At 52.5% G+C, this 286,321-nt stretch overlaps 1 protein-coding gene across 1 annotated transcript; it reads right to left on the reverse strand.

Annotated features, from left to right (window-relative positions):
- Positions 1 to 10,127: 10,127 nt before the first annotated feature.
- Positions 10,128 to 238,082, reverse strand: IGSF21 (immunoglobin superfamily member 21). The gene is made up of 10 exons (XM_054579614.1): positions 237,976 to 238,082; positions 140,274 to 140,386; positions 88,020 to 88,141; positions 47,607 to 47,725; positions 24,285 to 24,400; positions 21,209 to 21,683; positions 12,099 to 12,184; positions 11,533 to 11,725; positions 11,094 to 11,132; positions 10,128 to 10,322 (listed from the first exon to the last, which is right to left on the reverse strand). Exons 1-10 carry the CDS (start codon positions 238,043 to 238,045, stop codon positions 10,249 to 10,251), a joined length of 1,407 nt encoding a protein of 468 aa, XP_054435589.1. The 5' UTR covers positions 238,046 to 238,082; the 3' UTR covers positions 10,128 to 10,248.
- Between the last annotated feature and the right edge of the window lie 48,239 nt (positions 238,083 to 286,321).

Raw genomic sequence — 286,321 nt, forward strand, 5'->3', positions numbered from 1 at the left:
GAAGAAAATTACCTGGTACATCAAGCCAAGGTCAGGTCTCAGCTCCAGGACTTGTGTGCTGTGTGGCTTCAGCAAGTGAAACAACCTCGCTTGAGCCTCTATCTCCTCATTTATAAAATGGAGCTAATTCTTCTAATACTGGAATGTTGTTGTGAAGATCAGGCAGGATGATGCATGGGAAGTGCCTGACGTGAAGATATCTGGTACATGGTCAATTCCTGAATATATGAATGCTGATATTTATGTAAGTTCTGGTATATGGTGCTATTGACATTTAATTTGCTACCCATGTCCTGTGAGTAAAGTGCGATCGTCCCCATTTTATAGTTGGAAAAACTGAGTTCTGGGAGGTGAAGCAGCGGGCCCGTGGTCCCTCCGCGGGCATGGGGTGAAGCTGCGGGGGCCCGTGAGCTTTCAGCCCCGGTCTTTTAGAGCTCCAGCTGTCACTGTGGATGGGCTGAGTGTGACAGCCATCGTCGTCTGCAGCTCCGGGCTTCACCGTGCAGGGCCTTGAGCTCGCCCCCACCGCCCGCCCACCTGCCTACCTCTCAGCCCGATGACTTCATCACCATTATGACAGCCTTTCCTGGGTGACATTCACATTCCAGACCGAACTGGGAGCAGGTGCTCCTAATGGCCTCCCAGGGCCAGGCTTAGGCTGGCCCTCAGAGACAGGACCCAGTCTGTTACCCTTGGCCTCTAGGGCTCCCTGGGTGCCCTTCCTCTCTGCCTCTCTCCCTGCACCCCATTCTTTGGTTTCCAGCAGCCCCACCCCTTCCCCCAAAGGCCCTTTCTCCCTCTCCACAGAACCACAGAATGGGCCACAGGGACACTAGGAAGCCAAAAGACTCAGTCTAGCGGATGCTCTCCTTGTCCCACTCCTGCCACCAAAGAATCCCTGGGGGCCACCCGCCATTTACCTACTTATGGCTTCCTTGTACAGCACCTGTGTCTCTCTGCAGGAGACTTTCTCGGGCTTCAGGGGTGTGCCCAGCTCTCAGTGGGTCAGGCCAGAGAAGCCAGAGTTAATGGTCAGGTAATCAGTGGATGCTGTTCCAGCTTTGCTGCCTCCTGGGGGAACCAGTCTCAGGTCCAAGGTATGTGTGCATGATCTGGAGGGCTCCCCTTGGAATAAAGGCCCAGTTGCCCAGGCTAGTAACTGGCCCATGACCCATGCTGGTTGGGGGTTCCTCTCTCCCCTGTCTTGACTGCCTGTTTCTTACTCTGCTTCCTGGGTCCCCTCCCAAATCAACTACTTGCACCCAATCCTTGCCTCCGGGTCTGCTTTCGGGGAAACCCCGTTAAGAGCCTCAGCCACTTCAAGCATCAGATTATTTGTGGCTTGGTACAATGGAAAGATTGTGAGCTCTTTATCACAAGCTGTGTGAGCCTAACCAAATAACTCACCTCTCTGAGCCTGTATTTGCACATCTATAATATAAGGAACATCTGTTCCTAGAGCCACTGAGATGGATGGAGTGCCTGGCAAATGGCTGGTGCTTAATCAATGCTGGTTGTTCCCAAGGCAGATGGTCTCTAATCAGCATCTCTCTTGAGCCCCAGACCTGCTGGACGCCACCATTGGCACAGTTCCCCTTTTCCAAGGTCAGCTGGTCCAGCATTAAGCTTACCCGTCCCCTGTGTTCTCATTGCTGAGTCTCCAGCTGTGCAGGCTAAGGTCCTCTGGCTTGTTAGCATGGTTCCCCTCCCTCATGTCCCACAGCCACCATTTCTGGAGGGCCAGGACCTCCTCTGGACCTGTGCTACTGCAGCCTCGCAGCTGGCCCTGCCCCCTGTGATTGGACCCGCTCCTGGCCTGGCACTGTGCCTCCCACGGACGGTCTGTCCCTGGGAAAGTCACCTACCCTCTCTGAGCTTCGTCTCCTCACTTGAGAGTGGGATGCAGGATTGTTTAAGGGCTAAAGTATCCAGTACAATGCGTGGTAAACAATCAGGGCTCGGCACACTTAGGGCCTTCCTCTCCTGCCAGTGCCACTGACCTTCACGGAAACTCTCACAAGAACTGTTTAAGTGAGCAACTAACCCGCCTCCTTAGGCCAAGAGTAGGCTCCTCCATCTTGACCAGGCACATAGATGACTTGGGATGTTGCTCAAATGCAGATTATGGTCCAGCGGGTCTGGCTTGGGGCCGGGGGTTCTTCATTCCCATTAAGTTCTCAGGGGGTGCTGGGACCACCCTGAGCAGTGAGGCTCTTGAGCTCTGCACCCTGCCTCTCATCCGAAGCTCTTGCTGGCTCCCTATTGCCTGGTAAGGACAGCAACAGCTAACACTCACCGAATACTCAGAACGTTCCAGGCGCTGTTCTCCAAGCTTTTGGTACACTCCTTCACTTAATTATCTGAGATGAACATTATAAACACCAGTGCACTCCTTTCACAGGAGGGAAAATAGAAGCACAGAGAGGTTCAAGAAAGCACCCCAGTCACAAAGACAGTGTGCAGTGGAGCTGGACTTCAGACCCAGGCTGGGTCTGTGTGCTTGACCTTGGCAGCTCTGCTGGCTCCTCTTGCAGGAGGAGCCTGAACCCCTCAGCCTGGGATCTAAGGGACTTGAGGAAGGACTGTCCCTGTGGTCAGAGAAGGACGGTCCCAGGGGCAGGTCCAGTTTGAGAGGGTGGGGTGGGGGTACCTGTTTAGGAAAGGACTCTTCCAAGACACATTTTTATCTGGGTCCTTGGGAACTGCAGACTCGATGGAATTAGTGACCAGAGGGAATGGCAGCCATAGACGGGGAGGAGAACAGGGGAGAAGAGCGGAGGGGAGGCAGGCGGGCAGCTGCCCAGGAAGCTCTGTCACAAGGTCCGACAGCTGGCAGCCCGGGGCTCTGCTGTGTGTGCTGACATTTAGGCCTGCCACTGATGATGGGGCCCATTTTGGAAAAATGCATGTACTTTGCACATCTATTTCTTTCCACCCATCACTCAGAGCTGTCTTTCCCCCGAGGAGGCCAAGGGCATAATCACCGACAGAACAGCTTAAGTGCCTTTTGGAAGCTCTGCCTCCTGGTCTGCTTTGAGGTCTCACCTCCCCCGCGGGCCGCAAGACCAGCCTCTCCAGCTCCATGCGGGCCTCTGTCTCCGTCCCTCTCTTTGTCCTACTGCCTCTCCGTGTCATACCCTCTGTGTCTCTGTGTCTAGACTGGCTTCTCTCTTTCTCTGTCTGGACTGGAAATTTCCCTTCCAGAATCCCTCTCCCTGGGGACCCCTTCTCTGTCCCCTCCATCCTTCATCCTCAAATCCCTCTGAGGAGCCTCCTCTCTCCCAGGATGCCTGATCCCAGGGTGAGCCTGACCGGTAGTGCCCCAAGAACCTTCCTTGGTCGGGCACCCCTTTCCTTCTCTCCCTCCCCTCCCCGCCTCCAGGCCAGCTCCTCCTCCGTCCCCCCACCTCTTTTCCAGACTCCTCTCCCTGACTTACCTTCTCTGCCCTCAGGGCCACTCCTCCCCTCCCCCATCTCCCTTTCATTCCTCTCCCAGAATGGACCGGTGCACATCCAGGTAGGGGCCCACCTGCGGCTGCCAGCTCCCTTGCTGGGGCAGAGCCCAGGGCCCTCATTCTGGGTTTTGCCTTCTCAGCTCTGTGTACATTGTGCATTTCATAAAGGCTGCAGTCATTCTGAGTCAGAAGGTCTGGGCCCTTTACTCCACAGGCGCCAGAGCCTCATGGAGGAGCCTCGATTCACTGTTCCACGTCTCCCCACGGCCGAGGTACCCGTGACCCTGGGCGGCGCTGGCTGCGGGCCTCACTGGCGCCCGCGGTGTAGCAGGTCCCCAGATCCTCTTCTGCTTGGCTGGTAGCCCAGCCTGGGTATAAACAGAAGGGATGAACGTCTCCATTCACGGAGGGGAGTGGGAGCAGAAGAGCCTCATGACTCCCCTCAGGGGGGCTGTGGGACAAAGCTAAGGAGAAGATGGTGAGCCCAGACTGTGCTTCTCTGGCAGGTGCACAGGCCCAGGGACCCCCAGCAGAGCCGCCCCGGCCCCTCCTCCCCAGAAGGGGTAGCTCTGGAATGAATGCCATGTGCCCCCACTGCCCCACTTCCAGTGACTTGACTGATGGGAGTCTGCAGCTGTTCACAGCTCAGAAACCCAGGCCAGAGAAGGGTGGTCCATCCCTGAGCTGCCCCACACACCAGACTGTGAAGAGCTCCAGCGACCAGACGAGGTGGGTTGCCACCCTGGCCCATGCGCTGCGGGGAGTGGGTCGTCTCCATGACGCCCTACAGGGGTCTCTGCATCTGCCCAGTCACCTGAGCACAAAGGTCAGTGGGTATCATGGAACAGTGGCTCAAAGGGCTATTGACCAGCTCGAGGGGCCTCGGCAAAGCCAGAGGACCATGGAGGGCGGGGTGTCACTGGAAGGTGGATGGGGACCAGGGCTCACTTGTGGTTGGGAAGAGCAGTGGCCAGAAGATGGAGCTTCCCTGGGACCAGGACTCCGTGGCCAGGCCCAGGCCAGCAGCCACGTGTGTGGTTGGACTGCTTTTGAGCCAGGAGGTGCCTCACGGGACAATGCAAACTGACCCAGAACGCGAGGCCTTCTTCCTCCCAGGAACTGCAGCATTTCTGGGCTGGTCGCCGAGAGACAGCTAAGACATCTGGACTGATAGGGGGCAGCATCGACTTCAACGCCCCCCTTCTTAGCCTTCGAGTCCTGGATGCAATGTCACCACCTCCTGGAAGCCCCCCCTTGACTTCCCCAGGTAGAACTATCTTGCACCCATTCTGTAACTGCGGTGTGCTCTCTCTTTCATTTCAACACTTATTGCATAGAATTTCACTTCTTTTTTTCCTCCAGCCTGTCATTTCAGATGGATTTGGGGCTCTTCTAATGGCGGATTCTGCCCAACCTGTCTCTGCGCCTCCCTGCCGGACACAGGACCAGGCTGTGGGGTGCTAGGAGTTCATCAGGTGAGCGAATGAGCCAGTGGACAAATAAATGGAGGATCCCTCTCCCTGCTCAGGCTGGGCTCTGTTTTACTCATCTCTCCGGCCCCCACGTCAATCCCAGGCTGAATAAATCTCTTTCAAACCTGCTCAGGACGCAGAATCCTCAGATTCAGAGCCAAAGCAGACAGTCGCCCTATCCCCTGTGGCACCCAGCTGGCTTTCTCCGGGTGTGTCCCCTGCCACTTTCTGTGGTTCATCCACTTGCTGCTGAGATATTAATGCACCTTAGGGGTCAGTGGAGCCCAATGACTACGCTGTTAATAGGGCAAAGCAATTTCAATTTCATGCCTACATGGGCTTTCGTCTATTAAGGCAAAGAGAGGGAACAAATCTTCCTTTATTCCTTTCAGAAAACAAAGTCGTTGTGCAACAGAGGCTTAGGTAGGATTGCTGGCAGGCAGCAGAGGGGGCCGCAGGCTCATGTGAGAGAGTAGGGGAAGGAGAAAGTAGGTTGAGTAGACAACTGTGGCTGTTGCTTGCCAGTCCAGCCTGGATGTTTATACCGATGAGTATCTGAGAGCCTTCAACACTTGAAAATCATTTGCTTGTGTTGCTATCAACTTGCAAGGTGTGGACATGCAAATATTCATTGAATAAATGGATCATTTATTTGTTATATTTGTAGAAGAGAAATTGCTGTGAAGAGTCATTTGGGCTTCCCAGTTTAAATGAGAGGATGTGATATGGAGGATGGTAAACCAAGATTCTGGAACATCAAGCTCAGAAGGCAGGGTTGTTGTAAGTTGCAAAAAAAAAAAAAAAAAAAATGGCCCTAATTCTGCGTCATCCTGTAGCCATACATTATGCAATGTGACATTGCAGCTGTTCTCATCAAAAAGTGTAATCTATTTCTTCACCCCTTGAATCTGGGCTGAATGTATGACTCGAATTGGCAAAAAAAGAAAAAGTAGCAGAAGTGACAGGTTGCAAGTTCCCTGAGGCCACTTGAGGTTTTGTGTGTTTCAGCTCCCTCTCTTGGGCCTCTGTCTTCACCAAGCTTGCCTGCTGGAGGATGAGAGACCATGCAGGGCCAAAGCCAGGGTGGACTAACCAACCCCCACCTGATTCAGCAGCTGATTTAGATGCAAGAGGGAGCCCAGTCAACCTCCCCAGATCAGTTGCTGACCATAGTCTAATCAGAAATAATGAATAGCTATTGTTTTAAGCTACTACGTTTTTGGGGATGTTCATTATACAGCATTGTTGTGGCAATAGATAACTGATACAAGAGCCGTATGACAGTGTTCCTATTTAATCTGCAACATCCATCACGCTGCTTGACCCACGGTGAGCGGTTAGGAAATATTTGTTGAGTAAATTAATGTGCTGTCAGGAGCATTGATATAACAACTTGTCTTTTCCCTAAATATACACTAAATTGCCCTCTCTAAGCCTTTGCTTATGTTCTTCTCTCTGTCTAGAACATTCTTCTCCATTCTCTGCCTAGTCAAACTCTATTTTTCTTTCAAAGCTCTGCTCATGTGTCATCTGTTCTCTTTGGTTTCCTCTGACGCTCCCTCCCCCATTGCAGAGAAATGAATCTCCTTCACCCTAATCTCTAGAGCACTGGGGAGGTTTGGTGCTGAACACTCATCACGGCTTAGGGTTCCTCGGTTGGAGCTGAATAAATGTTCTCCCCGTGCTGGACTGTGAGCTCCTACAGGGTGGAAGCTACCTCCTACTCATTCTGCAGCGGGATGTCTAGCACAGAGGCTGGCCCTTAGCCTGTCCTTGGCAGGTACTCACTCATTCACTCACTCACTCACTTATTCATTCACTCATTCATTCATTCACTTAATAAATAGCTGTTGAGCACCTGCCATGTGCCAGGTTCTGGCCTAAGCACTGAGGATACAAAAGTGGATGACACAAATGTGGTCCCCACAGACACTGGCTGACATTCTGGCCAAGGGTAAGGGAAAGACTGTCAATAAATAAACGAGTAAATAGGAAAGACACCTGATAGTGACATGTGCTCTGCAGAAAATGAAACTAAGGATGGCAGGGTGGGGAGAGTGGCCTGGCGGTCAGGTAGGTCCCTGTGAGGAGGGGAGAGTTAAGTGATATCTAAGTGGAAAGGAGGATGAGCCCTGAAAAATCAGGGGACAAGCATAGAGAATTCTAGGCAGCAGAAACAGGCAGAGCAAAGGTCCTGAGGCAGGACTGGGCTTAGAGAGGTTGAGGAAGGAAAGATGAGTGTGAATGAAAAAGGGAGAGAGAGAGAGTGAATGAGACAATGCCAGCAGGCTGGGTTACATCCCATATGACTTGTAAAGGGTTTGGACTTATTTCCTGTGTCTTAGTCTGTTCGGGGTGCTACACCAAAATACCATACCTTGGTGGCTTATAACAACAGAAATGTATGTCTCAGAGTTCTGGAGGCAGGAAGTCCAAGGTCAGCGTGCCAATGTGGTCAGGTTCTGCTGAGAGCGCTCTTCCGGTTGCGGGTGGCCAACTTCTTGCTGTGTTCTGACATGGTGGAAGGAGCGAATGAGCTCTCTGGGGTCTGTTTCTAAGGGCACTAATCCCATTCATAAGGGCTCCACCCTCGTGACCTCAGCATCTTTCAAAGGCCCCATCTTCTAATATCATGACATTGGCATTAGGTTTCAACATACGAGTTTGTGGGGAGGGCACACAGCTATTCGATCTATAGCAGGTGGGAAGCCATTGGAGCATTCTGAGGTGGAGGGCACCATGGAATGATTTACGTTGTAAAGGATTTCTCTGGATGCTGTGGGGGTACCAGATTCTTGGGGGAGGCAAAAGGCAATTTGAAGACCAGATAGGATGTGGAGGTGGTTTTCCAGGTGAGAGGTAGCTTTAGGTAGGGTGGTGGCAGTGGAAAAGGAGAGAAGTGAGTAAATTCAGGATCAGTTTTGAGAATAGAGGCAACAAGCTGTTTGATTGCATGTGAAGGGATGAAGGAGAGAGATGAATAAAAGATAATGGCTAAGTGTTGGATCTGATCAACCCAGCAGATGATGGTACAATTTCCTGAGAAGGGGAAAGAGCAAGCTTTGGAAGGGGAAGTCAAAAGTTGGGTTTCAGCCGCGTGGAGTTGGAAATGCAATTAGACATCCAATAGGAGAGGGGAAAACAACAGGAAGTTGGACATCTGAGTCTGGCATTCCAGGGGGAAGTTACGGCGTCAGAGACTTGGGGATCAAGGTGGAGGTTAGTTGACTTGGTCACCCTGGTCCTGGCTTGGGATGAGACACAGGGGCTCTGATGATAGGAGGAGGGCGGAACGACTGCTCAATTCCCAGCCCGATGTGCCCGGGGCTTGGAGTTTTTGTAGGGATGGGTCCCTATTGCCCAGGACATCTGCGTGGACTCGGGGAGGCACAAAAGTCTCCGCGAGGTCATGTGTCTCCTGGCTGGGAAGGGAGAAGCCCGGGCAGCCATGGTGCAGCCATGGCGGCTGAGGGCCCTTCCTCCCAGCCCTCCCTCCTCCCGTGACCCTGGCCTGTGCCTCTCCATGGCAGACGCAATGTGCCGCGTTCACCAGGGAGTGCAGGGAGACTGTATTTTCCAGCCTCCCTTGCAGTTGGGTTGGGGCCTGTGACTCCTTCCTGTCATGGGATGTGGGCAGAGGTGATCTCTGTCACTGCTAGGCTTGGCCCTTAAAAATATCCTGTGTCATTGTGTGAGATTTCTCTTGCTGCTGTAAGAGATTACCACACCCTTAGTGACTTAAAACAATGCAAGTGCATTTCCTTGGCGCCCTGGAGGATAGGTCTGGAATGAATCTGTGGTGCTGGAAGAGCTGGCAAGGCCAGTTCCTCCAGGAGGCTCCAGGGAGAACTTGCTCCCTTGCCTCTTTCAGCTTCTAGGGGCGGCCTGCTCTCCGTGGCTCATGGACCCCTTCCTGCAGCTGCCCAAACAATCTGTTGCTTTGGCTTTCACATTTCCATCTAGTGCCTTCTTCCCTCCTTCATATAAGGCCCCTTGAGATTACATTGGGCCCACCTGGGTAGTCCAGAACACCCTCTCCATCTCAAAATCCTTAACTATCATATCAGTAAAGTTGATTTTGCCTCATAAGGTAACATGTTCACAGGTTCTGGGGATTAAAATATGGACATTTTTGGAGTCATTATTCTTCCCAGCACAATGATCCTGCAGGCTCTTTCCCCTGCCCTGGAGAAGGTCCTAGAAGCCACATGTTTCAACTGGTGTAGCCACAGGATGAAAGAGGACTGTCCAGTGTGCCTTGGGTTTTTCATAGCCCCAAATAGCGTTTTATGGTGTTAATGCAGGGCTGCTGTGTTGCTGAAGCATGGCCTGTCCCATCCAAATGTTAATACGGTGTTCCATGGACTCTCCCTGGCGACTCGCCAGTCTTGGCCATAGAGTGGGTCATTGGTCCAACCCTCCCAATGACCCACTGTTTCCCTGAGAGTTAATCATTGAACAGCATGGGGAATCTTCTAGTGGTTGAGGAGAAAGCTCTAGAACCTCTACCCCTGACTTCCATGTGACCTTGATTGATACTGGCCTTGGCCACGTGGTTTGCTTTGGCTGAAGGAGTGTTCATAGACACAGTGGGCAGATGCTTTAATGGTGGGTGCCTAGTTTGGGTTTTTTCCCTTCAGCTTTGGTGACCTTCCATTAGAGCCTCGCATGTTGGAGAGCAACTGCCCCTCTAGCCTGAGCCCCAGAGCAAACACCCATGGAGGAGCCCTGAGCCCAGCTCACAGCCTGGAGTCCAGCCCCGTCGACTTGTCACCTGAAGCAGAGCTGCCCACTGAGCCCAGACTGGATCAGCTTCACCACTTCATCCTGAACAGAACATAATCATAAGTGCTTGTTGCTGCAGGCCACTAAGATGTGGACTTATTTGTTATGCAGCATTATCGTGTCAACAGCTGACCAGTACACTTGGCCCTGAGGAGCCTTTAATTTCCTGAGAGTCTCTGTCCACTTCTCACATCTGGTTGTTAGGATTTGGGTGAGAGAGTGAGCCGTATCCCCACCCCTCATCCAGGGAGGAGCATGTCTTCCATCTCCTTTGTCACCCCTGCCCCTGCCCCAGTGCCCATCCCAGTGCTGGATACCAGGTGGCACCCAGTTACTGTCATAGAACAAAAAAAGAATACAGAGCCACAGACCCAGGTGGGGAAAATCATTCTGTTTGTTTTAATTAAACCGACTGAAGAAGCCAAGACAGACAGAAAGAGACTAAGAACAAGACTGGAAATAGTTTAGAAAAGAAATGAAAAGCAATTGCAGAGATGTCAGTGCTGGATGGAGAGCGGGGAGCTGGGGCTGAGCCTTCACGTCAGCTCCAGGACCACTGTCAGGGCGAGCACCAAGGTGAGCCGGACACCAGCAGGGCCAGAGGCGGAACCTGTGCCGGGCAGCAGGGAGCAGGGTGAGAGCCTGCAGACCCCCCACGTCACTTTCTGGGGGGCTGGATGGCTGTGGAGCCTGGCAACAGCAGAGCTTCAAAGGGCCCAGCAAAGAGTCTATAGTTCAGCATCAGGATGCACTGAGTTCAAACCCCAGCTCTGCCACCTGTGGGTGACCCCTTTTTGGCCCTGGGCCTCCTGGGCTGAGGTCAGGCTCTCTGGTGGCCATCGGGACCCTCCAGTGGGGACCAGTAGTTGGGGAGCTTCCATTGTGAATTGTGAGATGAGCTCATTGTGGGGATAGGTGGGCCGGTGGGTCCAGGAACAGTGTCTGGGTCCCTTGGAGAGGTGCTCAGGTTGGGGGAAGCCTGGGGAGAGCAATAGGAAGGGCCCCAGCAGAGCCATCCCTCTGTGCTCCCAGTTGCCCTACGGAGCAGTCCAGGGCCCCAGAACGCAACCTCACAGTCCGAGCTGGACACATCTCCTTGGGGCCAGGGCGGCTGAGCTTTCTTGAGTCACTGTGGATGGTGTTGGGGACAGACTTAGTACCTGGAAATCCCTGCCACTGCTTTGGGGTGCCAAGCCCCCTTTATTGTCTCAGTGCCCACTCCTGACTACCCTGACCCAGACTCTGCGACTTAGAGGACAATCTCCTGGCTGAGGCTCGAGGCAGGGGCAAGGGGAGGCAGATGGGAAGTTTGGGGACCAGAGCTTCCTGGAGCCTTGAAAATCACACTTCTAAGCAAGAGGCCCTGAGAGTGTAGACTTACCATGGGAGTCCTCTGTTCCTCTTGGAATATTTGGGTTTTCTGTTGGAAGGAACAGAAAGAAGAAGAGGGTCGATGGTTTTGGAATGAAGCAAAGGAGCTCCCCTCTGTCCGGATTGCACCTGCCGTGTGGCATCATGTACACCGTCTCAGTGAAGCCACACCTCTGAGGGCTGGAAGTGTCAGCCCCATGGCACAGAGAGAGAAACTGAGGGACGTTAAGTTGTTTGCCCAAGGTGGCCCAGCTGTGAAGTGGTGGGCCTGGGATTTGAACCCACAGATCTCTGGTTTTAATCGCTGAGCTCCAGTGCCTCCCTGTGGGGTACCTTCCCAGGGCAAATCTAGCGGACTCAGGCCCTTTCCATTCCCTCCTCCTTGGGACAGTGCCAGCCAGGGCCCATCCTTGGGTGGTCGTCCCAATTGCCAGCCCGGCGCAGCGTACCAAACACGATGAGCCGAGTGTGTGTGTCGGTGGAGCCCAGCGGGTTCTGGGCTGTGCAGCGGTACATGGAGCCATTGAGCTCAGCAGGCACCCGCTCCAACACCAGCTCCTTCCCGTCGAACTCGGTGCTGCCGTCCAGGAGGCGGCTCCCGACCCGCGTCCACGTGAACATGGGCTCTGGGAAGACTTCGTTCTGTTGGCCAGAGCAGGAAGGAGTCAGAGCCATGGTCTGGCCAGGCCTGGCAACACATTGTCACCTGAGAGGTGAGGAGGGGCTTCCTGGAACACTAGGCAGACAAGAGCTCCAGGGCTGGAGAAGATGTCAAGCCCGATGAGCTGTGTCTACTCCGAGTTCTGGACGGGTAAGCCAAAAGGCAGGCACCTCTCGTCACTTCTCATCAAAACCAGTTCTGCCATCACCCAGATTAGTAGACTGAGGTCTCCTGGCTGGACTGGATGGAGGCCAAGGGCAGTGTCTCAGAGCATGCTGCCAGGGATGCCAGTGCATCCGCGAGGGTGGCTGGGCACCCACCCCCCGCCCCACCGATGCTCAGAGAGAGGCCCACCTGAAATCCATGGACCAGAATCCTCACTGTGTCCCCAACCCGGGCTCTGCTGGGTGTCATTGTGATTTTGGGTCCTTTGGGGGCAACTGTAGAGAGAGAAAGGCCAGATCAGAGAGGTGTATAGATGTGTGGGGGGTGGGGGGGGCGGGGACACTGGGCAAGAAAAGAAGAGCCAGGGGAAATGACGGAGAAAGTCCTAGTCCGGTGCTAGTCCTGTTCAGGGATGCTCATTCATTCACTCCGTCAGTCAAGCCTGCCTGGTTCACTCACACACACTCCCTGAGCCCCTTCAATGAGTCAGACCCTGGCTAGGACTTGAGGTGTAGGGAACGTGGTCTCTGCTCTGGAGGACAAGGTATGGAGGCATCGTTTTTTCCCTGGGGTCTCTGTCCTTCCTGCCTCTCTTCCTTATGTCTTTGTGTGACTTTTCAAACGCCCCTTACTTGGAAGACAAGACACCCAAGGGCATTGCTTTCCTGTGACCAGACAACATCAGGGTGGACGAGCCACTAGGATCCCAGGGTCCACCCCCTCAGATTTCAGATTGGGAAACTGAGGCCCGTGGGTAACAAAGGGGTCACTACAGGGCCAATTTTGCCCATTTCCCAACTTTCAGGCCAGGACTCATTTCCCCAGAATCATTCATTCCCTCACTCATTCATTTTTTCTTTCAACAAGTAATTATTGAGCCAACTGCATGCCAGGCTTTTGGGCAGAAGTGCCTGCCGACTGAGCTTACGATTAAGTAGGGGAGATGGTCGATATGCAAACAAGGACATAGACAAGAAACTACCAGAGAGTGTAGTGTTATGCACACAGTCACACCAAGGATGAGGGGTGGTCAGTGTCCCTTTCAAGGAAGTGACATTTCAGCTGAGACGAGAAGCTCATGGGGAGGGTTCCAGGCAGAGGGAACAGCCATGGAGGGCACAGCGTGGAGACAGAGGTCAGAGGGTAATGAGGGTAGGAGCTGGGGACTGAGTCTGTAGTACTTTCTGGGCCGGAGGAAGGCCTTAGGGTTTGATCGAAGTGCCATGCTCGGGGCACTCTCTGTGAACACCTTCCAGGGCTAGCAGGGGAGAAAATGTCTGTCCCAGGTCCTGGGACGGCCCCGGGACTGCCCCCATCTTCCCTTGCCTGCTCGCCTAGCCTCTCTTCACACTCAGAGTCTCTGAGCAAAATCAGAGCAGCCGGCCGATGTGGGTGGTCTCCCAGGCCCCGCCAACTGCATTCTCTGAGACGGAGACCGAAGGGCTATTAATTGAATCCCAAGCAAGACACCTGAAATGGCCCGTGGGGCTGACGGAAGCCTCCGTGGGAAGAGCTGCGCCTGCTTTGAGGCGGGGAACGTGGGTAGGCGAGGGCGGTTTCTGCGTCTGCTTCTCCAGAGGCCAGAGAGGGGTCCTGGCTTGGGAGACGGAGAGCAAGTTCTGCCCTGTTCCATGTGCCGTGAACTAGTCACTTCACCTGGCTTCCCCAAGCACAAAACAGGAACCATGATAACAACCAGTGCCTTCCCTGGACATGAGGAATTTCAGGAGGTAGAGGGTTACAGGCTGACATCTGTCAGGGGCACATGAAGTGCTGGCACACTGTTCACGCCTTGTGCGTGATCTCTTTTAACCTTCTGACTTTATTGCAATTGTCCACGTAAGGACATGAAAGCGTAGGGGGCTCAAGTTACTTTCCTGCGTTTTTCAGTAATTCTCAAGTTCTGTGTAGGTCGGTCTGCAGGTGGGGAGCCCTTCTTCATAGGGCAGCGTGGCCCTGGGTTACTTTGTCTGCTTCCTTTGTCCTGCTGGGGCAGCACTGTCCTGTGGCAGCCAGCAGAGAGCACAGGAGGGCAAGAAAGGGCACCCCTGTCCAGGAGAAGGCTGAAGCCCTAGAGGACAAGGGCAGGCACCTTTCCCCTTCCAGGTCAGATTCCTCAGCGCCCTGTTTTCTAAAAGCCCCATCTACTTCCTGCAGGCTTGGGCCCGGGCATATTGACCCCGAGACGAGAGGTACTTGACATGCATCATGTGCCTAACACTCACTAGGCTACACTGTAGGACTGTCCCACCTATCCTGGGCCTTAGAAGCAGGTGACCATAAAACCCATTCTGCAGGTTTTAAAACTGACTCGCGGGAGGTCAGCAGCTTGCCCAAGATCCCACAGCAAGGAAGTGGCAGAAGCGGGACTTAAGGTCATGTAGGTCTTCAGAGGGAAGCCGGGAGCCCAGGGACGGAGGAGGAGAGCCGAAAGCTTCTCCCACCTGAGCTGCGGTCCCTGGGGGCTCCTGTGTGAGGCTGACCCTGAAGGGTAGAGGGGGCAGGCGAGGGGTCTGGCCTGCCTTCAATTCTCTAAGCTCCATCCCGGCAGCTGCTGACCAACAAGGCCCTTTGCAGCAGATGGCCCCTCCGACTCCTGCCCTCGCTGCTGCATCAGGATGTTGCTTCTGGAAGCCAGGACAGCTGCTCTCAGCCTTGCACTTCCGCCACCACCCTGAAACCCATCAGCAGCTGCTGGCTGTCAAACCTTGGCCCCCCGCCTGCTCCTAGACACACACTGAGAGCACCTGAAGGCTTGTCCTCAGCCCCCAGGCTCTCACTCCTCTCTGCCCCTGGCCATGGAACGAGGAGAGCCCCAAGGCCAGGCCTGAGGCCCAGCCTTCTGCTCCCTGGCCGCATGAGCCAATTCAACTTGGTGGGCCTCAGCTTTCTCACCTGTAAATGGATACCACTTCATTTGAGGGGTAGCTCTGAAATGACAGTGAGGGAGAGAGAGGAGACAGTGAAGTCGTGTGCATCTGCTCAGGGAGATGCACCAGATCCCGATTATATAACCTGTCCTCTTTACGTCTCCTGAGCACTCTGCTGCAAGGACAGATTATGAAATCTCATGGAAATATTCTCTAGGCTTCCTCCAGGAATTCTGGGTGTTAACTAAGGCTACCACTTACCCACCCACCCACCCATCCATCCATCTACCCACACATCCATTCTTTCTATCCATACATCTATCCATCATTCCACCATATCATTTCATCCCATCCATTCATCCAAACATTCATTCTATCCATCCATCCATCCATCCATCATTCCATCACATCAGCCACCCATCCATCCATCCATCCATCCTCCATCCATCCATCCATCCAGCATCCATCCACACACCCACCCATAAACCTACCAGTCCACACAAGCCCATTCATTCTTCTGCTCTACCTGCCTAGTTCTTTATTGTACACCTAGTCTGTGTTGATCATCATGCTGGGCAATGTTGAGGACACAGTGATGAATGATGATAATAGTAACTTATATTTACTGCGTACTCACTCTGTTCCTATGCTAGGCACTTTCTATACACTGCTGTACTTAATCTTCACAAACCCAGAAAAGTATTAATTGTTATTAAATAAGCAATTCTTAACTACTGTGTTAGGGATCATTCTGAGCCCTGTACCAAGTGAACAGGGCAGGTAAAGATCCTGCCCATATGGCACTTAACTTCCAGTGGGGGGGTCCAAGAAATAAGGAACTATATAATATATACTTGTCGATGGAAATAAATATGATGCCAGAAAGCAAAGCCAGATAAGGAGTTGATGGGGCCAGGAGGAGGAGGCTGTCTGAGGTTAGGGTAGAAGATGTGGGTAGAAGGCTTGAGGAGAGACCTGAATGAAGGACAGCTTGGGAATATTGGGGTAAGATTATTCCGGGTGGAAAGGAAAGTCAGTGCAAAGTCACAGAGGTGGACCTGAGCTGGAAGTATTCAAGGAAGAGCAAGGAGAACCCTACAGCTGGAGCAGGTGGAGCAGCGGGGGGTGATGGATGAGCACCACTGGGACCTGGTTTTAAATACGATGGCAGTCACAGAAGGAAATGCACACAATTTGATGAATCTTAATAAATATGAATACCTGTGACGCTACCATCCCAGTCACACTCTAGCAGGGGTGTCCAACCTTTCGGCACCTCTGGGCCACAGTGGAAGAAGAAGAGTTGCCTTGGGCCACACATTAAATACACATCCACTAACAAAAACTGATGAGCAAAAATAAAAAAAGGTTTTAAGTAAATTTATCAGTTTGCATCGGGCCACATTCATAGCCACCCTGGGCCGCACGTGGCCCGCGGGCCGCGGGTTGGATACCGCTGCTCTAGAGCGCTCCTCTCCTTCCAGAAGGTTCGCTTATGCCTCCTTCCAGTCAGTGACCACTCTCCATAGGTAAATATTGCTTGGATTTCTATCACCAAAGATTTGTTTTATGTTCTAGAAGTTTCTATCAATGGAATCATGCAGTTATGTACTCTTTGCTATCTGGCTTCTTTGGCTTAGTGTGTTTTGGGTTCCATCTACATTGCTGTGTATAGCAGGAGCTCATTCATTTGTATCGATAGGAAGTATAGTTCACGGTATGAATATATCACAATTTTTTCTTCCATTTTCCTAATGATGGACGTTTGTATCTCTCAGTTTTTGTTGTTGTTATGAATAAAGCTGATGTGAACCTTCATGTCTGAATCTTTGTGGATGTATGTTTTCATTTCTCTTGGGTAAATACTTAGGAGTGAAATTAGTGGATCATAGAATAGGGGTATATTTACCTTTGTAAGAAACTGCCAGTTTTCTGAGTAGTGGTACTGTTTTATCCTGCCACCAGCAATGTATGAGGGTTCTGATTGTTCTACATTGTGCCAACATTTGGTGTTGTCAACTTCTTCAATTTTAGCCATTCTAGTGGTTGTGAAATGGTAACTCACTGAGGTTTTAGTCTTCATTTCCCTAATGACTGATGATGTTATGCACCTTTCTATATACATATTGGCCATTTTTAGATCTTCTTTTAAAAAATAATTGTATTTCCTTGTCATTATGAATCTACAGTAGTTGTTTATATATTCTGGATACAAATCCTTTGTGATATATCTGTAGTTAGAATATTTTCTCTCAGTCTCTAGTTTTCCTGTTCATTTTCTTAAAATTACCTTCTTATGAGCAGAAGATACACATTTTTATTAAGTCCAATATACCAACTTTCCATTTTTCACTCAGTGCTTATTGTGACCTCTTTAAGAAATCCTTGCCTACCCCAATATCACAAAGGTACATTTCTATGTTTTGTTCCAGAAGCTTTATGATGCTGGGTTTTACATTTAGGTCTATGATTCGTCTCAAATTAAATCTGTGTGTAGGTGAGGTAAGAGTCCAGGTTCATTTTCTCCTTATGCGTCTCCTGGGTCATTTGTTAAAAAGACTTCTCTGTCCCCATTGAACAGCCCAGGGTCTTTGTCAAAAATCAATTGAGTCAATATATATGGGGGTTTATTTATGGATTCTATTCTGTTCTGTCAATCTATTTGCTTACCTTTAGAGGGTTTTGGGTGGATGTGTATGTAATTCATGATCTGATTTATAGTAAATGGATCAATCAGTGTCAAGAATAGAAAGAGGCACACAGGGAAGCAGAAAGTTGAGTTTGGGGGCTACTGTAATAGTCTAGGTGCCTTGGTTGGGTGGTCAGAGAGGAAACCATGAGCCATGGCAGGTGTAGGACATATTCTGGTTGAGTTGCCAGGGCTTGGTGATGGCTTGGGTGTGGGACATAAGAAAAGAGGGGGAATAGTGGGTGACCCCAGAGTTCTGGCTTGATCAGTGGGAAGAATGTGGTTACCATCTACTGAGATGGGTTCTGGGACCCAGCGGGGCATCTGTCTTCTTAGGGTAGGAGTGGCACCTGCGCAGGGGAGCACACCCCTGGTAGAGGGGACAACAGGCACTAAGGACTGTCACAGGGAGACATGTGCTGACCCCCACTGGCCTGACCTTCAAAGTCCTCACCAGATGATTAGAGTCTGTGCCCAAGGTGATCTCATCCACCCCACTGTCTCCCTCCCAATCCAGAGCACAGGTGCCCTGCCTGTGTGAGGTGCAGATTCTCAGTTAGGACCTCCCAGCTCATACCACTCTCCCCTGGTTCTCTCCGCAGCCCCTCCAGGCAGACTGCACCGCTCATGGGCTCTGGGGGAAGACCAACCGACCTGGCTGGGTGACCTAAGGAGAGTTACTCCAAGCCCATGTCCCCTCATTTATAAAATGGGAATGATGATAGCATCTCCCACTGCCTCACAGGATCACTCTCCAGTTGCAAGGAGATATTGTGCGGAAAGCATCTTACACAGAGCCTGGCTCCTAGCATGTCTTCCAAACATTTATGAGGCTACTATGGTTTCCCCCTATTCAACAGGTCAGGAAACTGAGGCTCAGCTCTAAGAGGCCTAAGATCTCATGAACCGATAGCAGCCGAGGTAGGACTGGGAGCCAACCTGGGGTCTCTTACTTACTTACCCAGTATGGCCTCTTCACCTTGGTGGCCCTGCTATGTCCCCTTTTCCCCGCTTCCCTGGCATGTACACACATGTCCTGCTGGCTTGGGGTGGGGCGTGGGAAGGGGTGCAACGGCCTTTGGCAGTACCCTCTCTGTCGCTGGAATGTGAGCTGAAGCTCATCTCCCAGCTGCTTTGAGTCTTCGTCTAGTCTCATTTTTCTCACTTGGTTGGGGCGGGGTAGGGAGCCATCCGTGTGCAGCCAGTGCTTGGCCGAGAGGGGCAGGTGGTGGCTTTCATGGGTGTAGGAGCTTAACAAAAGGTTGAGGCTGCTCCCAGCCTAAGAGCAGATTGTTTCTTGAGGATGAGATGGGAGGAGCACAGGAAGGCTGGAGGGTTCAGAAAGACGGGTGGAGGGAGGTGGCAGGGCTGGCTCTGGGTCGAGAAGTCCCAGCACCCAGCACAGGGCCTGGCCATATCAGGTGCTCGTGAAGTCTCTGGAATAATGAGCAAATGGTATTTGGGAGTCGGAGTGGGGTCGGAGCTCATGATAAAAAGGTGCCATGCAGAAACACAGCGTCAGGTCACATACAGTGCCTGCCTTTGAACCCTCTCCCACTTACATTCAACAACTTATTTAACCTCCCTGGGACTCAGTTACCTCATCTGTAGCATGGGATAATAACAGTGCCTCATTGAGTTATCACAAGGATTATCTATTGGGTGATTGGGTTACAGACTGAGTTAGTATGAGACAAGCAACAGTCTGTGGTCTATAGTAGGTGTTCAGTAAATGTTAGGCCTAATTATTACTTTCTGTCTGGGTAGGTGGCCTGTGGGGATTGAACGGCCATTTAATGGGTTACTTTAATGGGGTTACTTAAGGGAGGTAACCCCATAGCCAGCCAAGGATGTCTGCTCTAGGGCTGGTGTGTTCAGTGGTTGGCATTGTGGGAAGTGATGAAGGTACCAAGAGAACTAGCTTGAAACCCCAAGTTGGTGACTCAAGGTCTCCAGCAACCTGAGCCTGTATTGCTCATTCATAAAATGAATGAATACCTGGTAAATTTCTCCTTGTGAGGAATAAATGAAATAATCTTTGCAAATGTTCCTGGCACATAGTATGTGCTGTATGTCCATGAAACCATTTCCCTTGGTATTTGGTGCAGAGTTGGTGCTGGGTTTTCTGGTAAACCAGCAGGACACAGAAGCCCTTTGGACCCCTTGACATAAACTGCTGTCCCAGCCCTCACCAGTCATTGCTATCTGTCCTCGGTCACGAGGGGTTAGGGGCTGGGGAGGGCTCCATGCAGACCCCATCACTGCAAGAGATGCAGAGGACAAGCCCAGGCATTTTGGGTTCCAGGAAGAGCTTCTGGGTGCTGTAGGTCAAGGTCCAAAGGGTTTCCAGCAGAGAGAACCAGAGCAGGGTCCATGTGCCTGTCTCCCTGCCCCACCCTCCGTTAGTACAAAAACTGGCTCAAGGGGTCTCTTGTATTTCTGGTAGAGAAGACTCCACATGTCCTCTCTCCCATCTTGGGGGAGATGTATAAGGGGGAAGGAGTCAGAGCTTAGGGAACCGCTCAGGGATGCCCTGGGCTGGTGCTTTGTGGGAAGAGGAAGCATGTTCTTAGGCTGAGTTGGCTCTGAGCGTCCAGTTTCTTGGTTGTGCCCGCCTCCCACATCCCCACAGAGGATGGGGTTGCCATCGTACTTGAAAGTGTAAGCCAGAGTGTTGTCCTTCCAAGTCTTTCGTGTTCCTGACCCCGGCCTGGCAAAGCTTCCTGACCTTGATCCAGCAGGCCTCTGACCTGCCATGGCAATGATTCTTACTTAGTAACTGTCCTGCGGGCTCATGGGTTTTGTTTTTTTTTTTATACAGAAAACCTCTTTATCACCTATGTACCCAACTGTGATGGAAAAAAAACCTTCCCTGACCTTTCTGTGACCTGACTCAGCAACACCCCCTAAAGAGTCCAAACTCTGTGTTCCTCACTCATCCACCAAGCCTCCCTATGTTTTCCGTATTCAATTTCCAATCTTGAAAACCTTCCAAGTTTTCTAACACTGATCCATATTCTTTTATTTTTTTTAAAGATTTTATTTATATTTTTTTAGAGAGAGGGGAAGGGAGGGACACAGAGAGGGAGAGAAACATCGATATGCGAAAGAAACATTGATCGGTTGCCCTTCACATGCTCCCAACTGGCTGTCTGGCCCGCAACCCAGGCATGTGCCCTGACGCAATCAAACTGGCAACCTTTCGTTCACAGGCCAAGCCTCAACCCACCAAGCCACGCCAGTCAGGGCTGATCCCTATGCTTGATCCTAATGGACCAAACTCTTGTGTTCCTAACCCTATCCAGCAAACTCCTCTGCCCTCGCTGGAATCTCCCACATCCTCTTATCCAGCTCAGCAAACCTTGTTAAGAACCCAGACTCTCCCCTTGCTGGGTGGCTCAGTTGGTTGGAGCATCGTCCCGTATACCAAAAGGTTTTGGGTTCGATCCCTGGGTGGGGCACATAGGGGAACGGGAAGCAACCGATGGATGTTTCTCTCTCACATAGATCTCTTTCTCTCCCACTCCCTCTCTCTCTCAAAACCAATAAACATATCCTTGGGTGAAGGTAAAAGGAAAAAAAAAAGAGCCCAGACTGTTACCTCTTTACCTGCCCTTGACTCCAGTTTGTTCCCTCTCCTCCCTATTTCCATGATGGCCAGCAGCCCAGGGTCCTCCTTCCAAGGCTTCCCACACCCCAGTTCTTCAGAGGACCTGCAGAAGGACACCCCCAAGCCTTACCCAGTGTGACCTCTGCCTGCATGGGCATCGACAGCGCCGGGTGCTTGACCTCACAGCTGAAGAGGGCTTCGTTGTCGATCTGCGGGTTGAGCGTCCAGGTGAGCAGGGCACGCACTTCCACAGTGCCGTCGCTGCCCGGCGTGTGGCTGTGGCGCAGGAAGTAGACGGGTTCGGAGCTGTGGACCCAGCGGGGGAACTCGCGGCTCACCACTGTCTCTGGGATGTTCTCGGTGGTCGGCTGGAGGAGGATGCTCGGATCTGGGGTCAGGCCGCGGGACGGCCGCTCGGTGGAGGGACGCCCGCCCCGGTTCTCAGTGTCCATCAGGGACAGTGACCTCTGGACCTTGGTGTCGTCCAGGTCACGGTGCAGGAGGCTGCGGAAGGGCCTCCTGTCCTGGAGGGGGCCAGAGCTTGCAGCTGACGGCTCTGACAGGGGCACCGCGTCAATTGGTTCCCCATCTCTTTTGAAATAAACCTGGAATCACAAGGATGGTATGGGAAAACACTTAGTGCAATGACCTAGACCTCCCAATGTGCTCTCAGAGGATATGGCCGCAGGAGGCCAGTCCTTCCGGAGTCTCCTTTTCCTCGTAGTCTTCCTGATGGACCTCCTCATTCATTTCCCTCCAGCACCCCAAGACTGAGGTCAGCGCCGTTCCGTGAGGACATGCAGGCCCTGGCGGCAGAGGCGCTGAGCCTGTTAGAGCGGAATATGAGCACCTACTTCATGGGGCTGTGGGATGCCTAGAACCAATGAGCAGATAGAAGGGCCCGGGACCCAGCCTGGCGGCCACCTGGGCTCCAAGGGGTGGTCCATGCCCACCTGGGGACAGCAAATGGATGGGAGAGAAGGTAGAGAGGGGCTGAGGTTAAATGAGACCTCAGAGGAGCGAGGAAAGGATCTCCGCCTGTGAGGTTGCTTTGGAAGTTTGGAGACAAGGCAGGAAACAGGTGCATGTGTGGGAGGGAGCTAGGTGGCGGGGGGTGGGGGGCGAAATGAGGTGAGAGCGAACATCTTGCTTTCTCTGCTAGTGAGCAATTTAAGTTTTGAGAGGCGGCATATAATTTAATTTGTTGTCTTTTTATTTTGGTACAGGCACCCGGAGGCCTGTGGGGACTGGGTGTATTTTTAATAAATCAGATAAATAAATAGATGGAAGATGGGGAGTGCGGAGGGCAAGAAGCAGCTCTCAGGACGCTGGTGCAGGTGGGGAAGGGAGGAGGGCAAGGGAGGGGAGCGAGGTGGGAGGGGTGGGGAGACAGTAAATGAAATGTGCAGCGTGCAGAATCTGTCAGAGTTTATAGCTCCAACGAAAAATCTCTTACGCACATAATAGCCGTAGCCTGCTTAGGTTTTCTCTTTCTTTCTTTCTCTCTCTCTCTCTCTCTTTTTTTTTTTGAAAAGTGCTTCAATAGCATATTTGTAATTTATATGAAAGAATTTTTTCAAGCTCTGACCTTCCAGGCAAATGTAAGATGCCTGGAACATGGGAAGATGAGGGCCGTGTGTGTGTGTGTGTGTGTGTGTGTGTGTGTGTCTTCTACTCTACACATTTAAATATTTAGTGCCATGTCTTAAATGGCAGAAGCAGACAGGCTTGGTGGGATGGGGGGCTGTTCCCCGGAGCTGCAGGGCTGAGAGGGAACTTTCTCTGGGCCCTTCGGGAAAGTTTTTCTTTGGGGAAAAAGACCAACTTGCTAGATTTTAGGGGGGGCCAGACCTCTGAACTGGCTCCAGAGGAGGAAGCCTCGGGCTCTATCCTGTTCTCTCAGGCTTTGAAGGTGCCTGTCTGTCGCCTTGGGAATACAGGTGCGGGTGGAGGACAGTGGGCCTCACCAAAGGCTTGTCTCTGAACGCCTGTTCACTCCTCCCCAGTGCCCCCGCACACCTGCCTCCGGCCCCTCCTGGGCCTGGGTGCGCCAGCCCGCTGCCCTGTGGTGAGTCGTCCTGCACCTGTTTACTGCCCTGTCCTGGGCAGCTGGGGTGAGGCTGGCCGGGTCCCTAGGTCGCCCACTGGAACATGCCTGTGAGACAGCCAGGGTCTGTAATGCCTAGCCTCCCCCCACCCCCACTTGAGCTCTAACCCTACCTGCCCCCCCTCACTGACCCTAGTAACGTAAGAAACTCTCAGGGTCAAGGCCTGAAGTACTGCACAAGGCCAGTGCTGGAGGCGCCTTGGGAGCGTGCAGCCCGTAGCTTCTCCGTGTGGCTCCACGGAACCCCAAGGGCTCCACAGAGGTGCTCGGGATCGATACAGGCAATGTGCCCTTCCTCCACCTTTCAATGTTTGGAAAACATTTAAATACATGCGGCTTCCGTGTATTTCATTCTGACCAAATCGTCCTATTGCTACTTAAAACGCTTTAATAGTGTCCACCCTTGGAAACCTCCTTACAGAAATGAGAAGCAGAGGGGAGAGCTTCCTGCTCAGGGTTGTTCAGCGCGTGTGGCAGCGGGGCTGGAACCCCGCTCCCAGTGGGTGCTGTCACCTCCCTCCCTGCCTCTGACTTGGCTGGGACAATAGCTCAGGTGTTGGACTGAGAGACCTCAGGGCAGTTAGGTTGGGTGGAATAAGGCGTTGACCAAAACAGGGATTCCCTCTCTCACCTTCTCTCCTTTCCTCCTTCTTCCCTTCACATTGGGCGTGAAGCTGGAGGACATGAACCTGAGTCCCAGCTCTGTCATGAACACTGTGGGGGACTCTGGAGATGTCCCTTCCCTTCTCTGGGTCTCACATGTCTGCATCCTGCTCAGTCACTAGGGTGGGGTGTGCACAATGCTGGGCTCCCCTAAAGACCACTCCCACTGGGCAGCTCTAGGATCCCAGGGTCTGGCAGACGTGGGATTTCCTAGGGTGGGGAGACTGGGAGCAAGAGGGACACGGGGCTGCCTGAGTGGGTCAGCTGAGTGGGCGGGGTCGGACCGAGGCAGGTGTGGCAGAGTTAACTTTGCAGGCTGTGCCCTCTTGCCTTCATTTTGCAGATCGGGCACAGGGGTGACACCCGAATAAGCCACACGGAGGTGAGGTGGTCCTGCAGGGACTGAGTGGGGACTGGGCACTCCAGCGCTACTCACCATGGGCGCTGGTTTCCCTCCAGACACGATGCAGACCAGCGTGAAGTTCTGGGCTTGGTGGCGGCTGAAGGGGGCCGGCGTGTCTGCAGCTACCACTTCGATGGAGGTGGGAGGAGCTACCCAACAGGGAAGCACAAAAAGAAGAAGGCTTAACTGGAAGATTCAGGAAGAACTCACTGCTTACCTAAGATGAGCCAGGTCCCAGACTGAGTGCTGGGCACCGGTCGGGGGGCAAATATTGCCCAACTCCAGAGGGTGCCAATGTCATCAACCACCATGAGAATGATGTCCCTGCTTGGCGTACAGAGAGGGCCCTGCCTCGTGGGGCTCACAGCCTGGTGGATAAGACAGCGCGAACCAAGACATCACATGGTTACTGTGCTAAGTGCACCGGGTACCGGGAGGTATCACAGAGCGTAAAAAGGCCCTGCCCAAGCCTGAAAAAGTGATACTGTGCTGTGACCTGAGGAAGCAGCACATGTGGGACAAACAGGACAGGTGGCGGGAACAGCTTGTGCGAAAGCCTAGGGGGCATGTTGGCCCAGGGGGATGGGGGGCAGGGGTTAGGAGGCCGGGGAACGTGGTGCCCAGTGAGGCTGGGAAGATGCGCAGAGCACCAAACAGGGTGGCTGATGGGGGGTCACCACGCACTCCCTCAGGTTCCTACTGGCTCAGAGAGCCTATTGTGACATTTGCAGGAATTTTGTGAGCCAGTGGTAAAACGGCTGCTAACTTGAAATGGGCCACATGAGGCACGGACATCAGCTACGAATCGGGGCTTACTTTGCTTGTTTGTTCCTCCCCCGCCCTAGCCCTGGAGAGCAGCTTCACTAGCGTGCCCCTGCTCTGAGTTTTTCTTCTTTGTCCTGAGAGCAGTGGGGAGCCATGGAAGGCTTTAAGCAAGAGCAGCGACGTGATCCGAGTTGCATTGTGAAGAGACCGGAAACAGAACTGAGGCTGGAGAGACGGAGAGTTAGACCACAGCGAGGGCAGTAGGAGGAATTGGTGACTTTGAGGGGCATTGGCAACACGGAGGCTCCCCACGTTCCTTTTATTCTGGAAGCTGACTGATCGCGGTTGGTCCTGCCTCCGCCAGCTCACCTCTCTGCTCTCCTCACCAGGTGCCCCTGGCTGGTTGGCCAAAGCCAGCGCCCCAGGCACTGTGGGGTATTGGAACGGACCCATGTGGAGCCCTCGAGCACGCCTGGGTCCAAGTCCCAGCTTAGTCACCACCACCTACCTCCATGTCCTTGGGCAAGTTACCAAAGCCGTGAGCCTCCGTCCCCCACTTTACGAAATGGGAATCCTGCTTGGCAGGCATATTTGAAGAACCAGCTAATATAAAAGGGCTTAGCACGTGGCAGGAATTCCCTATTCTTATGATTCTTCCTATTATTTCCCCAGACCCCTTGTCACCAGCAGCACAAAAGCCAGAATCTTAGAACTTCACTTGGAAAAAGCTGTCGGTTCTGGTTTATCTGGCCTTGAGTCCTGAGCATTGAGGGAGGCAGAGAAAATGAAGAGGTGTGGGCTTTTCCTTCCAGTATGGGGTTTTCACCCTGGTTAAGTTTAATTAAACTCGACAAACATTTCCTGACACCTACTAGGTGCGGGGCATGGAGCCAGGTGCTCGCAGTAGGCACCCTGTGATGACACAGACACCGCCCTGAGAAGCTCGCCGTCTGGCAGGGGCGGCAGCCGCCTGGCATCTCTATTTTAAGGGCTGGGGAAACGGAGCCAGGTAGGAACCATTCATTCATTCAGGCAGCCACCACGTGCTGTCAGCCGGGGAAGCAGACAAACAGGAAGCAATGGGAGAACAATAGATGGAGAATTGTAATTAAGTGTAAGATGGGATGAAACAGATGGTAAGTGAGGTAGGAATTCTGAGGGGGAAAAATACACCAGAACACTTCAATTACCCAGAAGTTGCAGATTCTACAATCTAGCATCTCTAAAATTTAACTGAGTGCCGGGATCTTACAGCAAGAGCCAACGGCGGCTCATGTTTAAGAGCCAGAAGTCGTTCCAAGCCCTTACCTGTGTTGGTTCATGTAATCCTCGCCATTAGTCTGTGAGGCGGGTCTATGCAGTCCTGTTTTATGGGCAAGCAGACTTCAGAGGTGAAGCGGCTTGCCTGGGTTAACGGGTGGCGCCAGGGTTTGAAGCCAAGCGCCCCAGCTCTGGAGCCTAACCCCAGGCATGAAGCTCTGCCTTCCTAGACCTTTGGAAAGAAGGAAGGAGCTCCTCCCTGTTGGCACCTGAGCCCTAACTACACACTTTAGCCACTGGGAACACTCACTCATTCACGTCTCAGCTTCCACGGACACCTGAAATCCAGATCCCTCAAGAACTGCTCCTGCAGGCGGCTCTGCTTAATTCGTTTGCTCCAAAGATCAAGGGACTGCGCCAGTTAGAGTTTAGCACAAAGCTCCGGCACTGCTCATGGTGGCATGTGTACACCCTCCAAGGGTCCTAGAGGCTGAGACCAAGGCAGCAGGCACCTTCAAAATCACTCATTTATGCTTCCTTAACTTTCACTGAGCCAACAGGAAGTAGTCACCTAGCACCTTCCTTACAGGATTGCTTTGAGGAGTACCTGAGATGATGTTGACAGGGTGCCTGACACATAGCAAACCTGCGAAACAGTGGAGCAATTTTAACTGGTGCTATGTGTACCCCTAAGATAGGAGCGGAGTCTAGGACAACGGTTAAAAGTTGTGGGCTCTAAGTTTGACCACCCAGGGTTCAAAGGCCAGCTGTACCTATACTGGGTGTGGCACCCTGGGCGTGTTATTTAGCCTCTCTGAACGTTCATTTCCTTCTCCGCAAAGCAAAATTACAGGGTACCTGTAAGGATTCAATGATGTAGTGCCCCAAAGTCTTTTAAAAGTGAACCCGATGGATGTCAGCTGCACTTTCTGGCAATATTACTGACTGACATTCTTTCTTCAAGGCTCTTTGCTACCGGCTGGGAAAATAAAACCTGGTCTCTGTCTTTGAAGTGCTCACAGCTCAGTGAAGACACCAGAAAATGCCCTGAGCTGGCACCGATCAATACAGTGACCACGTAGCCCGTGTGGTCACTGAGCACTCAAAATGTGGCTTTTTCAAGTTCATATGTGCTGTAAGTACACAATATACACTGAATTTGGAAGACGATTGTAAAAAGAATGTTATTAAAGAATATTATTAATATTTTATATTGGTTACATGTTGAAATAACATTTGGGCTATATTGAACTTAAAGATGTTATAAAAATTACTTTCACCTTTAAAAACTTTTCTCAGTGTGGTTATTGGAAAACTTACAATTACATATGTGCCTTGCATTATATTTCTCTTGCCCAGCACTGGATTAGACCTTCCATTTACAGGTAAGCACACTGAGGTCAGAAAGAGGGAGAGGTTTGCGCGTGGTCACAATGTGAGCCAATGGCAGAGCCTGGAAGGGCACCCTCGGCTTTACAAGTGCAGGCCGGGGTTCTCTGCACAGCACGGGTGCCCCCGAACACACACACGCCTGCACACACCCCTACACATGCACACATCCCCATTCTGTAGATCTGCACCCAAGTCACGCACACCGCCCACACAGACCCTGATTGGGAGCTGTGTTCCTGTCCCTCGTTATATTGCTGAGCAGGTGTTAGCAATATGTACAGTTAATCAAGCTCATAAGACAATAACAGATTTCAGTTGTATGGACGACGACACAGCAGAGTTGCTAATATCAGCCTGGACAGCCCAGGCGTCCCACGCTCTCCCCGTCAGCGTGGTCCTCAGTCACTGTGTCCTGGGAACGGGTTGCTCGGCCATCTCACCCGGGGCAGGGCTCTGAGCACGGACACTCAGGGAGCTGCCTGCACCTGGGAGTCCCTGGCTGCTATGGGTGCGTCACCCCACACAGCACAGCGGCCCTCTCCCCTTCCTCCTCTCTTTGCCTTCCTTTGATTGAGAACAGCACTCTTTCTCCCACAACGCACGGCTTCATAGACTTGTCATCTGCAGCCTCCCTTCACTCTCAGTATCCCCAACCACATCCCTTCCCCAGCTCCCTCCACCCCTTCATCATCATCTCCACCCCCGCGTCCATTCTCGCCTCTGTCCCATGTCCTCTCTATTTCCTTCTCCACTTCCATCCTCACGTCCATCCACACCTCCAGCCCCACCTCCATATCATCTCCTCTCAGTTTCTTCTCCACCCCCATCCTCGCCTCCATCCCCATCTTCCTTTCCAGTCCTACCCCCACTTCCATCCCCTTCCCCATCCCTATCTCTACCCCCATCTCTATCCCCACCCTAACTCAGTCCTTATTTCTGTCTCCACCCCTTCCCCAGTCCCAGCCCCATCTCCATTCTCACTTCCATCCCTCCCCTGCTACAATCTCTGACCACGGTCAAAGCGAGCAGTCCCCTATGCGCCCATCCTGAGGTAGATTCCATGGGCTCGGGAGCGGTGTCCAGTCACAGCCACATGGCCAGCTGCAGGCACAGCAATAAAGTGACTCCTTGGACCAGAGCAATCCTAGGTTCCAAGCTGGGCTCTGGAATGGGCAGTATAAAGCAGAGCCGCCTGGCTGTGATCTAGGTGACAGAGGATGGCAAAGGGTCATCAAGCACGACCCCTGGCTCCCTGATCTCTCCCTCGTTCTTCTCGGACAGCATCCAGCACATCTGCTATTAGTGCCCCATTCCTGCAGACTTGGAGATGGCGTCTTCAAGATGTCTGTGCTAGAACCAGTCTCTCCTGGGTGATGACCCTCCTCAGGTGAAGAGACACCGAGCAGGCATATGTGGCTTTGGGAGGGGACAAATTGTAGTTAGCCATCATAATGGCAGGAAGCACCTACACTGAGCAGAGCTTCAGGATTTACCTACCACTCCCGGGCACATTCTCGCACTGAGAAACCCCATCCTGGGCAGTAGGAAGAGCCCCCGCCCTGCCCGCTTCTACAAGTCCACCATCGTGGTCAAACAGAGGTTGCTGCCGTTGCCCCAGTGATGCCACATCAAGCCGGTGGACTTCCCAGTTTATTTCTGTCTTTGGCCGTAAGCAGAGAGGGCTGCTGCTGGAAGCTGCTTTGATTTTGCCGAGTATCAGGAAAGGGAGCCTGGCCTTGTATCGGACACAGCTGCGCATGCCAGCTAACCCCCGTCGTGTCCGTTCCACGGCCGCCACGGGAGGCTGGGGTTGGTATTTCCGACTCCACAGTTAAGATCGACAGTGAGGTAATGGTTGGGTGATCATTTTTATGAAATTAACTCTGACATATCGCCTGCCTTTCTCTTGAATATCGCCTGCCTTTCTCTTGAAAGTAGAACTTTGTTTCGGTCAGCGTAATTCACTTTGGAGATAATGGGATGGCTCTTTGCTTGATTAGTCATCCCGTAGCCTTTCCAATTTGGGAACATAAACCTGTTCTTGTACAGACCCTGGTGTTCTTGGAAAGAGTGCCCCATGCCTGTCTGTAAGTGTATCTACTGGAGTTAACTTCTCTTCCCACCCTGAGGTTTGCCCTGCGGTCCTGGCGCTAATAGAGTCAGACCCAGGTTCCAGCCCTGGCTTTTCTACCAATCTCCCATGGGAATTTGAGCAAATCAACTGACCCTTCCCCTTGACGTCAGTCTTCTCAACTGTTAAACGGGTCCAATAAAACATGCACTACCAACCTTTCAGCTTCTAGAATTTTTGAGAGGCAAAGCAAATGAAGGAATGAACATTAGCCTTTTATAGGGACCTCAAAGTGCTGTGCCAACAGAAAGGGATTATTTATAATACCTGTTCGATTGCCCACACCCACCCTTGGCTTAGAGGGATGTATAGGGGAGTTTCCTTCTCTCCCCGGAATGGCCACTGTCTGAAGGGCAGGATAACCTTCCCTGTTCCTTGGGTACCACTCTACGGTGGTGCTTAGCACACTTCTGCTCTGAGTGTCATTTGTCATGGGGTGGTAATCAATTAGATTTGGGGGAGGGGTCGGGAAGAGGAAAGACAAGTTCAAAATTATATTATTTGCAAAAATCCATTCTTTCCTCTCAGCATGCCTGCTCTATTGACTGCCTTCCTTTTCAATCAGCTCCTAGTCATTACACTATATTTCAAAAAAGAAAAAAGAAAACCACCCTCTTAATATAAAAGTGTCAATGAATATAAATGTGCCTCCATGTTCCCTGTGTTAATTTGTTTCTTTTTTTTTTTTTTTCCATCCCACATCTCAGTTTTTCTTTCCCATCCTCTCTCCCAGTCTCTCTCTGGTTCCTTAAGATATGGCTCAGAAGAACACCTCCTCCAGGAAGCCTTCTCTGCTGCAGCCACACTGAGCTGCCCAAGCTTCCTTCCTCACCTCCTCTCCAAGCACATCTGGGTCCATCTGCTAGTTAACCCCACCACCTCCTTTAGGGCTGGCCATGGGTGGCGCCTGCCACCTCCTCCAGGCAGTCTTCCAGGACTTTGCCAGGCTCTGTTAGGGTTTATCCTCTGGCTTCTGGGAGCATCCTGCTCTTGTCACACTCTCAAGTGCTTGTCATTCTGTCCTGGGTCCACACCTATTTCTCCACTAGCCCGTGTGCTCCCTGAAGGCTGGAGCTTTGTCCTTGTTCAACCTAACCTCAGGGTTAGCGCAGGCCTGCCACACAGGAATTCATTTCAATTCCTGTTTGTTTCCCTCCTTCCTTCATTTTTCCCAGCACAGGCATGTGCACAGTCTGTGTGTGGAGGGAATCCCACAAGACCCTGAGACGCTGTGGGCCCTGCCCCCACATCTAGCTTTGTCTCAAGTACTCCCATATCACCATGTTGCGAACACACTGAGACGTTTTTTGTGGGGGAGGGGCCCGCGAACACCCTAACGCTGTTCCAACCCCAGGGTCTTTGCATCTTTTGCTTCTGTTGCCTAAAGTCCTTCGCTCAGCTTTTTGCATGGCTGGGTCTTGTTCATCCTTCGGGTGACCCCCGCCATCTAAGCTAGGTCCCTCTGTTACTCTCTGTCACAGCACGTCATTATTTCTTCATAGAGGTCATCACAACGGATGTATAATTATTTCATGCATTGGTTTGCATACTTGTCTTTTTCTCTGATATCCTGCCCTGGGGTGGAAGCCTCAGGAGGGCAGAAACTCTTTTCATGCGTGGTCGAATCCCTCCAGAGGCCCAGCACACAAGAATTTGCTCAACAAACATTTGTCAAGCAAATAAGTGGATGAGTTGGGGGGAGGGGCCCAAGTGTCCTGCCTCCAATTCCTGCCCGATCTGGAAGCACTGAAATCTCCAGCCCCACCGAAGCCCTCTCCGGCAACGGACACGGGAGGAGGCAGATCCCACAGTGGGAGTGGGACGCCAGCAAGAAAGAGAGAGAGAGAAAAAGCACAACTCTTTGCTTTATGGGAAAATTAAATATTGAACTGAGTAGTAACAGCAGCCAAGGGGAAAAAAAACTGACAAAAAGCTCCCAAATGGAGCCGCCATCAGTGACAGGAGAGATAAACGCCGCGTCTGTGCTTATATGGGTTGCAACGGGCCCTTTCTGTGGCAGCTGCTGAGCGGAGCCCACCGCTGCCTCCAACCTGAAAGCGGTGGGGAGACTTGTGCTGATGCAATGGGGCGGGTGGGGGAATCTGGGGTCTGGCTGATGGCCAGGGTGGGTGGCTGCTGCCCAGGACCCTCCCTGCCAGGAGATGGGGGCCTTGCTGAGGGGCATGGGGCGACGAGGGAACCCAGAAGCTGTGGGCATAACCCATCCACTGCTTCCCGCTCCACGGGAAGCCGGCTGGAAGCACCCACTCACCTGCCTCGTCCCTCCCCTGACAGCTGTTGTGCTTTTGCAGTGGTGAAAGATAAAATTAACAACCCACTAGAGGCCCTGGCTGACGGCTCTGGGGGAGCAGAGCGGGTGCTGGGGTGGGCAGCGGGGGAGGTGGTGCATTGGTAAGGCCAGGCGGGGCGGGGTTCCACTCAGGTTGCTGCTGCTGAAGAAATAAAACATTCACATGCACGGTTTGAAGGGGGCAGCGGGGAGGCCGGGCGGCAGGTTCTGTGTGGGATTGGGTTGGCGCTCTCCTGCTATTTTGTAGACTATGCCTTCAATCTGGTGGTTCTCAAAGTGTGGTCCCCGACCAGCGGCATCAGCTTTCCTGGGGACCTGGTTAGACTTGAAAATTCTTGAGCCCCATTCCAGGCCTGCTGAATCAGACACCTTAGGGGAAGGCGGATTCCGGGCCAGCCACCTCGTTTTAACAAGCTTTTCAGGAGGTTCTAATGCAAGTTCAGTGTGCGAACCACTGTGAGCTACCGTCTGCTCATCCCTAAATTAGGGATACATTGATGGTGTTACGTGAACTAAGGCCTTGATCCATAGTAGATGCTCAGTAAACAGCAGTGAAAATTATTACTGACCTGGAGGGCCAGGCTCAGTGAGGGCAAACCTCAGGGTGCTTCTCCAGACCTCGGCAGACCGGGCAGAGATAGAGCTCTGTCCCCAGACTCTGACCCACTGCACTGATTGGGTCAAAGGACATCAAATCCCCAAGGCTCCGCCTCTACAGCCAGGCAACTTTCTGCTTATGCCTTGATTGGCTGTTTGTCAGTGTTTCCAGTTTTGTGATTGGCCTCCAAGCTTGCCAGTCTCATATGGACCCACTGTGCACCTGGGGTTTGCGGGCTAGAGGCAGGCTGTCTGTGGCCACCACGGGAGGCTGCCTCAACCCTTCCACGTTACTGTAGTTTATGTGGCAATAGAGCAAATGTGTTCAGGCCCAGATAGGTGCCATTTCTGCAGAGATGAAATCTATGGGGTGTGACATGAACCCATTTTAAATAGCAGCAATGCCGGCTATTTGGGGGATGTTCTCAATGCATCCCAGAGGTATATATTACACACATGGGCGATTTTATCAGGTGCCATACTTGTAGTTTTATGAAAGAAGCCTCCGGGAGCCTGACGAAGCCTGGGGAGGCCCTAGCAAGTGGAGGAACATATTCAAGATCTGGCAAGAGGCAGTGGCACCCAGCTCAAGTTCTTCCTGCTCAAGTTCAAGTTCAGGGCTGCTCTATATCCCGCCTCCCCCCCCCCAAAGGCAGTGTGCTGAAGCTTGGAGGCTCTGGGTTGACCCTACCCTCTCTTCCCCCGCCCTGGAAAGCTTCTGTCTCTTTCAGCAGAACTTTGTGCCCCGACACACTGGGCGTTGGTGTTCTGGGGCTCAGAATAGCACTTACCCCTGACTGTCTCCACCCAGGGCCTGAGACACTTGGCTCCAAGGTCACTGCCCTTTTGTTCCCAGTCAGTGTGTCCCTTAGGCAGTTGCTCGCCTTCTGAGCCTCGCCCAGAGTGTGCCTGTCTCATGTCGGGGGCTTGTGAGGACCGAAGCACAAAGTGGGGGCCACTCCTGCCAACCTTACAGCAGGGCCCCCAACCCACGCCCCCAGCTCAGGGCCTCCCTTCCAGCGGGAGATTTCCCAGGGGTCTCTGCGGCTGTAGTCTTTCCTGTCCAATCAGCATTTTAAGATTGATTTCCAAGTCAGAGGGCAAGTAAATCATTCTTGTCGCTTACTTCTCATAAAGCAATTTCCAGGGGAGATGAGAAGGGAGTAGAGGGGAGAAGAGGTGGAAAGGGCGCTTTTGGAGGAAGAGGATTATGTGATTTTTTTTTCTCCCCAACATTTCACAATGAAAAATTTCCAACCTATCTCAAAGTTCGGATAATTATACAATGAACACCCTTGTACCCGTCCTCCAGTTTCTACGAAGAACATTTTAGTCTACTTGCTTTGTCTTATAATACATTTGTTGCATTGTTTCATTTTCAAGGGCTGGGTGAGGCAGAGCCAAGCTTCATTCCCAATGGGCTCCAACTCCTGGCCAGGGAGGAGGGGTTTGATGGAGGGGGGGTGAGGTGTCTCAGAGATCTGGCATGTGTGACCTCTCGCCCTGGCTTTGCCATGACCCCGTGTGCCAGGGCCTTGGCCACCTGTCTCATCTCTGACGTCTCCATCCTCATGCCTCGTCAGGCCCATCCTGGAGTCAGCTCTCTCATCTGTAAAATGGGGACCCAACAGTACCTCTCTCCCAGGGTTGCTGTGAGGAGTAACTAAGGTCACGTTTGTGAAGCTCTATGCAGGAGGCCTGCTATGGGAAGTCCACGTATCCATTGGCCATGGAATCTGTGAACAGTAACGTCCATTGCTGGTCCTGGGACAGTGGCTGGTCTTCGCCTACATCACTCACTGTGGCTGCTGGCCTCTCATACCAGGGACACTGGCTCATTCTATGGATCAGGACCCGGAAACCCAGTGCAGGTCTCAGTGAGTGTGTGCTGGGTTGATGTTTGCAGCGGTCACTGTTCGGGGGTGGGGGATGGGTTTGCACAATGACTGTCCTCCTCTGCACCCTGAGTCTGGGGCCCGCTGGGTCCCCAGGTACACAGTGAGCAGGGTAGGGGTGAGGGCTGGAGAGATTACCACCCTCTCTACTTACTGGTGGTCACTCTCGGGAGGGTCCCATGGTGCTGGACTAGGGGATTCCTGAAGTCTTCTCCAGTTCCAAAGGCTATTGCTGTGTGCGGGGAGGGCCGGAGGGTTCAAGGTTAGGGAGGAGGCAGACCTCCTGACCAGGGGTCAGACTACGGGACTGCTCAGCCGAAGAGGGTCCAGGATCTTCCTGACGGGGAGCCTCAGGAGTTGGGGGGGGTCTCCTTTGGTGGGCCTGGGAATCAGCTGGGAGTGTATTCCTGGCACTCTAGTTGCCCAGTGAATACCCACTCCACCCTCCCTCCTACTCCCAAATCCCCAGGGTGCTGCAGGGAGCTTCCCAGGCCCATATTGGCTCCTGTGGCGCCCCTGGGCAGATGTCACTGGATCCTGGGCCGTGCTGTGGCCTTGCCTTTCCTCTCTGCCTGCGGCCAAGCCCCTTGGATGGCGGACAGTCCAGCCCTGCAGCGGCCTGGCGTGAGAGAAGCGCCTTCCCCAGAGGCCCCTCCTTGCCTGCCCCTGCTCCTGCCAGGACTAGGCACAGCAGTTGGTCCTATATGGGCTGGGGAACCAAATTGCCGTGTCCTGGCTCTGCTACCTGTTAGCTACGTAACCTTGGCACGTCACCCCTACCCTCTCTGTGCTCCTCACGTAGGGAGCACCATCATGTCTTCTTGATAGGGTCCTTTGTGAGCATTGTGTAAAGGATTTAGAAGCTGGCCTGGCCCCTGGCAAGCACCGAATAAATGTCAGCTGTTATTATCATTTTATCTTACTACTTACTCCTTACCTGTGTCCCCTTGGGGTCCTGCCACACAGGGAAGGGAGGGTGCGTGCTCCCTCTTTGCCATGCTTTGCTGCTCCCACGCTGCTGTCTACAGGGCTGCTTTCGCCTGAAATACCTCCTGTGCCGCCTGCCCCCAGCCTATGAGGCCAGGCTCTGCGCCACCTCCTCTATGAAGCCTTCCTGATGCCTCCTCCGGGGGGGGGACTATCCCTGCTGGGAACTCTCACATCCATCAGCTTGCACCCTGGTCTCCCCGCATCACCCTTACTTTCCTTGTCCCGGAAACCTGTGAACCTGTGCCCTTCTCTGTCTCCGCCATCTTTCAGGGACTCCTTCAGGGCAGACACTGGTCTGACATTCGTCTTCGTGTCCCCAGAGCCTAGAAGTCAGGCTCTGCATTCAGAGAGAGCAGCTGAGACTCTCCACTTGGCTGCTCACTAGCCATGTGACCTTGGGCAAGTGGCTCATCTCTCTGAGCCTCAGTGTCCTCTTCTGTAAAATGGGCACAACCACCTTCACTCTCCCCGCCGCTGTCGTGAGAGAGAAGCACAAGAAGGTGCACCAAGGACTCAGTGCGTTGCCTGACACGTAATAAGCGCTCGGCCGGAGCAGACTTTCTGTTATTAAGGTTATCGTGACTATTAAAATTGTTAAGATTGTCATTCCTAAGGAGTGAATGAGGCAGTCCTGTCTTTTCATGTACAGATGGGGAAACTGAGTCCCAGAATGCACGGCAAGCTGGCAGCAGAGAAGGGCCAAGCCACGCTGGAGTGTGCTCTTGGCCTCAGTTTCCTCTAGGGTGTCTACAGGCAGCAGGCACTTCCGGGGGCCGACTCGTTATCCCCCCATAGTTGCCCTGCTCCCCGCTCCCCCAGCTCCTGGCAAAGTTCTCTTCACACCTGCCACCTCAGCCTCATGCCTCCTTCTTAAATCACTGGGCCCGAGGCGCTGCAGTCTCAACAGCCACATATCACTTGTAATTAAGGGCCCTGTCCCAGAGAGGGGACGTTTACCTTCTGCTGGAGACACTAAATCCAGCTCCCAGCGGTGGAGAGGATAAAGCATAGACCTGACCTAACACTTGTCAAGGTTTAACGATGCACCTGCAGGCCTGCTGCAGTGGAGTCCAGGGAACCGGAGCCTGGAGGGGCCCGGGGAGGTCGAGGGAGGCGGTGCCAGGACAGGAGGCGAGTCCTGAGTCCTGGTCTGTGAGACACAGAAGGTCCAGGGAGCAGGTGAGGGTCGTGGGGGGCTGCAGACACCTGCCCAGGCAGTTCCAGGGGGCAGATGACTCTCTACACATTGGCTCAGGACGGCACGATGAGCTGGCCATTCCATGAGAGGCTGTAGAGAAGCTCCTTAGCCAGGCAGTCTGGGTTTAAAAAACAGCTTTGCCACTTACCTGCTGTGTGACCTTGGGCTAGTTACTTAACATCTCTGGGCCTCGGTTTTCTCATTTCTTAAAATGGGAATGATAGAAGTACATACCTCCTAGAAGTGGGAGGATTAAATGACTTAATATACTTAAAATGCTTGGAGCAATGTTCGGCACCCTGTAACTGCAAAATTCGTCACTAATATCGTATGTCCTGGCTGTCCCATATCAAAAGGACTCTCTCTCAGGCCTTCCCCCTTGGCAGGCACATAGTAGGTGCTGATAAATATTGGTTGAATTGAGAACTTGAGTGAGGAATAAACGAGCAAAGGGTCTTCCTCAGAGAAAGGCTGGTGCCGTCCGCACTGTTGCCGCCGGTACAGGATGCACAGAACAGTGCACGCTGCTTGACCGAGCCACAGTCCAGGGTCTGAGAGGTTCCGAGCCACGCCAAGCGTGCAGTTGTGCTTCGGAAGCCTCGTCTACATCCCCAGCTCAGGGCCTCAGGTCCCACAGAGGGAGAGCAACAATCAGAGCATATTCAGGTTCATTCTTTAGGCTTCTCTTTATTTGCAGACTCGGTTTTCTCTTCTGTAAAATGGGCGTACTGATCTTGCTGACTCCCCCGACGGCTGGGAGGAGCAGCTGACTGTGCGGCCCAAATCTTCCAAGCTGTCTGTTGAGAAGAGCCCTGGTCTCTGGCCAACGCTCATCTGACTGCCATATTGCTCCCCACGGGGAGAGGGACAAAGTCCCTCCGTTTTCCGGGCAGCCTCGTGTAGTGGGAGAACCGCGGGCGCTGGCTCCCAGCAGACCTGAGCTTCAGTCACAGCCCACTCCCAGCCGCGGGGAGCCAGGCCTGTTCCCTGACCTTGTGCTGAGCAGATGCCAGGGAGGCAGCCCCGGGAGGACTAGGGCGCCTGCTGCTGAGCACACTGTGGGCTGCAGTCAAGGGCATTCCTCCTTCATGGGGCCGTGTTCAGAGAGGAATGGCAGGTTCTAAAAGCCTGTCCTGTAGGCAGTTATCACCCTTGGACCTTTGGGGCTGAAGCTGGGAATTGACTGTCCTTGCTCGGTGACCCAGGTAGCTCCAAAGTGTTCCTCTGAGCCCCCAACCCATCCGTCTGGCCCCTTTCTGCACTGGCTCTCAGCTGGTGACCTCAGCCAGCTGGGGGCCCAAGGGGAGGCCGGCGGGCGGCATGGGAGGCCTTCCTCCAGGTCCCTATCCAGGTCCAGGCCTAGAAGATGCTCTTATGTCCATCTTGGAAGACTCTGGCCACTCTGTCCTCGGTCACCGGGCTGCCAAGTGACCCCCTTGCAGCCCAGCCCAGCCATCTGTCCCATGCCCCTTCTGCCCATCCAGCTGCCCCTTGGGAGCTCTGACTGGTGAGGAAGAGGCCTGCAGAGAGCCTTGGCACTGCAGCCCTGGCCCCCCGCCCATCCCACCCACGGCCCATTTCAGGGGTCACCTCTGCTGAGTGAGATCACACGGTTTCATTGGCATCTTCTCAGGGGGTTGTCTCGTGCCAGGCCCTGCCATGTCCCCCGCATCTGGTCCCATCTTTTCAATCGCTCCCATGTCCTGTGGCCTCTGTCCGGAAGCTCCTGGCAAGTTCTGCCTCTACTGCCTGGGCGCTGGGCTGGCTCCTGGCTCTCTCCCCTCCTCAGAGCTTCCTCTGTGTACATGTACCATCTTATTTACCCCGCACAACAGCTCTGTGAGGTGGAAATCTCCATGACCCGCCGGCTCCAGATGTGGGAACTGAGGCTCGGGGAGGGAAAGTCACAGCAAGGCCATGGAGGAGGTGGGGTCGGGCTCAGCGTGGCTGACTCTGCTCTTCCCTCACCCCCTCTGCCAGTGCCCAGCAGGGAGGCGAGAGCTGCCACCGCCCGGCTTAGAGATCTCCCACCGGACAGATGTCCCCTCTTGAACCCACTCTGACTCCACTCCTGGGCCCCACCATCATTTACTGTGGGAAGGTTACGGCAAAATAGGTGAGCAATGAGAACAGCTACCCTTCTCATGAGCTCGCTGAGAGCTTGGGCCTTTACCTCTCCTGGCCCAAGAGGCTGGGGGTTAGCTCTTATAACCCCCACCCTCACTTAGCAAATAGGGAAACGGAGGCTCAAGGAGCTGAAACAACCTGCCAGTACGCGCCATGGTTAGGCCCAGGAGCTCCGGAGCCCGCCTGCCTGGGTCTGAGTCCCAATTCTAGCCTTACCGGACATGTGCCCTTGGGCACATTTTTTAACCTCCCTGTTTTCACACTTGTAAATGGGGAACATAACAGCAGACTCTACCTTAGAGGGTTGTTATGACAATTAAATGTGTTGACAGGTGCAAAATATTACAGAACTGCGCCTGGTGTATAGTAAATGTGCAATAAACATTTGCCGCTTTTATTGCTAGTAGTTGCAAACTGGCTTTAACATTCATGGCTGCATGCAAGGCTCATGCCCTTAACCACTCTTCAGCTCTCTAAGGAAGTAAACACCGTTTGTAGTCAGCCCACCTGGAGAGACAGATAATTCTTCAAGTGGCAACCACCCAGTCCTCCCGTTTCCAGCGTGGAGGACCTGGGGCACTTGCTGTTGGCACCCAGGGTGGGTGGGAAGGAGGATGAGGAAGGGAAAAGGGCTTGAACAGGGGGCCGGCCCAGACTTTTGCCCAGGCCCGGTCCTTAGGACCCCGCGGCTTCTAGGGCAGGAAGAGGAGTTGGTACTCGCTGGCCCCCAGCGCCCTGGACTCTCTGCAGCTCCGACCTGGATCTTAACTGGCCCATATGCCTCCTCCTGACATGGGGTCTCTGGAGTCTGTGGCTGCTACAGCCGCCTGGGCCTAGTTCATGTAACTAGTCCTAGCCCAGCAGGAGGCTCCTCTGCTCAGGCTCCCAGACTGGGGAAGGAGCTGCTCCTTTCCCACCCAGCAGGTGTCCTGGGCTCTGGAGGGGGCTGGTGGTGGCTCTGACTCTGGCCTCCCAGCTACTCTGCCTGCAGACCTCCAGGGATTCACATTCCAGCAGGCTCCGTCCCTCCAGGGACCTAACCTGGCCCCTGCGTGTCCGTAAATGCCTGCAATGCGCTGGTTCTGCCTGGGAGACTCCCATCCCCCACAGCTGCCTTGCGCTGCTCAGGCAGCCTCCCTGAAAGGGGGTCCTGCAGACTGAAGCCTCCTTTCCCACTGGCGTCCTGCGGAGACGCCGGGTCGTGTTTCCCCTCTTTGCTCGGGCCTGCAAGAGCATCAGCAGAGTCTCTCTCGGCCCTCAGATCTCCCTGCCTCATGAAGGGCCATCTCAAGAGAGGTCCTCGACCCTGCGATGATTGGTTCTGGGAATGCGCTCCTCTTTCTAGAGGGGAGCACTGGGCTGGGAGTCCGGAGAATTGAGTTCAAGAATCTGGTCTAAGAAAGCAGAGCTCCAGGTCTCTGGAAATCTTAGGTCCTGGCCACGTGGAAGGGGGCTCAGCCCACCTCACCGCCCCCCCCGCCCCGTCCTCGTCCTCCGTGTGCGTGTGGTCTCTGCCCGCCCGAAGCACTCACCAGCCTCGGGGTGAGACTGGTGTCATGGGGAAGCTGGAGGAACTGGCCCCAGGAGGACTTCCTGTGAAGTCCTTGTCCAAAAGCACACAGCAGGGGAGCGACAGAGCCAGGCTGGAGGTGGCCAGATGGCTTTACAAAGCACCACAAGTGCATGAGGATGGACATATAGATCAAGGGAATAGAATAGAGAGTCCAGAAATAAACCCTCACATTCACAGTCAATTGAATCTCAGCAAGGATGCCAAGACCATTCAATGGGGAAAGAAGGGTCTGTTCAGAAAACAGTGCCGGGGCAACTGGACGTCACGTGCCAATCATGCGGGGAGGCGTCTCCCTCACACCATGTACAATAATAAACATGAAAGAGGCCATCAACCTACGTGTTCGAGTAAAAACTACAAAAACCGTTAGAAGAAAAACATAGGAGTAAGCCACAACCTTGGGTTAGGCAAAGCCTCCGTAGGTATCACACCGAAAACACAAGCAACCAAAGGAATAATACATAAACTGGACTTCAACAAAATGAAACCTTTTTTCCTTAAAGGACACACTGTCAAGGAAGTGAAATGATAATCAAAATGGGGTAAAACATATGCAAATTGTACAGCAGACAAGACCTTATATCTGAAATAAAGAACTCTCACAACTTAATGATAAAAAGACAAATAACTGAACTGAAAATGAGCAAAGGAGCTGAAGACATTTCTCCAAATGGCCAATAAGCACATGAAAAGATGCTCAACATCATTAGCCATTAGTGAAATGTGAATCAAAATACCATTTTACAAGAAAATTAAAAATATATGTTTACACAAAAACTTGAATGTGAACGTTCATAGTACAATTATTCACAATATCCAAAAAGTGGAAATGACCCAAATAGCCATCAATTGGAGAGTGGATAAATAAAACGTCGTCTGTCATACAGTAGAATATTATTCTACTAATAATATAGAATATTATTCTATAGCCATAGAAAGAAATGAAGTGCTGATACATGCTCCAGTACAGAGGGAACTCGAGGACATTATACTAAGTGAGAGAAACCACAAAAGAGCACTATTATAAAATCCCGTGCACACGAGATGTCCAGGCAAATCCGGAGCCGCAGAGGGTAGGTCAGTGTTTGTCTAAGACGGCGGGGAGAGGGTCTAGGATAGGGGGCAATGGCTAACGGGTACAGGGTTTCTTTTGGGGTAATGAAAATGTTCCAAAAGTGGTTGCACAACTCTATGATTATGCTAAAAACGACTCAATTGTACACTCTAAATGACTGAATTATGTTATGTGAATTACATCTCCATAAAACAGTTTATTAAAAAAAAAAAAAACACGGGGGGGGGGAAAGCACCAGATGCATTGAATAAAAATGCAGTAAAAATTTTTGGGAAGACAAGCTGTGTGGCGCTCATTCACAACGGCCTCGCGGGGTGGGGGCTGTGTCCCCTGGCCTCACGTCGGGACAGCGCACGGGGTGGTTTGGTGCCACTGTGGCCTCGGGTTCCAAACTTCCACCTTCCTTTGCCAGCCTCACTTGGAAGCCTCCAGAAGACAGGGAGGAGTCCTGAGAGAGACCATTTCATTAATGCTTATCAACATTTTGTGACTTCCAGTAGGGCAGAGTGGGGGGCTGCTGTGCAGGAGGCATGTCCCCCTGCTCCGCCACTGCCGGCTGGGCGGCCTGGGCAAGCGACAGGACCTCGGGTTTCTTTATCTGACAGAGGGGAAATGGTAGGGCCCACTTAATAGAGCTTTTGTGACAGTTCATTAAGTTAACTTACGAGGAGCTTGGCACAGTGCCTGGCATATTAGTAAATGCCCAGTGAAGGGTGACCTGTGTGGCTGGGAGCAGAGAGTGTCAGATTCAGAGTCAGACTGTGAACCCTTCTCTGCTACCTCATGGCCCAGTTACTGCTGTTGGTTGAATTGTTTCCCCCCAAAAAAGATGTTGAAGGCCTAACCCCAGTACCTGTCAATGCCACCTTATTTGGAAATAGGGTTTTGCATTTGTAACCAAGTCAGACAGTTTGTGATCATGTGTGACGGGAAGCCCCGGGGCTCAACACAGTTACCAGGCCTCAGGCGCTGCGTCTGTACCATGAGCTCTCTCCTTTGAGGGCGGTCCCCTCAGCATCTAGACCTGTGCTCGGCACGGGGAGGTGCTGAAGTAGTCGGGGTTCTATCAGGTGCATGAAGACGTGACATCTACATGACTCAGGCCTCACCTTCTTTGAGTGTCACCATGGAGAGGCCTTACAGACCCCACATGCCCTGACCGGTGTGGCTCAGTTGGTTGGGCGTCATTTCACAGGTTGCCGGTTCAATTCCTGGTCAGGGCACGTGCCTGGGTTGCAGGTTTGGTCCCCTGCTGGGGCGTGTACAAAAGACAACCAATCCATATTTCTCTCTCACATCGATGTTTTTCTCCCTCTCTTTCTCCCTCCTTTCCCCTCTCTCCGAAAAAAATTTTTAAAAATCCAAAATAGCCAAATAGTCCCACCTCCCTCTGGTTGTCCCTGCCTCTGCTTTGCTTGACGGCCACCCTGCCGCACCGCAGGTTTCAACTGTCTACCTGTCCATGTCTGCCTCCCTCCTGCCCCGTAAGTTCCACAAGGACGAGGAATTTTGTCTGTCTCATTGCGGAAGCTGAATTCTAGCGCACACAGCCATACCTGGACAGCACTCGGTGCTCAATCAATATTTCTTGAATAAATGGACAAATGAAGAATGAACGAATGAGATTTAGAATGCCCATGAGTGTGAACACCCAAGTCACCCTTCTAGTAGGTCAACGTCCTCACCCCCGGCACCTGTGAATGTGATCTTATTTGGAAATAGGATGTTCGCAGATATAACCAAGAGGGGATATATATACTAGACTCCAAGTCCAGTGCTCCTTGCAGAGGGTTTGAGTAGGACTGAGGGACCGTGGGTAGAAGGGATGGGAGAAGCACTGGTGGGGACTAGGGTGCAGGGATGGAGAAGGGCTCTTTGCTCTCCCAGACCCCTACAGGTCCCCGAAGGGAAAACAGCCCCACTTGACTATCCAGGGTTTTGAAGAGCCAAATACTCCTACTGAGGCCTCCGTCTCACCGAGCTGAGGTCCCCTCTCTCTCCACGCTGCATCCCCTCTCCCCACACTTCCTGACATGGGAGTTACTAACAGCCTTAGTCAAAGGTAGGGGCGTTTCCCTTGGAGTTCAGAGTTACTGTTAGGAGCACCAGCTCCAGTCTCAGGCAGACCTGGTGGGACCCCCATCTTTGTCACTCACATGGGTGAGCCCCTTAAACTCTCAGAGCCTCCATTCCCTCACGTGTACACCAGGGGTGACAATGCCTGAAGGTCACAGATTAACTGGGTTGACATTCAGCAGCCAGTGCTAGGCACGCAGACCCTGTTTGATGGAGAGTGACCTTGACTATTAGCGGTGGGTTGGAAGAGCCCCCTCAGTGGTGATAGCGCTGTTCCGTGAGGGTGGCAGAGAAACCCTGTGCCTTGGCCTTCTTGGCACCAGAAGAGCAGCGTCTTTGGCTTGGACCGGGTGGAGGCGTCTGGGGCTCACATTTAATTGATTGTAACATCGCACCCTTAACATGCTCTCCCGCATAACCTGCTCCCGCAAGAAGAGCCCTGGCAATGCTTCTGTGACTGTGTATAATGCGTTCCCGGGGCTCAGCATGCGACTTTGAAATTGGCTTACAATTTATCTGCAGCTCGGATAAAAACATTTTAATGACTGCGTGCGGCACGAATCCTCGGTGTCACCCACGGGGCTCCCAAATGTCTTTCCCCACCACATAGCAGGGATGTTATAGGCGTGAAATTACAGCCACTCTCGCATTTTGATTTCCACCCGGAGGCCTCTGGAAACAGCACATTAGAATGTGCTGGATGCAAACCCGGTGACGGCAGACTCGATGCTCGATGCTCGGTGTTCGGCTCTCTAGCAGAACTGCTCTGTGTTTTTGATGCGGGTGGGGCCCAGGGCCGTGCCCGGCTCCCCAGCTCCCCTCTCCCCACTGTCCTGGGGAGCTTCCCTTTGGCCTCCAAATTGGTAGGGGGCTACCTTGCACCACTGTTGGCTGCCACGGCCCTTAGGATCCCTTGTGGCACAAAGGAGACCCCAGCTTTCGATGACCTCCACTTGCTAAGAGGGAGGGCCTTTGGGTGTGCATGTGTAACAAGGAAGGGTCAATGCGATGTCACAGACAGGCCAAAACAATGAATAGATTTTAATTTTTGAAACCTGCCTTGATATATATTTCAAGGAGAGAGTCACAAAGGTCGGGGAGAGGGTGGCACAATTTTTCACTGTTCTAATTGTGCCTGATTTTTAACTGACATGATTACTATTTGTTGATGCTAGAAGAGATACTGTTTATCGAGCACTGGAAATTGGCCTGAGCTCAGAGCATTCTGTCCTGTGGATTATGTCATTTCATCCCCACAGCCTTGGCCAAGTCACTTCCTTCTCTGAGCTTCGGTCTGTCTCGCGGCTGATGTGGCCGCTGGATTATGTGACAACCATCCCAGGCCTTGGAGAGCCATGACGCCATGCTCCTCTGGGACAGGAGCAGCCATGGTTCTGGGGGGCCCAGAGAAAGTCCTTTCCCTTCCCTGAGCCTCAGTCTCCTCACCTGTGAATCAGGGTAATTGTATTCCTGACCCTGAGGGGCTGTTGTGAGGAGCAGGTGAGATGCCTGGTTGAAAGCACTTTGGAACCAGCACAAGCTGGCTAAGTGGGAGGTGTTACTGCCAATATCCAAGTTGGGATATAGCCTGGCTCCTGTCCTGTGCACACGGTTCCAGGACAGGCAGACCTTGGGGAGGAGGCTCAGGAGGCCAGAGGGACGGGCAGGCAGCGGCCAGCGGCCCGCCACTCCCAGAAACAGGGCAGAGCTGGGCCCCCTCCTGGGGAGCCGGGCTGCACGGAGCTGTGGACATTCATTTCTCAGACTGGCTTAAAGACCCTTGGAGTCATGAGTCGTGGACGCGGCTTCTCCGCGCGGGGGCGGAAGTGAAGGGGCGGAAGTGAGGGGCGTGAGGCGGCCAGTGATAATGAAGACAGATGGGGAAGCTGAGGCCCAGGGAGGCCAATGAACGTCACATGGTGGATCTGGAATCTGAATCCAGACCTGCGGGTCCTTAACCTGTGTGCTGCAGGGATGGGGCCATTGTCCTGTGTCTGGGGTAAAGTGAGGGGAGAATTAGGGGCGGCGGGGAATACATTGCATACAGATAAGAGTATAGTTACAGATGTTGATATTTGTGTCACTCTAGATATATAGAGAATTAGTATTTTTTTTTAATACTTAGAGGTTTAGATTAGTGTTCTGAAAGCGTGGTCCCAACACTGAACTGCCTAAGGTCATAGGAAGATTTTGTGATCCTGGCTCAGGCAAGTGGCTGGCTTTCCCTGTGCCTCCAAAACGGTACAGGTGACGTGGGGATATGACCGCTAGTTCCCACCCTTGGGTTGGCGGTGAGCGCTAAATGACATAACATGGAACGCACTGAGCCCAGCAGCCTCTGGGTGTCTTCCCTGAGTCTTCTCCCTAAAGTGGCTGCCACCAGTCAACAAAGTCACTTGACTTTCTTCCCCGGTATTTGTTGCCATCCACAACCATCTCACTTATTCATCTCTGCACGTGTTTTATGCTCATGTGATGCACTGGATGCAAACTCCTCACGGACAGAGATGCTGTCCTGTTGATGGTATGTGTGTCCCTTACCGGGCACATAGTCGGTGGTCAATAAACATCTGGTGACTAAATGATTGCCTGCGTGTCCCTTGTGGGACTAGGAGCCCCTTAAAGGTGCCAACTGAGTGTTGTTCCCTGGTGTGACCTGCCCAGGGCCAGGCACCAAGACTGCTCCCTGTCCACGTTTTGCAGGAGCTGATCAATGCATGGGTGACTGCAAGAGGGGAGGTTTCCCTGGCACCGCCCCCTCCCCGCATGGCCCACCCCCCGGGAAGCCTGAGCACACCATGTGCTGCTGGTGCAGGAACTGATGTCCTTCGGTGAGGCCCGGCCTTCGGAGGCTTTCAACTTCCCTGAAGCAGCAGCTTTCAACAGGGTCTTTATGCTTTCATTGATTGCCCAAGTACCGCAGCTTTGTTTCCCTGATAAACACCATTTGCTAAGAAAATCGGAGAACACTGGAGCCCAGGGTTGAGGCCACGTCCCTATAGTTCTGGAGGCAGAACCCGGGAGTGCTCCTGGCAAGAACATCGGTGCCAAAGGGGCTTCGGACACCGCTGGGAGGAAGGCCCTTGCTTTTACAAATGGGGAAACTGAGGGTGGGGTGGGGGGACACAGGCAGCCAGAGACAGGCTTGAGCATTATCGCCTCCACTTTGCATCTGTAGAGAGGGAGGCGGAGAAGCCAGGAGCCGCGACATCCAGCCCAGTGTGCTCTCTACCTCGTCACTTACTGCCAATGCCTCAGCGAAGCCTTGGGTGGCTCAGGGAGGGGAAATGCAGCCGAGTCAGAATCATTCTGTCTGCAGCAGGCGTGTGTCACCACTGAGGCTCCCGGATTGTCCTCCACCACCGGCCCCCCGCCCGCCCGAGGAGCACCCACCGGCCTGTGCTTTCCCCAGGGGCGTGTCAATGAACGTGGCTCTTGGCTTCAGCTGAGGAAAGGTGCCCACGCAGCTGCTCCCACAGTGCCCTGAACCCCCTTCCCTGTGTCCTCACTGGGTCACAGAGCCTGGAGCTGCATGGTCCATGAATGATCCCTTGGGCCTGCATCCCAACCCCACCTTACGGAAGGGGAAACTGAGGCCCAGAGACTGAGACCACCTGTTGCCCCCTGGGAAGCTCTGATTATGCCTTCAGCTCCTTCTTTGTTCCCATCAACATGTCAGAGCCCCTCTGAAGCGCCCGGCCCATGAAGACGCAGGGATGAGGCATGGCTCTGCCTTCATGGGATCAGGGTATACGTGCTGGTAGGAGGAGGGGCCCTGCGAGGACATCTTCAGTGCCAAGGACTCTGTGGTCGCACCTCAAGGGCAAGGGTAGGAGAGAAGAGGGTCCACTGCCGGCACAACAGGCGCTTCGGCAGCTGGTGCCCAGGACAGCTTCTCTGTGTGGACATGCGCGCGACCGCACGCAGCTCTTCACTGGGACCCCGGCCCAGGGCTCTGCACTCACCCATGACATTGAGGAAGATGTTGCCCGATGCCAGGACCACCTTCTCTCTTGTGGCGCGGTCGTAGATGCCCACGTGGCACTCGTAGGGACCGTTGTCCGAGACGCGGACCTCGGGCAGCCTGGGGGAGGGAGAGGAGCAGGGTGAGGGCCCCGTGATCCCAAGCTGGCAGGTGCCACCCCCGAGTCCACTGTTCAGCCTTCCTCAGCGAACATGGTCACATCCTGTGCTGAGAGGAGCAACATTTACGGAGCACTGACTGTATGCCAGGCCCTGGCTCAGTGTTTCAGAAGGTGAAGATGTGGGCTGTGTGTTCAGCCAAAGTTAACTCTTTGCTCCTTTCAGCTTCATCAACTCAGATGGAGGTAGTGCCCACCCCAGGAGTGACATGGGTTCGGAGGTGCCTGGCACGTGGCACAGGCTCAGACTGTTACCTAGTGCACCCCCTCCATGGCCGCCCTCCCTGTACGGATCATTATTCCCATTTCATAAATATGGAAACTGAGGCTCCAAAGGGGACAGAGTTATCACCTCCCTGCCCTAATAAGAGCCAGGATGGGAATTTCAATGCTGCCTTACTATCACTTTATGCTCAGCTCTGGGGGCTTTAGAAGAAGCAGTAAAAGTCTTGTCTCCAAGGAGCCCCTGCCCCAGTGGACAAGGAGGCAGGGAAGCCGATCATCACTCCAAATCACATGGGAAAAGGTGAGCTTATCTGGGCACAGAGCAGGAGCAGCTGCTTCTGCCTGAGGTCGGCAGGAGGGCTTCTCAGAGGAGGTGACCCATGAGGATGGGAGAGACTCCCCTGGAACCTTCTTCCAGACATTTCCTCTGAAAGTCCAGAGCGTAATCAGTTTAGGCTTTGTTGTTTTTATAGTCTCTGTCACAGCTACTCAACTCCTTCTGTGCAGAGGAAAAGCAGCCACAGACAGTGCGTTAGCAAATCAGTGTGGCTGTGTTCCAATAAAACTTTATTTATAACCATTGAAATTTGAATTTCAAATATTTTCATGCCCCATGAAATCTTCTCCTGGTTTTATTATTTTTTTCCCCAACATTAAGAAGAAAATGTTAAATACAGCCACAGTTCACAGACTGTTAAAAAGCAGGCTGGACTTAGCCTACAAGCTGCAGTTGGATGATCCATGTTCCAGGTCTTTCTACAGGGTCTGCAGGTCATACCAATGATCTCAGAATGAGTTGATATATTGTTCTCTCTCCCTAAGGAAAATGCCAGCAGGGCAGGCCTTTCTCACCCCCCCACCGAAGAGCCCTGACATGTGTCTGAGAGAAACAAGTTCAAATCCTGCCCCTGCCATTGGTCCACTGTGTGACCTTGTGCAAGTCATGCGGTCTCTTTCTGAGCCTCCGTTTTCTTATCTAAAATATGGGGCTAATACTTCCCAGGACTTAGAGGTGATGTCACTGCAAAACCTCTGCCAGCATGAAGATGTCATTGAATGGACGAGGCTCTGTCCCCTATCGTTCCTTCAGCCTGTGCTGCCTTGAGAACCTGACCTGCAGTGGGCGAGGCCGAGTGGCTGCTGTGTTGGGAAACCTGCGTGTCCGCCAGCAGATTCCAGCCTTGCCCGGGTCTAACCATGCAGCCAAGGGGAGCCTATTCTGGCCACGACTTAGAAGTGGGGTCACCGTGTTTGGGACTTAGAGGGTCCCACACTGCAGCGGGAAAACGGGGGAAGCTAGGAGGTTAAGGACCTCCTAGCAAATGCCAAGCATGGTGGCCTACCCACCAAACTGGCTCACAGACCTGTCAGAGAGAGCCTGCTGGGGGAGGAAGGGGCAAGAGTTCAGAGCACTGGCTCTGATTGTGTGTCCCAGCCCTGCCACCACGAGAAGGGAGGTTCCTCAAGTCCAAGTCTTCATTCCCACCTCTCGTGGAGACATTTCCACTCTACCCAGCTAAGCTTCTCTTTCCCATCTGTTTCTACTAAGCAATCTAGCCTCTCAGATTTATGCCTTTCTTCTCTTGTTTCAGCGGGACCCATCCATTTTTGTCTTCCAGCTCCATTTCCTTATGATTCACTATCCTCCACCCCCCGGCCCGCGCCACCCCCACACCTGGCCCCCCCAACCTGTGTTTCCATCCCTGTCTCACTGAGCGGAGCCAGCCCCTCCGAAGCTCCCCTTCCCTCCCACCACCCAGTACACATTAGCATAAACAAATACCTTCATTTACATAGACTATACAGAGGTTGGCATCTGGTCTACCGACTGTCATGAAAGACTTAGAGAACAGGGAGCTTTTCATCAGGGAAACTTTGTGAGGAAGATGCTGTCTCCTTCTCCCTCTGGGCTCTCGGAAGAGCACAGTGACAAGTGGAAACAGCAGGGAACTGTCTCCCCTCCGGGAAGTACTTTCTTTGTTTGTAACTCAGCTAGACTAAAAGAAAGAAAATAGTCTTGACTGAGCACTGTTGACAGTGACAGTCACCTCAAGTGACATGTTTAGGTGACTCTTATAGGTGTCAGTTATAGAGGCTACCTGCTCGAGGTACTTGTGTAGGTGACAGTATGAAGGTGACATGCTCAGGTGCCAGTTCTGCAAAGAAACTATGTAACTGGAAGCTACCAGATGATGTAATAAGATAATAATGACATGGTTGACACTCAGGTGGCAATGATCAGGTAGCCGCCCCGTAGGTGATATATGCAGGTGTGTTCTGTGACAGCGCTACACTGACGACATGCGCAGATGACAGTAACATAAGAAATATGTTTGGGTAGCACGTATAGGTGACAGCACACAGGTGGTATGGAAGACAGCTCAGGGGGACAGCTGGACCGGTGCTTTAGAAAGAAGGCAGCATCTCACTTAGGACTATTTTTGTGTCTTCGGATCTTCCCTCTTCTGGTTTCCCTCGCTCCACAAATGGCCCTGCCCCCCACCATGGTCCAAGCTGCACTCCTGGGCACCATGCTTGATACCTCCCGTTTCTGTGCTGTCCATGACCACATCCCGGATGTTCCGCCTCCTGTATATCCCCGGAACAACCCACTTCCCTCCATTTCCACTGTCACCGCCTTTCTCCCCGGGAACGTGAGGCAGGCAGGTAACTGGTTTTCCAGCCCTGTTCATCTGCCCCCTGATCTGTTCTCCAGGTAGACCCCAGGTCTTTCCAAATGCCAGGGGAGTTCATGGGGCTCCCCCACCAGAGCCCTTCAAAGGCTGCTCTGCTCTTACGATGAAGAGCAGGATCCTTATCTTGGCCAACAAGGGCCAGCACGGTGGGTCCTGCCACACCTCCAGCCACATCTCAGTCTGCCCCTCCGTCCAGCTGCAACGGTGTTCTTCCTGTGCGCCATGTTCCTTTTTTAAAACATAAACCTTTTATTTCGGAGTTATTTTAGGTTTACAGAAACATTGCCCAAAGAGTAGAGAGCTCCCCACAGCACCCCCGCAGTTGCCCCCACTGTGGACATCTTACATGACCCTGGCGCAGCCGTCAGACCGAGAGACCAACCCTGATACGTCACTCTTCACTTGACTCCAGGCTTTGCCTCGGTGTCGCCAATTTTTCCACTAATGTCCTTAATCTGTCCTGGAATCCCATCAGGATCCCTCGGAGATGACCCTCACAGGTGCCTTCAGCCAATTCCTTTTTTGATTCAACATGTTCGCTGGCAATATTCTCTTTTCCTGAGAATATGGCATTTTCTTCCCCTGGCGCAGCCTTCAAGTTGCAAAGCAACGGTCAGTTTCTTAGTGACCTCCTGGACTCAGAGGGTGTGGCAGGCTGATTGCATCATTGGCCTGGTCCCTGTATCCACACCTCTTGGCTTGTGCCACTACAGCTCCTTTTGTCTAGGGGCGGAGTCTATTTCCCCACACTTGGCCTTGTGACATTCTTTGACCAACAGAATGTGGCAGATTCCCAGTCCAAGTCTCAAAAGAATCCCCCAGCCCATTTTCTCCCTGCTTCTACCCTGAGAACAAGCCTCTAAAGAAAGATGAGTACACATGGAGAGAGGTCCTCCCAGTGGAGGCCACACTCAGGAAGTACTTGGCCAACCCCTGGACTTGAGAGCAATAATACATGCTTGTTGCTTTAAACCATTCAGATTTGGGACGGCTTGTTATGCAGCAATAGCTAACTGATACAGCCAGTCTCCTCATATGTCTCCTTAGTAGTACCAGTCTAAATTGTAATTTAATCATATATGTTGTGACTCTTGAATGTCCTCCTCCCCCAGCCATGCTCACTAGGCTCCCTGAAGGCAGGGTCTGCATCCATGTGGTTTACCACTATCTGGGTCTTGCACACTGTCCATCATCATGATAGATACACAGTCAATACTCATTAAATGGATGGGTGGTGGCTATAGCGTGAGCATGGAGAACCCTGCCCCCTGCCCCCACCCCAAGCTGAAAACCAGGTGCAGCCCCTCCCCACCCAAGGCTGATTCTAGTTCTTATCTTCAGATCCGGCAGCTTCCAGGTCACAGCTTTGGTTTGGACCAATCTGCCTCTTAGTGCCTCATCTGAACTTGTGCCTACCCTTCTCCAGTGAGCTGAGCGGCCCAGAGACCCCCTTTCCCCAGACTCAAGCAGCGTTGATCTTCGTGCCGACTAGAAAGCCTTTGCAGGCAGCTGGGTCCCGAGGGCGCTGGGGTGAGGAGACCTACTCTCATCAGCAATGGGCTGCGATCAATAAACGATTAAAAAGTGCAAAGGTTTCCGGCGAGATCTGTGTAATGCAGGTTACTGGCCAGAGTTTACCAACACTTGACAGCGGCTCCAAAGGGTGAGGAATTGTGTTTTTGACAAGCTGGATGCAGAGATAGTAGGCCCCCTTTGACCGTGGCTGCTGTAGCTCAGGAGGGTCCACGCAAGGGCTGGTCACCGGGGCTTCTGCTGGGCCTGGGGCCAGGACTGGGGGCTGCCCACCTTCAGCACAGGTATTTATGCTTGCTGGTGCCATGTCCCGTGCTGAGCCTCGGTGGGGGTAGGTAGGCAGTACCGGAGCTTCAATTCCTGCCTGCATGCCTTCACCCAGGCTGTTCTTCTTTGGACCACTCTCCCTTTCTTCTCCAATAGCACGCCTCTAGCCATCTTTCAAAGCCTATCTGTGATCCCAGCCCCTCAGACAGTTGAGGAAATTATATGAAATATTTCAAGGGCTTAGCTCAGAGCTGGTATGGTGTAAGAGTCCCATGGACTAGAAGTGCTAGATACACAGCAGTCTGTAGGCTCTACGTGTAGATGCCACCTCTGCCAGGCAGGCTGCCCTGACTGCCCATGCAAACAGAAGTCCTCTCTCCCTCCCCAGGGCAGCACTTGTCTGGGCCCTCCTGCCTGACCATCTCATGCTATATTGTTACCTATCTGTCTTTCCTCCCAGGGAAGCATATGAGCTCCTTGAAGGGTGAGCCAGGTCATGTGGGAGGTGCTCAGGCATAGCCACTATGTGAATGGGGGCAGTGGAAGCAGGCTAAGCCTGGTGCAGCTGTTAGGCACCCTGGGCTCTAGTCTGGGCTCTGAACCTGACCAGGTGTGTGAGGTTGAATGAGGTCCCTTGGTTTCTCCGAGCTTTGGTTTCTCCCTTTGATGAGTGGACATTATAATACCTACCTTGTGGGATTACAGCCTTTGGGGCAATGCTGATATTTATAGAGATTTACAATGCGAGGCCTTGTACTAAGCATCTCACCGGATATTTGACACTACCCTGTGATATAACACAGTATATAAAACATGCTCTAGTATGCATTACATTATAAACATGTTCTAATATGTATTATGCAGCAAAAATAGTATTATTATGTCCATTGTATAGATGAGAAAACAGAGGCGCCCAGAAAAGAGGTAACAAGACTGAGGTCGCACAGTGAGTAGGTGGGTGCCATGATTCAATACCAAGCCCAGTAGATGCCTGAACCCACAAATTGTCTCTGGATCCATCTCCCACGCTGCTCCTCCGATCTCCTGTACCAGCAAATTCATTTGCTTTCTCTGGTTCCGGAATTTGCCTGCACTGCTTTTGAGCGTATTTCTATTCTGAGCCCCGCCATCCCTCCAGGTAATGAGAGCCATCTGCTTCCTCCCTGCTGGGAGAAACAGGATGGTCTTTTATGTTCCCAAATTCCCTTCTGCTGGCTTCCGGTGGGCTCCTTAATTCTGATGACTAGAGTTTGCTGAGTGAGCCGTGTTCACATTCTCCCCACCCGACACGCCTTCACAGCCTCGGATCCTCCCTTCCTTCCCCAGCTCTGTCTTTCCACTGGGAAGAGTCCTAGATTCTTGTGGAATAGAGATTGAGGACTTGGGCACAGAGGGTGGACTGGGGAGGACCCAGGGACGGATCTTTGAGTGACTCTTCCTGTACCGTTGGGGAATCAAGATGATCTAGTCACTGACTTTTGCTAAGAACTGAAGCCTAAATTGAGGAACATATGCAAACGCACTTAGAACAGACTGTGCTGTAGGCACTTGTCAGTTTCATCCCCCGATGTTGTTAATTGATTAAAATTTTAAAACAAATTATTAAGTCCCTATCATGTTCCAGACCCTGTTTGTGGCAATGAGTACACAGCAAGGACGAAGGGAGGGCAATACTTTCAAACAGCAACACTTCCATGTGCCTTTTCTATGGAATCTGCCTGTGTGTCTCCCTTCTCCTTAGAGGAAGTTGGCTGGACATTAATTCAGTTGCCTCGGGTTCAAGGTCACAACAAATACCAATCTCATCCTGTCACATCTTAGGGGTAGTATAATGTGTTAGATTGGTTTGCCCCTGCTACACTGTATGTCTCCTGGGATCCTTGCTTTAAAAAAAAAATTGTTTATAACTTTACTGAGCTATAATAGACAAACAATAAACTGTAATAAGTGTACACATTTGTTGGGTTTTGACGTATGTCTATACCTTTGAAACCATTGCTACAATCAAGATGAGCATATCCCTTCCCCAAAGTCTCCTTGGGCCTTTTTGCCATCACCCACACCCACTACCCTGCTTTCTGTCGCTGAAGACCATGTCTCCTAGGATTTCATAGGAATGAACCTAGAGTAGGTACCATTTTGGTTTGGTTTCTTTCCCTTGTCATCATTCTTTTGAGATTCATTCATGTTGTTGCCTGTATCCATAGCTGGCTCCGAGGAGCATTCCGTTGCACGCAGGCACCCACCCACTCTTGTCTGTCAGTCACCTGTTGATGGATGCGTTTGGGAGAATACAAATAAAAGTGCTACGAGCATGTGTGTACAAGCCTTTGTGTGGACAAACGCTTGCATTACTCTTGGGTGAACACCGAAGAGTGGGACGGCTGGGTGTATCTTTGCCTTTCTAAGACACTGTCCAACTGTTGCTGAAGTGATTGTTTGGGGGCCCTTCAGCCTTTTATCATTTTTGTCTTTTCACATGTTGCTCAAGGTACCTTCCTTTAGAAGCGTCTCACTCCACATTGCTGCTCCCCTACCCACCTGCACATCCTAGTCCTACTCAGTAACACGCTGCTCGCTGTTGGCAGTGAGCTCCAAAACCCGATGGCAAGTCCTGTTGGAACCGTGCATGCAACATGTGTACAAAGGCTTGGGTGGGGCCAGGGTGGGGGGTAGGGGATTTCTCTATGAGAAGAGTGTGCATGACATTGGAGGGGAGGGGTCTAGATCTTGTTTTTTCTAATCCTCTCTCAGGCGAAGGAAGGTTGTAGGACAGGTGCCACGAGGACATTTCCTGCCCCCCCCCCCCGCTCCGTGGGGAAAATCCCTCCACTTTTTTTTTTCATTTTTGCCCCCTCTTCTTGCCCTGGATCCCTCTAGTCTGTCCCCTCCCCATCCTGCTGCCAGAGTAGCCTTATCACAGTGAGGATCTGGCCTATCCTTTTCCAGTTTCAAACTTTCCCTTCCTGTGGCTTCCATCCCCTGGAAAGTCAAGACCTTCCCTGATCTGGCCCTGATCCAGAAAGGGGACAAGGAGGGAGGGAGGGAGGGAGACAGGGAGGGAGGGAGGAGGAAGGGAAATGCTTCCAATCCCTTGTGAAATAAAGCAATCTACTCAGAAGTTTTGTCAGATCCAAACTTTTATAATCCACCCTATTTAAAAAGCATTTTGTAATTCAAACATCTTCATTTATATACATAGTATCTCATTCTGGGCTAATGGAGGAGATTCAGGTGGCGATTGGTCCTTTGAGGCACTGCTTTAATGAAGAGACTAGAGAGCCTTTTCATTTGTATAACCATTGTTTGCATTGAAACGGAGCTTCTAAGGGGCCAGGAAATAGTTCATTCTTGCAAGTAGGTTAACACACACCCCCTGCAATCTTATTAGCCGGGTGCCTGCTCAGCTTTCCCTCATCCCTGCTGGAAAGAGCCCAAGTGGGAAGTAATGAAGTTTCACTGTGTGTGCATCTGCCATGCTTCCCTGATTGGCTGCACACCCGCTGAGGCCTGGCCCTTGTTGCTCCCTCCCTCAAACACCTGCTCACTCTCCAAGTTCAGGGTCATGCCCCTGGATGCTGGGGCCACATTTGCAGCTGAGTCCTCTCCACCTCTGCAGAGCCAGGAGGCAAAGCTAATAAGAAAGGCCATCAAGCCTCCGGCAGCAGCCATGGGTGCTGTTGGGATGTTTGCTAATAAGACACTTGACAAGGGATCCCTGCTCTCTGGATAAAGGGGGCGGTGGGCGTGGAGGTTCCTGCCCCTCCCCCTCACGCCTTTGCGATTGATTCGCACACCCTGGCTGGGAGCCCGGCTTGTTTGGCCAGTGGCCCAGGTGTGCACCTGCTGGGCCAGCCCCGGCTGTTCCACCACCCCAGCTGCCCTCACTGTCTCGTTTTCCCTTCATGGGCCCTGAGTGGCTGCACAAACTCTCCAGTACTAGGAATGGACTAGGTACTCGGGGTAGCATTTGTGGCACCTGGCAGATCCGGAAAAGCTGGCAGAGACAGGCAAGAAAGGGCCTTGTCTAGCCCTAGACTTGTCTTGGGATGGGACCCCCTACTGGAGGCCCTGGGAGGGGCGGGGAACATGGCTCAAACTCCATGCGCTTAAGAATCCCTTGAGCATCTGGTCTTCAGCCCTTCTCTCTCCCCTGCGGTCCATCCATCTGTCTAGCCTCCCCCTCCTCCACCAGACACAGGGTGGTCCCTTCCCACTGGCGTACCAAATCCCAAATCCAGCACCTAGAGCTTGGAGGGCTTTGACATGTGGTATGTCCCTAGTAAGAACGGTGGAATGGAAATTATTTGAGAAAAGATTTTGCAGCTCTGAACGTGTCCTTTGAATTATCAGGGCTGCCGCAGAGCCAGCCACACACAAACTGTGGCTTCCCTCAGTCCCACGTTGCCCTGACTTAACGTCGACCCTGCCCTCCGGGACCCCGGCCTGCTCCTGCTCCCTGTCCTTCAGCTTCTGAAAGAGGTGATGCATTCTCAGTTTTTTCTGGCCTCTGGGGGTGAGTCTATGCTCCAGCACCCCAGAAAGGGGACCCAGACCTTAGCCTTAGATCAAGGGCAAATGGTCTCGTTCTGCTTGGTGTCAAGTTCGCTAAAGTCACCTGAAATGGTAAGACCTGAGCCACCCTTCGTCAATACATTCCTGAGGTAGCTGCCTGTTCCAACCCCAGTGGGACAGGGACAGAGCAACCCGAAGCCCAGAAATGAGTCCCTTGCCTTCTTATGGCCAACCCCTGGATTGTGTCCTCTGGCAAGCCTTTTGCAGGAGCAAACTGGGGGGACACTTCACCTACGGAGGTGTAGAGCCATGGGGACTGAACCAGGCAGAGATGCTGGTAGAGGAAGGAGACGCCTCCCCCCCAGCTAAGGGACCGACCCAAGGGCACAGGGTGTGTGTAGAGTAGGCCTAATATCAATCCCCCAGCCTAACCTGGTTTATCTAGGACTTTCCTGGTTTGGGCACCGAAAGCCCCATGTCTCCGAGACGCTTCAGCTTCAGGCAAATCAGGATGGTGGTCACCTTACATTTAACACATGAGAAAACTAAAGAGAGAGGAACGGCCACAGGCCAGACAGCAGTCAGCAGCCGATCAAGGACAGAGAGGCCAGGCCACCTGTGCCAGGTGATCCAGCGAGGGCTCTGGGAAGCCGGCCAAGGAGAGCCCCCCGCAGGTGGTTTGAGGATTGGTGTTGGTGGGTGGGGTGGGGGTGGGGCACATAGTAGGAGCTCACTGAACTGCCGCGGTGGTTTCTACGAGCCAGAAGTCTCGATGAAATGGGATCCCAACAAACCAGAAACATCTGGTGCTCTTTTTACAACACAAAGACTAAAGAGTCTGGGCCCAACTTCTCCCCTGAGCCAAGCGGAAGGACAAGCCAGGGTCCCTCCGTGGGCCTGTGCCCGCCGCTGGGGGCCCACCGTCTTCCAGCCGTTCCTGGCTGGGGGGCTGGCCAAGGGCCAGCCAGGCTCAGTGTGGTAGGCGTACCGGCGAGCTCTGGGCAGCGCCTGTGAGAGAGGCAGGTTGTCTGCAACTGGGGGCTCTGGGCAGGGGCTTGGGCAGCCGGGAAGGCTCCCCGATCCCTCAGCACTAAGGATTTTATTACCTTCTCCCTTATGTGTTTTCCCTTTCCTTTCCAGAAACTGGCTGAACTCTTTTTTTTTTTTTGCCCGGGCCTTTAAAAAGCCATTAGCGTGATTTTTATCCCCCTTTCAACCTGAAAACGGTTTTTGTCATAAAACTGCTCCGTGGATGCAAAACATCTGTCTGTGTCTTCCAATCACATTCAGGGCTGGTGGGGCGTGCTAACGGAGAGGGGTGGGAGAGTGGGGGAGAAGTTCCAGAACATGCCAGCAGCCTTCCTGCCCCACCCCAGCTCCCCTCCCTTTGCCTTCCCTTCCTCTGTCCAGGGAGCCTCAGATGCATGGGGGGGTGGGGGCGGGGGCCTGCCCAGCCCGGACTCTGTGGATTGGCAATGCCAGCCCTGAGCATACAGTGTCATAATTAGGGACCAATAGCTGCAGCTCTCTGACCGACCCCTCATTACACAGCCGATGGTGAGAACCCAGGCAGGCCCCATTCTGTCGCTCGGTTACCTTTCCGAAGGAGGGGGCCTGCCCCTCCCAGCGCCCCCTGAGCTGCACTCCCCCTCATTCTAGCATTTCACACTGAGAGGGTCCCTTCCTGCTGAACTGGCAGGTACAGGGACTCATGCAAATCCAGCTCCGCCTCTGAGCGCTGTGTGATCTCAGGCAGGTCACCTGCTTCTCTGGACCTCGGCTTCTGCAGGACAGCTGCAAGGAGCCTTTGTTCTGAGGTTCAGCAAGGTCACTGTGGAATGTCCCTTGCTCCTGCTCAGAGGAGAGCTTCAGAGGTGGCGGTCATGATGTCCCAGTGAGCAACCTGGGGGTGACCTCTTTCCCATGTGGGAGAACGCCTCTCAGAAATCAGACTTTTATCTTCCAGTGAATTCCCAAAGAGGGAAAAAACCCACACAACCTAGCCTGGGGTTCCTAGATCACCCAAGCCCAGGAGGTTCGTCACCGGGCCTCTGGAGGGTGGCAGCTTTGGGGTCATTGGCCCTGCCATGCCGGCCTCCTTGATGCCTGGCTTGTGGAAGGTGACGGTCACGCTGCCCTCCCTCCTGGCCCTTCCCACCCTGTTTGGCTGTCTGAGCCCCAGGCCCTCAATCCCACTGCTATCCCACCCTCCGTCGCTCTCTGTTGACCCCATTCCCCTGGCCCCCGGCTCCCAGCAACCCCCTCCCCTGTCCCTCCCATTCTGACCCCTTCCTCCCTTCTCCCTCTCCCTACCCTCCCCAGGCCTCTCTTCTCCAGTCTCTTGCTGCTGCCATGGAAACCACTTTCTCTCCCACATTCTGATTGATCCATTTAGCCCTTCATGGCCAGTCTGCTCAACTCTGGGTCTGGGTTGGGAGGTGGACAAGGGCAGGACGGCCGAGGGTTCAGGATGTCCTTCCACCTCGCACCACCTCGTGACGGCCCAGGCCCAGCAAGCACGGGGGCTGGGGCATGTGCGCCGGGGAAGAAGTCACTGCGGGGCGGGGAACTAGAAGCCAGGCGGCAGGCGAAAGGGAGCTCAGACCAGGAAGCATGGCAGTGAGCCAACTGGAAGCGAGGCAGAGAGGCTGAGGGCCCGTGGCTTTGCCAGCTGCCCCCGTCCTATCCCTGCGGTGCTTTGCTCTTAACAGGGATCTCTCTGCCTTTGCCTCTCTACTTGGCAGTGGGTGAGAGTGGGCGTCTTGAAGACCCCCAGCCCCTTGGAACCAAGCCTGCCTCCAGCAGGAGAGGGAGGGCGCAGAAGGTGGCTGTCCCAGGGCTCCTGCACCTCCTGGCACCAGTGATCACTCTGATCTCGTTCAGTGAGCATAGCTGTGCCCCTACCGTGTGCAAGGCCAGTGTCAGGCCAGTGGACCAAGAGATTTGAGGGGAACAGCACGTGTTTCCTTCATCTCTGTACATCATTGGTTCACTGAGTACCTACTATGTGCAAGACCCTGTGTGAGTCACTCTGAACCTGATCTCTTTCCACCCTCACAAAGCCATCTGAAATAATAATACTAGTAATCATCATTATCGTCATCATCATCATCACTGTCATCATCATCTTCATTATCTTCGAGCTTCCTGTGTACCAGATACGCTCAGCTAAAGCTATGGTTGATTGACCCGGGACAAGTTATTTAATACCCGTGCTTCAGTTTCCCCATCTGTAAAGCTCAATCTTCACAACAATCTTGTGAGGTAGGTATTAGTGTCATCATCCCAACAACACAGATGGGGAAACTGAGGCATGGGGCATGGTTTAGAACTTGGTGACAGACCCTCAGCTGGAGAATGCCAGAGCTGGGGTTTGCACCCTGCCGCCGGGCTCCAGAGTCGATGCCCCGAACCCCCACACTTGTTGCCTTTGCAGGTGGCCCAGGCTTCTGCAAGGTCCCCGGGGAGAGGCAGGAGGGAAAGAGGCCCGCAGACTGGGAAGTGTAGTAAAGGGGAGACGGGATGAGTGGGTGCTCTGGGCCTCTTGCCACCTGAAGTGACATGGGACCCTGGGTACACAGCTGGGCTGTGCCTCCTGGTGACCAAGAGGAGAATCCTTCAACTGCAGGGACCCCGTTTTTCACTGAAGCCAAGTCCAGCAGGAATCTATCACCTGGGCCCCTCTCGGATGAGACCAGAGCAGCCTGGGGGCCAATCCCTTTGATCACTTTGACACACGGATCAGAAAGGGGGCTTAGAGAGATGGTTCTTGCCCCTTAGAAAAGCAGGCGGCAGGCCAACGCACTCCAGTCCAGAGTAGCCCGCTCGGCCGGAGCCGGCCCGGCCCTCAGGGGTGGCTGCCAGCCAGCTCCATGCCGGGGGAGAATCTGGGAAATATCCTCGAAGTCTGAGCTGGCATTCTATCCTATAGTGCCTACAACCACCCAGTGAGATCAAAATGACGAACCTCGTGGAAGAGATTAGGTAACTGAGGCCCGGAGAGGGCAAGCAATTTGGACAAGGTCATGCAGCTAATGTCTGGAAGAGCTATGGCAGGAGTCCAGTCCTGTTGGGCTCCAGGAGCCCACCAAGAGAATGAAACCTCTGAAGAGTGGCCTAGAGCTCGCCCTCTCCTTTGGAATGACCCTGGGGCCGCTTCCGAGCAGGACCAATCAAGGCTGAGCAAAGCAAGCCTTAGCATTCCCTGCGAGCCAGCAGCTGGGCCCAGGGCCCCGGAGGAGGCCTTTTCCAACCAGGTCAGCAGATGGGTGACCCGTGGCCGAACCTGATTCCCGCTGTTTCATCAAAGCTGAGCTAAAAACAGTCTCGCTTTGGCAGTGGAAAATTGAAACTCCCTGCTCCCTCTTAAAGCTCTTAAACAGGTCAGCCCACCAAAAAACCCAATCCTTCAATCTGGGTTCCCTTAAAAAGTAGGGCAGGCCAATTATGTTTTACTGTCCTGAGCGGTGATGGGCTGAGAGCAGGGAAGGCCAGGCCAGGGTGCCGGGGACCACGAGCAGATGGAAGACAGAGGAGCCAGCCAGCCTCTCCCATCAGCCTCTTTGTCAAAACAAAATTAAAATGCCCGAACTCTTGCTGGCACTGAGATCCCATCCAAGGTAATAGGTATTTATCTTAGTGTGTTCGGTGTTGGGCTCCATGCCAAGGGGATGTGGAAACTGGAAGGCATCTTATTCTCTGCTCTGTCTCTCGCACCTAGCACAGTGCCCAGAATGTGGAAGACGTTCAAGAAATACCTATTCATTCATTCATTCATTCATTCATTCATTCAACAGTTTTTACTGAGGACCTCCTATGTATCAGAGCCAGTCCTGAGTGCTGGGGACACAGCTACGAACAATACAGACAAAAATCACTGCCCTCCTGGAGCTGATGTTCTCATTGAGGGAGACAGACCATGAACAAAACAAATTTTTGAAAAATAAAGACAGGGCAGGGGTAGAGAGTGCGGGGAGTATAGGTGGGGGGTTAAATTTTAAATTGCAGGGTGGTCGGGGGAGGGGACATTTGGCAAAGGCTGAAGGAAGAGAGTGAGCCATGTGGACATCTGGGGGGAAAATGGAAGAGACTGACAATCACTGAATTGACATTAAGTGCCACACAATTTGCTGTGCATGTTGACATCCATCATCTCCTTGTGAATTCCTTACAATTTGATAAGATGAACAACAGTGTGTGAATTACCAATGAAGTAACAGAAGCTCAGAGACAAAGTCAAAGACAAGGTCTCCTCTTCATGGGCTTATGGTCTGTGAAAGGAAGTTAAATAATTCAATAGCTATTCTCTTTTCATACTAATAGAACCCCTGATAGCTGGACATATGGCTTCCTGAAATAAAGACTACATTTCCCAGCCCTCCTTGCAGTGGAAATGGCCATGTGACTATGTTCCAGCCAATGGGATGTAAGTAGAGGTATTCTGTACAACTCCCTGAAGGATCTTCAAGGAAGGAGGTGAGTCCCTCATGTTCCCCTCCTCCCTTCCCCCTCTGGCTGGAATGTAGCGCTAATGGTTGGAGCTACAGCAGCCTTTTTAGGTTTTGAGGTAAACTTGAAAATGGAAGCTATGCATAGTGGACATCAAGAGGGAAGGAGCCTGACTCCCTGACACTAAGGAATACCCTACATGCTACATGGATTCTTAGAAGAAAGAAGAATCAACTTTTAACTATTTTACGACACATTTATGTGGGGGGTTTTGTTGCACATAGCCCAAACAAATTCTGACTGATATAACTTCAGGCAATAGAGAGTGGCATGGGCTGTGAGGGATGAAGAGGTCCTTCCCCAGGTTAAATCCAGCCACTACTTATGGCACTTGATTGCTATAGCTTGGGAACAACCAATAAAAGAGCTACATCTTCAGCTTTTTAAAGAAAAGCCAACAGTGGAGATCTGTACGTAAAATCTCCTGATTTTCAAAAGTTTGTCATTAATTTAATTGAAAACTTTCTAATTAAAGCTCAATGTCAGTTATACAGAACTTGTTTACTAGCAAGCTTTAACCTGTAAGTCCCTGGTCTGTGATGAGGCCCCATGAGAGGAAAGACTCACAGGAGAAACTGAGCGAGCAAGGGAGGAGCGCAGATGGAACCATCAGGTGCTCAACACTGATCCTTCCATGGAAGAGTTGGGGTGGCAACCACCTGTACGGGCGAGTCCCCACTCCAAGCCCCACTGCGTTCCCGTTCTCAGACTAAGCATCTTGGATCCTCACCAAGTCCAAAACAAAACCAGTCCTGTTTAACCAAAAAGACACACACACAAGCACAGACGCGCATGCATGCGCACGCATCCCTTATTGATGGAGACAAGGCCCCCAGAAGTGAGCGTGTCTTGGCAAACTTGATTGGTGCATTTTAATGGACGCTCGCTTGCAGCCAAATCCTCCCCCATTTGTTCCTCCTGCTAGTTGCTGACAGAAGGAGGAGATGTGGTGGTGTCAGGAAGGTAAGAAAGAGGAAGGAGCAACCGTCCACCCACCTGTGAGTTGGGGAGGGAGGGGCAGGGGTCTCCCACACAGCCACGGCAGAGTTGTTTCACAGTTACACTGGCCCGGGGAAATGCCAACAGCTGGCGGGGGTGTGGCCCACGATCCTGGTTGGGAAGCGCCATCTAAAGTCAATGTGCCCGCCCTCTGGCTCTGAGGAAGTCTTTCATGTGACAGGTTACCACGCCCCGTGCATTCTCCAGACCCACTATGAGTGCCTGCGTGAAGACTACCAATGCCAAAGGTGGAGGTGTCAAGGGCACAGACTCGGGAGCCTGGCCTTGAATCCTGTCTCCTCCGCTGACCAGCTGCATAACCTTGAGCAAGTTACCACTCTGTGCCTCTATTTTCCTGCCTTAGAATCTGGGATAGTAATAAGGCCTTCCTAGGGACCACTGAGAGGATTCAATGAGGTAACACATGGGGTGCACTTAGCACAGGGTCTGCTGTAGTTGGATTTTCACTTTTCTCACCATGATTACGGTGCTCATGGGTCTTCCGGTCACTAGGCGCTCCTCTGCTATTTTTTTGAGAGGCCTGGGTAGGGGATGTGGGTTGATGCCTGGAGACTGGGTGGGGGAGGGGAGAGGACCAGGAGGTCCCAGGAACAAAAGCCACAGGATGCCCACAGAGGGGGTGTGGGTGGGGTCTGCTTTCAGCAACACTCAAGACCACACACTGAGAATTCACTTTTTTCAAATGAGTTTTGGATGTCGGAAGCATTATCTTGGCTCTCAGGTCTCTTGGAGCTGCTGGTCCTGATTCTTGGAGTCAGGTGTGGCTCTGATGGGGAGATGTGTGGCTTAATGGCCAAGTGCACAGGCGGTAGCATATGACAGACTGAGGGTCAAACCCTGGCTCTGCCATGTGTGAGCACTGTGACCTTGGGCAATTTCCCTAACTTCTCTGTGCCATGTCTTCTGACCTTAAAATCGACTAATATAATCCCACCTCACAGGACTGTGGTGAGGAGTGAGGTAATAGTATGGAAAGGGATGGAATATTCTTTCCCTGCTAATAGACCTGGAAGTAGAGGAGTGGGTGCTGGTCCTTAAAAAAAAAAGGCATAAAAAATACTGACCACCACTTACTGAGAATGCCCTGGTTCCAAGCTCTCTACTCATTCCATCTCTAATCTTCGCCAGACCCTGGAAGGGTGGGCATTGTGTATGTGGGAAACCTGAGGCTCAGCAAGGTTATGGGACCTACCTGAGGTCACAGAAAGGGGGCACTAACGAGGGTTGTCATCAGTTCTGCAAAGTGGAACAAAGGGTGAGCTCTGTCCTTTCAGGTTAGCTGAACGAGCCAGTCTGTCCACCTGCACACCCAGTACCTAGAACTTTGCTGGGCACGTACTGGAGTCCCACGTCTATTGTTGAATAATAATAATAGACAAAACCACAGTACTTAGTGTGCACCAGGTTCTGTTCTAACACTTTATGTGTATTAGCTCATTTAATCCCCTAACAACCCTGTGGTTGTTATCACATACTGATACTATGTTATGTTGCAGCTATCATCTTTTCTCAGCCGAGGAAACGGAGGCACAGAGAAGGTAATTGATATGCCCAAGGTCTTGCTTCAAGACCGGCCATTGACCAACACAAGAGGCATGATCAAATCGAGGCCTTACCTGGGAGGGAAGGACTGTGGCTGGGACCTAGGGACAAGGGTTACATCAGAAACCCACTTTTGGAGTGGAGGGGCAGAGGTTTGCACACAAGACAGTAAGGGAATTGTTCACACCAGAGTTTAAGGTCAAAAGGGAGGAACTGATAGAAAGAAGAGTCCAGGCGGAGGCCTGAGCAGGAGTAGGACCATCTGGGTCCATGAACAAGGGGCAGGGAGGCTGGGCAGCTGTGCTTTCTGACATGCGCGGGGGACCACCCATCAATGGCAGGAGGGATCCTCTTCTCCAATGTTCAGCTTTGGAACTCACTCTCTATGGCCCCGCAGTGGCCACGACCACACTGGGAAGGAGGGGGCAGATGACATTTCTGTTGTGGCAAAGCCCGTGGGCCCCAGTGCATCCTATTCCCAGGGCTCTGCATCGCCACCTGGCAGAGCCCAGGCCCAGTGACTGGCACAGGCTAAGACTACATTTGGCTCCTGCCACACTTCTCTCTTGGCTGGCTCCGGGTTTTGGCTTCCCCTCAGGAGCTCTGCCTTCCAGAAGGTGAGCCTGAGAGACAAGCTGAAATCCCCGCATTGGATGATGAGAGCTTTCTGGTCCCAACCTAAGAAACTCTGAGTGACTCTTCTGTGCCAGACACTGCTGGGAACTTCTACATAGGATCTCATAAAAATATTAAGTGCTTCCATCCATCCATATCCATCCACTTATCCATCAATCCAGCATCCATTTACTCATCCATCCAACTATTCATCCACCCACCTATCCATCCATCCATCCATCCATCCATCCATCCATCCATCCATGCACTTATCCATTCATCGACTTACCCGTCCACCTAACCAACTATCCATCCACTCATTTATCCATCCATTCAGCTATCCATTTATCCATCCATCCATCCACCCATCCAACTATGTATCCACTCATTTATCTGTCCATTCAGTCATCCATCCATCCATCATCCATTCATCAATCATCCATTCATCCAACAATTCTGCAGCGTGTGTCTGCCATGTTCCACTCAATGGTACACAGAGTAATTACTAGAGAGACAACAGTGAACAAGGCAGGCATGATCCCTGCCCTCATGGAGCTTACTTTCTAGGGCTCCAGAAAGGGATGGGACCACCATGGAAATATGTGTTTACTTAATAGTGCGGTGAGTTCCATGAGACATCCAGGGTTCTACTAGAGTTGGCAGCGGGAGGACCTGACCAAAGCACACTGAAAAGTCAGCTTTCCTAGGTAAGGGCATGGAAGCAGAAGTCAGAAGGAGGAGCACGGCTTGGCAGGTAAGGCAGTGGAGGGAGACTTGAGGAGAGGGTTCCAGGCAGAGGGAACCAGATGTGTGAAACACCTGGGAGGAGTGGTCATTGGAGGAGTGAAGGGAGGTTCAGAGAGTGAGGAGCAGTGGTACAGGGTGGGGGGGCTGAGGAGGGCAGGGGTCGGGTCATGCAGGCCCCCTGGGTCATGTTAACAAGGAGTGGCAGTCACTGAAGTAATGGGAGGGGGAACGAGGGCGGAGGCATGACGTAGTTAGACTGCATCTTAGCCCTGCTGAGTAGAGAACGGGACAAGGAAGGACAGAGGGGGCATGGGCTAAGCAGCCAGGAAGCTTCTGCAGAGGTGTTGGATGGGAAATGCTGGTGACTTGGGCTAGCGGGGGAAATAGAGAAACGAACCACCTTGGAATCGATGCAGGAGGTATCGGGGATGGGACACAGTGACCGATGGGGTGTGGGGAGTGAGGGAGAGAGGCATCTGAATGAATTCCTGAGTTTCTGGTGTGGGCAGCTGGTGGGTAGCTAGGTCCTTCCCTAAGAAGACGAGCAGCAAGGAGCCGCTGAGAGGGGACTGTGTAAGTTCAGTTTGAGTGTAAGTTGCCTGAGTGACCCCCAAAGGGAAATGTTGAACAATGGGCTGGGCATGTGGATCTGGAGGGATTCCGGGCTGAGGAGCAAAGCCCCTGGGTGTAGGTACTATCACATCCATTTGACACAAGAGAAGGTGGCCTTAGGTTACACATGGGCCCGATGGGCCTATCGGAGTTAATCTCTGGGGAGAACAGCATTGTCAAACCCTGGATTCAAGTGTGGCCAGGCCTCTTTCTTTTCTTGGTTCCGGGTGGTTCCACGTGCGCCAGCTTCTGTCGGCGTATCCTAGCTCAGAGTGGTATCATCTCCACAGGGCTGCATGGGAAGGGCCCCGGGACCATGGCTGCACCAGGGAAGCTGCTCTCACACTCCCTCCCCTTTACTCCGGCCACAGATCTCTGGATGTACCGCTGGCTTTTGGCCTCACTCTGCCTTTCCCTTGGAATGACTTCCTCCTGTTCCTTTGTCTGACCCTCTCCCCATCCCCAACCAACCATGGTCGCTGATACATCACCCACGCCTCCCAGCCTGCTGCACCTGTCAGCCAGGCTGGGTAGACTCCTCTGGTCTCCTGGAGCCCCCAGTAACCACGGTCTGCTTGTCCAGATCCCCCCTCCCCCACACTCACACCAGGTCGTGAGCGCCTCCCACCGCTCACAAAACATGTCTCATCGCAGCCGGAATTCCTAGAGGCTCCCCCAGGCTGACACATCATCGGCATCCATATTAACTTGCTGAGAGGTAGCATCGTACAATGGTGAGGACCAAGGATTTGACCTCAGACCACCCTGGAGGGATCCCAGCTCTGTGTGGTCTCTAGCAAGTCCCTTCCCTTCTCTGATCCCGCTTCCTCCACTGCAGAGCAGGGCTCATTAAAGATGGCCCTTGCAGGCTTACCACGAGGATTAAGCAAATCCATGCGTATGAAGGCCGCGGCAGAGAGCCCGCATGGCGCCGTCACACATGCTCGCAAACGTTAGCACCATTATTATTAGTAATTAGGCATGAATCATCTTTATACAGAAAGGATGACCTCTGCCAGCCTCCAGAGAATGAGTCAAATCTCTGAAGCTGGAATCGTGGTGTCTGAGGAGCAGCCGGGCCAGGCTGCAGGAGGAGAGTCGAGACAAGCGAGGTATTGTCTTTGTTAGAAAAAAAAAAAAAAAATCGTTGGGCTATGTTCATGGGAAAGCAGGTTTCATGCGAATAGGTTTATCAAGGTGGCTTTCGGTTCCACTGTAATTTAAAATAAATAAGTCAATTTAATGTTTATAGAGTGAGTTATGCTTTATTAGGGCCACGGTGAGCTGAGGAAACTTGGCCAAGGCGAAATTTGAGGAATTGGCCCTGGCCGGGAGCGTAATTACGGGAGCGCTTTTGCGCGCCGTCTTGCCCAATGATATTTTCATTCTGTCTAATTTATTAGTTTATTAGCTTTATGGTGAATGTAGAAAGTTATGCCACAACAGGGGCCTAATTTGATCAGAGCCAAATTTTCATGTCCTCCCCTGACGGCCGTAATAAGGGAAGAGACCCCTGCTTCGAAACTATTTCCAAGATTTCCAGAAAGGCGCGGGGCAGAGTGCCAGGGTTCTGGGCCCTGGCGCTGTGAGTCAGAAAGGCGACGGAGGCTGGCGGGCCCGGGTGTGGGCTGCCTGGTTTTAAACACGGGCTCCCCTGCTTGTTAGTTATGCGGCCTCACATATATAGCATGCCTCGGTCTTGGTTTTCTCATCTGTAAAATGGGAGCGATAGTCATCCGCCTCCCCCAGGGCAATAAAGAGCCCTGTGTGATGGCGCCTACACCAGACTGCTCACTGTGGTCTCCCGAACCCGGCACCCTGCCTGGCTGGTCACAGGCTTCCGGTACGTGGTGTTGGATGAATGTGGTCAAGGCCAACGTCCATGCCAGGTGCTGAGGGCCCAGTCACCACCGCCCACTGTCGTGTGGACATTGTGCTGGTTCTGAGAGCTTCACCAACCCACTTAAACCTCACAAGCACTCTATGAAGGAGGTACTATTATTATCACCCCATTTTAGAGATGGGGAAACTTAGGCACAGAGAGGCAGTGATATGCCCAGGGCCCCACAGCCCCTTAGCGGCGGAGCTGGGATTCAGATGCCAGGAGCCAAGCTCCAGGGTGACTCTTATCATGCCAGCTCCCGGCTTAAGTGTTCCTTATGTTTTAGCTTTATTATTCATAACAAAAGTCCAGTTCTGTGACACTGTGACGGTCTCAAATCCAAATCTTTTTATCGGGAGCCCAAGCCTTGCATAATCTGGCCACTTCTTCCTCTTCTGCACCTGCCTCTCCCCAGTCTCCTCGCTGGTCCCAGACAGCAGCCAGTAGGTCCACTCAGTTCAACAGATGCCTTTGCGCCCCGCGGGTGATCTGCCAGGCCCAGTCCTAGATAATGGGGACACAGGGATTGATAACAGGGGCTTTTGCCCTCAAGGAGCTCACGTGGAATTCCTGAGCACCTACTGTGCGCCAGACCCTGAAGGGGAAACTGGAGATACAGAAGGAAGACGGGGGTGGTACCTTGCGTCCGGCAAAAGGAACTTTGCAGGTGTGAGTAAGGACCACGGGGTGGGGAGATGACCTTGGACTTGCTGGGGGGCCCAGTGCAGTCACAGGGGCCTTCTAAGAGGGAGGCAGGAGGGTCAGAGTCAGAGGAGGAGCTGTGACAGCGGAGGCGGAGGTCGGAGTGGTGCCATGGCTGCAAGAAGCCCCAAGCCACGGCAGGCGGCACCCCTAGAAGCTTCAAAAGGCCAAGAAACAGCTTCTCCCCTGGAGTCTCCAGCAGGAAGCCAACCCTGCTGATGACTGACCTGAGCCTAGCGATGCCCAGGTCAGACTTTTGGCCTCTAGGATTTTGATATACTACATATGTATTGATCCTTACCCGAGGATACGGTTTATTGATTTTAGAGAGAGAGGGCAAGGGAAGGAGGGGAGAGAGAGAGACATCGATGTGAAAGAGGAACATCGATTGGTCGCTTCCTATACGTACCCCTGACTGGGGATCAAACCTACATCCTAGCTGTGTGCCCTGACCAGAGATCAACCCACAACTTTTCGGTGTAGGGAACACCACGCCAACCAGCTGAGCCATTCGGCCAAGGCTAAATTCGTACTGTTTTAAGCCAGTAGGTTTGTGGCGCTTTGTGGCAAAAGCAATAAGAAATGAGTACAACAGCTAACACTGATAGAATCAGCTCCCGCCATGCTGAAACCTAACTAAGCGTGATCACATTTAATCTCCCCAGAACTACCCCTGCCTTGGCCAGCAGATGCTCTTCTCTCTATTCTGTAGAGTCAGTTCATTCATTCATTCAACAAATATTTACGGACTGCCCTAGGCGACCTCCCAGGTGCTGGAGCCGGAGCCATGGGCAAGAGATAAGAGGAAACTAATTTCCAGTGAAAGAGACAGTGAACAAGCAAACACGTAAGCATACATCATAGAATGCCAGGCGCGGATTCGTCTCATGAAGAAACAAAGAGACAGGGTGAGGACAGTGATAGGGATGTTGTTTCAGACAAGGTGGCCAGGGAAGGTTCCTCTCAGGATGTGAGAACTGGGCAGAGACCTGGACGGACTGGAGGAGGGAGCCATGTGGATATCCAGAGCCCTCCAGGAAAAGAAACTGATCGCGGGGCATTTGTTCCTGGGGTTTGCCGACCAGCTCCGCCACTCCTGAGCCCGCAGCCTTACCTCCACCTCATGCCATGAATCAGAGGGGTGTGTCTAGAGTGAGGAAAGCACACAGGAAGCCGGGGGAGGGCCTGCGGAATTCAGCCCCCATGGAGGTCTCAGGACAGGTTCCTGGGGTGAAGGGGGGGAGCGCAGAAGTGCGTGAGTTTGGCCTACAAGGAGGGAGGGTTTCAACAGGTGGAGCTGGTGGAGGCCTCTTCTGCAAACGAGGGAGCAGAAAGGCATGGTGGGTGCTCAAACGCTGGAGGAAATGGGAGCCACCCTTGCATCTGGGCCAAGAGTGGGAACGCCTGGGACCGGAGCACCCAGAGCTCCTGCTGGTGCGAGTATGAAAGGGGAAAATCTCTTTGGAAAACTGTTAGGCAGTGTTGTGGATTGAATTGTGTCCCCCCCGCCCCGCCCCACCAAAGGTGTGTTGAAGTCTTGACCCCTGGAACCCATGAATGTGATCTTATTTGGAGATAGGGTCTTTGCAGATGTAACCCAGCTAAGGTGACGTCATACTGGATTAGGCTGGGCCCTCATCCAATGTCTGCTGTCCTTATAAGAAGAGGGAAATTTGGACACAGAGACATAGACCCACAAGAGGGAGATGCCATGTGAGGATGGAGGCAGGGATCAGAGACACAAACTAAGGAACACCAAGGACTGCCGGTAGTGCCAAATGCTGGAGAGAGGCAAGGAATGATTTTGTTCTGGAATGTGCAGAGGGAGCATGGCCCTGCTGACACCTGATGTGTAGCCGCTAGAATTATGAGAGAGTAAATTTCTGGTATGTTAAGGCACCCAGTTTATGGTGTCTTATTATGGCAGCCCTGGGGGACTAGCACAGGCAGCCTCTGTGAAAGCTGAACTCAGACCTCCCTGCGTCCCCTAAGTTCCTCTCCTAGGGATACATTTAAGAGAAAGAAACACTCAAGGTCAAAGCAACTTTACCTGCCATTGCTCAAAACTGGTAGCAACAGCCCCAATGTCTCCAAAAGAGAACAGACAAAGAAACTGTAATAGATCCACACAATGGAGTACTACACAGCAACGAAAAAGGAAGAGCCACTGACACGGGCAACCACACAGACAGATCTGCCAGACGGTATGCTGAGCAAAAGAAGCCAGACACAGAAAAGATGATTCCTTGTGTGTGCAGAGCAATGACAGGAAAAACTAGTCAAAGCTGATTCAAAAGTCAGTATCATGTTTCCCTCTTGGTGGAAGGAAATATCGTGGGGTGCTGGCTGGAAGTGTTTTATATCCTGAGCTGGGTGGTGGGTGGGCAGCCAGGGTGTGTGGCTGTGTAACAATTCCCTGAGCTGGACCTTTAGTATAAGCACTTGCCTGTGTGTCTGCAGGACCCTAATGAAAAAGGAAAATAAATACGTGGAGATTCCCCAGTGGAGAGCGTCAAAGCCTGGCAGAGGCATCTGGAGCTGATTCTGGTGGACTCCAGAGGCTTGAATGCTGAGCAGAGGATGATTTGTGTGCAGCCGTGGGCAGGACTGGGGCATTTAGTGGCATCTCAAGAGATTTATAATGAGGCCAGGGGCCCCCTGTCCCATCAGCAGCTAGAGCAGCTGGCAGGGCCTCCATGTGGCCCTCCGCGGCCCGGATCTCACAGGCTAGCATCCCAGGCTGGCATTACTGCCTGGGCAAGCGGGGAGGAACACAATAGGGTAGTTAATGGTGCAGAGACACAGCCCAGGCTGCTCGCCCTCCCTTCCAGTTTCTCATCCTCTCGCTCTGCTGGGCCTATTCTGTCCTCATCAGCTCTGTGCCTCTCGGGGTACCCTGGCATCTCCTCCGTCAGACCTCAGCACCTCCATGCCCACTGCTCTGGGGCCCAGATCTCATCACCTGCCTCCTCCATTGGCTCACCACGGAAGCGAGAAAGGAGGCGGGCCTTCGGTGGCAAGCTAGAGGCAGTGGATGGAATAGCCGCCTGTGGTGGGGCTGAGCCCCATCCCGGGAAGGGCGGTACAGGGGCTCGGAGAGGCCAACTCATCTTCCCAAAGTCCCAAGGCTCTGAAGGGGCATATCTGGGCTCCCCCGTCCTGCCTGCTTAACCCTAAAGCCTGGCCCTGTCTTCCATACTCCCTGACTCTTCACTCGTGCACCATCTAAACAAGTGAATGAATTTTCAGACCAATGGTGCCCAGAGGTGGTGTGGTCTAGTGGAGAAACACAGGTACCCTGGTGCCGGCTGCTTGGGTTCAAATCTTAGCTCCGCCCCTTGCCATGTGCTTAACCTGGGGCAAGGCACTTAACCTCTCGGGCCCTCATTGTTCCCATCTGCAAAATGGGACTAATAGTGCTTGTCTCTGCCCTGGTTAGAGGTTTTTACTTGGCACTCAGTGAGCCCAGACAGGTGCTTACTCTTATCGTTAGTGTTGCTCTCATTGACTCTGACATGGCGACAAAGGTAAAAAGCAAGAAGGTCCCAGTTCTTCTCGGGGGCCCTTTGAGGGCATCAGACCCACAGGGAGACCCTCTGCTGGCCCCTCCTCCTCTTTCTCAAGGCCTCTGATGGGGAGGAGCTGGGGGAGGCGGGGTGCAGTGAGGGTGGGGGTGGCAGCTCAGGGCCCTCCACAGAGAGGAGCCCCTTTCTCTGGTTGGTGGGCCTCCAGGGCCAAGCCCAGATCCAGCATAGCCTCAGCTCGTCCTCCCACGTGGCAGCGTGAACGTGGGAATAGGTGCCACCGGGCACCCAGTGGGATCTGCAGAGAAGGCTCCAGGCCTGTCCGTGAGCTCTGAGCTCCAGCCATTCCCAGCTGCCTGCTCCTGCTTGACGTCTGCTTAAAACCCGGGGCGTCCTATAGGCTGCAGGGGTCCTGGGCATGGATTGGGGCTCTGCTGGGCCCATACACCCCACAGGGTCATCTGGGCCACCCCCCGCCTTCCCGCAACACTCACATCCAGCCAGAAAAGGGGCTCCTGCACCTCGTCTCAATCCCCAGAGGAGGACCTTTGGGGGAGGGGCAAGCGGGGAGCCAGGGCTGTGGGAGGGGCACACAGCGGTCAGGCTTGTCAGGCTGGTGACGGAGGCAACGGGGCAAAATGGAGGCTCCAGGTGTTGGGCCTCCGACCCTCCAGGTCGGAAGTCACAAAGCAGGTGACCACCCCCCACCGCTGGCCCCAGACTTAGGCCGCCCACACCCGCCTTCTCTGCAGCCTTGGCATGCAGCAGCCTGGGCGTGCAAAGCCCCCCCCCCCCCCCGCCCCGCCAGCCCCGCACCACATGCCCTGTGCGCCCCAGGCCGTCCCAGGGCTCCACCCACTGTCCTCGGACTGTCTCTGGACACTTCCGCCTGGGCCTCAGTGTCCTCCCCTATAAAAGAGGACACGGGCACAGCCTACCGCAAGGGATGTCGTGGGGCTCGGCTGAGGCAGCCCACGCAGAATGTTTAAAACAGCGGAAGTGCCCAGGAGACAGACGCTCTCCTGGCAGAAGACGCCCGGCTTTTTTCTGTGATCATGTCGCCCTGCTCTTTCTCCCTGTCATCTGGCTCACGAGAGGCAGATGAACAAATGAATAAAATAGCCAGCGATTTTCCCCCAATCACTGCTGGAAAATCTCCAGACCAGACCGGGGGTAGGAGGAACACTTAGATGGGTCACCCAGTGGGAGGGGCCAGGAAAGGGTCCCTCCCCTCCCCCAGAAAAGCAGAAGGGAAGAGCCAGCTCCATCGTTCATTCTTTCATTCTCTCCGCACTTCCTCTGTGCCGAGCTCCGCAGGGCCGGAGTGGGGGCAGGCACACGGGGTCCCTCCCTGCAGGAGCAGTGGCCAAACCATGGGAGGGCGGTGAGAGAGGCTCCTGAGACCACAGGAGCGGAGTGTCCTTTCTGGGGCAAGTGGGGACAGCCCCCTGAGAGTCAATGACCTTCCCACCCCATTCTTATTATTACTTGACATTATGGTATAAAATGTGTCTCATACAGAAGAATATATGTAGTAAGATATATATACATTAGGAGCATATTACAAGCAAGCACCTGTGATTCAGCTATTTTTTACTTAACACCGCTAGTGCTAGACATTAGACATCCCTACAAGCCTCGCCACAGCTTGGGAGCTGAAATCATTCTTTTTCTCTTACCAGTGAAATAGCTGAGGCTCCGAGTCCTGCCCTGTGTCACCGCACAAGGCACCTGGCAGAGGCAAACCAGAGCGGCCCGCCAGCCTGCCCCACCGCCCAGGGTGATGGAGGCCCTGTATCCCCGCACCCTGAGCCTGTTGGGACACTTACAGAGCAGTGACGGGGAGCCTGTGTCTTACATCTCACCTCCCACATGGCTGGTGGGTTTAAGTCCCAGGGCTTGGCCACTTAGCAGCTGTGCAACCTTGGCCAAGTCACTTAACCTCTCTGAGCTTCACTTTTCACCTGCCAATGGGGATAGTAATAGCACCTGCCCGGGGCGGATTTATGAGTTCATGAGTGGGAAGTGCTTACAGCAGGGCATGGCACGTAGTAAGAGCTTGATAAACACTGGCGTTAGCATTATTATGAGTCCTCGGCTCTCAGGGCTCTGACTATATCATCACTCTCGTGGGGAAGCAAAGGTCCAGGGAAGTTAAATTAAAGTGCTCGAAAGCCCCTGGCAGGGCTGGCGAGCTGGGGGGAGAGTTATGACTTGCTTTAGTCCCATGGTCCCCACAAAATACTCAACATGCCCAGGAACATTAACCTAGCAGGGGGAAAAAAAATAAAAGACACAACTGAACAAATGCCCTGTCAAGGAAGGAAATATGTAATCAATTAACTGAGCCTCCCCAAACCTTTCCAAATAATAATTAGGAGTGCCAGCCCCGCTCACGAGGAAATTGCCACAGCAAGGGCAAGCCACTCCCCCGAGAATGCAAGCGGAGGTACTCAGAACTGCCTGGCAGGCAGTTCCCAGCTTGTCTCGGAACTCTGGGCATCTGTCTCTAGGCCCCAGCTCGGGGTGCACATGGAGGGAGCCCGGTACCCTCTGCCTGGCCCCTTTGATAGTGCGGCGAGGAAGGGGCAGATAGGGTTAGAGCTGGGAGGGCTGTCCATCACCCGGTGCCCCCTCCCATTAGTGCATTGGATAAAAGGGAAACTGAGGCTCAGGGAAGTGGGTATCTGGCCACGTCACACTGCAGACTTGGGACTAGACTCTAGTCCTGAAATCCTAGGGCTCTGGGCTGGTACTGGGCAGCGGTCTAATAGCCTGGCCCTCTAATCAGGGGTTCACTTATCCCTTGTGTAGAGGTGCCTCGTATCGTTCTGGAGGCTGGGGGAACAGAAAAGAACCAGAGGGACCAAGTCCTCATCCTCAGGGTTGCATTTGAGAAGAATAAAGGGAAAAAAATACGCAAGTGAGAGAGTCCTACTGGACAGTAATAAATGCTGTAACAAGCAAATGGGTGCAAGGAGACGTGAGCGCCTGGGCTGGGTGTGGAGACTCCTCCAGAGGAAGGGTGAGGGAGGCCTCTGTGGGGATGACATTTGATCGGAGACATGGGATGGAAGAGTGTACCTAGCAGAGGAAAAGCATGAGCAAATGTCCTGAGGCCGGAACAAGCTTGACGACAAAATCAGGGTGAGCAGAGGATGGTGGGGTGCAGGGTGGAGTGGAGGTTGAGATTTCATGGGACTGTGCAGGCCTGGCAGGAAATGAAGGTTTTCTGGAAAAGGAGCTAAGAAGCCCTTGGGGGACTTCCAGCAGCAGGTGCCACCATGTAATTTTACTTGAGAAGGCTCCCCCTGGCTGCTGGGTGTAGGAGGAACCCAGGCATCTGGGGACCTGGTGTGCAGAGAAGGGAACTAAGCTGTGGGGAGCTGGGAAGGAAGAGGTAGCCCTTGCTGAACATCAGGAAGCCCGGGGCCTGACTTCTCCATCGCTACCGAGCTGTATGACCTGGAGCAAGTCACTCAGCTTCCCTAGTTGCCTCTGCCTTTTTGTAACATGAAAAAGACCTCCCTGTCCTGCAGCCTGTGTGGTGTTCCTTCTCAGTGCTGTCCGTGTTGTTTGCAAATAGAGGTGACAAATGCCTATCTTCTACAAAAAGCCAATGGCCCACTGACCTTTTCTGCCTTATCTCTATCAATGGCAAGTTTTAGGTGACTCCTTTTCCTTGATTAAGCTGTGCAACAGCCTGGTGGTTCAGCTGGGAGCTCCTCTTTTATTCATTCATTCATTCATTCATTCATTCATTCACCATGCATCCATCCATCCACTGTTGAGAGCCCACTGTGTGCTCAGCAGGGCACTCACATCTCCTGCCCTCTTGCAGGTGCGTTTTCCCAGGACCCTTAGGCCCACTAGAGTACCCCTCCACCCCACCCACACACACCATTCTCCATCAACCCTACCCAGTCTTCGCCTCCCCACACAATTTCCTTCCAAGGCGAAGAAGCTTCTCCCAGAACCTGGGAACTTTATTAGGCCGCAATAATATAGTAAAGAGAAGATTTGAATCACCCAGAGCAAATTCTAATGTGAAGAAATACCACAGCCACAAATACTTTGTTCTGAACTGTTTACTAAATTAAGTCTTTCCCAGACATTTTTAGCCTTCATTTTTTTTAATACCAGCAATAAAGTAGTTGTGTAATTAGTAATAAAGCTGACAGCCAGCTACTGATTTTTTACTTAGAAGGGAAAAGATAATGTGTGTGCGTGTGTGTGAGTGGATAATTTCTAACAGTGGTTTTCTGGCTGCGGACATATAAATTATTTTCCATCTCAGTAACTCTCTCCCCAGAACTGTGGCTGGGGCAAGGGGAGGGAGCTCCGTTGAGTTCTGCAGAGTGGAAATGGTCCCGCCTACAAGTCACACGTTGACTTGCTGTGTGACCTTAGGGAAGCCCTCCACAGTCTCTGGGCCTTGGTTTCCCCACCTGAAAACCAAGAGGAATGGCCTTAGTGAGGCCTGAAAGCTGCTGGCTGCCCTGTCCCAAGTCTGGGAAGGGACAGTGACTTTACATGGCATCTGTGTGCTGGTGGCTCTCGCCTTTGTATCTGTGATCACAACCTCCCCCTCACCCTGTGTTTCCATTGACCTACTCGTCGTCTTTGCTCTGGTGTCTAACAGACATGCAAACAGAGCTGGTCCAAACAGAACTTGAGAATTCTGCACCTCCCTCCCCCGTCCAACCCCGCCAGCCCTAGCTGGTCCTCATTGGCCTCCCTGTCTCAGGAAGAAGCTCCCCTCCACCTAAATGCTATGACCCTGGCCTTAGAGGTCAACCTGTCTCTTTCTGAGGTTCCCCCCATTTCCAGTCCATCCGTGAGTCCTGCCAGCTCTGCTCCCAAAGTGTCCCATCACGATTCTCCACGCTGACCCGAGCCAGCCCATCACCGCCTCCCCTCCCTGGCCTCCCTGCCTCCACCTTACATCCTCCGCAGTGGCTCCAGTGGATCTATTAACAACATACAAATAGAAACGAAGTCAACTTTGGTGACTCCTCACTGTTCCTAGAATACAATTCAAGTTTTCTTTAACAACCCAGAATGTCCCACAACAGTGGTTCTCACACTGGCCTGCCAGACTTTGAAAAACTGATGCTTGCGCCCACCCTACCCCCTACCCCCTCCACCGGCAAAGTGCTGCTAAACCGCCTGGGGCTTGGCGGGGACAAGGGGAGTTTGTAAAGCCCCCTGGGGATTCCTGTGTCGACCCCCAACAGCAGCACGGGCCTTGACTGGGAGAGGATCAGAAATGCAGGAGCTCAGGTCCCAGCCAGACTCCCTGAGTGGGAATCTGTATTCTGATGAGGTTCAAGAGGCCTGTTCCATGACAGCCGGCCTGTGCGACTCCTCCCTTGCTCCCCCCCCACTGCCTCCAGGGCCCATCTATTCCCCAGACCCTCTGGGCTTTTTCCTGCTCTTGGTTGACCCATTGGGCTAGGTTGCCCCCACCTCAGGCCATTGCTGTCTCCTCTTCCAGAATGCTCATTCCCTGGTCTTTGTGTGACTGCTCCCTCTCACCATTGCGCTGCAGAGCCCACCCCCCGCCCCCCCGACTCTCCCTGGGGTGCTGGCATTTCCCCAGGAAAGTCACCTCCGTGGAGGCAGGGATCTTACCCCCCCTTGTGTACCCCTGTGTCTTGATGTCTACAATGAACAAAGAAACGTTTTTCAAATGGCCAATGAGTAATTAGGGCAAGCCCGCCCTTGACGGAGCTGAAACATGTCATGGTCCGTGGGGCGCGTATCAGAACTACCTCCCCCCACCCTACCAGGTTGCAGCCTGGACTTGCAATTCGGTGGGGTGATTCTGGGTGAGGACGCTGTCTCCAGAAGGCCCTGGCTAAACAGCAAACTGCTATGCAGAGAAGAAAATGGGTGACCCCCAGAGACCCCCTCCCCCCATTTCTATCAGCTCAGGGGCTCAGATCCGTCACTGGGAAGGGCCCCAGGGGAAGGGAGTTCCTGCCTGATAGCGAACATCTCTCAGCTCTTGGGCTAGTCACTTTCCCCTCTGGGCTGAGCTGGAGCCCCACAACTAGGGTCTGAGATCTGTACTTCATAAAATTGTCATTAGGGCTTAAGCAAATGATGGATGGGAAAGAGTTTTGCTGAACGTTTGAAATAATAATTCCACATTTGGATAACCTGTCAGCTCATTAATTTAACAAATCTCTCCTGAGACTCTTACTGGGCACTGAGGCCCTAGAGATAAAGAAAGGAGAGTCCCTACTCTTGAGGAACAAGACCCATCCTTGGTGAAGACAGGGTGGGGCACAGGTAAGGGACCCCCCCCTTATTGCAATACCCCAGTGCTTCACCAGAGGGCAGCAGACAGCTTTGCAAACACTTCCTTCCCCAGGGGAGCAAGGTTAGTGAGAAAGGGTGCATTTTGGGAGTCCTAGGGGCCTCCTTGTGGGCCAGAGGGCAAACAGAGAATGGAGAGAGTGGGAGGAGGGGGCTGTTTGGTGACAGCTGTGGACCCAACAGAGTACATCTCAGTCCCCTGCATCAAAGGTCTCCACTAACTCAAGACCCAACCACGGAGAAGTGCCCCTACCCGCGTCCCCCGCCATATAGAACAGGGACCTGTTTGATGCTACTGGGGCCTCTGGGGCCTCGAGACCCAGGGTCCATGCTGGGCCATAGAGGGGCTCCAAGCCAAGGGATGCAAGAATGTTCAGGGAGAAGAAAATGCCCAGGTGGGAAGTGTGAGATCGAGAAGGGGAGAAATAAAGGCAAGAAGAATGTGGCCCTAAGAAAGGAAAACCACAGAAGCAGAGGAAAAGAGAAAAGGCAAGAAACAAAAGGATAAGAGGCTTGACCTTTACTGGTGGGTGGGGAGGGGACTCGGGAGGAAGGAAGGCAGTGCCCATCCCTCGGGAACGTGCTGAGGGGCAGCCTGTGTGAATGATGCTGAGCCCTGCCCGCCTGGGTGCTCGTGGCCTCGGTGGGGACAGCATTCCCGTGAGCGGGTCATTGCATCCACACAAGCGGAGCCGAGGCACAACGCAGAGTGTTCCTGGGGCAGGATTGATGGGGGGGGGGCACTTGGGGAGGGTTGTGCTGTGGGGCATTTGAACTGGGCCCAAAAAGGCAGAGGAGGACAGGCAACCACTGGGGAAGGTGAGAAGTGGGGAGCTGAGAAGTGAACAAGAGGAGGAGGGGCAGGGAGAGGGAGAAGGCTGCAGAATGTGGGGGGAAGGAGGCGGAGGCCTTCCCGCTCCTGGGGAGATAGGCAGGGCAGCAGAAGACAGTGAGGTTAACTGGTTTCTCAGCAAGTCAACCAAGTTCATGCTGCCAGCTGAGGCGGCAGAGGCCCTAGAGTCCCACTTCTGGAGCCTGGATTGGGCATCACTTGTCTCCTTGGCCAAGGCATCCAGGGGCCTGGGACTGCCAGGAGGTGGCTGTTTTTAAGGTGATGACGGACTCTGGCAGCTCCCTACCCAGAGGCACCACGCATCACAGGCCAGGGACCCTGTGTGCGGGCGTGCTCATGGGCTCATGTTGTGCATGTAGGGATGGAGATGCAAGGTCACGTGACCTCACTAGGACCCCTAACTCTCCAGGGCCTGGCACAGGTCCTGGCACAGGGTGGGCACTCAATGACTGCTGAATGGCCCTGCCCCCAGTAGTCCAGGGACCCAATATGGCTCCAACAGCCCATGGGGACAAACCCAGGCTTCACCATGTGCAAATTGTGTGACTTTGGCTCTCTGTTTTCCCGTATTATCATCTATACAACAACCCAAAACCACACAACAGGACTCGGTGAGGTTGAGCTCTACACTCCATGGGATGGTTGTGAGGGTTAAACGAGATGATAGATGGGAAAGAGTTTTGCTGACTGTTTGAAATGGTAATTCCACATTTGGATAACCTGTCAGCCTATTGATTCAACAAACTTTTACTGAGGCCCTGGGCTTCCATCCCAGGCCCTGTGCCAAGCGCAGAGGACCTCGAGATAAAGAAGGGGGGGCGGTCCCTGCCCTGACAGACAACACCTAAGGAGAAAGGCTGGTAGTCTGGGCAGAGCGTGGCCGGCAGGCGTGACACTGAGGGGGTCCAGTGACTCTGCATTCCTTAACGGGTACCCTGGGGTGGGGTGCTCAGGGTGGGGTCCAGCAAGACTCTGGCTCAGAAAGCACGGGCACACTCCGCCTTTGTGGGGAACGCCTTGGCCAGGGAGTTGCATTAGGCGCATCTGGTTCCTGGGCTGCCCTGCCTCCAGCCACGCCCTCACTTCCTGAGAAGCTCAGCCCAGGGCTGGGCACAAGTCAGCTGCATTCTTCTAATGAAAACTAGTGGGAGCTGGCGTGGGGGTGGCTCAGGCTCCAGGATTGGTCGGTACCTGTGAGGTCGCTCTGGACTGGGAGGCCACTGGCTGGTCCAGCTATTTTGTCATCTTCAACCTGAACAGGTCTGGCCCTTGGAGAGCGGTGGGGGGTGGGGGGGGGGGGGTACTTAGAACAATCGTCTGTCAGCCACCAGCTGCCAGCACACTAGGATTATCTGTGCCTTGCAGCTTCCCACTGAGTTCTTTGGCCCAAATCTGCACATCGGAGCAGATGGAAGGTGTTGTGTGAGCAGAGCTTTCCAAATTTCACTACCAACATCTTTACCTGGAAGACTTTTTCAAAGACTGATTTTCCAGGCCCTGCTCCAAATCAAACTCCATCTTGGTGGGGCCCAGAAATTGGTATTTTTAAGCCACTTCCAAGGTGATCCTAATGCAGGTGGTCTGGGGACTGGCCTGTGGGGTGGTGGCGTAGGCACCACCTTACTGCGGCTCCTTGCTCAGCAGACTAACTTGCTGAGAAGGGAGGACTGGATTGAAAATTACCCTAGTGGCTGGGAGGGGAACTGCAGTTCTTGCTCCTTAAATATCCCCCGGGGTTTGAGGCGAGGATCTGGTCCGCACGATGGGTGGAAGACCTGGGGTGTTCAATTCTGATGCGACTGAGAGATACCATCTTTTAGGAATAAAGTGCTGAAAAGGGTTCAAGGTTATCCTTACAGTCTCACTCTGGCTCCTTCGCATTCCTTGATAATTTCTGGGTTGGGGAGAGAAGAATGGGTTTACTGCGGGTCAAGGACTGGGGCACAACCTTGACAGTCAGTTCCACGTGGACAGGGCCCCCGTTCATTCTGTTGCCCATAACCCAGCACAAGCCCAGCACATAGTAGGTATTCAACGTGTGTATGCTGAGTGATCGAATGAATGGAGAAATGAATGGCAATTTTATATGCAAGCAGCATGTGTTATGTATATTTTGGAGGGAAAAAAAGAGGGGTGGTTGATGACAATATGAACAGGGAGTAGGGAGCTGTGGAATTCGGGCTTTGAAATCACTGGGATCAGACGGCATATTTCTTTGCACCAACAGTGAAGAAAGAGTTGGCCCTGCAACGCTAATGGATGAGACTCAGAAGGGACATTTAACTTTTCAAAGGGAAACAACCCTCTCAGCTCTTTGGACCAGACAGTTAATGTGTCTGTTTAAAAACCAACTACATTTTTTTTTTTTTCGTTTGAACAGATTCCAGAGGGCGTCTACTTTGAAACCTCTGTCTGCCTGCAGGTCTTCAGGCCTCCCCCTCCCCACCCCCTCGCACACGCGTGCCCTCCATCTAGAGTGTCTGCTCCCGGCTTCCCTTTGTCTAAAACCTACTTATGCTTCTAGGGCCACTTCAAATGCCACCTTCTCCATGATTTCCCCAGTCTCTCCATCTCTGACTCGTCACTGCATTATAGCGGAATCTTTCCTGTGACAGCTATCACTTTATTACTTGAATTGTTAGCTATTTATCTCCATGTTTTATCTCCCCTTTCTCTCCTTTCATCTCACAAATATTTATTGTTCCTCTCTAAATGCCAAGCCGGTTCTGGGGTTTCTCAGATGAAAAAGATATAGGGCAGCCTTTGGAGGAGCGTCTAGGTGGGTGGGAGAGGGGGCAGGCTTGGAAGCTCCACAGGGGCAGGGGCTGCATCTTCACCTCCTCGGGGTGCTGTGCCCCCAGTTCTGTGCCACGAATGCCACAAATGCTCAATACGCGCTGTTGAGTGACTACGTGAACGGCTGCATCTCAGAGTAATAAAAGAAGCGGCGTTTCTTTCCACGTCTTTGATCCTCAAGGCTCTTTTTTTCATTTCCTTGATTTCTCCCACACCTCCTTCCCCGGATCAGGATGAATTAGGAAAAGTGTAACTGCGCTCTCACATTCTCCAGGAAACCCCCAGGCTCTATGCGAGCCAACGGTTCCCCAGCTCTGTCAGCTTTAGGGGATGGCGCATGCGCACAAGTTCCCAGGCTTGGCAACCAGACCACCCTGCGAGAGCTGGCTCTCCTGCCCCCACCTGCCGGCCCAGGTGGGCTTCCAGGCCCCCGCCTCCCAGCTCCACTAAGATTTGGAAATGAAATCCTGAGACCTATGAAGAAACCTCTGTCTGCCGCCCCAGACTCCTTGGAGGAGGGCTTTGTCCTTCCTTGTCACCTCCAATCCACCCTCCACTTGGTAACCTGGGTGAACTTTACAAAACATGTATCACAGGGGCTTCCGGGGCCCTGAGAATGAATGCCGATTTACTTCCTGAACTCTGGCCACCCTGGCCCTCTGGCGCCTCCTAGATCCGGCCAGCTTTTTCTCAGGACCTTGGCACTTGCTGTGCCTTCTACCTGGAATGCCCTTCCGACCCCCAGCCCCGGCCGGCTGGCTCCTTTCTATCCTGTCGATCTCTGCTTACATGTCTCCCCTACAAGAAACCTGGTAGCCCTCCCCCTCCGTCATTCCTCACTCTCTATTACATGACCTTATTTCCTTCACCACACTCATCACCAGGTATAAATAGTTCTCTTATTATTCTAAACATATTTTTATAGTCTGTCCCTACTCACCCGCTCCATCGTAAACCTCACAAGAGCAGGTCTGGTGATGTCTTGTTCGCTATTTTATTTCCAGCACTGTCCCCTGACACATAGCAATTGCTCAATTCCCTGTGATGAATGAATGATGCAAATGCTGGAGGAGGGCTCAGGAGCCTGACTTTGCTCCTCTGTAATGCGTCCGACGCCACAGCTCCCACCACTAACTCATCTGCGCGATAAATATTTACACATCCTTCACAACGTGTTTGTGCCGTGTGTGCGTGCGTGTGTGTGTGATGGGGCTGGTGCTAGGCCAGGGACTGGGAGACAGTGATGAAGACGTCAGACCCAGTCCTTGTTCTCATGGGACTTCTGGTCTAGTTAGGAGGCAGACTATGAACACCCAGGGTCAGGGCAGTGAGTATATGAAGGGGAAATACACTGGGGTATCTGATCCAGTGTGGGCAGTCAGGGCTGGCTTCCTGGAGGAGGTGCCATTTCAGCTGAAACTGAAAGAAATGAGCAGCAAGGCCTTGGCAAAGAGAGGTGGGGAAAGTGTGCGAGGGGCAGGGCCATGCTTAACCCCTCGAGTCTAGATTTTTCTTATGGACAAATTAGAGCCAGAGAAACCTGCCCAGTGTGCCTTGTGACACCCTGAGCAGATGAAAGGGGACAAGGGACTGCAGGGGGCTTTGGGAAATGGAAGGCAGAGCGTGCAGGGGGGTGGGGGGAGAGGTGAGAGTGGCAGGGGTGGTTGAAGGCTCATGGTGATTCACCATGACCTCCAGGAAGGTCTTGGCTGCCATCTGGGGACAGGCACATTCTGCAGGAACCAGTGAATTTTGCCCACACGATCTGCCCCTCCGCGGTGTAACAGGGGAATGGAGCGGGACGCAGGGCATGAGAGGGCCGGTGAGAAGGACAGCTGGTGTGTAGGTGGCCAGCTGGTGGGACTGTCCATGCCATACTGCCCCATTTAGGCGGCCCCTGAGAGGCAGAACCTGAGACAAGGACTCTGAGTGAGTGGTGTATTGGGGAGGGCGTCCCAGGCAGCTGGGAGGGGAGGGGAGAACGAGTAGGGAGGGAAGGATGCTCTACAGGTGTGTCATGCGGGGTATTCCTTGTGGAACGGGTAGTGACATATTTATGCATGTTTTGCTTGCCTAGGTTGTTGCCTGTGTCCCTGGGCAAGTAGAGAACCCCGCTTTTCTTGTACCTCTGGGTCATGGCACCTTGCATCATGTCAGGCTCCGAGAGATGCTCAATTAAATATTAAATACCCTTTGAAGGAATAAATTACTGTCAATTTCAAGCTGGGAGTCCTGGGTTCTGAGGCTCAGAACTAGAAAGGCCTCTGGCAGATGGGGCCTCTGGGGTGCCGGGGGGGGGCAGTGACCTGCCCCAGGTGGGCGACACCTGCGCCCTCCGCTCCAGGGGCAGAAGCCCTGCCACCCCACTGGACTGCCATCCCTCCGGGAACCCCACCAGCGGGAGGAAAAGCTCTGAGAGACCCTGGGGCTCCTCTCAGCTGCCCACAAACTGCTCTCTGCCAGTTCCTGGGGATCTTCTCAGCTTCCTTCTCTCCCCCTTTCCCCAGCTGAAGAGGAAGTGGCTGAGACAGCTGTGGAGCTGGGACTCTCTCTAGTTGGTATGCATTAATTTGTAAATATCTTCATTTATATGTAAATGTGGAGTCCCACGCCCCACCGCCAGCCCTAATGGGGCCCCGCAGCCTCGCGGAGCAGCCTCTTCCAGCGCGGCTGCTCTCTCCGGGCTGGCACAATCGGATCAGATGGAGAGGGCCTGCTCCTGTCTTCCCTTCCGCCCAGGCCTCCTTGCGGCCCGCTCTCACCGCGTGCTCTCCGCCTGAGATGTCAGCCCTGGAGCCCAGGCTCAGGAAGAGGAGCACTGGCCAGGAGCCAGCACTGCTGTGTGACCTTGGGCAAGGCTCTGCCCCTCTCTGGGGGTAGCGGTAGGATAAGGTGGATCAGAGCTGACCAAGTTCATGTCGTTCCAGCAGGGGACCTTTAACCTCGCTGAACTTTGATTTCATCTGTAAAACTAGGACTGTAGAAAATAATAATAACACCTACTTGTGTTCATGAGATTATTTGTGATGATCAAAAGAGACAGAGTGCCCATAAGAAGGCTTATGAGATTCATTAAAAGGACAGGATTTTTTCCTTTATGGTGAGGGAAGAGGGATTTTTCTGGGTAATAACAGCAAAGATGCACCGCTCAGGGACAGCGGTGGCACTTTATGTGAATTAACTCAACAGATCTTGCCAGGCGGCAGTGAACTTCTTACTGTGGCCATTCCCTGCAGAGACCAGAAGCTCAGACACAAGGTCACACTAAAGCAAGGGGGTGAAGGAGCCGGGGCTTGCTCTCAGGCCACCGGACGTAAATCTTACTCCAATCCCACAAGTGTATCAGGCTGATCATTCAGGAAGCTTGCTGAGGAAACTGACCCAAAGAGAGGTAAGGCCCTTGTCCCAGGTCACTCAGCAGGAAGTGGCTGAACCAGGCTCTGAACCAGGTCTTCAGGACGCAGGGTGAGCATGGGGGGGCGGGGCTCAGGGGTGTTCTGGTGGCCTCTGGGTCTCCTTCCTGGCTTAGGAACCAGAGCCAAGGAGTCACCCTAGGGACCCTTCCTGTGGCAGGGGTGGGGTGCTGGCAATGATGGGATAGGCTGGGGCATGAGGGGCTTCTCAGAGACCCTGGTCGCCACGCAGGGCAGGGGCGGCAGTGGCGGGCTTCGGGGAGGCCTAGCGGTGGTGACTGACCGTTCGCATGATATAAATCAGCTGTGGGTCCCAGAATAGTTATTTTCTTCTCCAAAATGAATTTTTGCCTCTGTTTCATTTGATTGTCACTGGCTAGTCTTAGGCGCGCTTCAGTATTGTAAGGCGCCCCCCGTCGTCTTTGGAAGCAGGTGCAGGAGAAATCACAAATATATGAGTGAAGGCGTCTGGGAGCCACGTGCGCGGCAGAGCCCCTCACAGCCCCTTTGCACCCAGCAAGCGCTGGACTCCACCAGCAAGCGCTGGGCCTGACTCTGGGCACAAAACCCAGCAAGGAGGGGGCACCCAGAAAGGCCCTCCAGGACAGCACATCCACCTTCCGTTCTTACTAAAGTGGGCAGGGAAGGACCACCTGCCAGATCCCCTAGGCTGGGCTGCATGTGCCCTTTGAAGTCTTGTCCCATTTTCTAATTTTACTCATGGGGAAAACGAGGCCCAAAGGGCCAAGGAGCGAACCCAGGGTCATCCAGCAGCAAGCACCTGCTGTGCGTCAGGCCTCCTGCTGAGAGCTGAGGGCACCAGGCCAAGTGGAGCACCTGCTGTGTCTTCTGATGCTCACGGCCAAGGAAAGGAGAGCCGACCCAGGTGTGGAGAATGAGAACATTACCGGCACCCCGCGAAGCAGTGCCCTGCCCCAGCTCTGTCTGCAGCAGTGTCTCACCACGTGCTCAGCGCAGCCCAATCATCCTTCAGCTTCCAGCCTGCCTGCGCTTTCTGCCCGGGTACCAGGCGGAGCGGTTGGCTGTGTAGTGTGGCAAAGGGCGCACGTGGGTGTGTGTGTGAAGTTGTGCATGTTCAGCGCCTACGTGAAGCTATTCTTCATTAACATGGTGAGGTCCCCCTCTTGTGGGGTGACAGCCATAGATAGGCTTTGGGGACGATCAGTTCTGCTGAGGGGAGGGGGGCGTCTAAAGAGGGTGTCCACAGAAGGAGCTGAGTTGGATTCTGAGGGCCTGTGAGGAGTTACCCTGGTAACCAAAGGAGGACCCCTTCTTCCTTCTTCTCTGCCTCTGGGGATAGGTCCTACTTCTGCAGTGAAGTCCCCAGCTCGGCCTCCCAAGCCCATGGCAGGTGATTCTGAGACCCCTAAGCAACTCTGTGGGACAGATGCTGAAGGGCCGGAGAGGCGGCCGTCCCGGTCCCCGCCCCGCAGCCCCTCACCTCACGGTGGACTGGTACACCAGGTCCTCTCTCTTGCGGTAGTTTTCCATGTGTGAGTAGTTGGTGGAGAACATGGCATCGAAGGTGAAGATCTTCTGCTTGATGGTGCCGCCATCCATCACCTGCAACAGAGCAGAGAGGCAGCCGCAGCTGAGCGCTTCCCCCAGGCAGGGAGTGGGCTCTGGGGATGCCCGCCGGGAGAGGAAGAGGCTGGACAGCCCCGTGTCCCGCTGCCCCTGGAGAGGCCTCGGGTGCGGGATGCCACAGCTGTCACTGGAGCGCCCCCAGGTCATCCCCATTTTATGGATGTGCAAACCGAGGCTCCGAAGTGGAGCAGCTTCCTGAGGTCCCCCAGCTAAGAAGGAGCTCAGCTGGCACTCTCTGTCTCTTTCCGCTGCACCGGGGCTCCCGTGTCTGGGGCTCCCCGGGGCAGCTTGCAGAAAATGACAAGTCCAGCTTGGGGAGCTGCAGACAGGGCCAGAGACTATGAATGTATTTTGCAGAGTCAGCCTCAGAGTCCGTGCCTGAGAAGAGACAGAAAGAGGGAGGGAGGCGGGCTAGACAGAAAGACATGAAGGGGCCAGGGACAGTCACCAGAGCAAAGATCTCATGGGGAGGCAAATAAGCTACATTACAATAATTTCTGATGAATCCTGCAGGGGGTGGGCCCAGAATGGCGGGGGAGCACAGAGGAGGAGCAGCCCCCATCCTGGGGACAGAGTAGTCAGAGAAAGCTTCTTGCAGCAAGAGATGTTTGTTACCTTCTAAAGGGAAGAGTAGGAAACAGCTTTGCAAATGGCAAACATGCTTCCAGGCAGACGGGCAGCAGGGGCAAAGGCCCTGGGGCAGGAAGGAACAGTGAAGGTAGGCTGTTCAAGGTGCAGTGCAGTGAGAAGGCGGTGGGGAGTGGACTGTGTGCCCGATCACAGAGGCAAAGGAGCTCAGGGCCCGGGAAGGCCACGGGGTTGCAGGGGTTCAGATTCTCCCTCTGGCTTTAGTTTAGAGTGAGGACTGATCAAAAGGGCTCATCTGGAGGCAAGCGGCCTGGGAGGAGGCTGAGGAGAACCCAATCTACTGACGTGGGGGATGGAGAGAGGGGGGCAGGGTGGGGGACTCACTCTCCTCTGGCGGCCCTTGGGACCGGCGGGCCAGGGGGTCCTCAAGTCCCCTAGGAACACGAAGGCCCAGGGAAGTCAGGAGAACCAGGAGGTGATAATAAAGGCGAGTTGGGAGACAAAGCTGCTCAGGGGCCCAGCTGCTCACAGCTGATTAAAAGCCGGCCCCCAGTGTCCTGGGCTCCCAGCCGCCGGCTGCCCGCCTGCTTCCCCGCCGCCGGCTTCCCCAGTCTGGGCTGCCTCCTGCTAATGAAAGTGTTACTCCACAAAGCAGCAAGGTATGTGTTGTCACTGTTTCAATTATTTATCTGTTTACTCGGCTGCAGTTTTCCGCTTGTCTCAGCAACTCTATTATAGACTGAAAGCTTGCAGCCTCTCGCCACTCAGCTGGACTCCAGGCTAACAGCCTGCGACGGAGGCCTCATGCCTGGGCCTGGAGAAGTGGAATTAAGTCCATGCGGCTGTGCTGTGGAGGCGGGATGGGGATGAGGTGGGGGGCAGGGGAGGGGACTGGGAGGGCGGTAGCCAGAGATGGGCTTTCTCCAAGGAGCTGGGGTAGGGGAACGCTGAATGCGCCTGTCCCCCTCCCCCACACCTTTGCTGGGCATTGAGCTTGGATCTGTCACCTTCCTTGAGAGGACTGGCCTGGGTGCAGATGGGCTCCTCTGGGCACATCTGGACTCAAGGTGACTTGAACCACATCTATCTGGCCTAGGTGGTATTGCTGCTCATTCAGAGGACACAGAGGCCGTGCATTTATTGAGCACCCACGCATTCCAGGCACCGGCCACATCGGTGTGGATCACCCTCCTCCAGTGCAAGCTCATGAAGAATAAGGAGTCCTTGAAAGGTACCAGGGTCCCCTTGGAGCCTGGGCTGAGAAGGGTCAGAATGATGATAATGTGTTCACAAGCTCCAGGACCCTAAGGAGGATCTGCAGTGGGACTTCCCACTGCAGTTTCTCCTTACCCCTCACTAAGCCCACACCATTGCCTCTCTTCCTCATACACTTCCCCTGTGGTCCGCTTTGGGGACCTGGGGACGTTGGACTCTGCGTGTACGTGGTTGGAAAGCAGGGCACCATGTCCTCTCACCCTCTTACTTGTCTCTTCTGCAGCATGGGCACCAGCATCCCAAATAGGGGACAAGGAGAAGTGCGAGGAAAAGAAGCAAAGTACCTTTAAACCAGGGCACTTAACTAGGGGACATTTGGCAATGTCTGGAGCCGGTGTGGGTTGCCACAACTTGGGAGGATGGGTAACTGGCATCTAGCAGTAGAAGCCAGGTATACTATAACCATTATACGATGTATAGAACAACCCTCCCCCTCCCCAAAATGTTATCATTGCGAAGGCGAGAAATCTGTTTTAAGCCCATCACTTTGTGTGGACCCATGATGTCCCTGAAAAGTGAGGAGACAATAATTTCCCCATTTGGCAGGTGAAGAAACTGAGGCTTAGAGAGGCAACGTAGTTCAGCTGAGGTCCCGCCCTGGGCGCATAGCAAAGCTCTGGCTCCTAGACCAGAGTTCACATCCCAGCCACTAGGCTCCAAAAGGCTATGGAGGAACTCACTGCCCCCTGCCCCTCCTCCACTGCAGGGGCAGGCTCCTCAAAGGGGAGGACTCAGGAGCGCAGAAGGGGAGCTGTGAGGAATTTTCTCCTAAAGTCCTGATTGTGGGAAGCGTCCTGCCTGGCTGGCCCACAGCCTTGCCTCTCTTCACGTATTGGCATTTTATCTCCTCCCAACATTCGGCAGCCCTTATAGTCCCAATCTCAGATTTCCTTCCGTTTTCTTTATTATATAAAGGAGAAAGAAAATCTGTCGGTAAAACTGTCTGCTCCAATTTATTTGCTGAGACTGAGGGTTTTATTACTAGAAAAATACACCCGCACCCCACACGTACACACATACCCACACACCCCAGATAAAGCACCGGAGATTTTTCTGAGTCATAAATCCCCGTTTCTGGCTGAGGGGCAGGGAGTTTCAAGGGCGCACCTAGTTTTCCTTCCGTTTTATTTACATCTTTTTCTTCGGGGCCCTGTCTGGGCTTCACTGTCAGCTGGGGAGTAAATTGCCACTTCTGTTAAACCCGTCGCGGGGAGTGGAGACAAGCATTTGTCTCCATTCCAGCGCGAGAGCCACCATCCAAGTTTGCTGCCCTGGCTTGGACCTCTCTCAGCCTAAGGGAAGGTAGCCCTTTGGAACTCACTCCTTGTCAGTCCGGGCCAGTGGGCGTGGCTATTTGCAAGGAGATTATTCTGTAGGTCCCAGTGGTTAGAGCCCCTCAACCAGACAGAAGCTGGGTGGGAGCTGGGGGGTTATCACAGGCGGTGGGCAGCGGGCATGCGGTTAGGCTCAGAGAATGCTGGAAGACATTCTTCCCTTTAACTCTGGGAACATTTCCACAGGCCTAAGAGCTGCAAGCACAGTTCTAGGCCCCACAGGAGAGAAAGAATTTCAGACACGGTCGCAGGCCATCATGAGCTTATGTTCAGTCTGGCACAGTCTACAGGGCCCACAGTGAACCGAGACACCAGAGTCAGGAAGACAGCGGCTGCAGCAGCAGCAGGTATTTGCAAATGTTATCTGATGCCCTTGGAGGAGCCAAGAATTCCTTTGGAGGGAGAGGTGACTGCGGAAGGCTTCTACTCACAGTAACAGAATTCTGGATTTCTGTTACTAACTTTGGGCTCTTGAGCAAGTCATTTCACCTCTTCAAGTCTCAGTTTCCTCATCTTTACCATGGGGATAATGGGACCCAGCTCCTTGTGAGGATTAAATGAGATGAGAGAATCCAATGTGTGGTCCACACGCCTAATAGAGACAGCTATTTATACACATACTAACACGTTTCCGGGCCACCTCTTTTTCTGTGCTGCGTCCCACCATCCACGGTGGGGGCTGCAGGACAGAAGGTCTTTTACTCAAAAGCCAGAGGATGCAGAATATCAGCAAATGAAAGAAGTGGCCCATACCTGGGAAGGGACGCAGGTGGGAAGAGGCTGAAGCCAGTGTGGGCAGCAGAGGACTGGAGGGCTGGGGATGTTTGTGTGTGTGTGGGGGCGGGGGGCGCAGGGAAAGCAGAGGCCCAGGCACCCGCTAGCAGTCACTGTATCAGCCAGAGAGGGAGGTGGAGGGTGCTCTGAGCAAGTTCCTGGAGGCAGGCTGGTCCCAGGGGCTCCAAGACCTTCCCCCAGTGCCACAGAGGCATGTGACCCCCCCCAGATCAGGGCAGAGAGAGAAGGGCAAGCTGGTGGGGCAGCCACAGCACTATCCTGGGAAGACAAGGCCCCAGGATGTGTGGATTTCCCCTCCCCCAGGGAAGACGCACTTCCGTGTTCATCAATCAAGCGATTTTTACAGAATCAAACAGGCTCTTGAACGTGAGCTACTCCTAGAACATAAGCATTACAAGGGCAGGGTCTCCGTCTGTCCTGTTCGTTACTCTGTCCTCAGAGTTGGGCACATGGTACTCATTCGATAAATGTATGTTGAATGGATAAATGAACAAACGAATGAAATAACGAGTGGAGTTTGTGCCATGAAGGACAGGAAAAGCGCTCCTCCTGCTGTGCGGTGCAGACTTGCCCCAGGACAGCCCACTGCCCTGACACCTGACCGGGCTAGGCCTTCTTGGCAGGAGCAGCCCGGCGCCGCCAGGATGGTAGCAGGACCATCCAGGCAGTGATGCTCCAGGAGGAACCAGCGTGAACCTGAGTTGCTCTTTGTCAGCGGTCTCAGCATTGATCCATCCACTGCAGGAAAGCATCCTAATCATGCAAAGGGCGCCTCCGGACCAGAGAGAAGAGGCCGTGCATGCCATTATGCTAAAGATCCAAGTCCTAGCCACGGGCTTGACTGTGTACTCGGGTCCTCCCTCCATTACATCGTTTGGATTCCTGGCACTGCAATCCCCAGGAGCTGTGTCTCCCTGTGCCCAGCCCAGTGCCCGACAAGGGTAAATAAATGAACTGTCCTGGGAGATGCGTCATCACCCCCACGTTGCAGATAACCAAGGCCAAGAGAGAGGCAAGTGAGCTGTCCAAGGTCACATGGGCAGCAGGTGGTACAGCTGACCCCTCAGCATGGATTAGTCAGAAAGAGGGGAGTAGGGGACCCATTTTGAGGTTGCAGATGTGGGGAAAGTGCAGAAGCTTTGGGGGTCACACAGCCTTCGAGTCAAGTGCCAGCTCGGCCATATTTAGTGTAAAGCTGTGGGACCTCGAAGAGGTCTCTGGGCCTGTTTCTTCACCTGCAAAAGGGGGACCCTGACACCTTCCTGTAAGGTGCTTGTGTGAGCATTCAGCCCATAAATCAGCCTGCACACAGGCAGTGCCTAGAGGACAGCCTGGCACATGGTGACAAAAACGGTGACGGGAATGAAATAGCATTTATGGTATGTCTGCTATGGGCCAGGCATTGTTCGCAAACATTAACTTGTATAATCGTAACGGAAATGGCCGATGCATATTAGCTATTACAGCACTCCCCCCTTACCTGCAGGTTTGCTTTCCATGGTTTCAGTTATCTATGGCCAACCATGGTCTGAAAATATTAAATGGAAAATTCTAGAAATAAACAATCATAAATGTTAAATTGCACAGACGTTCTAAGCAGTGTGATGAAATCTCTCACTGTCCTGCTCTGTCCCTACTGGGACGTGAATCAGCCCTTTGTCCAGGGTATCCATATTATAGATACAGTATGACAAGATATTTTGAGAGAACATTTATTTAACTTATTACAGTATATTGTTATCATTGTTCTGTTTTATTATTTGTTATTCTCATTAGTCTCTTACTGTGCCTAATTGAGAAATTAAACTTTATCATGGGTATATGCATAGGAAAAAAACCAGTATGCCCAGGATTCAGTACTCTCCCTGGTTTCAGCCATCCACTGGGGGTCTTAGAACATATCCCTTGTGGATAAGGCTGGGGGGCGGCTACTGTGTTTATTTTCACTTAGGCCCAAAGCAGGAAGGTTGGTTCGGGTGGTCAGACTCTGATAAAGACAGCAGGTGCCTTGGAGGTGCTCAAGAATGGGGGGTTTTTCTCCTTCCCACCCTGCCCACACCTCAGCCGTGATTTCCAGGAATGATCCACTGCACTGCGTGGAAGGGACTGAGAAGGCAGAGGCCTGGGTTCTAAGTCCCATGGGCTGTCTCTGCATTGCTTCCCTCTTTGGGCCTCCATTTCTACCCTAAATGCCCACTGTGTTCTCATTCCAGAACAGCTGGCCATGGAAGCCACAGCCACTCACACACTGGTCTGGCCCATCAGGGCTCCACCACCTGCCCCCAGACCTCAAGGCTGTCAGACGCCATCCCAGAGCCCTGGCTGTCCCCAGCAGCAAAAGTGACTTCAGCCAGTCAGGGTTTATTTTCAAGTGGGGCCACCAAAACGTGGCGAACAGACAGTCCGGCTAGCAGCGTGCGAGCCCGCCAGCCGGGTATTTCATTTGAAAAACAAATAAGTCTCCAGCTCCAGCCTCCTTACCAGCAACATCCCAGGGTGCCATCATCCAGAAGAGGAAAAAAAGGAAAGAAGGGGGGAAAAAATCACCTCTCCCACTCCCCAACCTCCTTCTCTTTGTGTTCCACAAAACCAATTACAGATTGGAAATAGCTGTAATAAACTTGATATCCCACTTAGGGGCCAATTCCACTGCGGCTGGAAAGTGTAATAGTGGCAGAGAGTGAAAAGAGCTGGTGTATTTCGCTGGAGCTGTTTAAATTGCCTGCCTACATTATCCCAACTCCTCTCCAGCCGGGAAGGAATTTGCTGTCCAGGAAATGGAGCAGCTGAGGTCTCCGTGGCTGGCCAGCGAGAGGGAGGTTTTTAATGAACTGATTAGACATGGGAGAGTGGATGGCGGCTGGGCTCTGAGTCAGGCCGGCCCAGGTTCAAAGCCCAGCACAAGACAGGTCCTATGACACGGTCGCTGGGGGTAAAGGGACAGTTAATTAGAGAACACAAGCGACAGATGTTGGCTAGGAACCACAGCAAGAGTTAGGAGATTCAGTTCTTCTGTGGATGCTGCCATTTCCTGGCCCTGGGTTCTCAGGCAAGTCACCGAGGGTCTTGGTGCCTCAGTTTCCTCATCTGTAAAATGGGGGCTCTTCATTGAACCGGTGCCCCAGAACTGTGAGAAATACTAAAAGGAACAAACGTACACGAAAGCACCTTGTAAAGTGTGAATTCACTGCTCTGTTCCTAATATCGTGTGATGGAAAGCTTATCTAGAACCTTCTGCCATGCCACTGTCTCCTAGAAAGTCCCTCACTCAATCCTGTGTGCCTAGAATGGGGGCTTGCGGATAGTATGTCCTTAACGTACGATTGTGGAGTGAATAAACAAGGCAGAGAAGAAGGGAACGGGCAGAAACAGGCCTGTCTCCATCCAGCCACTCAGGCAAGATGGCGCCAGATTAACTGGGTGCTTGGTTCTGGGAGAGCAGCGTGGACACAGCCGTTGAGACAGTGAAGGGACACAGTCGCCTCACTTCATTTCTGCAGTGGGTGTTTCCTGACTCTTCTGCTAAACTCCTAGAGCCCAGTTCTGCTACGTAGGGTACTCTCAGTCCACATTTTTCTAGAGATCAACATCTTTTTTATAGGTGCAAAAATTGGGGCCAGAGAAGGGCTCCCACTTGTCCAGGCTGCTCAGCCGGTAAGTGGAGGAGCAGAGATTTGAACTTGGGTCTGATTCTGAGGTCCAGATAGGAAGCGGCTCAGGCAGAAGAGCTGGATTAAGTGTTGTGAAGGAGGCAAGGAAGGGAGTGGATATTCTGGGCTGAGGGAAATTTGGGCAGGAGCACAAGGCATGAGACCACCTGCTAAGGGAGGAGGGAGAGAGATGAAGGTGGAAAGGAAGTAGGGAATGGAGTTGCAGTCTCTCCATGGCCTGCTGGGGAGGGGAGAGGCAGCCACAGGGTTCCTGTCTTCCTTGTTGCCATGGTGACCCTGGACCACTCTTCCTCCAGACCTCATGCCCACCTGTTCTCCACCCTGGGTCTGGGAGCGGGGCCAGGGGATCAGCCACAGAGAGGGTAGGGCAGGCTCTCTGGGAGCCTGAGGAAGAAAGAGGACAGATATCCAAGGACAGAAAGGGGGGAAATCCTCAAGCCAGGTGCCACCCACCTCTCTGGGTGGCCAGATGCCATCCCTGCTCTGTCTCTCTTGTGAGTCCCACCTTCTGGCAGGGCTGGGCTCAGGGTAATTGGCTTCCCCACGTGTGTGTGGGAGATCCGGTTTTGACAGAGACAGCTGGTGTCATAAATTGCCTTGTCTCATCTGGTTACTGCGTGATGGCAGACAGCAGCTCAGGGACGGGGTTTGGGGGGGGGCTGGGGCCCAGGGGGCTGGAGAGAATGACAGGCAGGGGAGCGGCTGCTGGCTCGGCAGGTTCCACACATGCACGCCAGTGCTCCTGCAAGTGTGAGGAGGCGTGTGTGCAACTGGTGTGAGCACAGGCCCCAGCAGTGGCCGGTGTTCAGAGCGTGTGAGTGCATAGGCGTGTCAGCAGCGGTGTTTCTGTGTTTACACATCTGTGTATTTCCGGGCTGCACATGAGCATATTTGTGTACGTGTGTCAAGCAAAGCAATGGTGAGAATGCTTGGTGTTGTTTTAGACGTTTGGGGAAGAACATGAGGGTTGGGGCTGTGCCAGATATTGTGTGTGTGTGTGCGCGTGTTGAGGGTTGTGTGTCTGCATGAGTGTGTGATGCCGCACCCACAGGGCACAGACTGGGCACACCCTGTCCCTGCTCAGGCCAGGGCGATGGAGGACGTCAGCTCGGGTGCCGGTGTGCGGGTGATTTTCTGAGCAGTGCCAGGTTGTCTGGTCATCCCCAACCCCACGCACGTTCCCACTGGTCAAATGCAAAGCCACAGTCAGGGCCCAACCTCCTGAGCCCCCCAGACTCTGCCAGATACAGGCTCAGATGCTCTGGGACCTCCCTCCCCATCTCTTGTGCGTCCACCACCCCAAGAAAAAGACATGCTGCAGCGGCTACAGGCAGGAAGCGGGGAGACAGGAAGGACACGGATAGATGCTGGGCACTCACACTTCCATGCGCAGGAAAATCACCTGGGCCAGGCGGGAGTACAGTATGAAAATGTCGTTTTCCTTGGAAGCCCACCCAGAAGTTCCATTTCAGTGAGTCCTGGGAGGAGTCTCACTTCTAGATTTTGAACAAGCCCCATCGGGGAGCTGGACGCAGGGGTTGGGGACCACAATTATGAGACACGGCCCTAAACCCTCTGGACCTCCCTGCAGCCAGAGCCTCTTTGCAACTTTCTCAGCAGCCATCACCGCTGGACCCTTGGTGTCCTCGGAGGCCCAGTCTTTCAGAGCAGGAGACCCTTGACTGTCCCATCTAGACCTCTTGCTTTACAGAGGGTGAAACCAAGGCCCGAAGACAGGAGGGACATGCCCAGGGCCACACAGGAGGGAGGTGGCAGGGCCGGGAGCCAGGTGCTCAGCTCCAAAGCACCTCCTCTTCATACCACACCCTCTAGACGCCTGGAATCCAGCCCTTAGGAACCATGCTGCACTGGGCACTGGGAGGCTGAGGCACCGGGGACGCTGTTCTCCACTTGGGGCAGGGTGGCCATATCTGGCTCCCTGCTGCCTCTTCCCTGCCCCCCTGACAAGGATCCCCAGCACCAGAGATGGACTCCACCCCAAACAGAGGGCTCTTTCTCAGAGCAGCTAAAGTTGCCCCCTGTCACATTCTGGATGTGGTGAGGCTGAGCTAGAGGGAGAGGAAAGAAAGCCTTTGTCACCCATTTCCTATACCCCTGAAGGTCACTCCTCATTTCTTGCCATCAGCTTTCATTCCTCTATTCCAGGTGACCTCAGCTTCTCATTCATCCGTCCATCCGTCCATTCATTCGTGCATTCATTCATTCATTCATTCATTCATTCATTCAGTACGCCTGGGGGTCAGGCCCATGGACAAAGCCTGGCATCAGCATGATCCTGGCCCTCAAAGGAGATCGCAGAGAAGGCAGGACAGGGCGATCACAAAGGAAAACAGCAGGAACACGTGCTCACTCTGGCGTGCAGAACGGAAATGGCACGTGGCGGGGGTGGGGGGGTGGGGCGGGGGCAGTGAGTCCTGCCAGGCAGGGCTGAGCATAACAGGGCCCACTGAGCTGTGCCCTGGGGGACGGAGAAGAGCCTGCAGCAGGGGCAGGCACGGAGAGGCAGGGGGCCCTTCTGGCGTTGAGGACGGCAAGGCAAGGGGGAAGTTCGAGCGAAGAGCGATGGGCACTCAGGACGAGTTCTGTGGGATGCTGTGTGGGATGCAGGGATGCGGAGCCTGGCCATGGAAGCAGGGCCTGGTGTGAGGTCGTGCTTCGCACCGAATGGTGTCAAAGCCCCAGGTTCAGATCTAATTCAAGATTGTGGGCAAGTCACTTCACAGCTCCCTGCCTTAGTTGACCCATCTGTAAATGGAGAGAACAATAGTACCACCTCATAAGTGGCTGAAGGATGAATGTAGCTTTCCAAGTGCAGTGCTTAGAAAAGTGCCTGGGATACAGTAAACACTCTATAATTATGTGCTCTTATTATTACTTGTGAGATGCTCAGCACCGGAGATACTACATAGTAGATACTGTTATTGTTATTATTCTTCAGGAGAGAGAAGGCAGCCATAGAAGGCTTCTGGAGCAGAGGAGTGACAGCTCCCACTAAGGCCAGAAAGATGTCCCCAGCTGCCGTGTAGATAACGGCTCTACAGGCAAGCGAGTCTGGACTTGGGAAGAGGCCACAGGAATGAGAGAAGAGCCCTTTTCCCCAGCCCCATCCTCCAGAGCTTTGAATTGATTTTTGGATCCTACGAGCCTGCTGAACAGGTGGGTGGGGGCATGGCCCAGTCCTGTCTGAGTTCAGTGTCTGTGTATCTACGTGCAAGGTTCTGGCCCAAACCCCTGCCTGTGACACCCCCCATGACACCCTGCAGTGGCCACGCTCAGCGCTTGGTCCCATTGCCACCTCCTAGGCTGCCCATCAGCAAGCATACCAGTGTGGACAGCTTGTGTCCAGCAAGGGCTCATCATGGGAACAGATGCCCAGCCTGTGCCAGCCTGGCTGACCAGTGTCGTCAGGAGGGGCTGCCAGTCCATGGGGAAGGACCTCACTATGCCGATCTGCCCAGTCCTGCACACTCGGCAGGCTGTGCAGACAACTGGCCTGTGTCAGCATGACCAGCCACCAGCAGACCTATGGACGTGGCCCATCAGCAGCCTGCGCCAGCCTGCCCACCTGTGAACACTTGTAGGCTGGCATATCCTGCCCCCTGAAATTAGCACACAGCATCGCAGGCAGCCCAGCCCCGTGGAGCCTGTGTGTCTGTCCACCTGCGGCCACCCCTGGGGAGGAGCACTTTACTAAGAACCGCAGCAGCTTGCTGGGGAAAAGGAGTCCTGAGCTGAGGACCAGAAGGCCCGGGCCCCACCTCCACTCAGCCACTACCTGGCAGTGCATGCCGGGAAACCTGCATTTTCTCTCTGAGCCTCAGTTTCCTCAAATGTTACATGGGATGAGAATGGCCAACCCCTATACTGACTCCCTGCTATTCTGTGCAGCGGTGGTAGCAATCGGCACCCTCTGGGAGGCAGAATTCTGCCCTCGAGGGGTGGCACTGGGGCTTATCCGGTCCTGTTCATTCATTCATTCCTTCAACAAAGATGCACCATGTCCCTCGATGTGCCAGAGACTGACAGGTGCAGGGGGTAAGGCTGTAGACTCCCGGAGTCTACATTCTAGTGGGAGGAGACAGAGAGCAAATCATATTAAGGAAAATCAAAGAAATGCATCGGATCAGGAAAACTGTCAGGCAGACAATTGAAACACAGTGAAGGGTGGAGGAGGTGGGAGCCCTGGCAGATTAGGTGGGCAGAGGAGGCCCAGCCCAGGAGCCCACATCTAAGGTGACATCCCAGTGAGGAGGCAGGTCAGACTTGCTTGGAAAGGATCAAGTTGTTTTCTGCCAGATCCCTATGAAGTCCTGCTTGTTCAGTGTCTCTGGCTTCCCGTTTAATTCCAGCGACAGCCCTCTGGGCAGTGCTCTCTGAATTCTGCAGCTGGGGCTACGGAGTCTCAGCGAGGCAAAGCTGTTTGCTGGTGTGCCCACAGTCCGGATCCAGCTCGGTGAACATGAGCTGACCTTCACTTTCCCGAAAATGGGTCTCCATGTGTGTGGAACTTTGCACAAGTCACTCCCCACTGCCCTGGCGTGGCCCTGCAGCATCATGTTTTATTCCTCCACATTTTCAAACATACAAAAAAGTGTCAAGAATTTTAAAGCAAACGCCTATAGACTTACTACCTGGCTTCCCTGATGGATATTTTCCCATGCCTGTTTTACCACATTCCTTTCCTTCTGCCCAATCCTCTATCTACCCACCCATCTGTAATTTTTTGAAGGATTCCACAGCGAATTGCAGACATTAGGACACTTGACTCCTAGATGCTTCAGCATGAGTATCATTAATTAGATGTCGATATTTATGTACAATTCTTTTTTTTTAGGTAAAATTTACATACAATATAATGCACAAATCTCAAATGTGCTCCTCAGTGAATTCTGACAAATGCATATACCTGTCTAACACAAACCCCTCTCATAATATTGAGCATCACCATCACCGTCACTCTAGAAAGTTCCTTCTGCCTCTTTCCAGTCAGTTCCTGACCCTCAAGACAACTCTTATTCTGATTTTTCTCCCACCATTTTTTTTTCTGCTCTAGAATTTCATGTTTGTGGAAGCATACGGTATGTTCTTTTGATTGAAGACACTTTTCTGCCAGCATAATATTTTTGGGATCGACCCATGTAGTTGTGTGTACCCAGAGTTCATTCCTTTTTATGGCGAAGTAGCACACCATCGGAAGAAGATACTGCAGTTTGTTCAGCCATTTTTTTTTTTTTTTTTTTTTTTGTTAAGACACCTAGACCACTTCCCATTTGGCTCTCCAATGCACATAGCTGCTAAGAACATTCTTGTACACAGTTTGTTTGTTTTTTTTAATGGGCATATGTTTTTATTTCTCTTGCTACTGCTTTGTTTGATAAAGAGTCAGTTTAAATCAATGAGTTTCCTGAGCACCTACTATGTGTCAGGACCTGTGCTAACCACCGAGGTAAGTGGCAGCCTGGGTTGAGGGGCTTGGGCTTTGAAGGCTCCGAGCAGGCACACAATGCACAGGGGTCCCTGCTAGGAACCAACACTTTGTCATGTCACCATGTGTCATCCTCACAATAGCCCAAGAGGTGCTCATGGTCACCCCAGTTTTCAGAGCAGACAGCCAAGGCCAGAGTGATGCAGTGACCTAACCAAATGGCAGAGCAGGGCTCCAACCCGGAGGTGACTCCAACCCATGCTCTTGCCCTGCATGACACCAGGGAGGCCAGTGACCGGTTCAAGGTCACACAGACACTGTGGTGATAGGAACACAGGCTCCTGAGTCTCCCGTCTGGGGCTCTTTCCTGACACCATGATGGCTTCATCTTGAGGGCCTTCAGAAAAGGTCTCAGCATTTGTTGGATCAACATCTCCTTCCGGAAATAGGACCGGGAGAGCTGAGTTATATAAAAACCTTGATTAGTCAAATGTGTCTGGGTCCCAGTGCATGAGATCATCAGACTAAACTTGTCCCCTGGGCCTCCTAATCCAGGACCGTGAACTTACGGGCCCCGGCTGCCAGGCAGAATCCCGCATGCGGGCCTCTGGCAGACAGTGGGAGGCGGTGGCTGCTGAGATGGAGAGGCTGTGCAGGGCCAAAGTCATTTAATTAAAAAATGGAAACCCCAGTGTATATCAAATTAACACAATCTGTGAATTTGGCTTTAGACATTAGTTTTGTGAGCACAACTCTTAGCAAAGGAAGACGGGGATGATAATTGGAGGAAGGATGTGTGATGGATTAAAGGTGGTACCACATTCTTTGACACTCCCCCATTGAGAGATGGGGGTCTATGCGCCCTCCCTTTGAATTTAGAGACATTCTGTGACTGACCAATGCAATATGCTTCAGTGGCAAAAGTGTATTAGTTTCCAGTCCCAGACCTTAGGAGGCTGGCAGTTTCCACTTCCTGTTGCTGACCATGGTGCTGGAGAGGCCACGTGGAGAGGGAAGGGTTCCTGATGGAGCCTAGCCTTCCAGCCGCACCTGCGCACACAGAACGCTGCCTTGACCCCTGCACATCAGAGCAGCCACCAATGAGAACTGACGCCATCTGAAACATGAGAATCACTCACCTGAGCCCTGGACACATAATCTTGCAATATACTAAAATAGCTGTTATTTTAAGCCATTGCATTGGAAGGGACGGTTGCACACAGCAACAACTGGAGCTGTGCGTTCAACCTCTTTCGAGGAGGAGCGCCATGCCAGCACCCACCAGCACACATGGGATGTCCCTGTGTAATCTCTATCTGATCATGAAAGCCTCTATTTGATTGGGGTGGCGGGAGCTGACTGTGTCAGGTGGGCCCAGGAAAGAGGGTAAAAAAAGAGACCTCAACGCTACGATTATTTGCACAAGCATGAGCTGGGCTGAGGGATCCCAGCAAGGCATGGGTGGGACCTGGAGCAGTGACCAGCGGGAGCTGTCACTTTTCTAAAGAGCAGAGAGGAGGGAGCAAAGGGCTGGGAGTTTTACCTGGACCTGAGAGAGAACAGCAGGTAAAGGAGAATGCCACTCAACAAGAGCTTGGGCAGAGGGACGCAGGAACCTGGGAGAGGGGAGCTGGAGAACAAAGACCCTGACTTCATTTCCATCTGCCCTCCCATCTCCAGCAGGCGCTTCCCGGGCACCAGCCAAATACAATGGGAAGCCAGAGAGTGAGGAAGCCTATTGATGCCACCCATGCAGGTCAGGTTCTGGGCGCAAAGTCGGATGGAGAAAGATGAGAGTGGGTCTGGAGAATCAAGAGAAGATGTTCCCATGGGGACAGATGGCATGAACTTTAGGAAACCAGGGGCTGAGTCTAAGTGGCCCCTGGTTTGGGAGATTTCCATTAGGTGCTGCTCCTTGTCTGCTTGTCCCATAGCTGAGCGAAGCGGGGTCCCTTGCCCCAGAAACCCCCTCTCAAACAGTTCCTGATGGGCATGTGGAAAACAGCATCGTCAGAGAGACTCCTATTCAACAGTCACGCTGCTTCCCATGGCTGTCTCATGTCTGATCACAAGATGTGCCTGGTAGGCAAGAGGGCTGTGCCCATCTCTACTTCCTCATCAGAGCCAGGCTCGGTGAAATGGGAGTGCAGGAGGGCTGAGGAAGAAAGGCCGGTCCTCCACCCTGTTGGCCTGGAGAGTAGGTCCCGAGGCCGAGCCGCCCGGGAAGGCTGGCTTGGCGCTTGGAGACTCTGAGCGCCAACGCAGAGCCCGAGCGGAGTGTTCTCCCCATAACCCTGTTCCCAGGGCAGTTTTCCAGGAGAGAGCATGACTGCCCCAGGGCTGGCCCCAGCTCAGCGTGCCATCCGAGCCATCATACGGGGCCCTGTGCTCGGAAGGCCCCACATTTCGTTCAGAGCTTTGCTATTGCCATCTTAACACGTGTAATCATTTTCGAAGGCAGGAACCCCCATTTTCACCCACACAAATTAGGCGGCTGACCCTATTTCCAAGCAGGCAGAGCCCTGTGGGCATTCCCTTGGGCTGATTCTTTTATCTTGATCAGGACTCAGCAAACTCTCTGAGAGTAAATATTTTAGGATTTGCAGGCTATACAAACTCTCTCACAACTAATCAACTCTGCAGTTGGACGTGAAAGCAACCAAAAGCAATCTATAAACAAATGGATGAACATGGCTATGTTCTAATAAAACTTTATTTGTAAAAACAGATGGTGGGCCAGATTTGGCCCCTGCTCTGATTTGTAAGTTCCTCTTCTCCTGATTCTGACTAATTCTTTATGATGCAGCTCAAAAGCTTTTCTTAACATCCCCAGGGAGGGCTGAGCTGTTCCTCTTCTGCCCTCACCTGCACCAGCAAGTGTACATATTTATTTATGGAGACTGAACTAAGAGGCATGAGCAAGAAGGCATGGTTGCAGCCTCCATGGGGCTTTGTGGTAGATACTGCGGGAGTACCAGGTTATAAACTGTAGAAGGGCAGGGCTGGGACCATTTTCTTCAATATTGTATATCCCCAATCCCAGGAAAACAATATGATAACAGAATGAGCAGGCTAATACCCAAATGCATGGCCACATACTTACAATTCTTTACTTCCAGTTGGATTACTTGAGCCCCTGAATCATTTCTGAGGTGGACCAGAGAGGCTGAGCAACTTGCTTGAAGACACACAGCAGCTAACTAGTGATGGTGCTGAGATTCTAACCCCCAGGCCAGGCTCATTTCAGCCACATCCAGGAATCAGACTTATACACTGGTTTCCTAAAACAGCCACAAGAGTTGACTTGGGCAGCTGGCATCATGGGCCCCAGCAAAGAGCACATAGATGTCCCTACTCCCCACTGGGTCAGCAGAAGGGCTGGTTTAGTTCCTCCTGGGACAGAAAATTGAAGAGGCTCATACTGCGTCTTATTACAAAGAAACTGTCCAATAAAAATCACCCAGCATATTAAAAAAATCTCCACCTGGCTTTAAACGACACTTGGTGTTATTACAACAACAAAATCCCATTTGCTTTGCATTATAGATCTGGCTATATTTTGTTTTCTTGTCCCCAGAGAGCAATGATTTCCCTGGCAGGGTGATTATTAAAAGAAAAAGAGAAGAAAGTGGGCTTGGGAGTCAGACAATTTTGGGTCCAAATCCCAGCTCGGCCACAGACACCCTGAGAGGCTTGGACGACTCGTTAACTCTGCGAGTCTCAGTCTTCTCGCCTATAAATGGGCACAGTGCTGCCTCCTTCCCAAGGCTTCAGCAAGGATGAAAGGATGATGTAGTCAGTAGTTACGACTTTGTGCCAAGCACCTTTATTAGAGACCCCAGCCTCTGCTCTCAGGGAGCATGCATTGTCCCAAGAGACCAATCACTCACACGTAGCTTGGGGAATCAGATGGCAAGGTGAGTTTGAGTGGCAATCACTGCCATGAAGCAAATCAAACAGGATGTGAAGGGTTAGAAATAGACCTGGGATTCTGTTCAGAGCCAGAGGAGGCTTTGCAGAAACCTGAACAGCTTGGGGGAGGCTGGGAAGGAGAGCACCATGCCGAATTCAGAGGCTCTGGGATGGACTTGAGCTGGTCATGTGAGGGAAGGAAAAATGCGGCTCGAATGGCAGAAGCGGAGTGAGCAAGGTAGAGATTGGGCGGGGAGGCTCCATTCAGAGGTGGTGTGGGTGGGTCTGGGCCAGAGAATGAGCCCAGTCCTTTCACTCTGCTGCTCCCCCTACAGGCCGGGCCAGCCCTTGTCTTGCCTGGTTGGCCATTGCTTCCCCCGGGTGCCCGGGCACGTGACTGCCTTCGAGCCTCAGAAAGGGGGTCAGGCAGAGGAGCAAAAGTGGACACAGGCTTTTTCTATGTAGGGTGACCACCTGTCCATATTGGCTTGTGACTGAGGAGGCTCACAAAAAGGCAGGACTTCTGATTTGAACCCCTGGTCAGTCGCAGGCAAACCAGAAGTTGGTCTTCCTAAGTGGCTAAAACTGGGGAAGTCCTGGCAAACTCAGATGAGTAAGTCAGCCTAATTCTATGCCGCCCATGAAGCAGATAGCGAGCTAAAGGTTGAAGTTATGGGGTGGAAGATTCCCTCAAGGCCAGGATAGCACTTTTCAACTGCCAGAGAGTCTCGGAGATGTAATGGTGTGTCTGAGTGGGTGGTGAGCTCCCTATCATCAGAGGCATGTAAGCAACGGTTAAATGATGCTTGGTAGAGAGTCCCCAAAGGTCCATCCTCTGTCTTTAACTCTGTGACGTGGGACAGAGGAGTGGTCTCTCTGAGCTCAGCTGGGCTGCTAGGACACCTTGCTCACAACATTTTAGTTTCTTGCGGGTCTGCTGTCCAAAGCCGACTCTGTCCCTGCCTCCCTCCACGCCTCTCCAGCCCACTAAGCAAGGCCTGCAAAATGACTTGCACGCTCAGGTAAATATTACAGCAGTCAAAGGTGCAGCTTTGGTGGGGAGAATGATGTGTAATTTGCAGAAATGCTACCAGTGCATCAAATTACACACACGACCTATGAGTGGGGAAGAGTGATTGACAGCTTCAATGGCTCCGCTTTGGGTTTTTTTTTCTCTTTTGCGGTCTTTGATAGACACTGATATGAAGGAGCCTGAAGGTCACCCCCTCCGGTGGTGGGAGCTGCCTGGAGCACAGGAGCCTGGCCTGTCTCCAGGGCAGCTAACATTGTGCTCACCATGATCGTGGTCAGATACCTGGTCTCCCATTGGCGGCGGGCACTGAGGAGTCTGCGGTGGTGGTGGGGTGGCGGGGAGTGGATTCGGGGCTCTGCCTTTGTGGACCACCGAACACGTGCCAGCTGGAGCTAACGTGGCTCTCTCTCAGTCACAGTACAAAAGGCCCTCATTGCACCCAGCTGCCCTGGAGAAGAATGAAGCTGACACAGTGCTGGCAGAACCCTGAGGGACTTGAACTGTCCAGGGTGTCCCTCCCCAGTCCTCTGCCCATCCTTCCTAGACTGTCAGGGCTGGAGAAGAGCACAGCTATGAGGGACAGAGCCAAGTGAGCGGGATGGATAGCTCAGAACTCTTCTCTCTCTCATTCCAACTGAGGTCTTCAAAGGAACCACTTTCCTGAGCTTTGGGGGGTACGGGGACAGAGGGGGTTTGGAGTCTTTTAATTTTGGTTCCCTACGGGGCTGGTAATTCAGCCACCTGTGAGCACAAAGAGGTGGGAAACGAAGCTGCCAGGAGCCAGCAGGAGCACAAAGATGCTGCCTGGCTCAGCCTCACAGCCAAGTCCTTGCGGAGGAGAGATGCAGCGGGTGGAGGACAGGGGCTGGTGGCGCTGGAAGCAGGTGCCTCCAGGAGGCGTAGGGTGGAGTTCAAGGGCTGGAGGTCTGCTTCTGAAAACCTGGCCAGCCTCTTGGTTGCTGTATGAGGGAAAAGAAACTCCACAGAGGGAAGGGGACTTGCCCAAGGTCACTTGGCAAATGACAGCTGCGAACTCAGTGGCTGTCCTTGCCTTCCTAGAAGGCTCTGCCCTTTCTCAGTGGTCCCTGCGAAGGCTCCCAAGGTGAAGGTTGAGAATCACCAGTGAAGAGCCAGGACAGCTCCCCCTTTCGCTAGAGTGGTGGGGGAGACGTACCCTCAGATGGGGGCGATTCAGCTCCTGCCCTCCGGGAGCTGCAGGTCTGATGACACATACCTACTCCCTCGTCTGGGGGAATCGTCAGAAGGGTGGCGGGGACACGGGTCCGATTCCAATGACGCTCCCAGTCAGACGTGGGAGACAGAACCCTGCACAAAGAGGAGCAGCCTCTGGGCTCTGGGAAGCTTCCAGGCTGAGAGGGGACCTTCTGTCCAGGCCCGCTCCTCGGCTGAGCGAAGCCCACAGTGAACTCTTTCCAGTGAACTTATCCTTCATTCAAGGATGCTGACACCCCTCCTCCTCCTCCAGGTAGTCCTTCCCAAAGCTTGCGTCCCATCCCATGACACAGGATCAGGCGTTCTGGATCCTCCTGCCTCCACTAGGAAGGGACTGAAAGTCACCCAGAACCCTGGGCACATGCCCAAGCAGTCCCTCAGGGCATCACACTTGTCCCAGGAATGCCCAGGTCTGTCACCCTGAGTCCCAGTAGAATCCTGCAGCTTCTCTCACCCACAAATGCTATCAGAGCCCGTCAGAGGCTGCATGCAGGTGTCCCGATGCCGTCTGATCCTTGCAACGCGGAGCCCCTCTGCTTCACTCGGGCCTTTCGAAGCAGCTCCTCTCCCGTCCTGACACATTTGTTTACAGCCCATTTGCTTCTGGACCAAAAGGTTTGGTGGAGGAGCTGGGACATTGAGAACAATCAACCAGCTCAGCAATGAGGCGGTCCTGAATCGACACGGGCGGAAGATTCATTGCAAAGGAGACCCTGGAGCTACTGCAAGGACGAAGGGAACCTGTGTGTGTTTCAACCTGTCGAATCCACTGACCACAGGGCTGAGGGGAATTCCTGCCTTGGGTGGCACATGTGTGACAAATGACCGTCCCCCTGGACAAACCTCTGGGGCTACTGCCCAGCTGCTTCCCTTGGCCCCTCCCATGGAGCCCGCAGGAGGGAGGCCAGCCATGGGTTTTGCCCCTCCACTACTTCCATCTGCTTAGAGCCCTGGGAACAACTAATTGGTTTTTGTTTAGCAGGTGGGCACCAAGTTGTTTCGGCCCCCACCCCCTTGCCGGTGACCGCCCTTAGCAGGGCTGGAGGAGGGGCCAGGCTAACAACTGCCACACCCCGCAGGGCTCCTTCCTGCATGCAGCCTGGCTGTTCTCCTGGACACATCACAGGGAAGCTTGGGCAGCCTGCTTTCAAGGCCAGTCTCTGCTTCAGCTTCACTCCACAGGGACACAGGAGTCCCTAAGACCCCCGTCCACAGTCCCAAAGTACTCACACCCCATAGGAAGCTCCTACAAAGCGCCAAAGCAGGGAACCTCAGTGCTGATTGTGGAGGAGGAGGGAAGATTGTGGGGTATGTCGAGTCATGGGGCCTGGGTCCTAGCACCAATCCTGCCGAGAATGAGCAAGAAGACTAAGGCTGCTCATTCTGACCTCTTCAAGTTCTATTATTTCATTAAAATAATCAGCCAGGGGAGAATAAACAAAGGAGCAGAGTGATGTTGCTCCATGTGGTGGGAAAGGGATTCCTTCCTCCACCCTGGGCACAGGAGGGGGAAAGGTGGAGGGGCGGGGTCATTCAGTATGCATGGGTGATGCACTGCCGTGTGCAGTTCTGGGTGCTGGGGAGACAGCAGTGATTACAACAAAGATCCCTGCCCTTCTGCTGCTCACCTTCTAGAGCAAGGTGGGCAAATGGTGTCAGCGTAGAGCCATCATAACTATTTAAAGATTTACTGGTCACTTGGTTCCTGTTGCAACTACTCAATTCTACTGTTGATCAGCATAGACAATACATAAATGAATAAGCATGGCTGTGTTCAAATAAACTCATATACGAGAACAGGTGGTGGGCCGGATATGGTGTGTGGGCTGCAGTTGCGTCTATTCAGTGGCTCTGGGCTGGAGAATTAGCCATTCTGTCTCTATGACAGAGCCAGGCATGGTCCAAAGAACAGAACTCACACCCTCTGAGAGCTCAGGGTCTTGGAAAATCAGCAGGTTCCAGCTGCAATGCTTGCTAGATCTACCCTCCCCTCTCCTTTCCTCCATCCTTTCCTCCTTTCTCCAAGCTTCATGAACAGGCTGGGGCCTCCTTCTCCAAACTCCTTTGAGTCCAAGGTTTTCCTTCCCCCAGTGGCTGCTGTGGAAAGAGGGTGACAGAGAAAATCCAGAAGATTCTCAGAGCGTGGGTCCTGAGCAGGATGCCAGGGTAGGATAGATAGGAGGCTCCACAAAAGGCTAAGGAGCTGGAAAATCAGCTCCCCATATCCTCTTCCCCTGTGTTGCGTGACTGCATCTTCTAATCCTTGCCCAGCCAGAAGCTTCCTCTTCCTAAGTGTGGCCAACACGCGCCTCCTCCAGGATAGCCACCCAGGTTGAGTCTCTTGGATTGGGTCTTTCCTGTATCTTTCCAAATCAACTGGCCCTCAGTGCACAGTAGCATTTGTCTTCTAATAATCTGGGTGCCCCACCTCACCCATTAGATAACACACCCTCATTAGGTGGGGGCTATGTCCAGGTCAGTCAGCAGTCAACCAACCCTGACAGGTGAACACAGCCAAGAAAACAGAGCCACCTAGTTCATCACTTTGGATATCTGAGCAAAAAGTGCTTACTGTTGCAACCACTAAGATTTTGTGATTATTTGTTACACAGCATTCCTGTGGCAATAGGTAACTGATACATGTATGGTTAAGAATGTGGACTGTAGAATTCAATTGTCTAGCATCAGCTCCTGCTTTCACCATATACTAGATGTGTGGCCTGGAGCAAGGTACCTAGCCTCTCTGACCCTCAGTCTCTTCATCCATAAAGTAAAGCTAAAAATAGAAGCCACGTCACAGGGTGTCATGATGATTAAATGAGATCGTTCATGTAAAGTGCTTAGAACACATAACAAATGGTCGATAAATATTAACTCAGTATTGCTGTTCTAGGGCTGAACCAGAGCCTGCAAAGATAAATTTCTTGGCCATTCTCGCCTCTACACAGTTTGATTGAAAGGAACTCCCACCCCCTGCCCCTCCTGGCTCCATCAGCGTTTCCTTAAATCACTGACGACTCTTTCCTCAGTAACCACCTCCAAGCTCTTCATCTCTGCGGCTCGGAAGAAAAACCTGCTGAAGAAAATGCCAGAGGAAGATCCAGGACCTTGGACAGAGGCCTCTGTCTGAGAGCTTAAGGACGAAGGGGGCTTGCCTGGGAAACACACACCTCTGTTTTGAGATCTGACTGTGGGGGCCCCGTGCCACAAATCTGCGTGAAGACCAGAGAATTCAGCCAGCGGCACAGCGTGGGGAAGGCAGGCATGTGGACGCCAGGCCTTCCTTCCAGCTGCCTGGTGGGCACAGACATCGGCCTGAAGAGCGGGTGACAAAGTAGCATACCAAAAGGAAGACTCAGCATCCGAAGATGAAGCTGACCAAGAGTGGGGGGAAGCTGAGCACACGCCGGTGTGTGCGCCTGGGTGTGTGGTGTGGCAAGAAGACGTGTCCTGGTGGGTGGGTTTGGGCTGGATTTATATGCACGTATGAGTGATGGGGCTGCTGGATAAACAATTTTCCAAGAGTGGAATCTTGCAGGAGGCATATAGAGGACACTCAGAGGTGAGAACCTGACAGGAACACCAGCCCCACCATCCACACCTGGGACTCGGCAGCCAGATAGGTTTCGGAACTCACGCCTCACTCTCCTCCTGGAAGGGGATGTGGTGCTTGTTCAGTATATTCCATAACCCACCCAGGGGGCTAAGGAATCATTCCGTAATCACCCACATCAATATTTCTGCAGTGAAACGTCTGGATAGTAACACTAAGTGAGATCAATAAAGACCATAAATAACCTCCCATTGGCTCAGTCTGGGTTTTGCCTTCAAGTCAGTTCAAGTTAGGTCCACTTCGGCCAGCAAATACCTTATCAAAACAAAAAACAAACAAACAAAAAAAAAACAAAACAAAGAAGAGGAAGAAGAATCCTTCCAATTTTCAGATCTCATTGGATTTCCAGGTTGCAGGTAAGGGGTTGTGGGCTTGTGAAGACACTAATAATTATGATATTAGGCTCAATGACCTCGACAATAGCTGTCAAGCAGCAGGTGTCCACCATGGGGTTGGCCCTATTCGTAGGTCAGCTGGAATAGTCATCATGGCCTGAAAAATTGTGCACAGCCTTTTCCGTTTGGTAGAGAAGGAGAAAAGTAGGGTTACCAAGGTTACAGGAGTACCTGAGTCACCACAACAGGTAAAAAGAAGCAGGGGCATAAAAGAAGCAATTTGCCCTGAGAGAATCATCTGGAATCAAGTGCTAGGAAGAGAGAGGTTTAGTTTAAACTAAATGGTCCGAAGCTGAATTGGCACCTGCTGGCCGGTAGTTTCTGTTTTTATGTGGAAAAGAGAATGATGGGGCCTTAGAGGCCCCTCACCCTTTGCCCAGGGGCTTCCTAGCCTGCTGTCCTCCCAGCAAGCGATGTCAGCATCCTCATCCCTGCTCTGGGCTCGCTCTGTCCACACTCTCTCTCCCCATTTCACAGCTGGGGAAACCGAGGCTCCGTGCACCGTGACCTGCCTGAGGGCACATGTTGTCACAGCAGGACAAGAATCAGTGTTCACATTCAATATTATTACCAATGACAATTAACATTATTAACATTAGCCGAGCACTTACTCTATGGCAGGCCTAGTTCTCTGTCCTTAGGTGTAGGATCTCATTTAACCTAAGTGGTGGGGGATGAACTGGAAGCAAGGTTGCTAAAAGAGGTTCATAATGCTTGGCTCCCTGCGGGTGGGTGTCATCAGGGTGCCGTTGACAGGGGAGACACGGGAGAGATAAGAAGCCCGCTGGGAGAGAATGGGAGAGGACAGAGCAGGGCGATCTCCTGATTCAGGGGGAGAAAGGTAATGCAGCTTCTTGGGAATTTCAGATAATAAGCAAGGAAAACAATCACTTGATTTAAATAAATGGAAGAAGATTTGGCCTCAGTCTGTAAGAGGAAGCAGTTAAGGGGTTTTATTTTATTTTTGGCCCTAATAATATTACCATCTCCAGGCTGGTTATTATCTGTCACTTTCCAGGGAAGATTGAAAAGGAAATAGTTTTATCCCAGGCAATTGCAAACCGCTCCATTTGATGAGTTGTTGTTCCCACTTAGAAATTACATGCGCCAGCGTCAGGTGACTGGGCCCAGCTGGGTGGCTTTAACTGGTTACAGGAGAGAGGAGAGAAAATTCTCCTGTCTTTTCGAAAGGAGCTCTCAAAATGCAGTGTGTGTGAGTCGTGGTGGGGGGTGGGGAGCGCACGCAGAGAGGGACGCACGTTCCCAGCCTGCTCAGCGGGCCCTCCCACCTTGGCAGGACCCAGGAATCTGCATTTTAACAAGCTCCCTCACCGCCGCTGCATTGTTTGAAGAGGCTGCGCTGGGGTCTGCCTGAGCCCGCTTGGCTGGGGATGGGGATGGTCCTGAGGGACTCCCACAGAATGACGAGTCCGAAGCTGTCAGAGCAGCAAAGGGTCACACAGAAAGAACCTGACAAATTCACGTCACAGACAGAAACCGGCGCCCCAAGGTCCCACGGCACACAATAGGCACTCAGTAGGAGGTTCACCAGCCTTAGGCGCGGCGCCTCTGCCACATAGTAGGTACTTGGTGTTTAGTGACTGGAAATGAGGTCGGTGAGTTGGGTGTTGGAGGAACTGGAGTCAGGAGCTCCTGTTCCAGTCCCATCCGTGCATGACACAACATAAAAGCCTCTCTGGGTCCCGTTAGTCTTTACTGTCACTTGGGAAAAATGCTTGTCCTGGCTGCCTATAGTGTTTCATGGGGGAAGAATTAGATGACATATGGAAATGTGGTGTGTGTGTGTGTGTGTATATATATACAGTGTAATGCATTGTGATTATAAGGTGCTTTCATGCACATTCTTCCACTCGCCCTATCAGGAGTCTTCCTTAGGTCTAATTTCCATCCCGTCTGCTGTGGCTTGGTAAAGATCAGGAAACACAGGCTGATGCACCAAAACACTGGGCTAGAACTATTGGCCAAAAAGAATGTAGAGACAAAATTAAAGTGTGTGTCTTCTTTAAAAAATAACTTCCTCTACTGCTAAGTGTAAAGAGCATAATTTGCTCGCCGCGCCCCGGCCCAACGTCTTATCACTGTGGGCCTAGCCACTCGGAGAGTGGAGGATTATGCAAATAGAAATCAGCTTTCAAGAAAGTGGGCTAATCCAATATTACCAAGAGGACTGAGTTGGAGAGGAAAAGGGGAAGCCACTGAGCTGGGTGAGCGGTGGAGGGAGGGAGCCAGTTTGTGGTGTGACACAGAGCAGAGGCTGGATAGAGAGGGTGCCCTTGCTGACTCCTGAGCCAGGTAGTAGAAAAGGGAACCTGGTCTCCATTTCTTTGACACTCAGAGAGGAAGGGAGAGGGAACTAAGCTTAGTGAGCAGGGGAACTCTTTATTATTTGTTGCAGCAACGGCCCCTCCTCCTTCCCAGAAACCTGGCCCAATGCTGAGAGGTAGGTGTGGTATCAGAGGCTTGAAGCTTTCCCACTGTTTCCTACAGAAAGGCAGACCCAAATCCCCCAGGTGGAGCAGATCGAGATTCAGAAGGTCGGATCAAGAAAGCCCCTCCCCCTTGGGAAATAGCCAAGGAACAAAGGGCGGTGTCTGAGCAAGGAGGCCCATCAATGAAGCAGGCGAGCCAGCAGCCCATGGACAGTGCCCGGAGAGGGCCCTGGCAACCAGGCTCACTCTTGGCTTTTCTTTGGGGAAATGAGGAGCCTCTGGTATGCTACATTCTCATGGCTCCAGCAATGAAGGCAGACAATTAAGTAGGCAATTCAGATTCACTTTGATATGAGCTTTTGTTTAGAGAAAGTGGAGGGGACTGTGGAAACTCAGAGCAGAAGCCTGCAACCCATGTTAGGGAGGGAAGAAAAGATTTCCTAACTGAAGGATGAGTCAGAGTAACCCTAGTAAGAGAGGAGACTGACTCTGTTCCAGGGAGAGGAACAGCATAGGCAAAGGCTCAGAGGTAAAGGAGGGTGTGGCTTATTTGAAGAGCTGAAAGAAGTTCTGTCACTTTGCTGGAGCATCAGGTGGGGATGGGAGGGTCTGCTTGGGAGTTGGTGAAAGATGAGTAGAGAAGTGGGTAGAAGCCAGACCCTAAAGGGCTCTAGATGGCATGGAACACAGCTGGACTCCACTCTTAGGAGGTCAAAGCCAGCCTGCTTTGAGGCTTCATGCAACGAAATGACATGGTTAGATTTGCATCTTGAGCTTCCATTAGCAGCAGGATAGAGAATAGGTTGGGACCAGGCAAGGCCATACCGCTGGGTAGGTCAGGATATGACAGTCTTCCTGACTCAGGTGTTGGTAGAGTGAACTAGCAGGAGAGGTCTCAGGATGGAGGGCAGTGGACACTTTTGAGAGCAATTTGAGAAATGGAATTGATAGGACTTGGAGAGAGATTGCTCGGGTGTGGGGTGTGAGGTGGGGGTCAAGGATGACTCAATGTATGGGAGCATGTGTAAGAAGCGGGGAGGAAGAAAAGGAACACAGAAGAGAATCAAGAGGGAGTTACAGGCAAAGGGAGGGAGAGTGACTTAGCTCACAGATGGGCAGAGCCACAGAAATGAGGGCAAGGAGCTTAGTGAAGGGGGAGAGCCAAGAGAAGGTGAGGGGCATGATAGCATGACCAGGATAAAGGATTCAAGTCTTCATTTTGTCACCCATGTGACCTGACAGGGTGTGTCAGTGTCATCCACAGCAAGATTGCATAGGACTGTGGGCGGTGTTAGCTTGACAAAAGTTACTCTGCTTAGATGGCTAAGGAAATCCCCACAGCTCAGCTGGGGCACCATCGTGGGTGGGCACTGAGCAGGCAGTCAGGGGAGTGGAGAGCGAAGTTTGGCGGCTGGTTGCCATGCACCTGAGGCAGGCTCAGTACCCTCCTCCAACCTGCGGCTTCTCACTCTGTAATATGGGTGCTGACACACTTCTCCATCCACTTCTCTATAACAGAAGGGGCTGGAGTCTGAAAAATCAGGCCTGGGCAGGGCCAGGCCTGTCATTTGTCCTGGGGTCAGTGTATTTCACTTTGTGGATTCAGAGCATCTATCACTTGACAAAGCGTAAAGGTCATTGGGGTGGATGAACCAACCTCTCCATTTCCCTGAAAGTCCCAGCCTATAGTGCTGAGGGCCTGGTGTAAGGAGGACAAGGCCACTGCCTCAAAACAAGGACTGAGTGGATGCATGGGTGGTTGGGGGTTGGATGGATGGGTGCATAGATGAATGGATGGATGGACAGATAAGTGGATGAACAAATGAATAGATGGATGATTGGATGGATGGATGAAGGGAGGGAGGGAGGGAGGGATGAGTAGATGGATGGATGGATGGGTGGATGCATAGATGGGCAGTTGAAAAGATGAACTAACACCTGAATGATCACCATGTTCTAATGGGTTATAGGCATAGCCAAAGTCTCCTTTGAAGATTCCGTAAGTGGGGCAGAGCTACTGGCCTTGAATAATCTCTGCCCAGGAGTAGTGCAAGTATCAGCCTATTTGGTGGTTGATGAGGAATTCAAGACTATCAGCCACATTGAGAAGCCAGCTGACAGACACTCCTTTGGGAGTAACAGTCTCCAAAGGCACCTGCTAGAATAGAGGAAAAGAAGAAGCTGATAAGAGGGAATGGGACCTAGATCAGGTCAGTTTAGGTGGAAGGTTAGAGCTGGTGAATGTGTAGACAGAGCCAGATGTCTTCGGGAGGCTCAGAAAGAGGGACATGGGGACCTGTAGGCTTCCAGTAAAGATAAACTCTACCCCCATACTCCTGACCCCTCTCACACATTTCAGCCCAGGAGTTAAAAGTAGACACACTGGAGTCATTGGCCTGGCTTCTAGTCCAGGCTCCAGTACTTATGAGAATCATGAACCAAACTGAAGTACCTACGACTCAGCTTCTATATGTATAAAATGCTGACAGTAACAGGACCTGTGTCATAGAGTTGTTTGAAAGATTAGAGATCGCTTATAATGTGCTTAGCACAGTTCCTGGGACATAGCACCCCCCTGCCAAACATGACCAGTTAGTCCCCATTAATCCTGCCTTTGCTCCTGCGGGGCTTCTCACCCAACGTGCCCTCTCCTTTCTCTCCACTCTCCCCTAACTTTTCTTACCTTTCAAAGCCCAGCTTAAAGTCTGCCCCTTTCAAGAAGCCTCCTCTGACCAACCTCACTCCACTGTCTCATTTCTCTCCACTGCTTTATGAACTCCTAAGGGTAGCGGCAAAGTCAAGGAGTCCTTTGGCCTCTCCCCAGAGCCTTCAAGGCAGAAGGTGTCTATTATTGCAGATGACTGTCCCTATCAGAGGAAGCTGAGATGGCTGTCCCAGAGCATTCCTTGCCCACACCTCCCCCATGTCTTCTCTTCCAGATAAAATGCTAGCAATAAAGTCAAGTTGAACTGGCCTGTCCCTTTAATTGGTGCTTTGGCAAAGAACAGAGTCCCTGCTAAGCATTAAAAGGCTTTAAAATTCTCTTTATTGAACCACCTCTAGGAGCCCATGCCGGATCCCAGAGGTGGCAGGATCTAGCCTGGATATTCCCCGGGCAGTACCACAGGGAGGTGAAGAGGCCCCTGCACCTCTTGAGAAAATGATGGGCTGGAGCCAGAGGCCTGGGATCTGGCCCAATCCCCAATCCTCAAGGGAGTTGGTGACCTCTCTCCTGTACCCTCTAAATGTGATCTAAGGCAAACAGCAGAAGCCCAGTTAGGGGCAGGCAGGTGCCAGGGAACAGTACAGCCCCTCAGATGACTCAGGAAAGTTTGAGTTTGCTGTGGTCCCTTTGGCCAATGGGCATGGTGGTAAGGATGCTCAACTGTACCTTGTGACAGAGGAATGTAAGGTTGGGGGGACTCTAAATGATGATGAAGAAGCTAGGAAAGGCCTTCTGCTTCTTGGGGAAAAGGAAAGCATTCGTTACAGTGAGTTCCCAAATTTGTCCTGATCCTGGAGGAGCTTTGACAAGATGATACGTAGTCAGCATTGTTCCCAAAGGCTGAGCACTTCTTTGGTGCCAGGCTCTGAGCTTGGGGCTTTTTAACCATACCTTCTCATTCAGTCCTCATAACAACTGTGCAAGGCCAGTGTCGTTAGCCCCCACGACTAAAACGGAAGTCTAAAGTCCAGAGAGGTCAAGTTGCTAACTCAAGGTGAAACCGTGGGGAAATGGCAGAGGTGGGATTAAAACCCACGATCTCTCCCATGCTGCATACGTTGTTTCTCAGGAGTATGGGGACAGGATAGAGAGCAGCAGGGTTGGGTGAGCAAGCCCCAGTCCCCTTCTCCTCCTTTCCTCCCCGTCCACTCAGATCTCTCCAGATATGACCAGGAGAGGAACTTTAACCAAGGAACTTCCCCAGTGGTTTGTATTCCTGGACTCACTGGGGAAGGAGATCTCCAAAAGTCACTTGATGTCATAGAAAGGCACATGGGGTATACAGACCTGGGCCCAGGCTCTGGTGGCCTCTGCTTAGCTACCTCAGGGACTGGGGCAAGTCCATAGCCTACTCTGGACCACTCTTTCCACCTGGACTGGGGTATCTCTAAAAGCCATTCCAAGGCTAAAACTTCAGGATCTTATGGCCATGTCAGAGCACATGATCAGGGAACATCTCAGCCTACTGACCTTATGGGATCACAGAAAAAGCGTTAGAGGAATTGAATTTCATCCTGAAAAAAATTTAAATGTTGTAATTGTAAGGGATTGCACTAGGAGTGATGATTTAATGGGGGCCCACTGGTCAGGCATAATACCTGGTGTTATGTGAGTGTTACATCTTCCCATTTCTCTGCATCCCCATTGTTACCACCAATGTCTGGGCCACCACATCCCTTCATCTAGAAGAAAGACAGCAAGAGCCTCCTCTTTTCCTACCCCACTCCTGTCTTTAGCAGGGACAGTGCTGGATGAGCACTAAATCTCATTTTGTTATCTTCTTCCTGGGCATCCAAAACTACACTTCCCGGCCTCCTTTGAAGTTTCAGCCATGTGGCTGGGTTCTGGACAGCAGAATATGAGCAGAATACCCTCAGCCACTCCCAGACTGGCCCATAAAAGCTATCACATGACTTTCTTGCTTTTGTGTCCCCTTTTGGAGGTAATCATAGGTGTTGATGGTAGAGCCATATGATGAAATGAGCCTGGATCCCTGAGTCACTTCACAGAGGGGAGCTGTCCTGGATGACTTACATCCAACGTTTTGTGAACAAAAAACAAGTCTTCATTGCATCAAGCCTCTGGGTTCAGCGTGGGGGCAGTTATTTTGTTAACGCAGCACAACTGAGGCTATCTTGACTCACACACTTGCCCGCAGTCCAGTCTCTGCACAACAGAGAATTCTTTTCAAAACATAAATAAGATCATGTCGCTCTCCGCTTAAACCTCTCCACTAAGTCCCATTACCCTAAGAAGAACACCGACAAGGCCTGTGTGAGATAGCCCTGTCTCCTCTCTGACCGATGTTCTCTCTTCCCTCTGTCCTCTGTGTCAGGCACACATCTGATCCCTGCACAGTGGAACCAAGCTCGTCCCTTCCGTAGGTGTCTTCCTTGCTGGGAACGCCCTTTCCCTCAGATCTTTGCATGGCTCCTCATTGTCATACATAGCTCAGCTTCAATGTCATTTCCTAAAAGGCACCTTTTCTGGCTAACCCATCTAAGAAGCCCTAGTTACTCTCTGTCACATCATCTTAAAATTATCTACACCACACTTATCACTGTCTAATATTTTCTTTCTAATTAATTAATTAATGGTCTGTCTCCCCACCCCACCTTACTAGTGCAAGGATATTGTTTGTCTAATTCATCATATGTCCTAGTGCCTAGAATAGTTCCTGGCACAGGGAAGACACCTTGTAAGTGCTTGTGGATGGGGAACATTAACTTTTATAGCTCTGTGAGGTGGGAGTTACTATCCCCATTGAGCACAAGAGGAAACTGAGCCCCCAAGAGGTTAAAACCAGTAAATGGCAAAGCTCAGATTTCACCTTGGCTCTGTCTAACAATTTTTGCCTCTTTTGAAGGTATTTTTAAAGATTTTATTTATTTATTTTTAGAGAGAGGGAGGAAAATATCAATGTGTGAGAGAATTGCCTCTTGCAAGCCTGTAGCCAGGGACCTGGCACTCAACTCAAGCATGTGCCCTGACCAGGAATCAAACTGGTGACCTTTTGCTTTGCAGAACAATGCTTAACCAACTGAGCCACCAGTCAGGGCTCACAGGTATTTTAATTACATGCTGATTTGAAGTCCAACACAAAGAAGGAAAAGGACTCCATCCTTAGTAATTTCTCTTAATCAGCCTTTGCCCCCAGGGGCTTCCAGTCTGATGGGAGAGGAATGGTCCTTTCCCCGTGAAGGAGCCTGCAGTCTGGGGCTGAGGAAGAATCCCAGTCCCTGAGAATCGCAGGAGCATTTACAGAGCAGCACTGAGGTGAGTGCCAAAGGACAGAGCATGTGCGAATTCACCAGGGCCTCTACAAAGTCAGGTGTGGACAAACTGAACCGAGAAAGAGGGAGAGTGCGGGAGAGGGAGGAAGGAAAAAGGAGACAGAGACAGAGGGGCAATTCAGAGCCCAAGCCAGGCCGTGCTGTGAGCACTGGGGCATCCACACCTCCCTCCCGGCGAGAGGAGGAGAGCAGCAGGCAGAGACGCTGCCAAGGCTTCCACTGGCAACAGGAAATGAGTCTGAGGACACACAGTGTGTGTCAGGCAGGGTGGTTGGGAGCCAGGACCTGGGGTGCAGATACTGATGGTCCAGCTCCCGCACCGGTGGGTTTCCATCTCTGTGCCAACTGCTCCAGCCCCTCCTCTGTGGGCCACTTGCGGGGAAGGGGAGGCAAAATCGAGAATGAAGGCAAACATTGGCAGGTTCTAGTCTATAAGACTAGAACCTCTACTGCCATGTGGCTCTTGGCCATTTCTCTGGCCTTGACCAGAGAGATTTAGGGGTCCAAGATGTGGAGAGACGCTGTTAGAATAAAACTGGGCTTGGGTTTTGGAGTGGCAATCTAACTGTACCGGCCAAGTTCTTCAAGCTCAGAAAGGCTGCCCGGATACCCATGGTGCTTTGCACAAGGGCTGCCCCTCCTTGGCCCACCCTTCTATTTCCCCTCACCTTCTCCATCTGGTGAAATGGGGAAGGCACCCACAGTGCCTTTGTAAAACTTCTTCATCTTCCCCCACTCAGTATTTTGGTCCTTCAGCTGGGCATCTAGCAGGCCCCCGGTGGCTAGTCCATCCCCCTGCCCTAACACACCTGGATGGCTGCAGCAACCTCACACCTGGAGCCTGAACTTCCCTGTGGGCCCCCTAACCTCCACCCAATCTTACTTCATTGACCTCACAGCCAAGGATCAAACAGACTCAGCCTGCTGCTCCTCCTTGTAAAAAGGCGGTTCCTCTTCACCCTCAGGGTTAAGTCTGAGCCTCTTATCAGGATGAATACTTGTTGAAGGCCCTACTCAACTTTGACTGCTTCCTGCTTCTCCTCCCCCTGTCTTGGCCCCCACGAGGTGGCCCACTTTAATTTTCAGGGGTACCACACTTTCCATCATCACAGAAGGTCTACATGGGCTCTTGGCAGGCTCTTTTCACTATTCAAACCTTAGCTTATATTCTCCTTCCTTGGGAAGCCAACCCTCCCTCCTCTAGCCTAGGTGGGGGTCCATGCTATGAACCCCCTCCATCATTTGTCAAATGGTCTAATCTATGCCCTCTGCCTCCCCCAACAGGATGTAAGTTCCCTGGGAGCAGAGAGAACCTGCCTGTCTTGCTCAAGGCTGTATCCTCAGCATCTAGCACAGGGCCTGGCTCCCCGTAGCTGCCCAGGAAATATTTGTTAAGTAAACGAATGACTTGGGGATGTTGGATAAATCAGTGATTTTGCCCAGAGCGCCTTGCATGGGGGAACACGCCATGGAGCTTCTTCAAACCATGTCTTTTCAATATCTGTGTCCTAAGGACCACGGCAGGCGAATCTACTGAATGCATTTCTCGAGGTCCTAAGAAGGAGGCTGTCTGCACTTCAGAGGCGTTTTCCAGCCCCCTATCCCCTGACCCAGAAAGTCACCACAGCACGCTGCCTGGTTCTAACGGAAAATCCCAGCACCACTCTCCTACAAAGACCATCTATAAATCATGCCGAAGAACTTCACCAGCACCACGGCAACCGGCCTCCAATGGAGCCCCGAAAGCCCCCCCACGCGGTGCAACCTTTGGAGGCATACACAGGGGTTAATTCCAGCCACTTGAAATGAGTGGCAGCCCCTCCTTTCAAAGTCGCATGGGCCTGCATTGAACGGACTCCCACCGTGCGCACAGGCCCACATGGGGAGCATGGAAGGGACAGAGGCAGGGAGGAAAGCAGACTTTGCTTTCAGGAAATCTATAATCCCAAAGAGCCGGTTGCTTGTCCCCTGGCGCTCTTCAGCGGGCCTCTCTCCCCGGGGAACAATCATCCACGATGTGTAGACGCTTCTATTCCTGGGCCTTTTTCATTGGAGTGTTTACCACTTTTAGCTCATGGCTCTACCAGCCTAAGGAGACGGGGGTGCGGGGGAGGCACGGGGAAGGAACTAACATTTTGAAGTACTTACTAAATAAGAGTGGAGACCCTAGAGCCCAACTGCCGGGGTTTGGATCCCACTTCTTTAACCTACAAACCGTACAATGTTGACCAAGTTACTGACTGTCTGTGCCTCAGTTTCCTCATCTATAAAATGGGAACAACGGCAGTGCCTACCCACAGGGTTGCCAAGAGGATTCAATGAGGCATTATATGTGAAGCGCTTACACAGTGACGCAGTGTCTGGCCTACGGTCAGTGCTCAACATTAGCTTTTATGACTATTGTTACGGATATTATTTGCCAGACACTAGAGTAAGCACTTGCTGGAATGGTCTCATTTTATTCCCACAACACCCCATAGGAGGATGCCATTTGCTTCATTTTCCAGATGAGAGAACAGAGGCTTTGAGAGGCCAGGGACCTGCCACCACACAGGGACTCGTTGGCTGGACCCCTGGAGCCCCCGCACGGAGCTCCCGATGCTCCTCTCTGCCGAGCGCTCCAGAAGCTCCCACTCAAAGGACGATGCTCTCAGCCCCTGCCACCACCCAGAATGACAAAGGCAGTCAGTGGAACTATGGTGATGGGTCCCAGGTGGGGTTTTGATGGCCTGGGGGAGAAAGGGATGCACTTGCTGCTCCAACCCCTGGCACAGGCTGGAGCACCAGTCTCACGTCTGGAAGCCCGACAAGAGCCAGGTCCATCCTGACATCACTGAGGCTAGTGGCCCCTGTGAAGTGCAAGAGTCACAGACACTGACCGTCTCAAGGGAGCAAGAAAATGGCCAGAGTGGGGTCTGAGTTAGAAGGACCTGGGCTGGATCTCCAGGCTTGCAACTTTGGGGAAGTCACCGCACACAGAGCTGAGCCTCGATTTCCCCAGATGTCTGATGGAGCTGCACGTAGCTCCTGCTTCAGGTTGTGCATGGACAGCCCTTAGCTTAGCGCCTGAGTAATCAGGTGTGGCATGAATAATCAAGGAGGATTTCTTCTCTCCTCCTGGAGTCCCAAGCAGCTTCCAAACTCAGCCTCGGCAGCCGATGAATCTCCCACAGCCTCTGAGAGCTGGGGAGGGGGGCAGGGCCAGGGCTTCCTGAGACCCCAGGAGGCTCCCAGGCCTGTGGTTTCTGTGAGCAGGGCAGCTCTTTGGTGCCCTAACGACAGGCTAGACAGGCTGACACAAACCCGCACAGCGAGTTGGTGTGAATTAATAACAGGTGTCCCAAGCCTGGGACTTGGTGATTAGATCACACGCTGAGTCAGTCCCCCTTGGCCTTCTCTGTCCCGCACCCAGGTAGGGCATTACTCCAGGGACCCTGCAGCAGGACAGCGGCTGCTATCCTTGCAGGCCAGAGGATGACCAAGGGGACCCGCCCGCAGAGGGTGATTGTGGGAATGAGCCTGAAGCTTGGAGTCCTAAGCTCCACAAGGATAATTAAGTTGACTGGTGTTAGGTGAAAGGAGATTACAAGATACATGCTCCTAGGGGTGCGAGATGCTGGGAACAGGGAAGGGGGCTGTCTGCACAATGATGAGATGGCGTAATTAGCTTGAAAAACCAGAGCGAGACGACAGGCAGCAAGCTGTGGGGCCTGAGGCAGTAAGAGGTATTCCAGGCAGCGAGCAGAGCCTGTTGGGCTCCGGGATGCCAACAGCAAGGAAGCAAGAGGGCATCGTCTGCAGGCTCAGGGGGAGCCTGCGACCACAGCACCTTGCAACCCTAAATCCAAGCCCCTCAGAGCGGAGATGCTGCTCGAAAGGAAAAAGAACTGAAACATGAGCTTCTTTTTAAGCAAGTCCCAGAATCGAGGGCAAAAAGGGGGACAGAGAGCTCGACAGTTCAAGGTCAAGTTTAAGTATCAGGGCACTTAGCGTCACTTTTGCTTTGAGAAATGACTAGTGCCGTGAGTCTCAGAGTGAATCTTGAACCTGGGTTTCCCTTGGGGCCAAAGTTACTGACTCCTGCCCCTGAAAGGGGAGACTTATCCGTTTGGGAAGTGGCCTGGACTAAGGGTTAATGGTATTTGAATCCCAATCAGAACCTAAGCGGCTTTGGGACCTGGAGGGGTTTCTTTCCCTTCTCGGTCCTCTGTTCTCAGTATATCAGCTGAGGATAGTACTCCAACTGCCTACTGTACCAAACAGCCACAAGAGTAATAAGGAAGTTCCTGGCACTGAGTAGGTACTCAATGCACGCTTGTTCACTAATGAGTGCATATTCAGAAGATAGAGGAAATAAAAAAAAAAATGCCAGTTGGGAAGCCTGAATGCCCAGACAATACAAGGAAAGCCACCACAGGCTTATTAAATGAATTCATCTAATTTGTAGGATGCAAGATAAAGCCACAAAAAAAAAAAAAAATCAATTGCATTGCATTCTTATATCCCAGGGACCCGCAGAAAATCCAATGAAAAAGATTCCATTTATAATAATAAAAATAAATACTTGAGAGTTCTTTTAATTTGGGACACAAGATATTTGTTTAAAAAAATTATAAAATCTCATTGGAGGATCAATATTATCATGAACATAATTCTTTGCATTAGTAAATTAAAGGAGAAAAACCATATGATTACTTCAATAGATTCTTAAGAAACATTTGATTTATTTTCCTTTATAAAAACTCTAGGTGAAACTGGAATAGAAGTAAACTTCCTTTATACGAAAAAAAATGTATCAGAAACTGGCAACAAATATCATATGCAATATTAAAATAAATGCAACCCTATAAAAAACAGAAACAAGACAAGGAACCATTTTACAAGCATTCTGGAGGTTTTAGACAATGGAATAAGGCAAGAAAATATAATAAGTTCAATAAGTAATAACAACACCAACATTTATATAGTGCCAGGCACTGTTCTAAGTTCTTATGTAAGATCAGAAAACTGGGGCACAGAGAAGTTAAGTAACTTGCCCAAAGTCACACGGCTTCTAAGTGACAAAGCTAGGACTTGAATCCAACTGATCTGGTCTCACAATATGAGCTTTTATACATTATAAGATCCTCAGGTGTTAGAAGAGAATAGTTATTATTATTATTTGCAGATAAAATAATTGCATAACAAAAAAATCTAAAGATTGAAATTTATAAAACCTAGTAGAACTGATAAGTGTCTGTAAGATGTCTGTCTAAAGGACAAACATGGGAATATCACCAGTTTCCTTTATTCCACTGGGGCAGAGCCTCTACTGCAGCACCCTGCCTGGGACATAGCAGGTTCCTGATAACTATCTGTTGAATGACGAGTCAGTAGAGAGTACCCTGTCATTTGCGATTGAGCTGGATTTCTTCGTGGGATCCCCTGAGGGACTTTCTTCCAGCCTCCAGCTGGTCCCCCTCCAGCATGTGATCCCTGATGCAGAGGAAGGTCTCCAGCATCCATAGAACAACCCATTCAAACCAGTGACTCCTCCCCTGTCCCACCTCCGCCTGACAGCTGGGTGGGATAGCGGCATGTTGTCCACACTGGAAAGGGAGAGGGTCATAAAGTCAAAGTCAGGGTTCTCTTAGTCCAGGGGACTAGGGCCCCCTCCCTCTTTCCGACAATTACTCAGTTTACAGGACCGTTGGCAATGGATAGAGCTCTGCCCTTGAATATGTCCTATTGCCTGTGTTCACAGAGAACTAAATTGCCATCATGAGAGTTAACACATGAAAAGCCGAATGGGCAACATCTATCATCCAAACCCGTACACTTTTTGAGACTGAAAAGGGACGCTCTTAACAATCACCCTCAAATAACAAGCAAGATGCAGACTGTTCGAGGCAAACTGACTTGCACGGCTGCTCCCACTTGTCTCCCATGATGCCCGTAGATAATCACTGGCCCATTTTACAGACACAGCTATGGAGGCAGACAGAGGTGATGGAGGAAGAGGCGGGGCCTGGAATTGAACTCAGGTCTTTCTGCCTCCAGCATCCCTTCTGCTCAGCAGCCCTTTCACCTCTGGGCCACACACTCCTTGGGGCATAGGCTGCTCTTCTTTGAAACCCTACCATAAGCTTCTGCACATCAGGAATGGGTGAGGCCTTGGACTCTTAGGACAGTGGACTGGGGGTATTTACAGACCACTAACAAGGCTGGGTGGTGGGAGGCTGTGGAGAGGCAGGGCCAGTGCCATCCTCGGGGGTTTATTCTAAAGTATTAGTCAAAGCTAAGGAGTGACTTGGCCTGGTTCTGTTTCTAAAAGATGGCTGCTGCGTGGATACTGGTTGGGGAAGAGCGAGGACAAGAGTGGAAGCAGTTAGGAGGCTGAGAGCTCTTGGTGGTGAGAGAAACATTGACCGGGAGATGGGAAGAAACAGGGGAATTCAGGGCATAAGGTCTGAACGAATGGAAGAGCTGCAGGGCGGGACAAGGGAGGGGAAGAGACAAGAAGGATCCATAGGTTTGTGGCTTAAGTAACCAGGCGGATGACAATGCCATCTACTGAGATGGGAAAGAACAGGGAGGAACGGTTTGGGCGCAAAAATACAGAATTTCACTTTGGCGAAGTCAAGTTGAAGATGCTTATCAGACATCTCTGGGGAGGGGTCTAGAGACTTGTGAAATTGGATGCTGCTGCTTTTTTGCTTGTGAATGCTGCCAAATATAATCCAAGCTCCATGGCGTGCAGCCCCCGACTTGGCACGTTCTGTTGGGTCCCTCCTCTCCTCCTTCACCAGCGCCTGATGGGATTCCGAAGGGCCACCCCCTGGGTCTTTGCACCTGTTCTCGCCTCTTCTTGCCATGTCCTCTGGCCCCTCCTCATTCTAGAACAGTTGCAGACTAGGGCGGGGGTTCCTCCTCCTTGCCTCTGTGACGTCTGTCTCTCCCAGCAGAGTGTGAGCTAGCGACGGCATCCCTGCCTTATGCCCCCGAGCACAGCCATGGGTTTTCCATAGGTATTAGTCCTACGCATGAAAGAATTTGAAGGCATGCACTAGAGACCTCACCAACTCAGAGCCCACACATTCAGCCCGGCTTCACGTCTCTGTCTCTAAAGAACAGGCCCTGTGTGATTTCACATTCATCGAGTAAAACAGGGTTAAAGGGGAATGTTTAAACCACTTAAAGAAATAAACAGCTTTCCAACACCTTCAATTATTTTGGAAGCACCTGCTCACATATAATTAATGTGCCAATTAAAATGATTATTATAACCATTAAAGCAGGTCCCCCAAGGACCACTACTTGACAACACATGTTTAGACTCATTTGAGTTACTCAACCACCTTGCAAAATAATAATAATAATTTAAAAAATCCATTTCTTAAAGAATAGTCTCCAATTCAGACTTGCCACAAATCCAGGCCACCCGTCTCCCTCATTAACAGACTTCCAAGGGCTGTGTGCCATGGTTTAAAAACCACGGTATCACCAAACATTTTGCAACACTCACCATAGGAACTTGGGCAGCTGCCCAGTGTGAGAGGAGAATGCAGGAAGGGATGGGGAGGGGAGGGGACTGTCCTTTCCACCTGCCTCTCTGCCTGTTTGTCGGGGTAGGTGAACCACGCTGCCCGTGTCATCTCTGCGGGGTGGAAGCTCTGTCTTCCCTCTGGTCTCCCTTCGACGTTGACAGTGCATCTGTGCTCTGCCTCTGCAGGCAGGTGGCCCCGGCTGTGTGATAATGAAGACAGCCAGCCTGCTGGCCCTCTCTACCTTTTCCAGGTGGCAGGGACTGTGGAGCTGCCCAAAAAGGGACCCGGACGGCCCCTGTCGGTTCTGTGGACCAGGCTGAATGCTGAGAAGGTTGGGCTGTAAGGGGAAGTGAGGCAGGCTGGTGTACAAATCCCACCCCATATGACCGTCTGTGAGGCTTGGGGCCAGTTACTTCATCTTTCTAAGCCTCAGTGTCCCCAACTGTAAAATGGACAAGAGTGCCAATATCAAGTGGTCTCTGTGAGCATTCAATAGATGATTTTGTAACAGCCCTGACCAAGCCCCTGACCTATACTACAGTGATGGCATTAACAATGATTGCGGGGAAGGGACAGGCTCCCCAAGCCAGAGTTCAGCCCTCCTGAGGGTTCAGCCCTTGGGATGCCTGTCACTCAAGGGGAAAGCCCTCCCACCCGTCAGGATGACATTGATGGCCTTCAGAGGAGCCTAACATCAAGGGCATTGCTTTGGAGTCAGACAGCGGGGCTCAAGGCTTGACCTGATTGCTCTTTGGGAGCATAACTTACATCAAGTTGCTCAACCCGGCCAAACCCCAGCTTCCCTGGTTCTAAAATGAGAATAACGGTGTACAGTTTGCAGGGTCCTTTCTGCCTTCCTTGGGCCTTCCTCTTCCTCCTCCTGAGGCTCTCTGAATACCCACAGCCTCTTCATTCAGGGGAGCACACAGGGCGATGAGCCTGGGGAGGCAGGCAGGGGCCAGACCAGGGAGGGCCCTGGGAAAGGCGAAGCCAGGGATCTTGGTCTGTATCCCATGAAAAATGGGATGCTTTGCTGATGGGCTTCACTCAGGTGACATGGACTGAGATGTGTTTTACAAGGCCTTTGGCTGCGCAGTAGTTTTCTGGACCTGGTCTTACCAACTGCCTTCATGTTCTCACCCTCCTCTCAGCTTCCAGGTGTCTGTGGTCTCATCTCCTTTGAATGTTCACTTAAGAATGGGGCACCCACATGAGTCTGATTCCTGGAACATTCACAATCACCCTTCTCCTGGGTAACAGAGAACTTTCTGGGTCCCGGCATCCCACGCTTGGTACGGGGCTAGCCAAGTTGGCCGATGTTTCATCTCTACCTTGCCATGATGTCATTGCTGGGCAGCCGGACTGGCTGCCGCATAGAATCCCAGAGCTGAAATGGACAGCATCTTCCTGCCCTGGGCTCACGTGGGCTAGGAAGCCAGAAGTCCTTTCCATTGCATTTGTGACATTTCCTTAGACACCCTCAACAGTCCCCAAGACATCCCATCCACTGTTGAAAAGCTTTAATTGTGAAAGAAGTCTTTACCTCATCAACTAAGAATTGACTTCTATGTCCCTCAAAACCACATAAGATATTCATTCATTCATTCACTCATTCATTCATTCATTCATTCTCTGAGCTATGGGCTCAGATACAAAGACTAACAGGATACCTGGTCCTTACCAACAAGGGGTTTGCATTCTGGGAGAGATATCCACTATTACTATCAACTGCCCTGTTGTGAGCTCTCAGCTAGCAGACACCCATCCATTTTGGGGAAGTCAACACAATTTTAAGGAAGCACTTATTGAACAATCTTTCACTTCACACCTGTTCCCTTGCTTAACTACAAGCTCTATAAAAACAAGGCTGGGTTGTTCTTACTCCGTGCTCTATTCCCAGCTTGGCACATAGTAAGTGCTCAAGAAACAGCTGCTGCATTAATGAACACATGAGCTCAGTGTGTTGAGGCATAGGGTGGAGTGGGTAGAGTTCTGAGTGTTTTGAGAGTGTTCTGAGAAACTACGTCAGCCTGGGTCATGGCAGTTGCATGAGGGAAAAGATGGAAGAGGGGAAAGGATGGAAAAGGTCTCTGGGGCTGACACTGCAGCTGACCTTGGAGCGCAAGGTCGAGCTCAACAGGGGCGTGGCAGGCAGAGGAAGCAGCATGTGCATCAGTGTGGAGGTGGGAAAGGGGGTCAGCAACTCTGAGAACTGCAAATAGGCCATTCGAGCGGTGAGCCCATTTGAGAATGTGATAGAAAACAAGGCTGGAGAAGTAAAGAGCGACCTTGTACACTGGGCCAATGACCTTGAACTTGGTCCTAAGGCGATGAGAGCTCCTGTAAAGGGTGGTGCCATCCCGAGGTGACACAATCAGATGTGTGCTCTTTAGAAAAGCACCAGGCTGTGCCCATCTGCGGCAGGGAGACCATGTGACTGTCCCGCGGGCATCCCTGAGTCTCCTGGTAAGAGGACACAGACACCTTCCTATGAGGACGACACACCCAACACAGAAAAGTAGAAGGAGAAGGATGAGGAGGGACTGAGGAGGGCGGAGGATTCTGAGCTGGTCTTCTGGGAAACATCCCTCATTTCAGTCTTGTTATTTTATTACATTGGCATGCTGGAGTGGAAGTTCACCTTAAATCCTTCTCTGACAAGTTAAGTCAGCCCCCTTGTCATTTAAACCCAGCAGGGCTAAGTCAGGCAGTCTTCTGGAAATCACACTCTGGGCTTAATATAGCTCGGCAGTCCACTGGCTCAGAGGCCCCGCAGCAATTCAAGCCAGGAGCTCCATCCCTGATGAACTGCTCAAGCCTCATCCTAGGGAACGTCCTGTTGGAGAAGCACCAGCCCAGGGTCCTCTGGGGGAAAGGAAGGAGGGAGACTGGTGGCAAGGTGGGAAGGAGAGAGCACATTCTACAGAGGCCACCTCACTTCACTCTTTTGTTTTACCGATGGAGATCCTGAGGCTCAGAGACGGGATGTGACCTGCTCCAGGTCACACAGCAGGACATTTTGCCTCCAGGCCCCTTCTCTTTCTCGTCTGTGAACTTGGTGAAGACAAACTCCCCAGAGTGAGCTAAGTCAATGTCCTTCAAGAGCTTCCAGCGTACTGTGTCTTTCACAACTATCCAATGGGTCAGCTTATTCCTGGTGGAGTCCACATGTGGCCCAATAGGACATCTTGTTATTTGGGTGTCCATGACAACTGTTGGTACCCTGTCTCAACAGTTTGGGAGCCAAGAGCTCTTATCAGCCCCCTATGAAAGCCTCTGGGCAGAGGAACGGCCTTATTGCCAAGATCAGAAACCTGATGCTAATTCCCCAAAAGAAGATGGATTCCTGTGGTCAAAATATCTCCCCATGTGCCAGGCACAGTGATGATGCGCTGCCAAAGCAAGCCTTTCCTTTCTTTTCATCTTATCTCCTTTTCCTGGCCAAGGGCACATCCCTTGTTGCTGACTGTCCTGTGGCAGCTGGACAGAGCCTAACTGTGCCCCACCCCAACCCTCCCCCTCCCCGACCCCCGCTGCTCTCCCCACCTAAGGCTGCGGGCAACACCGCCTCTCGCCAGGTCCCCAGAAGGCTCATGGACAACAGGCTTTCTGATGTGGCCTTGCAGCCCCTTGGTCTCCAAGGTCCATCCTGAGCAAGGACTTCAGTGAGCCACAGCTGGTCATCACGAAGCCCTGCACACTCTCAGACACCCGGGCATCCGCTGCTGCCGCTCTTGGACCTTTGAGGGTGTCACGGACCCCTTTGAGAATCTTCAGCCCGTCTCCCCCCACCAAATGCACACAACACATTGGGCTCACTTTCTGGGGTTTCACGCACCCCCTCGAAGCCTATCCACCTACTTCTTAGGGATCCAGGCACCCCACGTAAGGACCCTGGTCTGGCGCTTCCCGGCACCACGGTGCACATTGGATGAGCAGATAAATCAAACTCAGCCACAGTTACAAAGACAAGACGGATAACTGAAATACAGGTGACAGCTCTCTGACCAAAGCGTGTGTGACATGCTGAGGGACGATAGCAGGAGGATCTCTTAATTCTGTCTCAGTGAGCCAGGTCAGAAGGCTTCTCAGAGAATGAGTAAGGCCAGGCCAGGAGGGAAAGAGAGATGAAGTAACAGAAGCGAAGCCTATGTCCCTGGGTGGGTGATGGAAGTGACTCATCTGCAGGGTGCCTACTTTGAGTCACACAAACCCCTGTGAGAGGGTTAGGGGATGTCCATCAGCCCATTGGGCAGATGAGGAAAGAGATCTTTACAACTCAGTGACACCTGGCTGGACCAGAATCTCCCCTCTTGAAGGAAGTAGGTCCACTGTTCTTTATGTCTGCAGTCCCAGGTACCGTGTTCACACCAAGCAGGGTCTCAGGAAGGTTGTGTGAACGGCTGTGGTCCGAAGGCCACTGAGTTCATTGAGTGGTAGAGCTGAGATCTTCCAAATGGATGGCTTACTTCCTCTCGAATCCCCTCAGCTCCCTGGGCAGGCACTCTCATGTTCTAGGGGAGGACAGCCAGGCTGCCCTCAGTTCCAGATGGCAACGCTGGGGAAGTTTGGAATAGATAATGTACTTGGGAGCTTATGAAAGACATGCAAGTGGAGATGAGCCAAATAGAAGCAATTGTGTCTTTACATTATCTGCAAAGGTTTGTCCAGAAGTTCAAGGTCAAACCCCTTTAAGAGTCAAAATCTCAAGGCCATGCCACAGCTGGTCTTCAGTTCACTCCAGCCAGACTTCTGCCCCTACCGACTCCAAGGAGGCTATTCTTATCTAGGTCTCCATAAAACACCATGTTGCCAAATTCATGGTCATTTTATCTTAAATTTTATCTGCTTTTATCTTAAGTCACCTCGCTGCAGCATTGGGCACAGCTGACCATTCTCTCTTGGGATCTAGAACACCTCGCTCCTAGCTTTCTTCATATCTTGCTGGCTGCTTCTCCTCAGTCTCTTGGCTGGTCAATTTTTCTGTTTACACATCTTGAGTGTCCAGGGTCCAGCACTGGCTGCTGTCCTCTTGCCCCTCTTCCCTGGGTCATCTCATCCAGGCTCATGGCTTTAAATCCATCCCTACTCTGATAGCCCCCAAGCTTAAATCTCCAGCGGTGACATCTCCCCAGGATTCCAGATTTGCAGCCTCCACTGCTGCCCCGACAGCTCCATCTCCATGAGTCAGAACCACCTGGGATGTACCATGGCTGACGGAGAGTCCTGTCCAGCCATCCCCTCCCTCCTCTCCTCCGAGTCTCGGTCCACAGCACTGTTCCCCCACACCCAGCTGCTCAAGCTTGACAGCCAGCAGCCACCTTGGACCCTCCCTTCCCCTCATCCCTTCCACACATCAGCGAGCCCTGTAAACGCCACCTGCAAGTCACAGCAGAATTTCTTCCCTGATATCATTGCCTCTTGTCTGAACTGTGGTCTCTTTGCTTCCAGCCTCGCCTCCCCTACAATTCAGTCTGCACCCAAAAGTGACTTTTTAATTAAGTACACCAGGTCCTGTTGCTTCCCTGCTTAAAGCCCCTCAAAGCTGCCCTTGAAATAACTTCAGCTCCTGAGCACGGGGCCTGGCACAAACAGTCCTCCCCATCTGTCCCACCTCATCTCTTAACTTGCTCTACTCCAGCCATGTGGTGGGACCTCCTCCTGTTCTTTGAACATGTGAAGATTGTTCCCGACACAGGCCTCCTGCATTTGCTCTCCTTCAGCCTGGAACGGCCCACCTCCTCCCGTTGGCATGGCGGGCTCCTCGTTGCCTTTGAGATCTTGGTTTAAAAGTCTTTTCCTGCCCACCCAATCCCTTGCTATTCCATCAGCCTATTTTAATTATATGCACTGACCATCCAATCCCTTTCTAGCCCATTAGCCTATTTTCACTATATGCGCTGCCCTTGTCATTATCTGGTATTTTTCTTGTTTGTTTCTTTTTAACTCCTCCCCCAAGGTCAACCGTGTGACTTCAGGGACTTTTTGTCTTGTTCCTTGGTGTGCCCTGCCCCTACCAGTGCCTAGAACCATCTGACTCAGTAACTAGGTGCTGAATTAATGTTGAATGAATAAATGGAGCAGGTCCATGTACTAGTTTCTTACACACCAGAACCTGGTCCCTGGCTGGGCCAAGGGCATTACAATCACCTGAGGCAGCTGGTTAAAAGTACAAACGCCCTGAGGCTCCAGTCCTGGAGATTCTAACTCAATAACTGCAGGATAAGGCTCAGCCAATAGAATATTCTTACAGGCCCCTCTGAAAATTCTAAAGAGCAGTCAGAGTGGGCAACCTCTTTACAACCAAGCTTCCATTCAAGACCAAGGATGGAAACAAATAATTGCAGTTCACACTCTGACCTCTAGGGGGAGCTTAAGGTTTTTCCCGTCAGTCCATCCCTGGAAGGAGCTGTGTGATAGGAGTCTGGAATGGACACAGCCTATGGCTGAAGATGGAATAAAAGAATTGCAGTGGAATTAAAAACTTATTATTATTTCTCTTTTATGTATTATTACATTTATTTTTACAATCAGCTGTCCTTTGGAAGGCCCTCTCTCTGGTAGTCTCTTTCCTCTATGTGACTGGTGTAGTAATATTAGGCATGGAACATTGCTGATCATAGACCTTTGGAAGGAGATGGACAAGGCAACTTGGGCCTGCTTGGCTCTAGCTCTGTGAAGAAGATCTCCTGTCATCCTTATTCCCTTCCTTCTCCAGATCTTGGAGCTGTAAGATCTGTGAGACCAAGATGAGGATGTGGGTCCAGGGGAGTGGCAAGGCACAGCCAGGTTGAGTAGCTGCCATGCTGGGCTCCAAGCCAGAGGGGCCGAGGGGGTGGCCCAGCTCAGTACTCCAGAACTTGGGCCCTGGCCTACACTCATTACCAAGAGTGTATCTGCCTCCTTGCTCTTATGAGGTCATCGGACTGCAATGCCCCATTATAATCGTCTTCTATTTTGTTTCAGACAACAAAAGGACTGAATCAAAGACTGAGATTAAGAGAGCCAATGCCAGTAAAGCCATTTTGAAATAACTCCTTGCTTCAGTGGGAGCTGAGATCCATTGAAAAGGCTTAGCTATGTAATGATAATGCCAAGGATTGAACTCCAATGAGGTCACCAGCATAACCACTTTGGAACAAAGAATACCAGCAAAAACCGTGGTCTCTGCCCATCTGCCTTGGAGAATGTGGGTGGTAGGAGGGAATTCAAGGAGTCTGATCTTGGTGATGTTCTCAGAACACACCTTCCACTCTTGTTTTGTAATTTTCCTCTCCGGATCCCTTAAGCTACCAAGAGACACGATAGGATGACAGATACCATTTATTGACTAGGTGCCACAATGAGCCAAGCACTGGGCTTGTTTGGTGGCAGACATGACCTCACTTATGTCTATGATGTAGGTGTGTTCATGTCCAATTTCAGACGAGATGCAGAAAGATTAGGCCACTGCCCAAAGTCATACACCCTGAACTCCTAAGCAGTTATTCTGATGCCCGAGTTCTCTCTCTTTCTACCTCACCCTTCCCAACCTCCAGTCTCAATCCATTCTCTAATGGTCCAAATTAGCTATAAACTCTCACTACAAAGGCATCCAGCAGAGCCCCAAAGTGGGAGCTTGCTGGCCAGGTGGCATTGTGGTCGAGGCATTTACACCATGAAACAAACACCCAGGCACACGTTCCCCACCAGGTGAAAGAGAGAAGATAAGAGGTTCCTGAAAGCGGGGACGTTATCACCATTTGTAGATCTCCTATCTCGCTCTGTGGCTCACTTAACTCTGGCCTTGTAACCTGTGCCCAGTGCAGCTCTTGGGAACAAATTGTGGAGGAAAGAGACAAAGCAAAGTGAGGTCATAAAAGCTACTGTGAAAGGTTAAATTCCCATGATTCTCTGTGGTTGTTTAATGGATTTCTATGATATAAACACACCTTTGGCCTTGCCTGCTAGGCAGATGACCTCCAACTAAATGAGTTTAGACAGTATTCCCCAATAGGAAATGTTCCTTTTTTCCCATCTTCCACAAAGGTCCCTGAGTATTCAGAGGCTCACACTCATCCTCAAACAGAATGATGCCACCAGCTGTACACATGTGGCCACCGGAATCAGAAGTGAGAGGAGAGCATGGTCGGTCAAACACGCACATGCATTTACATTTACAGGTCTGCCATTTGTTCACTTAACAAAGATTTGCCGAGGTGACTACTAGGCATACCTAGTAGGACACAGCATGGAAAAGACATGACCTCTGTGCTCAAGATGCTCATGGCCCAGTGGGCAGATACGTGTTTTGACATGATGAGATAGGAGCTGGAGGGTAGACCCACAAAGAGGAATCACAGAGGAGGGAGTATCTAGAACTTTCTGCAAAATTCAGGGATGGCAACATGGGCTGAGACAGTCTCTTTAGATGGTCTCAGTTTCTTCATCTGAAAAAGTAAGCTTAACGATAATACCTACCTCTCAATGCCAACAGGAAAACAAAATGTAGCCATGCATGCACGGCATACAGTAAAGGCTCAAATGTTAGCCACTCAGATCAGTATTAGCAGCATTACTAAATGAGCCTGCAATTAGAAGTGTAAATGAATAGAAATGATTAAGTAAAGGATGTTATTTATCATTCATTCTCTAGAAGCAAGTCCTGACTTGAACGGTAGGGGAGTTGGTTTGTTAGGTGAGAGTCCCCTACTGGCCAAGTGTGGGATTGCACTTCTAATCTATTAGCCACTGTATTTTTCTAGGGAAAAAGGTGAGCTATGTGCCTGAGTTGGGAAGATGGAGATTGGGAAACTCAAAACGAGGAGAGGAACATGTCCATCAGGGGAGAAAGCATCAGGAGATGATGAAAAGGACTGTGAAGCATCCTTAAGTTGAATAGGGCTTTGATAGACCACTGGGATATCCAGAACTTTAAGGGCCTGACAACTCTCTTGACATGTTTTCAAAGAAGCCTTGTGAGAAGATGATCCATTTTCTCACACCCCTGCTCCACACCCCACAATCTAATGATGGCATGTTACAAAATAACTTATAGAGCAAGTTTTCCTGAAAAGCCGGCTCAATGAACATTCACTGTTATTCATTTGACAGGAAAGCACAGTATATAACAGAGGCCATGTAAAAAAAGTTTCAAATATCTACCATAAGTTGTCTAGGAGAACTTTTAATGGAAATGTTCCATATGGTAGCCACAAATCACGTGTGGCTAGCAAGTGCCTGATATGTGGCTAGTCTGACTGAGGAAAAACACTTTTAATTTGATTTGATGTAATATAATTTAAATTCAAATAGCCACATGTGACTAGTAGCTACCACATTGGACAGCACAAACCCAGAGGGTCTGATCAAGTTCACTTTCCTGAGTCTAGTCTACAGTTTGGCATCTTTTACAAAATGGCCAAGCCACGGGGCAAAGTGTCCAAGGTGCAGACCCTAGCCACCTCCTTCTAATCTCCCTGTCCCCCACCGCACCCCCAAGGGGTCCCCAAGGCAAGACCTTCCCGAATGTTCAACCTGAGGTCTTGTTTACCCCAAGGAGGCAATCCCTTTTGCTTCAATTCTGTCAGCTTCCCGAATGTGCCCAATGAATCTAATCTACCCACTAAGTTTCTGAAAGCTCAGGATGACCCCATTACTAAGATAATGTCTTCAGGACCAGAGGGAAGGCTGCTGGGCTTTACACATGTTTTGGGCCATTTTGTGCCCACTGGGCTGCGCAGGCAGGGCTAGCCCCATCACAATGCCCTGCTTTTCCGTTCTAAAGGGATTGGAGACACAGCCCTGGCTTGGCCTGTGTAATCTATTCATTTCCTTCCAAACTAGGCTCTGTAAGCTCATTCATGGAGGAGGAGGAAAGGAAGCTGGGGAGGCAAACACATGCACAGAAAACAAACAACACTGGCTCAGCAGCATCTCGTTGAGGGGGGCGGATGGGGGCTGAAGCGTGGTGGTGGGGGTCTGGATGGAGAAGGAGACCAGGGCTCCTACCGCTGCTTCTCCCTCTTCCCCCAGGAGCCCTGCCCAGCCGTGGTTCCTGGTGCCCCTATCTTGGTAGGCTCTTATCTCCCTCCATTCAGTTGGCTCCTTGGGAAAAGAAGCAATCAGAGAGGAAAGGCCAGAGTGACAGCAGGCAGAAGAAGCTGGCAGCCGGGAGCCATTTCCCTGTAATTTCCTCCCATCCTCCAACTCCATCCTCGCCATCATAGACAGGGCACTCAAGGCTTGCTGGGTCCAAGGAGACTCCCAAGTTAGCTGAGCTGCTGCCTCCGTCCAGCTACAGAATCGAAAGGGCCCTGGCATCTGGCTCCAGTGGTTCATTTGCATGCGATTTGCATACATCTGCATGTCCCCCCTCCAGAGGCCTTCAGTCAAAGGATGTGAAATGAAATAAAATAAATTAATGAGTGCAGCCCACCCTAGCCTGATATGCAGGGCCTGACACCCTTAAGAGATTCTTAAAGCAATCGATGGGATCACAGGCTAGGGTAGAGGGAGACTGGGGTGGGGGGATCGGGTAAACGGGTTCTTGGCATTGGGGGTAGAGAAGAGGAGGGAAAGTCTCTGAGTGAACTGGAACCTGGACATTTTCCTCCTGCCCCAGCCCCATCTCCCATCCTCAGAGACTGTAGAGTTGAGCCAGTGCAGGCCCGTCCCTGGTTTCCTGCCCCTGGGCCTGGCACCGGCATTTCCCCCACTCTGGCAGCGACCTCTACAGAGAGATTGTCACCGCTGTGATACAATGATATTTGATTTCCAACAAGAGTGAGGATACTTGTTCCAAGGGCTGAGAAGGCAGCGAGGTGCCCACTGGTATTTTCCTCTCTCCAAGCTCCCTGGCACCTTCATTCCCATTAACTGTTCCCGTCGGGCATCCCTGGTTCTCTCCGCCAGATGGGCAGGTTTCCCCCTACCCCTCACTCCGATCCCATCTATGGATGGCTGAGGGAGAGGCGCGGACCCATCTCCCATCGTCAGCAGTGAGCTGGAGTTAATTTATCCCGGTCCTTCTGCCAGGTGCTAATGAGATGCTCACAGTGTGTGTCAGCCAAGCAGTTCCCATATCATGTAAATACGCCTCTTAGTGCTTCAGTTCGTGGCACTATTTAACATATGCCTCAACTTTCTCTGAGTCCCTTGATCTATCCAGGATGAAACCTCATCTAAAGCCCGGCCCGGCGGGGTGCTGAAAGTCAGGCTCACACCTGTGGGCCCCAGGCTGCTTGGGTGGGGGGCCCCAGAGGTGAATCTCAATGGGACGGGCTACAATGAGAAGGTGGAGAACAAGAATTTTGGTTCAAAGGAGCCCAGGTCACAGCCAACAAAACAGCAGCCACCGGCAAACGATGAATCAAAGATCAAAACTGCAAGAGGGAAGTCCAAGGGCAGGATGTCTCAAAGCAGGACTGGACCAAAAGTAAGAAGGAGGTTGAGAGGCGCAGTTCTGAGGCACGGCTGCGAAGGACGCCTGTGGCCCAGCAGGTGCCACTCACTGCCCCACGGATGTGGACAGAGCTTAAGGGAGTGTTAGATGCCTGATCACGAAAGTGGGCCCACCTCCCTCGCCAAGCCCCACCCCGCCCCATCCCCACGCTCTCCTCTGGGATGCACCCACTCCAAAGAAAGCAGCTCCATTTGACGCAGCTTACAAGGGTTAGAGAAGTACTGGTTTACATCCAGGGTGCACAAACTAGGACCAAAGTTGGACCGCATCAGCCTACAGCCTGTTTTTGTACGGCCTTCGAGCCCAGAATGGTTCTGCACCATTTTTTATGGCTGAAAAAAATATTTTTAAAGAGTATTTTGTGACACGTGAAAATAATGTGAAATTCAAATGGCGGCCTCCATGGATAAAGTTTTATTGGAACCCAGCCATGCCCTTCCATTGACACCCTGTCTGTCGCTGTTTTCACACGACAACAGCAGAGCTCAGTAGTTGCGACAGGGACCATATGGTCGCCAGAGAGGAAAATATTTACTCTCTGGGCTTCACTGAAAAAACTTTTGCCAACCTCTGTTTTAAATCATGGAAGGGGAGGCTCCACCTAAACCACTGCCAAGATGGCGGTGCCTTGCTCAGTGCAAACCTGATGCTCATTGCAAAGAAGAATATCAGTGCCAGCTGGACCTTCTCTGGAGCCCAGCCAGTCCCGACACCCTTGTGGCAAAGAGAGACCAGTCTGGGTGCCCAATCCAGACACACGGAGGATTCTTTCAGTGCCCAAAAAGACCAACACTTGTGCCCAAGACCACGAGCTGGTCCTCCTGTTGCCAACACCTGGGCCCTGGGTAGGGGGGCACCTGCGTGTCTCTAACAACATCCCTCCTCAGACCTAAACTTAGGGTGCCAGACACCGAGATTAGTCCTATGTGGAATCGAATGAGAAGGCAGACTAGCTCTGTAATTTGATTTTTAAGGAGGCAGGAAGCTGTCCTGGTCTTCTCTCTCCCCTTCTCTCTCCACCCAAAGCCTCCTGCCTGAAGTTCCACGCTTCAACACCCCTTGGTTGTTATGCTGCACCCAGGTCCCACAGCGTCCCTAGCAGCCCTACTTGGTACCAGTGGGGTTTCCTGAGCATAGCATCACATTAGGGGCACAAAGAGACCAGAACGAGACAGATCCAGAGGACAGAAGAAAAGGCCAAGCAAAGCGGTCTTGGAAGAGGGTTTCGGTGGAGGATGGAGACCTGGCCAGAGGACGGCCCGGAGCTGGGTTAGCACTGAAGACACAGCCAAGCCTGCAAGGATCTCCAGAGGGTCCTGGGGACTCTACCCTTAGCTTTGGCCATGGGCGTAGAGGGGACAGTGGTGGCAACTTACCCGGTACCACACGATTTCACGCATGCGACCATCTGTCTTGAAGTTACACTTCAAGGTCACGGCATCACCAGCCACCACGGGTGGGAGAGGCTCAATGTTGACAGTCAAGTAGCCTAGGGAGAAGAAGGAGAATGGGGAGGTGAGGTTATGAGAGGATCAGGAGGGCTGGCTGACTCAGGTGGGGGTAGAGGGTGGCGGAGAGAGGCGACCCAGCTGTTGGGGTCGCTCTTCTCACTGTAGTCATGGGATTGGTGGCTGAGCCTGAATGGAGCTCCTCACCCTCTTCTTCCCTCTCATTGACGTTTCGCTTTCTGGGAACCTCCCTGGCTCCTATGGGTCCCTCCAATCCTGAAAATACTTTTTCTTGGGATGCAGCTCCCCTTAAAAAGTAAGACCTGCTGGAAACTGAGGGAAGTGCCTCAATGTATTTCTGTAAGACTTCCCAGAGAAACTGCTCTGTGACCGAGCACTACACCTCCATGCCCCCTTTCAGGGAGTCGCAAAACGTGTGAGCCTGCTAGGCGTGCAGGAAATGACCATGCCAAAGTGCATTTAATCTTGTGTTTCCAAACCTAGTGGACTCTGGGTCCCTTAGCTGTTCCCTAAATGCCATCATCATTCTGTGCAGCCAGCATCCTCTGAAATCCACACCAAGATAGGGTGTTCTAGGTGCCCAGATCCATACAGTCCCAGCCCCATAACCAATTACTCCTGGTGAAAAGGGAGGAGAGCCCTGGGGAACTGCTGTTTGCTTCCTGGACCCCAAGTCTCCCATTACATACCCCTGCCACCAAGGGGAGAGGCAGCCCCAACCCTGGGCCATGGGGGTGGTGATGAGGGAGAAGGTGATTAAGGGCAGACGGCCTGGGAAGACCTCTCAAACCTCTGCAAGCACCAGGTGTTAGCTTCTCACCAGCAGCTGTCCCCAGGGATGCCGGGGACCCTTACCCTGGTGCCATGCCTTGGGATACACTGCCACCTCCCCAGCAAGTCCAGCCAGGTGAGGCCTCTGACCCTCTGCCACCCAAAGCCTTGTCCAAGAGGGCTGGGCGCCCACCCCCGCTCACAGGGGACTCCAGGTGCATCATCCAGGCTCATCTGATTGGCTTCCCACCGGCTGATGTCCAGCCATCGATCTCATGGATCAATCCCGCCCAATCGTCTTAATGAGAAAACTAGCCAGGATGGGCTCGGGGATTTCAATTGTGCGGGCAGCCTGAGCAGATCGTGCCCAGGGGCCTGACCCCTGCCTGGAACTTAATGGTTACAGCGCTGCAGGGTAGAAAAAACAAAAACAAAAATCGACCCTGGGAGGATCGATGTGGAAGCTGAAGCCAGACTCGAGCTCCGTGGGCCAAGGTTTCAGGTGCCAATGCCCAGGGCAAGGAGGTGAGACGCGGGCTCACCCCTGGCTTAGGCTTGAAGTCAGGCTCACAGGGAGCCCAGAGCCACGTGGTCTAAGGGCAGTGCCCGGAGCCTGCTGGAAGCACCGATCTTCTGTCTCCGCCTTTCTTCATTCATTCAGCCACGAAGTTTGCTCCCACCGGCTCTGAGCAGCTGCGGGGCTGGATCTGAGAAGCAAGGGTGGCTCAGGCCTTGCCCTGCCCTCCAGGAGTGCACAGTGGGGACACAGACTCACGCTCAGTGGGTGAGCGCAATGGTAGGGTGACGGTGGGGGGCTGAGGGAGGGGAGAGGGGAAACTTGCCCAGCCTGGACCATCAGGGAAGTCCCCAAGCCCAGCCGGGTCCCGAACCATGACAAACAAGGAGGCTGCCCCCAGGGGCATGCCCCCCGGTGAGAGAGGGGGTTCTGGGACAAGCAACACTGGAATGTGAAATAGCAATGACTGCTCACATTCCCCGGCACCCACTCTGAGCCGGACACTGGGCTACGTGCTTAATACACACTCACTCATGTAATTGTTATGACCATCAAGAAGAGAGGAACAAGAATTATTCCCACTTGCCCCCGGAGAAACAGAGAGGCAAAGTTTCCTGCAAAGATCACACAGCTCGAAGTGGCAGAGCTGGCATTCAAACCCAGACCTCCTGTCCCGTTACGACCACCGTGGTAGGTACAGGCTCTAACAGTGCGTGAGGTGAGGGAAGGGACGGCAAACATCTCACCCGCCACTGGGGAGCAGGGCTGTGCTGCTTGGGGGCCTGGGCAGGAGCTCAGGGCCTGATCCCACTGGCTGCCATTCCCAGGCTGGGGCTGACCTTTCCAGTGGGGCCATCCTCTCCTGGGGGTCTCACCTGTGATGCTATAGCTAAGAGTTAGTTGAGCATCATCATTCCAGATCAGAGAAGGTCCCCTCCCACAGGAAGGAGGCAGGGAGGACACATTCTTAGGCAGAACAAGGTGGGTGCAGGTGGCACGTGGATGTGAGGTGAGCCAGGGGACGGAGGTGTTGGTTGTGAGTCACCACCTGTAGCGAGTCACAGGGGAATTACAGAGATGAGTCTGGAGGGGTGGGGAGAATGGCTGAACTCGGGTAGCTGGTGGTACTGGCAGTAGCAGGTGTCTCTCAGGAGCATGCCAGGACGGGAGCAGAGGACAGCCCACTGCACAGTGGAGAGAGGGGGTCCCCAGGACACGAGAAGAGGAGGGTTAGAAGGTGGGCACATGAGTGCGGTGGTTCTGACGCCTTAGGACAGCATTTCCCAGAGTGTGTAGAGGATAAGGGACTCCTTAAGGACGCTTCAGATTTCTATTATCAACTAAGTGTGAGAAATATTGGTTTAAACAAAATTAGACATGTTCCTTTCCTTCAAGACTTCTCAGAACCTTTCTCTCCTTCCTTCTTCCTGTCTTGCCTTCATTAGTGAAAAAATAGTTCCTGAGAATCTACTCCATATCCGGCATTGCTCTGGGCATGCCTTGCCTTCAGGGAGCAGAGGAGACAATAAACAAACACACAAATGAAGAGAAACACAGCAGGCGGTGATAGCGTACAGCAGGGTAAAGCAGCGGGGAGGGATGGGCAAAGGGGTTGCTCTTCAAGGTATCCTGAAGAGGCCAGAATAAAGGAAAGTGTGAGCCACTTGGGTATCTGGCGGAGGAAAGCGTTACAGACAAACGACAGCACCCACACAAAGGCCCTGAAGCTGGAGCGTGCTCAGAGTGTCCGCCGTTCTCCAAACTGGGCTACTGCAGGACAGTTTTCGGCACCACTGTACACTCTGGAGCCCATCTTTGGCCAAGCATCCTTGTAGGACTATAGCCAGGACCAGGCCTAGGGTGCAAACTTAAAAGAGGCACCCACTCCCGCTGCGGGACCCTGAGTCCGGCTGACACCCCCTCCTCCCGGTTCTGCTACAGTCCTTGGGAGCAAACTCCAGGAAACACCTCTCTAAGCTGAGGCAGCAGTGACTGTTTCTCTGGCTTCTGAGGTCCCCTACTTGGAGCCACAGAGGGTGGAGGACAGGGGGAACCCTTCCTGGCCGAAGTTCCTCCTCCTCTCAGCCCCCAGGAGCTGAAGGAAGCCTTGGCTCTGAGGATTCAAACCTCCTCCCCTAGTTCATGGCACTTTCCAGTTCTCCCCGCACTTTTGCTCCGGGTTTCTCATCAGCTCTCACAACCACCAGTGCGCACCTCGCACGATGCTGTGATCGCTGTGCATGACACACTGGAGTGTAATTGTCTGTTTGCACACCGGCCTCTCCTTCTGGAACACGAGTTCCATTAATATCAATAGAGTATTTAAATCAGAATTGGATGAGTGCTGCTTTCTGAGCTTTCTTAGGTGTGCAGGCTCGATCCTCATGCCACCCTCTGTCACAGGAGGAACTGCCTCGCTCGATACTGCAGCGATGTGAGCGGCAAACCGGGATTTGAACCCAGTCTGCCCAACTCTGAAACCAATCTTGTCCCACCACCTCCTGGTATCACCCGGAGGAGAGTCATGCAATGTGACAGAGTCATATAGGAATTCTGGGGGTGCCCCCCCATTCACCACTCCATCAGCTGCTTTTGTACCAGAGGCCTGGCTCTCAGATGGGGCAGGGCAGTCCACGCAGGTGCCAGAAGGGCAGGCTCAGAGCTGCAACTGAGCAAAGGAGACTGAAAATAGGCCTGGGCATGCGATCGGGCGCCCACTCCCTTGGGGCTTGATATCCGAGCCTCACAATGAGCTGTGGGCCCCCCAGGCCCTTCCGATCCAAGGCCTCAGGCCATGTGCAGGCTCTAAAGCTCAGGCCAGGAGGAGGGATCTCTGGCTGGGGTAGGGAGGGGGAGAGCGGGAGGGAAGACCGTATTCTGACAGGTGTACCAGGCGAGGATCGCATCAGTGCCAATCAACACCTGGATCACAGGTGAGAAGTCACCTTCCCAGGCACAGATACACACAGGAGAGGGGGTAGCAAGGGCTCATGGCCAAGGGGTTTTTAGCAAAAGGAAAACACAGGAGCATTCTCTAGGTCTGACTGACAGACTTCCAGCTGCTATTCCGCAACATGCCATCATCTTCCAAATACACTGTGTTGCTTCTTTCTCTGAAAACCCTCTCCCTGCCTTTCCTTGTTTCTCCCACACACATGCCACCAACAAATTTGAAGTCAGTTAGTTATCTGCTTCAAGTTTCCTACTCAGCCACTCAGTGGTGACCTGGACAAGTGATGAATCCTCCATAGGACTCAGTCTCCCTGTGTGTGCCGTGGCCATGGGAACAATCACCAGGTCCAAAGTGGGGAAGCACGTTCTCAGGCTTTGCTCACCGTGAGCTCTGCCCACACAGGTGGTCGGTCGCTCCGGGCAGGGTGAGGCGGTGCCATGCTTTCCAGCCCCCTGGGTCTCTACTGCCTCCCACTGTCTAGTCGGGGAAGGACGGTCCGGGATTGAGGTGGGAAGAGCAGGTCTGACCTCTGTAAGCTGGTCGGAGAGTAGAAGATTCAGACACGACCAGCTCAGCCAGACGTCCCATCTGGACTGGGATCAGAGCCAGGAGACCCAGGTGGGATCCTTCCCCCAGGGCAGAGAACAGAAGGCCAAAGAGAGTAGATCCGAGACGGCCCCCTGCTGCCAGGACTCCTGTATCGAGCCCCCAGGCTGGTAGGAAGGGGCGCCTGATCAGGCAGGGGTGGAGGGAGACAGGCTCATCTACCTGCCAGGAGTTGCCGAGTTCTGGTCTCAGCTATGCTGCTACCCAGCTCTGGAACCTCGGGCAGATTGTCCCCCTCTCTGGGCCTCAGTTTCCTCAATTGTACAATGAGGATGAACTGGATCTTGAGGGCCTTCCTGCTCCAATCAATCCCATGTCAGGTGTTAACTGAGCCCGAATCTTGCCACCTTTATTTCCAATATGACTCAACACCATCCCTGCAAGAAGTGTGAGTCTGCCAATTAATCAGGCACCAGCCAAAGACAGAGGTCTGTCTTTTTCAGCATTGAATTTGCCACGAATCAGCTTCGATGCACAACCCACCCACCCCCAAGTGCGGTATCGAGAAGCAGGATCAGGGATGGCAAGGATTCATCTTAACTAAGCAGTTCATTATCCCGAGCGCTGCCATCACTCTCCCCTCTATCTCTGACAGCATTTATACCACTCCCGTTAAGTTACATTTAGCGGAATCGCAGGCAATATGTAGGAACCAGGCACCCTCCCAATGAAGCGATGACAAATAGCTCCTCTGTCCGGAAGCTCGACTGGCAATGTCCCAGCATTGGCCCTGCCCCTTCCCCCGCTCGGAGAGGGTGCTTCCGGAGATCCAGCTCACGCCTGGCCCCATGGGTGGGCAGGAGTTGATGAAGGTTTCCACAGGAGGGGTGCAGTGAACAGAGACACAGCTTATATTAAGGTGACCTGGTGCCTCAGTCTTCCCAGGACCAAGGCATCTCCTGGGACAAGGCTGGTAAACTAAGATTAGCTAGTCACCCGAGTTATCATCCTACCACAGCCCACCGACGGCCCTGGGTAACTCAAACCTCTCTACCTCGTTCAGTAGTAAGGGCAACCATGGCCCCCTAGGCCAACGGTAGGGACTGAGCGAGTGCATGCTGGCCTCCTCCTGGAGCTTCGCTATTCGGCGGGTATTCAGTAGGTGGTGATGGTGGTTAAGGAAGTGACTTGCGAGATCAGGGTTGGTGGGTTTGTCTTGGACTTCGTGTATCCATTCATGCCGTCGATCATCCTCTACCATCAGCCAGAGTGGTTTCTCTACAATGCACACCCCTGGCCTTCTAGGGCCTCCAGAGCTGCCCAGGGTTCCATAGAAAAAGTCGCAGACCCTCTTGGGGCAATCGGGTGGAGCCCAGCTCTCCAGCTTCTCTGGCCCCGCCCAGCCCTCACGCCTCCTCCAAGTCCTGCTGTGCTCTCTCCTTCCTCACTGGCAGCTTCTCTCTAGACTCCAAGCCCCACCACAGGCTGTCCCCTCTGTCCCAAGCCCTTACTCTTCGCTTGAGTCACTCTTGTTCATCCTTCAAAAATTAATGGCAATCCCCCCTCCTCAAGAAAACTCTACCTGACTCCTGAGACTATCAGAGTCCCAAACACCCCTCCCTTCCTACCAATTAGGCCAAGGCGAATCACTGATGAGGACGTACTCAGTGCACGTTCACTAGTGCGCAAAGCCATGAACTGTTTCCATTTGCCACGCTACCCATGTGCCAGGACAGTGCCTGGATCGGAGTCCATGGTGAATGCAGGAACAGCGGACCCTTGCCTGCCCCCAGGGCGTTCCATCCACAGAGTGGGTGGTGTCCCCCAGAGGACCCTCTCAAAAGCACCCTCTTCCTGTGAGCCTCATCCTAGGCAGCCCCAGGAGCTCCCTGACCTCAGGTGCCTTCTGATCCTCCTGTCTGACCACATCTGCTTGGACCGATGTTCTGAGGCAGACAGGCCGTCAGGTGGTGGCATCAGTTCCACCACCTGCATATAAGTCCCTTCCAGGGTGACCCTGGGAGTCAGAGTCACGTAAATTCCTCATGCCGCCTCCCGGCTGCGGGAGGCGGCATGAGGAATTTATCTCCATGTCTTACAGTGGCTCCATGCACAACCACTCATGAAGAAAAAAGGTCACCCCCACCTCATGAAGAAAAATTCCATAGCATGGCACTGATGACAACCTCCCTGGGCTCCCCGGGCTGCGTAATTACTATCATAATAAATATTATTACAAGAAACCAATTACTGGAACCATGTCTTCAGGCAGGTACAGAGAGCTCTGTGACATACACCCTTCCATGCTGGGCTAACAGGTGCTGCAGCCGTTGCCTCCTTGTTAGGAGAAACTGGGGGGAGGGGTGGGGCAGAGGGTGGAGGGCGGCTTTTAAGACAAGAAAGCCTCTGAGAACAGAGGGGAAGTGAACAGCTCACCTGTGTGTCAGGTGATCACTCTCCCTCTCACATAGCTCTCCACGTTGCTGCCTTGGTGTCAGCCCTTACGGTCCTTGCCGGGACCCTGCCCTGCCAGCCCTCTGGACTCCAGGCTCCAGCCTTGCCCCCCCAATGCACCCGCCACACCCAAGCCTCCGTGACATCTCTCAAAAGTAAATATGATGACTCCACCTCTCTGGTTAATGCCATTCAATTTCTCCAGCCCATTGCCTTCCGATTCAAGATCAAGTTCTGACTCTGTCACGGCCAACTGGGCCCCTGATGATCTTGCGTCTCTAACTCTGTCTCGCACCGTATTTGCGCCACCCTGAAGTTCTTCCACCAGCCCCTCCAGGCCTCGGGTTCTTCTTTTTGCCTGTGCTATTTCCTCTCCCTGGAATGAATCCCTTTCTCCTCAGAGTTCACCTAGGGACATTTTCACACGTCCTCTCAGGTTCAAAGCCACAGTCACCCTTCCCTTGATTCATACGAGTCTGATACTCCCTCTTCTGAGCTCACAGCCCCTTGTGAACATCTCAGTCACAGCTGGTCTGCGTGATGTTGTAATATAACATCCGGTTCTTCCTTTGTGCCTCCCCCATCAGGCTGGGAGCCTCTGGAGGGCCAGGGACCTGGTGTGCATTTCCGGTCCCCTATAGAACATTTGGCACGTGGTAGGTGCTCAGCCAGCGTGCTGGATGAATAAACTCATGAGTGAACCAACAAGGGGACACTGCATGTGACTAATGTGGATCAAGCTGCAGCCCAGGGTTCTGGGGACGCACCTGGATCCAAGTCCTTCTTTGTCTTCGCACTGCCTTTGGGACGAAGTCCAAACCACTCCCTCTCACATTCATGGCCTGCTCCTCCTCAGCGCATCTCTTGCCCCTCTACCATTTGCACACTGAGCCTCAGTCGTCCTGAGCTCCCCAAATGTGCCTGGCTTTGTCCCGATGCTGGGTCTATGCACCTGCCGTCCTTCTGTCTAGAACAGCCACCATCACTTGACACCCACGGCTTTGATAAACCCTTAAAGTCTTAGCTCAGACATCCTTTCTCTGAGAGGCCTCTCCTGACACTTACTCTATACCCAGCACCCCCAACCTTGGGTCAGAAGCTTCTGGAACCAAGAAGCTCCAGCCTCTCCTAGCATCTACCATGGCCTTCACACATTGCACGGGGACAGCCTTTTGCCATCACCATGGACTGTGAGCTCCTGGAGTGCCAAAAACATGTTTCAAAGTTCCTGAAGTAACTGCATTCTTAGTGTTGAACATGCTTCTGGCCATACTGTTAGCATGGAAGGCATATTGAATGAATGAATGAATCAATCTATGGGTGAACAAATAAACTCTACAGATATCTTCAGCTGGCCTAACATTGGCCATAACATCCCATTGTATTGGGGCTGGATGTTTTTTGCCTTATTGGGCTATGAATTCCCCACCCGAAAGGTGGGCCATGGGGACGTCCCACCCTCACTCTGGGTTCTCACCTCCCCCAGCAGAAGGTCAGCTCAGCTCTGGGCCACTAGGGACCCCAAACAGTTCACAGCCTTCGCAGGAGACGTGCCTGCCACTTCTGGATCTCCATCCTCTGCCCCGATCTCTTCGGAAATATACCCCCTCTGTGATCTGTAGCCAGCTAATCAAATTCCCGCCTGTCAGAGGCCATAGATGCTCAAAAGCCTTGTAGTAGTAATGTATTATTCATGGCATATGCATTATTTAGCATAAGTTTGTTTATTTATTATTAATTTGTGTTTCATTATTGATAATGATGTGGTTATACTATTAATACGATGCCTTGAGGAGGCTGTTTTGTGGCCCTTTGCGGACACCTGATGTTCGTCCAGTTCCCCTGAGAGCCAGCATGGGGCATTTTCACCCCATTTTATGGATGGGAGACACTCAGACACTGAGACCAGAGAAGGGAGGACTTGTTCAGTCAGTGCCCTTGCCTCTGAGATGCCTGCAAGGGAAGGTGAGGTGACAGGGGTCGAGCTTCATTAGGCAGCATGTCCTGGGCTGAGCAGGGGATAAAGGGCAAAGGTCTGCAGGAGGCCGATGCTGGACCTGCCAATCACATCTCCACGTGAACCCTCCTGTTCTGCTTGTCCCAGTGCCTGCACTGCGCTGTGTGTGCTCCCCAAATTCCATTTCCTTTTCTTGCCAGGTACTCAGCCTGACTCCATTTCCCAGCCTCCCTTGCTGCTTGGTGGGGCCAGGTGACTAAATCCTGGTGGGTTTCTGGGAAGGGGGGAGATACGGCTTTCAGGTGTGGCCCCTAGAAACCTCCCATGCTGTCATCCACACCCCCTCTCTCCGCCTGCTGCCTGGATGGAGAGGGCTCTGAGGACCAGCAAGAGGGAGGAGCCATAAGATGGAAAGAACTTGGGTATTTGAATGACAGCAGGAAGCGATGTCCTGCCACAGTCCCCGGCAGACAGTGATAGGAGTGAGAAATAAAATATTATTGTGTTAAGCCCATGACATTTTGGATAGCTGTGTTATAGCACTTATTCTACTGATATATTGCACACAGTAGGCACTCACTAGGTCCTTGGTGAAAAAAAAAGGCGGCAGGGAGTGAACAGAGGAATAAACAGGCAACAAAATAAATCAGTGGGTTGGGCTACAGGCTACACTGTTACTGAGTTAGATTCCCAAACCATGGTTTCCCATCACAGCATGTCGTAGGGAAGTGGCCTTCATGATCTTGAATTAAAAGGATTTTGTTATACAGATGGGTAAACTGAGGGCCAGAGAATGGAGAATGGAAGGGCTTTGGCCAAGGTCACAGAGACGATTAACAGGCAATTTTGTTACCAAGACCCAGATGTCCTAAAGCAGAGCCCTGTGACCCTTCTGCCGCACCACTGTCTTGTCCCTTTCATCTGACAGCCTATTGTCACCCTCTAGAACTTTCTCTGTGTTCTAGAGGGCAGGTGACGGGAATTGCAACTTCCTTCTCCCCGGGCCAGCCCCGCACCCACAGAAAGGCGGGGAGGGAAGAAGGTTGAGAGAGCAGCATGACGCGGCATGCCCGTGAGACTCCCTGGCCAGCCGCGGTCTCTGCAGGGCCCTCTCTGGGGACGGGGCCCGCCAGGGGCAGCCAACGCCGGAGGAGTCACAGGCTGCAGCAGGAAGGAAAGGGAACAGGCCAGACCTTGAAGTCAAGGATCTGCTATAGACACAGAGGGTAAGTCCCCTGCTCCCTGTCTGGACCTCAGTCACCTCATCTGAAAAGGGGGCCCACGATGCTTATTTTTCCAGGCCATGGGGACGATGAGATGAGAAGGTGGTGAGGAAAGTGATCTGGAACGCAGGAAAGCAGACAAGTGGTTGGAAAAGGTGCCCTCCTTCCTTGTACGCAGATACTGTCAGCCACCACTGGTGCCAAGGAGCTCTGACCTTGGGGACCAGACAGACCTGGGGACAGCTTCTGACTCTACCGCAGCCACCCAGGGGAAGTTGCTTCACTGCTCTGAAACTCAGTTTCGACCTCTGCCCAACGGGGATGCTTGCCCTTACTTTCTAGGGATGGGCAGAATGGGGGACGCCGATGCAGGGAGGTGGCCCAGGCAAGGAGCCTAGTTCAGTGCCTGGCACATAGGGACAGTGCCGACCCCATGTCCCCAGAGCCTGACCATCACCCTCTGCCTCAACACCGCATTTCTCCAGGCCCTCCTCCCCTTCCTACCAGCAAGGCTGCTTCACGGGCTTTGGTAGCAAGCTGCGGGGGCACAGGGCCTGTTTTCTGTTGGCTGTTTCAGATAAGCCTTGGGAGCGCCACGGGCTGCGAAGTCTGCCGTCAGGCGGCTGAGGCGGCTGTGTCTCCTCTCTGAGGTTTTTAGAGCAGTGCACACAGCCGCATGGCCGCCCGGCCGCCCGGCCGCCCTGCCACCTCGGACATGAGTCAGAATCATGAGGACAGAGGCATGAGCAACAGGGAGGCTTCTGTGACTTGGAATAAAATTTAAAATATGGATGAGAGGTTATTAAGGGATATTTTAAAAGAAAAATAGTTATTACTCAAGGAACACAGTCTAAGCTAGATTATAAACTGGTCTTAATCAGTAAAACGAGGCGACTTAATGAAAAAAATTGCAATTTAAAATAGGCCTCCATGAAATAATAATGCCTCATAAACACAGAAGTCCTTTAGCATATAAGAATTAATCGCTGGGCTCAGATGCTAAAGGCACAATAAAGGAATCCTTAATTTTTTTGGTCTTTTATTTTTCTCTCCCCAAAAGGCAACCCATATTAGACTGAGTTTTCTTTTCCTTTTTAAAATTTACTTATTTTTAGAAAGAGAGGAAGGGAGAAAGAGAGGGAAAGAAGCATCAATGCGTGGTTGCCTCTCAACACACCTCCAACTGGGGACCTGGCCCTGCAGCCCAGGAGTGTGCCCTGACTGGGAATTGAACCAGCGACCCTTTAGTTCACAGTCCAGCACTCAGTCCACTAAGCCACACAAGCCAGGGCAAGACTGGATTTTCTCACACTGGCACCAGAAGCCATGGAAATGTGCAAAGGGAATTTGCTCAGTGACAATTCTGTCTCCTTCAACCTATTATTTTAAGAGATGGTCTGAAGGAAGTGTGGTTTTCTTCTCTCCAGATATGCGTCCGTTTTAAATAAACTCATGTCACAGAGTTTTCCCACTGATGGATTAGGGAACAGGCTCATTTTGCAGGATGGAAGCCCCTGAGTTCAGACTTTTCAAGCCCAGCAGCTCAGTTATCAGGGTAGCAGTCTCGCTGGTCCAGCGAGATTCTTCGTTAGCATTGTAGCAGCTGGTAGGAACAGTCCAATAAAAGCAGAGTGGTCCTAACCTACAGTGACTTTTGCCTCACCCCCAGGGGACATTTGGCAGTGTCTGGAGACATCTGTGGTGGTCACAGCTGAGGATGGGGATGCTACTGGCATCTGTTGGGGACAGACCTGGGATGCTGCTATATATCCTACAATGCATAGGACCCCCCCGCCCCCCGCAAGAATCATCCAGTTCCAAGTGTCAATAGTGTTGAGGTGTAGAAACCTGTAGTGAAGAGAGCAAAGCAAACCTCTGGAAGGTAACTATGACTGTGCACTCAGAAGTTCCCAGGCTTGGGAGGCGGAGAGAGTCCCAAACATCAGGACCAGCCGTCAGAAGCTGGGAATGTAGATGGCTGAGAAGTCCTCCCTCCACATCAGCCGAGCTGTGCCTAACACCTGCCTCCTACTCCAACTTCTTTGCCATCAAAATGGATTAGCTGTCTCCACGAGGGCATCTTTCCTGCCCCCGAGGACCTGTTTTGCTGTTGTGACAGGAGAATCCTAGGAGGAAGTTCTTTTACAGTCACCCAAATACAGAATGTATTTGTTCTGCAAAGCAAAAGAGTCCCAGCTCACAGAGGAGAGCCTCCAGGGCTCCCCCTCCTCAGGGAGCAGCTGGCGCCGCCTTCCTTGCTAATCTCGCTCTGCCTGCTTGGCAGGGGAAGCAATCTGGCCTTCATATTAATACTTTATTAAACGCACACATCCTGCAAGATAAACATCAGCCTATTACAGTTGCTCAGTTATAGAGTGCCTGCTAGTCACCCGAAGGCTATTTGGGCCTGATTTGCTCACCATCTAACTTCTTCCGGCTGGAGGCCAAGGTAGAGACTGTAGACAACTTATTGAGTAGAGGGGTTATGGGGGGAGCAAGTGGACTGGAAGGGGGTGGTGGTGAGCAGAAGGCATTTTATTTCCATCTTCCAGGGCCCAAGACTGCCTAGCGACACCAGAAGGCCATGGGGCACCTGGGCAAAAGTTGCACAGACCATGTCTGGGGCCAGATGTCACCAGGAACTCAGCCATAGAGAAGGGACACTCCAGCTGGATATCTCTAGTTCAACTTAGAAAACAATAGTGTGCCTACTATGTGCAAGCCAGTATTGGGTAAGCCCCACCCCAGACCAGCTGCCTTTCTGGTAGGAAAGGACTTGAATCGAGCCATGAAACCAGGTTGGCATCTTACCCTGCCACTTCCTAACTCTAGGCTCCTGGGAAAGGAAGCTTCGGTCTTTTTATCTGTGAAGCAGGAATCCTGACGCTTACCTCCCAGGGCTGGAGATAACAGACGCACAGTGCTAATGTATCACTTGATACACGGGTGATGTTACCACGGCTGGAACGATTCTATTTCTTTTTATAGGTATGATTTACAGCAAAGTGCACAAATCTCAAGTGAATAACTCGATGAATTTCTATGTATTGCACACCCATGGGACCACCACCCGGGTCAAAATGTAGCACATTCCCAGCACCCCAGCAAGTTTCCTCGTGCCCTTGACCAGGCACCAGGCCCCCGCCCACAGAATGTCCTCCATGCTGGCTTCTCCACCATAGCTTAGCTTTGCTTCTTGACCCTCATATAAATAGAATCATGCAAGATATGCCCTTTTGTGTCGGGTTCCTTTTCCTCAACATGATGTTTTTGACATTCAGCCATGTGCTGCATTTATCAGTAGTTTGAGCTTATAAAAAAAAAAAAAAGAAAAAGGTTTCCTGGGTAGTATTCCATTATAAGAAATACCACAATTCGTTTATCCATTCGACCACTGAGGGACATTTAGGTGGTTTCTAGTTTGAGGATATTATGAATAAAGACCACTGTTGTCGTGAAAATATTATTCCTAGATCCAAGGGAGAACTGGCTTTCTTCAAGGACAGAACTGATCTCTGTCCTGCGCCAGCTCAGGCAGGGAGGTCCTCTGCTGGGTTTTGAAAAGCGTGAGCTGCCTTCAGTATGCCTACCCAGCCTTAGGGGACCCTTGTCCTTCCCCACAGGGGCATCCCTTAGGAATGCCGGCCATGCATTTGCCTTTGATGTGAACCTCCTCCTTCCCATCTCTCGCCTCCAGGCATGTGAAAGCCAACCCCTGACACTTCCTGGAGTAAATGACACTGACGTTTGAACCTGCTTTGCTTTTTACCAAGTGTACACACGCCCCTCTGTATCTGATCTTTCCACAATATCCCTATTTATTTTTTAGGTAGAAAAACTGAAGCACATTGATTCATTCACTTGTTCCCTTATTGGATAAATATTTACGAAACACGGGCTAGTTGCTGGGCAAGGCACCTGAAATAGCTATGAATTGGTCTGGTGGGAGATGCGTAAACAGAAAATCACCCCCCAGCCAGATTCTTCTTGCTTTGCTGCCTTTAGCACTGAGCTCTCTTGTATTTTACCAAATCCACTGCCTGCTTTCTGCATCATTAGTCTCAGCTCCCCAGTGAGACAAAATTTTCTGTTGTTGTTGTTATTTTAATCCTTCTAAAATACACAACACTCTTAGGAATACAGAAGTGCTTAATAAATGCTCCAAAAGAGTGCAGTGGAGAATGGTAATGTCAGCTTTATAACTTCGTATTTTCAAGTGCCATGTCAGAGGCTTGCACACACCCAAATAGCTTTCCCGCACACAGAACTAAACCATATATCATATTGTGTAGGTGATAGAGATTCAAGGTACAAGAAGGCCTCCACATGCCCTTGCTGGCTTTGCAAAAGGCATACGGGCAGCTTATAGGAGCAGAGAGCAACCCGGTCAACAGCCAGCAAGCAAACATGGACCTCAGTCCTACACCCACAAGGAACTGAATTTTGCAACAACCCGAAGGAGTTTAGAAATGGATTCTCCCCCAGAGCCTCCAGACAAGAGCCCCATCAGCCAACACCTTGGTTTGGACCTTGTGGAAACCAAAGCAGAGAACTAAGCTTAGCCTACTTAGACTTTGGATTTTATGGACTATGAGATTAGGAAAGTGAGTGTTTTTTAAGCTTCTAAATTTGTGGTAATTTGTTATGCAGCCATCGAGGGCTAATACAAGATGTATATCTGAGATCACAGCAGCCAGGAAGTCCTTTTGAAGCATCAATCAAACCATGCCATTCCCTGATGCCTGTACTGAGTAGCTCCCATCACAACAGACAGTGAGAGGCAGAGCCTTCTCGTGGTCCAGAAGCCTGGCATGGTCCAGCCCCCGGCCCTCACCCCAGCCTCGCTTCTTACCACTCCATCTGGCTCACTAAGTTCCAGCTACCCTGGCCTCTGTGCCCTTCCCTAAACACCCCAAGCTCATTCCTACCCCAGGGCCTTTGCACTGACTATTTCTCATTCCTGGAACACTCTCACCCCAGCTAGGCACATGGCTTGCCCATCGCTGCATTTGGATCTCTGCTCACCATCATGTCACTGCAGAAGCCCTCTTGGACCACCCAGTCTGAAAGTCTCTGAAATTCCCACCTGGTTTCTCTCTCAGTCCTTAAAGTAGCTTTATTATGTATAACACACTTCTCAGCCTGACACTAGAGTTTGCATTTATCCATTTGTTTATTATCCATTGTATACAACCTCCTACCCTTCTTCCCCTACTGGAATGCCAGCCCTGTGAGGAATGGACTTTTTCTATTTGTTCACTGTACTGTCTCCGGTACCAAGAATGGCGCCTGGGAATCGGCGACATTATATAGTGTCCACGATGAGTTAGGCAGTGCATCACTGCAGTCTGCTGTTTTAAGAAAAAGGACAAATCAGCACGACCATGCAACAGTACAACAGATCACCTTGCAGAGCAAGAACCGCCACAGGGAGGACTCTGTAGCTTTCTCCCTAATCCTTGACAGTTAGCATTCACGGTTTTCCTTAACTTGATTCTACACCTTTTTTATAAAGCAAATCTTCTTTTAACAATTTGTTTATTCTTTTACAATTGCCCCAGTTTTTCCCCCTTTGTCTTCCTCCATATTGCCCAGCCCCCGCTCCCGCAGTCCATCCCCACCCCGCTGTCCATGTCCCATGGGCCATTCATACACGTTCTTTGACTGATCCTTCCCCTTCTTTCCATCATTCCCCCACCCCCTTTTTAAAAGAGTTTATTTATTTTTAGAGAGAGAGGAAGGGAGGGAGAAAGAGAAGGAAAGAAACATCGATGTGAGAGAGATACATCCATCAGTTAGTTGTCTCTTGCATGCATCCCAACAGGGGACCCACACCCGCAACCGGGCACGCGCCCCGGCTGGGAATCACAATGGTGACCTTTCGCTTTGTGGGACAACACCCAACCCACTGAGCCACACCTGTCAGGGCTGATTCTACATTTTGATTAGAATCTTGCATACAGGTCACCTTGAGTCAGTTGTCCCCGGTTCAACTAGGACTCTAGGGTTTCAGCAGAGCTCAAAATCAAACTGCTCAGGTGGCATCTCCTGGCGACAAGACCCAGCGTTGTATTTCATTTCCCAAACTGATCCTTGTGATTACCTCCCTTCGCAACGGCTGCTTGAGTCACGCTCCCGTAGGCTTCACTCGCTCAGAGCCCCCTCTCCATCCTTCTCTTTGTCAGCAAGATAAGAGGAAGTCGGGAAAAGACCTGGATGACAAATGTCCCCTGTACAAATAGGATGGTTTTTTCCACTGAGAAGGTAACTTCCCATTGGGTTCTGGAAGAAGAGACACAGCCCCACTCCTATCAATATTTTTATCTTTAATGACTTCTCCCTTTGGGGATTTCAAGATTAATGTTTATTATAGAAAATAAAAAATGATACAAGTAATTGTACAGGAAAATAAATTCCCTCCTGTAAACCACCACACAGCGTAAGTCACTGTTAGTGTTTTGGATTGCTCATTCATTCTCTCTCTCTCCCCATCAACTTTTAAGCACAACTTTGTGATCCTAGTTTCATTGGGCATGTTAGACCAAACCCTCTCCTGCCCTGCCCAGTTGTGGGGGTTAATTTTCTGTGCCAACGTGAAGAAGTTGCAAGGTACCCAGATTAAACATTATTTCTGGGTGTGTCTGTGAGGCATCTGAATCGATGGACTCAGTAAATCAGGTTACCCCCCAAGGTGGGTGGTCCTCATCTGACCCATAGAGGGGGCTGCCCAGAACCAAAGGCTACACTGCTGAGCTGGAAACATCTCCCATCATCCTCTTCTTCCCTCCGACTGGGACTTATGCCCTCAGCTCCAGGGATTCTCGGGCCTTTGGGCTCGGACTAAACACTACTTCGACTTTCCTGGGTCTCCAGCTTGCAGGCAGCATATCAAGGGACTTCTCAGCCACTCAGAAACTGTATTTGTAACTGTTTCTCTGGAGACCCCCAAATACAGATTTTGATGCCTGTTCTAAAAGCAGAGAATTTTAAGGATGAGTTTTCTGAATTGGCTCTATGGTTTCTGGAACTGGTTCTCTAATCTGTTTAGATTTAAAGATGCTAATGACTCCATTTATTTCTGTCTCCGTCAGTTTGGACTACTGAACACCATAGAGTGAGTGGCTCGTAAACAACAGAAGTGTATTTCTTACAGTTCTGGAGGCTGGGGGGGCGGCCAATCCAGGTGCTGGCAGATTCAGGGCCTGGCGAGGGTCCCCTTCCTGGTGTGCACAGGGATGAAGGAGCTCTCCAAGGGCCTGATCCCATTCGGGAGGGCTCCGCCCTCGGGACCTAAGCACCTCCCAAAGGCCCCACCTCCTGATCCCATCCCACTGTGGGGGCAGGATCTCAGCACATGGATTTCGGGGGACAAAAACATTCAGTTCTCAATAGCAATCCCGTAATAAACTAAAACTTCTCCAGACTAGTGAGCTTTTATAAATCCTCTCAGATCCTGCATCTCCAGCCTCAGCATATTGTAGACAAAATTTAAAAGGGGGTATGGAGGACGCATGCACCTGTGAAGTCGTTTCTTTGGGGAACACACGCTCCCCAGCTCCGCAGGGAGGCCGGATACAGCCCCGAGAGGTCCGCTGGTCCACCCCTCCTTCCTCTGGGCCATGAAGCGGCAGTGAATTCCACTCTTCTATCATCCCCCTCTAGTTCCTGTTCTTGCCCTGCCTGAGCCCTTCCTTCCAGGATGAAGAGAAACCAATTCTCCTGCTCCGAGGACAGTTAGACGCGAACTGCTTTGTCTGCATGCGTGTGAACTGGGTGACTCTCCTACCCAACTCAGCCATCCCTGGGCCTCCTCCCCTTCATCTCCCCTCTGTCCCCGAGCCTGTGTTCAGAGACTTCAAACCAGCACACTCAAGCTTGACCAACCGAGGAGGTAAATTAGTGGCCAAATACGGCTAAGGAATGTGCGATACACCCAAAGAGGAGCCTGAGTGCCCTCTGTTGTTCGGGGATGATCTGGGATGCTTTTGCAATATTGAAAATGAGAATTAACAGCAGCAACAAGCATTACCAGAGCTGTTGGCTGTGGCCGTGAAGTGCACGAACTCTGGAGCCCGAAGACGTGGGTTCGAATCCCACTTCTGCCATGGACAAGTGGCAGCAACGCTCTGAGCCCATTCCCTCCTGGGTAAAGTGGAGACCATGACAGCACCTACCGCACAGGGTTTGGGAGTTCATGAATTCATATCCTCAAAGCAGTGCCTGGGACCTGCTCCTCTCCATGCCACAGTGCTTCTAGGATGGTGCTGCTACCATGTGCTGCATGCTACCAGATGCCTTGTATCTGGGGTAGGAGCTCTCCACAACCACTGGCAAGGCAAGAGTTGGTCACAGCTTACACGTAAAGGAACCAAGGCTTAGAGCAGCGTTCGCCACACTGTGGCCTCCACGGTCAAGTCCTGCCTGCCATCTGTTTCTGTAGGCCCCACTGGCTAAGGGTGATTTTAATATTTTTCAAATGATTACATTTAAATGGTTGTATAAGTATGCACATAATAGCTTCCGCTTTACCCCTGGGCCTGCCAAGCCATTTGGCCCTTTATAGAAAATGTGTGCCTTCCCCAGGTTTAGAAAGGGTTAAAGGTTAGAGGCAGGATTCTAACGCCAATCATGTCCCCTTTCATATAGACTCTGCTACTTTACTTCTAGCAAATGGTTCTCCTTTAGCCCAAACTGAAGGGTATTCAAACGCCATTCATCCATTCATTCCTTCATTCATTCAACAGCTATTTATCACGGGCCAGAGGCAGAGCCAGCCTCCTCCCTGCACTTGCGCGGCCTACAGTTGAGATTCGAGACGCTGTTAAAGCCTCCCCCGGAGAGCTGTGCAACAACTGCGTTCTGCAGGTACGAGCCCAAGGCCTCTGGTAAAATAAGATTGATCAGAAAACTCTGGGTGACTGACACCTGATGTCCTCTGAAAACACTCATCTGCCCACCGCCTAGAGGTGCAGGGACTTCAGATCCCACTGTCACACCACTGACCCGATGCATCCTGTTCCTTCCCAAGGTCCCCAGAATCCTGTCGAGCGTCAGGGTGGTGTCCCTTGCCCAGAGCCCAACCCAGTGTGGGTCCAGCAGGCCAGGCCAAGACATCTCTCCCTGGGGTGACGAGGGCTTGGGCAACGCGTGCTCTACGCGTGCCGTTTTGGTGTTTGCCCATTCCCTTGACTTAGCGGTCTAACAGGTTTTAACGATGCCAAACATGAATAGAGACAGCACTGGTCCAGGTGTGGAAGAAGGGCCGCCAAACCCTGGTGGATGTGGTCACACAGGGAATGATAAAAGACGACACCTGTGAGTGTCAGCTCCTAATGTTCACCCTGGGCGGACTTCCTGGGCCCGCCCCCTCCAGGCCCTCCGGTCCCTCCTGTCCCCACCGGTCTGCCCAGCCCCAGCAGTTCGAGACGGCATAGTGCTCATCTACTTTGAACACACGGTGAACAGTAATAGGCTTATGAAAATATGGGTGTTTACAGCCTTATTCTCATCATGGGAAAATTGACATTAGGAAAGTACATGATAGAAATCTTATGTACTTTCCAGAATGTAAATAGAGTTAAAAGTGAAACTGTCAGGAGAGGCGGGCAGGGTGCTCGGCGATGGGAAATGAGCTGAGCAGGACTGGAATAGAAATTTCCCATCGCTCGGTGCTCTCCTGGACGAAATTGGCCACTGTTGGGGTGGAAGGAGGGAGAGGGGGTCAGGGAGGGAGGGAAGATTGAGGTCATGGATTTAATATCTGGCTCATTTGCAGGTGGGTTTAATCAAGATTAGAGGACAGAAATAAATGATTCCACTTACAGGGCACAGAAATGGATGCCGGGGCCTCGTGGAGCCTCTCACTGCTGATTTCTGGGAGGTTCTACCAGGAAAGCTTAGTCTTGGATGTACAAGTTGAAGTCTTGGAAAAAGGGCAGAGAAGGGGTACCAGGGAATCGGGGCATAGCCTCGTGCCCTAAACAGGGGCCGAGGGACCAGGTCCCAGGGAGGAGTGCCCCCCTTGCGACTTCCCGGGGGAGGGAGAAGCGTTGGGTCCCAGCCCCTGGGTCTCCTGGGCCAAAGCAGATGCCCATCCTCCACATGAAGAAGAAATCAGGAGCAGGAAGCTGAGTCAATGTGGCTGCTGTCTGCCCATCTGGGCTGAAGGCCCCGCTGTGGGAAGTTCTGCTTGCCAGACCCCTCTAGCTCCTTACAATTCCAGTGACCATTGTGTCACTGGGTAGAAGAGCTTTCCCTTCAGCAAGAACCTTAAAATGTTTTTGCTGCTGGATCAGCCCTCAGCCCCAGAGCTGAGCCCACCATTTCCTGTGCTCTACAGCCTTCATTGGCTCGCCAGTGCCCACAGGACCAAGTCTGTGCTCCCAGCCTGGCCCGTCCAGGTGTCAGTCCAGCGGCCCCTTGAAGCATCATCTCCAAGGAGCTCCTTCCTTTCCCAGCACACACTCCACCCCGACTGACGCTGGGACAGCCCAAGGGCACTTTCTCCTGGCCCTTCGCATGACCTATTCCCTCTTCCCAGAATGCCCTTCTCACCTCTGTATCGCTCCGGGCTCAGCTCAGTTGACTCCTCAAGAGCTTTCCTAATTTTACTTCCCCTCGTGTGGAAGGGACACTGTATCTCCCATAAGTGCTCCTCTCTCTGGTGCGGCCCCTGCCTCATGCAAACACGGTTATCTGTTTACACACCTATGCCTGGATGAGAACAGGCTGAGGTGGCAGAGGAGAGAATGGGGACCCGTAACAGCATGCTTTTTATGGGACTGCGTTGGGATAGACGGGATAAGGCACGTGACACTCCAGGCAGGGGGAGCTTAGTGACAGGGGCTGCTTCCCAAAGCACTGAGGATGCCCACTACCTGGGTCGGAGGGCTTGGCCAAAGGGTGGTATTGTGGAGTGAACTGCATCTCCCTCCAAGATACGGCGAAGTCCTCACCTCCGGTACCTGGGACCTTATTTGGAAATAGGGTCTTTGCAGATGTAACCGAGTTAACATGAGAATGGGCTCTGATCCAATATGACGGGTGTCCTCTAAGAAGAGGGGGATCTGGACACAGAGAGACAGGTGAGTGGGGGGCGGGCACCATGTGACGACATGATTTCAGTCAGAGATTTCAGTAGAGCCGCCACAAGCCCGGGCACAGCAGGCCTGCCGGCCACCACCGGAAGCTGGGAGAGGCCAGGCAGGAGCCTTCCTGGAGTCTCCAGAGGGAGCGTGGCCTTGACAAGGCTTTGCTTTTTGACTTCTCGCCTCCAAAACTGCAAGAGAAAAAGTGCCTGCTGTTTCCAGCCACTTTGTTATGGCAGCTCTAGAAAACTAACATAGGTAGGAAAGAAGAAAGAACCGCTCTCTACCCATGAAGCTCGAGGCAACTGCATGTCCATAATCTCATTTAACCTCACTTTGTATAAAAGGCAGATGCTTTTCTTTTTTTTCTTCTTATTTTATTACGAGCTGATGCAGACCCAGAAAAGGGAAGCGACTTGGGCAGAGCCCCAGGGTTAGGAAGAGGCGCGATTTGAACTAAGCCTTCCCCCCTGCCTCACAGCTAAGAGAGTCTCTGGGGGTCCCTTGCCAGCTGAGGAAGTGGCAGAACCCATGAGTGGGCCTTCGCCTGGCTCCCTGCCCTGTGCCCACCCCCCCCACCTTGCCAGTTGTTCTGCTGCAGACAGCGCAGCCGTCCGGGGATCGACTCCCACAGGAGCCGCTTGCCAAGCGGGAGCCCAGAAAGAGTGAGCATCTTATCTGACAAAGCAGGGGGGGAGCCCCGCTCGTGATAAAACTTTGCCCATTTGTTGACATGTGTTCCAAGCGGAGATTACCGTGCACAGAGCAGACAATGGAGGCGATTAAATAAAGCGTTGAGGCTGTGACTGCCGTGGGTGAGATAGAGTGAAGGAGGGAGCCCTGGGGAGCGCAGGAGCGGGGAAGGGGCTGCTTTCCACTCCCCCCGCCCCACGGGGCGCCCCAGCTCCATCACCACAGCCACAGGCAAGGCGGCGAGACACAATTCGCCATCACGCAAAGGTAGCGGTGCCAAGTAAGAGACCCATGGAGCGGCGGGGCTGGGCTGCCGAGGACTTCAGGGGCAGAGGATGCTGGAAGCGGCAGGCTGTCTTGGAGCTGTTTCCAGGGTGTGTGCCCCGCAGAGCTGAGGGGTCCCAGGGCGGCCTAGGCGTGAGTCCAATACAACTGTGGCTGGAATGGGGACATTTGGGGCAGTTTTACTCTGGATCAGGCACATCTTTTTATCTTCTTTAATCTTCACCAAGTGAGATAAGTTCTAGCATTATTCCTATTTTACAGATGATAAAGCAGAGGCTTAGAGAGATCAACTAATTTAAATACATCACCCGTCCAGCAAGTGACAGGAGCAGTATTCAGGCTTAGGAGCACTTCATAGATGGGACCCAGGGTCGCCAACCTCTGCCCCTTTTAACCAGAGCAGATCTGCATTTATCTGGTTGACATTTGGGGCGCCTCACAAAGCTGTATAGTAAAACATCTACTTGAGAAGGGCAGGTCTAGCTCCTTTGCCTCATTTACAGACACCGAGGCCTGGGGCATCCGCGCTGGGCCTGGGCCTCTCCTTCCTCCCGCTGCTGAGGCGACAGGCATCCCCAGAAAGCTGTGGCTGCGCCCATCCCTCATGCGAGGGCCAGCTGGCTTCCCTGGGGGCTGTCCCGGTCTGCTTCTCTGCCTTGCCTGCCACTGCCTCAGGCCCCAGGCTCCCTCTCTGCTCGGCCCAATGGGACATGCCCCGGGAGCAGAGTGTCCTCCTTGGCTCCCCCAGCACAGGCCACCAGCTCTGCGTCTCAGCTGAGGCACAGCGTCCCAACCTCAGTCCAGAACCCACTGGGGCGGGGGGACCAGGCAGAGTGAAGTGAGGAAGGAACTAACCAGGAGCCCATCGAACCACCCTCTTCAGTCCCACAGAGCCTGTCACTGCTTCATGCTCCTGCTTTGGGTGGGCATCCGTGTGGAAGGGGAGGAAGAGGCCTTCTCACCATCTTTTTATGCTAATTCTTTTAAGCAGCGAAGCTTTTTATTTCCGTGATCTCATTCGATCCTCACAACACCCCAGGGGCTAAGTGGGGCCAGGAAGGAGGTGGCAGGACCCGGGGTCACCCACAATGAAGCGATACCCAGCCTGTGTTCTGCCTGGCGCCGAGTCTGGGGCTCTCTCTTCAATTCTCTGCCCTCTCCCTTGACCCCGTGCATTTTATAGTGCCAGCCTGCTCCCTAACTTTAGCATTTTCCCTGGCCAAGGGAGGGCCCTTCGTTCTCCCCCAGCAGAAGGGAAGCTCCTGGCAGGTCTCATCTAACATCACGAATTCATCTGGAGACAGTCTGTATTTTTACAGGCCTGGCTATGTGGTTTCTCTGTGTTTTATAGCCAGGAAGATAAAAATGGGGAGACAAGTGACAAATGTCCCCCCAGCAGCCCAGGAGCCTGGCTCATAATCTCTCTCAGCTCTTTCTCTGGCAGCCGCTCTGCACAGGCGGGGGGACCTCCTGGCCCGCGGGATTCCAGGAAGCAGCGTAGGTGGGGCCCTGCCCAGGGGCACAGGAACGCTGACATCTGAGACTGGGGCATGTGTGACCTGAAGCCCGCTCTGGGCACTGTCCCCGAGCACTGACCTCCACAGGGCTCTTATTCTGGTAAACAGATGCCCACCCCCTTGTGGCCACTCAGGAAATGGGACATTCTAGTTGATCCGGGGTTGATACTGAGATACAGCCCATCAGATCCTTCCTTGTTATACATTTTCAAGGGATTGCAAAATACTCAGTTACACTTAAAAACTAAAATTGTGTTTAAAAATATCTTTCTGCAAAGAGCCAAAATAATGTCTACGAGTGATGAAGAGCTCACTGTGTGCCAAGCGTTTTAGTACTTCGATCTTTTAAATCCTCGTTCCCTTTTTCCAGATGAAGAAACCAAGGCTGGGAGAGGGGCGGGGACCTGCGCAGTCAGTATAGCTAAGAAGCAGTCACTGTGACAGGCTGACACTTGCTGAGGACAGACACACGTGCTAGGCATTCTTTAAGCCCTTCGCTCTCACTAGACTCCTGCCTTATGAGGTAGGCTGGCTTATTTCTCCAGCTGATAGATGAGGAAACTGAGGCTCGGAGTGCCCACAGAGCTCGCGTGGCCGAGCCAGGTTTGAACCCAAGCAGGCTGCCCAGTCCAGAGCCTGGATTAAAGTCCCTCTCTGGAGGGCTCCAAAGTCTGCCCTCTCCCCCTGCGACCAGGGAAATCTCAGCCAGTTCCACCGCCTGGGAATCTCTGAGCGTCAGTCGGCACCAGGCAAAACCGGCTCTGTGAACATTTGGCCGGATGGATGGCAGAGCTGAAGTCAGAGTTTGTGGGACTAAACACATGGAAGAGCACCCTCAAGGTCCAGAAAGGTTAAGCAACTTGTCGAAGGTCACACAGCTTACTGTGGGCCGACGAAGATCTGGAATCCCAGGCCAGCCTTCCAGCTGGGCTCTCACATCTTCTGCACCCAGGAGACCCGTCCTGGGTCCAGGGCCCCCTGGGCTTGCTGTCCGGGGTCACATCGCCTCCCCTCTCTGGGCCTTGCTGCCCTCCAGGCGTTGGCAAGGCCGGGTTGCCTGCCAGTGACCTTGGGAAGGGACGGGAGTGGTTTTAACAATCTACACACACTCCTTCCTCGCCTCGAGACGCCCGAGCGCTGAGTGATTTGTATGCTCCAAGCACGTCACCTCTTTTCAGGAGACAGAGAGGCTGCCTGAAAGTCATTTTTCAGCATTTGACACAAAGTCTCTTTCGCTCTCTCTCGAAGCCAGATAACCATCAGCAGCCGGGCCGATTAGAAAAAATATATACTTGGTACCGGGAAGCCAGGAAAAGAAAGGAAGCCAGCCCATCAGTCTTCCTTCACTCATGTGGACGGGTGCGTGGGGTGGCTCTCCCACCTGGCTCTGTGGCTCTGGGTGAAGGTGAGAGCAGCCTCCAGGAAAAATAGCACCTTCCTGGGGTGGGGGCACAGGCCAGGCTTGGGAGTCATGAGCACAACTGTTCCAGTCCAGCCCTGCTCCTTCCAAGGGACGTGACAGCGGGCAAGTCACTTCCCCTCTGGGAGCTTCAGTCTCCTTATCTGTCAAATGGGAATAAGGAGTGCCCGCCTGGCGGGGCTTTTCTGGGGCGCAGATGAAATAACACATAGATCACTCGCAACAGGGTCTAGGGGGTAGTGAGCTATCAGTCAATGTCAGCTCCAACATGGACTGTTCTGGGGCGGCACCTTTAGGACCCGTCGGAAGCCCATGCTGAGCTTGGGCTGTGAAGACAGACGCCACCAGGCTCTCTAGTTGACAACTAAGAGTATTGGTTGTTAAGCTCTGGGCCATGCAGGGTACACTTGGATTCGGCCGACACGCTGGGCCCTGTCCTCTGGGGGCGTGTGGGAGGGAGAGGGCCTGGCCACACAGGAAGTGGACTGGCCTGCTTCCCCACTAAGGTATGGCAAACAGACCATTTGTCTGTCTTCCCTGTGCTCACCCCAAACTCCCCCTCCCCACGTGGCAGGAAGGACCCTCCTACACTCAGCAGGGACTCAGGAGGTGTGGAGACCAGGCCCTTTGTCTCTGGGTGAGGTCAAATCACACCCTGCAAGTCAATATTTAATCCAGTTCCATGAGCATTTAGCAGTACGCAAATCTCTCCTTTCTTCAGCACCTCCTGCACCCCCTACCCCTGACCACCGCTGAATCCATTCGGCCCCCTGGCATCTTTCTCCTGGATCACAGGATGGACTCGTTCCCCACTCCAGCCTCACTCCACCCTACTCCCAGGGAGACCTTCTGCCGCCTTCAGTCCCCTATTCAAAACTCTTCAGTGCCTCCTGCCTCCTATGTGTCTCAAGCAAAGAGATATCCCAGGAGAAAGCCCCAACCTCCTCATCTGGATTCCTCCATCAACACTTCCCCGGGCCACCTTCTCTCTGGACGCACCCACCGGCCTCATGGAGCTACCTGCAGACCCGAAGGCTCTGAGCCCTCTCTCCTGCCTGGAGGGCTCTGCACCTGCTGCTCCTTCAGCTGCACTGACTTTCCTTCTCCTTTCCTGTCACTGCACTGCCTCACCTGTCACGCTCGACGTCACCTCCTCTGGGAAGCCTTCTCTGCCTCCAACCCACTCCCCCTTCCGGACTGGACCCCTCGCTGGGCTCCCATGATCCCCTGCGCTTCCCCCATGCCAGTTTATGTGCACGTCTGTCTCCCTGCCATTCCAGTCCATGTTTCCAGTTTATGGCATGTAATCATGCTCAATAGCTATTTGTGGAGGGAATAAATGAATTTAGAGTGCACCTACAATGTGCTGCTCCCTGTGTTAGGCACTGGGAACACAGACCAAGAAAGCACAGTGCCTTGCCTGCAGGAGGTCAAGATGGGACTGAGTCAGAAACTGTAAGGTGTGAAGGGAAAGGATTCATTCTAGAGAAACACAAGCAGCAGGGCTGGGGCAGGTTGGAGCCAGGGTTGACGCATCCCAGAAGGGCCAGGGCACCTGGGAGGCCTTGGAGGGAAGGTGGCCTCTGGTAGGTTCAGAAGAATCCAGGAGGCGAAGGAGGGGAAAGAGGGAACCCTCTGCCTCCCCACAGCTGTTTTGATCCTCATTCCAATTCCACCTCAGCCGATCTCCCACCATGTACTCTCCAGCCACTCGGATCTATTTGCGGAGCCCTGGAAACCCCCAGTTAGCATTCTACTGGCTCACATGCCAGTCCCTCCACGGGAGGCAGCTGGAGTTTGGCAAGAGAGTGAACCTTTGTCAAAGACACTCAGGTTCGAATCCAGCTTTGCCACTTTGTAGCTGTGTGACCTTGAGTTGGTTATTTAACCTTCCGGAGGTTCTGTGAAATTGGGGCAGCATTATTGTCCCTTTCTGGATCGAGTAGTGTACCCAGAATGTGATCCTATTTGGAAGCAGAGTCTTCGCCGATGTCGTTAGTTAAGGTGAGGTAATATTGGTTTTATGTGGGCCCCAAATCTAATGTGACTGGTGTTCTTATAAGAAGAGGAGAGACAAAGGTAGACGCACAGGGAGAACACCATGTGGCAATGACAGAGGCGGAAGAAGGAGGGATGTGTCTACAAACCAAGGAATGCCACGGATGGCTGACAACCCAGAAGCTGTCACAGACAAGGCCAGATTCTCCCTTGGAGGCTTGGGAGAGAGCATGGCCCTGCCGATCCCTCGACCTCAGCCTTCTCACCTCCCAAGATGCGAGAGAATAAACTTCTATTGTTTTCAGCCACCTAGGTGGCCGTAATTTGTCAGGGCAGCCTTATCAAACTAGTAACTGTGCAAAGAGCCAAAAGATGGATTTCATGTAGCGTGGTGAGCACAGAGCCTGCCCATAGCAAACACCCCAAACACATTAGCTCTGGCTGCTTTTTATTAATTCATTATTCGTGTCTCCATCCTCTTCCCTCCCCAAGAAGCAGAGACCTCTGGTTCTCTAGAAATAAGAGTCCAGCAGCTTCCCCTGCTGACCTGTTCACGGAACATCTTTCACACCCAGCTTCATCCTAAATTCTGCCTATCTTCCTACCTTCACTTATGGTCTGGGACTTAGAAAACAAGCCACATCACTGTTTCTTCATAAAATCACAGAGTGCCTGGGTCAAGAGAATCCCAGGCGCTGACTCGTCCAATTCTTTTCTGGTTCCTGATTGCCCTCTAAACCACAGCGACGTCCCCGCACACTCAGACACCATCTCTGCGTGTGTGTGCGCACACACACACTCATGGGAAAATTTGTTTCCCTCCTGCTTGTCCTATCATAGACTCATTAATATTTGCATTATTACATAAGTATAATAGACAAACATCCCACCAGACCATGTCCCACCCCTGTCCAAGCCCTCTATGGCTCCTACCTCCCTTGGAATAGATTCTGGACTCTGACCCGGCCCACAAGGCCCCGCGGGGTGGCCCTTGTCCACACGGCCACACTCCGCTCGATATCCCTTGCACAGCCCCTCTTTATGCTGCGCTTCCCTCTGCCTGTTAGGCCCCGCATGGCTGTGAGCTTGTCTCCACTCCTCTCAGTTATCATGCCAAGTGCCACCTCCTCTCGCTGCCCTCCCTGATGGCGCCCTGACACAGCCCTGCACCCCTCTGTGCTGAGCACCTATCTCAGCCCTGGAGTGTTCCTCCCATCTGGGATGGGGTGAGCTACCTGCCACCCCCTCTAGACTGAAGGCTCTGTGAGGACAGGATCCGGCCTGTCCTGTTCACCCCGGACCCCAGGCCCAGGACAGTACTTTCTACTCAGTAGAAGCTTGGTAGATACGTGTTGAATAAATGCATGGAATTGGCCCATTGCATTTGGTTTTCAAAAAATATTCATATTTATTTTCTCGTTTGATTCTCACAAATGCTTCAGGGGTGAGATTACCCCAATTTTCTGGGAAAAGAAAACAAAAAGCAAAATCATAGCAGACCTTGGTAGGGAAGTAACCAGATGGAGTCCACCCAGGCAACAGCAAGGGGAGAGGCTCGACCTCAAGTCTTCCGATTCCACCCTCTCGCGACACACACAAAGCTACACACACAGTGATCCAGCCCAGACGCTGAACCCCGCTGGTGCTCAGTGTGCCCCGCTGCTGGCCGACCATGGCCTCCAGTCTCTCCTCGGCCCCAGGACAATGTTCTTGGACACGAGTGACGCTGTGGTGGTGATGAAGCATCAGGCACGGTTCTAGGCACTTTATAGATACGCAGACCCACTGACTGCTCCCATCAACTCTACAAGGCAGGTCTTGTTCCCTCCTGTGGATGAGAAGATGGAAGCACGGAGAGGCGCCGACAAACGTGCCCTGGCAGAGCCAGGATGCAGCCTCCAGCAGCCAGGCCCAGGGCTACGCGCCTCCTGCGTGCTTATCCCAGGCCCAATTCCTGTGTGCCTTCTTGGGATCCCCAGGCAGACAGAACTATCTCTGTTTTGCAGAGTTAGGGCACAGGTTCCTGGAGACATCGAAGGATGCTCAGCTATTAAACGACAGAGCCAAGGGACAAACCCAGGCTCGCTTGACTCCAAAGCAAGTGCTGGAATACCAGGCGCTTCTGGTGTTTGAAACCTGGTGCGGGAGAGACAGATGCGCATGATGGAGAAGGGGAAGCCCCCGGCGGCCCCTGGCGATGCAGGGGAGGAAGGGAAGCTGCCGGCTCGACTCTTGGCAGAGGCAGGTGCCACATGCTTGGGGTCAGGCACGGCCAGCGCCCCGAACAAAGGCCTTCTGCTCTCGCCCCATCCACCCCTGGTCCCACCTCCAAGGACTGCTAAGGGGGGGCCAGAACCACCTACCGCCCTAGGACCAGACGCCCAGGTTGCACACGGAGCTGAGCATCAGAACTAAGGAGGCGGGGACTGGATGGAGCCCAAACAGATGCCAAGTTCAAAAGAGAATCACAGGGAAGCAGTGACAAAAGAGGGATTCAGCAGAAAAGCATTCAAATAACATGAGAAAAACAAAGCCAGATGGGCCTGGCTTCCCTGACCGGCAAGGCTGCCGCTGGTCAGCGCCGGCGCGGGGCTGCCCCAGTGTCCCCTGCCCAGCTGCCTTTGTGGACATCCTGCCCTTTGCCCCGAATGCCTTCCCTCTCCTTCCCCCTCCCCCTCCCCCGCCCCTGTGTAAACCTAGCACAGTGCACTCCCCTGACAGAATGCTGCTCTGTCTCCTCGGACCCCCCCCCCAACTCTTTGCTCTTCCTTCTGGTGTGCCATCCACGTGTAAGTTTATCCTCTGATCAGGTCCTTTCTGGGGGCACAAGACTTCACAGGTTATAGGTTATAAGGCACTGCCCCCAGCCAGGTGACAGCGGAGACAGTGGAGAGACCTGATGTACAGGGGCTTCCGATGTGCTGGGCACTATACTGAACACTTTATGAGTGTCAGCTCCAGCTCCTGAAAGGAAGGTGACGTTACTGTTGTTCTCAGTTACAGGTGGCAACTGAGGCACAGAGAAGTGAAGTCACGTGGGGAGATGGGTGCAATTATTCCCATTGGACACATGGCTCAGAGGGGGCAGGCGGCTGGCCCAAGGTCACACAGGCAGAAACCGTGAGAAGCAGAATCAGAAGTCTGAGACTAAGTCCAGCGCTCTGGGCAGCCAAGTGCCTGGCACACAGTAGGTGCTTAACGAGGAACAGGTGGATAAAGAGGGTCACTAAGGTTGATGCCACCGCCCTTTTTTTTAAACTCAGAGTTTTCTCCTCCTGGGTTCCTGGAGCTTCCCGAGGTCAACCCACCATCTGAAATCCCTCTGCAGGGAAGAGAAGGAAAGGCGACACACACACACCGCTTCGTTCACCCTGATGGCGCGCCAGCCCCGGCAGGCCAGCCCTGATGCCCGCTAGCTTCCCCAGCTGACTTGGCTGCCCCTGGCCCAGGATAACCCGGCTTCCCCCTCAATCACAGGCCAAGATCACCCGCTGACAAGGCCCAGCAGAGAGCCCCCTTGCTCCCGGGAGATGACGTGATAGCGCCGTGTTTTACAAGCTCACAAATCCCCGATAAGAGCTGGCCAGTCGGCTGGCTCCAGAGAGATAAGGAAATGCCCCGCTCTCCCTCGCTGGGCTCTGGCTGAGCACCGAGCACCGGTGCCAGGGGAAGAAAGACAGGGCCAGAACCAGTGTCTCAGGAGTATGTGCTCTGGTCCCCACGGCTCCCTCAGTGCCCCAACAGACAGACATTACCACAACCCATAGGACAGGCTGGTGGGCCTCACTTTGCAGATGAAAGGGGGTAACGCAAATTGCATCCTTAGCTGGGGATCCCCCATCAGGGATTTTGGCAAACGTGTACAGAACGTTTACTGTGCGCCAGGGCTGTGAGCATATCACATACGCACACACACCTGCCTCCAACAAACCCTGGGGTAGCTGTACTCATATCCCCGTTTTATGCGTGACAAACTAAGGTACAGAGAGGCCGAGTGTCTGCCCTGGGTTGGGCTCTGAGGAAGACACCGTGAAACTGGAATGCATGCAGAGGCTTCTTGGGGCTGTCTGGGGCTGGCACCCACGCAGGGGTGCAGAAAGAAATGGGTGGAGGGGGGAGGGCTGCGGTGTCTCAGCCAGTCCCATGGGGTTCCTGGAGCAGAGATGACCTTTCAAAGGTGCCCTGAATTGAGGCAAGAAAACAGGGCTCCCGTCCCCTTCAAGCAGTCATTGGACGGGGCGGCCTCTGGGAAGGCATGACACTGGGTTAGGCGGCGGTCTCCCGGGGCTATTCCCAAAGACAGGCTCCACTGCAGGCAGCACCTGGGGAAGGGGGGCCCGGGACCCCCACAGGGTCAGCCCGCTGGAGTACAAGTGCGAGCTGACTCTGACCCATGTCTGATTGGCCCCGCCCAGCCCCCGATTCATTGCACTAAACCATCTTGCTGAATAAACTCAGGATCCAAATTTAGTTTTCTGCCCCTTTCAGAGAGAGAGGAGAGACTAATAGAGCAAGTGGGAGATATTCACATCAAAGGCGGGCAACTTTGGCTTCTAGGTCCGGCTCTGCCACGGCCCAGCTCTGGCCTAAGCTTAAATGCTGGGATGGGTCCAGCTGGTCCCCCTGGTTCTTGGTCCTGATCCTCAGCCAGGGGACCCAGGGGCGGCAGCAGCCGTCTCTGACGCTTGCAGGGATCCCCACCCCTCACGCCTGCAGCAGCAGAGAGCCTGTGGGGGCCACATCACCCCAGCTCCAGAGGCTGGGCCAGGGGTTCCATCAGCTCCGCCAACCGAAGGGCAGGGGTTAAGGGCAAAGTCTCGAGGGGGAAATGACCCAGGTTCAAATCCCAGCTCTGACACGTTCCAGCTATGTGTTCTGGAGCAAGTGACCCCTTCTCTGTGTCTCAGTTCCCACCTGTAGCTGAAAACTGTCATAAAGTCCCCTTCTTTCCGGGAACCTGAGCTAACACTCATAAGACATTCAGCACGGTTCCTGACACACAGGAAGCCTCACTACGCCAGCTCTCCCCACCGTTACCACTGTCACCCAGCTGAGGGTGGCGCCAGCATGGCCAGGGGGGTCTCCACACCTAGATCTGTCCCATCCTCTCCCCTCACACTGACAACTTTCAAGAACATTTAAGTTCTAAACTGTCACCATTATTAATTTACCTTCTCTGCTTTCTCTTCCTCTCCATATATTTATATGTATTGTGTGAGGCTGTGGAAAAAGTCCCTACTCCCAGCCAGCGACTGAGCCTCCCCTGCAGTGATCTAATCAAAAGCCATATTTTACCGGCATGTACTAACCCACAGGCTGTATTTCATGGGGGCGATCTCATCAGCAAACTGTATTTCCAAGGTGGGGGATCTAAATTTGTGGTTATATTTCATGGCTTGAGATCCAATCTCAGGACAATATTTTACAGCAGGGATCTAATCCCAGGGGTATATTTCATGGTTGGGAGATCAGAGCAGTTTAAACGTGGCTTTTTCTTTTTCTTCTTCTTTTTTTTAAATGTTTCAGGAAATTATCCTAACAAGGCAGAACTTTGTGAGCAGTTAGGTCATGGCTAATAAAAAGTACTGTCTTTGCTAAATGCTGATTCTTCCAGTTCTCCCTGGTCTCACAAAAACCTCTTGGAACATAATCGGGCTTGCTGAGTTCATCTCAAATCAAGGAGGGATCTCCAGATTCAGTGTCTAAGCAGGACTGTAATTCCTTGTTCGTTCATTCATTCATTCATTCATTCATGCATTCATGCATACATTCATGCATTCATTTATTCCATAAATATTCTGAGTGCCTGCTTAGTGCCAAGAACTGGACTTGGAATCAGTGATCTAGAAGGGAACAAGATATGTGCTACCCGCTATGGACTGAATGTTTTGGTACCCCCTCCCCCAAATTCATATGTGGAAGCCCTACCCCTCAATGTGACAGTATTTGGAAGTGGGGCCTTTGGGAGATGATTAGGTTTAGATGAGGTTGAGGGTAGAGCCCCACGATGGGATTAGTGTCCTCATAAAAAAAGAATCACCAGAGCGCAAGCACTTGCTCTCTCTCTCTCCCCTGTCCCCCATGTGAGGACACATCACGAATGTAAGCCAGGAAGAGGATTCTCACCAGGAACTAAATTGGCTGGAACCCTGGTCTTGAACTTCACACTTCCAGGACTGTGAGAAATGAAGGTCTGTGTTTTGGTATAGTAGCCAAGCTGGCTGAGACGCCACCCTTGCCTTCCATACATTGCAGTACTAGGAGACGTAGGTGGTCAACAAAGAGTCACAGAAGGATAACACAATGAGGATCAGGGCAGGGAAGAAAGGGAGAGGGGCTGTGAGCGGGAAGACCCAAGGCCAGCAGGGAGACCTCCCTTGGCAATCGCCGTGGAAACGGGGACCTGAAGGAGGAGCAGGAGCCAATCAGGTAACGTTAGGTGAGTTAGGAAGACAAGGAGAGGAGGGACGTGAATTCTAGGTGACAGGAAAGGCATGCGCAGCGTTAGAGGGAGTCTGTTCGGTCAGAAGGATAGAGAGATGACCACCGGCTTGAGAGGTAGACAAACCCAGGCTGCTGGAGTAAAGGTCCCAGTCCTGACCCTTCTGAGCTCCAGGGCCTGGGCCCAGAGTTAATTAACTGGACTGGGCTGTAGTTGCCTCACCTGTAAAATGGGATCACGACAGTATTGACTTCAGAGGATTTTAAACTTTTCTGTACAAACGAAAGGAAGCTACCAAAGCTGTGGGGAAGGATCAGATTAGCTCTTTTTTTTTCCTTTCTTTCTTTTTTTTTTTTTTTTAAGATTCTGCTAGCAGCTACTTGGAGAATGGTGCCTCGGAGGATGAGAGAGGAAGCAAGGGTCCAGCTGGGATGCTACTGAACACATCCGAGGGGGAGACGCTGCACTCTGTGGTCAAGCAGGGGCACAGAACGGGGAAGTTGCCAGTGATCCTGTGGGGGGATTTTTTTAATAGTCCGCGGTGAGTACTGGGCCATGGAGCGTGAGGGAGCGGGAGGCAAGGAGAGTGAGCCCCAGGTACTTAGCTGTGAGACAGATGGTGTGCATCTCATTCCTCAGTAGTTCCAGGGAAGGCAGGGAGGGAGAAATGCAGGGAGAGGGAGACTGACATTCTACAATTCATTCCCCAATCACCCAGCAGCTCACTGTTGGGGGAGAGATTTACAGGCTCCCCTCCCTCTCTGCTTTACCCCTAATAGCTTTGCCTTCCCCAAGCCAATTTTGAGTGAATCAGTCTCCCAGGTAGAGAACGGGAAGATGTTCCAACACAATAAGTGTTTGGGGACGGGGAAATAAAGGCTTCTGGGGAGCTCAGAAATTCTCATTTAAATATCACAGCTCATCACTCACCTCATTGCCACTACATACACACAGCCATCTCTCGAATCATCTTTCAAAAAGCATGATGCTTTGCCATTTTGCAAAGCACTTTCATCCACTTTATTTCACCAGGTTCTCGCAACAGCCCCTGGAGGACAAGGAGCAGCATGTCTACTTTATGGATGGAGAAACTGAGGCTCAGCGGCGGGAAACAACGTGCCCAGCTGTGGAGGTACAGCAAAGTGGCAGCAACTGTAACGGTGGCAAGCGTCCATTGAGCCCTCATTCTGGGCCTGGAACCCTGGGAGGCATTTTTAGATATTTCAATCTATTTGCCCTTGCAGAAACTCTTCGAGAGATAGGTATTATTATTTGCAGAAGGGGAAACTGAGGCATGGAGACACAAGATCACAGAGCTAGTAAATGAAGAAGCTGGGATCCTGACCCAGAAAGGCTCACCCCAAAATCTGTCTTTAGCCACCAGGTGACGTGTTCTCATGATTAGGAAGAAGGACTCGCTCAGATCTGCCCAGCGTCCATGTAACAATACTCCAGCTGTCCAGGGGCTACACAGCCTCTGAGTTAAATGCCTGAGAGATGCTGGTAGGAATTACAAACCTATGCAGAACCTGCCTGGAGAGCTCAGCCGAAACATGCTTTGTTTCATGTTTCTCCTCGATCATTGACTTCTATGTTTGGGAAGCTTTTCAAAGCTCGGTCAGGAGAGTTTTTCCCAGAAGGTTGCAGAAATAAGCTTCCAGCTTCCCAGCCCACACCTCAGAGACAGACAGAAGGACGGACTGGGTGTGTGCCTGATATTCTGCTCGTCTCCAACCATGGATGCAGCCCCCAGAGGGGCCTGTAGGTCCTGCATGTTGTCCAGTCTGTGGGGACATGTTAATCTCTGTCTGCAAGGGTGAGCCAGGGAGTGGGAACCACCCGAGGCTGTGTGGCTGCACAGAGAGATGGGGTCTAATGTCTTAAAATTAACAAGGAGGACTAGACAATTAGACACGTTGTGCATAAGACAGGACACACATCCCATAAAAGGGATAGATGGTGGCCCACTGCCCCGTGGGGGTGGGGGGAGGGGGCTATCACCCCTCTCCACTGCAGAAAACACACAGGTACAGACAGTCCTCCCGCCTGTGGGCAAGACACCAACAGAAGCTGGGCTGGCTTCTGCGAGAGGCAAGTCTCCCGACACCCAAACCTTCTTCTTTCTGGGGCGACCTGGTGCACCCTCCTTGCAGGACAAGGGACCCGAATGCCTGTCACTGGACTGCAGCCCGTGTACTGTGGGAGCCTAGAGATGTGTCTCATTTAAATCATGTGGGGAGAAAATGATTAAAGGTTCAGAGGGGTTAATTTACGAGGAAAGACTAAAAGAACTAAATGTGTGTAGCTTGGCTTACCTGTGCCCAAAATCGGGGACTTTGGGGACAATGTCCAAATATTCAAAGACAGTGAAGGCCCTGGGAAGGGGGAGGGTGGAGGGTGGTTTGTCCATGAAGAAAGAAATGAGGGGGATGGAGACCAGAGATGAGGACCAATGAAATTGGAGTGTTTCTCATCATCTCTGAAATAACGGCTGACATAGGTTCTCATTCTGTGTGAAGCCCGAGGCAAGGAAGTTTGATGGCCATAACGTGACTTAATGGGCTATGCCTGATATCTGCTTTTCAGATGGAGAAACTGAGGCACAGACAGGGACAGCTACTTGTCTGCAGTCACATGGTTAATGAGGATCAGAATGGGAACCCACGTTGGTCTGCCTCTTCTTCACCATTAAGCCGAGTTACCTTGTGATGACTTGGACTACAGTTCAGCAAATGGCCACTCCCTTCCCCCTTTCTCTGTGGGCAGAACAAGCTTCCCCACTCATCTAAGGCATGATCATGTGACTTGTTCTGGCCAATGGGATATTAGATGCTGACCAAATCTCGAAATGGGCTTGCTCAATGGGATTCACTGACTTCTGCCTCACTGCCTTTACGTGGATTCATTTTTGTTGCCTCTAGTGAGGTATAATTTATTTAAAATAAAATTCAGCAATTCATAGTTATGGCCTGTTCTTGTGGGGAAGAGAGAGACCCCGGACCTCAGAGATGGATGGGGCCTCAGTGAATGGAATGAAGCCATAGAACGAAGCACCTTTATTGTATTATCAATGTGGAAACTGAGTCTCACAGAGGGGGTGTGTAGTAGAGCTAGGTGGCTTGACTCCCTAGCTTAGCGCTCAGCCCACTGCACCAACAGCACCCCTCAGACCTCCGGGGGAGGAAACTTCTTCAGCCAGCCAGCAGGTGCTGACTTGGGGTTCAAGGCAAGACCACGCCTCAGCCTCAGGAATCCCACAGCCCCCTCTCAGGTGCTCCCGAGATACTGAAGTGCGGACAGCGGGCTGGGGAGAGGGGCGCTTCCTGTAATCTTGGACCTCCTGTTTGCAGCAGGTAAAGAGGGTGACGTCTTATCTGCTGGATGAGGACAGTGACGGCAGCCATGGCCCTGGGACCTGTGTGACTCATCAGGGGAAGGAGAGGTGAGGGCACGGGGGCCTGGAGCACGGGTCAAGTGGACAGACGCAGCCATGAAGTCCACAGACAATGTCGCCGTGGAGACACGCCGTGGAGGCCAGCGTGCCTTCAACCTTATTAGGCACGCTGGCCCGGTTTCCACCTCTTTGTGCTGACAGCTCCCTCCTGGAAGTAACCAGGGGGCCGCTTGGCGGGGAGGAAGAACGAGTCTCACGTTTCATTCATCCATGCATGCATTCATTCGTTCAACAGTGACGGCCAAGACAGACACAGAGACTTTTTTCTCCTGAGACTCACAGGTTACTTAATTACGGCTCTGGCAGCTGCTCCCAGGGAAGGCTGGGGCTCTGTGACAGCCTGTCACAAGCAGACGTGACCCGGGCACAGGGTCAGGAAGAGTAGAAACAAGTTACCCGCGAGAGACACTTTCTGGACACCGCCGTGAACCATTTCACTTTCTGGCGGGAAGGCGATGTGGCCTGTCAGACACTCAAGGCTTTGTCCCTGGAAGTGAAGGGTTCAGAAGGGTAAAAGACAGCAGAGGTGCTTCGCATAGGACAGACATGCACGGATCCGCATCTCAGCCCAGCTCTATAAGTTTACAGCTCAGAAACTCTGAGCAAGTTTCTTAACTTCCCTGAATCCACTGCTGTCATTTACAACTGAGCTCACTAGCCACAAATGAATGTCAGCCGCCGTCCCGCTCCGTGTGTCATTTAAGAACAGCAGTGGCATAGATTTGGAAATGTGTGCCTATTAGAGGTCCTCACACTCCCCCAAATGCTGTTGGGCCCAGAGCCCCGCCTTGGGTGTCCCAAAGAAGCTCCTGACCCAGACATCTTCCTGGAAGGAGGGGGAAGGGTCAGTACCTTCAGAAGCCAACCCACCCCACCCCTGCCACCAACCCCTGCAAACACTAGGAGAACAAATTCAAGAGAGAATGAGCTGATATTTTGTCCTATTGGGGCAGAGAGACACCTTTCCATGGCATGGTAGGGCCTCTCCGTTACGGGCAGGAAAGGGCTTGAAATCAAGGGCAGAACCCTGAAAATCAAGAGAGAAGATTCACTGCCTCATTGAATCCTCACCACAATCTAAAGGTCCTTATTACTATCAGCACAGACAGAGTTTGAGTTGCTCAAGCCGGTAAATGCTGGGCCAGAGCAGCGCTGGAGTCAGTGTGTGTGGTCCTCTAAGAAAATGCACTTTGTCACTTCGTTGTCGCAGCCATAATTGGATGAGAGGCTGAGCAGGGCTGTGGCTCCTGTCTATGTGGTGTCGCCAGAGCAGTGCACCCACTGTTACGTGAAGGATGGGCCTTTAGAAAAGCCAGGCAGGTGCTGAGGGGTGCTAGCATGCATCTGCTCAACGACCAAGGGCCCACCCACTCCTGTGGCATCAGGTGGGGGCCCAGAGGAGGGGGCGAAGTGGGGAGGGGACCGTCCCTTCCCCGGGGAGAAGCCTGTGCTCCAGCAGAAGGGAGGCCCCAGGGACTGGCACCCAGAGGGCAGACACATTAACCAGGGCCCAACTCCTGGTCATCGCCGCCTCCCCAACGTCCAGATGAGAGCCTCGAAGACAGACATTGAATGCTAAGCCTGGGGTTGGTCGGTCCCCTACGCTCTCACCCTCCCCACCGTCTGTGCCTTCCAGACCCCTTCTTGGCCCACACCTTGGACCTTTCTGCCCTTTGTTTTATCACGGACACTAATAATCTACTAGCCATGTTATTTGGGGGCAAATGTTTTTTTGTCTTTCTAGACCTCAGAGTCTCCTTGTGAGAAATGGTGAGGACTCAACATCCCAATGTACCAGGTACCATGACTGTTACAGCTCCCGTACGCCGGGAACGTCCCATTCGTTCACTTAATGAGTATTTATTGAGCACACACAGCTTGCCAGGCACCATTCTCGATGATAAGGACACAGGGATGGATGAGACGTAGGTCCTACTCTCATGAAGCTTACATTCCAGTGGACCACAACCAAGTAAACACCCACAACGGATATTATATATGGTATGTGATAAGCTAGGTGTTTACACTTGTCACATAATGTACTATAAGGAAGTGATAAGTGCTATGGAGAAATCAAATGGGGTAAGGGGTCAGACGGTGAAAGGGGCGGGAGGGGCTAATTGGATAGAAAGGCCAGGAGGTAGTGACATTAGTGGAGAGACCCCAAAGAGGTGAGGGAGGGAGCCAGGTACATGGATACCAGAGAAGAGAAATGCCAAGGACGTCGGGGCAGCTAATACAGAGGGAGTTACTCTTAACCGTCATTATTATTAATAGTAATTTAGTATTATTCATTCATATAAAATGTGATCCGGGCCCGAACGTTGGGATCTGAGCTTCCAAATCGTCACCGCCCTTAGGTGGTCGTGCCTCCTTTGGGGACCCTCAGCCCCAGGACGTCCCCTCCTCACCAGTCCCTGCTTCCCAAGATCGATATGAGCCCCACCCTGGCAGAGGCACTGACTCCTCCGTTCAGGCACGGTGCCCAAGGCCCTTAAAATGTTCTAATTTTGATCCTCTTACAATTGGGGAACAATAATATAATAAGAATGAATATATAACCATGAATCCAGCCTAAATTATATTTGCTTTTATACGAGTAGGATCATAAATTATGCATTGTAATAACTTTATATAAGGGCGGGGCCCAGGAGAAGAGTGCTAGGTCTCTGAGAGTCACCCAGGGCTCCTCTCTGCAGGGCGGGGGAGGCTTCAGCTGCCCTCAGGCTGCCCTCCAGGACCCAGGAAGGATACCTGTCGAGCTGCCATGAGCTTCTGCCACCTGCTGTGCCCCGTGACGGATGGAGCTCCGCCCAGCTCAGGCAGGAACGGGGGATCAACAGCCTGCTGCCCCCTATTCCCGCTCCCAAGCCTCACTCCTGCGAACCACACACAGTAGCTGCTGCCTCCATTTCTTGGTGAGTGCCCCTTCCACCCCTTAAATCTCAAGAAGCAGTGATTTAATATTAATATTTATTCATGTACTCAATTCTTTCCCTGTTAAATAATTTCTCAGCTGTCGGAGGCTTCTGAAGGCTAATTTAAAACAGGTGTCATGGTTATCTAACTTATGCCCTCAGATTCTTCGAGAGAAGGGGTGGAGGGGGGGTTCCCGGGTACCATCGGCAGACCTCCTCCGCGAGCAAACCCCCAGGGTGGGAGGCGGCCGGGGCCCACATAGCTGGCTTGCTGGAAAAGCTGACACCAGCTTAACTCTAAAAGGGAGGGTGATCAGGCAGGAAGGGGAATTGGGGAGAAAGAGAGAAAAGGACTTTTGAGGTCTTGCTGACCAAACTACACATGCAGAATAATAATAATAGAATAATAGCTGATACTTGTGCAGAATTTAACATGCATCTGGCAGTGTTTCGTGCATTTTCATATATTCACTCATTTAATGTTTATAAAACTCCCGTGAGTTCCAAGGTATTATCCCAATTCACAGTTCAGGAACTTGAGGCGCCATGAGGTTACATAACTTGTCTGATATCATATGATAGCAAGAGGCAGATTGGGGTGTGAATCCAAGGAGACAGACGTGTGGCTGAAACTTGAGTCTCCCTCTTGATGGCCATGAGAACCCTCCAAGGTTCCCTTCCTCGTGTATAAAACAGGAAATACAGCTTAATCACAACGGGTGATAGGAGGGTAAGAAGACCCGGCTGCGTGCATCTTTGGGCTGGCCTACAGCGGCGCAGCCAAGATGGACAGAGGTTTGGTATAGAGCATGTATTCAGGAGACATCGTCCCTCCGCTCTCTTTCCAGGCCTGGGTTTGTTCTTTCTTCTCCGCCTGCCCCCCGCCCCACCCCCAACTTCCCTTCTTCTCTTTCCCAACAACCTCACACTTCAAGGTTATGGTTGCTACAGCTGATTGAAATCTAAGTGGTGGCTCCAGCCCTGGCCAATGAGAGCTTGCAAAACAAAGGAGAGACTTGTCCCTCTGGATACCTTCACGTCCCACAGATTTGCAATTCCTGACATGCTGACTCTCTGGGAGGCTTCTCAGCCATAGCCTCTGCCGCTTTGGATGAACTCACCCACTTCAGGGCCCCTCCACCCACCCACCCACCCACCCACCCACCTCGAGGTTCACATTCAGATTTTCATGGTCTCCTTCACCCACCAAGAAGCTTCATTTGCTATAGGACACGCACTGAAGACCACAGGCACATTGAATATTGCTTTTAGAAGTACACGTGCCGCCTTCCCCAGTTCCATCTCTAAGACACGGGCCTCTTCCCCCGCGCAGGGTCACTGCTCTGCAGGGAGGGGGTTCGCAGCCGGTGTGACAAGGACGACGAGAGAGGGGCAAGATATTCAATCATTGCACAGGCACTATGCAAACTCATGCAGATTGACAAAGTGCAGGCCACGTGAATGAGTGTTTATGAACACAGATGAGGTTGGGGCAAGGCAGTAATCAGCTGGAAAAAACTTAATCCGAGCAAGCTTGTAAGTGGGCAATGGCCTGTGTTTATGTTTTGTACACGTGAGGTGTACAGACAGACTCATGCGTATGCCCTGATGTGCGTGCGTGCGCACGCGAGCACACCTGCGCACACCAACTCTTACCAGCCATTTCTCGGTATGTCCTCCCAGCTCGGTTGGGCCTTTCTGGGCAGAGGCAAACCTTGAGCCCTGACCCTCCTGCCCTATGGCCTGGGCCCTTCAGAAAGAGTCCACTGACTTGACTACTGCTGGCTCTGGTTCGGCCAGGCCACCAGAGCCCACACCATCCCTAGTTTATGGAAGGTGCTGTGCCCAAAGTTCACTTACAAGTTAGCTTCTTGGATCAAGCCATACATCTTCCAGGGAAGCAGTGTCAGTGGATGCAATAAAGCCATGGTGAACCACACAGACACTGAGAGTGGCAAACTTCAGCAAGTAAGTGAACCACACTGCTTCCCCATCAGTAAAAGGGAGGAATAAAAATATCCACCAACCTCAAGTGGGTTGAAAAATTAAAGGACATAATGCATGTCAAGTGGCCAGCCCCCAGTCAGCGCGCAGCAAACCATGGGGGTGGCTATTTTTATCATTGCTAATGTTGTAGCTGCCTTGCTGTCACTATTAATGGTAGCCAGAGCCTCGGGGTAGCCCTCCAAAGCCCTCTCAATGTTGGGGTGGGGTGGGGTGTAGTTTTAACTAAGTTTGTCAGGTAGTTTCCCTACCTAACAAAGTTCTATTTGTATTTGTGGCTATCAATGATGAGAAATACTATTTCCATGGGAATTGCTCTACATTCTAAATTCTCTGTTGGGACCCAGAGAGTCATCCTACCTCACCCAGGACAGGGAAGCAAGCTCTCCAGAGCCTGGAATGGTGGTGCAGGGGGCGGTGTGGCGAGTAAGATGGGGAGGGGGAGAATGCTCCTCAACTCCAGGACATGTAAACTCTCCTCCTCAATGAAACAAAGGATTTATCCTCAGAAAATTAATTCCTGAGGAGCATCCACCACATGCCAGGAGGTACCCTAAGTTCATGGTGCCCTACAGTCTCGACAGCAGGTCTGGGAGGTGGGCCTCATTGCCCCATTTTTCACGGGGGCTTCTAAGGCTCAGAGAAGTAGAGACAGTTATTCTCAAGACCACCCTTCGGAAGCTGGTGGAGCACAGGCTGGAATTCAGGTCTGTTTGGCTCCAGAGTCCAGGCTCCTAGGTCCTGAACTTGGTCATGATGCTCCCAGGTGCCTAAAGCATGAAGCCTCAGGTGTCTGGGTGTCCACAACTCAGGTATTTGTAAGCTGAGGATGCCCCTCCAGGCCTCCTCCTGCAGTTACCTGATCCAACAAAGAGTTCTGTCTTTTCTAAAGTAGTTCACGCATATGTGGCTGCCTCGAAAATCCACCTTGTCCCCACCCTCTAGACATAGCCCATGGCCCAGGGAGCAGAAGTGTGGTTCCTAACCAGGCTCATCGGTGTCTGTCCACAGTTCAAGCCTTTGATGTCTCTGAACCTCGTTCTGCAGGTTCCTAAGTCCGAGTCAGTCACCAGCCCTTCTTCCTCCACAGGGTGAGGGAAGGGGGCACACGGCCAGGGGCATGATCCCCCACCCAGGGGGAGCTTAGGGATTGGTGGGGAGTCGGCACCTACAAATGCACCGGCCTGTCAGACGTGATCCAGCACCAGGAGCAGAGAACGGGCAGTGGCCTCCACCAGGGGCCCCAGGCCTTTCCACTGAGAGGGCTGGGAGGATTAATATTAGCACAATCATTTTAATCAGGGCGTGATTAACAGGCACATCCATAATTCACCCGGCTTGCCCCTCCGCATTGCTCTTCGCTCGCAGAGGTGGACAGAACATGGCACTGGCTCATTAGCTCTCCCTCCCCTCCTCCACCCTCCTTTGCACCGGGGGAGGCAACCTCCCGCGGAGTGGGCCCTCTTGGGAAGGAGGGTCTAGAGCATCCTCTGCTCTGGGGACCCCTGTGCTCTGGGGACCCCACGTAAAGGACAGTGCAGGGGAGCCCTCTCCCAGGTCCAGGTCCTCCCCAGAACACTTCCAGCCAAGAGCAGAGGACTCGGAGGAGTGGTTCCAGGCTGGCACCTCCCCTCACCATTAACCTTGGACTTCTACCCCCTACCCCACCCTCCCAATGTCTTTCCAGGGGCTGCCTTTTTTCTCCATGGTCAACCTGCCCTGAATCCCCAAAGGTACCTTCTCTTTTCCCTGCCTAACATCCGCTGACACTTAGTCCCCACTGGGTAAAACAGGGGGCCCATTGTCTGTCTTAAAAACTCCTCTTCAACCTGAGATTTTACCAAATGTCAGAGCTAGAAAGGCCCATGTAACCCAATCCCTACAGACTAACGTGAGGAAACAGAGCCCAGAAAGGGCGAGTGACTTGCCCAAAGCTGCACAGCACACACGTGGCAGAGGGGAGACAGAGCACTGAATTTTGGACTCTCAGGAGAGAGCGCTTCACTCAAACTCTAGATGAGGGTCACAGAGATATTTCAGTGGTGTGCTTGTGTGTGTGGCAGGGGTGGGGGGCGAGCAGGGAGGTTGAAACCCAGTTTGGTGACTTACTATGTGACTTCCAACACATTACTCATCCTCTCTGAGCCTTGGTCATGTCATCTGCAAAATGACACTAATGGGATGGGTCCCACCCCAGGGTACTGCGGGGATAGGAATAATGCAAAAAGCATCCAGCCCAGAGCCTTGCAGACCATGAGTGCTCGATAAATGGTACCACTGGGCTCAGGATAGATCCCTCAGAAGCAGACCCGAGACAAGGATTCAAGTGCAGGCAGTTTATTCGGGGGGCTATTCCAGGACACACTGCCAGGGCCCTGGAGAAGCCAGATGAAATGGGCGGCCAGGGCTCAGAACCTGGGCCAACAATGGGAGCCCGTGTGGAACACGAGCCGCCACGCCATCCCACCCGAGGGGAGAAGGCCCTGGGGTGCTGGTGGGCAAACAGGCTCTGTCAGGCATGGAGCGGCCCCAGGCACAGGGTGCTGGAGTTGGCAGGTGGGAGCAGGCAGCGTGCCCCGCAGAGAAGAGAGCGAGGGGACCTGAGAGGTCCCGAGAGCATCTGCTGCACCATGCAACAGCTTTTTGGATGATCAGGGATGCAGAGAGGGCCTCCCGGGTCTTCTTATCTGTCTCCTTGCACTCAGACCCATACATCTCCCTCACTTCAAAGCCTTCATTTCATCAGCAGCGGGAAGCGTGGTAATGAAGCATGAAGGTTTGGGACGAGATAAAAGAAGAACTGCCCAACTGTGAAGATGCTTCAACACTGGCTACGGGGATTGGAGGAACACGTGCGATTCTCTCTCCCGAGTGCCTTAGTTAGGGGCTCTCTGGTGACGCAGGGGAACCAGAGTTGAATGGATTCAGGAGCTCGTAGAACAGGGCCCGTTGCCCCAGGCACTTCTGCCTGTGACATGTGTCCTCTGCTGGAACATGGCAGTGACTGTGGGGTGGGGGGAGGGGGGCTGGAGCCACAAGCAGGTGGGGCTGAGCTTCTGGGAGCATCCATCTGTGTAAAGCATTGTTTTTATATTCAAACAAACCCAGAGCTGGTATATCTTTGTAATAGAGTACTACTCAGCGATGAAAAGGAACAAACTACTGATACATGCAACCCCAGGGTTGAATCTCAAAAGCATTACGCTGAATGAAAGAAGACAGAACCAGAAGGCACAGACCACGGTTCCATTTATATGAAATCCTAGAAAAGGCCAAAACGCAGTGACTGGGAGCAGATCCATGGTTGCCTGGGCCCAGGGATGGAAACAAAGGGGAATGAAGGGACCTTGATTGTGGTAGTTTTTACACGACTGCATACATTTGTCAAGTTCCTCTCAACGGACGGTTAAAACTGGTGACTTTTTGTAGGTAAATTATACCTCAGCTGAAGCTAATCTAAAAAATAAAAGACAGAAGACAACTCAGTGTATTTCAGAGTGGGATGATGTGTGGATCGAGTCACACACACACACACATGCACACCCCTCCCCCGCCCCTGAGCTGCTTGACTAGTAGAGAGAGTATGTACCTTGCAATTCAGGCAAATTTACTTTCAAATGCCAGCTTTGTCCACTTGCAAGTTACATAACTTTGGGCAAGTCCTCTCACCTCTGTAAGTCTAAATATTTTTGTATGTACAATAGTGCTAGGGACTGAACTGTGTTCCCCCCAAATCCCTAGGTCGAAGCCCTACTCCCCAGTGTGACTATACTTGGAGGTAGGGCTTTTAAAGCAGGTAATTAAGGAATTAAGGTGAAATGAGGTCATGAGGGTAGGGTCCTAATCTGATAGGGCTGGTGGTCTTAAAAGAAGGAGAGGTTCCTCTCTCTCTCTCTCTCTCTCCCTCTCTCTCTCTCTCTCTCTCTCTCCCTCTCTCTCTCCATGAACATGCACCAAGGAAAGGGCTTGTAAGCACGAAGCGGGGTGGCCATTTGCAAGCCCCAAAGAAAGCCCTCACCAGACACTGACCATGACCTTCCAGCTTCCAGACTATGAGAAAATAAAAGCCTGTCATTAAAGCCACCCAGTCTGTGGTATTTTGTTAGGGCCCCAGCTGACAAAGATAGATGGGGATACTCATTCTGCAGCATTATTGTATGTATTATAGCACATATTGTCTATATTGTGAGGATAACTGAGATGACATGTACAACAGTGCCTTCCTCCACGACACTTAGGTGCTTAGTAAACTTTAATTCCTTAATACATGGTTGTAGGTAGATACTCTCCAGCTCAGGTAACAGGAAACCTCAACTCAACTTGGCTGAGCCCAGGCACTCATCAAGATTCCAAGTCTCCAAGTCTCATTTACCTTTCTTTCCTGCCATCCTCAGCCTGTCAGCCTAGTCTCCCTCATGGCTGCAAGACAGCTGCAGCAATGCCAACCATCAATTGCAGACACGACTCTGTCCTGGGAAGAAGAAGAGGGACGATTTTTTCCCATGCTCCTCTTTTTCCCCTGAAGCCCCCCTGCAGATTTCTTCTCATTGGCCAGAACTGGGTTAGGTGCTGGTAACTCCACCAATCACTGGCAGAGGGAACAGGATAGCCAAGATTGGCTTAGCTTTAGGCCAATCAGGACTGAGTCTTTGGAGGTGGAGGAGGTGCTGCCTCCCCTGTCCACGTGGAGGAAGGTGAATTCCTGAACAAAATTAAACTCTTGTTAAGAAGGAAAAAAGAGCAAGAACCTTGTTAGGTAGATGGCCAAGAGAATGTGTGATGAGAATTAATAATGGCTTGAGTTTACTAAGTGTTTATGATGAATCATCCCACCCTAGCAGGTTTACAAATCCCCATTTTACAGCAGAGGAAACTGAGGCTCAGAGAGGAAAAGTCACATGAACTCATCACATGGCCAGTGAGTGGCAGCGCCAGGGCTAGAACTTTCCATCCCTGAGGACTGGGCTCTTGACCACTCTGCAATGCCTCCACTCTGGGGGCGTGGGCATGCCTATGATTTTATTTAGTGTTATTGTTACCCTTGCTGAGAACTCGTGGTGCATCAGGCGCCTCCTGGTCCAGAGCAGCGAGGAGACAACTTCCTCTGCAGGCTGCCGTGGGAAGCCTGAGCTCCTCCACGCTGTCCCACAGCCCTGATTCGAGGGAGTCCAGCCAGTCCTACCAATTGTTTCTAAGTGAAGGGACAGGTACTCCCTTTCTGAGCTCTTTTTTTTTTGTACCATGGACAGATTCTCACTGAGCCCAGGACGGTTCTGGAAAGAAGAGATCTTGAGGGCCTATGACCCACAGATTCCTCCTAATGCCCCACGTCACAGAAACCTCTCTAGAGCCTCTAAAGTCCACTCTACGCACCCAGCTTCACCTCCCCAGTCTCCCCCATGCAGCCTGTCCCATGGAGCTGCAAGTCTGCCAGACTCTCCTGGCCTCTCACCCAGAATGCCCTTCTCCCTGACTCCATGCATCCACCCAACTTGAAGCCCTGGACTTTGTATTTTTTTGTGTATCATCCCAAGTCGGGGTTCTTTTGTAGCCAGCGAGCCAGCCAGGACTCTAGGTTGGCTGTTCAGATACTATTGACCTTATCCCACACTGGATTCCAGATTTCCTGCTCAGAAATGCCCATTGGCTTCCTTTGACCCATAGCACATTCCCCAGCTAGACATTTAGTCCCCAACCGCCTTTTCTGACTTCACCTCTGTCCCTTGTCCCCTGCCATTGACTGTATCCTTAAATCATGGTGTCGCATCTCCCAAATACAGCCTCTAGGTTCGGTGATGCCTTTGCCCTTTGCCCTGGCCATTCCCTCTAACTGCAATGCCCTTCCCTGCCTTTCCCGCTGTGGCATCACCACTACCACTGACTGCGTGGTCACTGTGTGCCAGGGGCTTGTGACAGAATCTGGGGTGGAACGCAGAGCTATGGGCCCCCGAGGCACATGTGCTTGGCCCTTAGCTGTGCTGCCTCAGCGGTACGTCTGCTCTGTTGAAGCCATGCTGGTCCCATGTTCTATGGAGTAATGTACGCCCCTCCCACGCTCATACAGACCCTGCTCCGCTCCTGGCTGCAGCCCATGCATTTCCAGGCTTGTCCACCTCCCCCATCAGCTGGGCTGTTTATCTCCAGCACCAAGCACCCACACTGTGGACCCCTAACGCTTCAGCACCAGGAATCCCGTTTATAATCCTTTCTCCCCTTCCAGGACTCTGAGATTTGAAAGCTCGCTCTCCAAATAAGCAGCACACATTCCCAGCAATAAGCTCATCTTCCATTTGTGTTAATCAGGCGTAACTAACGGCCACTGAGAAAAAGAACTCCCTGCCTCCCTACCCTGAGCTGGGGGTGGGGGTGGGGGTGGGAGGGTGGGAGGAGGGAGAAGGGAGGCTCCAGTCATAGCAAAGACACTGGCTAACTTGGCCCTCTGTGCCACTGTCCTCAAGCAGTAGAAAGAGCAAAGGAGGTCTGAGGACAAAATGGAATCAGCCCTTGAACCTTGGGGTGTCTTTGTGAGTCCGAAAGAGGAGCAGACCCCCAGCATAATGGCTGGCATCTCAGTCAGTGTTGGAAAGCGGAGGAGGATCGGAAAAAAGAAAGAAGGAAGAAATACTGTCTGGACTTTGTCTTCAACTGCTCCCGGACAAAAATGACATCCCCAGGCACAGTGACTTCCCAGCTCTCTGCTCTTGCCTCAGCTCCGGGACAGCACTGGACCAGGCTCCCGAAGCTGCTGCATGGGTATCTGCAAACTCGCCTCAATGCAAGCCCTGCCATGGAGACCTGACCCGGGGGTGCTGTTGGCCTGTGCCAGTAGGGCCCTACCAGGATCCTGAGCCTGCTGCTCAGGGCCCCCCACCCGGAGAGAATTGCTGAGTAAACAGCAATTCCCCCATAGCCGCCATTGCTCATTACATATTAACACCGTCCGTTCGTTTGTACGTGAGTGCACCTATCCCAGTGGACACCGCACCTCTTTCGGCAAACCCACAGAAAAGCTCCCAGCCTCTCCCTTCCCTGCTCTGTTCTTACAACTCCCGTGGGGCTCCCTTAGAGATAGATGCCCACCAGCGCCAGGACCAGCCCCCACCCCAGCCCGAGAGCTCTGTGTTTCTTACAGATGATGTCTATGCAAGGCTCAGGGACAGGTTCAAATACTAGCTTCGTCACTTACCAGCTGGGTGACCTTGGGCATGTTACTGGATTTACTCAGCTGCAAATGGCCAAAACACTGTTAGTAGAGAGTCAAGTCAAAGATCTGCTGTGCCCATATGCGTAGGGTGCCTGGCACGTCAGTGGTCAATTACGATACAGGGTGATGTCTTTCCGGTTTCATCCCCTGTCCCTCACGCAGCATGACGGGGTAACTGAGGAAAAAGCTGAGTGAAGGAAGGAAGGGGGTCCGGGGGCACAAAGTATCAGGGTCTCCTGGTGCACCCAGCTGTGGCGACATCATGGGATCCAGTGGTCCTGCTCTGGACCAGCCCTCTGTCCTCGGTGCCCCTCACCAAACGGCGGTGACTCAGGGTGCAGGGAGGGGTCTGTGCTGCTAAGAAGCCCAGACACCGAGCTGAGCTGAGTGATGCTTTGATATCATAGCGATTCTTATTTATGCACCAATGTGTGTGTTCAGCGTGCTGCTAAGTCCTTAAGCTGCCCAGTACCAGCCATAAAAGCCTCCATATATCACCCTGAAGTCCCTTCCTGGGTAGTTTAAAAGAATGAGAGGTGACTTAATGGCAGTGTTTAAGGATTATTATATATACGTTAACGGCCACATGCTCTTCCCTGGCGTGCAGGGGGACGCAGACGGGGGCTCTGGGAGCAGCAGAGACCCTCCTTGGAGTTCAGAAAGTTCACTACATCCCCACCGTGCTCCCACCCAAAGGCAGCAGAGGGGAGTCGCTGAACCTGCAAGGTATCCTCAGTCCGCTGGAGACATTGTGGACCCTGACGCTAAGCTGCCTGGTCTCCTCCGATGACTGTGATCTCTAAAAGGAGAGATGTTCCTCCAATGGGTGTGATGAGGTGTTTGGCTGGCTTGGAGTAGGGAGGAAGAGGAGGGATCTCTGGAAAGAGATCTGGCCCTGGAATCTGCAGCCAAACAAGATCATTCAGAGTGAGACCTAGAGGCTCATGGGAAGGGAGAGCGCCCTAGCCACCCAGCCCCTCTTGCAATGGGGACAAGCAGAGAATTCACTGCAGGGCCGGGGTTGGGGGGCAGCAGTGGCGGGGGGAGGCGGTCCCTCCTCTCCTCTGAATCAGCCAGAGGGGGATGTCCCTGGCCACTCTTCACCCCTGCTCAGGACACACCTTCCCCGGTCCTGCACCAGGCCGGGCCCTCTCCCTGCAAGCCCGGCCTCAGCCGGGACGCCCGTGGTTGATTCAGCAGGTGCTGATGTGGAACTGGACTAGTTTTGTTTGACCATGTTTTGCGCAGCGAGCACTCAGTGTCATGGTCAAACTCTATCAAACACTCACGTGCCTGCCTGTTTCCAGGGAAGGGGGTTCTGTTTGCCGGAAAGATCTGCCATGACACCTCCCGGTTCCCACCACTTCCACCCTTTCTGGATCCCTCGCAGGGTGAAAGGAGACACTACCCCCTGAAGGTGGTCTCTACTTTTCTGCTCCCTGTCCTTGAGCATACAGCCCCCCACCCCCCACCCCCCAGCAGCAATGCCCTTCCCAGCCCCTCCTTTCCACCTGCAGAAACGCTCCTCCACCTCCCAGACTCAGGCATGAGCCAGCACATCGTTGAACGCCTCCCTCCCCCATTTCGGTTTTGAAGGACGGCAGGGCCCATCTATTCCAGCTGCCCCTCCAGACCGTGAGCCCCTGTGAGCAAAGACCCAAACACACTCGTCCCTGCATCCCCTCCCCTCGTGCGCTCTATGTCCTGGCTGCTTGATAAATGGCCGTTATTCATAAACTCACAACAGCTACAGAATACCGAGTCCCCATTGCCAGCCAGACACGGAGCCCCATGTTTTATAGACGTCAGCTCATTTTATCCAAGCACACACTGCCAGCCAGCTATGATTAGCCTCATTTATAGATGTGCGACTTGCCCAAGGTCACCCTGCTGCCATGTAAAGTGCCAGGGTTTGATCATGGGGCCATTCAAAGTGACTCCCAAGTCTGCCACGTCCCTCCCTCTGGGCCACACTGTCTCTGAAGACAAGTTAGGGGGGCCGGGCAAAGAGCACGCTTGGTTTTCTGGATCAGACCAGGTCTCAGATATTCAAATTCAGGAATTTAAGGAGGGTGTACGCCACAGTGAGAAAAATATACAAGTAAGGTTGTTAAAAAGCAACAGAAAAAAATATATGAGACTCTTATGGGCTGAATTATGTCTCCTCGAAATTCATATTTTGAAGTCCTAACCTCCAGTACCTCATAATGTGACTATATTTGGAGACAGGGTTTTTGAGGAGGTGATTAAGTTAGAACATGGCCTTTAGGGTGGGTCCTAATCCAATCTGACTGGTGTGCTTATAAGAAGATGCAATTTGGACACACAGGAGACACCAGGAATGTACATGCACAGAGCAAACGGGAGGACACAGAGAAAGAGAGCCAGCTGCAAACCAAGCAGAGGAGCCTTGGAAGAAACCAAACCTGTCGACACCTTGATCTTGGACTTCCAGCCTCCAGAACTCTGAGAAAATAAATTTCTGTTGTTGAGAGACCTAGTCTGTGATACTTTGTTCTGGCAGCCTGAGCAGACTAATACAGTCTCCTACTACAAATAATATCCTTAATGTATAATATTTCCTCGAAATCAATAAGACCAACAAACTAATATTAATAGTGGGCAAAGAATATGATAGTCATCAAAAAAAAAGAGAACATACAATGGTTCATAAATATAGGAAATGATGCTCAACCTCATTCATGATAAATTAAAACGGCATGTCTTTCATTCATCAGGGGAGGCAGGTTCCCAATGGTCTGCTGGCGTGGTGATTGCACACCTGGGGGCACTAGGGAGGGGCCCTCCAAAGGTGCCAGTGGGACCGTGAATTGTGCAGCCCTAAAGATGGCAATCTGGCATCACCCCATAGAAAGAACGAAAGAAAGAAAAGGAGGGAGGAAAGGAGGAAAAAAATGTGTGTTCTAGAGTCACCCAGGTTCGGGTTCCAATCCCAGCGCTGCCACTTTTGTGCTGTACTGCCTTGGGCATTTGCTTCCCCTGCCTGTGCCTCAATTTCCTCCCCTATAAAGGGCACAGTGAGAGAATGCTCCGCAGAGGGGCCAGGGCTGTCCTGCTGTTATTGTTGTTGTTATCTTCACCCTTCTAGGGGCCGGCCCCAGGGCGGCCTCACATCGGTGGATTCTGGAACGCTTTTCACTTCCTTCACTTCTTTTCCGTACAGGGATTCACCAAACGAACAACCGAACGGGGTTTGATAGAAATGATGACTATCACAGTATTTCACGTGTCGTATAAACTCATTTCGGGAATTGGAAAACGCCCGTTGTTAGATTCTGAGCCCCAAGACTGGGTTTGCAGGTTATGATCTCCACACTGACTCCAGAAAGCACCCCAGGCTGGCATCATGCTATGAAGTCAGAGAAGACCCAGGTGGGCAATTCCCTTCCTTACCACCTCCCACCCTAAAGGGGCAGGGGGTGGGGGATCCCACTCAGCAAAACTGGCTGCACCAATGGCGTTTTGGGGAAGCTGGGAATTGCAGGTCTTCAACACAAACCTGAGTGGGCAGAGAGTACAGCTTTGTCTCAGGACTCACGCCTCCTGCCGGGGAAACCGAGGCCCAAGTGCCTGAAAGGTATCTGTGCAGGCTTGTCCGGAGCCATGGAGCAGCCCCAGCCCTGGGTAAAGGTGGCGCGTTTGCATGAAGAATCTTGTCCCCGGCGCCAAGGACATGAACGTGTAGATGCCTGTCCTGCTCCAGCTCCTCCCTCTACCCTCTCATCCCGCTCAGTCCTCCGACTCCCGCCTGTGACATCAACACCAACAACACAGAGATAATCACTATCTGCTAAGCACCTACCACCTGCCTGGCATTTAACCTTCTTCCTTTTTCTTTCTTTTTTTTTTTGCAACAATCCTATTAGGTAAGTATTATGATCCTCCTGTTACTGCTCAAAGAACTGCCTCGGAGAAGCACAGCAATCCTGTCCAAGGTCAGCAGTTGGGAACTAGCAGCACCAAGCTCGGACCTCAGGCCTTCTGACCCCAGAATGCGGTGCCCGGCCTCCGCCGCGGTGCCCTCCAGCGCCATGGAGACGTCCTCAATTCCGAAGGGTCACCCCGGAGCAGTCGGGGATCTAATTCAACCTCTCCATGTTCACATCCTGCAGAGTCAACTTCAAACCACCCTCCAGCTCCCACCCTGGCGGGCCCTTCCGGCAACAAGGCACCACCATGGGCCTGCCCCAGCCTCTGACCTCCCAAGTCCAAAGACTCCCCTGGGGCGCAGCCCTCCTGCCTCCAGGACCTCGGATTCTGTCATTGTTCCTAAGGAGTGTCCTCTCCCATCAGCATGGTCTGTAGGGCAAATACTGGTTAGTTTCCTATCTTTGGCTTGCCAAAACCTCTATCATATAAGGAGAACAGAATGACTATTTATTGAGTACCTATGATATGCCAGGACCTATCCTATGTCCCTAATACATATTAATAAGCGTTAAAACGTGGGTACGACGATCGCCTTTTGCAGCTGAGAAAAGTGAGGTTCAGAGAGGCAAAGTGACATGCCCAAGGTCACAACGGGAAGCTGGGATTCAAACCCAAGCATGCCCCGCTTGCTCAATTCCAAGGCCTTGCTGCCTTTGGTCTTGTCGTTTTGCCTCTAGCAGTAAACGCTTAATAAATATTTGGCCACCGAACACAAGAATAGAGCCTCACTCCACCACCACGTTAGATGGTTGCCGTGTGAATTGGGAACACATCTGTCTGGCATCTGCTTTCCTTCCGAGCAAATGTTTTGCTTTGTTTTTAATGCCCGTTTCATAGCTTTTTTCTCCTTTAAAACTCTGGCAGGCCCCTCGGCCAGGGGATTCCTCAGGGCTCCGACTCGTCTGTCCTCCCGTCACCGGGGGGCACTTGGAACAAGCACTTGCAGCGCGAGCAGCTGCTTTGGCCTCTGCCTGAAAAGCCCCAGGAAAGCGGGCTGGGAGGGAGGTTAATAAGGCTTTTGGTGGCTTAGGTGCACTTTTGGGAAGCTAGCAGGTGTCCGCAGGCCCCGAGAGCAGAGCATGACGCTGGACTCAGACGGGCCTGGGCTGGCATCTCAGCACTGCCGCCTACTCACTGCCTCAGTTTCCTCCCACGAGCTGCCTCAGTTTCCTCATCTGTGGGGGGTGGGGGGTATTAAAAGAGCCAAGAGGAGTGTCTGCGGCATACAATAGGTGGTAAATAAATGCTGGCTGTTCTTCCCCCTTCATCCCAGGGAGGTTGGCAGGGCCCCGCAGGAACTCTGGGTGAAGGCCAGCAGTGTTGAGAGCGGGGAGGAGGACAGAGTCCATTTCCTTCTAGACCCCCGAATTCAAGCAGTTTGCTGATCTCAGGCTCAGGCCCAGGAGGTCGGACCCTGACCCAAGAGGCTCCTTGCCAGTTTCCAGCAAAGCGGGAGGCCCAGGGCTTCGCAGAGGGTCTCCTGTGCCCAGGGTCGCCTCGCCTGGGTGTGCAGGGCTGCGTGAGACCCCTGCTGCCTCCCACCAGGCCCAGCCCAGTTATCTGGCAGGAGCCGCCGTGCAGACCTCACCCTGCCCCGCGCCCCCCAGTGTAGGAAGACTGTGCACAACCCCCTTCCCCTGGCTTTGCACAAACAGGCCATCGAACTCAGGGCAGAGACCTTCAACCCCGGGACCCCAGGGGGCCAGGCAAGTCCTGGGGGAAGCAGGGCCCTGAAGGATGAGTGGGAGGGGATCGTCCTCGGCACCCCGTAACTCTGGGGTCACGCCCATCGCCCATCTCTCCTGAGCACCCCACATCCCTCTCTCTTCCACACTCCCTGCCGGGGCTACCCGGTCTTCATCTCTTGACGCTACATATCTCTCAGGACCTCCCTATCCTTGGAAAACCTCTTCTAACTGCAAATTTCCTGCTGCCTCTCTTCCATACCCCCGAGCACCTGTAGAACATGAGGCTCAGAGAGGGGAGGTGCCTTGCCTGGGGTCACACAGTAAGTGGCACAGTGGGGATATGAACACGAGCCTTAGGGCTCTGCACAAGGGAGAGAGAGGGAGCTTACAAGTCACCGCGGGGATTCCAAAGGCAGAGGCAGAGGGAAGCTCGGCATGACCCCCTGAGCAAGGGCAGGCTCTGTTAGCCTAGGCGGCCCCGGTAGGTGGTCAGCAGACACCTGGGCCTGGGTGGGTCGGCAGCACGGGCTCCCACATCCTGTCAGGAGGATATTAACAAGCCATCCATCCAATTAGGAGCCAGTAATTAAAATTCATCTTCCTTCCTACTGCACAGTATTAAACCACAAACACTTCATTATATGCCTCTTACCTCGCTGATTTGCATAAATGGGAAGAAGCACTTAACAGCGGCAACACTAATTAATGCCCGGGGTGTACTGTGGCTTTGCGGCCGGTTGGCAGCTTCTGCTCAGGCTGAGGGCGACTCCTGTGCCGGACCTGGCCCGAGCCAGGGATTCCACGGGCGAGGGACCCTAAAATTGGGGTGGGGTGGGGGCTGGGGGCTGGAGGGCATGTGCAGAGACACTGAGGGACTTCAGACTCACCCCTGTCCTCACACAGCTTCCAGCCTGATGGTGAAGGCACTGAGCTCGCTCTTGGAGAGAGCCCAATCTCATGGGGGAGACACAGGTCCGACCTTTGGAGGGTCCCGGGGTGATGGGAGATACGCAGCCTCCATCATTGGGAAGCTCACAGTCTAGTGGGAGAGACAGCGTTCCTGCTCTGAGCAAAGGCATAGTTTGATGGAGGAGACCCAGCCCTTTCCCTAGGGGAGCCCTGAGTCTGATGCGGGGAACAGCCCCTGCTCTGGAAGACCATACATCAAAGAGACAATCTGATGAAGTGGAAAAAATCATGGTTTTGGAATCAGGCAAACCAAAGATGTGACCCCCCGGGAAAGTTACTTAACCTCTCCTAATTGCAATTTCCTCATCTGCAAAATAGGTACTTGGCATCCCATTAGGGCTGCAGGTGGGAGGGAGAAGGGCCGGCCTGCAGCGCTGCTGAAGTTGAGTCCTCCTGTGTGTGCCAGGCCAGGCCAGGAGGCAGGACACCGGCACAGACACACTGGGAAGATGACTATAGAGTCCCCCCGTCGGGGGCTGGAGGGGAGTCCCGGGGGGTGGGGTGCGCTGGAAGGACATGGAGAGCCAGGACTCGCCTGGAATAGCCCTTCAATGAATCACCATGACGCATCCTGCTTTAGGGGACAGACAGTGAGGCAGCATTAAAGCTCCCAAGAATGTGCTTGTAACCAACCCCCCCCCGACACACCCCCCAAAAGTCCTTGAAGGGCAGACAGGCGCGGAGGGCTGGGGGCATCTGGGAAGGCACAGTGGGCAGCCAGGGCGGCTGAAAGTTATTTTAAATCTGAATGTTGTTTTGACTCCGGGTCCCCCTCCCACCCCACCCCTCTCCCAGCATCACACCCTTCACGTCGTCACCTCCTGGTCGTGCAGCATCCCTTGGGCTCTACAAACTCAGAGACCAAAGCTGCAGCTGGCTGTTACGGGAACCTAGAGTTGCTGGGGTCTTCCCCAAACTCTCTTTACAGAACCACGTTTCTAAACATTTAAGTTACATTCTAAAGAAAGACCCAGGATGCTGCACACCCCCCCTCAGAACCTTCCTTATCGGGGACTAAGGTAGGGATGAAGGTGGCCTTGGGCTGGCCTTCCCCAAGAAATAGCACTCAGGCTTGAAGCCAGGTGGACCTGGATTTGAATCCCAGCTCTGCTTCCCATTTGCTGTGCATCCTTCAGCAAGTTACTTACCCTCTCTGAACTTGTTTCTTCATCTGCAAAGAAAATGAGATGTAACTAGGAGCTTGAGGTGGGATGGTGAGTACATAGTACTCAGCCCGCCTGGTCTCCTTCCTTCCCTGATTGCTGCTTCTTAAAGTTTTATGGTTCCTGAAGGCCCTGGAAGGACCCCTCCCACCCAGATAGAAGTGTTGCCCCGCAGCGGACCAGGCCAGCCAGAGCTCAGCCCCTCCTGACAGCAGGGTGGAAGCTGGCCTGCCGTGTCTGAGAGGGGCCTGCAAGCTGTCCAAGCCCACTTACCCAGATTAGTTCCCAGCTGGGTAACTATTTACACAGGCTGCCAGGCCAGTGGTATATCATAATTATATATTATATGTATTAATACTTCACCTTTCACCAGCACTGCATCTGGGCCCGTCAAAACACATACCAGCATTAATCAATTAAGTGCCCAGCCTCCCTGACTGACCGCAGTTATTAGCTTCCCTTTCCTCACCCCAGAGGGGCTGGGAGCAAGGCTCGCCCAAGGTCACCCCCCGCTCAGGCCTCGGGAGAGGCTTGCCAGCTGTCTGGGCAAGCGGCACCGACAGCCTGTGCCTGCCCTGCTAGGGCTGCACCAGGAGCGCATCAGCCCTGATTTCGGGGTTGCCAAGATGGCTTCTGTGTCCCTATAACTTGTTGGGGGGGGGCTGGGTCCCTCTGTTAGGCACCCCAGCTCTTTGGAAACCCCAGACACTTACCTGCCCCATGCCCCTCCCCTGGGCCCTCCGCAGAATTGCCCCCGGAGAGGGCAGGCAGGCTGGCCCCTTTTCCCTGTAACTCCAGTTCGATGGGTCCCTAAGAAGTGCCGAGCTCCCATGTACCCACAGCAACCCTGCAGAGCAGGTGCTGTTATCTCCATCGCACGGATGAAGGCGCAGAGGCCCGCAGGGGCTAGCAGCTGGTCCCGGATCTCAGGGCCTCAAAGTGGCAGAGCTGGGAGTGAAACATAGACCACTTCTCAGTCAACTTCCTGTGCTGGCCCTTCCCTCAAGGGGACAAAGGTACTGGATGGCATCCAGGTGCAGGCAAAGCCCCACAGGACCCAGGGAACAGAGTGAAAGGTAGCAGGGAGGCAGAACAGTGGTTTCTGGGCCAGAGCCTGAAGGGCATAAGGAGGGGTGGGGGTGGGGCATATTCCAGGCAGGAACATTGTGAGCTAAGCTACTTAGGCTCAAAGACAGTGGAGTTGCCTTGTGTAGACAAAGTTCGTCGTCTGCCCTCCCCTCACTTATCTCCTTCTCCCTTTCCCTCCCCTCCTTTTTTCTCACTGTCCTAAAGGAGGGACTCCCTGGGGACCCTTGAGACTGTCCACAATTTGGAAAGTTCCTGGAGGGCTGCCTGGAGGAAGAGTGAATCAAGTAGTTTTGACCTCTTGACTCTTATCGGCCTCAGCTGGGACCTGCAGGAGGCATGAGTGAGACTTCCACTTGCCCAGTTGCTGCCCCAACCCCTCCCAGCTGATGCTCCCTGGGGTCAGAGCCCCTCTTCACCCCGCCCCCGGACTTAGCGCTCCCTGCCTAGAAGGGAAGCATTCTCAGCGCCAGATGCATGGTGGCCAGGAACACATGTGCATTTTCTCAGGGCAGGACCCAGCACAGAGTCAGGGAGGTGACAGAGCTGACTCCAGACTCCCCAAGCTAGACTTTAAGGTCAGAGAAGAGAAGGCTGAGCCACTGTTCACTTTCCTTCACTGCGGAGCAGAGGCAGAGGAAACAGAAGGGGTACAGCTTTGAATGGGGAAGTTTCCATGTAGGAGGGAAGTTTGCAAGAAGGTGCAAAACGGGAGTTAGGGCTGACAGCCCTTGAAAGGGGCTATAGCGTGCTCAAAAGAAAGAGAGAGAAATATGATGGTCAGATTCCATGAAAGTCCCCTGTAAGGAGAGCTCAGGCAGGAAGGCAAATGCTGACGGTATCCAACAGGATATATGAACAAGAGAATTGGTTCCAGTGAAGGCAATAGGGAGAGGTGGAGACTGCAGTGAAATGGGGACTGTATGCCCTGCCTGAAGGTGTGAAAATTAATTAACACAGAGAGAGATGGTAAGATGCTGATCTGGAAGACACACTGGACCTAGGAATCAATGGGCACTTACAATGAACTCACTATGTAACAGCAAAAGGCCCTTTCTTACTCTGGTCTCAGTGTCTCCATCTGTTAAATGAATACAAGGGCTTGATGCTCCATGAGGACTGGCAGCAGCGATGACGTGAGATGGAACGCTGACGGCTCTGGGTAAATGGTGATGAACAATACAGGTGCTGTGTGGAGCAGTCAGACCGACGGGAACTCGATCCCTCCCTTTCCACCGGCCACCCCCCTCTCGCCATCCTTAGCTGTACCATCCCTAGTGTATCACCTTAGAAGATTATTGCTTTACCTCTCTGGGCCCCAGCAGCCTTATCTGTAAAAGGAGGATCATAACACTTAATCCACAGGGCGATGAGGATTAAAGAAGAAGATGCCCGTTTAGCACCTGCTTCAGAGGAAACACTCCCCTCCTTGTTAGTGACCCCGTCACTGGGGCTTGGCAGATGGTGTGCCCAGCCCTAGGCTGCGGCTCTGTCACTTCCAGGGGCTGTGGGTGCTTGAGCGGCTCAGAGCCCCACTCCCTCCCTCTGGCTGGGCCCCTGTGCTGAGCGAGGGTGAGGATATTGGCATACGCTTTCTGAGGCCCATTACACCCGCCTGTGGACGGTAATAGGAAGGGCATTGCAGGAGGAAGAAGCCATCCATAACAGCTACACGGCTTACGCAGAAGCCGAGACAACGTCTGGGACCGCCCTCATCACTCTCCTGTGCTCCTTGGCGCCGGCCACCTGCTCTAAGCCAGCGGAGCACACGAGGGGCCAAACTCCAGATGGCCTCCCCCTTCAGTGCCTCATAGCCCTGCAACTGCAGCCGCCGGGCAGGAGCTGGGTGCCCGGGGTGCTGTTTTCCCCTGAAGGCACCAAGGTGGGGCTGATGTGGTAATAACAGACATGAGATGGCTTAAGGGGCAGGGCAGCCTTGTCAGCTCAGAGTCTACTCTTGCCCCAGTAGCACACCGGACGCCTCCCACTTTGCATGGTCCCAAAGGCACTGGCATGTGTGACCTCATTGCCGAGGCCGAGGCGAGGATGCCGCTGCCCCAGCGAACGCGTTGGTGGCTCTACGGTGTAACTAGGCTACAGGGGTGCCGGGGGGCACTCCTCTGAATCCGGGGATCTCAGTCCCCCGGGAGGTTCTGAGAACATGAATTAGACCCTCTGGAATCCAGGAAGAAGGGAAGAGCAAATGTTGGTAGGCTGCCTGGTCCTGAACTAGGTATCCACATACCTGCCCTCACGAACCCCACAGGCAGTTCTTCCAGGAGGCCGGTGTCCCTGGCCCTGGCCCTGGCCCTCCAGCCTCAAACACCTGGCATTAAAACAGAATCCCTCAGGGTCAGGTGCAGTGACTGGCACACAGTAAGAACTTAATTCTGAACCACCTGAAGTATGGGGTGCCAGGTATTCTACATGCACTGTCTCTACTCTTTCCAACCTCTCATAAGGCAGCTATTATCCCCATTTTCCACATGAGGAAACTGAGGCTCAGAGAAGCAGCAAGGGCATGCCACCCCAGGTCAACCTAGTTCCAAAGCCTACAGGCTTGCTACCAAATAAAGGAACACATGACGTAGCATAACAGTAATTAGCACCGAGTGAAACCTGTGCCAGGTGTTCCATTGAGTGATACATTCCCATTACCTCAGGAATCCTCAACACTAAGTTTGATGGTGGGCATTGCAGCACCTGTTTTACAGATGAAGAACCAAGGGGGACAAATGACTCAGCCAAGGTCACAAGCTGGCAAACGAGGAAGCCAGGATGAAGACACGCATTTAAAAAGCCAAGGTCCTACCCTGGAGAGCCCCTCAGAATGACACCAAGGAATTCCATGATCTGCCCCTGTTATTGTACAAAGACCCACCGGGGCAGGTTGCGGGCTTGGCCTACAGCCGAGAGCCCACAGGCTGAGCAGGGCTGGGGAGTCAGGTCTGGCTGGGCTGGGCACCCAGCCAGGGCGGCAGAGTCAGGATATATCACCATTATTATGAGCGACATTAGCTCCGTGATTTGCGGTATTGACACTAATGATTAGCAGAGCAATGAGTCTCAGCCTCTGCACCAGGCCGTGATGCCCATTGCGTGTACCATCCTCGTCTTGCAAGGCTCTCTCAAGCCTGTCCCTCGCCCCGAAGCCTTGAGCATTGGCCCAGCCCCCATGGTCACCCCTGGACACCAAGCTCTTCCACTATAGCCACCTCCACCCCAGGCTTTATGGTCCTGAACCGTGTTTCTGGTCCAGTCTCTTAGTGCTCATGGGCACAAGAACACAGGCATGTGTGGGTGACACACACCTGGCCTGGCTGTCTGTCCAGGTTTAGAGAACACAGGTCCCTGAACCCTCTCTGTGCACTTAGCCAGTCACGAGTCCCCCAACATTGCCAGACACACGCAAGTGAGCACGTCTCGCTGATGCTGTAAGAGCTCGTGGACACGTAGTTCAAGGGCTGGGTTTATGCTCTGGCTTCTTTAATGGGGATAAAACATTAACTTGTTTGCAGGGGGCGGGCAGGCTACTCTGTTCTTGAATAGAAACAACCTCCCCCATTGAAGGATAAAACACTCATTCTTTAAATTATACAGGCTTGTGTTTTCCACTTGTTATTTCCTTATTTCTTCTGAGCATGGAAACAAGCTATAATAGGAGATCTCTTGCTCATTGTGGTCTGCAATCCTTTACTCAACAAATACCTACTGCACACCCGCTCCACACCGGGTCTTGCACCAGGCACTGGGTACGCAGCGGGGAACAAGACAGACCTGGCCCTGCCCCGGTGCAGCTTACAGTCTGGTGTTATGGTTGAGAACCTGGATTCTGGAGCTAGGCTGCTTGGGTTCAAATCCCAGTTTTACCACTACCCAGCTGTGTGGTCTTGGACAAGTTACTTAACCTCTCTGGGCTTCAGTGTCCTCATCTGTCAAACGGATAGAATAATAGCGCCTCTCTCACAGAGTTGTGAATTTAAACGAATCATGTTTCTAAATACCTAGAACAGTCTTGGTATGTAGGAGGGACAAATTTTTCAATAACAACAACAACATACTCTAGGAGGATCAAATGATGAAGAAACAAATGACCAAACGAAATTATTAATGGTAGATGTGCCCTTAAGGATGGCTCAGACGTGTTACTAGAGAAAGAGAAAATGCGGGAAGAAGGCAATTATTTTGACGGAGTGACAGGGAAGACATCTCCTAGACCTTTTGACTTCAGTTGAGTCCTGCAGGGAGGGAAGATGGAAGCTGTGGAAAGATGAGGCAACTTCCAGTTCAAAAGCTCACAGGCTGGACGGCCTCTAGCTTGTGGAGAAGAATGTGAGAGGCCAGAGGGGCCGGGGCGGCGTGAGCGTGGATGATAACAGGACGTGGTGAGATCAGACAGGGGGACCACTGCCAGGGTGAGGAGACAAGATAAGGAGCGGGGTTCGACTTCAAGTACAATGGCAAACCTTGGATGGTTTTAAGCCTGGAAGCGCTCTCATCTGATTTACATTTTAATAACATCTCTGGACACTGTGTGCAGTTGAGTGCAGGAGGGTGAGGGTGGCAGCCACAGAGACCAGCTGGGGCCCTGGGCAGGCCCCGACCATGACGTCCTGGCCCGGGGATGGTGGTGGCACAGACAGAAGCAGCCACACTTGGAACGTGGTGGGGGAAGAGCTGCCAGAACTTGTTCTTAAACTTGTTGCCGAGTGAGGGAAGGTGGGGAATTGAGGGTGATTTTTTTTTTTCTTTTGGCATCTGCTAGGGGACATCCAGTTTATTTCTGACCCTGCCATTAACTATCTGTGTGACCTTGAGTACGTCACCTAACCTCTCTGAGCCTTGCTTTCCTCATTTATTAATCAGGGTAATGTTATCTGGCTCCTTACAGAGTTTGCAGTGAGGATCAATTAAGATAAGAAACAGAATGTGAAAGTGCTAGGAGTGGAGGCAGGAAAGAGGGCTGGGGAGAGAATGGGGATGTTGGACCAGATTCTGCTCCCGCCTGGGACCCTCTGTGGCTTTGACCTTGGCTGGAAACCAGCTGCAGTTCCCTTACCCTTCGAACGAAGCAGAAGAAAATGGTCCTCAGATTACACCTCCCACATCCTTGAGGACCAAGAGCAGGTACTTCTACCCCCACATAGAGTGGGCGTGGCAGGGGTGTGGTGGGGCTGGTGGGCGGGGGCCTGTTCCTTCAGTATCAGAACGCTCCCTACTTAGGAGCCACGTTCCCTGGGAGGCCCAGGAGAACGGGCACTCGCTCAGGTCCGGCCTCTCCGGAGAGGTGCAGTGACTCAGCCAAGGTCACCTGCAGAGCCAATGAAGGGCCCAGAATAGATCAGAGTTGCCCACCACCCCACTACACCCCCCCACCCCTGGGTCTTTGTCTGAAAGACAGGGGAGCATTTCCCAAACTGATTGAAGCCTGCTAGGCCCAGGGCTTACACCTAGAGGCTCTGAGACAGATGGCAAGGGGTCTATTCTCCCCTACAGTTTGCAAGAAATCAGGAAAATGACAGAGGATGGGAAGGATCTGCCATTTATAACACACTCCCTCTGTTCCTGGTTCCTTACAATATGGCACTCAATCTTTATAATACCCTTGCTTTCTCTATTAGATGGATGTCCAAATGAGATCAGAGAGGGCAAGCGATTTGCCCAAGGTCACACAGCAGAGCCCGGTTCAGTGCCAAGTCTGTGCTTTTTTCACTGCCCTGGCTGAAGCCATACATTTGTCCTTTAAAAGACCAAGCCAGGTTTCTGTCCCTTTCTGCCTGGGAGGAGGGCTTGGGCAGGAAATGGAACAGAGCCTAGAAATATTTATTGAAGGGATAAACAAAGAAGTGGCTGAAGTCCTTCCCGGTTCTGGGTCCCGCCCCCTGACAGAGCCTCAACCTCAGTAAGGGAGCCCAAGGGCAGTGGCTGGATTTACCGAACCCCTAACCTCAGGTTAGCAAGTGTCCCCGCACATTATGAACCTGCCGTGTTCCCTGCCCTGAGGAGCTGGCATGGGAGATGCCATTTCCTTAGTCCCTCCCTACCCTTCGGTTTGGACTGCAAAACATTTACATAAATTACTGTCCCGATATTTATGGCTTCTGTGTGGTATCAGCAAGGGCATGTGTGTGCGCGCCTCGTCCCAGCGCGGAAGGAAGGTCACCTCTAGGGCTCTATCCCTGGCCCCCTCCGCTGGCCCCCTGTCCCAGAGCCCAGTCCAACTGAGGCAGCAGGAAAGGGGCTCCCTCGTAGGACCCAGGAGGGGCAGGGGCACTTGGGCACTGGAGAGGGAGGGAAGGAAGCGGATTTTATGGCGGGGTTTTCACATGGTTGGTTTTGCCATTAACTTTGAATGCCTTTGTGGGTCTATAAAGATCCCTAGGGTGGTTTATAGGGAGTATGAATTGAGGAAATTGGGGGCAAAAACAGGGTAATGGTCGGCTTTCAGACACCCACACAAGGGTCGCAGGACAAAAGCAAGGAGGTGTCATTTTGCCACAAAAACTACTCCAATGATAACTTTAAACACCCACACGCATACATTCCCATGTTTCCCCCAAATTTCATGTCTCCATGCACAGAATGGCTGGCAGGGCAACCACCACGAGTACGCAGCGGTCACCTCTGAGTGGTGATATTTTCCTCCTTGTGCCTTTCTAAATGCTCCGAATTACCTGCAGCTCTCGAGTATTACTTTCTTAATCGGGGAAAAAAAAAAAAAAAAAGAAATGATTTATTTTTTTAAGTCAGACAATTCAGAACAGTAGGAAGGCACGTTTTCCCAGGCACCTGCGATTCGCCCGCAGCAGCCCACCGCTGCGGTCCCTGCGCTGGCGCCTCGCTTTGTCCTCACCGTGACCCTTCAGCCTGACAGATGGAGAAACTGAGGCATTCCGTGTCTTTCTTATTCAAGGTGACCCAGAAGAGGGGCCTCGAGGGGAAGTGGCACGCCACCGCTCCCAGCCTCGCCGTCCTCCATGGCCTCCTCTGTCCAGGGTTCCTGCTGGCCCGGGACCGGGAGGTGGGAGCTGATAGCCTGCAGATGGGGTGAGGGGTCCTCACTTTGGAGGGTCCCGGGCCTTTTTTTTTCTGGTGGTCTGAGGTGAGGGCTGTGTTTGCTGGAGGCTTCTCTGATGGCCAGACTTAGAACATCAGGCAGTTTCTTCAGGGGACAAGAGGATTGGACCTAAATGCTCCCAGAAGGTTCTAGATGCAGGCTAGGCTAGGTCAGGATTAAGCAGACGCAGACACTGTGTGTGCAAGAAAAGGTAGACCAGGTTCCCTCAGTTTTGGGGAGTTGAGCCAAATCAGCTGCCTCAGTCACGGGTCACGTGGGCAGGGAGGCAGCAGGGAACAGCCCCCCTCTGGCAGGACCTGGCTGGTGGGGTGCAGGGGGCGTGAGGGCTCTGGGCTCCCCGCCTGGGGCAGCGATGAGGTCTAGCAGTCACCTGTGGACCCTGGTCCTTCCCACTCAGTTCAGACTTACTGAGAGGCTGCCCTGCCCCAGGGAGTCACAGTGGCCCAGGCCCAGGGAGGGGCGACAGAGAGCTTCCTGTATCCCGCCCTCCTTCCTCTCCACGTGTCGTCCAGAGACAACCCTGTGAAACATCACGGAACAGAACGGGGACACTCACGTTCCCCTTGGACTGAAATGCGGTAGCGTCTCAGGACACAGGCCCTACCCTGCGGGGGCTCCCACACTCACATGAGGGGACAGGGCCCCTGCCACCAGAACCCCTGGGGAGGTGCCAAGTCTGATGGGGGCGACCTACCCCTGCCGTATTTGAGAACCCCTAGTCTCACAGAGAAGACAAGACCCTCGCCCAGAAAAGGACCCTGGAGCCCTTCAGCAGAGACACAGCGATGAGGGTGCGGGCCCACAGGGTTATCGGCACCAGATGAGTTCCTAAGGGGCTTGATCCGGGAGGCCCGGCTAGGAGTTTGGACTTGACGTCTGACAGTGGGGAACCATGGAAAGCTTTAAGCAGAGGGGCGAGTGAACAGACTTGTGTGATTTGAAAACACTGGCTGGGCCGCCAGGAGGAGGAGGGAGCCGGGGAGCGGTGGAGGCGGGAGACCAGGAACGGGAAATGCTGTGTCCATCCAGGGAGGAGGTGAGCGGCCCAGCCTGAGGGCCCGGCTGTGGGAGGGAGGGACAGCCGCCTGGCAGCAGATGTTGGACAGGAGTCTTGAATCTCAGAACTCTGAGCTCAGCCTGACAGAAGGGCCGATGGGGTTCAATGACATCTGCACTCTGAGCAGCTGCCTGGCAACGGCTCAAGGACACAGACCCGGGGTCCTCCTCTGCAGATGCCCATCGGTCTTCGGGAGCCCTTGCAGCTGGACAGCAGGAATCTGCTGTTACTGGACATGTGTGGGACCAAGGTCAGGTTCACAAGTCCTATCCCTGAGAGAAAAAGGCCCAGGGCGGGCCCTGGGGTCTCCTGGGGTCCCACACATTGGGAGAGCCAGAGAAATACCAGACCACAGTCTCCAGTTCTCCCATCAAAACACTCGGGTCCCCACTGGACCCTTCAGCTGTTGAGGCCATGGGCCCATCATGCCTGCTGAGTCCTCCATCTGGATGGACATCTGTCCCATTGGCTTGTGAAGTCTTTAAACCAGACAGTGCAGGGGTCAGGCTGAGGCCAGAACTGACCCATCTTGGAGAAGAGCTAATCAGCCCTCTTAATTTGCATATATGCAAACAAGGCCCACTGTCCACAGAGCAATTAGCATCTCCTGCTGCCTGGCCTGGCTGCCAGGATTGGCTGCAGGGCCTGAGATCTTATCTGTCGGGCATAGGTCCCAGCTTCTCCCAGCCGAAGCCTGGTTGGGTGAAGGATGACATCCCAGACTGGCCCAGGTGCCCCCTTCCAGAGGGCAGGGGACCTACGCAGGGCTTTCTGGGGAGGGACAGGGAGAACCCCAAGGACCTGAGAAGATATCCTGCATCTTGTTGCAGGAAGAAGACGGAGAAGGGCCATCAAGTTATCAGATGAGTGTGGGACTTCTTGGCCATCCCAGCTCTGACAATATGGCCAAGGGGAAGAAGCCAGGGCTTCAACTCAGAGAAGCCTGAGTTCTAATCCTGATTCTACCACTTGCTGCTGTGTGACTCTGGATAAGTTAATTGACCCCTCTGGGCCTCAGTCATCTCTTTTGTGAAATGGAGGCAATGCCTCCCGCATAGGCTGCTGTGAGGATTAAAAGTCCTTAAAGCTAAAGCGCTGGTGTAAGTAGCTGCTCATTAAATGGAATCCCTGTGTCACCAGACATGGTTTGCAAGAGAACAAGAAGGGTATACTTGGTTCTCTTCTGCTTTTCCTCTCCTCACCCTGCTGGGTTTGTTTTGCTCAGTTTTCATCTGAACTTTGCTTTAAATTCTGGAGAGCATATTTCCATCTGGAAGCTTAGGAAATAGCTGGTGAAGCTGTCTGAGGGGTGAATCCCCATTTTACGGATAAAGAAACTGAGGCCCAGAAAGGTGAAGCACCTTGTCTAAAGTCATCCAGCAAGGGGACAGGAAAGCAGAGAATTCGGTCTCCAGACTCCTCTCATGTGCTCCCTCTGGCCACAGCAGCAGCAGCTGCCCCTACCTGTCCTCTGCACTTCAGCCTCCCCGCCCCCGTCACTTTTTGGGTCTTCATTGTCTCTCCGCATCTCTGTGTTCCAGGCTGTCTTTTCCCTGAGCCTGTCATTCTGCTGACTGCCTGCTGAAAGCCTGCTGACAGCCAACTCTGCTCACCAGAGAGTGGGAAGTTCCTTCTTGTGTGTGACTGCAATTTCTCTTGCTGTAAAGTCAACTGGTATCCTCTTTTTTCATCATTGGCAGATGGGGGAAATTTGGGTTCATCATTCTCCTTATTAAACCATCATCATCATAATCATTATACATAGAAACAAAACAAAGTAGACCTCAAAGCCTCTCTCTGTCCCCCTCCCTTCACCCCTTAGTCCTCCTTCTGATCAAATGAGACCTTGGCCTTAAGGCTCTTTAACCTTTCTTCCCCAAAGCCAGTTCCCATCACTTTGGATGCTCACCATTCTTCAAGGTCCAATTGCCCCAGTATCCAGTTTCACTGGGTGCCCCCCAGAGGTGTTGAGGAGAGAGAGGAAAGGGTGGGGCATAAGATGAGGGTCTGAAGTCTAGCACTAAAGTCCCGCTCGCCTGTGTGGGCTCTAAGCCATCATCAAGCCTTGTCTGCCATGTGCCTAGCATGTGCAGCAGACACGTGACAGACGCTGTGGGGAACAGAGGGATGTACATGACGCACACACACGCTTCCCTTTCCCCCAAAGAACCACAGGGCAGAAAGACGGTTTCTGGCCTCAAGAACAAATGGGATGAAGGGGCAGTCAGCAGGGGATTATGATCCTGGGTGTAACCGTGACAAAGGAAGGAAGCCTGTGGAAGCACTGCACAGGGACCCTGGCCCAGCCAAGCGCAGGGGGTGGTCAGAAAAGGCTTCCGAGAAAAGGTGACTTTGAGGCTCAGTGCAGAAGGACAAGTTTGCATGAGGCAGGTGAAGAGGAAGGGAAAGGCAGAGCGGGCGGAGGGAACAGCAGGAGCGAAGGCAGAGGCCGTGCAGAGCGGGGAGCGTGTGATGAGCAGGGGTGCGAGGGATGGGAGCGTTTGCTCTGACATCACTTGCATGTACAAGGCTGTTCTGTGCTTTGCACATACCCGTGAAACCCCCATAGCTGTCCCCAAAAGGAAGTACAACAATGGCTTGGTTTGGGCTCCCCAGATCAGAAAAGAATCCAGGTAGCTCCTTCAGGAGGTTACCCGGGAAACCTCAGGGCGGCAGCAGGGAAGGGAAGACAGCCAACACAGTGTGTTGTCACACAGCTGCCAACGTGGGTGCCCAGAGCTCAGTCCCACTGGGGATCTCCCAGAGTCCGTGCAGAAGACCTGCCGGAGGGTTCGCCGGAGACAAGGACAGTGGGGCTCCATCCTCCAATTCCCTGCCCATCCTGGGTTGAAGGCTGTTTCTGGAGAGACCAGCTCTCCATACGGTGGCTGGCCCTGTGCCCGGCTGGGGCCGCTGCCCCCAGACAAAGGGTCACCATACTCACAGCGAGCAGACATTGGCTCTCTGGTCAACAGATATGCCAAGGAGCTACCCCTGGGCACCGACAGTATCTGTTACCATATTAGCCCCGTCTTGCAGATGAGAAAAGTGAGGCCCAGTGCATCCAGGCACCTAGGCCCAGGTCACACAGCCAGCACACTGTAGCCCTCAAACTCAGGCACCGGCGCCAGAGCCTGTGATGATAACCCTGGGCCCACACTGCCCCATGGGGTCCACTCCCGAGGGGAGGGCGGGAGGAAGGATGAAAAATGAAGACAGAGAGGAAGAAGGGCAGGAAGCGCAGGAGGCTGAGGCTTGCTGGGAGGAGAGCCAGGTGGGGTGCATCCCCAGGGAGCCCCGAGATGTTCTGGGAGCTGGGGACCCCCGCTGACCTCATTACCGATGTGGCCCAGGCAGTGCCTCTTGGAGCCCTGGGTTCTGAGGCTGAATCGGGCCCCTCTGTCTGCCCAGTGACCACACTTCCCCAGCCCGATCCAGAACATCTTGTTAGACACGGCTTTCCCAGTGGGCAGGAAAGAGTGCATTTACTCATGGGAAAAGTCTTACAAAGGTTGAAACATTAGTGTGCATTCAGTTATATATGCCACAAATTGCCTTTACCAAAAAGGATAAAAATGCGCGCAATTGGGGCCATCCTGCCGAATCTAGAGAATATATTCTCCACCCTAGAGAGACGAGCGCTCGCACATGGAGAAGTGCAAGGTCAATGATAACAAATGTAGGTTTCAGAGTCCTAGCCAGGACAGAGTGCATGGTAGATGCCTGTTAAATGCTTGGTGACTAAGTGACTGTGTCTGAATCTCAGTTCTGCCCCAGACGCTGTGCATGGCCCTTTCTGTGCTTCAGTTTCCTCACCTGTAGGCAGAGGCCAATACTTCCCATCGCAAGGGGATTAGGTGAGATGATTCAGGGAAGGCCTTAGCAGGAGCCTAGCGTATAGTAAATGCTCAGTTAACAGTGCTGGAGGCAGCGGTAATGCAGTGTTGGGACCAAGGGAGCCGATGAGGGGGCTGGTGTCCTGCGTTTCTCCGCCTAACGGGAAACCCCGCCAAGGCGTGCTTGGCGCACGCAGGGCAGGCCAGAATAGTAACGCTCCAAAGAGGTGCTCAGTCAATGAGGGGTGAGGGTTGGTGGGTAAATACCCCAGCTTCCTCCCCGCTAGTGGGCGGCCCTGAGATGTCCCACACTGCCTCTCTGCTGACCGAGTCCCAGTGTCCTTCCTTCTCCCAGTTCACGGGCCCCCTCCCCTGCTGATGTTTTCTGCGGTGACTCTCCAATAAACTCCCTGCACCCAAATCTTGTCTTAGGTTCATTTTGGTGAGAACCCCCCCAAAAAAATTAAGAACAATAATTGCAGTAGAAATGGCACCTGTCCCTAAAGAGCTGAGGAGTGAGTGACCGCCCAGTACCGCCCTGGCTCCTGCTTACTTCTCAGGCTGCTGTAAGAGGGGATTGAGATAAACAGCTGGACAAAGCTGAGGGAGAGAAGAGAGCGGGCCACATGTCCTGTGAGGGATTATTATATTTCAGCCGTGAGATAAGGATCTAAAAGCTGGCTGATTCTGTAGCTCATGCGTGGGGCTCAGGCACAGACTGTCTCCAGCTCTGTGGATCCTGCTTGTCCTGCCTGTCAGTTAGGGCTGTCTTCTTTTCAACCCCAACCCTGGGGCAGACACACGCTTCCCTGGAACCGATCCAACCTCATCAACTTTGGCCATGAGACAAAAGGCAGCCTCCTCCTCGGGGACCTGATGGGTCCGGGGGAAGAAGGGGCGTCCCTCAGCTCTTGTCCCCAAGTCAGGCCTCCTTCAAGTCTCAGCCCTGCTACTTGCTTGCTGCCCACCCTGGAGCAGGTCACTCCCTGCTCCGAGCCTAACCTCTTCTCCTCTAAAACGCAGGGGAAAGACAGCAGCAGAGCGAGAGATACGAACCAGGAGCTAGACTGCCTGAGACGGAATCCCAGCTGTGTGGCCTTGAGTCAGGTACTTAACCTCTCTGTGCTTCTGTTTCCTCATTTATAAAATGGGAAACATAATAGAGCCTAACTCATAAAGTTTTTAATTCAGGTTAAACACATTAATATTTATAAAGTGCTTAGAAGATGTTCCGTGCACAGTTAGTACTACATAAATATTTGTTAAGTAAACACGTATACTGCTTACCTCAAAAGGCTGTGTTGGAACCATCAAATCATAGGTATCTGAAAAGCCTTTGTACATGGCTGAAACCCATAGAGACATATTATACTTATGAATTCTCTTTTTATCTCCATTTCCCAAAGTGGCTTCCCTGGGTGGCTTTGTGGCGCAGTACACAGAGAAAGGATTTCGAGGGCCCCAGGCACCCCAGTTTGGGTCCTCCCTCCCAGTGGCTGTGGCTCCTCAGTTCCTGAAAGAAATTCACTTCGCTTCTTTGAAGTCCAGGGCCCTCACCTATAACAGAGGCCCGATATACCAATTCACTGGGTGCGTGGGCTGGTGCACGGGAAAGCTTGCAGCCCAGGTCTGGGGGAGAACATATGCTCACTGACAAGTCTCCTTTTCCTCCGGAGAAATCTGTTGCTCAATCTAAATCACAGAGAATCCTCTAATCTCCCAGGCATGGCCCGGGAACTCTGGGTAGGATTTCTCCCTCTCACCGTGATTGACTGAGGCGCCTGTTGGGGTGCCTGTGCTTAGAGAGCAGGCTGGCGGGGGAGGGGCCCGGCCAGAACTCAAGCTTGCTGCCACAGCCCCTGGGCGGGAGGACCCAAACTGGGGTGCCTGGGGTTTTCAGGACCTGCAGAGTGATCCTGAAGGCATGGACTGCATGGGCCTTGGTCCGAGTATACCCTCCATGGCCGACAGAAGCCCAGAATTGCTTGTCAGAAGGCTCAGCTTCCCACGAGCCGGGCCTGTTTGGCTTAATGTGTTTGCCTAAAGACTTATGTTCCAGATAAGCGGTCTGGGAGATGAGCAGAGAGCGCCTGTGAGTGACCAAGCCCTCGCCCTGAGAGCTGAGCTGGCACCAGGACCTGACTTAGGGAAGAACCAGACCAGAGGAGAGGTGTGGAGACAGGGTTTCTGCCCCAGGTGCTCCAGAGGTTGTCAGCAAGAGGCCAGAACATGCGCCCCAGCGCCAAGGCAGTGAGATGACAGCCCCACTCCCACTTACAGATACATATATATATATAATATATATATATAATATATATATAATATATAATATATATCTCCCAGACAAGGCAAGGGACCCACCCAGCAGGGCAATAAGCAGAGTGGAACCAAGTCTCTAAACTGTCAGCACAAAAGTGAACTCCCTCAGTGGAAACATTACAGGTGAGAGTTAAGGGGAGTCACAGATGGGAGATGATTTTCCTTCCATTCATTTATTCATTCGTTCACTCACTCATCACGCAACTAGGAGTCATTGGCTGGGGTGCTCTCCAAGGTGCTAAAACATACATTGCCTCCCACTAGTCTGTCGCTCGTGGAAGGTACGGATCAACCTCTGTGCTACTTGCTGCTTTATCCCCGAAGCCCAGCATATGGTAAGAGCTTGATAAAGATCTCCCAAATATGAGATTTATCACACTTAGGTCTCACTTGCAAAGAAAACATTCTCTTTCTCATTTTACAGTTAGAAAACAGACTCTAGAGGTAAAGCGACTGGTGAATGTGGCTGTCATTAAGTATGTTCGGTCAGGAAATAAATATTGTCTGTGCACGTACGATGAACCAGAAGTGAACAAGCAGACACAGCCCCTAGGGGCCTCCAGCCCAAAGGAGGAGCCAGCTGTGGTCAAATGACAAATATGCTAACATGTGTAATTGTGAACCAAGGCAAAGGTCAGGGGAACAAGGGCCGTATTTCGTATGCTGAACTGCGTGCGTGCAAATCCTGTGTTGCGGCTGGTCAGGTGGTAGAGGAAAGGTCTGAAAGTGAAAGAATGGCATTTGTCTGACACAGAAACTGGGGACTCTGGAGAGGTAAAGAGACTTGCCTGGGGCCACCCGGTAGCTGTGGGGTAAAAACTGGAGTTCAAGCTCACTCTGCAAATGAATTCATTTTCTACTATATCAGGAAATGGGGAAATACCTGAGACAGGGGTTGGACCAGAAAGGGTCTTCTGGGCAGCAGAGCCGAGATGGGGCTCGGGGGCTTGGCTTCCCTTGAGCTGGGCACTCATCTGGGCAGAGGCCTGGATTCACCCCGGCCTCAGTGAGTCGACGTCTTGAGGCCAAATCCAGCTTCCTCTCCCCCCGCCCTCCTTCTCCTTTATGGAGACACTAATTTTAGCCAGCCAAAAAGTCAGCCTGAGCTTTTAAAAATGGACTGATTTATGCTTTTCCTTAATTGCTCCAAAAAACCACTTTGCATCTAGTGGGAGAGAGAATAAATATAACTCTATTTAGGTTAAAATATTAAAGCCAAATTCTCACTGGTCTTGGCAAGAGGAGAGAGGTGCACTTACCCCTATCTCAGTGATCCCCCTGTCCCGCACCACCACCCTCCTCCATGGGCTCAGAGCCTCCTTGTCTGCCCCACGGTCCGGGACCCTGGCAGGGGAGAAAGCAGGGAAACACCAGGGGTCCTCACCAGGCACGCAAGTGAGGGCAGGGGACTTTTTAAGGATGCTCTGGAGAGCAAAATCCCCTTCTTTGGTAGTCCCTAGGCTACCTGAGCCCAGAACCCACTGATGGGGTGAGAGTCTGAAGTCATTTCCCAGTTTTGGGAATTAGTACATACCCAGGTCATCTTGGCCATTCCTCTGCCTAAAGGATGGGGCTGCCAGCGCTCAGCCCAGGTTCAGATACTGACCTTTCCATGGGATCTCTAAGAATTCCTTTCAACAGACACTGAAAACCTGCCATTTGCCGCATACCATGCTTATTTCTAGGACTCTAACAGTCACTGAGGCCGGAATATTCACAGAGCTGACCATAAACCTATGAGTTCTCTTAGTCATAGGCCACTGTGGTTTGATTCACTACCATTTCACCCATCCACCTATATGTCTATCATCTATCCACCCATCTACTCATCCATCACTTACCCATCCTCCATCCCTTATCTAGCTATCCATCCATTTTCCATCCATTCTCCATCCATCACCCATTCCATTATCTATTCATCCACCCATCCATCCGTCTTCCACAATTCACCCATCCTTCATTCATCATCCGTCATCTCTTCACCCGTCTGCCATCCATTCTCTATCCATCACCCATCCATCCATCCATCCATCACCCATCCATTTTTTACCCATCCATGCTTCATCTGTCATCCATCCATTATCAATCTACCCATCCATCATCCATCTATTCTCCATCCACCATTTACCTACTATCTATTCATCCTTCTATCCATCCATTCTTTATCTATCATCCATCTATTATCTATCTACACATCCATCTCCCATCTATTCTCCATCCATCACCCAGCCATTATCTGTTCATCCACCCATCAATTACCCATCCATACTCCATTCCTCCATCCATCCATCCATCCATCCACCCATCATCCATCTATCTTCCACCCATCCATTGTCTATCTATTCATCTTCCGTCATCCATCATCCATTTATCTGCTATCCACCCATCCATCCTCTATCCATCCATATCTATCCATCCATCCATCTGACATCCAGCTAACCATCATCCATCCATCCATCCATCCATCCATCCATCCATTTTCCACTCCCACTCACCCATCCATCTTTCCATCCATCCATACAGCTATCCATCTATCCTTCCTTCCTTCATTTATCCATCAATCCAAATATTTAATAAATATGTACTCTGTGCCCAGCACAGAGCTAGGTTCTAAGATTATAGAAATTAATAAGACAGAGTAAATAAGACAAACAAGGACACTGTCCTTACTGATTTCACAGAGTGGGTGAGGCAGGCAAATAAATATGACATTTATTGAAGCACAGACATCATCTGGATATCAAAAATCCAAGCAAAAAAACAACAACAATGCATCCCACCTCCACCCGCCGCATCATAAAAAGAGGTTGTCTTTAAGAGGCCACTGCTACCCTTCCCCTCCCCCTCCCACATGGATGACATTTCCCAGATGCTGCTCTGCTTTCTCTTTCCTCTTCCACTGGCTGGAGAGGAGGACTCTAAGCTCCTACAAGATGGCAGAGTCACAGATGAAAGGAGCCTGGATACTTGAGCCTCCACATGGAGCAAAGGCACCCACTTACAAAGATTCCTGAAATGTAAGCCAAAAATAAACTACTGAGCTGTGCCAGGTAAATTTCAGGGTTTGCTTGTTACAGCAGCAAGTGCTATCCTACATAATTACATTTTACAGTGCATCATCCTGCAAACCCATGCTCTTCTCACTATAATAAAGTACATAAAGGGGTAAAATCATGTCATTTTATTCTTGTAGCAACAACATGTGGTAGCTAATTGTTCCCCTCAGTTTTGGATGAGAAAATCAAGGCTCAGAGAAATAAGTTAAATTGTCCAGGGTTATACAGCTGGAAGGTGGTGGTACCAGGATTTGAACCCCGCTCACACCTCCCTTCACTTTATATGGCAATATGCTCCTAGTTGGGGGTCTAGATAGGGAACCATAGCATGGAACCAGAAGGCCCGATGTCTTCATCTGCCTCTGGCTGCAGAAGCTGAGGTTGGGCAATTAACCCTGTACCAGTGTGTTTTCTGTTACTAAACATGGAACAGAAAAAAAAAAAAAATCTGACCCTCGTGTCCCCCTACCCCAAACAGGGACAAGAGGGCCCCAGGCTGGATCCTCTTCCTCTGGCAGTTGCTGTCTTTCTAGAGGGGCTTTTCTCAATCCATAGGAACCCCTTCCCTCCTCCCAGGACAAGAGGAAGTAAGGTAGTTGAGACACCGGGTCTCTACCTCCCCCCGCCCCCCGCCCCGAGGCAGCTGGCTCCCTTCAAAGGCCTGGCCCGGTCCTTGGCAGCCAGGCAGGCCTCCAAGACATCTTCATTCGCTGCCTAAGGCTGCCAGAGCTCAAGGGTGCTCCGGGTCCCCTGTCCAGGCTGTCACAGCCATACATGCAGGGCTGGCTCAGCCATCAGACCAGGTTGGGCAGCCAAACCTGGCCAGACCCAAGAGGCAGGCGAGTGGCAAAAAACCCCCAGTGCACATTCATGGAAGGAATGCTGCTCTGCACTGAAGGCCTGGTGTCCAGTTCCTTCTCAGGCAACTTTTTTGTTGTTTTTTCTCCATGATTTTCTGGCTATCAGACAAGGAGAGGGGGCCTTGTGAGGCAGGTGCTGAGCTCTTGAGAACAGGCTGCTCTGGGTTTGAATCTAGGGTCTGACCCTCAGCAGCTCTGTAACCTTGGTCAAGTATCTCCCCCTCTCCGAGCCCCTCAGTTTACCTGTCTGTAAAATGGGGCTAATAATGCTTGCCTCACAGGGGCTATGGAGAGGATTAAAGGACATAGTAGGCACCTGATCGTCTAGAGGGGAGACACACAGAAGTGGAGAATGTTCCAGCTAGAAGGGCCCTCAGAGATCTGGTAGGGAAAACAAGGGCTAGAGAGAGGCAGGCGCTTCCCCTGGGCGGGACAGGAAGGCGGGTACTCACAGTTGACCCTGGCTGCTCTGTTTTTTTCACCTTTTCTAGCCTCCTTCCCACAGCACTTCTTGTCCTGGAGTGGACTGTGGAGCTGAGGAAGGGAGAGATGGAAGAAGAGGGAGTCCCATTCCTAAGCCCCTTGTCACATTCAAAGGCTGGACCTCATGGGTGTCCCCACATCTTTTGCTGGAGGTGGTCTGGCATTATAGTGGAAAAGATGCGGGCTTTTGCTCGTCAGGACTTGCTACCTGAGCAAGTCCGTCCACCTCCTGCTTCTGTTCCCCTCTGAATGGGGACAAGACACCTGTCATGATGCTTCTTAGGAGGACTAAAGGCCACGTTGTTCGAGGTGTGACACCTCCTCACCACCCGCTGTGGGGGTCACTCGCCAGACGGCTTCCCAGTCAGCATCCCACTCTGTCCTCTTCCTCACATCTTACAGCCAGCCCGATGTGCTGGCACCCACCCTCCACCCACTACCCTGTTTCTCAGCCTCTAAGCCCTCACCATGGGTGGGCAGCGTGGCTTGGCCAAGAACTCAGAGTCAGAACCCCATCCAAGCCCAGCCGTTGAACCACAGTCAAACCCAGAGCCACCCATTCACAGGGAGGGACCGGTAAGTCTAGGCCTATGGTAAAGACCCTTGGGAAGACCGGAGGGTCCTCCCGACCCCACCTCCCACCCCCTCTCCCACCTCCCACCCCCTTGCTCTTTCCCAACAGAGGTAAAATCTCTCTATCCTGATGCTCTCCCGGATGGTCCAAGCTCCTGTCGATTCCTCTCCCTCTTTCCAGATCCAGGCCCGGCAAGTGAGGAATTCTCCCGCCTCGCTCCCGTAACACTACACCACTAATAAGATTAAAACATATCTCCCTCTTACAGCATCGATTCATAGCCCTGATTTACTGTTGCTTCTCGGCTGCTACAAAACGGATGCACGGGCCGCCACCTTAATCTCTATCCATCTCCTCACTGCCGGGGAATAACTGCTAATTAATACCTTTCTGCCTCCCCACGCCTGCCAGCTTTGAGGGCCATCAATACACTGTGGGTGCCCTGCCTCCCAGCCCACTCACCCCCACTTGCCTGAGCCTCCAGCCCCAGCCTAGAGGCACGCTGAGGATTCCAGGTAGAACAACAGAAGGTGAGGGTGGGCTTTTCCCCTCTGTTCATCATCCCACTAGACCCGCAGATACACGCAGTGGGCAAGCAAGAGGTGATGGCTAGTTCAGAAGGGGCAGAGCAGACAGACCTTGGCTCAAATCCCAACTCCTCTTCCAACTATGAGATTTTCTTCCATTTCTGAGTCTCAGGCGCCTCATCTGCAAAACAGAGAGGGGGAACGGGACCCACCTCTTAGAGACCTGCAAGAATTAAACGAGAACAGGCAGAGGCATGCCTGACACAGCCCGTGGCCTCCTGCATCCCTGAGGAGGGGGCTGTCACGGGCCAGCTGGGTTTGTAGTGCTGGTGTCAGGGACCGGCAGGTGTGCCATCCCCAGGGATAGAGCAGGGGCCAGAAATGTCCCCCTCAAGAGGAGTCAGCTACAAACAGGCAGCCTGGCCAGGAGATGCCAATGTCTGAGCTAAGCCAGACTTTTCCTCCTTCTTTTCTTCTCTCTTTTCAACTCAAAGACACCTCCTCCAAGAAGCCTTCCTTGACCACTCAATCTAGAGAAGCTGTTCTGCCCCCAAGCTCCTCACTATTCCACAGCCCTGCTTCATTCTCACCTTAGTATGGCACCATGTAAAGTCTGCTTATTTACATATTTGTTTATTTCTGCCCCATCCTCCAGAACGGCAGCCCCGTGAAGCCAAGACTCTTGGCAATTTTGTTTGGCACCATCACCTTGGGCACATAGTAAGAGATCAATAAGTTTCTGATAAGTGAGTAATGAGTTCTCCATTAGTATTAGCAAATAACAGTAACAATAAGCAAGATTATCACTTCCTTCTTCCCTCAAATGCAGATATGATCAAAGGCCCTCGCTCCTTCAGTGGGGATCTTATTAAAAAACACCGCCCCGTGTAGTAAATGTCTACTACATGTCCGACGCCTTATGTGATTCCCTCAACAAGCTATTTTCACTCCCATCTTACAGGTGAGCAGCGGAGGCTTCAAACATTCTGATCTACGTGAGTCATACTCCAAGGACGCCAGCTGGCCCCTGGATAGGGCACAGCACCTCCCGTTGGGAAGAAAGGGAGCGCTGCTTCTCCACCAGACGTATCTGGACACTGGGGCTTTCCTCTTGGCTCCCAGATTGAGACCAAGAGCCTGCTGAGAGCAGGGCATTCCCTGTGGTCACCAGTGGACAGACCATGACCAGCTGGAGGAGGGAGGGACATCAGCCTTGTCTTGGATTTGCACGGGTGTATGGGGAGGGTCAAGACTGCAGGACGAGGTACATCTCACGTGCTGTGTAACTTCAGACTTGCCTCTCTGAACCCATCCCCACCAGGGGTAGCTGCAGGACCAGATGGGGTTAGGGACGTGTGAACACACAGGATTATCATCCTAAACCTCCAATCTGTCCTCACCTGCAGGATTCCCTTTGTCTCATCGACACTTGACAGCTGGGGCCCTGCTCGGTGAGGGAAGGGGGTGGGGATGGGGTGGCAGCTGTCTGCCTCCCTGGCAGGGAGAGGTGGGGGTGGAGAGGGAAAGGAAGCCCCACGACCAAGCCTGGCAGATGTGCCGGTGGAAGCCAGCACGGGTGCTTTTAATAAAACATAACGAAGCATGGGATCATAAAATACTTCATCGAATCCCAGGCTCCCATGAGGGTGGGGCAGCCCCACAGAGCTGGCGAGGGAGGAAGGTTTCTTAGGGGGTGCCCTGGGGCTGACGTGGGGGTGGGGCAGCAGCCCCCAAGCCTCCTGTCCAGGGCTAGGGTGGGCTTTCTCACAGGTCTCTGTTCCAGCTTTTGTCCCAGCTAGGGGACCTGGGAAAAGTCACTGGCCCCTCTGTGTCTCAGTTTCCCCACATACAGAGTGAATGGAGGGTTAAACCTAAACAGAAAGACACCAGAACCCACTCCTGTCCTGACTGCGGAGACTTCCTCCCCAGGATCCAGTCCACTCATATCCACGTTCTGCTCATGGCTGTAGGATCCTGCATTCAAAGTAAAGCTAACGTAGAAGCCTAGTCTGCACAATAGGCAAAGAAGGGCTCTTGGCTTGACTGCGGACAAGGGCCCCCTCAACCATCACCTTGACCCCTGTGCTGACCTCTCAAAGTGGTGTGTATGTGAGGGGTACCTCCATGAGAAGCTGGGGTTCCAAGGAGCACAGTTGGAGAACCAGGAGTCGGTCAGGTCCTGCCTAAACTTTCTCATCCTCTAAGGCCCAGCTCATGTCTCAGGACCGCGCATCTCTCCTAGCCAGTACCAAATGTATCCTAGCTCTCTCTATCCTAATATTTACCATGTCAGTGATTATGCTTCTTGCCTTGCTTGCAGCCCAGAGCTTGCACAGGGTTGGGGATACAGGTGTTCACTAAATAGAGCCCCTCCCTACACTTTGTAGACGGCACCTCGACACTTTGCCACTGCTCTGACCAGGTCTTGTTCTTCTGCAGAGCAGCTATCACTTCCTGCCTTATGGCCCCCTGAGGGCTGCCCTTTCCTCCCAACGGTGTTTCCCTCTGCAGCTCACAGGATGGCGCTGGGTGGCACGGGGGAGCATTTTTTAGACATTCAAACAATCACATATTTATTTTACTATGAAATAAGAAAAAATATACTCAGTATAACAAACCTATACACTATACCTTTGCACGAAACAAATTAAAACAAAGGGAACCAATTTTAATTTGATTTTAAGAAGATTATACTCCTGTGGACTCTCTTTATAGTCATACACTCTAGAAAGTAAGCTCCAGGAAGGCAAGGTTTATCTTCATCTTTTTCTACTCACCACTGTATCTCCAGTGCCTACCACACTAGCTGGAAGCTAGTAGGTGTCCAGTTTGTTGGATGGATGGATGGATGGATGGATGGATGGATGGACGGATGGACAATGGGTGGATGGATGCATGATGTGGGGATGCATGGACGATGGCTGAATGTGCGGATGGATGGATAGATGATAGCTAGATGTCTGGCTGGATGGATGGATGGATGGATGATGGATGGATATATAGATGGATGGATGATTGGAGGGATGATGGACAGGTGAGTGGATGGGTGAATGATAGATGGATGGATGGATGGATGGATGATGGATGGTCAAAAGAAGGAAGGAAGAGTGTGGCTCTGCTAAGCCTAATCAGCTCATTCAGAGTTTACAATATCTGGTATGAATCTCTAAGGAGTCTATAACCTCCTGGAAGGCAACTGTATCCTTCCTCCAGATCCCACAGCATCTGTATGGGCTTTTATTAGTTCCATAAACACTTAATGTTGCCTGCTCTGCACCAGGACCTATGCCAGGCACAGAGGACATAAAGATGAGTCAGAAATAGCCTTTGTGTCCCATAGTGCTGAGAACATAATAGATGCACAGACAGTGTCTGTTGAATGAATGAATGAATGAATGAATGAGTGAAGTGACATCTAAGGTGAGACCTGCATAATGAAGGGGACTTAGTCCAAAGAAGGAGGTGGGTTCCAGTAAAAGGAAGAGAATGTGCAAAGGTCCTGGGGCAGCTAGGGCACTGTGTCTTCAGTGCTAAGGTCCTGTGTGGCAGGGGGATGGGGCTCTTCATCCAGCTTAACGTCTTCCCGGTGATTGGCCTCCAGCATCGCCCATCCTCCGCCTCCTAGAACACCGTGCACAGTAAGTTTCCTCTGAGGCCACACTTTGGGGGGGATGAGAGGGAGGGGAGACCAGCTGCAGGCTCTCCTGGTCACCTCCATGCCCACTGAACCCCACACTCATCTGCTGAGACCCACACACTGCACTAAATATAACCATCACATATGCCTCCTCTGTTTCCTTTCCAAGGGAAATAACATTGTTTAAGTAAAGCCCTTTAAATTTTAAAGAGCTGAGTTGCGTGCTCTCTGTGGGAAGCTTTTAGCAGCATGCTGGAAAGAAATAATAATAATAACGAGTCCAGAGACAACAGAGCATAACCAAGATGCCACCAATGACTGCCAAGGCAGGGAGGGGCCAGCAACTCAGCCCTGGGGTCCACAGTCGGATCCAGCTGCTGCTGGAGCTCCTGAGCCCCCAAGAACCATGTAGAATCAAGACAGAAGGCCTACAGGGCCCCAGAATCATGAAAGGGCAAGTTGAAAGGGATCTCTGGCATAGAAAGCAGTTAAAATGTGGGACCTCCTGGGTTCAAAACTCAGCATAGCCACTTATTAGCTGTGTGACACCGAGCAAGCGGCTTAACCTCTCTCTGCTTCCACTTCTTCTGCTATAAAGCGAGGCAACTAGAAGCACATGCCTCCTGGGGGTTTGTGAAGACGGTGTAATGAGCCGTTAATACAATCAGGAGCTAGCACGGCAGGTGTTCAATATATGTTTGCTATTGTCACCACTCTACAGGTGAGGCCCAGGAGGCCCAGGCAGAAAGCCTGGACCCGGTCACACACCTCCTGACCCCAAGTCCAGGAACCTCTCTCTCGATCTTCATAGCGGAGAGACTCTGGCCACTGTGTAACCAAGTGGCTATCCTAGCAACAGGGCCTTTAATACAAGGGGGCGTCTTTTAAAGAGACCAACATGGATTAACATTCGCCCGTGCCCCAGCCCTGAAGCCCTGCCCCTACACCCAGCCCATGGCATTTTCTTCTGGCCACAAGGGGCAAGTAACCCCAGGGGTCTTTTCAGTGGGAAAGGAGGGCTTCTTGCTCCCCAGGGTGAGGCCAGCAGGGTCTGGGTTACTGTGAATGCCAGCAAACCTGGGGGTCCAGACCTGGGAGATCCACCTCATTGCAAGGCTAGCTCACCTCCACCAAAAGCACCTGACTGTCCCTGTGTCACCTCCAGTCTCGCTGCTTCTTTCCTGCAATACCTACCTTCTACTCCGCCACCCAGACTCCCTTTGATCCCCCAGGACCTTTACAGCCTGTGAGTCTTTGTCCTTGCTGTTACCCCCTCCTAAAATCCCTCCTTTCCCTTCTCAGCCTGACAAACTCCTATGCATCCTTCAAGACCCAGTCATGTGTTACCCCTACTAGTGATGTATAACCTCCCCCAACACCTCAAGCAGATTAATTATTCCCTCTTCTGCTTTCCACGAGGACTTGGTAGCTATTTCAACTTTAGAATTTCCGATATAATACCGTAATTTACTTGTTTGCTTGCCTATCTGCTCCAGGAGACTGAACTGCTTGCGGACAGGCACTGGGTCTTACTTATCCCCGAAGTGCCCGCCCTCAAACAGGGCCCAGCGCAGAGCAAGTGCTCAGTAAACGGCTGCTGAATGGGATCGAAGTGAGGCCACGTCTGGCTCCAAGGAAGTGACTGGCTATTGGAGTGTCCCCAGTCACCGTCCCAGCCGCCCTTTAGCAGGGCGCTTCATCCCAAAGGTGGGAACCTAGGGGCATCAAATGGGTCTCAAAGGCAATATTCTGGAACAGATGGGACTCTCCCTCCCAAGTTTATCGTGCATCAAGGGCTCTCAGAACCGGCTCATCCAGGGTCGCCTCTTTGTTTTCGGACCTAAGGCTCAGAGGGGGATAAGCCAGCCCCACGGCTGGTTAGCGGAGGGCAGAAACCAGACCCTGGGGCTCGGAACCCTGAGGGCTGCCCTTTCCTCCCAACGGTGTTTCCCTCTGCAGCTCACAGGACGGAGCCGGGTGGCACAGGGGAGCTTTTTTAGACATTCAAACAATCACATATTTATTTTACTATGAAGTAAGAAAAAATATGCTCAGTATAACAAACACTATAACTTTGCACGAAACGAACTAAAACAAAGGGAACCAATTTAAATTTGGTTTTAAGAAGATTACGATGTAAATAATAGTACAGATGGGATGGAGATAAGACAAAAGTCACAGAGGGATGGCTGAGGTTTGGCGATCTCTGCAGCGTGCCCAGGCTCGGACAGGGCACAGCTCAGAGCTGCCTAACCAGAGGGTGGCAATTCCCTCACCCAGGAAGCTGAGACTCACAAGTGACAAAAGCTACCCCTGAGACCCAGGACCCTGCCCCAGGGGCCAGAGGTGGCACCCCGTGCTCTGATGGAAGCCCCGCAGCCAGCACGGAGGGACGACCAGCCTGCTGGACATGGCGCCAAACTCACCTGGGCAATGAGTCCTCATCAAAGTCATTTTGAACCCTCGGGTTGATGGAAAGGCAGCTAAACAAAGGAATGTCACTTTGGCCAACTTGAAAACTGAGAACCAAGGGGACCTTCCGTGGAGCTTTTCCCTAAGGAATAGTTATCCCCAATGAGCCATCGACTCCCCCCACCCCCTGCCAAAGGGCCACACTGCCACGAGCCAGTAGGCAGGCAGGACTGAGACCGAGCTGCGTCAGCCCGGCAGGTAGAAGAAGAGGGCAGTGCCCACAGACGGCACGTTGGTGAGGGGCAGGGCCACTCTGTGTTGCCCGGAGCACTTCAGGGGCTGAGCCAGGGAAGAAACCACGCTGGCATTTGTCATGGCAATTTCAGCAAAGCACAGAATCTGCCTCATGAATTTCAACCGGCAAAATTAGTCCTCATCAAAGTCAATTTGAACAGTCAGGGTGGATGGAGAAAGGGGGCCAGACAAAGAAAGACAGAAGGGCGTCAGGAAAGTCACCTCGGCCCATCAAGAAGCTGGGAGCTCAGGGGTGTTCGGTGGGAGCTTTTCCAAGAAATTGTTTTCTCCGTCTAGAAGACAGCGACTCCCTGCACTCCCGCTACACCCTGCTGAGAAGATCTCTCTAAAAGCGCAGTGGTGCTCTTAGCTTTCAGGTAAAAGATAAAGACCTGGTGGCCCAAAGGGCTAACTTACCCACTGGTGTCCTCCCTTTGCCCACACTTGCAAGGGTGGGAGCAACCTGCTCTGGGAAAAGCAGCTGGGCCCCAGGCAGCGCCTGCCTCTCCACGTGGAAGGAGGAAGCTTTGGGGCTGTTCGTGACCAACGTGAACCAGGCTGCACATGGTAAGAGCCAGTGGGGACAGCAGGAAAGATGACCTGGATGGGTCTAAAGGAGAAAGAACCTCTCTGTGGGAAATAGAGTAGAAAATAGGCTAACGAATAATGAAGAAGTGAGCCCTGGGGTGGAATCATGAATCAGTGAGACTGCCCAGGGCCCAGGGACGGGAGAGGTGTCAGGACACTGCAGACTCTAAAGCAGAGATAACTCGTGGCAAAGGTCAATACCAGCAGTGGAGGGCGCAGACGTTTCCTCTCGGCAGACTGCACTGTTCTCCCAAATCCACGGACCCCTGAAAAGCCCGCCTCACACTCCTGGGCTACTTTTTGGCTCAGGAAACTGTAGCATGCAGCACAGGATTGGGCAGACGAATTTACTGCTATTACTATAAACACAAATAGCGGCCGATTACTAGCACCACGCCCTACCTCACCTCGCCCTCACCCCCCCTCTGCTGTGTAGGTTTCACAATCCCCATCTTACCTACGGGGAGACTGAGCCTTAGCAGGGTGGTGCGAGAGCTCTGCTATTTGCTTGCCGGCTCACTCTCTGCCCCTCTCCCCCTGCTCTGTGCCTGCCAGGCCAACCTGTATGGGCTTCCAGTTTGGGTTTGGTCAGCAAGAGACTCAATGGCAGAAGAAGGGTGAAATACTTCTCCCTCCAGCCCCTGCCCGCTCACCGATAGTTGGCTGCATCCCTGTCCCAGAGCCACAGTCCTGTCCGGCAGCCCTCTTCCCAGTCTAGGGGTGTTAGCAGCCCCCACCCCGTGTCCCTAGTCCCAAGGGTCTGCACCCTTCCCTAAACTCAAGCCATCAGCCCCCTCTCACAAGCCCTGCTCAGACTCCCCAGTTGGGCGTGGTGTTTCCTGCTGGCCCCTGACTGATATGGAGGGAAAGAGAAGAGCTCACAAAGCCACAGACACAGCTGTGCTGACACACCCTCCACCTGCCTCCCGGCCCGTGTGCTTCCACCTGAACCGGGGCTTCTCCACGGCACACACACCCGCCGCCACCAGAGGTGGCCTGTACCCACAAGCTACCTGCTCCACTGTGTGCTTAACATTTCCCTGTAATACGGCTCGTTTTTTATTTAAATAAGCCATTTTTATAAAGAGAGAGAATTTAAATCACCGCCCCAAATGGCAAACTGGTCTCACTTGCCTTAAACAGAGGGCAACTGAAAAAGAATTACAGTAAAGACAAAACAGGGTTATTAAAAGTCGTTCTCCGTCTGGCTGGCTGAAGCCTTGCTGCCCAGACTGATAGGTTTGTTTTTTTCTTTTCTTTTCTTTTCTTTCCCCTCCCTCCCTCCCTCCCTCTGAAAGAGATTAGCAAGTGACAGAGGGTGTTGAAGAAATGAGACCATCAGCCTGAGGCTTTCTCCTGGCACAACTACAAAGACAGGACAAGCAAGAATTAGGGAAAGACTCCCACCCCAAATCCTTGTTATTTTTAGCAAATGGGCAGGTCTCACCTAAAGAGAACCATTGCCCTGGTCCCGCACTGTCCAATGGAACGTTCTGCAATGGGGCCATGTCCAGTCTACTCCTGTGCTATCCAGCACAAGAGCCACTGGCCACAAGGGGCTATTGAGCACTTGGAATGTGGCTGATGTGACTGAAGAACCAAATTTAATTTCATTTAGTTAAATAAAAGCTGAGCTGCTTTGTTCAGTTTTAATGTAAATGTCAGTCATCACACATGCCACATACTGAAGAGCACAGCCTCAGACTGTAAGCCCTGTGAGGGCGAGGACTTGCCCGCTCATTCCCCTCTGGATTTCTAGAATCCCACGGTGCCTGGCCCCCAGGAAGCAGTCAGTTAATATTTGCTGCACCAATGAATGAGTCAGCGAATGAATGAATGAATGAATGATACTGCTTCCTGCAACAAGAAATTGCTCTCTCTGCAACTCAGACTGTCCTGGGAACCTCTAACTCTTCCCCCATTGGGTTTGCCTTTTTCCTACCACCAGGCCCCCCAGCCGGTGACAGGCCTTAGAATGTGCCATCCAGTGAGGCCTCTCCCCCTGCAAGCCCACCTCTCTGCTGCCCCTGCGAACAAAGAAGGCTTTGTGATGCGGCTGCCTTCCCAGTACCCCACCTCACTCCCTCCTCTGCTGTCTGGGACATTAGGTGCCGAGTGACAATTAGCAACTTACCACCTGCTTCTGTGAAACCAGGCACCTGGCCTTGGATTATTGTGCGACCTGAATACTCACTTGACAAAAACCTGCTCTGGAGCAGTGAGCACCAGCTCTAAACGCGGAGGCCACCCACCCTCCGGCCGCTCCAGCCTCCCTCTGTCTTCACTCCGACAGAGCCTCCAAGCCCCTGCCCCTGCCCCTGCCCCGCCCCGCGGTGCCAGGGCCACCACCGCTGCAGTGATGGACGCCTTCCTCTGGGATGGCCTTAGGGAGAGGGGAGGAAGAGAGGGTGATGGGGAGATCATGGAGGCGCCAGGGGTTGGCGACAAACAACCCCTTCGGAGGGGCGCAAGTGCCTCTGCAGAAAGAGAAACAAAAGGGCAAAGGGAACAGCTTGGCAAAGGACAAAACACCCCAATGGCTCAGCTGCTTCTCTCCCTGGCGACTCCTTAAACAGCTCCTGGGATTTATGAGGCTAGGGGGTCGCTCCCCACTGGAGTGCCGCCAAGGTCCCCACCCAAGTCTGGGAAATGCTGATGCCCCCTGAAACAAGGCTCTTAGGGCGGTGGGTCTGCCTGACTGAGCTCTGGGACAGGCCCCGGGACCTCAAGGGAGAAGACCCGTCCTCGACACCATGCAGTGTGCCTGCCGACAGGAGACTCAGTCCTCTCTCTGCCTGTTTTCTGAGCTTTAAAATGGGGGACAGGAGATGGCGGAGGTAATCTCTCAGCTCCCTGCTGGCCCTGGTACTCTGTGATTCCAGGCCTGAAGGCTTGCTTCACGCTTCACGTGGAAAACCTACAAGGTACCCCCATGTCCTGGGCACTGGGGTTTCTTTCTCTTCATACCTGGGGTCTTCACCACATGCCCGGGAGCCAACCCTCATTATAACAGCAGCAGCCACTTTTCACACACCCAGTCTGCACATGGCACTGTGCATGCAAACCCCTCGTATCCTGTGACTCGTGCACCCGGCAGCCCCCACCCCGGCAGGCCACTATGGCAGCCGCATGTTCAGGAGAGAAATCAAGGCTGAGAGCAACGAAGAGGCTACCTGAGTTCCCACGCTAGATAAGGGGTGGAGATGGGCTCTGAAGCCCGGTCAGACTCCAGAACCCATGTCCCCTGGAGATCTAGAAGCTTCTCCCCCGGAGGGGTCCCTCCTCTTATTGCTCCTCATTCAGACCACGGTATGTTTTCCAGCTGGAGCAACCCCATTCCAGGCCGTGTGACATTGGCAGGGCCTGGGGGCGGGGCGCTGGTTTCCCTCCTTGCCAGGTCTGGACCTGCCGGGGGGCAGGTGGGCAGTGTCCAAATGATGGCCTTTCTTCCTCGAGGCCGTTGTCTCTTTGGGAACCCCAGAGCAATCACTTATAACCCAATGGAGGCTCCAAAGAGTATCTAGCTTCAGAGGACCCAGAAAAGCCAAATGAAGCCTCCTAGAGCACTGCTCTGGGGGAGTCACACCTCTCTCTTCGACTGCTCCCCCGGCCCCCAGGCTCAAACCCAGACCCCTCGCCCTGGTGCGCAGGCCTCCGCCAACAACGCCGACCTCATTCCCAACTTCTCCTGAATGCCTCGCGCTCGGGGCGGCCAGCCGGGGCCACCCGCCACCCCCCCCCCCCGCCTCCCGGCCGTCACACGCCCAGACAGCTCTCTGATGCCCTCCACCAGGCCTTCGCGCGTGCTGTTCCCCACCTGCGCCTCCCTCCTTGCTGGTCGAGGCCATTTCAATCTCTCAGAGCCTTCTTGGTATCCCTGTGTTGGCCATTTACTCTACATGATCTTTTATTGTTCTCCATGGGTTTTTCCTGTGTGGGGTTGCCAATCACCCGAAACTCCTTAAGGGAGGTGTCTGCTGGTCCAGAACAAGGCTGAGGCAGCTGCCCAATTAATGGAAGTGGCTGACTACATCCCTGACTTGGCTCCAATGGAGAAGAAAGTGGGAGCACTCACCACCTCTCAGAGAGACCCCAGGGTTAGCTGACCCCATTCTGGGGGCCGGGAAGAAGAGAGGGGTAGATGACTAACGGTCAATTACGTGTCAGGTGTTTTCCTGTTGTATCTCATCACATCCTCCATTTTCAAAAGGCAAGAAACCATGACGCAGAGAGATACTGACTTGCTCAAGTGCACTGTTAGGAAGTGGCCACGCTAGGATTTGAACCCAGTTCAGATGGAAACGAAAGGATGTTAATACCAGGCGCGGAGACGGTGATTGAGGAAGGATGAGTGGGTTCAGTCGTGCGCTGGTAAGTGTTTAACATCCAGCTCCTGGGTGGGAGGAGTCCTGATCTGTGGTGTTTGCTGCTTTCCGTGGTGTAAATACCCTCGTCTCTGGTTAATTTCAAGCTACCTAACAGGATCAGCTCAGAGCTGGGAAGAGACGTGCAAAGCAATGCCTGGGTGTAAACCCAGCTCTGCCCCTCACTGGCAGTGGGACCTTAGACAAATCAAACAATCACTCTAAGCCTCATTCCTCATCTGTAAAGCGGGAAGAATATTATCGCCCAAATGGGAGTTTCTGGGAGGGTTTATTTTAGCACTGTGTGGCACAGGGTTTGGCATGCGGTAGATGTTTAATGCGTGCTTGTTCCTTCTCTGCCTCTCTCCCTTCCTTTCTCCCCCACCTCCCACTCCCATCACTAATCAAGGACAGCTCCCTGCACCCACCAAGGAGAACTCAGGAGGGAGAGGAAGCCCTTTGGTGTCCCCGCCGCCTTCTACTGTTGGCTCATCCCTCAGATGCCAGCTGCGATGCCAACATCAGTATGGTGGGCAGACCTGAACACTGAACACCTTCTCACCCTGGGAAGGACTTGAGGTGACTGAGCAGGGCCAGGAGACAGACCCAGGCCTAGTGTCGGGACCAAATCTCAGGCTCAGAGGAGACTGCATGCATGCGTGCATCCATCCACCCACCCACTCATTCATTCAATAAACACACCTGGAAGATCTGCTCAGACCCAGAACCCACGCCAGGGCTGGGTTCCTTCAAGAGCTCTCTGTTCAGTAGGGAGACCAACCCACGACCATCTCCAGCCTCAGAAGAGGGTTATTGTAAGAGAGTGTTGCCCAGAGCACCACTGCCAGCACACCTAGGGGGCTCCAGACTAAGGAGTCTGGACTTCGGAGTCACCCGGGCTGGGGCAGTTGTGGAGGGAGGGAAGTGGGCAAGCAGAGACTTGGAGAGAGGTTTACTGGGAGTTGGGGCAAATGTCTGTTCTTTGCACCAAGAAAGAGCAAAAGTGGGGAAGGAGATGGAGGAGGTGAATAGAAGACCAGAGGCCTCCGAGGCAGGCCGAACCCGTGGGCTGGGGCAACGGCGGGCTCTGGACTCCATGGCGTGTGGTCACACATACATTAGCATCCTCACCTATGGATCGGCGATATTAACACCCATTCAGACAGCAGTGGATGAGAGAGGAGGTCGCATCAGCAAAGTGGCTAGAACCCAGCACCCAGCTCACAGTACATGCTTTTTGGTTGAAGTTTACGAGCCTGTGAGCTCCCGGGGAGCTGGCCTGTCTCATTCCAGACCCCATGTGGACCGAACGAAGCAGTGCAATGAATCGGGGAGAAAAGGAGAGCTGGGCTCGCAGCCACCAAACGCAGGTTCCAGCCCAGTCACTTCCTACTACCACCTTTTCATCTCCCTAAGCCTCCTCACTCTCCCTGGTTGTTCCACAGGCTCAAGGGTAGCTGCCTTCATATCTGATACGAGGACGATATGGAATGACAGGAAGCATGTTGTCAGCTCTCGAGTGCTACCAGCAGATAGAGAGTTGGAGTGTCTGCAGTCAGTGTCTCCGGCACTTTGATTATCTGAGCATCTCCAAGAAAAACAGAAGGAGAACTTGGCCAACAGGAAGTTCACCTGTAAAACCAGTCTCCATTCCACATGCTATGAGCCTTCATATACTTTTTTGGAGAAAGCCACCTACCCACCCCTGTTCTAAACCAGGATGCACTTGTCTAAAGGCCAAAGGTGGTTTATTCACCCACACAACCAGCCTCTGTTGAGCTGTTTTTCACGGGGAACATTCAATAGCAGAACAGGATGGCATCTCTGTCTTCATGGAACTTCCAGTCCACTAAGCAGGGGGAAGTGGTAGGTTCATAGTGAGACTGGCTCCACCCCTGAATTTCACTGGGCCTTGCGCTAGATGGGAGGGGCAGCAAAGCAATGCCTCAAGCCTCCAGGGACAGGCAGGGAACAGGTCGTGGGATCGGTCAGCCCCAGCGAGCAGGCCACCCTCCAGGTGTTACCAAGAGTGGCTAACCAGCTAAGGCTCATCACACCTAGGGAGGCTCTCAAGTGGGGTCCCCTTCTTGCCGAGTAGCAGAAATCAACTCTGGACAACTGAAGCTTAAAAAAGGACCTGGCGGAATGGGATGAGTTGAAGCCCTTGGCCTTGGGAGGACCCATGCCACCTGAGCCAGGGCAGCTCCGGCATAGCCGTGGTTGATTCCGGTAACCCTCACTAGAGCGAAGAGCTCTGCATGTAATCACTCTTTCCCTTCTGCCAGCCTCCTGGGAGGCAGGCTATATCATTATTTCTAGGGAAACCAGCAAAATACAGTTTATTGGGGACCTCCATTGGCAAGGGGGACTTTCCAGTGATTCTCAGTCTTCCTGACACTCAGCTTAATATTCAGATTCCAGGGAAAGTGTCTCTGATGGGTTCATCTTGGGGGTGCGTTACCTGATTGTACCACCTACCAAGATGGCGTGCACTTGGGGATGGGGTTTGCACGATTCCCCAAAGTAATTCGGGTGTTCCACCAGGAAACGCAGGAATGGCTGGGGCCAAGGCAAAGACCAGACTCCTTTTCTGGGTATCACACTCCTTTGGGTGGCTACTCTGCACACCTCTAGCTCCACACACGTTGTATTTATTTGCCCCACCCATGGAATCATGGACGGTCGTAGGTCTTGGTGATCACGGGTCCCTTCCGCTACAAGACCCCAGTGAATGTGCAAAGGTGGGTTCCAGGACCTCATCTCTCTGGTTTGTTCCCAAGAACCTCATGCTGAAGACAGATGCCTTTTAGAAAGTGATGTCACGTGTTTCCCCTCCACCGCCATCTATCACTTAAAATGGAAGGCTCTGCATCCACAAATGGTAGAGGCTGCTGCATTCTCCCTGTCCAAATGGTGAAAAAATAAATTGTTTCTCCTCTCCTCCAGGAGCAGCAGTGTCTCCGGATTGCTTCAGACCTGAGTTTGAAAGTCCCAGTTCTTCCACTTAAAGAAGATCCTGAGCCTCGTTCATTATTTAAGAAAGAAAAGAAAGAAGAAAGGAAGAGAGAAAGAGAGAGAGAGATCGATCCTGGGTCTCTTGTCCTCATCTGCAAACGCAGTTAATAGTACTGCCTCATGGATTGTTGAGGGCACCGAATGCATAAAGAACACCTGGCAGGTGTGCAATAAGTGGGGGCGATCAGTAATATCACTCTTCTTCCTCCCAGGCCTCAGCTGGACTCTCGGGAGACAGCCTTGGTTGAGCAGGTCACACCACGCGTGCTTCTGCCCCTGGCTCTTTACCCACACAGGATTCCGCTCCCTGGCACATTTCCCCCCAAAGCCCTTGCCTTATTAATGTCCTCCCTTCACTGTGAGGTCTGAATTTCTCCTTCCTTTCTCTGAAGCACTCCCTTAACACCCAAGTAATCAGTCTCCCCGCCCCGACCCCCCGAGAACGTCCTGTAGGGGACATCAATTCCCTCGGCATCTAGCAGGTATCAACGAATTTCCCCCTGGACGGTTGTTCAACTTTCCAGGAATGTGCCCAACCTCTCACCCCTCTGGGAGAGGGGCCCGGTCGGTCTCGGGTCTTTCTCTTTTCAGATGCGCCCTGCTCACAACAGACGCCTGTTCATTCTTTTGATGATGATGAGGGCTTTCAGGGACACCAGCTCTCCCATCTGCGCAGATGGACACACTGGATAATTCTATCTCAATGAGGGCTTGGGAAGGAGTTAAACATCCAGACAGGGAATCAGATACAGTGCAGTTGTCCATGTGGCTGGAGCCGAGGAGGGGGCTGAGGGCCATCCTCACCAGGAGACAGCAGAGCACAGAGGGAAAGTGTCAGACAGTGCTGTGTCTCTAAACCTTTTCTCACTACTTACTGAATGGGCGGCCTTGGAGAAGTCACTTAATCTCTCTGAATCTCAGTTTCTTCATCTACAAAATAAGGCTAAGTTTACCTCTCAGGGTAGCTGTAAACGTTAACAGAAACAAGAACAGCAAGGCCCATGGCACACTGTTTGACATATAGCGAGAGCTCAGCTGGATTCGGAGATACAGCCCCTTCCTTCCTCTAGTGAAGAATCAATTTTCCGTGAAGCTGTAAACACCATAAAGGCAGGGACTCTCCTACTGTGTTCAGGGCTACGTTTCCAATGCTTAACACCGTGCCTTGCACACAATCGGTATATAATAAACATCCGTTGCATGCATGAATAAATGAATTTCAAAGGGCCTGAGGTTGTAGCAGAGGTGGGCAGGATGGCAAGACAGATTAGACACCTACATGGATCCCAGGAAACCCAGTTAACAGCACTAGCCAGCCTCTTCTTTGTTCAGCTCTTTGTTTGGCCTCTACCTTTGAAGTCACAGACTGCTCATCCGGAAACCTGAGCAAACCTACACCTCCATCCCCGACCGTCCCTCCGCCTAACTATAGTAGGGTTCAAGTGTGTATGAGACACATGCTCTGAAAAGCCAGGGTAGCCAGGCCAATCTAAGGCATCACTGGTACCTCGCAACCCCCTGCCCACATGCCCGGCCCACGGGATTCTCCGCAGCCTGAGAGAAGGATCATTGGAAGGAAACAGGGAGCCTGTGGCCGGACCAGATGGAGCTGGAAGGAGCCAGTACTCCTGTCATGAATGAATCTGAAAACTCTGAGCCTCACAGGCATGAGGACTGTGAGGCAGCCAGCACGTGCTGGACACATTGAGCCAATCCATGTAATCGTGGCTATTGAACCAAAACAAAACCCAGCTACGATGTAAGAAAGGAGCAATCTTAGACTGTTAGAGACTCGTGGGGAAGGACTGTGAGATGCAGGGTCTCATCTGGGCATGGACCAGAGCCGCTCTCCTTTTGTGCCTATCATCTTGGCTAAGGAATTACGACTGGGGGAGGGGGGCGGTGATATGATCATCAAGTCCTTCTCTAAGAAAGTTCTCCTGCTTTTTTTAAAAAAAAACAAAAACAGAAGTTTCACAACCACTGAAGTAAGTGATCTCAGAGGTTGCTTCCAGCTCTAGCATTCTCTGCACTTAAAAAGGAAAACCTAGTTCAACGTCTCAGGAGAAACTCCAGTTTGCATCTGGGGCGGGGTGGATGCGGGGGGAGCAGGAGCAGAGCAGCCGGCGCTGGGCAGGCCCCCTGAACGCAGCAGCCTAGGGCTCCGGAGGAACCCTTTGGTGCTGGTGCCCAGCCCCCACCCTGCACCCCTGGTGTGGGTTGGGCGTGGGGAGGGAGGATAAACGTATAAAGTTGTCACACCAATTGGTGCTGTGCACAGCCCCAGCAGTCTGCCTTGCGGCTGCCTCCGTAGCCACCCCCACCCAACCCACCTGCTGACACGGGGCTGTGAATGGAGGAGAATAGGCAGGGCCTCTGGCTGGGGCCTTTGGCTCCACCTAACTGGGCCTGACCACCCATGCTCTTGAGCCACCTCCAATCTGCGGTCCACCCCCCACCCCCCACCCCCGCCTCCTCCCGGCCCCTCAGGGCCACTGCGCAGGCCAAAGCACAGGACTTCGTTCCCAGAAGTGCCCGGTTGAAAATGCCATTTAGGCGCACCTGGGGGATCTGGGAGACCTGAGAAATGTGGGCTTGTCCTCTGGAGTCAGATATCAGGCAATGGGGAGCCAGGGGCAGGAACTTCCCACCCAGCCTGTGTGCAACGGACTCGTTCTCCTCCCAACGCAAAGACCCACCTCTCCAAAGTTGAGCACCTTTGCTTTGCGACCCAAATGCACAGAACAGGCCAGGGCGCTCAGGCCATGCCCCTCCCTAGCTGTGACCGCCATCGCCGCACACTGGGCAGGCGAGTTTCTGAAAGCTTGCTGGAGGTTCTACTCTCCCTGCCCTCCGAGGCTGCCCTGGCAAGTGGCCGGGCAGAGCCTACTGCCAGGTGCGAGGCTCTCGGTCACATCCAGGAAGGGCGCCCTCCTCCGGCAAGCCGCTTTTTTGCATCTCTCACGAACCTTTCTAGTATCCCCGCCCCCTCGTGGGCACGGGCTTGGAAGGGGCAAGGAGGGACCCCACCTCTGCGGAGAAGAGACGACTTCCGGGCGGCTCGCGCCCCCCGCCCCCGCGACCCAAGCTCGTAAAGTTTCGGCCCCGCGACCCAGGTCGGGGTTCTTCCTCCACTCGGAGCCGTGGAGCTCAGAGGCCACGCCGATTCCCCAAGCCCAGAAGCGCTAGCACCCGGCGCTGGCCCACCCCCCACCCCGCTCGGCCTCCCGCAACCTGCAGAGGCGGGCGAGGGGCCTCCAGGAGGCCGGGGCAGCTTTCCGCAGCTCGGTAGCCCAAAAACTGCTGCTCGAGCGTTCCGGGCAGTGCTCGCAGGGTGCGGTCCTGATGGAACGGGTTTCGCACCAAAGCCTTTCCCACCCCTCGCCGCCAACCCCTCTCGCGCCGCGTCTCCCTCTTCTGGGAATTCCGGAGAGAAAAGCGGTGCCAGCCTCCGGCCCTCAACCCCAACCCCTGCTTCGTTCAAGGTCCAGGTCTACGGCGCCTTTCAACAAAGCTCGGTGCCCTCTCGGTAGCGCTGGAACCGGGACAACCACCCCGACCCCGCCTTTCCATATAACCTTTCCCTTTAGAGGCATCGGAGGGAGGGATCCCTCACCCAAAGTTGGGGGTAGATTTTGATCCACTTTGAAAAGTCTCTGGTTCCAAAGACAGGGGAACAAAGTACAGGGCGTACATTCCTTCAGGGTTACACCAGCCTCTCCCGGCTCTCTGCCGGCAGGACCACCATTCAGGTTCAAATTCTGCAGCGCTCCCATCCGCAGACCCAGCACTCTCCCAAGGACCTCGGACCAGAAGGGAGAGGGGTTATTTTAGGGGGCACCCCTTCCTGGAAGGCGTTCGCAGAGCCTGTTTAGGCACCACCCGTTAGGACAAGGCAGACGGCAGGGGACAGAGTTGACCCCCCGCCCCCCGAACACCTCTCCATCACCAGCTGGACCAGAGGCTGAGACCCTACTGATCACAATGGCTACTATTTGGCACCCCACGTCCCTTTCTCCCTCCATGGCAGAACCAAGCTGTGACTTCAGACGGGCTGGTTCTGGGCACCCAGGGTGACACTAGGCTGAAGGCGAAGCGAGGACAGGGTCCCCCTAGTCTCGTCGCCCGCGAATCCTTGCTGGTCCCGCCTCCCTCCTGCTGGGCTCGTAGCCAGCACTTGGGCTCACTGACGGAAAGATGCTGGGGTCGCCGGGTTCGACTCCCGCAGCATTTATGACCCACCAGCCGGTGGCGCCGGGCGGGAGGCACCACGGCGGCCGCGAACCCTGGACCCTGGAGCTGCGGAGCCAAGGATCGCTAGCCCTGGGGACCCGGCTCGGCTTCATCCTCCTTCCAGCTCCTTCAGCCGAGCTGGGACCAGGTCCGCGCGGGACACGCACATACCACTGCTCACACCTCCTCGGCACCCCCCACCCCCACCCCTTTATGCCGTCCCTCCCTCCCTCCTCCCACTAGAACCACACGCTCCATCGCACGCGCACACACACTCCCGGTCCCAGGAAGCAACACAATCACCACGAGCCCGCGCCTCCAGACTCCTGCCCAAGTGTCACATTCTCACCTGCTCTGCACGCACGCTGCTCTCCCCTCAGCAGAAATACAGTCATCTGCTGTCACACACCCCTCCGAAGACCCGCACATTTGGGACACGGGTGAAACGCCACACCTCACATATTCACCCACCCGTTAACACGCTCACACATACAATCACACAAGCTCACACACTTCACACGCTCACGGAGAAGCTGGCACCCGCTCACACCCCCAAACACTCGCTCACACTCTCGCACACACACATTTTCCGTGTAACCGATATAGACACTCAAACACCCCTCCAGACACTCGCTCACTCACACACCATCATGCACACTCACATCTCTAAATACACTCCCGCACCCTCTTCACACATAGCTCCTTCCCGGACACCCTCACACATAGACGCAACAAAGACACACGCTTGTGTACACACACACACACCCTGGCACAGACCCAGAGCGCTCTCTCCAGATGAGACGTCCTCCCTCCCTCGCCGAGCCGACCAGCTCCACAGACCCCCGCCCACCCCGCACCACGCCAAGACCGGTGCTCGGACCCCGAGCCTTTCTGGAGCGACCCCGCGCCCCTCCCCGGCGGCCCGCCCCCGCGCGCGTCCCCCGCCACGGCTCCCGCCGGGCGCCCGCGCACTCACCGCGCGCCAGGTCCAGGATCGCGGCGAGCAGTAGGCAGACGCAGCCGCGGAGGCTCGGGGCGGCTCGCATGGTGCCCGGGAGCTGGCGGCGGTGGAGGGGCGGCGGCGGTGGCGGAGGGAGCGGCGGCGGCAGGTCCCCTCGCCATGGGCTCAGGCGCGCTCCTGCCTTCGGTCGCCAGCCGAGACTGTGGCGGACAGCGCGGGGCGCCGCGGGGGCGCCCCCATGCCGCCGCGGCCCGGCCGCCCGGGCGCCCGACTCGACTCGACTCTCCTCGGTCCCAGCGGGGCGCCGCGACCCTCGCGCTCCGGGCGTCCTCCGGGCGCGCCGCAGCTGCTGGCTCCCCGCTCCTCAACTGCGAGCGGCACCCACCGCGGCCGGGAGTCGGATCCGCGGCGGCGCTGGAGTTTGGAGCCAAATCGCGCTCTCTCTGCCTCGCGCTCGCCTCTCCCGGAGGCGCGAGCGCCCCCCTCCCGGCGTCCTCCCTCCGTCCCTCCCCCTCTCCCCGCCCCCTCCCTCCCCGCCCTCCCCTCGCCGCGCTCTCCGCTGTATTATACAGACTTTTCTTTAATCCTTTCTGGGCTGTTCGGTTCCCGTCCGATAAGCCGATTTATTGCAGGGAGAAGGAGAGCTCCCCGCTCCTGGTCCTCCTCCCCTGCCTCCCTGTCTCCCACCCTCTCTGCTGCCCCAGGTTTCCCCCTCACTCACAACTCGCTTGCAGCCCTTAGCTTCATAACCCCCTCCCAGCTGACCAAGCTTCCCTGTCGTCCAGAAGCCAAGCTCCCTCTGATCCCCTCCACCTACTCCCATCCCCGGGATCCCCGCGCCCCAGGCTGGGGGGAGGAAGGCAACCTCCGTAGCCTCCAGGAGCGCGATGCCAAGCACGGCAGAGCTGAGCAGGCAGGGTGTGGCCCCCGGAGGGCAGGCCTTGCCTCCCGTTCGTGGAGGGGAGATTAGGGGCATCGGTGTTCTGAAACTTCCCAAATTAGGGGTGCCCAGCGACATGGGGTATGCTTTGTCCTTTCTTCCAAGAATAGCCACATCCTTGCATCCAGCCAGAAGTGGATAAGGAGCTGGTTGTTTCCTCCTGGCAGTGACCATGTTTTCACATTTTCGGCAGGCCTGACACCTTTCCTCCCCAACCCCCACGCCCCCACCTTCCCTGAGGAGTGGGGTTTGGGACGTGTATCTTAGCACTGTCCTGCCACCAACACACACATGCGCGCACATGCGCACGCACACACCGCTGAACTTCAGGCCTGGCTGTGGGCCTTGAGGCCTCTCTCCTAGGAGGGGAGAGGTACTCTAGCACCTGGGGTGAGCTGGGGGTAAGGTTAAATGGGGAAGTTCAGAGCATGTAATGTGCCTGCTGGCAGGAACCCAGGAGATGGCAAGTGGAGGCACAGGGAGGCCCGCCCAGCCAGGGGCAGGACCGGATTCAAAAGGCAGCTCACAGGCTCGGCTCTTGGCCTGGTGTTCTTTCTGTAGCATTCCAGAGAGAACCCCCAGCTTCCCTAGCTCTGTCAGGGTGCTGCAGAAGACTTTTGTACTGTTTACTTAGATAGCCACAGGGCACATAGCCAGCTCCATCTCTAGCTGCCCTTTGAGGGAGTGAAGGGGGTACCAGGGGCATTGAGTAATTGCTAAGTCACCTCTTGGGGAGCCTGTGCAGAGATGGCCCGTGGTAGGGACTGTTTCCTCCACCCACCCTCCCCAAGCCTCACCACAGGCTTCCCAGGGCAGCCCTGCTGCAGCTCGGCCACCCCCCCCCACTGCACCCCACCCCACCTCTCGCCCAGCCCCAGAGAAGGAGCGATTTGCATTTATGAAGATCTGAAAGCAAACATTCACCTGACAGGCTTTAGAATGATCTCAGTAAAATAATAATAATGATCGTAATAAACCCTTATAAATAGGTGTTTGATTACAGTTTGTCCCTATGTGGGTATTTTTTTTTTTTTTTGAATCAGACTAATTGGCTGCCAGGCTGATTGGGCTGGTTATGGCTTGAATACTGGAGTCTTGGGCCCTCTCTTTTCCCTTTGGCTGGCTGTTCTTTGCTCCCTCTCACCTCCTCTCTTCCCTCCCCCACTCATCTCTCCTTCTCCAAGTTGCTGAGTGTCAGTTTGATGTCACCTCTCTTCCCCACCTCCTTTTTGGGCTGATCCAGCCATGCCATGGGGCACAGTCCCTGACTAAGTCCTCCCTGCCCCTTCCTAACCCCAGCTCTGGCCTAGGGAAAAGCCAACAGAACCCAAATCTATCCCAGCTGCCCAGCTATCTGTGGAAGGGCTTTCCTGACTTGGGGGGCAGGGTCAAGCTGGGAGGCCCCTGGTGTTAACAGGTTGGTCTGAGCTCGCAGGTCAACGCCAGGCGTTACAGGGGAGGCGTTTCTGCTCTGTGAGCCCCGCTGCAAATCGGAGTATATCCTGACAGGTGGACAGGCAACAGTTCACCAGGAGAAACCTGCATACGTGAGGTTTCCTGCTTGCACGACCTGCAGCCCAGCCATTAGAGAGGAGAGCACAGGATCTGGTGGGATCCCAACTCCCCTGAACCCACGGGTCCATACCCACTGGGGGAAAAAAAATCCCCAGGTTGCAGCAGGAGGGGCTAAAGATTCACCTTCATTATACCACCAGTGAATGGCATCTGGCAAGAGGCTAACAAGGAGCAGAGGAGGCCTGAGAGCCGGGGCGGTGGGCAGGGTGGGGGGTGTTACCTTCTAGGGCCAAGGATTGGACCAGGAGAGGGGTTGGTGCCAGTGGAAACCTCAGTGAACCCTCCTCCAGCCCCAGGACTTCCGAATCGTTCTCACTCTCTTGTAATATCACCCTGTATTATAATCGTTGGCCTTCCTAGCTAGTTCCCGGCACATAGTAGGCCACCCGTAAACACCTGTTGTATGCATGGGTGAACGGGTGCATGGATGGATGAAGGCAGGGCACTTGCTCATAAGCACTGCATCCCTCAGCTTTTAGTACCACGCTGCCACTTGGCAGGTGTTAGCAGGCATCCTGTGACAGGAATCTTTCCGGAGAACTCACACCCCCCTGGATTGCGTGTTCATGGAGAGGACATCCTGCCCAGGTGGTTGCCTAAAAAAGCACAGCTGCAATGTTCGTGTTTATACCATATGGAAATTGTTCATAGTAATACTGCCACCTTCGTACACCTTCTCCTGGGGGAGCCCACTCCTCCTGTTCCTGTTTTATGAAACACAGCCTCCGAGTCTTTTCCCACCACCCCATCCCCCACCCCCACCCCCACACCGCCAGAGAAAGGCATATTTGAAACACCGAGAGGCACGGTGAGTAGAGGGCACAGGGTGACTTAGCCAAAAGAAAAGTCACCCAGGGAAGCCACAGGCTTTTAATTTGCTTAACATCCCTTGGCTTCTGTCTCCTAATGGATGCGCCGCCAGCAGCGCGGTCCGACTTTGCAGTCCTGGCGCTCAGATCCACGAGTCAGGGCGGGGCAAGCCTTGTCTGTGCGCTGCCTCCCAGGGGCCAAGGTGGGGCTTGTCAGTCCTGAGCTTCCCTCTGTCCAGGGTGCGGAGCTAGGCTCTCTCCCAACAGAGGGCGCTACAGCACCAAACAAAGTTCTCTTCTCCTGACCCTAGGGAACACCCCCAGAGGTCAAAGGGCTCCTCTGTGACCTGCAGTTTGTTTGTTTCCAGGAGAGGGGAGGGATACAGTATATGATTATCTTCCACAGCCGGGTTTCCCAAAGGACGGTCTCTGTTGGTTGGGGGAAAGACTCCCTGTGAAGTTTGATAACATCTCTAAGCGTAGTAAACATTTATGCCCTGGCCGGTGTGGCTCAATTGGTTGGAGTGTCATTCAGTAACCAGAGGGTTGCAGGTTCGATTCCCTGTCAGGGCATATACCCTTGTTGTGGATTTTACCTCTGGTCCAGGCACTTGCAATTCCTGGTCTGAGTGCTACAGGAGACAAGCAATCAATGCTTCTCTTTCGATGTTCCTCTCTCTCTCTAAAAGCAATGGAAAAAAAAAATGTTCTTGGGTGAGGATATTAAAAAAAGAGTAATAAGCAGGAAAGTGCTTCTCCTATGACAAGTACTTATGGACACTCCACAGTAACATATGAAGTTGCTACTATCTTTATTCTTATTTTACAGATGAGAAAACTAAGGTACAAAGAGGTTAAGCAACTTGCCCAGTACAACACACTAATAGAATCAGATTTGTATCTAGGATGGGGCCAGAGCTCTTAAATGCTCTTCCAGGCCAAGACACATGCACTCACATATGACATGTGTGTGCACACACAGGCACACATGCGTTAGAAGCCAATGTTTCAATGAGAAAGGAGATTTTAAAAACTTTAATAAGCTCAGTGTTGCCCACCTTTCTCATCTCATTTAATCCTCGTAAGAGCCCTCTGTGGCGGCTTTATATATTTAAGCCCAATGTACAGATAAGTAAACTGAGTCTCAGAGACGTGAAAAGACTTGCTCACAGTAGCTATGGCAGAGGAATCCCAGATCCACACATGTACTCTCATCCTCTTCCCCACTCCCACGTGCACACGCTCACTCACGCTGTGCCCCCGCCCTTCCCTGCCTTGCCTTCTGCCTCTCTGTGCTGGAAATTAAACATCCATCAGACCACTTCTCAGGCAGGATTGAGTCTTTTACTGTTTGGTTAAATTAAACACAACTGAAAGTGACGCCTTAACACCAGTGACCCAAATCGATGTGGAGTCGGTCGCTGGGAATTAAGTCCAAGCCGTGTCCTTAATGGACCTCAGTCCCATCTGGACTCTCACGCTCCAGCTCCAGCTCACCTTCCCACAGAGGGAACCCAGTGGGTCTGCCATGGGGAGTCTGAGGCTGGGGGCGGCGGGGTGGGCCCCGGCATTGCAGGCCCAGAGAAAAGAGCTGGACCACAGGGAGGAGTCAGGGCCAGGATGCTCAGTCCTGGGGACCAGCCTGGCAGCGAGAAGGAGGTCGACACAGGAGAGGAACATTTCACAAACTGGGCCCCCCCAACCGTTTGCTTCCCAAGTTTGTAATAAACACTCCTTGAAAGGGGGTTCCATGGTTAAATACATCTGCACGTTAGGCCACTCCCCACTTCTTGGAGATTTATGATTTGCATGAGCATATTAGAGGCTATGAGAAATCCTGCAGATTTTTTCAGTTTTACTTACTTGAAACCCAAACTTGTTTGGCCTCAGAACCCTCTCTGCATAAATACCTATCAGCAACTCATGAGCAAGAGTTCTGCAGATCACAAGATGGATGGGAGATGCTGCTCTCACGCTGGACAAGTCTGATCTCTTCCCGGATTACCATAGTGATAGTAGTAGCAGTAAGAATAATAATAAGAATGACAGTAACAACCCCTGCCAACTGATGACATTTATTGAGTGTTTACTATATGCCAGGCTCTGTTCTAAGTGCTTTGCTTGTGTTAATTCTTTGAATTCCCTTCATAACCTTATGAGGCATGTTCTATTTTTAACCCTCTAAAACAGACTAAGAAACTGAGGCACAGATAGGCAAAGCTCCTTACTTAAGGTTGCTTTGCCTTTATGTATTTCTGAGATGGTAAACAGCATGAAGGACCACAGCTAATTCATCTCTCTGTTACATGTGCCTGGCAGGTGGTAGGTGCTCAAAGTATTTGGGTGGATGGATGGATGGATGGATGGGTGGGTGGATGGATGGGAGGAAAGAAGATGGATGAATGAAAAGATAAGTGGGTGAAAGAGCAATTGGGTGGATGGATGAATAGATAGATGAATGTGAGAGTTATTGGGTGCATACATGAATGAATGGATGGGTGGATGCTGAGTAGGTGGGAAAACAGATGGAAAGAAAGGTGGGTGGGTAGATGAATGGGTGATAGCAGACGGTTGAGTAGATAGGCAGGTTGGAGAAAGGATTGATGGCGGATGAGCACATGGATGGAGGCAGTGAATGGGGGAGCCAAGATTAGAAAACATCAGTAAGATTTGTACTTTTTTCTGTATCATTGAATTTGTTAAGTATAAGAGACCTGAACTAACAGGTATTAGTCATAGTTAGAAGGTGCCAGCAGAGGTAGTCAAGCGCGGTGTCTAAAAGCGTGGGCTCTAAAGCTGGCCTGCCTAGACCCAAATCTCAGTCTTGACACTCCAGAAAATGACTCTTGGGTGGATGCACGGATGAATGGGTCAACGGAAGGAAGGGAGGGAGGGAAGGAGGGAGGGAGAAAGGGTGAGGGAGGACTTGCTGTAAGAACTTGAGAAAAGTATGTAATCTCCCTGCATTTTGATTTTCTCATCTGTAAAATGGGGGTGGGGGTAAGAGTACCAACTGCATCGAGTTGTTGTATGATTAAATAAGGCAGTGCTTTAAATGAAGTAAGCACTCAATAAATATTAGCTATAACAAATATTACCCACCAAGGCAGCCATAAGATGTTATAATTACCCCCACGCTGTGGTTCCACCTTTTCATCCTTAAACTTCCTGCGCCTGCAGGGGAGAGGTGTGGATGGAGACTCCAGGGTCAAGAGCTGAAGGGACTCACTCAGCAGATAGTTGCCATCATCGTGAATCAAAAGAAGAAAAAGAAAGAAAAAATGTCAATGCAAATGGGAGCTGAAATTCACTTACCCTCTATGGCATTCCATGGCATTAGTTAGGCTAGTCTTGGCTTTGGACTCTCGTCCCCACGATCGTCAAGTCAGACCTGGGATGATGTCCTCCTCTTCCTCCTCCTCCTCCTCCTCCTTCCTCTTCTTCTTCTTTTAGGAGGTAGAAAAAGTGAGGAAAGACTTTATTGTGAATCCAGAAATGACCAAGACTTTACAGGGATAATGCTGGAGAGAAAGATGCTTTTAAAATATATTTTATTGATTGTGCTATTACAGTTGTCCCATTTTTTTCCCCTTTTTTCCCCCTCTGCCCCAGTGCCCTCATTCCCTCCAGCAATCCCCCACACTTAGTTCATGTTCAAGGGTCATGCATAGAAGTTCTTTGGCTTCTCCATTACCTATACTATTTTTAACATCTCCCTGTCTGTTTTGTACCTACCAATTATGCTACTTCAACCCTGCACCTTTTCCCCCATTCTCAGCTTTCCCCCTCCCAGCTGATAACCCTCCAAATGATCTCCATATCTATGATCCTGTTCCTGTTCTGGTCATTTGCTTGGCTTGTTTTTTTAAAATTCAGTTGTTGATAGCTGTGAATTTGTTGCCATTTTAATGTTCATAGTTTTGATCTTTTTCTGAGGTCACCCTTGGAGCCTCCTCCCCTTTCCTCCTTTCCCTGCCAACCTGCAGTTCCACCTACAGACAACAGGTGGCGCCATCTAATATGGGATTTGTTCTATTTTTACAACCTTTCAAGTTTGAGGGCCTATGTTCTATAAAACAAATCTGCTTCCTGTTTCACTAATTGGTTAAGCTTTAGTATATTTACAATGAGGCATGATGTTATGAAACGTGTATCCTAAAGCTCCCAAGTGAGTCACAATGGAGTGATGGGTCCATAATACTATAGATGAAGTGAGACCCAAAGCAAGATAGTTAGCTCCCTGCATTCTCACTATCTGAGGTGCATATTGTCTTCCCTACACAGAGAAGTAGTGTTCTCTTCAGTCGATTCGCCTTTGTGTCTTGCTTCCCCAAGTCATAATTGGAGCTTTGGAAGGTGTATGTCCATTCCATTTCACTTTGCCCTTTGGCCCCTCCAATGACACCCTGTTCAGTCCTAGGTCACAAAGAAGGAAGATGCAGAGAGCCAGACTAGTTGTCCAGTTGTGTATAAAGGGAAATGTAACCAAAAGGCTTTGGTTAATTGCAAAGCCATCTCATGAAACTTGGTAATTTCCTCCTCTCTCCATCAGCCTGCTTTACGTCTTGAGTTTCTGGGCCGTGAAACATTTGAGGAAATCCCTGTTTGATTTATAGTACAGAGAGCCAATTTCATTTCTCTGGGCTTCAGGGTTTTCATTTGTAAGAGGCAAAAGGCTGGGCTTGAGGCCCCCCCAACAGATGTCACCTGAGCATGAATCTACCTCCACCTTCTGTTTTTTTTATCACCTCCTGTGCCACAGAGGAAGCCCAAACCTTGTACCTGCTACCGAGCTAGGACTTGGGGACCAGCTTTCTGTAGAAAGTGAGACCTGAATCTTGGACGGGTGCCTAAGAGTTGGAGAACTTTGGGGGCAGCTGCATGTGCAAAGCCTGACAAGCAGGCAGCTGAGATTGCCAGGCAGGGAGCAGCAGGTGGCCCGGGAAGTGCAGGGAAGCGCAGGGAAGCGCAACTGCGAGGTTAGCCAGGGTCTTTGTGAACCACAGAAGGCAGGGAGAGCCAAGTGGGGCAAAGCAGCAAGGGAAACTGCTCGAAAAGCCTGCGATGACCAAAATGATCTGGGCACGTCTGTCCATCTTGAGATTCTGTGACTCTGGACCTTAGATCTCTCTGAACTGTCCCATCCCTCCCCAGCCCCTGGAGGGAACTTTATCCTCCTTGGAGCCTTTCTTTTTCTGCGGGGGGGCGGGGTGCTCTTCTTCCTCCCTCTTCTTTCCCTATCATCAATCAGTGGAAACAATCCTACTGACCCCTTTCCTGTCAGCCAGTCACCTGGCTCCATCTCCCCTCCCTGGTTTCCTGGGTGGCCTCTCTTCTGCCTACACCCTGTCTCCTGTCCTTCTTTCCATGTACCCTGTGAGGAGGGTGTCCCTGCAGAGAGGCAGCTGGTGAATCAGGGGGGTATTTCCTTGGAATTGAAGGATGTTTGGAGGCACAAACGGAGGGTCCCTCAACCCTCTGAGTTATCCATCCCTTAAAAGGGGTTCTGGTGGACCATAGAAAATAACACAAGAGTTGTTAAAAGATTTGTCTGTTTCCAAGGGAAGGAGCCCAGGCACTGGGGGCACGACATACCAAAGAGGCACAAGTGCAAGGGCTCCAAACCCTAATGGTCCTTAAATAAATGGTCCTAATGGGTCTCCACCTCCACTGAGGACATTAAGGGTATATGTGTGCATTGGTCTTCTCCTCCGCTCGATTCCTTGAAACTTCCCTGCAAATAAAGCACAACCATATATCAATCCACACCCCCACTCACTGAGCTCTCTTGACTCTAAGCCTTTGTGCATGCTGTTCCCTCTGCCTGAAACACCCTTCCCCCTCTAACCTCCCTCTCCTCCTCCCTCCTACCTCCCTTACCCTACCCCAAGTATCCCATGCATACCCTTTAAGCTGGTTAGCTCCTACTCATGCCCTAAGCCTCACCTTTGGCTATCACTAGTTCAGGAAGTCTGTTTCAGATGACTTTTCGGTGCTTGCTGAAGGAATTAAGAGGATGGTGGTAAGGTGAGCAAAGCGCAGTGAGAGGAAGGGAGGGAGGGAGGCCGGGACCCCAAAGTCTGAATCTAGAGCAGGCTCAGCATCAGCCATCAGAACACGGTCCAGGCACCATTGGAAGGTTGGAATGGCCAGAAAAGGTGCTCAACCTCTCCAGAACAATACCTCCCTTAACTGGGGCTGCCTTCAGTGGACCCTCAGCAAAGGTGCCCGTCCTGATCCTCACTCCAAGACCTGTTAGATGGCTGAGAGCTTCTGGCACCTTTCTTTAAAGGAGGGAGTGGTACAAGGTAGGACGTTGGGTTTAGGAGAACAGAGGGCTAGAGTCTTCAGTAGCTACGGGCTGGCTCTCAGGGAGTGAGATTCAGGGCAGCACGTGACGGGGTGTATGTTGAGGGGCCCTCACTCCCCTTTAGTCTGACAGCACCGTCCCTTCTGGCAGGACCAGCTCTCTGCTGTAGGGAGGCTTGAGGGCATGTAGGGTCCTGGGGACCAGTTGTCCTCCTCACGTCTGTGTCCAAGTCCAACACTTACTTATCAAGATAATGAAATTCCAGCTCCTTGTGGCTGCCCCCTTGCAATGTCATAGGGACAGGAGCCCCTCCCTGAGAGCCATTCCTTGCGGCTGTTCGATAAGCCCCATATTTCACACCCCGAGAAGCTGCATTTCAGCGGTGGGTGAAGTGGTTTTATTTTTATCGCGCACGCAGGCATATAAATATGTACGAGGAGCTCAGAAGCACTTTAGGGTCTCTCTGGAAGGCAGGCTCGGTGTGAGTGTGAGGGAGCGTGGCAATTAGTTCAACCAAGGCACCGCTCCGCTGGGTCCGAGGGGCCGCCCTGCCGCCTCGCTGGCTCCATTCTCCTTGGAATGGTGTTTGCCCCCGGAGGCTCCTGAGAACAGGAGGGCGCCTTGGCAAACTTTCTGGAACTAAATTAGGAAAAAAAAAAAGATCTGGGTTTCCACCTTAACTCTGCCACATCCCAGCTGTGTGACCTTGGATAAGGTCTTTTTCTTCTCTGGGTCTCAGCACCCATAGCTATAAAACAGGGTTCATCACGCCTCCCCTGTCAGCCTCCCAGGTATTTTGTAAAGAATAAATATGATGAAGAATTTGAAATGGGCTCTGAGCACTGTAATGTGCAACTGTAAGAGGCTTATCATCATTCCTTCCCAGCCGCTCATTTGGAGCAGGTTAGTGAACGTGCAGACCGCATCTGGTAATCCCAGCAATGGATGCTCTAGGTGTCCAGGCTTCCGCGCCCGTCCTGGAGGGGCGGCAGGGGAAGAGCGCTGATTGCCCTCCTGCTACAGAGCTGGATGCTTTACATATATTATTGCGCTGGAACACAACAGCAGTGCTGCGGGGAGGTGTGACTGCCATTCATTGACGAGGAAGCTGAAGTTCAGCAAGGGAAGGAGCGTGCGAGCTGCGCAGGCCAGCTTTGAGCGCAGGCCGGTGCTGACCTCTCCGCTGGCGGCCGCAGGGAACTAAAGGCTCCGGTCGACTGCCTGTCACCACGGATGAGCTGGGCACTTAGGACAGATGTGTCATCCTGTGGCGTGGCCCTCAAAGCAGCCCCACGGTCATGGTCATGCTGGCTGCAGAGTGAGCACCCGGTCCTCAAGGACCTCGAGAGGCCGTCGCCACCTCTGAAACCTGGGTCCGGCTTTTATCGTGCACGGGCTGAAGCGGAGAGAGGACGGTTTTCATCTGCCAGGTCCCACAGACAGACAGAGACGAACCAAAGGCTTTGGTGGGGACGCGCTCGGGTAGAGAGTGGGTTGTCGAGCAATTACAGCCTTCTGATGGCCCAGGTCGGAGGGTCAAAGGATGCTGAGCTCTCTCTGGCCTCTCATCTCTTGAGCTCACATCCCAGCATATGAAGATCAGGAAGGGAAGCCAGCTGCTTTCTTCCCAGGGGCTAAGTCATCCCTCAGGTAGAGGGTCCAGGGCTCGGTGCCTGCTGCCTCCCTTTCTCCAAAGGCCTCTCTAGGCCCCAGGACCCTGCGTAGGGGGGCTGTCTCAACAGCTAATGAGAAAATGCCTCCCAACCCTCAACTGTATCTTGAAGGTCCAGTATAGATGCAACCCATGAGGGCAAGGGCCAAGTTTAAGGGCCCAGAGACCAGGCTGGATTGGACAAAGAGGTTACCCAGGGCCACACATCAGTGGGCCAGGAGGGTGAACCTCGAGCACAGCAGGGAAGGCAGAGGCAGGCCCAGGGCAGGAAGGCGGTGGCCTGAGGAATGAGGGGGATCAGTGCTGAGAGGGGCCACAGCTGAGAGAATGAAAGGGACTTGGTAACAGCCGAGCAGGCTTTACTTTATGGATGGAAAGAACCATCTTGACTTGTAAATGTAGAATTAAGTGAGGCTGTTGGAGGTTGGAGACGGGGGCGGGGGGGGGGGGCCGGGGGGCAGCCGCGGGAGGGGGGGACAGGGGCCGGGGCGGGGGAGTCTGGGCGGGACTCGGTAGAATGGAGCCAGGCTCAGAATCTGCAGAAGCAGGCTGGGTGGTTGTTGGATCAGAAACCTGTTCTTTCCTGTTTGACTTTTCTCTCTTTATTTCCTTTCTGATTTATTTCTGGTCTCAGGAAAGCTGGAAGCACCAGCCTTAGTCAGCTGTGTGAAGGGGTGTCAATGAGAAAGGAGTTCGGTCCACACTGGCCAGTCTGGAGAGCAGACATGAGAGCTGGAGGACTCTCGGGAGGAGGCGGGGCTCGGAGGCCAAGGTCAGGCCCCGCACAGCCACTCCTGCCTGCCCGCCCAGGTGTCGTTTCCCAGGAAGGCTTCTCCTCTCTCCCTCTCTCCCTCTCCCGGCTCTCTAATTTAACTGTGGTAAAGTACACCTGACATAAAATTTACCATCTTAACCATTTTTAAGTGTATTCAGTATATTCCCATTGTCATGTCACTGTTCTCCAGACCTTTTTCATCTTGCAAAACTGAAACTCCACACCTCCTAAAGAACCTCTCGTTCTCCCTCCCTGCAGCCTGTGGCAGCCGCCATCTACCCTCTGTCTCTATGAACGTGACAGCGCTAAGTCACTCCTACAAGTGGGATCACACGGTATTTTTCCGTCGGCGATGGCCAATTTCGCGTAGCACCATGCCCTCGAGGTTCATCCATTTTGGAGAATGAGTCACAATTTTCTTTCTTTCTTAGGCTGAATAATATTTCGTTATATGGGCTGACCATATTATTATTATTTTTGTACCCATTCATCCTTCAATGGATGCTTGGGGTTGCTTCCACCTTTTGGCTATTGTGAATAGTGCTGCTATGAACATTGGCGTACGGATATCTCTACGAGACACTACTTCCCATTCTTTTGGATATTTACCCAGAAATGGGATGGCTAGATCACCTGGTTGCTCTTTGCTAAGAAGGGAGGCCCTATGGGGACCATCTGCCAGGCACCTGGGCTACCTCTGAAGGTGGTGAGCCTGGTCAGAGAGGCTGGGACACACACACGTGAGTGGGAGGCCGGGGGCTGCTGTTTCCCTCACTGGCTGCAGCGGGTCGTGATGGAGTCCACGGTTCTCTGCCGGAATGGGTCCTGGGCCTCGTGGGCCTCAGGAGCGGTGCAGAGTGGAGCTTGGAGGAGCAATGCCCCGAAAACCTGGAGCTACAGGAAAAGGGACCCAGGTGCCCCTGGCGACTGCTGACAACTGCTAGAAGGCTGGATGGAGACTTTAATGGGCTGATTGGTATGTACGCAACAGTGGCAGGCGGCTGTCCGTTGACCAACTGCATGATGGCAGTTCCAAAGTTCTAGAAAGCAAGTTCCACAGAGGGACGAGATGTGGCTTTCTTGTTCACATGACGGAAGCGCAGTGAGTGAATGAATGAATAACTGAATGAGTGGGCATAACGTCGTATCAAGTTGCTGTTTTCTATAAAAGAAGAATATCTGAAGAAGAAGAAAGGTCGAGGACATTTAACAACTCTCTGTGGGCCCTACTTGGTGCAAAGTGCCCTGGTGGGCAGGGTAAGGAAATGGGGAGCATTCGGTCCTGTCTGGATGCAGCCTGTGGACCGGGGTGGACGTGGGGACAGAGGAGGACACGCCCAGCCCCAGGTGTGCTGCAGGGAGAACTAAAAAGTCACAGGAGACCTGGAAAGGGCCTCGCGCTCCCATGTTACAACTACCTTGGGCCAAGCACTTTCTTATCCCGTATCCCATGCAGCCACTCTGATAGCTGGGACTGTTCTCATCAAGTTCAGACACGAGGGGGGCCTTGCCCAAGGACACACATGGGCAAAAGACGGAACAGAGACGTGAACCCAGGTCTGACTCCAAATCTAAAGTCCTTCCCTCTTCACCAATAGTGGTAACCAGGTTGACTTCCTGGGGGAGGTGACCTGAGCTATGAAGAATACGCACATCTGCTTCCAGAGGAGAAAAGGCTTTTTAGGTGGAGGGAAAATACCAGCCCAAGGCAGAGATAGAAAAGGTCAGGGATGTTCAGGAAAACAGAGCGTGGAGTCCATGGAGGGGGTGTTAGGCGATGATTGGCAGGGCCCGGCTCTGAACCTGAGCCCATTGGCCTTGACACTGTTGGGCAGCCGGGGCTCAGAGGAGGGAGCGACAGGCTCAGAGCCTGTGTGCGTTGGCAGCTGTGGACAGCGTGGGCTGGAGAAGTGAGCCTGCAGCAAAAAAGGAGGCTGGGATTTCTGCTGCAACCCTCCAGAAAGGGGGGATTTATTTGTCCTATTACGTGCTGGCACCAGGGGATAAAGCTGTGAGCGACCGGGCATCTGCCTGGCCCTCGTGGCCCTGACTACAGTGGGCAAAACAGACAATCGAACAAAACCAAAACGATTACCAGTTGCAATCCATACCAAGACATAAACGAGATGACGTGAGCCATACTAATGAGAGCATAGTGCAATCAAGAGAGGCTTCCCTGAAGAGGTGGCAATTAAGCTGGAGAAGAAAGATCAGAAGATGCCGGCCCTGCAGAGAGCAGCAGGAAGAAGAGAGAAAAGCCTTGAAGGAGAAGAGCTTCGGGTGTTCCAGGAACTGGCAGCCAGAGCCTGGGGCGAGTTTTAGGAAATGAGCTTCCAGAAGCAGCAGGGGGCAGGAGGTGGGACTTTATTCCAGAGTGACAGGGGGCTGTGGGAAGGCTAGAAGCAGGAGAATGAGGTGATCTGATGTGCTCTGAGCTTGGGAAAGACCTCTCCGGCTGCTGTGTAAGAAAAGGAAAGGAGGGGGTCCCCGTGGAGAAATGACACCAGTCAGGAGGCTACTGGGGTGGAGAAAGAGAGAAAGGGGGCCTGGGCCAGGCGGGTGGCCACAGAAATGGCCAGGAAGGGACCGGTTGAGGCCCCCAGGCCGTGATGCAAGTGGGGAGGGGCCAGGTGTTTGGAGAAACACTCTCTGTTTCCAAGGTAGGTGACAGCCAGGATAAAGCACTGACCCTGCCAGCAAATCCAATTTTCACACATCTCCTTCTGGATGGAATTTGCCTTCCGCCAGAGTGGGAGGTCAGAGCAAAACGCTGCCATGCAACTAGAGGCTTCTCTGGGTGGGAGAGGCGCTCTGGGGGTATTATTCTGGACTCTGGGCTCTGGTCTGCAAAACCTTGTCTGGGTGCTCAGAGAAAGAGGAAGGAGAGGAGGCCTCTTCCAATCCGACCTCCCCAGGAAGGGGCCCCGGTCTGGTACACTGGGCGAGTGTCATGCAGGCATTTTTCTAGGTGCTGGGGATGCAGTAGCCAAGGAAAGGACAAAGGCAGTCCCCAGGCTGTGTGTGGGCGGTGATTTCCGGCCTGGCCTCCAGCAATGGCCGCCTCCTGGGGTTTCCACTTGTGCGACCTCACCTCGAGAGAGGGCTGGGCCCAGCGACTGGCTTCTAGTGAACAGAATAGGCAAGAGTGATGGGGTGTCACTTCTGAGAGGAGGTTACAAAGGACTCTGACCTGTGGAGTGCCGGCACTCTCTCCAGTGCCACCCCTGCTCACTCACACGGAGCCCACGGCCATATCGTGGAGAGGACCACGTGGCGAGGGCCTCGGGGAAAGGAGCAGCAGGCGGCTGCTCGTGAGGGGCTGAGGCCTCAGCCCAGCAGCCCATGAGAGACAACACTGTCCAGCCACGGCAGGAGTGAGCTTGGGAGAGGTCCCAGGCCACCCTCCCAGCCGGTTTTGATGTGACTGTGCCTTTGCAACCTGGGAGACACCCTGAGCCAGAGGACCCAGCTAAGCCACAACCTCAATCCTGATCTCCCAATTCTTCTGATAAAGGTTATTTTAAGCTACTAAGTTTGGGGAGGATGATTTATGCAGCAATTGATGACTAATGTATTTATGAACACTTATTCAACATTTAATGTGGGCTTTAGGGGCAGACATTTTATGGTGTAGGTGCCATAAAATGGTATGTTGTCTCCATTGTGTAGATATGGAAACTGAGGCTCAGAGAGGTTAAGTAACTTACCCAAGGCCACACAGCTAAGCAGTGGCAGAGAAAGAGTTCTTTAAAATAGATTTTACTTATTTTTCGAGAGAGCAGAAGGGTGGGAAAAAGAGAGGGAGAGAAACATTGATGTGTGAGAAACATCAATTGGTTGCTTCTCATATGTGCCAGAACCTGCAATCCAGGCATGTGTCCTGACTGGGGATCGATCCAGCGACATTTCACTGGGCCACACCGGCCAGGGTAGCAGAGAAAGGATTTAAAAAGAAGCAGGCTGTGCTGTCAAATGCCACACTGACGAGGGGGCACAGCCTCATCCCTGGAGAGCGCCTAGTCTGACGGAGGCAGCACACTGTCCGAGCGGAGGGCACGCCATCGAGTGGGGATGTGGCCCTTTGCCTTTGTGTCCACGTTTAGTCAGCCAACACCTCTACCCCCATGATGTCCTCCACCCTGCAGGACCTTCCAGAGCTGTCTTAGCTCATCCTGTCTTTGGCAGGACTTCCTAGTCTTTTGTTGTTTCCTCCTTGAAACCGGATCTTTTTGTACTCTTTCCTGATTTAACCACAAATTATTCAATGGACCTAATTCTGGATCTTGCAACCCTGCACGTCCTGGGCACCCACTATGTGCTAGATCTTTGTTATACACAGCATCCTATTTAATCATTAAACAACTCATTTACAGATGGAGAAGCTCAGGCCCAGAGATGTAAACTGCCACCTCATGTGACCAGTTGTCAAGACCTGTCTGACCTGCTGGGCTGTGCCGCCTTCCTGGTCCTGGGATTTAAAATTGTCCTAGATGTCATAGCCCCTAAACGACAGGTGTCTTCCCTGTGTGGGAACCAGTGTGGGACCACGTGATCAGCGTCCCTTCCAGAGTGTGCCATGCCTGGGAGATGCATGGGAGTCTCTCTGACCCCCTGACTAGGGCATTTGCTCCTTGAGCATAGTCCAAGGCGCCAGTATCCAGTGGGCACCTGATATGTCTTTGTTGAATAAAAGAGGAAATTGGCTTACAAAGTAGGCAGAGGGTATTGCCCATCTGTCCAGTGTACCTTCCCCCTCCTTAGTAGGGCCCCATTCTCTTTGGAGAAATTAATCCTCCAAATATGTCATTCTATGGGACTGTCACCTCAGTCCATTCTCCAAGGAGCAGGCAGGGAGCCCAGCTCCCTCTTGAGATTTTGAACATTGAGCAGAAGAACAAATAGCCACGACAAGAAAAATGCCACAGCAAGAGCCTTGCCTCTGCTCTGGCTTCCTGGTCCCCCCGCCTGACCTGGTCTCCCAGCCCGGCCTCGACAGTCTTCCCTGCTTACAGCCAGGAGTGCTCCTGCAACCCTGGGCCCCTGGTAGCTGCCCAGCTGGCCTCTGCCTTTCTCACCAGGATGTTGGATGCACAAGCCAGGGGCTCTCACAACCTGCACAGGGTAGGGGTGGGGTTTGTGTAGACACTTGGCTCAAGGTAGGGACAGCATATGTGCCCAAGCATGACCACCGGCGGCCAGGCTAGGGGAAGGAGGAATCAGAGACCAATGGTATTCCCACCTCCTCTCCAATCCCCCCAGAAATCTCAACTTTCTCCCTTTCTCTTGTATCTCCCCTGACCTTTTGTTCCCCCAAAGAAATCTGTGTACTAATTAGCCAAGAAATAACATGGCAGTACTATGATTCCTCATTAGCTCAGGAAAGAGTCCCAGCTACATGACTGATAAGCATCTACAAGAAAATTAACTCCAGCACAAGGACTACCTAATCAAGATTAATGAGGGGGAGGGGAGGGAGAAGCATGGGGCTTAGGGCCCTCCACAGGTCTCCAGGGGTTGATTGTACCACGTGGGCTGGTGTGCTGAGGAATGAGAGTGGGAGATAAAAGGCCACAGGGTGATCTTAGAGTTCAAGGCTCTGTTCTGTCTCCTTAGAGAAAATGGCCCACTAAGTGAGTCAGGATATACAACCTACTGTGTGCCAAAAGAGAGGACACTGAAATGAACAAGTCGAAGTCCTTGCCCTTGTGGAGCTCACGATCTAATTACGTAGATAATGACAGTGCAGGGTGGTAAGTGGGATGATGCAGGGAACGGCCAGCATTTATTGAGCATTTACTATCTGCTTGGCATCCTCTTAAGTGCTTAGCATGTATCAATGTCTTTAATCCTTACAACACAGCTATTATTGGCCCCAATTTACAGATGAGGAAACTGCATTGTGGGTAAGTTAAGCAAACTGGCCAAGATCACAGAGCTCATGAAATGGAGTGAGAATGTGAAGCCCAACAGAGCACCTCTGGAGCCCAAGCTCTTTGGCGCCATCCTCCAGAATGTCAACAGGCACAGTGTGGTGGTGGCTGGGGTGGGTGGGGCCTGGGTGTGGTGCGAACCCCAGAGGTGGCCCAGACGACAGGCAGAGTTTCCGCAACAGGTTAGCCTCTGACCTGGGTCTTGACAGATGAACAGGACCTCACCCAGTGGAGATTTTATTCATTGATTTAGTGACTTATTCATTTATTCATCCCACAAATAAGTGCCAGACCTCATCAAGAACATTGCAAACACAGTAGTGAATAAAAACTGACACGGAGCACCATGTAGACAGAAAGGCTGGCATTGGACAAAGAGCCACAGGACTGAATAGTCTACGCTAGGGATGGGACTGAGGTCATCCTGAAGTTCTGACAAGTGAGGGCCTCCCTCAAAATCATGCCCCCTCAATGCCTTACCCTAGTACCAGCCCTTGCCTACGTGGCTGGAGTTGACCTGTAGCTAAATATTTGCATTTGTCCAGCAGCTCTCAGGCACTTCTGCTGCATCTTACTTCCTGCCCTCCATGTTCCCAGCTGCTTCATGCACTTGGCCAAGACAAGACCCCTGAAATGTGTGCCATTTGTTCCTTCCACATCCCACAAACTATTTAACTTATCCTTAACTCCGTACGACAAGAAAGTGACATTCCTGTGGCACAGGGACGATTCTCCATTAACCTTATTAAAGAAGCTTTGGCTTTTGGGGGTTTTTTTTTTCCTCTTCCTGAAGGTGCTAATATCCTTCAGGAAGCTCAAGAGAACCGATTAAGTGCGACGTTTCGCTCCAGTGATCACACGCCAGCCTCCACTGTTCCTCAACCGTGGGGCTGGAGGACGGGCCCACAGGTCTCACGGAGTAGGAGAGACTTCAATCTAATGTCCCTAGACACTGCTTTTTCTCCCAAGTTCTCTGTATCATTAGGATGCAGCCCCCAGGGGTAATTGGCTGAAGCAACTGCCATTCGTGGTACTAGGATGACCTCTTGTCGTCCACTTCCCTTCTTATCATTCTCCCAGTGCAGCTACCCCACCAGGGTTTGCTTGGCTGACCTGCCTCATGTTCTTCCAAGCCATCACTTCTCATTTCTCAAACCCTTTTTCATGGGCATCTTCTAGAAATCCCAGAGTGAGAACAGCGGTCTCAGTGACTTAGTGAGGCCCGAGAGAATGGTGGGGAGGGAGGTATGGCAGGCTGCTTCTAAAACACTTCCCATTGGTCCTCGTCTCCTGCCTTCAAAGGCTTGTGTGGGCCCCTCCCCCTGAGTATGAGCTGGACTCCGAGAGTCACTCTTAATCAGTAGGATCGGCAACAGTGATAGGAGGACATCCCTTCTAAGATTAGGTTACAAAAGGCTGTGACTTCTGTCTTGGGGACACTCTCTCTGGTCCCTCCTTTGCTCGCTCTGAGGGAGCCAACTGCCATGTTGTGAGCTGCCCAAAAGGAAGAGGTCCACATGGCGAGGATCTGAAGGCGGGGCCAACAGCTGATGAGAAACTCAGTCCAAAGTCCAGCGAGGAACTGGATCCTGCCAAAGAACACTACCATGAGCTTAGACACAGGTGAGCCTTGTCCCCCAGCTGAGCCTTGAGATGATACCACAGCCCCAGCTGACACTCCAAGCCAGAAGACCCAGCTAAGCTCCCCTGGATTCCTGACCCACAGAAACTGTGTGCTGTTTTAAGCCTCTAAGTTTGGGGCTAATTTTTAGACAGCAGTAGAAAACTAACACAGGAAAATGAGCAATACATGTAAGAGAAGACATTTCACAGGTGCACAGACTTTAAAGAACCTTAGCCAGGCATCAGGTAAGTGAGAACATTTCTAGGTAAGAGAAGTCCCCAACATAGCTGATTTGGGGCTGAGGTGGGTCTGAACAGATAAATGGAGCTTGACTCTACTCTCTCTCCAGAACTCTTTCGGCTGGCCTGTGAATTGTTGAAGCTTGTAATTCAATTTTTTTGAGATTTTTAGAAGAGATTTTATTTATTTATTTTAGACAGAGGGGAAGGGAGGGAGAAAGAGAGGGAGAGAAACATCAATGCATGGTTGCCTCTCAGTGCCCCTCACTGGGGACCTGACCTGGCCCACAACCCAGACAGGGTACCTGTCTGGGAATCAAACCGGCGGCCCTTTGATTCGCAGGCCAGCGCTCAATCCACTGAGCCATGTCAGCGAGGGCTCTTTGAGATTTTAAATATGGATTTAGAAAATGCTCCCACCTCTCACTGCGAATGTGTTTAATGTGTTTCTGTATGTCTGTGTTAGGATCCGCATTCTGTTGGACAGCCCTGGGGTGCGGGCCTGCTGTGATGGATTGAAGACTTTTCTCCACCACGGGGATTTTCAAAGGACTGTTTGTAGCTCACTGGGGGACCATGGGGGTCACTTGGTAGGCCATGAACAAATTCATAATGTGGGCCTTTTTGTTTCATTCTTCCAGGCAAATGGCTCAGGTTTTCATGAGCTTTTGTTTTGACATCAGACTAAGACTTATTTATCACTAACCTACTCAGTGAGTTGTTAACAATGACCGTCAACTTGGAGCTGAGATGTCTTTCTTTTAAGAGATCTGGCTGCCTCTCATACTTGACAGCGTCACACGGCTCCTACTGTGCACTTGCTCATGCAGAGCATGTCAATTCCCTTATCTGGGGGGCAGGGAGGATGCCCTATTATTTATCAGCGAATCAGCAGGCTGGTCTCTAGTAAGCTGTGGTTTTCAATTGCCTCTCTCCTTGCCTTGTAATTAGCAATACCTTCTAGTTTAACTTCCCCGTTTATCAATTTAGTTTGTGGGGGTGGTTTGGTTGGTTTTACAGTGTTCAATTCGCCCTACTGGATTTTCAAATGTGCATGTGTTACAGTTAAAAATAAATCATCCATGCATCCCTGGCCAAAGCAAATGTGTACAATTGCTTCGATGGTGATGCTTGGCTGTTAGCAACAACTTCATTTTTTCAGCTGCAAAGTGGGTACCCATAGGAGCCTTTTATCCCACTGAAGTAATCTATGTACAAGAGCCTGAGAACATCTGTTACAGCCTAGTCATCCTGCTTACATTCTCCTCTGGGCCTCCAGATGTGGTCCAGATGTGTCCTAACCCTGCAGAGACCCAGCAGGATTTGAGCACTGTCCATCCCTCTAACTTCGTCTCCCCCCTGTCCCCGGAACCCTCTTATTATGGACTGAATTGTGTCCCTGCCAGATTTATATGTTGAAATCCTAAACTACCTCAGAATATGAGTTTATTTGGAGATAGGGACTTTAAAAGAGGTAATAAAGTTAAAGTGCGATTCTCAGGGCAGGCTCTAATCCAATAGAGCCATTGTCCTTTCAGGAAGAGGAGATGGAGACATAGGCACACACAGAGGGAAGACAGTGTGGTGACACAGGGGGGAAAAGGCCAGGTGCCAGCCAAGGAAAGAGGTCTCAGGAGACACCCGCTCTGCTGACACCTTGATCTCAGACTTCTAACCTACAAAATTACAAGAAAAGTTTAATTTAAGCCACCCAATCTGTGGTACTTTATTATGGCAGCCTGAGCCAACTAATACAGCCCTGTTTGTGGTCCCTGCACACAGTGGGCTTCCCAGCAGCAGGGGAGCATAGTAGGACCACACTCTAGCAGAGTGATTCAGAGGATGGGCTTTGCAGCCACGGTCCTGTGGTTGGAACCCCAGCTCTGCTGCTCACTAATTATTCAAGTCACTTGACCTTGAGCAAGTTACTTCGTCTCCCTTTGCCTCTGTTTCCCATCTGTGAAATGAGGGCAATAATAATGTCTGCCTCAGTCGCTAGTGTGATTTCTAGTCAGGACACATGCCTGGGTTGCAGGCCAGGTCCCCAGGTCCCAGTTTCTGTGCATGGATGTTTCTCTCCCTCTCTTTCTCCCTCCCTTCCCCTCTCTCTAAAAATAAATAAATAAAATCTTTTAAAAAAATGCCTGCCTCATAAGGCTGTTGTATGGGTTAAATTAACAAGCAGTGTATAGCATTAGATTTATTATTCATTCAACAAATGCCTATTGAGCACCTCCAATTGCCAGGCCTTGTGATACATGCTGGAGTGTTGTTATGGTGAACCACATAGATGGCAGACCCTGCTTTCAATCTTGCTCTTTTCTCTCCGTTACAAGGGATAACTTACCTATCTTTCTTTACCACCACTCTCTCTAACTTTTTATCCATTGGGACTATCTCAGGTTTTCTCCTTCGGGCTGGTCCTTCCTCTGGCTCTCAGAGTATCCCATGTCTATCTTTGACTTAGCTTTACCGCCTTGAACTGCCAAAAATCTGTCCCCCGCTGGCCCATGGCAAGGACTCTGCATGCTCATCTCAGGGTCCCCAGCTCTGGCCAGTGCAGGGGGACATGGCAGAAGTTCACTCCATCACTCTCACGCTCACCTGGAAGAACCACTTCCTATCCTTGTCAGTTCTTCACTGCTCATTCTGATCTGTGCCGTCCATCTGTCCTCATCGCTATTCAGTCTTTGCTGAGTCCCTTCTGTGGACACCACTACGTCGTGCAGCCGAAGCTGGGGGGCCCAGTCCTCAGTTTGATACAATCCAAGCCATTTGAGCAGGCATTGAGGTCCCCAGGCTGTGTTTCCATGTGTCTAAGAGTCAGGGAAGAGCAGAGGTGATTCAGATAGGACAGAGCAGCGAGGACAGAATGGGATTCCAGAAGCCCTCCAAAACTCCCTACCAGGCGGTCAGCCAGCCTCTGCCTGCTGACTGCCCGCCGCTCATGACCCCAGGATAGTCCCTCCTATTGTTGATGGCTCCAAATGTCCATCCCTTGTCCCTGGTCCTGTTCCCCAGAGATGTAATGGAGAGTCCCAGGAGGCAAAGTGGTGGGGAGAGTGCCTGGCTCAAACCAAATTCTCTGTCTGTATCAGTGAATGTCACTCATGCCTGGGCGGCACCATGCATGGTGGGCCTTTTCCACAACCGTGGAGCAAATATTAACATCCTCATGTTATGGATGGGAAAACTCAGGCCCCCAAATCACACCACTGATATGTAATACGATAGGGATTAGACTCCTGTCTGGCTGATTCCCAAGTATGGGCTCTGGGTGGTCTCCCAGTGTTGACCCGCAACCTCCAGACTTGAATGAAGGAGACTGTTGATTCTACGTATGGCTGGTGGACGGAGGCCCATCTACCTCTCAAGCCATGAACTGGCAGCTGGTTGTATAGGAGCTTACCCACCTTACAGTGCCTGTAGGAGGGACTGACCGCAAACACTCAGGACAAGGCCCTGTCCTTGCCCCACCCCCAGGCCCTGAAAGTCCCCTGGGCTGGTATCTTAGCGTGCTGTCCACTGAGCTTAGAGAGCCACATTTGGCATCCCTGGCCGGGTCTGTGGGTCCAGACCCTGAGGCCCCTCCCTCTGGGGCCTGCTGACGTGGGGCCAGCAACACGACTGTCCATCTTCCCACGCCACACGGGGAGACATTCCAGAACCTCTGGGGAAGCGGTGCCATGGCAAGTGACAGTATGTCTAAGGACATTTGGAGGTCACTTGGCTGGTGCAAAACTGGAGAAAGGTGACCGCGAGAGGGTATGCCTGGGAGGATGGGGGAGGGGTGCGGTGCTTCCCCCAGCCCCCCGGGACTGGGAGAAGACAGAAGTGTGTGGCTGGGAGTCAGGTGGCTGGGGCTGCAAGCCAGACTCGGCCCTTGACTGGATGCGTCATCATCGGCAGGTTGCATCCCCATTTCTGAGACTCCGTTCCCCGTCTGCAAAAGGAAGGCCACAGTGCCTACCTTGCAGGGTCGTTGTGTAAACTAAGTAAATCTTTACCTCTGAACCCCATGCCTGACCTGGCCTCTGGGCTCAGTAAGTAGTTTCAGTCTCTGTAGCGGTGGTAATGGACATCCAAAAGCCTTGTCTCTTCATAGTGACCGAAAGAGCACACATTTGTGCGGCCTTCTTTGCAGTTTACAGAGCCCGTCCCTGACCATTGCCTCATTTCCTCTGTCTGAGACCTGCCAGGCTAGGTCAGGGGTTCGGATCAGAGCGGTGGGCAATAGTGGGGGATCCTGGCCTGTGCCTAGGAGACATTCATTATCCTTCCTGGCTCCAGTCTCTGGAGGGGGCTGTCCCATCCGGGAAACTACTGGGGAGAGGAGGAGCCGGCAAAGCAGGTCAGTGTGTGACCCGCGGGGGCCGAGGCAGTTCCGCCCAATGCCAGAGCGGGTAACTCCCATGCTGCGCTGCCGCAGACCACCTCTAAGGGCCATCCCTGCGGCCCTCCCACTGTCCCCAGCACCACCATCCCCATCCACATCACCTTGCTGCATCAGCTCCACAAACAGCCCTGGCAGCCTCTCTCTGTCCCTTTAAGGTCCAAGACCCAGGTTCGGCCTGGCGGGCAGGAGCCTCTGACCTTTTGCAGGGCCAGCGGGTGCCAGGCCAACTCTGAACAGGGCCCAGGAAAGCAGCCAGCTTGCAGGAGGCCAGGGTGAGGGGGGTCAAGGGATCTAGGGCCTTTGTCTGAGCCTGGCTGCCCAGTGGCAGGCCACCGCAGCTATTAAAATGTCAATCGCCCCCCATCCGCCTTGGCCTCCTCCCAGGCCCCAGAGAAGGCAGGGGATTCACCGTTGTTTTGTCTTTCCCGGGCCTATCGACGTTGCCTTTAGGGAGCCTGTTCGATGACGGCCCGGAAAGCCGCGTGCAGCCGAGAGGCCAGAATTAAACCGGCTGCAGGAGGGACCCCCGCAGACCCTCAATTTCCAGAGGTTTACAGATCAGAAGGCGAAAAAGAAAATGCGTCGTCTGTTCCTTTGCAAACGTCGATGGTTTTATTCATCCTCCTCCCCCGCCTCTCCTCCTGCCCTTCTCCTCCTCTTTATTCCCGCTCGTGGTGACTGCAAAGGACTCCTCTCATCTCTTCCGCACAGAGGCCTGGGGATGAGAAGGCTGCCGGGCATCTCCGTGCGGGGACTTTGTAAAGAAGATTCTGACCCATTGTTCTCCGGCTCTGCCAACAAAGCAGCAAGAGGGGAGTGGCCTGTGTCAGAAGGTGTGTGGTGAGGCTGTGGGTGGTGTCCCCCAGAGGCAGCCCACCTGGGTGGGACACCTGTTCTGCAATGTTACTTGGGGGCACGCTGCACAGCCTCCCAGATCTCAGTTGTGAGAAGGAGGCCACCGATCCCTCTTTCTCTCCCTTCCCCACCCCTCCCCCCCCCCCCCCCCGCCCTGGGTTGACATATAAAACCCTGGAGCTCACTGTCACTGTCACCCTTGTGCAGTGCACGCACCTTTCCCCCGTTTTCTGGTCTCCTTTCCTTTCTGCCCTGCATCCTCAGCCCCCATCTCTCACTTCTTCTCTCCCCTCTGCCCCTAAAAGGGACAGACAGTACCCACAGCAAGGCTGAGGTTCTGGCTCAGATGCCAGACCCCCCGCCCCTCATTGCAAAGCACTTACTCACCTACTCTCTTTCTGTGCGTACCATTTTTCTTGCCTCCCTTACGAAGTCACTGGGTGACACCTGTCAGCCTTCTCATCCCCAGGCCTCTGTGCGGAAGAGATGAGAGAAGCTCTTTGCAGAGTCATGGGGAACAGGAAGAAAGAGGAGGAGAAAGGCAGGAGAAGAGGCAGGGGGAGGACTAGGCAGTCACGGACCACCCCCGCCCCGTCCCTGGAAGAGGTTGCGGAGAGGCTGGGGCGAGCTTGCACAGGGTTTAGAGGAGGGCTCGCACAGCGTGGGCTCTCCTTGCATGTTTGCTGTTGCTTTTATCTTATCTCTGTGCGTGTGTCTGATTAAAGATGAATCCACAAATAGACCCTTGGGTGTGAGAGAGGCTCCTCTGAAAGAGGGAGGTGGACTGCCCCCTCCTCCAGATCCCATCAGGATGCTGTCCAAGTAGCACGTGCGCCCCTCCCCCTCCTCCTGCTCCCTCTCCCCCTCCCGCGTTACTTGCTAACCCACAGATTTTTTGTTCCTGAGCCCCACTGGCCAGCAGACTTCAGGAGCCTGTGGCCTCCCCTCTCCTTTATGACCACGTCCATCTTGGGGCTGCTGTACTCGCCACCTCCTACTGGATACGCACAGGGGAGGAGGGGCTCCTGGCACCCCATCCCCAGTCCTACCGCTCTGCAGAGGGCCTGGGGTCTGTGGGGAACATTTTACGATTGCACCCCCCATGCCATGGATTGAGAACTCTGTGTGTACACATATGTACACTTTTCTTAACACGCGTGCATATGTTTGTACAACTCATGCGACTGGGTTCCTGTGTGACCTTTTCAGGTTCATCTATCTGCATGTGTGTGAGGTGCATACACGAGTGAGAACATACAGGTACCTAAGTGTGTGCTCCCACGTACATGGGCCCCCCCTGCCTATGCCAGGGGGAGCTGCACAGGTGCTGGGCTCGCATTCGGGGGAGAGCCTGGGGGGAAGGCGCTTGTATGACCCCACCTGCGTGGTTCACGTGGCATGTGAGCATTCCCGCACCTACTCCTGCTTCTTCAACACATAAGTAGCTAGGCAGCCCCTTGTTACTGTGTAGTCTTATTAAACACACGGCATGTTAATAGCATCGACGAAGTCGGTGATGAAAAGCTCTTTATTAAATATAATAAGAAATGGTCCTCTTGTTCCACAACTTCTGAGCCGCGTGTGGCCCTGCGGGCTGGCAGGTTATTAAAGTGGGATCAAGCGTCTTTAATACACCGTCTGCAGTGGCTGTTTGCTGGATCCGCCTCATTACCAGCCAGCTGCGCCCCACTGCCTCGGTCTCCCCAGCTTGACCCTGACACAGGGACAGGGGAACAGGACAAAGCTCATGGAAGACATGCCCAGGGGCGGCAGAGGCTCTGTTCCCCTGGCCCGACCTCTGAGGACTATTTGCTGGGTGGTGACACAGTCTTCAGTTCCTGCAGGTCCCCTCTACCCCGCAAGTGGAGGATGAGGTAGGGGGCAGGCTGCCATTCCAGCAGGTGTACCTTTGCGAGTGGTCCCTTTGGGAGCAGCTCCTACCTCCTCTGTGGGTCTGAAGCAACCACCCCCTTTATTCCCCTCACTGCCTTCTGGACCCGGGAGAGGGGAGCCCAGCGGGAATGCTGAGCCGGGAGAGTGAGGCCAAGGGTCAGTGCCCCGGACCAGCACTTCTCAAATCCTCTGGGTTCTTATTAAAGTGTAGATACTGACCCACGAGGTCTGTGGTGGGCCTGATTCTGCATTTCTGACAAGGCCCCAGGGGATACTGATGCTGCTGGCCCAGAAACAGGGACCCGTGCCTCTCGGGAAAGGACAAGAGGGTGTCACTTGTTGGCCAAAACTTCCAGTTCACCAAGGACATGATCCTCAGACTGGGAGGTCCCCAAGGCCAAGAGCTGTGCCTGTTGTGTCCAATTGATTCCTCATGGTGCCCAGGCCAAGCCTCTGTTCACAGGGCTACCTGCACTTTGAAAAGAGGAAATTGACACTAACAGTTACTGAGCACTTACTTACTGTGTGCCAGGCACGTTCATGCGATCGTCACTAGTACAGCTGGCAGAGAGACTATTATCCCTATACTAGAGATGAAGAAACTGAGGCTGAGAGAGCACAACCACTCCACCAAGGACACCCAGTTGCTAAGCGTCAGACCCAGCCTTTGCCACTAGATCGGTCAGTTTCCCAAATCCCACCTTTTCCTCTGAGCAGAGTCAAGAGCTCCACACAGTGTCCCTGCCACCTCTCCTCCAGCAACCGACTCCAAGAGGACTGCAGTCACTGACACAGGGAGCAATGGGCCTGCCTCTTTACCTCTCGGGGCAAACCCTTTCCCCGGTAGAACCCCAAACTCTTCACCAACGTGAGTTGCAACTACAAACATGTCTCTCTGAGACACTCAGGGCATACAACATGGAAGCTTTGTTTGCAGACAGATTTCAAAGCATGAGATGCCCATGGGGTTCCTTGTGGAAAGATCCGCCAGGCAGCTGAAGTCCAAGACGGAGCCCTTCCCAGCATCCTCCTTGCTCCAGGTGCCAGTGGAATGAAGATGACATGAATAGCAGGAGTCGTAGTAGCAGCAGCAAAGCTAGGACTTGCTGAGTGCTCATGTAGTGCCAGACACTGGGTATGTATTATCTCTTTTCTCACAGTAATGCTAACATATAACAATTTTATTCCCACTTGCAGATGAAAGAATGGAGGATCAGAGAGTTTAGGGAATTTGCTCAAGGACGCAGAGCTAATGTGACCCTGAGCTGGGCTTTGTATTCAGGCAGTTCGGCTTCAGGACCCACATATTGTACTTGACCATAGAAATAACAGAAGCCAAACGTGGTTTATGGAAAATCCCTGCCTATGTGGAGAACCACAGGATCCCATAATGATGGGGTAGAAAGGGGGCAAGCGCACTGGTACCGCCTTCTCGTTTTGTAGCTGTGAAGGCTGAGAGCTAGGGAAGGGGCGCTTGACTGAGGTCCCACAGCAAGTTAAGGAGAGAGCTGCGACCCAGACTTCAGTCTCCTCTCACCCAGCCTGACGGCAACCTTGGGAAGGGGGCCTCAACGGGATCCCCTTGGGGTGCGGTAATCCTGAAAAAGGCTGCCCTCTTCACCTGGAAAATAGCACATTCATGTTCATGTGGTGCAGAGCCTGGCACACCAGCATTCAGTGACGCAAGTCAGCACGTTATTGAGGCTCGAACTGTTTCTCTACCATCCTGGTTATGGGAGGCACCCCTGGCCAGCCTCAGGTCCAGGCCCTTGATCTCCCTAAGGAGCTCCTCCAAGGTGGCCAAAATATCGCCCAAGTGGTAGAGGCCAGCTTTTAAAAGGAGAGCTGCGAGTCTGCCCAGGTAGGCCTGTAATATCCTCGGGTGAGCACTTCAAAAGAGGCACTTGCCAGCCCTCTGATCCATTAGTGCAGCGAGAGTGCAAATCGATGCCGCTTCTTTGGAGAGTGATTTGGCGATAATATCAAAATTTGAAATGCACAAGCCCTTTAAAGCATCCATTTCATAGCTATGGAGTTACCCCATAGATTCATTCTTGTACTTGTCAAAATACACAGCACACAAACACACGCATGGGGTTGGGGTCTGGGGGAGAATGAATTTACACAGCATTATTTATAGCAGCGAAAAAAATGAAAGCAACCAGAAAGGCCACTGGAAGAGAACTGGTGACTACAATCTAGCTCATTTGTACAAGCAAATGTTGCCTGGTTCAAAGTGGCGAAGTGACTAAGGCCCAGCTCTGGGACCCGCTTTTCTGAGTTCCAATTCCAGCTCTATCACTTACCAGCCAGGTGAAGCTGGGCAAGCGGCTTAACCTCTTTGGGCCCATTTCTTTCTGTACAAAATGGGGGCAATAATTGGACTTGCTTCAGAAGGTTTGCAGAGATGAAATGAGCTACCACATGATAATCACTTGGAATAATACCTGACCTAGAATAAGGGCTGCGAAAATGGACGCTCGTGCTGGGATCGTGCAGCTGCTGAAAGGGCTGACGGACCTGGATGTGCTGATTTAGAGACGCTCCGAGGTGCATTATTAAGTGAAAACTGCAAGACCTAGGATGGTATAAAAGAGATCCTTTTAGTGTAAATTTTCGGAAGTATGTATAAATTATGCGTTTCTATGGTTTAATATTCTAACCATTTGTGCATATTACTTTTTAAAATCTTCACCCAAGGATATGTTCATTGTTTTGAGAGAGAGAAGGCGGAGGGGAGAGAGGGAGAGAGAAACATGGATGTGAAAGAGAAGGATCAATCCGTTGCCTCCTGTATGCACCCTGATCAGGAATCGAACCCGCAGCCTTTTGGTGCATAGGGCGACATTCCAACCAACTGAGCCACCTGGCCAGGGCTCAGTGCATACTACTTTTTTAAAATAAATGTTTAAAAAATTGGTGTCCGGGCTATGAGAATGAAGGGTGTTTTTGTTTGTTTGTTTTTTCTTATATTTTAGTCTATTAAAACATGCATACTGTACACTTTGTTTATTGTTTCTTGTGGTTAAAAACGATGAGAGTTACCATCTTAACCATTTCTAAGCACACAGGTCAGAGTGTTAAGTATGTTCACATTGTTGTACAACCGATCTCCAGAATAATTTCATCTCGCAAAACGGAAACTCTGTCTCTATTAAACAAGAACTCCGCGTTCTCCCACCCCAGCCCCTGGCAACCACCACTCTACTTTCTGTCTCCATGAATCTGACTATTTTAGGTGCATCATATAAGTGAAATCACACAATATTTGTCTTTCACTGACTGGCTTTTTTTAGCATGTCCTTACATTTCATCCATGTGGCAGCATGTATCAGAATTTCCTTCCTTTTTAAGGCTGAATAAAATTCCATTGCATGGCTAGACCACATTTGTTTTTCCATTTATTTTTTGATGAGCAACGGGGTTGCTTTCACTTTTCATCTATTGTGAATAATGCGCTATGAACACAGGTATGCAAACACTCCTTGGAGACCTTTCAGCCCTTTTGGACACATATTTAGAAATGGAATTGCCAGGTCATGTGGAGCATACACTTTTTTGAAGACCTGCTTCATAGTTTGCCCCTGGATGGCCATCAGCTCCATCCCTGGAGAGGGAAATGATTTTTCCTGGGGTCCTCTTGGAGCAGACAGACCTACCACATTCCCTGAGACCGGAACAGTTGTCCAAAAAATAAAATAAAATAAAATATTCAGGGACATTTGAAAGATAGCTCTCTTTGGTGTTTGAGTGCACTTTGGAGTCCACATTGGGTTGGAAGTTTATCCAGTGTTTGGGATGTCTGGTGTTTTGGCTGACTCAATGCGAGTGACATAGTGAAGCTATGTTGGTGGCCTCAGGGCAGCACCGGCTTCCTCTTTTCCACCTTCATGCCAGGGATAGCCAGAAATTTCCAGACCAACCTCAGACAGGTGCAAAAATTCATCGTATGCAAAGTTGGCTTGTTCATTACCTCCCTCTCTTCGAAAGAAGAAAAGGAATGAGGATGTTAAATTAAGTGCTGAGTTCTCAAAAGCCTTCTCTTCTGTTTTCTCCTGGATACTGGATGAACACTGTCAGGAAACCCCCACCCCCGGACACTGGCTGGGCAGAGGTATAACCAAGAGATGACGCAGTAAGGACGGAAATAGAGTTTGCTGGCCACTGTTCACTCTACCTGCAAGAGAAGGGTTTATCGCACAGTCAGGGTGAGAGACAGTCATTCATAAGAAGCCTACACTCGGAAGCTTGGGAGCGTCTTTCAAGGGGTTGCTGAGGACCTTACTTCCTGGCAGGTGACTGCCAGGTGTCGGGGGATGCAGGCGAGCACTGCGGTCTGAGGAGCTGTGTGATGACTCAGCCTCCACCTGCCGCCCCAACATCCAGGCTGCTTGGGAGCAGCCCTTCTCTCCTGCCCACGGCTTTCCCTGGGGGTCTCAGAGCTGCTGTTCAACCTCAGACAGCAGTTTGAGAGGAAGGGAGGAGAGACAGTACACGTGCTGGGAGGCCTCAGCTGGCCCCTGGGTTTAGCGGAGCGGGTGTCGGAGAAGCTTGGCTTCCTCCTGGTGGGCGGCTACCACTCCGAAAAGACCAGAGGCCTTGGATGTTCTTTCCCTAGGACGTACCTTACCTTTGCCCTCAGGCAACTCTGCCCTCTGTTATCAGTTACTAACAATAATATCATGGAGTTGGCCAGAGAGAGATGGTGACAACAGTGACGGGGTTGATGAGGGCTGCAGTAGCGTCAACCTACTCCTTGGCACACATCATCTGGAAAGCAGGCTGGATCAGAGATGATCACATCACATGCAAAGTGCTACCCCAGGGAGCACACGGGCTGGGCTGCGGAGGCACAGAGCCGGAAACCTGGCCTGGGAATGAGGCTCCTACAAGCCAGTGACATCTCGGCTGGGCTTTGAGGATGAGTAGGAGGGAGACAGGCAAAGACGGGAAGGGGATGGAGAGAAGGACCACGCAGAAGGATCTGCATTGTGACAGCCTCAGGGGCTGGGGGTGGAGAAGGCGATAGAGACAGAATGTTAAAAGGAGAGGGACCGTGACAAGCCCAGCAGCCAGACACAGCATTAACAAGCATGCTCGGAAAACCGAGACTCGATCCTGAGGGTGATAGGGAGCCACTGAAGGGTTTAAGCAGCAAAGGGCACAATCCCACAATTTGTGTTTTTAAAATAGCGGCCCTGTCTCTGCGGCATGGAGGATAGATGGCAGGCGGGGAGGAGGGTGAGCAGCCAGGCCAGCGAGGACACGGGGGGGTGCATAGAGAGGATGGTGACCTGCGCTTGGCGGGTGGCCATGGAGATGGAGATGGATTTAATATTGAGGAGCCAGAACTGGCAGGCGTGGTGGTGCATTGGACACGAGGAGTGAGGGAGAGAGGCGTGGGAGTAGCAGTGAACATTGATTCAAGCACACACTGTGTGTCAAGTGCTGTGCTAAGCCTTCTGCCTGGATCATCTCCCTGACTCCTCACCACACCCCCAGGATGCAGGGGCATTGTTGCCCCACTCTACAGGTTAGGAAACTGAGGCTCAGAGAGGTTAAGTAACTTGATAATGATCACACAGCAGAAGTGGTAGAACCATGCTGCAAACTTAAGGGACTGACTCCATGGCCCAGGGCCTTATCCCTTAGCCAGCGGTGTCTTCTTTCTCTGGCTTTTGAAGGAATAGAGATGTCATTTATTGAGACAGAAAACTCAAAAAGAACAAGTAGACTTAGGGACAAAGATGAGATGGTTTTGAGGCACCTTAGATAAGTCAAACGATCAGCTAGGGAGAAAGGAGATTAAAAAAGGCATCTGTGTTTGAATGGTAAACCCAGGAAGGCATCATGGAAGAGGAGGAGATGCCAAAGTTCCTGGCCATGAAATGTTGTAAAGAAGGATGCTGCTACAGGCAGAGAACACTCCATTGAACACAGCCTCCAGGGCAGAAATTCTTACACAGGGATGCTACTCGAACTACCTGGCTGGGCAAGAAAGCTTTAAAAAGTACAGCCCTGAGCTCTAAATCAGAGGGTAGGGTGGAGCCCAGCCTTATGTGTTCTTTAGAGCTCCCCTAGGTGCCCAAAATCCTTTCCCCCCTGGACAGGCTCTTGCAGAACCAACCTCTTACCTCACCTGGCCCACCTGGCTCTCCTCCGCTGGGGCTGCTATTTAAACATGGGAACTGACTCCAGTATCTAAAAATCCTCCTAGCTTCTGTCCCAAAATGTGCCCTCAGAGGCCTGGCTCCAAATGAACACACAGCTCACCTCAGGCAGCAGAGAGAAAAGACTTGGGCACTGTGAGCTGTGAAGTGTGTGGTGGGCCTTTGAAAGTAACTGAAAGCTTCATGGCACCACAGTGACACTTGCCTCCTGAAGATGTCATGCACTTGAAAAGCCAAGCAGCTCTCCTACTCCCTGAAGGGAAATTTGTCCTGGAAAATGTCTGGAAAAGCAGAACTAGTCAAGGGAGGGACAGGGCAGTGGCTTCAGAGCTTGAGGACCTCAGGGCCATCAGGAGCCAGATGGACCTGAGATCAAAATCCAGCTCTGTCACCACTACTTATATGAACTCAGGAAAGTCATGACTCTATTTCCCCATCTGCAAAATGGTTACAATAATAGAACTTCATTAATGCTAGAAGACTGAATAGATACTGCATGTGAACTACTTAGCCTAGGTGCCTGGTCCAGAGAAAAGAGCTTCATAGTAATGATAACAACAATAACAGTAGCAATAATTTTTATACATGGTGTGGGAGAGAAGGGCACACCTAGAATCTAGAATTGGAATGTGCTGGGTTTGAATTCTGACTACTCCTGTACTAGCCTGGGTTTTCGGAAGGCAGAGCCGGCAGCCACGACCTGGTCCCTGCCTAATCTTGGGCATATTTCTGCCCCTTGAACACCCCAACTTGTCCAGTCTCAGGGACTTTTCCCTCGCTCTTCCTTCTGCCTGGTATGCTCAGAGAGTTAGGCAGTGGCCAGATCATGTGGGGCCTCGCAGGTCAGAGTGAGGGGTTTAGGGTTTCTCCTGGTTTCAACAGGAAGCTGTATTAGTCAGCTATTGCCGCAAGATGCTGCATAACAAACCACCCAAGGCTTAAAGGGAAAATCAATGGTTCTCGCTCACATGGGGTGGCTGGAAAGAGCTTCATCTAGCGGAGGCTTGGCTGGGCTTGGCACCAGCCGTAGGTAGGTCCAAGTTTGCTCCTCCTGTGCATATATTCTTCCTGGGGCCAGTGGCCTGCTCCCAGCATGGTCTTCTGAGGTGATCACAGAGGTACAGGAGGGTAAGCAGAAACAGGTGACGTCTCTAAAGGTCTGGTCTTGGAACTGGTTACTTCCACTTTCATTCCACCGGCCAAAACAAGCCTTAAGTAGTTTGGCAGCGATTCTCAACTGGGGGCAGTATTTCCCTCAGAGGACACTTGGCAATATCTGGAGATATTTTTGGTCATGACTGGGAGAGGTGCTACTGGAATCTAGTGGATAGAGGCCAGGGATGCTGCCAAACATCCTACAGAACAGCCCCCACAGCAAAAAGTTATCTGGTCCAATATGTCAACCAAACACCCTGCAACAGAGAGAAATCTTTGTATTTATGCATCGGAGACATGTTCCTGGCTGCTGTGCTCAGAGTGGTCTGTCAAGGGGTGGAAAAAGGGAGAAGCAAGTCATTATTTACTCCTCCTCCTCCCCGCTTCTCCTCTTCTCCTCCTCTTATTCCACCTTTCTCTTGATAAGATTATAATCGTACCTCCTCTGCACTGGCTCTATTCCTACCTGCCATACTGGGGACGCCAGGTTAGAGACGACTTTGATCACTCCTCAGTACAAACACAGATAAGAGCTAATAGAATGAGGCAGTTTCTCCCCCTCCTGAGCTCCCATAGTATGCCCTAGGTACAGACACTACTGACAAAAATTTCAAATATCTGTGGGTCTATCCCTAATGTTGTTCTGAATGGGGAGGAGGGGGAGGAAGGGAAGAATGGGGACTGATCGGACATTTGAAGCACAACAAGCCAGTTCAGTGGGTTGGAGGCAAGTCCTTAGGGAAGCGGCAGACACATGTGGTCCCAATGCCAAGTTCTGAGGGTCAGGGTCCTAATTAAGAAATGCAGCTGACATCCAAAGACAAGGAGGCTGGTTTGGAGCAGGAGCTGGTCTGGAGCATGTAGGAAGGGGCAGAGGTCATTACTATGGGCAGGTTCTGGGTGCAGCTGTAGACAGAGTGGCCCTAACAATGCAAACGCCCTATGCCAGACGATGGATGGCAGTTTCTAGGAGTGAGTCCCTGAAGTCTGTTCTTCGGACACACTCCCCGGGTGAGGCTGCTGTGGCTAACTCAGTCACCAGCGTTTGGAAACTGGAGCCTGGATTCACCCCGGCTGGCCACATCTCCTCCCCCCTTCCCTGGGATCAGCCCCTGAGCCAGTCCCAGCGCCCACCCCACCTGCCCTCCTCCACTGTCACCCACCATCTCCCCCTCTCCCAACAGTCTTCCTGGGACAGGCAAGGAGTCTCGGGAGAGCTGGCAGTGCCACTTATGGAAAAGGAAGCTGCTGCCCACGGCTTCCACCAGCCTGAGTCACTCTGCAGAGGATGGCTCATCTGTCTGATTGTGGAGTAGGAACCCCTCCCTCATCCTGAGATCAGGCCCATGCATCTGTCCAAAGAGATCACAACTCGTTAGAAAACAAACCTTTCATTCTACCAGCCCCTCAGTCTTTCTCCCTGGGTGGCAAGAGCAGTCACCATGGTAGGTTGCCCCTGACCTTGAGGTCTAGGAATGATCCTAATTCTAGCCAGGGGGGTTGGAGGGAGCTCTGGGCTAGTGTCAGATGTCTCTGCATCAAAGAAAGTTTGCTTTGATCTTATCCGTGGAAGGGGTCTCCTGCCTTGGCCCTAAAAGCAAGCAATTGCCCAGTTCTCCATACTGACAAATGGTTCTGCCAAGTTCTCACTCTTACTGGCCTAACCAGCACTTGAGTTCCTCCCAAACCTGCTCTTGCCATCCCTTCCCTCTCCAAGCTCCAAATAGCAGCCATTCTCACAGCTGTAGAGGCATTAATTGATAGGTCAAAGTCCTGTGAATTAGCCATGCTAAATGGTTCAGATGGTCCACATGTCAGCCACAAGCCTGGTACCACCACGGATTTGGCTGCCACCTACTAGGTCCTCCGAAATATGCGCGCTGCTCCAACTTCCACCTGGTCTGCTGTGGTAACGCCAAGTGGGCAGAAGCAGAGTCTTCTCTAGCCAGGTTTCACCTTCCTAGGAGCCCAGTGGTCCACATCTCAGAAGTTGGCACCGGCATCATTGTCATTGTCTCCACAGACATATTGGGTCTCTTGTTGTTCCTGTAACAAATTACTGCAAACTCAGTGGTTTCAAATGACACGAACATATGCTCTTACAGTTCTGGAGGCCAGAAGTTCGAAATGAGTCATAGAGGGATTTATCCAATGTGTAGGCAGGGCTGGTTTCTTCTGGAGGCTCCAGGGGAGAATCCGGTGTTTTACCCTTTGTAGCTTCTAGAGGCCACATGCATTCCTTGGCTCATGGCCCCTTCCTCCATCTTCAGCCCCCACAGAGTGGAGCAGCATCTTCTCTTTCTGGCTCCGCTTTCCACAGCTCCCATCGTCCCATGGCCCTCTTCTTACTCTTCCCTACCCTACTTTCCTCTAATAGGGACCCTGTGATCACATTACCTCCCTCATCATCCAGGAGAACTTCCCCATCTCCATGTTTTTGACTTAATCATGTCTTCAGAACCCCCTTTACAGTGTAAGTAACATATGCAGGTCCTGAGAATTGTCAGGACAGGGACATCCTTGGCACCCGCAGCAGGTATCATTTACTCAGTACTAACCACGGCAGCCCTTGTGCTGAGCGCTTCTACACACGTTAACTCACTGAGCTGCCTCAACAGCCCTGGGAGGCAGGGGATAATGTTTCTCCCACTCTACAAAGGAGGAAGCAGGTGCTCTAAGAGGTCAGGTAATGAATCCAAGGAAGGGGCAAGGCTTGGATCTGAATCCAGCTCTTTGTGATAGCAAAACTGTGTTTGGAAACTATATAATCCTGCCTCTCCATCTGCTCCTCTCCCCTCAAAGCTACAAACTTTCTGATTATGGCATTTCAAGTCCTCTCCTCATCGACTACCCAGCCTCCCTTCTAGACTTGCAAGGAATCGAGCCAAACTTCCACCCACGCTGAGCAAAGGAGTCACCAAAAAAGGCCCAGTAGGCTTCTCATCCAAGCCTTGCTCTTTGCAAGGGGCCCACCTGGGCCGCTAAGCCACACCTCTGCTCCCGGGCCAGCCTTCTCTCACTTGGAAACACAGACCATCTGCTCTCCCCCGAGGTTCCTTCAAGGAGAAGAGGGAGGAGGAACTGTCAGGAGAGGTGAGATCAGGACCCCTCGCAGACAATATGGAGATGCCAACCTCATTGGGTTTGTCTTATCTTTGAGACTGCGGTCACCTCATTCTCCCCGGCAGCATGGGCTGGCGAGCTATTTCTGTCTCTGGATCAGATACGGGACCGTGATTTATTGATTGTAATAAACATTGCTTAACACGCACTTTAGCCACATGGCTCACTCACGATTTCAATAAATCCCAGCCCTGGGGCTGGTAGCGCCCTTTGTAAGAGGAGGGCCAGGTTAGGAGGGAGCCAGGATGCTGGGCAGGTGGAGCTACTGGGGTGAATGGATGTGTTCATTTGCAGCCAGAGAATTAAGGCTCTCCTGTCCCCAACTCACGGGCACTTATTGTCCTATCAGTCATTCCTTGCAAGGGGCTGGCCGAGGTGCTGCTGCTGCGGGCAGGGGCTGCCAGGGCCCACCACGGGTCCCATGCTGTCTGCAGCCCCTCTCTGGCATCTCATGGCATTTTTTAAAAAGGAAAGTCACAGTCTTTGTCTTATTTCCTTTCCTGATCTGGGGATGCGGCTGCCTCTGAGATGAAACATGAGCTCCTTTTTGCACTAAAGGATTTCCAAGTAGGTCAGACAGCCTTCCACCGGGAGCATGCTTTGGGGGTGTACCATCTGGGGAAAACTAAAGGTGTGTCCCTGCCAGGAGGGGTTTTCCTTTGTGCAGATGACAGGACAGGATGCAGGATATATACTGCAAGGGCAAGGTACCTTTCTACATGCTCAGCTCTCGGCCCAACATGTTGCACATAGTAGGTGCTCACTAAATAACAGGTGATGATACTGTAGCCACAGTGCTGGTGATGGCACTCAAGGTCAGGGAGGGAGTGATGAGGAGGAGGATTGGATATCCTTGAGAACTGACACTGGTTTTGTTACTGGCTGTATTCCCAGGGGCTATGAGAGCACCTGGTGCATACCCGGGGCTCCATAAACATTTGCTGCAGGAGTGAATGAATGAATGAAGTGAGGTAGCCAGTGGGGTGGTAAGGGCAGACATGGCGTGAGTGTTGTGGAAAAGGCGTCTATGAAAATGACGTGACAAGGTTGGGGATGGGGATAACAGTGGCTGGGGACGATGGTGATGGTGGTGTTGGCAGCAGCGATGTTGAGTTGGCTTATTCAGGTTGCAAGGGATGCGGGCATGCTGGTGGCTCTTCAAGGGGTGGGAATCCATCCCAGCTGCCGCTGGACCAGGCCTCATGGAGCACAGAGGCTTTGTTCAGAGCTGATGCCTGGCACAGCACCTTCTCTCTCTGCTCTCGGCTTTCATCATCTCCTGGCTTCAGCTCTCGGCCTGCTCTCCGCATTTTTGGCCGTGTCTGCTCCTCTCCATTCCATGAACTTCTCTTTCTGTCTCCCCACTCCGTTCTCCCTGCTTCCCCATGCACATACTTCGGGAGTCAGGGGCACTCAGAGCTGGATGGTCCAAGAAGAATTTGTGCTCTTCGATTAATCACTACCTCAGTGCTTACTCTGGAGTCTGATGGGTCTGGTTCAAATCCCAATGTGAAACCAGCCATTTAACCTTTTCCACTCTGTTTTTGCATCTGTGAAATGGGCATGATAAGGGCAGCCCTGGCCTCGAAGGAAGGCTGTGAGGGTCAACGAGGTCATTCAGGGGCATGCTGGGCACAGTGCCTAACATGCAGGGCTTGCTCAGTATGAGTTTGTTAGTATCCCCAGGTCCCCATGCCAGGCCACCTCACGGGCTTCCCATCAGCTTATGGGTGGCCTTTGTTCAGACCATTATCCTGGATTCAGTCAGCCACGAGAATGTATGGGACTGCGTGTTGCAAAGCACAGTGTCCCATAGAAGTGGAACCACTTGAGCCAGGTGCAGGACAGGTACCCCATGGGCAGCTGCTGGTAACTGTGTGAGGGAGGTGGCAGGTCCTGGGGGACAGGCTAGCTGCAAGCTTGAGGACCCAGGGAAGGCAGATGGAGAAGCTGCAGCTTTGAGGTCTCACACTAGATTGATGATGATGGGGAGGAGGAAGAGGATAATAAAAATAAAAATGAAATAATGATAATATTTGGTATTCATTGAGCCTGACTCTGTGCCAGGCACCCATACTAAGTATTTTATTTGTATTAACTGACTGAGTCCTTGTATTAATCATTAATGCATAGAAGTTGGTGTTATTATTATTATTCCTCTTTGCAAATGAGAAAACTGAGGCTTAGAGAAGTGAGCAAGGGCTCTCAGGAGGACAATGGTGGAAGGCAAGAAAGGGACTTTTGCCCATGGCTCTCAGGAGCTCCTTCGGGCTCAGCCACCTGCCCTCTGTTTCCAAGCAGAGGCCCAGATAGGGGACAGAGAGCGCCAGGGATTCCAGACCCTCCCACCCCCTCGTCTCAGAAATTCGATGCTGCAAAATGTGGAAACTGATCCACTTTTCATGGTCAAGATGACATGGAACCATGCCTCTAAACACACCTAGCATGCTCAGTGAGAGACCCCTTCTGCCCTGCCGAAGGTACCCTGGAAGTCATCCTGCCCGAACCTCTCAGAGTACAGATGGGAGAACCATGGTCCAGAGAGGCAAAGGATTTCCCTGAGGCCACGGAGCAAGTTGCCTTGGCCCAGGTCTTCTGACCCTGCCCCTTCCCAACTATACCACTCCATTCAATTCAGCAAGCTTTGATTTCTCCCCTGCCATGTCCAGAAGTGTCTCAGTCGTTCTGAGGGAGATAAAAAGAATCATGGCTCCTTTTATGCTGCTGCTCTTGACTTTTGAAGCTGGACATGTACAAAGATGCTAAGAGACAGCATCAGGCAGTCTGGACACAAGTCTGAGGTTGAGAAGGCCTGATTGTGCCAACGGTCAGTAAGTCAGGAGAGAGGGGAGGGGTCTGGCAAACACAGAAGGATCCTGGAGAAGTCCTCAGCTGGACTCTCCACTGGATGCAGATGTCCTGAGCACACCCCACCAGAACCTGGGAAGGAGGACAAGAGAGGAGAGACATGAGTTGTCAGCCCAAGGCCCAAGGCCTCGGAGGGGAATCTCAAAGGAAGCCGGTTCAGGAAGGGGCAAAACTGACCCAGAAAGCTTCCCGGGATGTAAAGCATAAATAGAGTTGAATAGGACAGGAATCCAAAGCGACAGGAACAGGTCAGACAAAATCAGAGGCAGGAATGAGAAAAGCGCTGAAGAGTGAGAGGCAGTGGGAGAGGAGAGCAAGAGAACATGCGGTGGGAGTAGAATGGGCTCGTCGCTGTCTGTGGTGCTGAAAGCAGCCGTGAACGGGGGCAAAGATCAGCGGCTCACTTTGTTGATTTTGTAGGTGGGGTAGGGCAGCCTCTGTGAAGAAAGACCAAATGCAAATCTTTGAGTAATAGGATCTCCATGAAGATGGTGAGCAGGTCTAACGGAACAAGCTGATACCATGCCAGGGAGAGACGAGGCATCTCAGTCAGTCACATGATACCTCTAGGGAGCAGGTACTGTGATTGTTACCTCTGCTCTACAGATGAGGAAACTGAGGCTCAGGAAGTATAAAGAATTAATTTCTTAAAGCCTCTTAAGGAAGGATTCAAAGACAGATGGAGAGGGGAAGAGCCCAGGTTCTTACCACCCACCATCCCATCTGGTCTTAAATTGGGTTTTCAGAGAGTGAGATCCTGAGACAAAAATTTGAGTGTATAGAGGTTATTTTAAAGGGGTCCTGGACACACTTGTAGGAGCATGAGGGGTGAGATGGGGGGAGAAGAGAGGGAAGCCAACAAATAGAGTTATAGAACAGGTTTCTGCTGTGGGCAACTGGGTCTCCCACCCACCAGGGCACAGTGAGCGAGCGTGCAATGCAGACCCCAGGCATTCTGACTGACGGGTGAGGGAGCTGGGGTGTTTATGCACTGCCTCCATTCAGTCTTTAGCTGAGGGTTGCTCCCACCTCCAGCCTGCCCTCTGGAAGGTGAGGGGCTCTGGTACCCAGAGAAAGCCCCCTGATGGAAGCTGGAGGGTGGGCTCACACAAGAATGCTGAGCACCAAGGAGAGGTTGAAAGGGAACCAAAAGCATTGGCCACCCCAAAAAGACTACACATTTCCAGGCACAGTGATAGAACACTTTCTGGAGGAAGGATGATCAGCAAGGGCAACCTAGCTGACAACCTCAAATGCCAAGTCAGGGAATTTGAACATTATCTTATATGCACCTTGGAGCCACATGGAAGGATGGAAGGGATAAAGAGGAGAATGAAGATGACCACCTCTGGAAAAACACCTGCTCTGAACAAAGAGTTTTAAATGCATTATATCAGTTAAAGTTTGCAGTAGCTCTGTAAGAAAAGGACCTCTTTTCAGCTGAATAAACTGAGGTTCAGCTCTGGAATTTTTCCCCAGAATTGCACAACATCCCATTGTAGAGCCTGGAGTCGAACTGTGGCCTTGCTAAGTTCCTCCACTTTCTGCCACATCAGGCTACAAGTTAAGGAAACTGAGTCCTGGGGAGGCCTGGGAGCATAGCCAGCACCTTGCTGACTTAGCACCCACATTCGCTTCACAGTGTGAATGTCAGCTACCTAAATAGCTTCGGTTATTTGGCTAAATTAATCCTCAGAGGAACTGCATAAATATAACCGGGAAGGCACACACATACACACAGAGATGCATATATATTTAACACGTATAGGGGGTTCATTGCTGCGTGCTGATAAACAACCTGATGACAGGCAAAGGAAAGATATAAATACAAAAAAATTATAACCAGGGGCTGTGTGCAGGGCACCAACAACATGGGGCCACAGGAGGGCCCCTCTGGGATGGGCTACACGGGGTCAGTGAAGGATTTCGGGGGCCCGAGCAGGAGAGAAAAGGCCAAGCTGCCTCAGGCATGTGCCCCCATGGGCGGACACATCCATGCTCTGAACCGGGGAGCCCGGCCCCCACCATTCCCTCCCCTGTGCGACTCTGGGAAGGCCACGCTGACCTCTGGGAGCTTCAACTTCCTCATCTGTTAAATGAAAGTACTGATACCATATGACCTCACTTATAACTGGGATCTAATGAACAAAATAAACTAATGAGAAACAGAGAACCAGAGACATGGAAACGTGGAACAGGCTGAGAGCTGTAGGATGGGTGGAGGGCGGGGGATAACGGAGGAAGGAAAGGAAAGGGGCTAATCAAAGCATGTGTACAAAGGGCGCACGGACACGGACAACAGAGAGGGGATTGACTGTGGGCGAGAGGGGTGGGCTGGGTGGAAGGGGGAAGGGAAAGAAATTGGGACAACTGTAATAGATAAACAATGAAAAATAAGTAAAAAAGAGAAAAGTGATACATTTGCAAAGATGAAATGAAATAACATGCATAAGGCACGCAGCATTTGTCAAATAAATAGATGGAGTCAGTGAGTAAATGCCAAAAACGTGGCTGTAACTAGGGTTGCCAGGAGGCTGGATTATAGCGACGAGGCCCAAAGGCTTAGAACTGCTTCCCACCCATCTGTTCATTTCTCCCATGAAGAATAAAAGGGACCAAGGGGTGTGATCCCAGAGGGAAAGGACCCTCCCCCTCAAAAGGAACTTGTAGCAACTGCAGCTATTGACCCTATGATGTGCTAGTCTTGGACTAAATAACTTAAATACATTGTCCTGTATAATTTTTACAACAATGGCATGAGGAGTTTGTTACATTTACTGCCATTTTGAAGATGAACCTTTCTAAGGCCCCCGAGAGGTAACGTGACTTGTCCAAGGTCATACAGCTAGTGTTATAGGTTGGATTGTATCTCTCAAAAATCCACATGCGGAGTTCTAACCTCTAGTATGTATCTCCAAATGTGACCTTATTTGTAAATAAGGTCATTGTTGATGTCATTAATTAAGATAAGGTCACACTGAAGTAGGGTGGACCTTTAATCTGTTATGACCAGTGTCCTGATAAAAAGGGGAAATTGGGACACAGAATGGAGTGACGCTTCTATAGCCACGGCATGCCCAAGGTTCCAGAAAGCCACCCACAGCCGGGGGCGAAGCATGGAATGGATTCGTCCACGGTCCCCCAGAGGAAACCAACACCTTAGCCTTGGACTTCCAGATTCCAAACTGGGAGACAACGAACGCCTGCCGTTGTGGCCTCCTGGTTTGTGGTACTGGTGAGGGCAGCCCTGGAAAACTGGTCCAGCTAAGATTTGAACCCAGATCCCTCTGAATCCAGTACCTGCCACTTCTCCAGGCATGAGAGACCCCTTTCACCAAGATCCAGTCTGCCCAGCTAAGGGGATATAGAGAGGATTTTCCAAGCAAATGCTCAGAGGAGGCAAGGCAGAGGAGGAAGCGAAGCTGATCGCAGGGAAGAGTTTTCCAAATACCAATCCTGGCCCAACCAGGCTTCCCAATGAGGCAGCAAAGCAGATCTGGGCGGGTTCCAGCAGGCAGGGACAAGAGAGGGCAGGGCCTCTGTTGGCAGGGGCGTGGGTGGGCTGTGCTGGATGAGAAAGGCCCATAATACCCTCTGAGTCCTGACCCCCTTAAAATCTCCTGGTGGCCAGGGGTCAGCTGCGAGAGGAGGAGCTGGGCTTGGCTGGAGGCCGGCATGGACAGGGACAGGCCTGGGTGAACAGGAACTGGGAACTGCGCTGCCCCGGTTGCCATGGTAACTGTGATCTTCCAAGTGTGAGCCAAAGGAGGCCGAGGTCTGAAGGGATTTGGTGAGGACAAGGGTGCCTGAGCGGGTGGCTGGGATGGAAAGGCCAACGTCTCCTGAGAGTTGGGCATATGCCAGACACCATGTCGGACGCTCGTCTTAACGTCTCTTGTTTGGAGCCCCACAAAATCCTTTGAATGGGATGTTTTTATCGCTGTTTTACAGATGAGGAAACTGAGACCAAGAAGGGAGGAGAGCTTTGAGTCAGGTCACATAGCTGCTGAGAGAAAGAGCCACAACTAGAACTTGCTTTCTCCATCCCCAGAGCCCCTGGGTTTTCTTGCTGCTTCCCCAGACCGCTTCCAGGACTCAGCAAGGGTTTACTTCAAGCCAAGGGAGGGATGCTGGAGCTTGCAGCCTGGTTTCGGGGTGATGGGGACCCAGGAGTCAGCCAGCCCCTTCCTCCTGTGGTAGTAAACCCAGAAGTTTACTTCCTCGTAACACTTCCTTAGCTCCCAGGGCTGCTGGCCAACACCCTGTGCTGCCTCCATCAGCCAAATCAGTCAGTTGGACGAGGACAAAGATGTGGTCTAAACAAAGCATTCAACATATCCCACAGGCCAGGCCAGGGCGATGCTGGGTGTGCCAGGGAAGCCGGGGGGTGACTGCGGAACAGGAATGGCTGGAGTCGGGCCCATCCTGGCCCCCTCTGTTTTCTGCTGAGGGCGGTGACCAAAGGCAGCAAAGGAGAAGGCTGGAGGCTGGGGTCCAGCCCTGGCTCTGGGGTCAGTTCTCATCATATACAAGAGATCCTGCCACATGGATGAAGAAAGTGAAGCACAGTCAGCTTGCCCCAGGCTGCAGCGACCACAGCCCCATCTTATAATGAGGTGAGGCATGGATTCTGTGAGCCCCTTCCAGCTCTGGTGTTCTGTCTACCACAGTCAAGCAGCTGAAATGGACAAACAGCCTTAAACGCACTCTAGTGGCTTCCAAAAGCTGAGCTAGGATCTATGGCTAGAAGTCACAGAATTGTCAATTCGGTTTCTCAGCAATGGGCTTGCTCTTCAGGTAGTGAGTTCTTTGTCTTTGGAGGCATTTAAGTGAGGCTGAAAGAGATATATCCTGCTAGTCATTTCCAAATCTGTGCCCAGCCAGGAGGATGCCTTATCATTTTCTGATGATGGATTTTCTTCTCAAATACCATGAGATCTGGAGCCAGGGGCAGAGGAAGTCCCCAGAGTCACTGAGGTTTCACTGTGTTCATTCACAGCCACTGCCAGTCCACCTTGTACTTCCTGTACCCGACCAGAGGGCAGGAGGTTGCTCGCGGCTCCCTCCGTGCAGCCCCCGACCGCAGCATGTTGACCTGTGGTTGTAACCTCTATGAAAGCAGACATGCTGGACCTGTTCATGGTGCCAATTTGGAGCAGATGAAGACTTTCCCCCAACCATTATGTCTTTCATTATCAAAACAATCCAATAATTAACACACCAGTTGCTTTTGTATTCACAGCACTTAGGTTCACACCACATCATGACCACACACACTGGACTGATGCGGGGCTTTGAGTGGTCCTGGAAGAGGATAAGAGAAATTCGACGTCCTGCAGAGTCAGGTCACCTCGATGCTCGCGATGCTCTGACAGTGGCAGCGAGCGCCCAGAGAAGCAAGAGGTGCCCAGTATGGTCCGAGCCGCACAGGGGATGTTCCCAGGAAGCTGGACCCAGGACAGAGTCTTGACTGATGTACACCAGGGGCCTGGAGGCATGGGTGACGATGAAAAAGGGAAGTCTGACCAGCTGTTTCTCAGAGCCCTCCTTCCATACCTCAAATGGATGCTTCTCGCTCTCCTCGAGGCCCCTTCCTTCTGTTCCCTGGCCAAGGGAACCTCCTCCCTCCTCCTATGAGCCCATTACCATATGCGCACATGTTCACTGTGCTGAAAGCAAATGAACTCTTGTCAATAGCCTCCTCCTTTACAAGACCGCAAGCCCTTGAGGGCAGACACTCCATGCTCATTCTTGATGGCAGGCCAGCCCCAGCCCCGGAGGCATGGAAGAGTGGTCATGAGGGGGGCCTAGGACGCTGGTGAGCAGACAGCCTGGAAGCTGACGCCTCTGTCCCTCGCTTGCTCTGTCCTCTTAGGCAAGTTGCGCATGCCATGAGCCACTTTCCTCACCAGGAAAATGGGGTAAGTGGTACTTCATAAGGTTAGCGATATTCATTGAGTACTTTCCATGAAGATTGTGCTCAAGTGTGATTTCTTTGTTCTTCATGATAAGGTGGGTGTTAGCATTATCCCCATTTCATGTAGTTTCAAGTATTGAGTATCGGTCACCTGGCCAAGGTCATGAGCTGGAATGGAGGGACTCGGCCTCATATCAGGCACTAAGCCTTCTGGTCCCGGTATCTACAAGGATAACATGATATTATGCACTGGAATCGATCCCAGAGGGCCTGGTCTTAGCCCTCCTTCCTCTTCCTCTTTGTCTTTGTCTTTGATTTCTCTAAGGTCTCATCTTCCTCATTTTTTTTTTTTTGTACACTTGAGTGCTTGATTATTAGAAACTCACTATTGCAACCCACCTCAGCACTGCTCGAGCTGCACGATGCATAAGGACCACTAATCTGTAGTGATCTATTTAAAAAGAATTATTACGACCTTGGACGAGCAGTTCCTCCTGTAAATTATGAGATCGCGACCCCCAAGGCAGATAGCTGGCTTCTTTTTTTCTCTGTAGCTACTCCTAGCGTGTTTTAACATGTGTGAAGTGTTTTCAGCTCCATTATCTAATCTAGCCTCACATTAACTTCATGATTAGCATTATTATCCTCCTGTGCAGAAGAGAATTTAATGACTTTCCCAAGGTCATATAGCTAATTAGTGCAGATTCAGGATTTGAACCCTAGTTTCTCCCCAGAGCCGATATGCATGCCACCACACTATGTGGGCTCCCAGTGGACCCGACTTGCTTTCAAGGAGTCTAGAATAGACTATTGAATTTTATATTAATAATTGCTCTTTCATAAGCAGGAAAACGCCTTCCTAATAGTTTCTTTGAGTCCGAAGCTCAAGTGTCCGACATTCTAACATTTTAATTAAAGCCCAAAGATGAACAGGAGGGTTTTCTGGGCCAGTCCTCTGCCTCCATGTGGTTAGCCAACAAAATTAACAGCATGGAGGGTGATTCTCCTTATTATTATTAGCATGATTATTATTAATAAAGTTGTCTTCTGGCTGATGGGGAAGACAATAGCGTCCACCCTTTTCATGTATTGCTAAATTATCAACAGGTTCCAATATACTGCATCCAATATACTGCCTAGCACATAGTGCTAGAATATTGAATGAATGAATGAATGAATGAAAGAATTAATGAAAGAATGAATGAGAGAATGACTTATGGTCCGCATAAGGAAACCTAGGAAAGTATACCAGGGGACAGATCACTCAGGGCACCTTCAGAGCCTCCTCACTTTCATAGGTCTCGAGGGGCATGTCCCATAGAGACCCCTGACCTCTCTATCCCATTGGAGGAGTTATGTCTGCTCTCTGAGCCACACTTTTGTCACCTGTAAATGGGTTCATAATTAGCACCTACTCCATATGGTTATCATAATAGCATTGACTGAGTGCTTTGAATAAATATTGTACACATGTGTGACCTCTTTATTCCTAGGAAAAATGGAATCATCAAGATGTCTCTGTCCTGTTCTTCTCACTGGAGCAGCCACCCAAACCCAGGGTCCTTTGGTGGGGCCCCGGCTGCCAGCTGGCTTGGAGGCAGACACTCCATTTCCAGGTCCAAATGCTCTCGTCGTCAGAGAGCGGAACAAATCCCACAGGGGTATTGATTGAAACCATTACAGATTCGCGGGGACAACATGCAGGCTGGGGACAGGAGTCAGCTGCCGCCGCCTATTTCCATAAGGTAATAATAACGCGTGCCTTCGCTTTATGAAGTAGAATTTGTTACGGCCGATGAGCCGTAAAAATTGCCGGGTGGGGAAAAAAAAGGAAAGGAAAAAAAAACTATAAATAAATTTGTAATTTTAACAGGGATTACCATGTAATTGAGATGGGAAGATGGCTAATGGCAGAGGCGAAGGCCAGCACAGCCCCTGAGGTCTTGGCGCCAAGGAAAGCTAAGATGCTGAGGCAGAATCCTTCCTGGGAGGCCCTGGGGGGGGAAAGAAGTCAACAGGCATGGCCCAGAGAGCAGACCCAAAGAGACGAGGGAGAGAATTCACTCGGTAACTATTTATTGAGCACCTACTATGTGTACTTGGCATGAGA

Source organism: Pteronotus mesoamericanus, unplaced genomic scaffold, assembly GCF_021234165.1.
Source record: "Pteronotus mesoamericanus isolate MK-2021 breed Mesoamerican mustached bat unplaced genomic scaffold, CSHL_Meso_final contig_557, whole genome shotgun sequence".
Classification (NCBI taxonomy): Eukaryota; Metazoa; Chordata; class Mammalia; order Chiroptera; family Mormoopidae; genus Pteronotus; species Pteronotus mesoamericanus.

Bases quoted from the DNA above. Each gene is read 5' to 3' on its own strand.
- IGSF21 (XM_054579614.1), bottom strand. From the start codon at position 238,045: ATGCGAGCCGCCCCGAGCCTCCGCGGCTGCGTCTGCCTACTGCTCGCC. The intron at 47,726-88,019 runs GTGAGGGGCTGC...TCCCTCCCCCAG, and splicing joins GTGTACCAGTCCACCGTGAG to GCTGCCCGAGGTCCGCGTCT. The intron at 21,684-24,284 runs GTGAGTAGCGCT...TTGTGATTCCAG, and splicing joins GAGGGAAACCAGCGCCCATG to GTTTATTTCAAAAGAGATGG.